The sequence below is a fragment of the Pristis pectinata genome, chromosome 4, assembly GCF_009764475.1.
Source record: "Pristis pectinata isolate sPriPec2 chromosome 4, sPriPec2.1.pri, whole genome shotgun sequence".
Taxonomy (NCBI): domain Eukaryota; kingdom Metazoa; phylum Chordata; class Chondrichthyes; order Rhinopristiformes; family Pristidae; genus Pristis; species Pristis pectinata.
The window spans coordinates 22,526,142-22,814,499 of NC_067408.1; the positions used below are offsets into that span (position 1 = coordinate 22,526,142).

Sequence of the window (288,358 nt, forward strand, 5' to 3'; positions counted from 1 at the left end):
CAATTCCCCCGCTGTCTGTTAGGAGTTTGTATGTTTTCCCCGTGTGTCTGCGTGGGTTTCCTCCAGGTGGTCCAGTTTTCTCCCGCGTTCCAAAGACGTACGGGTTAGGAGCTGTGGGCATGCTATGTTGGCGCCGGAAGAGTGGCGACACTTGCGGGCTGTCCCCAGCACATTCTCAGTAACGCAAAAAAACGCATTTCACTGTGTGTTTCGATGTACATGTGACTAATAAATACATATCTTGTATCTTAATATGAAGTTTTACCAACCCCCACAGCAAAAAACAAACTGCTGGAGGAAATCAGTCAGTCAACACTTTGGGTCCTGATGCAGGGTCTCAACCCGAAAAGTCGCCTAGCCCTCTACCACCACAAATGCTGCCTGACCTGCTGAGTTCCTCCAACAGTTTATTCTTTGCTCCATGTTACAGCATCTGCAGCCTCTTGTGTCTCCATCTTATCATACCTTGTTGTACTGTAGCACCATTGGCAGAACCTTAGAGAAATGCAGTAAATGGTTGTGATTAGCCATCCACAGTACTTCTCCACTGAACTTCCAATGAAGTGATGGCAGAGGATTTGGGAACACCAATGAAATTCCAAGGGATTATTTGATGAAGGACAGATTTATGTGACTATAAGGAGCTTGTGCTCACTGTAAAAACAGCCTCTGGAAATCTGCCAAATCTCTTTAGTGCAAAATACAGAATATTTTGCTTTAAGTGCATGTGGTTCCAATTTTACAACTTTCTCAAACTTCTGGCAAGTAACCTTATCATCAATTATTGTAAAATAATTAATTTTGTTGAAGCACTTTAGTTCTTTTGCACTATATAAGAGAATAGCTGCAGAATACAAAGTTGTAAATGTGTCAGATTGTTTAATTCTTTAAGAATGACTTCATTCTTTCTTGGTGAGGAGAGGCTGTGTTGGTAGCCCTTTCAAAATAATCTTTTAAAACTATTTTGTTTGCTGAAAACAATAACTCTAAATGTACTCACTTCTGAGCAAGAATTCCAACATGAATGGCATAACTTTGGTTTTCCTTCCTGATGTTTTTAATTAGGGAGAATGTGAGGTGGGGGTTCTGTTAGGGAAATGAAACTTTGCTTCCTATTTATCCAATATGTTGACAAATGTTCATCATCTCAATTATACTAATAAGGAAGATTGATAACTAGGCTGTATATTTTCCATATTAACAATTTAATTTATATGATTTTTGTATCAGGCTTTCAATTGATGCATCAACAAATCTACAACTCTGATCTAAAAGTAGTTGAATGACATTGTTAACTTGTCATGCTTGGGAACTGTTGTTTATATAATAATGAAAAAAATACATATTAATCCATTATTGCACCTTTGATGACTCAGATTGAAGTCTTGGAAGATCCCAGATGTGCATTGTGAGCAATCCCTTAAAACCAGGAACTGACCAAACTTGCAGGTATTTAAAATATGGATCTTGCATTGGGATTTCACCCCTCCCTACAAAAGATGCTCAGCTCTACATTTCATCATGATAAATCTTCCCTGGCATTAGAAACTGAATCGCCAAGGATAATTTATGAGCTATACCGGAAGAATGCCAGGTAAATCCATGAACTGTTAAACAAAAACATTTCACACAATGTTGTTTTAGCACTTGTCGGCTATTGTATTAATTGGCTCCTGTAAGTTGCCCCAGTGTAGATGGGTGGCAGTGACGTGTTAATGAACATGTGCGAGAGAATAGATTACAGGGAAATAAGTGAGGGAATGGGACTGATGGAATTACTCTGAGACCTGGCATGGACTCAGTGGGCCAAATGGTTTACCTCTGTTTGGTAAGGAAATAAATATAACATCAAAAAGCTGAGGGTTGTACGAAGGATATTCGCTTCTCTCCTGCTTCTTATTTATTCAGTTTCCTCAGTAAGTGCTGACTGATATGTTTCCTGTTTAAAAGTTCTTAAACAAGCATCCTATTAGCCACCATGGAGGTGCTTCTATCATGAAAGAAGAAGAAGCAAGAAGTTGACGAAGATGAGGTGGATCAGGATCTGAGGTTCACCTGGAAATCTTTGTAATGTTCATTAATTACTAAGTCTCAAGGTCGGATCTGGGCAGTTCCTGATATGAAAGTTGGACAGCCTAGCTTCCAGAATCTGCATGTACTGAGGTTGTCTACATGTTGAGGAAAACCTTCAGTATGTGGTGTGGCATTGCCGTTCTGTTAAATGGAATTGATTCAGAATAGACCAATCAGCTTAAAGATAGGCATCCAAGAGCAACATGAACCATTCATTTATAACCTCATATCCTGAGATGTTCCTCACTCCACCATCACCGTCGAACCAATGTTCTAGCTCTGTTAGAGTGCACCTAAAATGAAGGGGTATCTTGTGGAACTGCATTATGGATCTGCATGAATGTTAAATGCGAAATGTACTCAGAGCTGAGGAACCCCACAACGAATGGCCCAGCATAAACTCCAGTCATGCATCATCCAATCATGAATGGTAGTGAAAGACTAAACAATTAATTGGAGAAAGAGGTCCCCTGAATATACCACCTTCAATGATGGTGGTGCCCAGCAGATGAATGGAAAAGATGTTCAGAAGTGCTACGCAAGTGATCTCTCTCTAAGTCCTTCTGAGGACCCCACCATAATAAAAAGTAGACTTCATTTGAATTGATGAACTTTGTGATATCGGGAAATGACTGAATGCACCGGATACAGTAAAGGCAATGGGCCCCTGGAGATTCATGGTGTGGCACTGAAAGCTTGTGCTCTAGAACAAGCCTGAGCTGGAGCCAACCTCTTCCAATATGGCTACAATGAAGTGCAACTCAGACCTTTCATCAGAATTGTGATTCGGGGAGATAAATTCTCTGCTGGATGATAATCATACTTACAACAAATGATGGTTGCAGTTATTTGAAGGCTAATCATTCGAGCTTAGGACATCGCTGCAGAAATTCCTCATGGTAAGGTGCCCAGCCAAGATGGTTTCGGTTGTGTCATTGATGATCTTCACTCCATCATTAGGACAAAAGGAGGAATATTCACTAATGACACACAGTGATCAGTTCCATCTGCAACTTGTCAGATAATGAAGCAGCCTGTGCCATGGAGCATCTAGAAAGCTGAGATCTTCAAGGATAGCATGCTTAGAGAAGTGGTCAAACCCCAAGTTAATACTGAATAGGCAGAAAGGGAATAGGTGACCATCTGGCAGAGAGAAGAAGGCAGGTAGTGTAGAAGTCCACTGGGACCATACCCCTGTCAAACAGTTATACCATTTTGGATACTAATGAGGGTCATGGCTTCTCAGCAGAATACCACAAGTGCCAAATTCATGGCACCACAGGTTGCTCAGCTGCACAGGAGAGGGGGAAAAGAATGGGAGACCTATAGTGATAGGTGTTTCAGTGGATGCAAAGGTCACTCCAGGATGGTACATTGTCTCCCTAGTGCTAGGGTCGAGGATGCCAGGGAGCACTTGCAAAATATTCTGGAAGAGGAGGTGAACAACCAGTGGTTGCAGTGCATATCAGTGCCAATAATATAGATTGAGAAAAGGATGGGGTCCTTTAAGCTGAATATATAGAATGAGGAGGTAAATTAAGAAACAGAATCTTCAACATAGTAACCTCAGGATCACTCCTGTGCCACACAGTAGGAAGGTGGGATTCAGATTCCTGGGGCCAGGTCTGAGTAAGATGGGACCTGTACAAGCTAGATAGGGCACACCTAGGCAGGACTTGAACTGATATCCTTGTGGGATTGCTAGTGCTATTGAAGGGAGTTTAAACTTGTATGGCAGAGGGATGGATACCTGAGCAAGAAGTTAGAGGGGAGTGAAACAAGGATAGGATTAAAGGCAGCAAAAGGAAGGCAGGAGAAAGAAAGAAAGAAGCTTACAGAATCACAGTAAATCCAACAGATGGGGTTGATGTAAAGAAAACTGGCAAAACGACAAATTTATAGTTCTATATCGAATCGCATGCAGTATCCAAAAGTAAATCAGTGGACTGACAGTACATATAAAGGGGCATGATGTGATAGTTACAAGGAGATCAAAGGTGAAAATTCAATATTCAGGGATATTTGACTTTTAGGAAGGACAGACAAGAAAGAAAAGATGGTGGGTCGCTCTGTGAATAAGATATATAGCAAGTACATTGGTGAGACAATCTCTGCTTAGAAAACATAAATCTATTTGGATGAAAGCAAAACACAGCACGTGAAAGAAAACAATGGTAGGAGTGTTGTATTGGCCCCCAAACAATAGCAACATTGTAGGAAAGAGTATAAATCAAGAAATACCAGAGCAGTGTAAATAGAGCAGGGCATTAATCCTGGGTGACTTTAATTTTCATGTAAATTGGATTAATTATATTGAAATGGCGGCCATGAGAATGAATTCATAGAGTACATTTGGAATCGTTTCCTAGAACAATATAACTTAGAGCCAACTAAGCATAGCACTGGTAATGTGTAACGAGACAGGTTTAATAAATGACCTCAGAGTAAAAGATCCTCTAGGAAGTAGTGATAAAATGATAGAATTTAGCATTTAGCTTGACAGTAAGAAACTTGTGTCTGAATCAACAGTATTAAACTTAACTAAGGAGAATTACAAAGGAATGTGGAGAGAGTTGGATAAAGTGGACCGGGCAAATAGATTAGAAAGTAATACAATAGATAAGCAATAGCAGACATTCAAGGAGATAATTCCTGGCTGCCAACAAAAATATATCCCAATGCAGAGGAACGATTCTAAGGAGTATGGGGGTGAGAGCTAACCAAGAAAGTTAAGGAAGTATTGAGTTCAAAGAGAGAACATACAAGGCATCAGAAGTTCGTGATCATTCCTAAGATAAATTCAGAATGCTTAAAAGGCAGCATACTGATGCAGCTGGTAGAGCTGCTGCTTCACAAAGCCAGAGAATCGGATTAAATCCTGACCTCCAGAACTGTCTGTGTGGAGTTTGCATGTCCTCCTTGTGACTGTGTTGGTTTTCCCCAGGTGCTTCATTTCCTCCCACAACCCAAAGACAAGCAGATTTGTTGGTTAATTGGGCCACTATAATCTGCTCCTAGTGTGTAAGTGAATGGTAGAATCTGGGGAGAGTTATTGAGAATATAAGGGGAACTTCTAAAAAAAAAGGGATTAATGAAAGATTAGTGTAAATGGGTGGTTGCTGATCAGTGCAGACTCGATGGGTCTGTTTCAGTACTGCACCTTTCCATAGCTCTAAAGATTAAAGAAAAACTAGGAGAAAATAAATATCAGGGCAAACTATGGAAAAAATAGATACTTTCCAAAGTTTTTCTCCAAGTACAAAACAAAAAGCAAGATAGAGTACAAAATGAACCCAGGCTCCTTAGAGAATAAGACTAGAGAAATAGTTTTAGAGAACATGGAAATGGCAGAGGAATTAAACAGATATTTTGCATCGGTCTTTATTTTAGAAGACTGCAAACATCCCATTAATATTGAAAAACATGGGACGGGAATTAAATATCACAAGAGAAGTAGTATTAGGCAATCTAATAGCTGTTGTTCCATGGACCTGATGTTTGAATCCTAAGATCCTAAAAGAAGTGGCTCGAGAGACAGTAGATGTATTGGTTGTAATCTTTCCAGAAGTCCTTTCTGGAGATTTACTGAAGGATTGGACCACTGCTAATTTAATAGCCTTATACCAAAAGGGTGGGAGGCAAAATGTGGGTAATGAACAAGACTGGTTAGCCTCATGACGATTATTGGAAATGACAGAATCAATTGTTAAGTAGATAATAGCAGAACATTTGGAAAATCATAATCTGATCAAGCAGAATCAGCAAGGCCCAGTGAAGGCAAAATTTATTAACTTTCTTTGAGGAAACATCTGCCTGATGGATAGTGGGAAACCAGTAGATGTAATATATTTGACTTTTCAAAAGGTGTTCAACAAGGTCCCACACCAAAGGTGACTTCATAAAATATGAGCTCTTGGTTTGGGAAGTAATATACAAGCATGGACAGAGGATTGGCTAATTAGCAGGAATCAGTGAGTAGGTATAAGGGGGGGGGGGTCATTTTCAGATTGTCAGCCTGTAACTAGTGCGGTGTCACAGGGATCTGTGTTGGACCCAAAGTGGTTTACATGTATTAGTGAGCTAGATAAGAGAAACAAGTTGTCTAATGCCAAATTTGTAGGTGACACAAAAGTACAGTAGGAAGACAAGCTGTAGGAGGATACAAGCTATTTACAGAGAGATACTGACAGGTAAAGTGAGTAGGCGATATGTTGGCAAATGAAGTATTGAGTGCTAGCATGAAAAAATATGGAGCTGTCCACTTTGGAAGGAAGAATGATAAAACTGGTTATTAGTCGAATGGAAAAAGCTGCAGCATGTATGAAACAGAGAGAGCTTGCTTACAGTACAGCAGGTTATCAAAAGGTTAACGGAATGCTGGATTTTATTTAAAGGAGATTGATATAAAAATAGGGAAGTCTCGCTACAACTGTATAAGGCACTAGTGGAACTACAGCTAGAAGACTGTGTATAGTTTTGGTCCCCAAATTTAAGTTAAGATCTATTTCCGTTGGAGGCAGTTAAGAGAAAATTCACTGGTATGATCGCAGGAATGAAGGAGACATGAGGAAAGGTTGACCAGGCTGGGTCTGTACTCATTGGGGTTTAGAAGAATGAGAGGCAATCTTACTGAAACATACTGGGTTTCTTACAGTGTTTGACAAGGCAAATGCTGAGAGAGTATTTCCTTTCAAGGGTGAGGCTTGGACCAAAGATCAAAGTCACAGAATAAGGGATTGCTCTTTTAAGACTGAGATGAAGTATTTCTTCTAGCAAAGCATTCAGAGTACTTGGAATTCCTTGCCCCAGAAACTGATGAAGCTGAATCCTTGAATATATTGAAAGATGATCTAGATAAATGTAATCAGTAAGGGAATTGAAGTTTATGGGGATAGGGCAGGAAAGTGAACTAGAGGGAAGGTTGAATCAGCCAAAATCTCATTGAATGGTAGAATAGGCTCAAGGGGCTGAGTGATCTAATCCTCTTCCTATTTCTTATCATCTTGTGGTCTAGGCATTTATTCTCTCTATCCCCAGCACACAGTGCAGTAGTGGGTACCATCTACAAAATGCTCTGCACTTACTTGCCCAGGCGACTCCACCAGCACCTCCCAAAGTCATTGTCCTGGAACTCTCTACCCAATAGCCCCACGGGAGTCTCTTCACCAGAGGATGGCAACAGTTCAAGGCAGCAGCTCACCACTATCCTCTCATGGGAAAAAAGGAATGCACAGTTAATGCTGGCCTTGTCATCATTGACCGGATCCCAAAAATGAATTTAAACAACATTAGGGATGGACAATAAATGCTGGCTTAGACAGTGACACACACATTCCCTACCCCTCAAAATGAGCAATTTTTAAAAAAATTCGACTAATTAGCAGAGACATGTTTAACAGAATTGCAGTAGTTTAAGAAGGCAGCTTCCCACTCTAGTGCTGAAGGTGGGTAGGGATGAGTGATAAACGCTGGCCTTCCTAACAATGACCACACCCTTTGAATAAAAGATTTTTTTCCCCAAAAATTAATAAGAAAGTAGCCATCTTCCAGTTTCTTTTAACTAATCAAAATGTTCCAAGCAAAAATGAACAAGATAAACATTTAAATGACCCCCACGTTGTTTTCAGCGGTGTTCCTGGAATTTGATCTGCGGATTACTAAACAAGACCAGACAGTTACCAACTCGAACAATGGTCCGATCTTACAGGGGAAATATTTTTTGAGCCAATGAGCCAACAGCCCTCTGCAAGTTTTACCAGCTCAATCCATAAAAACACCATGATCTATGAAGGTTTCTGAGCGTGCATCAACTGACATGTTTCTCATCACACCACCACATCAAAGCCAGTTTCAAATCCTGCTAAATTCTTCCCCTCATGCAGTCCCTGGTGACCACATTCCTGCTGGAGGATTGGCAAACTCGCTTTTTGTTGCAAGATTCGGGGACTGGTGGGTGGGACTATTGCATTTTCAGGATTGGATTACTGTATATAGGTTGAAAGGGTGTGGAATTATTGGGGTTTGGAACAATTCAGTTCAGCAAACTCCTGATCCGCCCACCACCGGTCAATGCTTCAAGTTTCCGCAAGAAAGTCGCTGTCGGCTCTGCCGCTGCAATTAACATGCGGGATTACGATGAAGTTACCGCTTTCCTGGGAGAATGGGGACCGTACCAGAGGCTTATCTTCTTTCTTTTGAGTGTCAGTATCTTTCCCAATGGTTTCTGCGGACTTTCCATTGTTTTCGTCGGAGATGTTCCAGAGCATCGTTGCTCAGTTCCCGGGAACCTCAACCTCAGCGAAGCGTGGATGAACAGGACGATCCCTCTGGTACAAGGAGCCGAACTCCAGCACAGCAAATGCAGTCGGTACCGGCTGGACGTGATAATGAACCTTTCGGAGACATTCCCCGACCCAGGTTTCTTCAACATGTCTCAGATCGAACAGGAACCGTGTCTGGATGGATGGGAGTACAGCAAGGAGCAGTATATCTCCACTATCGTCACCGAGGTACCGTTCCCGGCAAGAGTTAGCCTGAGAGTAGTTTGTGAAGATAGTGGTAACGCAGTCGGTTTATGGTGAATTAAAAGGACAGATGCAATTTAATTCAAATACCTGTAAATACGGCCTCGGGACAGGTACTTTTTAATATTTAATCTGTGTTCCCTATCACACTAATGCTGTTATAATTTTGCTGCGATTTCGTCCAGTCCCAAAGCATTATTTTAATCTAGTTTCAGATCTTGAATGTTTCCTGCAACAAGGCTCAGCCCCAAAACTTGTGGCGTTCTTTGGTCTGCTTGGGGATGTTGTGGTGAATGGTCGCCTGAGTCCAAAGTCTTTACCAATTGCAAGGCAAAATGAGAAATGTGATGTAATATTATCCACTTGTCCTGATGTTTGCTGCTTCAATAACATTCATGGAGCTCCACACGATGGAAGACCAACCATTCCATCTCATTAGTATCTATTCTCTAACGTATAGAACCACATCCTCCACTATTGGTGTACTACAGCTGCCCACTGCATTTCCAGCAGCCTGCACTGTAGCAGCATACCAGTCATTTCCCTGGAGGAGCTTCCAATCTCACATCCTCCACTACCTGAAACAAGGACAAGAGTTGCAGAGGAATGGGTGAGACCAAGCATGGACTAGGTGACTGTTTAGTGGAATCCTGACCTCCTGGTTGCATGGCATTCAACTCCCCATTCTCACACCAACCTGTCTGTCCTTGGCCTTCTCCATGGCCGGGGTGAGATCAAATGCAAACTTAAAGAACAACATCTCATACTCCACCTGGGTAGACTATAACTCAGTGGTATGGTAAATGGGTAAATTGATTCATTATTGTCACAGGTACTGACGTACCGTGAAAAACATTGTTTTGTATGCCATCCACACAGATCATTTCATCACATCAGAACATCGAGATAGTACAAGGGAAAAACAACAACAGAATGAAGAATATAGTGTTACGGTTATAGAGAAAGTACAATGCAGGCAGAGAATAGCATGCAAGACCATGACAAGGTAGATTGTGAGGTTAAGAGTCCATTTTATCATACAAGAGGTCCATTCAGTAGTCATATAACAGTGGGATAGAAGCTATCCTTGAGCCTGCTGCTATGTGCTTTAAGGCTTTTGTATCTTCTGCCCAATGGGAGGGGGGAGAAGAGAGAATGTCCAGTGTGGGATGGGTCTTTGATTATGTTGGCTGCTTTACCGAGGCAGCAAGAAATGTAAACAGAGTCCATGGAGGGAAGGCTGGTTTCTGTGATGTGCTGAACTGTGTCCACAACTCTCTACAGTTTCTTGAGGTCACAGGCAGAGCAGTTGCCATACCAAACCGTGATGAATCCAGATAGGATGCCTTCTATGGGGCATCGCTAAAAATTGATGAAGGTCAATGGAGACATGCCGAGTTTCTTTACCTCCTGAGGAAGTAGAGGTGCTGGTGGGCTTTCTTGGGCATGCCATCTATGTGGTTGGATCAAGACAGGCTATTGGTGATGTTTACTTCTCAAAATTTGAAGCTCTCAACCATCACCACCTCACTATCAATGTAAATAGGAGTGTGTGCACTGCCCCATTTCCTGAAGTTAATGACAAGCTCTTTTGTTTTGCTGACATTGAGGGAAAGGTTGTTGTCATGACACCATGTCACAGGCTTTCTATTTCCTCGTCATTATTTAAGATATGTCCCACTACAGTGGTATCATCTGCAAACTTGTAGATGGAGTTAGAGCAGAATCTGGCCACACAGGCATGAGTGTATAGGGAGGAGAGTAGGGGGCTGAGGACGCAGCCTTGTGGGACACAGATGTTAAGGATAATTGTGGCGGAGGTGTTGCTGCCTATCCTTACTGATTGCGGTCTGTTGATCAGGAAGTCAAAGATCCAATTGCAAAGGGAGGTTGTTGAGTCCCATGTCGGGAGGTTGTTGAGTCTCATGTCTGGAGCTTGGAGGTGAGTTTGTGAATTTTGAACAGTGAATTTTCCAAGTTCAGGTAAACCACACTGCTTGTGCTTCTTTCTCTTTCCTTCTGATCTACGACATGTAGAACATGTCTTCCCCTCCCCCCACCCATCGCTCAGTTTCATTCCCCTTCCCCATCTGGTTCCACCTGCCTATCACTCACACACTATACTTACGGGATTTTTTATTTCGTCCTCCAACTGGTTTAATCTGATCATCATCCCTCCTCCCCCCCCCCCCCCCCCCCCCATCGTGTTCCACTTATGATCCTCTTTAGTTATCTGCAGTGTTTAGTTTCCACTTATCACCTTCCAGCCTCTGTCTCTTCCTCCACGCTCCCCTCCCTCACTGGCTCCAACTGCCCCATTTTTTCTTTATTGTCCCTTTTTTTCTCTCTCCTTATCTGTCTTTGTCGATCATCCACCAGCCGCTGTCTCACAACTGTACCCCTACCCCTCCCCCACCTGGTTCCATCTGACCATCATCCCCCCATCATTCCCCCCCCCCCCCAACCTGGTTCCATCTGTCACCTACCAGAACCTGCCTCTCTCCTCCCTCTCATCTGTTTATGCTGGCTATCTCCCCTCCACAGTCCCAGTCCTGATGCAGAGCCTCAACGTGAAACGTCAACTGTCCCACTGCCTCCACAGATGCTGCCTGACCTGCTGAATTCCTCCAGCAATTTGTTTATTTGCTGGCTGATTTCTGCTCAGTCAACAGTCAACAGTGCTATTATGTGGTACATGCTAACTTGTTCAATGGTGCCCATTCTGGATTTTGTCACTCTGCTCCAGACCTCATCACACCCTTGGTCAAAACGTGGGTCACAGAGCTGTCCAGAGGTGAAGTTAGAGTGACAGCCCTTAGCATCGAGGTAGGCTGACCACCTGTAGCATCAAGGAATCCTGATAAAACTGAAGTCAATGGACATCGAGCGAAAAACATCCAAATGGTTGTAGTCATAACTTGCACTAAAGGAAAATGGTAATGATCCTTGAAGGTCAACCATCTCAACCCCAGAATATCATGATGGGATTTGTCTGGGCAGTGTCCAAGGCCCAACCATCTTCAGCTGCTTCATCCATGATCTTCCTTCCATCATACATTTAGTTATGCGCCAATAGGTGGCAGGTAACATTCACTCCATGGAAGTCCCAGCCAATGGGCATCTCCAACAAAATAGAAACTAGCCATCTCCCCTTGTTGTTTAGTGGCATTACCATTACTGAGATCCCAACATCAACATCTTGGTTATCATTGACCAGAAGCTCAAATGGACCAGTGCATGTTGTGGCTGCAAGAGAAAGTCAGATGTTGGATATCCTGCAGTGAGTTACTCACCTTTGACACCACAAGGCCTTTCTACTATTGACAGAGCACAAGGTACATTTAAAAATTTAAACATTTAAAATTTAAAATTTTTAAATTTACTTAATTTTTTTAAGAAAGGTAGTTGTGCAGCGGCTAGCTACACACTACAAAATGAAGACACAGAGTCGCTGGTTTGAAATCAGAAGTCGAATAAACGACAGGGGCGCGGTGTGCCTTTAATATCCCAAAACTTCCTGCGCTACAGTTCCTGCGCTGACGTCACGCGTGGGTCACCTGACCTTCCCGCGCGCGGGCTTTCCTAGCCCGACAATGGGGAAGAAGGAGGGCCCCACGCCATCTTGGATCGGGGCCTCCGACGACGTTCGCAATGTTGGGAGCCGGTTCGATGCCGGTGCGGTGAGTCACTACATAACACCCCCACCGCTGCCCCCCCCACCCCCCACCCGGAACCGGCAATACCGTTGCGGAAACCAGAATTAAATAAACTATGACTTGGGTGGCCTGCCCCTGTGCCGTGCTCGCTGGACCACCACGGGTTGGTCCAAGTCTAAATGAGCCGGCTTCAGCCGGTCAATCGTAAACACCTCCTCACGCCCCCCAGTGTCCAGCACGAATGTAGACCCATTGTTCCTGACGACCCGGAATGGCCCTTCGTACGGCCGTTGCAGCGGTGATCGGTGCGCACCCCTCCTGACGAAGACGAACTTACAGTCTTGGAGGGAAACCGGCATACAGGTCGGGCCTGTCCGTGTCGCAAGGTGGGAATTGGGGCCAGGTTTCCAAGCTGCTCGCGTAGCCGGTCGAGCGCCGTGGCAGGTTCTTCCTCTGGTCCCCAAGGGGCTGGTAGGAACTCGCCCGGGACGACTAAGGGTGTTCCGTAGACCACCTCCACGGACGAGGCATGCAGGTCCTCTTTTGGCGTGGTGCGTATCCCCAGCAGGACCCAGGGGAGTTCGGCTACCCAGCTGGGCCCCTTAAGGCGGGCCATGAGTGCCGACTTCAGGTGGCGATGGAACCTCTCCACCAGTCCATTGGATTGCGGGTGATAGGCGGTGGTGAAGTGGATCCGGAAACCCCACAAGTCAGCGACGGCAGACCACAGGCTGGAGGTGAACTGAGCTCTCCTGTCTGAGGTGATATGTGCCGGGACACTGAAACGGACCACCCAAGTTGGCAAAAGGGCCTGTGCGCAGGACTGGGTGGAGGTGTCTGCTAGGAGAATGGCTTCAGGCCAGCAGGTAAAACAGTCGACAATCGTGAGGAGATACCGTGCTCCTCGGGAGACCGGGAGGGGGACGACCAGGTCGACATGGATATGGTCGAACCTCCAGCGGGTAGGTTGAAAATCCTGCAGGGGGGCCTTGACATGCTGCTGTACTTTCGAGGTCTGGCAGTGTGTGCAGGACCGGGCCCATTCGGAAACCTGTTTACGCAGGCCATGCCAGACGAACTTGTCTGACACCATCCGGACGGTAGTCCGGATGGATGGGTGTGCAAGGCCGTGAATGGCATCAAACACCCGTCAGCGCCAGGCAGCTGGGACGATGGGGCGGGATCTACCTGTGGAGATATCGCAGAGCAGGGTGCGCTCACTGGGGCCTACCAGTAGGTCTTGCAGTTGCAGGCCCGAGACTGTGGTGCGATAGCTGGGCATCTCCATGTCCGTTCGCTGTGCCTCTGCCAAGGCACCGAAATCCACCTCCTGGGACAAAACTTGGATGGTGGGCCATGACAGTGCATCCGCGACCACGTTCTCTTTCCCAGACAGATGGCGAATGTCAGTGGTGAACTCTGAGATGTACGACAAGTGCCACAGCTGCCGTGCTGACCAGGGATCTGAGACCTTGTCGAAGGCGAAGGTCAATGGCTTGTGTTCGGTGAAAGCTGTAAACAGCCTGCCCTCCAAGAAGTATCGGAAGTGTCTGATGGCCAGGTACAACGCCAACAGCTCGCGGTCGAAGGTGCTATATTTGAGCTCTGGTGGTCGAATGTGCCTGCTGAAGAACGCCAGCGGTTGCCAATGCCCTTCGCTAAGCTGTTCTAGAATGCCTCCGACCGCTGTGCTGGAGGCGTCGACCGTGAGGGCAGTCGGGACGTCCGTGCAAGGATGCACCAACATGACCGCGTCCGCCAAGGCCTGCTTGGTTTCGACGAACGCGGTGTGAGCCTCTTCTGACCAAACAATGTCCTTGCTTCCGCCTGACAGGAGAGCAAACAACGGGTGCATGATGCGGGCCGCGGATGGTATGAACCGGTGATAAAAGCTTACCATACCGAGGAATTCCTGCAGGCCCTTGATGGAGGTGGGTCTGGTGAAATGGCGGATGGCGTCGACTTTCGCAGCAGGGGCGTGGTGCTGTGTTTGTCGATCTGATGGCCCAGGAAATTGATTGTCTCCAGCCCAATTTGGCATTTGGCTGGGTTGATGGTCAGGCTGAAATCCCTCAGGCGAGAAAAGAGTTGGCGGAGGTGCGTGAAATGTTCCTGGCGGCTGTTGCTGGTGATCAAGATGTCGTCGAGGTATATGACAGCGAAGTTAAGGTTGCGCCCGACTGCGTCCATCAGTTGTTGGTAATCGCCACAGGGTTGCCAGCCTCCTGCTGCCTTGGGGACCATGTGTAGCAGAGAGGCCCATGGGCTGTCCGACCTGTGGATGATGCCCAGCTCCTCCATTTTTTTGAATTCCTCTTTCGCGGGGCGGAGCTTGTCTGGGGGTAGCCGCCGGGCGCGGGCATGGAAGGGTGGGCCCTGGGTGGGGATGTGATGCAGGACGCCGTGCTTGGGCAAGGTGGTGGAGAACTGGGGCGTTAGTATGGACAGGAACTCTGCCAGGACCCTGGCAAACTCGTTGGTTGACGTGGTGACGGAGTCAAGGTGTGGGGCTGGTAGCTTGGCCTCACCCAACGAGAACGTTTGGAAGGTCCTGGCATGTACCAAATGCTTACCCCGCAGGTCAACCAGCAGACTGTTGGCACGAAGGAAGTCTGCCCCGAGGAGTAGTTGCGCGACGGCGGCCAGGATGAACCTCCAAGTAAAGTTGCAGGTGCCGAACTGAAGGAGTACCAAACGGGTGCCAAAGGTCCGAATGGCGCTGCAGTTGGCGGCTCTGAGGGCGGGTCCTGGTGTGCATTTGCGAGTCTCGTGGCTGTTGGGAGGCATGACGCTGACTTCGGCTCCAGTGTCCACTAGGAACCGATGTCTGGAATGCCTGTCCCACACATGCAAGAGGCTATCCGGGTGGCCAGCTGCCATAGCCATCAGCAGCGGCTGGCTCTGGCGTTTCCCAGACCTGCATGGTGGCTGGCATCTGCGGGCGTCAGCGCCCCACCGCTGGTGGTAGAAACACCATTGGTCGGTGGGTGTCTCAGACCTGGTGGCGGGTGGGGTGCGTTCGATTGCCGGGTCTGGCCTGCTGGGCCGCTGGGTACGTGGCGTGGCAACACGCTCGACAGACACCCTGCGCTCCTTTTTCGTCTGCCAAAGGACATCTGCCCGGGCGGCCACCTTCTGGGGGTCGCTGAAATCGGCATCCGCAAGGAGCAGGTGGATGTCATCGGGTAACTGCTCCAGGAAGATCTGCTCAAACAGCAGGCAGGGTTTATGCCCATCTGCCAGGGCCAACATCTCGTTCATGAGCGCGGGGGGGGGGGGGTCTGTTGCCCAACCCATCGAGGTGGAGGAGGCGGGAGGCCCTTTCGCGTCGGGAAAGGCCGAAAGTCTCGAGAAGGAGGGTCTTGAACTTATCGTACTTCTCCTCCTCCGGGGGCGCCTGGATGAAGTCCTCAACCTGGGCTCTGGTGTATTGGTCAAGGGCGCTCACCACGTAATAGTACTTGGTGTCGTCCCTAGTGATCTGGCGAATCTGGAACTGGGCCTCGGCCTGGTCGAACCAGACATGGGGCCGGAGGGTTCAGAAGGTGGGCAGTTTAAGGGCTACTGGCTGTACCTTTTGCTGTGCAGACATCGTGGGTCCAAAAACGTTTGGGCCCATCGGGGTCACCAATGTAGAGGCTAGCTACACACCACGAAATGAAGACACAGAGTCGCTGGTTTGAAATCAGAAGTTGAATGAACGACAGGGGCGCAGTGCGCCTTTAATATCCCAAAACTTCCCGCGCTACAGTTCCTGCGCTGACGTCACGCGTGGGTCACCTGACCTTCCCATGCGCGGGCTTTTCTAGCCCGATGATGGGGAAGAAGGAGGGCCCCGCACCATCTTGGATCGGGGCCTCCGACGACATTCGCGATGTCGGGAGCCGGTTCGATGCCGGTGCGGTGAGTCGCTACAGTTGCTTGATGGAATACTCTCTATTTGTCGGGGTGAGTGCAGTTCCTATAATACTCAAGAAGCCCGACACCATCCAGGACAAAACACACAACTTGTTTATCACCGGATCCGCCATCCTAAACATTCAGTTTCTCCACCACAGGTTCATGGTGGCCACAGTATATATATCAACAAAATACATTGCAGTTACTCACTCAGACTATTTCTAACAGCTTTTCCCAAACCAAGAGGAACAGCATCCTGACTAGGACATTTATAGCTGTTTCTTTATTGTTACTAGGCCTAACTCTTGGAACTCCTTCTGCAACACTTCAGATGTACCTTCACCAGAAGGACAGCAATGGTTCTAGGAGGTGGTTTGCCACCACATTTTCAAGGGCAATTAGGAATGATCAATGCGCCCAGATCCGCACAAATGAATAAATTTAAAAAAACACTTGGAAAGATCAAGCCTACCATTGCTGAGCTAATGAAGGTTTGCATGGTGGTCTCAGTCACATTAGACCCACACTTGGAGGTACTTCCATTACAGCAATATTATATTTCCTTTAACAACTTAACCAGAGCAATTCAGGAGGGTGGCTCACTACCCTCAATATAGATTAGGTTTGAGCAATAAATTCTGACCTGTCAGCAATGCCCACTTTCTATGAGAGGACATATCAAGATTGGCACAGCTTAAAGGCTCAAATCCCTTATTTAAGTGCAAGCTCTCACTGTAATAGTGGGACAAACTGGCACAGGTCCCCTGTGCAGCACAATTTTAGTTCTGTTTGCAAACATGACAAATTTCAATGACATCACTTCCGAATCACAGACTATCTTGATTTGGACACGTAATGCCATTCCTTCATTGTCCCTGGATCAAGATTCTAGAACTTCATTGTACTTTGACTGTATGGATTGCTACAGATCAAGAGGAAAGCTCACCACCACCTACTTCAGTGCAAACACAAATGGGCAAAAATCAGTCTTGCTGTACCATGAAAATGAATTAATATAAAATAATGTAATATTTACTGACAGTACTTTTCAAATCTTCTGTTGCATTGTTTATTTTAAGGAATGAATGGTCTGAAAAGCTTTATTTCATAAAACAAGTAACTCTCTTACATTTGCTGGCACTATTGATGTCCTTTCGGGATATTGCATATTGTGCAGAAACTGGAATGTTCTAAATTTGTTAAGTATGCACTAAGGGATCTAATTTGTTGGACCTCAAAAGTTTTGATGCAATATCTTTGTAACCAAGGTGTTATTTGATATGAATTAATTAATTTTAGATCTCAATAGCTTAATGTTTCCCAGTGGAATGTTGATATGCAATATCTGAGCTACAGATAATCTGGGGATTAAATTTGAAAGGTTTTAAGAATTTAAAGCCAAGGCCACTGATTGCAAAAATACAAATCATCCATTATTTCTTGTGTGGAAATATTAACATTTAAGATCATGATTTTTAAATCCTATTTGTTAGTGTTTTAAGTTGTAGGTGGGGATTAGGGAAATATGCAGATCCCTTCCACTCCTCACATCTAATACAGAGTCTGAAAATCCACAGACTATGAGGCAGGCAGTTATATTGAGATTGCAGAAGAATATGCCAAGTAGGAAGGCAACTCATTTGCAAGAGGTTGTAGGACCAACCCTGGGCATTAGTCTATCTAGTGATGTAAAAACCTCTGATGAAATGTTATTTTGGTGGAAGTCAGACAGTCCCCCATTGCACCATTTACTCTTTTTTGTCATTCATTATCCTATCCCTACAGAACAACTCTAATATCTATACTACTGAGAATCTTTGCCCAAATTGCCATCTATTCCAATTGAGTAGCTTTGTAATGAAGATTCTGTTCCTCACATATCTTCATAACAGGTAAGAAGTATTTGAAACCCAAGATAGGCAAATTATTTTGCAAAGATCTTACAGAATGAACATTTCAGTAGCTATGTCCAGCCATTCAGGAAGACATTATTTAAGCCCAGAATGTGAAAGAAGGAAACTATCACCCTGGGAGCAAGACAGGGTAGAGAGTGTGTTAGTACTTATAAGTTAGGTGATCTAACAAATTGAGTTAGAGCATATTTTTTCCTAATTTTTGCAATAGTGTTGGAAAAGAGTTCAGATTAATTGTACTTCTCATTGTAAAGTGTGTTATTTATTAGGTCAATGATCCCTCATCAGAACTGGTTCTCTCTCCACAGATGCTGCCTGATCTACCGAGTATCTACAATTGAGTATACATAACAAGCAGGGAAATTGCTACTGTCCATGATTAAGGCAGTTATAACAGGGCATGTACAAAATAATAAAAGGAGTGGGAAGCATTAATATTACATGACAAAAGTCATGTTGGACAAATCTGTTGGAGTATTTTGAGGATGAAACTAGTGGAATAGGTAAGGTGGAAAAAAATAGATGTGATATACCTGGGCTTTCAATAAAGTGCCACACTGGAGGTTATTGACAAAATTAGACCAAATGGGATGGATTAACATACTGTCATAGTTTGAGGATTGGTAAAAAAAAACAGAAAACATAGACTAGGAATAATTTATGGCTTGGGAAGTTCTGACAAATGAGGCTCACAAAAATCAATTCTGGGGCTCACAACCTGTATCAATTATTTGGATGAGGGCACCAAGCATGATATGTACAAGTTCACTAATGATATAAAGCTGGATTACAGTGTGAGTCATGAGGAGCATGCTGTGAGGCTTATTGATGCTGTAGATATGCGAAGCTAATGAGTGAGGGCATTGCAGATGGAACATGAAAACTATGAAAAATGATGAAGTCATTCACTTCAATAGGAAAAAAAATCAAAAAGCAAAATAAAATTTTTAAAATATTGAGTGATTGTAAAGATATCAGTATTCAGAGGGACCTGGATATTCTTGTAGATGAATCATTGAAAGTTAACGTGCAGATACAACAAACTAACCGGGAAGGCAAATGGTATATTAGACTTGATAGCAAGAGAATTTGAGTACAAGAGTAAAGATATCCTACTGAACTCATGTAGGTTCCCTGTCAGACTGCATCTGAAATATTGTGTATAGGTCTGGTCTCTCTGGCTACAGAAGGATATGCGTTGCAATAGAGGGAGTGCAACAGAGGGTTTTCATATTGATTCTTGGGATGGGGGATTGTCTGATGAGGAGAGATTAAGAAGAGTGAGAAGCGATCTCACTGAAGCATATAAAATTCTCACCTGGCTTGACAGGCCAGAACCAGGGATGATGTTTCCCCTGTCTGGGATGTCTGGAATCAGATATCACAGTATCAAAATAAAGGGTCAACCATTCAGGACTGGGATAAGAAGAAATTTCTTAACCAAATTGGCAGTGAATCCTTGGAATTCTCATCCCAAAGGAGATGTGGAGGCTCAGATGTGTATATTCAAAATAGAAATGGATAGCTCTGTGGATAATAAGGAAATCGAGCAATTTGCGGTTGGTACAGAAAAATTGCACTCAGATAATCAATTGTGATGTTATTGAATGATAGACGAGGTACAAGGGGCTGAATACCTCAGTCCTGCTTTCATTTATTATGTTTTTATATTAATACATGAACACATAGGCTGCATGGATTATGCTAAAATACCTCTGGAGAATTTTCAAGGAACTTATGTGTAATAAGATAAAATGCTCAACAGCTCCATTAACATAGTGTTATATTGACACTAAAGATGAAATCTCATGATTTTGAACATTAAGTAATCATACACTAGATTGGTATGGAAATTATATTTTGTAGATGCAGAACAGAGTTGAACAATCCAGTAAGGCCTGTTGTAAGCATTTTTATTCCATATTTGTTTTAGTCCAAATGCAATAGTCAAAGAAATGTCCTTTTGTTGCCCTGGGCCCCCGTGGTCATTCAATGTTGGGCTGACTTGCTTTCACTCCATTTCCGTGGGTTGTGAGGAGGTTGAAGAGTCTTCCGCAGGATCCACAGACTTAGCCACAGGTAAATAAAGAGGTGCTTGATGAGCACGTGGATTGGTTGTTTGGGAAATGGTGCGCGGCTCTGCCATTTTTGCTTATCCTTCATGTGCTCCCATCGAGGAAACTCAAGGTTGTTGGTGCGTTACCAGATGTTCCTTCTTTATTTGAATACTCTAAAGTCAAGAATCCCCATGAGTTGACAAGGAGGTGATTATTTAGCAAGGAAATTTTAAGAATATCCTTGTGACTTTTCCTTATTCTTACCTGTAAATCACTTGATGTGACAGAGCTCAGAGTATAGTAACCATGTTAAGCATCTGCAGTCAGGCATTCCAAAAATATGGCCAACCCATTTAGCTAGACATGAATAATCAACATCTTTATAGAATCACAGAGTCATAGAGCACCTACCATTAATAGTATAATTCCTACGCTGGTTTGACTTTTCAAAATGCATCACCTCACACTTATATATATTGAAATCCATTTGCCACTCCTCAGACTACTTCCCGAACTGATCAAGATCCCCTTGTAATCTGCAATAACTTTCTTCACTATCAACAACATCTCCTAATTTTGTGTCATCTGCAAATTTACTGATCAAGCCCTGTGCATTCGCATCCAAATCATTTATATAAATGACAAATAACAAGGGTCCCAACACTGACCCCTGTGGCCCACCACTATACACTGGTCTCCATTCCAAGAAACAATGTTCAACCACCACCATCTGTTTCCTACCTCCAAAACAATTTTGAATCCACCTAACTAGCTCTCCCTGGATTCCATGGGACCTAACCTTCCAGACCAGCCTACCATGCAGGACCTTGTCAAAGGCCTTGCTAAAGTCCAAATAGACAACATCCACTGCCCTACACTCATCTACTCTTTTGGTTACCACTTCAAAAAACTCTAAAAGATTCATCAAACATGACATTCTACGAACAAAGCCATGCTGACTCCTTTTCATCAGACTTTGTCTATCCAAATAGGTAGTAGATCCTGTCCCTCAGAATTCCCTCTAGTAACTTCTCCACTATTGATGTCAGGCTGACCGGCCTGTAGTTCCCTGGCTGGTCCTTGCTACCCTTCTTAAACAACAGAACTTTAGCCACATTCCAGTCTTCAGGAACTTCACCAGTGACGAATAATGAAGCAAATATCTCCACAAGGGCCTCCGCAATTTCTTCTCTAGCATCCCACAAAGTCTGAGGATGCACTTGGTCATGCCCTGGGGATTTATCCACCTTAAGGCACTGTAAGGCTGCAAGTACCTCCTCTCTGGTAATACAAATGTCCTCTAACACATCTCCACTTGTTTCCCTTATCTCTTGAGCAACCATGATTTTCTCCTCAGTAAATACCGAGGAGAAATATTTGTTAAAAATCCCACCCACCTCCTGCAGCTCAAGACATAGACAGCCCTATTGAGCTCTAAGGGGACCTACTCTCTCCCTGGCCATCCATTTACTTTTAATATAGCTATAGAACCTCTTGGGATTTTCCTTAACCTTATCTGCCAGATCCATCTCATATCCTCTCTTTGCCCTCCTGATTTCCCTCAAGTGCATTCTTAATCTTTTTATAGTCATCATGGGATTCACTTGTCACCGACCTTCTAAACCCAATGTATCTTCCTTCTTATTCCTGACCGGAGCCTCACTATCTCTCGTCAGCCAAGGTTCCCTAAACTTGCCAAGTTTTCCCTTCATGCTAACAGGAACATGCTGCTCTTACACCATTGATATCACACTCTTAAAAGCCTCCCACTTGCTATTCATTCCTTTCTCTTCAGATAGGCTCACCCAATCAATCTCGGCTAGATTCTGCCTAATTCTGCCAAAATTTAGCTCTACTCCAGTTTAGGGCCCTAACCTGTGGACTTGCCCTATCCTTTTCCATTACTATCTTAAAACTAATAGAATTAGGGTCACTAGAGCCAAGGTGCTCCCTGGCTGCCACTTCAGTTACTTGCCCTACCTCGTTCCATAAGAGGAGGTCCAGTATTGCACCCTCCCAAGTAGGGCCCTCTACATACTGAGTCAGGACGCATTTCACAAATTCCAGTCCATCTAAGTCCTTAACACTGTGGCTGGCCCAGTCAATACCATGAAAATTAAAATTAATACAAACTTATTATTCTTACAATTATGAGCAATTTCCCTACACACCTGCTCCTTGAATTTCTGCTGACTATTGAGGGGTCTATAATACAGCCCCACTAGAGTGACCCTCCCCTCCTTGTTTCTAAGTTCCACCCATATGGCCTCACTGGACAATACTCCAAGAATGTAATCTCTAAGCACTGCTGTTACATCCTCCTTTATCAAAAAGGCAACACCCCCTCCTCGTTTACCTGTACTCTGTCACACCTGAAGCATCTGTATCCTGGAACATTGAGCTGCCAGTCCTGCCTTTCTCTCAGCCATGTTTCTGTTATGACTATAACGTCCCAGTCCCCAGAGCCAAACCACACTCTTAGTTCATCCGCCTTATCTGTTAAACCACGTGCATTAAAATAAACACAGTTTAACTGAATATTCTTTTCCATCCCTTTACTGTGCCCCTGGCTGTTCCTGATTACTACACCTGCTCTCGCTGGTTACTGCTTTATCCCATGATTTGGTCCTCTCAGTGTCCCACCCCCTGACAATATAGTTTATGCTGGGGATGTTGGCCTAAGAGAGGATGCTGGTATTATTCTTTTATTTGGCCAATTAATTCTGAGGATTTTATGAGTTGGGCCTGTTGGTACTTCTTCAGTAGTCTGAAGTGCCTGCTATGGGTAGATTAAATCTCTGAAGCATGCAGGAACACAGGAATCATGACTGTCAACCATGATGATAGTGTTGGATTTGAAGTATTGATCTTCAAATATTATTTTCCTCAGAAGGCCAAAGGCTGTGTAGGCAGAATGGAGGCAGTGAAGAATTTCACCATTGGTGTTTGCCTTTATGTTGGAAAGTGGTCCAGATTTTCCAGTGTTTTGTGGTGGATCTATTTTGCTCAGAAGCAATGTTGTGCAGCGGGTATAGATTGGAAGAGGACATTTTTCCGACAGATGTTTAGGGCCAGGCCAGTTCTCCCCAATGTTTAAGCAAATGAATCAGCAATGACATGGAGCTTGATCTTTGAATGTGCAAATCTGCAAGAATTGTTTGTCTGCTGCAGCAGTATGACTGAAGTTGGAGCAGAGTCATATTTCCCATTCATCCTGTAGATTAGCTCCATTCCAGTGGGAAACTGAAGGGAGCTGAGGTGCAATATTGTGGCAAGGAAGGTTGAGAAGGGAGTTGCAGTTGTGTCACAGCTTTGCATGACTCCAGTCTGGACTGGAATTGGGGACTTTGTTGGACTTGTCAATACATTCATGTCATCAAGTAGCAGATGTAAAAGGAAGATGAATTTCTGAAAGCAGCCAAATTTGAAGAAGATTTTCCATAATTCCTCTTGGTTGATTGAATCAAAAGCTTTTTGAGGTGGAAAGGACTGTTCATAATGATTGATATTGCTCCCTGCAGTTTTCTTGGAGTTATTGCATTGTGAATATCATGTCCAGTGCACCTTTTGGATGGATAGAACTTGAATTATGACTCAGGGAGGAACATTCTGGCCACTAGGAGGAGGTTGTGGTGATAATTTTCCCTTGACAGACAGCAGGGAGGCCATTCTATAGTTATTACAATAAGATTTTTCTCCCTTCGAAGATAACCATGAAGGCGGCATCTCTGAAGTCTCCTAAAAGAGAGGGGCCATCAATTCAAGCTGAAATTGAACTTCAGGAGGGATGTTGACTACTCCAGAGAGCTTAAGTTTCTCATTTTGGTGATCTGGGGTAGCAGTGAGACAGGACTGGCTAATGAGTGGATGGAGCTAAAGGCAATTGCTTCACAGATTAAGTTTCAGGTGAGGATTCCCTTGATGTGTCCTTGACTGCTTCTCTGTCCTTGATAAAGTTCCTCCATTCTTGGCTTTCAGTGAAACTTATTTTAAGGCCCCTTGCAAAAATTGTTCCTGACTGACTATAATGTGTGTTGTGATCGTTTTCTGAGAGTGGATTTTCAATGGGCTGTTGAGGCTACTAACAAAAAGACACATTAACATTATTTACCTTTATTGGCTACAAAAAACTCACTGGGACTTCTTTTTTCTCCCTTATGAAATGGAGGTTTTCTAGCATCCATCTCATTTCTTTGTTTCCATATTTTTAAATGGAAATGCTGCAAGATTTCTGCATTCAGCACGAACAGTTACACTGAACTGCTACCATAAAGCTGTCTGCGTGCCCTCTCAGTAATATGACAATGTTATAAGGATCAAAATCAATATCGTGTTTTAGTAAACGCCAAGCAAACCCCATGCATGGTGAAAGTGAAAATAGTTAATCAAAACTGCACCAGGGAGCCCTTGATTGTTTAAGCATGTATATTTGTTAATGGAGATACTAACTAAGTTAGGAGTCAAGCTTACTTTGTGATATGTGTAGCCCTCTACAAGGTTAGCTTAAAATTGATATATCACTTTAAAATTCAATATCTCTCATTTAAAATGACATTTTACACAGTAATTAATTAAAATATATTTACACATTGATCTTTGAGTGGGAATTCTATATTGTTAGTGATTCTACAATAGATTCCAACAACAAAAGAATAAATTCCTTTACAGTAACATCAGAATAGAAACAAATCTTATAGACTTTGTAGCCATAGGCTCTGCGTGATAATGCTGTGTCTGTTCTCCAATTCCCATCGTAGCATGTTTGCCCAAATGCTTTCCTGTTCCTTTGTCATTTGGCAGTTGCTTTTCTTTTCAGCCACACTTTAAAAGAGTAATTCAGTTTTGATATTTAGTCGTCAAATACCTTTACATGAATTATTGTCTAGTATTCATTATTCTTTTTGTTTCTATTTAAACTATATGGTAAATCTTTATTACTACCTAAGGTGCATGAAATCTTTAAGTTATGAAGCAGACACACATTCAGAGGCTGAACTTGTTTGCAATGGTTAAAACAATAGCAATCTGGGATATGATCCAGGTCTTTAAAATGCCACAAAGCAAACTTCAAGTTTCAAGTGAGGAGAAGAATTGTTTTTCACACAGATATGCAGACATCTGGAACAGATTTTTTTTTGTACAGCACAAAAAAAGCTTAAATGCTTTAACTGGTACTCATTTTCCCCTGCTATGCCTCCTAATGCAAAGCAGAGAATACAGGAGTAGGGATTCTATATATGACTCACACCCATTTTATTTATGTATAAGATACTCAAAATTTTGCCAGAGAAGGGAGGCTGGATGTTCCAGCCTGGAACAGCTACAAGTTGAACAGTAAAAATATAAATAAGATGGAAAAAGCTAAACGGCATTCACTACTTCATTTTCCTCCTAAAACTCTAGTTAAGAAGAAGAAAGTACAGTGCTTAGCCCCACTCAGAGTGGAGAGAGATTATTGAACTCTACTGGGTTCTTATTTTTCTGTAATGAAATTACCTTCAGAAACTCCCTTTCAAGTTTCATACCTTACAAAAGGATAGATGAGCAATATACCAGAGGGAAGCCAGGACATTGGAATTAAGTTTCAGCAGAAGTGAGAAGGGGGAGGGGAAAAATAATGGAAACATTAAAACCTGACCCTAATCCACCTTAACCATGCCACTCCAAACCTGACTCAAGGCAAAGCACTAAAAACCTTTTCTGCTCCCAACCCAGCCTAGCGGCATTTGCAGAATATGATGCTCAGACACTGGCACTGATTCAGACTTAACATTTGTGCACTAACAAAACATTGCAGGCCTGGGTGAAGTTCTTCCTATACTCTCCACTCCGCTTAACAGTGAGGTCGATATAAATTTTAAACAGATGCTCTAAACTTAAGTGTCATTATCCATCCATTGCCTTACAATGTATCACACCCTGCCATTAACACCAAGTCAAACTTAAATTCAGCATCTGAAAATCACCCTCCCATCCTGGGTCAAGATCTTCAATTGCTCCCTGGCTGAGAATCTCCTGCCAGATGCTACGCCTGCATGTAGTCAAGTTAATCTGGAAAAAGCACTGAATGACATGACATATCCTTACCTAAACCCAACTATTTCTGAAAGATATGTACCTCACATGACTCAAATCAGACACATCTAGTCAGGTCCTGTCAGGATAGGGCCTGGTAGGCAAGATCAACAGATTAAGTGTATTGTATTTAGTTCATAACAATTTAAAATGAAAATACAAAATGCTGCAAACACTCAGCATGCCACACAGTACGTTTCCAGCATTTTCAGTTTTTATTTTCACATTTCCAGCATCTACAGATTTTTGATTTTCATTAGAAGTTGAAATATTGCTTGTGGAATTATAAAAATTAATGAGATAAGTAGGCTCTTCATTTATTTTCATGTTATATCCTGGCATTGCTCAATTTGTAGCATTCCACTTTCTGCCTCAGAATGTTAGGAAGACAAGGACTGCTGTAGAGTATGTATTGCACACATAATTTAGACTAAAAGGATAGTACAATATTATGGAGAAGTACATCCTTTTAAGTGAGATGTCAGGCCAAGACCTTTCTCCATGTTTCAATCCAGGAAAATAATCTATAACACTATTCCAAAAATAACCAGAGGTTTCCTTACATTCTATCTACATTCCCTTCCTCACTGAGCATCTGCAAAGACTTTTTTCTTGACATTCATTCACATATTGATTGGGATAACTTACTATTTGCAAATTGGTATAGAACAACATTTGACCATATTTCAGAAATAAATTCTTGCCTATTATGTATTTCAGAGATGAAAGATGTTGTATAAATTAGTGAATGTCCCTAGGTAGCATGCAATAAAATGTACTTGCATTTCAGTGGGACTTGGTGTGTAACAATGACTGGAAAGGACCTTTCTCTATGTCAGTATTCTTCCTGGGAGTGCTGGTTGGCACCTTTATCGCTGGCCAGTTGTCAGACAGGTGAGTTATTTGCATACATCTATCCTCACTTGTACCAGGTATTTAATTATAAGTAATTGATCAACTGCTTGTTCATTGCAGACTGATTATTAACTTCTGTATTGTAGTATATATATGGCATTCAAAATGAATTTAAGGGACTTCAGTGCATTAAACAATGTGGTTGTTTTCAACATTTGGAACCTCATGAATAATTTTATAGTTTATACTTAAAATATTACATAATTTGAAGTCACTCAGTTAGTAGCAATAGAATCAAACATATTTTTTTCTATTTGAGCACCTGAAATAAATATTAATTGTCATTACTTCAATTAGTGATATTACTTCCTTGACCTTCTCCCTAATTTTGCTATTTTACAACATAATCTTTCTTTAGGGATAAAATAACAATCAACAATTATATCAAAAAGTTACGATGTTTGGATTTATGTGTGCTTCATACGAATATACTTGTATGTGGATTAAGCCATGCATGAATAAATGAGTATGTTTGCCTGATTAGTACATATGCATGTTGATCCTGGTTCAAGTAAATACACATTTTCTAATATGTGCACTATTATATATTTATGAATGGATGCAGCCACTAAAAAGATGCTTCAGCACATAACCATATACTTAAGAAGTTAAAAAGACCATATGCCAACTCTAAACAACATGCACTGTGAGCAGTTGGTATCCCTGCTGAAGTTCTAAAATTTGGCAGAGAGGAATTTGCATCGCAAACTTGTAACACCATTTTCTATATCCAGGATGATGAGGTCTTGTCTGGAAACCTCAGATATGCTATAATAATGATCAGCTTCAAGAAAGGAGAGAAATCCAATTATGATAGCTATAGAAGGGCCTCTCTGCTGTCTGCCACAGAGAAAGTCATCAACAGGGTTACCCTCAGCAGTCTCACTGGGTGAAGAGCTGCTCCCAAATCACAATATGGATTCCATCTATCTAGGGGCACATGGGGCATTCATCCTGAGGCAACAGCAAGTGTAGACAGAGTCAATAGAAGGGAAGTTGGTTTATGTGAAATGCTCTCTACAAACCTGCCTCCACTATACAACTCTGCCTTCTGACAATAAAGATCTATGTGAAGGGTCTGGAGTATGTGACTGGCTTTTTATATTTTAGAAGCCACCTCCCAAATGAAGGCAGAATTGATGTTGAAATTCCCTGTCACCTTCAGGACACTAGCACAACTGTTGGTGAGAGAGAGAGAGAGAGAGAGAGAGGGAGAGGGAGAGGGAGATAAATATATATATGTGTGTGTGTGTATATATATGTATGTATATGAATATATCACTGTCCTTATCCCAGGCCAGAATTCTCAGCCCTGAGATCTTAATTATACTTATTCGGATCTACTGGGTAGGTCACGTCATTTACAACATCAGATTCCTGAAACAGACTCACTATTCTGACCTCTGGCAGGGAAAGAGATTACCAGGTGGACAAAGCAAATGATTCAATGACATTTTCAAAGTCTGTGTGAAAAAATTTCAAGATTCCCCCCTGGCAGTTATCAGGGAGATCCCTCTGTACTTATTGTGGAATCCTGGCCCAAGTCAACTCAAAATGGAGTTAAATCATTTGTGATATCATTGAGAACCTCAAGTCTGTTCACAGAGACCACACAGAAGCCAATATAAATAGCAGAAGGCATGTTCCACCTCACTAGTTTCTCTCCTGTTTGACCTTTCCAGCACTTTCTGCTGCAATGTGGGAGAAGCTGTAAATCCCACATTGGCCTCATCAACCAACATAAGACTGGAGTAGATGCAAGTCATCCTCAATACTGAGACCATAGAACCATAGAACAATACGGCACAATACAGGCCCTTCAGCCCACTATGTTGTGCCGCCCTTCAAACCACACTATGACTATCTAACCCCTTCCTCCCACATATCCCTCTAACTTAAATTCCTCCATATGCTTATCTAACATAGAACCATAGAAAAATACAGCACAATACAGGCCCTGCTTGACACTGCTTGAGTCCAAGTATATGCAATGGTGGCTGTCTGTGTTTATGGGAATACATCTGTGGTAACTGAGAAAGTGGAATTTCGCAGAAATATGCAATAGTGTGTTGGTCTGAATGTTTCCGAAGTTTTCTTTCTGATTTTCAGGTTTGGGAGGAAGGCTGTTTGGTTTGGAACCATGGCTGTACAGACTGGATTCACCATGATTCAGGTGTTCTCTCCAAACTGGGAAATATTTTGCCTTCTTAATTTTTTTGTGGGTATTGGACAGATTTCAAACTATGTAGCTGCTTTTGTTATTGGTAAGTACCCGCATTACTGTCAGACCATTTCATTGCTATGTTTAATAACTCATTTCTTAGTGTGACGTTAAATTTTGGTTTCATTTAACTAAACAGCCATAATAGAGAGTCATAAAGCACAGAAACAGGCCCTTTGGCCCAACTGGTCCATGCCGATTAAGATTCCCATCTAAGCTAGTCTCATTTGCCCATGTTTGGCCTATATCCCTCAATTTTTCCTATCCCTGTATCAGTCCAAGTACCTTTTAAATGTTGTTAATGTACCCACCTCAACCAATTCCTCTGGCAGCTCACTCCATATATTGACCACCCTCTAGGTGAAAAAGTTGCCCCTCACATTCTTATTAAATCTTTACCCTCTCACCTTAAACCTATGTAGTTCTTAATTCCCCAACCATGGGAAAAAGGGTGTGTGCATTCACCCTATCTATGCTCCTTGTGATTTTATACACCTCTATAAGATCACCCCTTATTCTCCTACACTCCAATGAAAGAAGTCCCAACCTGCTCAACGTCTCTCCAGAACTCAGTCTCTTGAGTCCCAGCAAAATCCTTGAAAATCTCCTCTTCAGTCTTTCCAGCTTAATGGCATCTTTCCTATAGCAGGGTGACCAAAAGTGAACACAATATTCCAAATGTGGCCTCACCAACATTTTGTACGACTGCACTATAATGTCCCAACTTCTATACTCATTGCCCTGACTGATGAAGGCCAGCATACCAAAAGCCTTCTTCACTACCTTGTCTACCTGTGACACCACTTTCATGGAACCATGTACTTGTACTCCTAGGTCCCTCAGTATTACAAGACTCCCCAGGGCCCTACTGTTCACTGTGAAAGTCCTACTCTCATTTGTCTTCCCAAAATGCAACACCTTGGACTCATCTGAATTAAACTCCATTTGCCATTCCTCAGCCCACTTACCCAGCTGATCAAGATCCCTCTGTAAATCCTAATAACCATCTTCACTTTCAAAAACACCACCTATTTTAGTATCATCTGCAAACTTACTAACCATCCCTTATACATTCTCATCCAAATCATTGATATAGATGACAAATATCAATGGCCCCTGGGAAACACCACAAGTCACAGGTCTCCAGTTCAAAAAACAATCTTCCACCATTACCCTCTGCTTCCTACCATCAAGCCAATTGTGTATCCAATTAGCTAGCTCTCCCTGGAGCCCATGTGATCTAACTTTCCATAGCAGCCTACCATATAGAACCTTTTCAAAGGCCTTACTGAAGTCCATATAGACTACATCTACCGCCCTGCCCTCATCGACCTTCTTGGTTACTTCTTAAAAAACTCAATCAAATTCGTGAGACAAGATCTTCCATGCACAAAGCCGTGATGACAATCCCTAATCAACCACTGTCTTTCCAAAAGCATGTATATCTTATCCCTCAGAATTTCCTCTTGTAATTTATCTACCACAGATCTTAGGCATACTGGTCTATAGTTCCCATGTTTTTCTTTGCAGCCCTTCTTAAATAAAGGCACAACATTAGCCCTCCTCCAGTCTTCCTGCACTTCACCCATTGCTAACCAATATGCATGTATCTCAGCCAGAGCTCCTGAAATTTCTTCTCTAGCTTCCCACAATGTTCTTGGATATATCTGATCAGGCCCTGGAGATCTATCTACCTTCATATCTTTTAAGAATTCCAGTACCTCCTCTGCTCTAGTGTGGTCTATCCCCAAGACATCTGCGTTAACTATCTCAAGTTCCAAAGCCTTCATGTCCTTCTCTTTGGTAAAAACAGAGAAGAAATATTCATTTCCTGCTCATCTCCTGCGGCTCCACTCAGAGATGTCCACTTTGGTCTTTGAGGAGCCCTATTCTCTCTCTAGTTACACTTTTTAAAATAAAATTGCTAAATCACTCATAATTGGTCTTGTTTTGGTTTACTTTTCCTTACAGGATCTGAAGTTCTTGGGAAATCTGTTCGTGTTATTTACGCTACACTAGGAGTTTGCATTTCTTATGCAATCGGCTACATGTTCCTGCCTTTGATTGCGTACTTCATACGAAGCTGGCGGATGTTACTTTTTACCCTGTCTCTTCCAGGCCTGCTGTACATTCCTCTATGGTGGTATGCAGGCATTAACTTTAACATATTAAAACACTGTTTACAGGCTCCAGAGTAAAAAATAAAAATAATTTGTATTTGACATGGTCCTTAGAATCCAACTCAGACCATGAAAATAAACGTTTCTTCTTTGAAGAATGTGGAAAGCTATATTGACATTGTTCATATCGTACCAAATCGATATCGAGAGATCAGATCATCAAATTTATTATAGTTTGGTACTCCAAATTACTCAGCAGGTGGTTAACAATTTTTCAGAATTTGACTTTAAAATTAATTGCAAATGAGCTGTATTCAGTACATACTTAAATTAACATATAGTGATGAAGACCATTGAATGATGTGAAGAGTGTAAGTATTTAAACACAAAACAACCCCATTTATTTATTGGATGCTTTGAAAGTGAAGTATTAAAGATGGGTAAAAGGAATAAAATATTTCAAATGTGGCCCATATAATATAGTATATAAATAAAAATGTTAAAGAAATCAAGCACCAATTGAGAAAGACAATTTTAGCAGAAGGGAGAGACGAAATGTAGATGGTGACAGCTCCAGATGATGGACCTGAGGGGCCATATGTTTAAAGGTTGGGTAAGTGGGATAAGCTTGAATGCCCAAACATATGAGTTAATGAATTAGTAAAATAACAATATTAAATCAAAATATGGCATGACTCAAAAAGGAAAGTACATTGAAAATAATAATACAAAACAAACAGAACATCAGAGATTCTGGGGGCCTCAGAATCATCAGCTGTTTGGAGAAGAAATGTCTGGGACAGACTTAGAGACTAAATAATATGAAATTTTAAAGAGAAACTTAATATTGTAAAGTTTAATAACATTTATAGTTCTTTATGGTAAGGTGGCTGTAAAGTTGGTTACATTCTCTTCCTAAAGGCTCCACAGCTTTATTACTGACTAATTTGTATAACGTACAGATGTCTGAGGTGTCAAATGGATATGGTGGACCTGTTGGTGGGGCTAAAGCATTTAGAGCTAAAAACTGTTTATGTAACAATGGGCTATCCTTTTAGACCACCTTGGAATGAGGACATGGAAAACTCAACTGATAATAAGCTGAAGAATAGAAAATATACTAATGTTTAAAAGATCTGTAAAATGTAAGATCTGTAAAATGGTGCAAATGACAACTGCAAACTGGACAAGTAGCAGTATAACTATATCGTGAATATTAACTGTAGTGAACTTAACATAATATAATTACATTCAGAATTACAATTTTACAGTCACAGCTATGTGCAACATGATATATTATATGGAAAGAATTATATTTGGAGAATTTTTTGGCATGTTTCAATTAGCGTTCCTTTAGGATTACACAGCTACAATGCACTTGCTCTGGATATCTTTCCCATTAACTTGTATTCTTTATTGCCTCTCATTACTTAAGCGGATTCCTGAGCTATTAATGTAGGGCAAAAGGGAAGGTAGAAAGAGAAGTCATGTTTGCAGCTGTTTTTGCTATAATTCAATAAATACATTTGAGAAAACGTCTAACTTATCAAAGTCGCATTAATATTATAAATAGCTTCATTTTGTGACAGCTTTGCTTTCAATGTGAGTTCCATTGCATTTGACATTTTTATCATGATGAATGTCTCTCAAAAGACAATTATTACAAAATTGCAGCCTTGACCATAATCTATTTCTTCAAATTGCCTCTTAAGGCCTCTCTGATCTTTAGATGAACTCAAATAATGCTTTGTAAGTCATTCTGGAATGTTTTCCAGCTTACTGATGTTGAGCTAACTGGACTGTAGTTTCTTAATTCATTTCTCTGTCCTGTTTTTCATAAATAACTTGCTTGAGAACGTTCGGGACTGGTAATAATAACGGCATGACTCAAAAATCAAATTACAGAACATTCACAATTTAATAAAATCATTAAGGGCGGGGAGTATGGATTTCATAAAAGCAATTCATTTCTGAAACTATTAACATAGGTCTTTAAATTCCTCAGGAAGCCCTTGATAGTGATGTTACTTTGTTGGAAGTGCATGGGAAAGTTTTGTTTCAAGTAAAAACATAATTTCAGAACATAGCTTTCAAAGTAACACCAACAGTGTAAGAACAACTCTAAGAGATTTCTGCCCATGGAGCCACATTAGAGAGTCAGAGAGTACAACATCTATGCATTTCAGATACCATTTGACTTGGAAGAACTAAGTAGCTTTTTAGAAAAATTAAAGTATTGATAGATGATCAATTGTAATACTGAAAGTAGGGTGAAGGAGAGTAAATAGACTTAGAGTTAAAATTTTGATTTTCTTCTAGAGTAATGAATGTAGCTTGGATTGGAGAAGGATTAGAAGTGGTGGCACAAAGATTTTGAGAAAGACCTACAGGATAGAGAAGAAAAGGGACAGGAGTTAGCCTAGCACTAATAGGTCAGTCAGGTTCAGAATGCAGATTGAAGTTGACAAGGTAGTTGAACATGTGAAATGGGACTAGCAGAATAAAGTTTCGGCACAGACTAGAAGGGCTGAATGGCCTGTTTTCTGTGCTGTAGTGTTCTATGGTTCTATGATTACTTGACCTATAGGTATAAATAATTGATAAGTATTCTACATAAATAAGCCAGAAGCCTCAATGCCTCACAATGCACTTCTGCTTCCTCTCCATAACATTGGATGCTCCTGCCCCCAGTCTAACACTCTAAACATTGTGCATGATCAGAAATTTTCCGTAGAAAAGTGAAAAGTTGTTGATTGGCTTTTGAAAAGGAACCTATTCTGTGTGCGTTGTGTCCACATCCCGTTTTCACTTTGCTGAAATGGTAGGTCAGGGAAGATGGGATCATGTCCTCCTCTTGCAGCTACCTCAGCATAAACACAGAAATAAAATTCCCATTGATGACATTTATGTGAATGTAAAGAAAATATTATATGAAATATGATAGGATATTTGGTAGAAAGTAGATCAGATGATCCAACTGGCCCATGCTGATGTTGAGGTTCCAAAAGAGCTTCTTTCCATATTTCTTTATCCAACCCCAGCAACAAGCCTTACGTTTCTTTCTCCCTCTTGTGATTATCTGGCTTCTTCCTAGCTGGATCTACACTTTATTTCAACTTCCACCTTTTAACTACTCTCATGTATTTAATATACATTCAGTAGCAGAGTCACCTGAAGAAGTGAACTATATTGTGAGGCTTACTACATGGACACTTAATTATGAAAGGGCATGTTTATTTATGTTCTTATTAAATTAACAGGAACTTTCAACCCTGTTTTCTGCTCAGTTAGCAGATCTAATCTCATGCAATAATCAAACAGGAAATATGCCTTCAGTTTTCTGGGTCACAGAAAATATCCAGTGTTTCCAATCTAGTGACTTCTTCCTGTCATGTAAGAGCAGAACCAGCCACTAGTATTATACCACAATCGATAATGGGATACTTATTATCAGCACTCATGGCTGAATTGCCATTTAGAAAAGACTAACAACTTTCTTCTTTTGTATTTTCTTATGAAAGTGCACGTATTTTTGATTCATCTCCCAATCAGACACCTAATTTTCCTTCTTCATTTTTTGTCAGTTTTCTATCTGCAGCATCTCAGCACTTGAACAAATGCCCACTTAAGACTTCAATTTTGCTCTGGAACTTCAAAACTAAATTTTGTTTTAAGTCCCTGTCCTCTATGATCCTGCCAAGATGTTCGCATTTCTCAGACTTCCACCAGCAGCCTATTTTAAATGGACAGAATCTGGTACCATTGGGCTGTAGCACACTGCCAGCCAGCCAGTGGCTCCATGGAGAAGCCTCTGCTAACTGCAGCATAGATATCAGGGACATGCTGAGGTCACATATACTGGTCTTCAGCTTTATACCAGCTGTAACTTTTGGCTCTATCATAGCCCCATTCATTTGAATGGGTTTGCTAACATCACTTTATTTCACTGTTTATTTATGTTCTTATTAAATTAACAGCAGATTAGTTGTTTCAAATAGATTTATTACTTTTTTATTTTTAATATCTTTGAACTACTTTATTTTTTTCAATTCTTGCTAAATGTCTCCAATCATCAGAGACATTTGGAAATGGCATAAAAGGCTTTCAGAAGGCTTTCACCATGTGCCATCAGAAGGCCATCAGAGCAGTCCCTAGGTGTACATTAGTTTCTGCTGCTTGACTGAGGCAATAATACCAGTAGGACCTTAGGAGACACATGGTCATGAAAGTTTAGTGCAGCTGTGGGGCTATTGCAGTAAGCAATCAAGGTGGAGCACAATCCTGGTCATTGCCTTCTCCAAATCCACTCCTACATGTTAACCTAATGAGACTGCAATCCATCGCTTCGTTGCTCTCTGTAGATAAGATTCTCAATCATGGCTTTCAGATTAGGTACTTGAGTTAATTATCAGAGTAGCTGAAATAGTTTTCATGGTGCCTCCCGCAAGTTTTTTTAATATCTTCTGATTACCTTTCCAACAAATGTAACATTGGATGAGGGAAGACATTCATACCTGAATAGAATCTGTTTGTGTGTATATAAATGACTTGAATAAAAACGTGGATGGATGGATTAGTAAATTCTCAGATGAAACAAAAATTGGTGGCATTGTAGAAGATTGTGTAGAAGATTGATACAAGATTTTAAGTTAAGTTTATTAGTCACATGTACGTCAAAACACACATTGAAATGCATCTTTGTGTAGAATGTTCTGAGGGTAGCCTGCAAGTGTCGCCATGCTTCCAACACCAACATAGCATGCCCACAACTCCTAACCCATACGTCTTTGGAATGTGGGAGGAAATCAGAGCACCCGGAGGAAACCCATGCAGTCACGGGGAGAATGTACAAACTCCTTACAGATAGGAGTCGGAATTGAACCTGGGTCGCTGGCGCTGTAATAGGATTACACTAACTGCTACACTACTGTACCATACAGTGGGATCAATTGCAGATATGGGTGGTGAAATGGCAGGTGGAGCTTAATCCAGCCAAGTGTGAGGTGTTGCACTTTGGGAGATTGAATGTAAAGGGACAGTACACAATTAATGGTAGGACACTTACAGTGTTGATGTACAGAGGGATCTTGGGGTCCAAGTCCATAGCTCCCTGAAAATGGCTGTACAGGTTGACAGGGTGATAAAGAAGGTATATGGCACCCTTGCCTTTGTTAATCGAGGCACTGACTTCAAGAATCAGAAAGATGCAGCTTTATAAAACTCTGGTTAGACTCCATCTAGAATATTGCATTCAGTTCTGGTCACCCCATTACAAGAAGGATGTGGAGGCGTTACAGAGGGTGCAGAAGAGGTTTACCAGGATGCTGCCTGGATTAGAAGGCATGTGCTATAAAGCGAGATTGGACAAACGTGTCATTTTCTCTGGAGCGGTAGAGGCTGAGGGGAGACCTAATAGGTGTTTATAAGATTATGAGAGGCATAGATAGAGTAGACAGCCAGTATCTTTTTCCCAGGGTCGAAATGTCTAATTCTAGAGGGAATGCATTTCAAGTGAGAGGGGGTAAATTCAAAGGAGATATGCAGGGCAAGTTTTTTTTTATACAGATAGTGGTGGGTGCCAGGAATGGACTGGCAGGGGTGGTAGTGGAGGCAAATGCAATAGAGGCATTTAAAAGGCTCTTAGATAGGCAGATGAATGTGCAGAGAATGGAGGGATATGGACACTGTGTAGGCAGAAGGGATTAGTTTAGTTCAGCGTTTAATTACTAGTTTAATTAGTTCGGCACAACATTATGGGCTGAATGCCTGTTCCTATGCTGTACTGTTCTATGTTTTATGTTCTGTGTTCTATACCCATACCTATTATTGCAGTATTAGCTATTGTGACTAATATTAATAATAATTTGTTAAGTACTTTATGTGTATAAAATTTTTGCTTTAGGTTTGTGCCTGAATCTCCACGTTGGCTACTGTTCAAAGGACGGATACAGGAGGCTGAAGCAATAATCCAACACATTGCAAAGAAAAATGGCATCACTCCACCAGCAGTACTCTTCAGTGACCTTGAGGTACTTCCACACCATAATGGTCGTTAGTCCATTAACACCTATTTACTTTTTACCTTACTTGACAACTAGGGGAATTTTAAGGGTCAATCTCTTCCTAAGATTTAGTTAAGTTTTGCTTTAACCAGATCTTTATCTTGTACTTTTATTTTGCAGAGTTAGTATCAAATACATTGTGTCCTAATGGCAGTTTCACAATTAATTAGGTGGCTAGCTCGAAGTGGGTCCCTGATAATTACAAACAACAGGGATTGATTCAGGTCTTGGGAATTTTTGCAAATATCAGTGTAGGAGTCTTTTGTTAGTATATGGCATAAATTACACGGAGTCCAGTTCTATAAAGTCTTGCTTCCATATAGTACTGAACTCAAAACTGATGCAGTGCGGGAGGAGGTGATAGTCTGGTACTTTTTAAAAAAAAACAAGGAACAGCCCAAGAAAGATAGCTGGAAACAGTCAGAACTGATGTCATTAGTTAGAATGAACAGTAAATGGTTGGGGAGAAAGGAAAAAATATGAAAAAAAAGACAGAAAAGGAGTTTGAAAAAAATTGAGGTGCAGCAGTACAAGATGTCAATGAAGTCAGCACAAGGCATTTCTGATGTGAGTTAACCTATAAATGGAGGCGTGGCAGAGTCTGTCAGACCCATAGAATGCACACCCTGTGCCATTTGCAAACTCCAGGATGTTTCAGATATCCTGACCAACACAGATGCAAGAAGTTTTGCGGCTGGTGGAACTGTGGTACATCCATGATACTGGGTATCTTGTCCGTAGCATGTTCAGGAGGTGTGTGCCCCTCACACGATGTCATTAGTTAAAATAAGTTCTGAAAGCAAGGAGTTTAAGGCATTTCTCCAGATGCCTCCATGGTGCTGAGGGACAAGTATGTCACTCCACAGCTGTAGGGCATTCTGGAAGGGGAAGGTGAAAACAGAGGTTGTGGTCCATAGCAGTACCAACAATATAGGGTAGAAAAAGGCAGATTTTAAGGACTTAGAAAAGAGACTAAGAAGCAAGACCTAAGAGGTAGTGATCTCCAGATTACTCATGTTGCCACGTGCCATTGTGGCAACATGAGTAGGGCAGATAGTGCAGATGATGCAAATGTGTGGCTGGAAAGGTGGTGCAGGAGAGGGAGCTATAGAATCTTGGGGCACCGGGGCCAGTTCTGGCAAAGGTAGAAAGCATTTCAACAGGGCTAGGACCAATATCCTAATGCAAAATTTTGCTAATGCTGTTGATGAGGGTTTAAAGCAGTGTGATGAAGGGATACACAGCTGAGCATAAATTCTGACAAGAAATGGAAGGCAGTAAATTAACAAGAATATTTTGAAGATAGAATAGGTTAAAAATAGACAACAAAGGAGCCTGATTGTGGTTAATGAAAGATCCCTAAATGCAAAGAATATATTGAGTAAGGCAACCAGGCTGATCCCATAGAAGAAAAATACATGAAAGTATGATATTTTAATTATTACTGACACATGACTTAAAGGGGGATTGTACTATTTACAGAGTTTTCAGATAAGACAGAAAGAAGGATAAGAAGGGGCAAGGTGAGGTGGGTGGCAATATTTGATACAGAACTGTACACCAGAGCAACAGGCCATGATGTCTGTGCCATCCATGATGCCAATTTAAACTGCACTTCTGCTGGTATGTGGTCTATATCGTTCAATTCCCTGCCTGTTCATGTGTCTAAATGCCTCTTAAAAGTTGGTGGTGTATCTCTTTCCACCACTTCCCCTGGCAATGCGTTCCAGGCACTCTCTGTGTAACAAAAACTTGCTACATAAATCTCCTTTAAACTTCCCCTCTCTATCACTAAAATTATGTTCTCTAGTATTTGACATTTCCACCTTAGGAAACAGACTCTGACTATCTACGCTGTCTATGCCTTTCATGATTTTATATACTTCTGTCAGGTCACTCCTCAGCCTCTGACACTCGCAGAGAAAACAATCCAAGTTTGTCCAACTTCACATTATAGCTAATACTCCATAATCCAGGCAACGTCCTCGTGAACCTCTTCTGCACCTTCTCCAAAGCCTCCACATCTTTCCTGTAATGTGGCAACCAGAACTGCACACAATACTCCAAATGTGGCCTAGCTAAAGTTTTACACAGTGAGAAATTAACTGACCTGAAGTTGCAGAATTCAATATTAAGTCCAGAAAGCTGCAATGTGCCCAGATGGAAGATGAGATGCTGTTCCTCAAGCTTCATTGTATCAGTACAGTAGGCCACAGACTGATGGGTCAGAGTGGGAGTGGGATGGAGGATTGAAGTGGCAGGTGATGGAAATTACACAGGAACTATTAACCAATTTGATTTGAAAGGTTTGTGGTGTGTGATCCTGACTATGATATTGGGATCATACTGATGCCAGTTGTTGGAGGAGTTTGTGTGTTAAACCTGCACCCTGAATCAGCACATAAAGAAAATCTCTCATACAGCAGTGGTGAATTTCTCAAACAAGTCAGTTTATTCAGGGCTGTTACAGTGTACACTGGGAAGCACTTCAAGTCAGAGCTCAAAGATACTCCGCTGATCCAAAAACCTTCAGCAAGTTATAGCATTTGTGTTACAATAGTAACATGCAGATTTCACAAGTTCATCTTAACCCACTTCCCTTTGCAGTATGTGATCTTTGTTTTATCTCTGCATGGGTTGTCTCTAACTGCCTGACAAATGGGACTTTGCTTCCTTTGCAGGACAGCATTGCCCCCATTCTCTCTGCAGTTGGTGCTCTGATTTATAATCTTGTCCTTCTGTTGTGACTCTGCCCATCTAATGATCAGTTTTCCTGCAATTAGCCCTGTCTCACAATCTCTATTTCTTTACCTTTGCTCCAGCTAACTATGTTCTGTTATCTAAACACTTCCTTGACCTAAGTACTACTCTTTCTTCTTAGTGACCTTTAAGCCACCTCCACTATTGGCCTATTTTCCCATCATCCCCTTCTAATTTATATGACACTTAAGTTGACCACATTACAGGCTTTCTCAATTTTCTTATAATTCCTGAAGATTCCTTCTTCATTAGTAAATTACGATTTGTTGCTATTTTTTCTTTAGACACCTTTGAGTTTCTTTAGATTACTGGTAGAACTAAATTACAATAGGAAAGAATGTAATTAGCATCCTCCTTTACTAAAAAGAACACTTGCAACAACAAAGACTACAAAGTGTTAACAGCTTTCAGAAAGCAACTTGACCTCTCATATTTATAATTTCTTAAGGAGGTACTACCTCCCACTTAACAAACACCTGTCTAGAGAAAGAAAGTAGGATTATTTCAAATTTCTTCTCAACATAGGTTTATCAAACATCAACAGCCTTAGTCCTTTCTCTCTTATGAACACATGAACACACACACACACACACACACACACACCAGGTCAGAAAATGACCCACTCTCAATGGTGAAACAGGCAATATAGCTTAAAACACTATCATACACACTTTAAAGGAGCAATTAATTATGGGATGGGGTCACTTGTCCAACTGTCCCATGTCCCAGTCTCCATTTCATATAACATTTGTTTCAATCACTTTATCTTTTCTTGCACCTTTGTTTCTCATGTTTATGAATGAGGTGAAGGGACATTGTCGAATAAAGTCATTCCTTGCCTTTATTTGTCTTTTCATGTACTTAGGGCTCTTACTCCTTGGGATTTACCCTACCTTATTCTCTCTGAATCAATCCAAATTTGTTTGCTCACTCACCCTCCTATCCAGTCTTTTGGGAGTACTTTGGGTCTTGCAAATCCTACAACTACACCAATTGCTATGGGGGTTACCCTCCACATCCTGGAATAATCCATCAAAATTCAATTTGTTTTGTTCACCAGTTTATCTGAGCATATATTAGGAAGTCACCCAGATATTCTAGCAGATTTAAAATTACAACTCACATAGTGATTATTTTATCCTGAGCATAATTATATCTGGTCCGTATAATCTAAGATACCTCATAGATGAGCATTGTTTTGGCCAATCTACAAATATTTAATGGGGTTACCTTTGATGACCAGAGATGAGAATTCTGTCCTGGTCAGTATCCTGATCATAACGAATCTTGTTGATCAAACTAATCAATCGGTGTTACACCCCCTTCAAAAGTTATTTCTACCCAAAAGGTGTTAATAGTAGCCATTTTTTCTGTGTTTCTAAAGCTATCATAACTACCTACATTCCTACAAAGGTTAATTGCTTTAGGAACATGCCTGTGGACCCATTAGGTCTTAGAAAACATTCCATTTAGAATCAGCAAATCAATGATATCTTTTCCAACCTGCAGAAACCAGAAAAGGACAGGAATATTTGTTCTTCTACAACATATTTGATACCAGTTGCATCACATCCTGTAGCATAAAAATATACCCCTTAAGTGGCTGAATGGAAATATTCTGCGAAGCATTCAGCAAGTCACTCAGGAGTGTTTGGATGACAGGAATTGAAGAGGTAAAAGAGCAGTTGTTGCATCCATCATATTGTTGTGTTGGTTTTCTCTATCCTTCCTCTTTTTTTCTCTAACTTAAAACTTGTTTCATTGCTAAATTTTCCCAGTTTTGATGTAAAGTCATCAATATGATATATTCTTCCTGTTTTCCCTTCCATGGAAAACAGCAACCTCTCGCTCAACATCAGTAAAAACTAAAGAACTGATCATTGACTTCAGGAAGGGAAAGGAGGGTGAACATGCACCAGTCTACATTGGTGGATCGGCGCTGGAGAGGGTCAGCAGCTTTAAATTCCTGGGCATTAACATATCGGATGACCTGTCCTGGGCCCAGCACATAGATGCAATCACAAGGAAGGCGTGCCAGTGTCTTTACTTCCTTAGAAGGTTGAGGAGGTTCGGCATGCCACCAAACACTTCATTAACTTCTACAAATGTACTGTTGAAAGTATCCTGACTGGTTGCATCATGGTCTGGTTTGGTAATTCGAATGTGCAGGAAGAAGCTGCAGAGAGCAGTGGACTCAGCTGAATACATCATGGGCATATCCCACCCCAGCATCAAAAGTATTTACATGTGGTGCTGCCTTAAGAAAGCAGCATCTACCATCAAAGATTCCCACCCTCTGGGCTATGCCATCTCGCAGCTTCCATCAGGCAGGAGGTACAGAAGCTTGAAGTCCCACACCACCGGGTTCAAGAACAGCTACTTCCCTTCAATCATTTGGTTCTTGAATCAACCTGCATAAACGTAACCACTAGCTCAGTATAGCAAACACTATGACCACCTTGGCACTACAATGGACAAATTGTTTTTTTTTTCTAATTATGTTCTTGTTTGTATAATTTATGTATAATTTATGTTTTTCTTCTGAATGTTGTGTCTCTAATGCTAGTGCCCGTGATGCTGCTGCAAGTAAGATTTTCAATGCATCTATGAATACATGTACTTGTGTATATGACAATAAACTCGACTTGGACTTGACTCGGAATTGTCTGACTTGCTTGAACATTTCTAGCATTTTCTGTTTTATATAACAAGGAGAGCATACTACAATGCTCACATTTGATAAAAATATTACATTCTGCAAGAATCCACTAGAATGACGATGAACGTGGCGAGAACCAAACTTTCCCCCAAACATTCAACAATGGTCTTCTGGGACTTTGCCTCTGTCCATTAGGGAGCAGAGGTGGTGATTATCTAAATCAGGAGATTCTAGCTCCAGGTCCTTTGTTGGTACTTTGGTACATCTGATTTCATGATGCTTATGTGGCCCTTACCAGCATCAGAATGATCCCAGTATCATAGTTAGGATCACACACCACATACTTTTTAAATCAAAACTCTTAATAATTCTTGCATAATTCATTTTATATGCTGAAAGTTAGAATATGATTTCATTAAAAATGCTACCTTAAAAATGCTTAATCTCCCTCCAACCCATGATATCAATTTTCTCAGCTGAATAAAGATCAGAAGTGATGAGATGTGGTTTGCAAAACAACCTTCATTAAGGATTATGTCAGCAGTCTGAACTATGTCCTGGCACACCATCAATAAACCGGAAGTTTTACAGCACTTATACTGAGAACCACTGTTGTAATCCAAGTTTCGTATGCAGATTAATGGATAAGCAAATTGAATCATGCTGGCCATTTTACATCTTCAAAGCTTCAAAATAAAATTCAGCTTGAATTAAGATATATACTATATGTGTAATCACATTATTAGCAGTAATTGGGTGTTGCGCAAATAAATATTCTGAACTGCAAGTGAATTCAGAGTGACATGAAAGGTGACAGAATGTGCTAATAGTTTAAACCTCACTGTACAAGTCACTTGTAATTCAGGGCGGATACTGAGGGCAGAATCTGGAACCACTCAGAACATATTTTGAATGTAAATGAGCCAGGAGAGAGTTATTCCACCTGCAAAATTGTGAGATCCCTGGTATTCTACAATAAATGATGATTATTGTTTTGGGGAGTTGAAACAAGTTGCTCAGGAATGGAAAAAATGAGTACAAATTCTATCATTTCATAATTGGTAATATCTCAGAATAATTAACATTAAGACTGAATCCCATTTCATTTCAGCTTGAAGAAATGAAGGCTAAAAGTGTAATATCTCATACAATTATTCACTTGGTGAAAACCAGTAATATCCGAGCCATCACGATTATAAACTTTCTTGTATGGTGAGTACTCAGGTCAAGAGGCCTTTTCAAACTTTATTCAAATAAATTGGGGCTTTCTATCTTATATTTAAAGGGTGTAGCATTAAACGCTCAGTTTGCACCGCAGAAATTTGATTGTGTGTCTAAAAAGCACTGCTTTATCTGCAAGGACCATGCATAATTGGTTCTGGGACCTCTTCAGAATGGATTAACCATGCTGATAATTGGCTATTTACTTACTGTGGGACAATGAATTAATTGTTTCCACTGCCACTTAAAGGCAAGTCTGTCATTTTTAAATGGTAAGTGAATTCTAGTTGCATGAGAGAGAGGGGAGAGAGAACAGAGAGGGAGAAGAGAGACAGATAGCTCAAGACAGAGAGAGAGAAAGAGAGAGCTGGCTAGTGAGAGAGAGCTAGCGAGAGAAAGCTAGAGAGAGAGGGAACTAGAGAGTAGAGAGAGGAGATAGAGAGAGAGGGATAGAAAGAGGGTTAGAGAGAGAAGGAGAGAGCTAGAGCCAGAGAGCAAGCAAGAGAGTGAGAGAGAGAGAGAGATGTCTATAGAAGTTGTAGGCCAAACTTACACATCAAGAACATAAGAGGAGCGGGCGTAGGCCATCTGGCTCATCGAGCCTGCTCCGCCATTCAATAAGATTATGACTGATCTGGCCGTGAACTCAGCTCCACCTTTCTGCCTTTTCCCATTACCCTTAATTCCCCTACCATGCAAAAATCTAACTGTGTCTTAAATATATTTAAAGAGGTAGCCTCTACTGATTCCCTGGGGAGAGAATTCCACAGATTCACTACTCTCTGGGAAAAGCAGGTCCTTCTCATCTCTTTCCTAATCTACTCCCCCAAATCTTGAGGCTATGTCCCCTAGTTCTAGTCTCACCTACCAGTGGAAACAACTTTCCTGCCTCTATCTTATCTATCCCTTTCATAATTTTATATGTTTCTATAAGATTCCCTCTCATTCTTCTGAATTCCAGCAAGTATAGTCCCAGGTGACACAATCTCTCCTCATAGGCTAACCCCTTCATCTCCGGAATCAACCTGATGAACCTTCTCTGCACTACCTCCAAAGCCAGTATATCTTTCCTCAAGTAAGGAGACCAGAACTGCATGCAGTACTCCAGGTGCAGCCTCACCAGTACCCTGTACAGTTGCAGCATAACCTCCCTGCTCTTAAATTCAATCCCTCTAGCAATGAAGGCCAACACTCCATTTGCAAACCAACCTTTTGCGATTCATGCACAAGCACTTCCAAGCCCCTTTGCACAACAGCATGCTGCAATCTTTCACCATTTAAATAATAATATGATCTTCTATTTTTCCTTCCAAAGTGGATGACTTTGCACTTACCAACATTGTACTCCATTTGCCAGACCCTTGCCCACTCACTTAACTTATCTGTATCTCTCTGCAGACTCTCTGCATCCTCTACACAATTTGCTTTTCCATTCAATTTAGTGTCATCAGAAAACTTAGATATGCTGCACTCGGTCCCCTCTTAATGTATATCGTGAACAGTTGCGGGCACAACACCAACCCCTGCGGCACACTGCTCACCACTAATTGCCAGCCAGAGAAACACCCATTTATCCCAACTCTCTGCCTTTCATTGGTTAACCAATCCTCTATCCATGCTAATACATTACCCCCAACTCCATGCATCCTTATCTTATGGATGTCTTTCATGCCGCACCTTAACGAACACCTTCTGGAAATCCAAGTATACAACGTCCACCTGTTCCCCTCTATCCACTGCTCATTATATCTTCAAAGAGCTCCACTAAGTTTGTCAAACAGGACCTGCCCTTTGTGAATGCATGCTGTGTCTGCTGATGGAACCATTTCTATCCAGATATCTCACTATTTCTTCCCTTTCCTGGCTTTTGACATTAAGCTAACTGGCCTAACCTGCCTTTTGCCTGCATCCATTTTTAAATAGTGGCATGACATTCGCTGTATTCCAATCCACCGGGACCTGCGCAGAATCCAGAGAAAATTGATAAATTATCACAAACGACTCTACTATAACTTCTGCCGTTTCTTTCAGTGCCTTGGGATGCATCCCATCAGGACCAGGAGACTTATCTACCTTTAGGCCCACTAGTTTGCTCATCACTACCTCTTTAGTGATAACAATAATATTGAGGTCCTCACCTCCCATCGCATCCATAACATTCTCTCTTTGGCATCTTAGACATGTCCTCCACTGTGAAGACCGACACAAAATAGTCGTTCAAAGCTTCGGCCATTTACGCATTACCCAATACTAATTCTTTAACTATTTCTTTAAATGCTGTCCGTTGCCTGTCCATCATCATACCTTTCAATGTGTTTGCTCAATCAACTGTAGCCAACTCTCCTCTGATATTTTTCTTGTTTGTTCAGATTTAAGATCCTGATTTTGATCTGAGGGACATCACTTTCAAACCTTCAAGCATAAAATTCTATCACATTATGGTCACTCTTGCACAAGGGTCCCTGAAAAATAAGTCATCAATCAACTTTTTCTCATTGCACCAAACAAAACCCCAACACATATTGATCAAGAAAAGCATCTTGTATGCATTCCATGTTTTCAACTTCCTTGTTATTATAGGAAATTTGATAGGATGTTACAGGTGCTCTATAAGGCAAGATCGCATGTTAGCTCTTCAGCAAAAATCCAAGACTCTAGCTACTGACACACAGATTGGGGTTATTGGGCATACAACAGCAAACCATAGGATTGCTGGGGAGCCTGCTATTAAGGTTGCTAACAGGGCATGTAAGAGGGTAATGTTGGATTGTGTTCGGACTTTATGAAGAACATAGCAACAACTCTCTAAATCCAGAATTATTAACTCTTTGACCATAGAAGTGTGCCTCACATAACTTCCATGGAAGCTCATCTGCTATCTTAGTTTGGGGACTTCACAGACAAGGGCTTCCAGAGAAGCAAACCGCCATACACCCTATTTTCTTACAGAACCCTATGACACGACACAGGAAAGCTGAGCTTGACTGTGTGTGAGAAGCATCTGATGACCTGTCATGTATGCATTCTTTGGTGTCATGTATGTCCTTCTATGAACTACTCTGCCTGCGCACGCAGTTCAAAGCAGCTAGTTGGGACAGTCAGTACAAGTCTGGCTCAGATGCTAGGATCTGTAGTTGGATTGTCAAGGCTCAGAGCTGCTCAAGGCCACCCTCCACCATCATTTGAATTGTCCTCAATGGGAGGTCAGCACTTTTCCACTTTCCAAGCCGTAGGCACTGGCAATGTTTTTTGTAAGGGCACATGAATATGTAAACAAGTATACCTCTTGCTGGAACCCCCTCCTGCATCCCACTGACATCTTTTCTGGTGTGCCATGGCAGGGAAGTGGTTATTGGGTCTCAGGGAACTGTGGGTTAAATGCTGTCTTGGGAGATTGGGACAATACCTTGGCGGTTTGAAGGTTTTCCAAAAAAAAAATCATGATGGATAGAATTTCTAGGGCAGAGTTTATGTGGGGTGATCTCACCATCTAGTTTCCTTCACAACAGCTTTAACTATTTCTTAAGGAATTTCTTTTGAATTGTAATAAGAGGTGGACCATTATGTTATCTTTGAAGTGTTTTTTAATTCCATCTCTTCTGGTGCCTTCTCATCTCGTAACAATCATTTGTGGAGACAAGCAACTAATAGCTTGCTTCAGGGTTTCTACCAATTATTCTTGAGTTGATTGTGCATTTACTCTAAATAATTTGTACTCAGTGGTGGAGTCTCATAAGAATGGGAGCATGATCCACCATTCATTTAACTGAAGGCTCATCTGTAACTCATTACACCTATTTTAGTTAACATTCCTAGATAACTCTACCCAATAAAGCAAGTCTATCAATCTCAGTCTTGAAAGCTCAAATGTCGCAGCAAGCATAGCCTTTTGGTGGAGAAGTTCCAGAGTTCTGTTCACTTTCTATAGAAAAAACACTTTCTGATTTCCCTTTATATGACATGGCATTCATTCTAAGATTATGTCAATTTATGTCCCTTCAGAGGAATAGTTTACTTTAATTTACCCTATCAAATTATTTTAACCTTTGAAATGCATTGATCTACTCAACCACTCTATTTTCCCCGTATATTCCCATCACCCCAAGCAGCATTCCAATTCATCTGGGGATAAAAACCAACATTAGCCTGTATGATTACTCTTTGCACCACTCGAATAGTTTTAAATGATGCTTGCATTTGTTTTCCACTTCTTTTCCCCTGAAAATATGTGTTACCTCTTGTCTCCACTTGGCATTAACAGAGCACTAAGACTGGGTTCTATATACTGGCCAACTGAAGCACAAACAAGGTGGGGAGAAAATCCAGAAACCCAAAAGCGGAAAGGGGAGGGAGAAACAAGTTTTGGAAAAGGTTTTACAGGAGTGTACCATTTTGTTGTAGGATGATTCTATCAATTGAATACTATGGTCTGTCTTTGAACACACCAAATCTCAACGGTGACGCCTATTTGAACTGTTTCTTCTCTGCTGCCATTGAAGTTCCAGCCTACACAGCAGCTTGGCTTCTTCTCCAGAGGTTTACTCGCAGATTCAGCCTTTCAGGCGCACTTTTTCTCGGAGGCGGTGTTCTTTTTTTCACCCAGCTTGTACCATCAAGTAAATTTTTTAATACAATTATCATTTCAGTGAGCATGCATTTATGTAATAATTTGTGGTAAACAAATTTGCAAGTGGTGTAATAAGGTAGCGGTTTTATAACCATAAAAGGAGAAGACTGCTTCCTACAATCTGTTCATTCATCATATGGAGAATAGTGTAGCAGGAAAGGGGAGAGAGTTGTGATCAAGATTTACCTGAAAATAGGCATGGATCAATTAAATTGTTGCCTCCAAACCTACTAAATAGCATACCGAAAATGGTACAAATACCTAACACTTACATGCTCGTGAGAATTGCATCCCATACAACAATTTTCCATTTGCAAGGAGCATGGAGGAATGTTTCATGACATTTCATGAGAGTTTAAAAAAGGGCTTAAGAAGGGAAAAGCAGAGGAATGGGAAAATTGATATTAAAAGATGACTTTGAGGAGACTTTAGAGGAGAGCTAGAAAAGCAAAACGCTTTGGGATGGAATTCAAGAGAGTAGGACCTTGGCAGCTGAAGGCACTGTGACTATTGGTGCATCAAAGTAGAAGTGACTGGATTGAAAAGAACAAATTTTTCTGGGGAGGGTGATGATGCCATAAGGCAGATTTAAAGATGATTATGGGCATCTTAAACATAATATATTGGAGGACAGGGAAGCAACATAAATCATCAAGGACATGGGTAGTGGGTAAGCAAAATTTAGTGGCAGAGTTGGACACAAGTTAAGCTTCTTAAAAGTGTATGATGTAGGCAAGCATAAGGAACACCACCAGGGTTTCTTGAGTGATGTGCTGAGACTAAGCAATGAAAGGTGAAAGAAAGTGGTATTGTTAATAAAAATGATATGGACTTAAAAAGTTAGTTCAGTTTAACTAAGGGGGCAAGACTGTGAACTGTCTAGTTCAATGTAATAGTAACTATGGGAAGGAAAGTATCAGAAGCAAGGAAGTGGTGAGAGGCAAAAACAATGGATTAAATAATTTCTTTACTGAGTGGGATGAAAACATAACAAGTTGTATGTTGGAAAATTAATTTTAGGGCAAGGAGCAGTTGAGGGGTTGGGAGAAGTGGTAAAAAGATTGTTCACTGTGTTATCAGTGTATGTCTGAAAGCTGAACCTGAGTATGATATCATTAATGGCAGAATGCAAATAATGGGGAGGGACTTCTTTATATGGGAGTGGGGAAGAGAGAAGAATTAAAATCATTGTAGGAGATGCACTGGCTGTGTTCAGATAGATGGGAACAAAATAGTTATGGCATTTCCACAGAACTGGATGAAAGTGTTAGAGAAGGATAATGTGATCAACCATATTAAACTCTGAGGTAGTCAGGGATATTAACAATGCAATCACATCCACAGAACTTACTGATTGTTCCTTTAATCAAGTCTGTTGTGGTGCGATCGAGGAGCTAGAAACTAGAATATAGGGATTCAAACAAGAGTTCAAGTTCAAGTTTATTGTTGTCGTAGGCATACATTGGCAGAGGTTTTGCAGCAGCAGCATAGTACATTACAAGATGAGGACAAACATAAATTAACATAGACTTAAATTAACATAAATTATACATAATTAACATGTGCAAAGTAAACAACAAAATAAACATAACAACATTTGTGAGAGAGAGAAAGTAAAAAGATTAAAAGAGAGAAAGAAAAAAGATTGAGAGAGAGAAAGAAAAAATATATATTTTGAGAAAGCTGGAGATGTTGAGATAAGGATTTCAGATAAAAAGGGCATGAGAATAAGAGCAAATTATGCACTCTGGTTTCCTCCAAAGATCCAAGTGCTAGTTTACCTGTGTAGGGACCTCCATGTGACATATGGAGATAATTCTATGAATACAGGTACATGTCAAGTTTTAGAGGAGACAGTCATCCGACCAGTGTGAATGAGGTGGTTTTATTTAGTGTTTTACAGTATTTAACTCGTTTATAGTAGTGATGTAACTGTAGGGTGATTTTCTGATTGAAAGTCTGGCAAATCTTATTGAGAGGGCATATTGGATATTATGAATGTGCTCTCATGATTTTCTGTTCAATAAAACAAAAGAACAGGAAACTTGTCAGTAATTTTTCACAATGCACTCCTGGCAAAATTGGTGCAAGATATGCACATTCAAAAAAAACAATTAGTGTTTGTTGATTTTAGAAGCTATTTCTTGTGGATCAGTGTTACTTCCAACAAGTTTATCCTTGCTCATGGTTTTTCTAGATCTTTCAGTACTTACCACAACACTGGTTATGGTTGGAAAATTTGTTATTACTTCTGCCTTCTCGATTGTCTATGTCTACACTGCTGAACTCTACCCAACTGTGGTTAGAAACATGGGTGTCGGAGTGAGCACAATGGCCTCCAGGACAGGCAGTGTCATCTCACCGTATTTTGTTTACCTTGGTAAGAGTTTACTGGAGTTAAAGTTTTACGATTTATTTGGAAATTTCCAGGCTTAGTCTATGAACTTGGTGCTGATATTCTTTAATGTGACATACAGATATGATTGAATATTCTTCCTTATTTATCCCTTATACTTGCACTGATCTGGATTCCTTTTAATACTAGTGAACCATGTTATTTTGGATTAACCTTCATCTATGTGGTAAGCTCTCATAACTGTTGGACTTCTACAGTTGTATAGAGAACAGTGGTACTATATATTTTTCACTTGCAAGTGGATGCTGATCTTAACCTTTCCTGAGTTGGGATTTGAGGGTACCCCAGGTAAAAATATGTCAGGTGTGGCTCAGTTGGTAAGGTAGTCAGGAGATTAACCAACAAGCATTACTGCAAACACCAGAGCTCAAACATCTGGTCTGACACTTGAGTGCAGTATTGAGGGAGCACTGCATTGTTGCAGTCACTGTCTTTTGGATGAGATGCCAGACAAAGGCTCCCTGTCTTCCCACAGGTATAAAAGATCCCATGACATTATCTCAGAGAGGAGCAGGGGAGTTATCCCAATTCCCCAGGCCAATCATTAGTGTTTTATTTTTAAATAATGACCGACCCTTCGTTCTCTAGAAACATCCTTTCCACATTGACACCGACTTCAGAATCTTGTATATTTCGTTAACTCCTCTCGCATTCCTCTAAACTCCAGTGGGTGCAAGGACAACCTACCTATTTCAGGTATTGGTCTAGTAAACCTTCTCTGAACTGCTTCCAAAACATTAGCATCCATCTTTAGATAAGGAGACCAAATTATTATACACACCGCGCTAGATGTGGTTTCACCAGTGCCCTATAAGAAGGAAAACTTCTCTACTTATGTAATTCCCTAGAAGTAAACACTAATATTCTGGAAACTTTCCTAATTATTTGCTATACTTGCATATTTGCCTTTATGCAAATCATATGCAAAGACAACCAAATCCTTCTGCATCTCAGAGCAATGCTATTTCTCATCGTTTAGATGATATACTTCTTGCAGGTGCTAGTTTAATAGCTAAATTATGAAAAGCTAAACGTAATTACTTTTCACAGAATTTATCTCATTTTCTGGGAAGATCATAGTGTCGGTAACTACTTATGAGAAGTTAGGATGCTTTAAATGAATTAATGACGGAGGACTGTAAAAGCAGGTGTATAGAATTCTATTTTTATTTTTGCCATAGTTAATAGTTTCTCCAAAAAGGTTATACTTCAGCTGTTCCAAGTCTTCTGTCATATGTAGTGCCTATGGATTGATTTGATTTATTTTACTTTATTTTTCCCCAGCTCTGGGCATTCCTGGCGAGGTCAATATTTCTTGCCTATTGCTAATTGCCCTTGAGAAGGTGTGGTGATCTATCTTCTTGAACTGCAGTCCTTCTCATAAAGTTAATCCATAGTGTTGGTGGGGAGTTACACTATTTAGATTTAGTTTGTGCAGTTATGAGTACAGATGATATATTTCAAGTCAGAATGGTGTGGGGAGAAGCCTGCAGTTGGTGGTGTTCCCAACTCCTGAACCGTTTATTCTTTTTGGTGGTTGCAGTTGTGAGTTTGAATGTATTACTAACAATATTACAAACTTCGTGGCATATATTTTCACAGGTGCTTATAATGAACTTCTGCCCTTCATTTTAATGGGAGGTTTAACAATCCTGTCAGCAATTCTAGTCTTATTTCTGCCTGAAACGATCAATAGTCCTCTTCTAGAAACCATTGACCAGATGCAGAATATCAAGTGGTAAGTATATAACTGATTTTCTGGTTATTTTCACATTTTTCTCTTCTCTAGGAACCATTATTTACCTATTGTTTTTAAGGTATCCCAAAATGTTTTATGTGGTCAAAAAGAAAGTCTTTATTCTATGATTATAAATTTAGTTGGTTATGTAATTTAAGAATTAGATGGAATATACAGCACAGAAACAGGGCACACCATCGTTAATCCATGCCAGTGTATAAATATTATATTTTATGTACTCAATGAATCTCCTCAACTTCCAACTACTTTATTTCAGTCTTTCAACCTTTTTTTCCCATTTTCCTTTCTCTGGTATATTTCCCCTTTGAAGCAAACTAAGCTATTTCCGTGTGGTAGTGAGTGAAGAATTCTAACTAAATGGAAAGCAAAAGCTGCAGATGCTGGAAAATATTTGGAAATTGTGTCCTTCACACCCAAGTTCAACATATTCTAAGAGAAATAATGGTCTTAGTACTGGTCCCCTGGGGCACACCACTGTACAATGTCCTCCAGTGCAATAAATAACTATTCACTGCAACTCTGTACTTCCTGTCACTTAAGTAATTTTCTCTCCACTAAGTCCTTTTATTCTATGTTTCTCAATCATGATGACAAGCCTTTGATGTCGCACTTCATCAAGTGCCTTTTTGGAGTCCATTTGGATTACATCAACTACACATCCTTCATTTACCTTCTGTATTACCTCAAAAAAATTCTATCGAAGTACTTTAACATGACTTACTTACAGGAAATCCATGCTAGCTTTCCCTAATCATCTGCACTTGTCTAACCAGCTGCTAATTCCAGGTTTGATTTTTATTTCCAACATTTCCCCACCACCGAGATCAAGCTGACTGGCCTGCAATTGCTAGGTTTACTCTTGTATCCCTTTTTAAACATAGTTTAAACAAAGAACATACAAAATTTAATATCATAATTCTTCTTCAGTCTCTTCCATAAGTGCAAACTGAGATCTTCAACTGTTGGGGAAACAGTGAAGCTTGTCAGGAAACCTTTGTTAATCTTTACTCTTTTTAATAATGTTCTCTTCCTTTTGTTTTCAGCCTCAAATTTAGAGCTCCTTGCACCAATCAAGACAGTGCTGATAAAAATGAAACAGCTGAAAACTATGATGGTCATTAAGAAGCAAAAGATATGACCTAGTTCTTGCCATGATTCTGCAACATTGAGAAATTGGATGCATCTTATTTTAGGGTTGCATCAGAGACCAGCGTTATCTCAAGTGAAAATATGTTTAGTGATACAACTACAGTACTCAGGGACCTCTGAAAAAGATTAGGATGAGAAGGAAGCTGCATTCGTTCATTCATTCCTTCAATGAAAACAAACTTTCTCTATTTTTTGAGATCCTGAACACATTAACATTTAGTCTTCTAATGTATCATTTTCTGTTTATCCAGGGATATGTTTTCACCTTTGATAGGAACCAATTTTGTTTTTTGGTTCAAGACAAAAACTTATATCTAGTTTGAGTTTGGGTATGACCATATATATGTTCTGGCCTGTAGCTCAACAGTTTTTTAAAAAGATGACAATGTGCATAAAAGTATCCAAACAGTGCATTCATTCCAGCTGTTGCAGTCAACAGTTTCTCCTGTTCCATTCCTTCACAGATTGTATATTAAAATGGAACTTCACTTTCAGTTCAAGTTCTGACCATTGGTATAAGATTTGAAATGGGCGATAAAGTTATGGCAGCATTGTGATTAAGTTATTGGACTGATATTTAGACAACTGGACAGTTGATTTAAAGGCACAATTTTGAATCTCTTACCAGCAGCTGGGGAATTTATATTTTCCCCAAACATGGACAAAAAAGCTGAATGCAGAGGCAAGGTAAAAGTTACCACCCTTGAAATCTCAGCATCATCTGACTGAGTAAGAAATCAAAAAGCTCCAGTAAAACTGAAGTCAATGGACATCAAGGGTAAACACTCTTTTGGAGTTATCTAGGAAGATGATTATAATTTTTGACAGTCAGTGATGTCAGCCCAGTAGAAGTCACTGAAATACTTCCTAGGTGTAGTCAAATCATGTTTATTGTCATATGCACAATTACAGTGAGGTACAGGTACAATGAAAAAAATTGCTTGCAACAGCATCACAGGCAGATGTTCTAGGCTTAACTATTTTCAACTGCTTTATCAATGAGCTTTCTTCCATTAGAATGGTCCAAAGTGGAGACATTTACTAATAATTTCTCCAGACTCAATATCATTTGCAGCTTCTCAGACAATGAAGCAGTTCATATTTGCGTGCAGAAAAATCAAGACAACATTGAGGCATATGCTGATGAATGGCCAGTGACACCCACCTCACACAAATGCCAGGCAATGACTTTCTCCAACAAAAAAGAATTTAACCACCAACTGTTGACATTCTATTACATTACCAAAGGACTAATTTATATTCTTCTGTTTGAAAACCAACTTCTGAAACTAGGAACTATGGTTGTCCACTGTCACAAAACTGGCAAAGTTGCATAACAGAAGATGTAAGATTTATCATTTACAATGAGAAAGGTTCTGTCCATGGTTACAACAGTTCAAATAAACAATATTGAGGCAGCTGCACCATGTAATATGCTTCTGAAAATTACTTCCATTCAATTTGCAATTGTTATTTTCCTTGACATTTAACATAAGCAATTGAATTTCTGTCTTATTGGAGAGGGAGATGGAAATGAATCCATACTCACAATCTGATATCGATTACTTTGATTTCTGCATTTATTGATGGTATTTAGGTTTGTTGCACTTTATTCACTTCAGCAATTTTTCTCATTCTATACTTCTGCTTAACGTTTCTTCCTTGGTAAAATAAATAATATTTTTATGTGTAAACAACGAGGCTCTCACAAGATCACAAGACAAGGGAGCAGAAGTAGGCCATTCGGCCCATCGAGTCTGCTCCAAAAAAGAAAAAGAAATGAGAATTAAGAGGTATAGATGAATACTTCAAATGACAATAATTATGAGTAATTTTTGAAGACCTGAAACCTTGAAAATTTATTCATTATCTTAATCAATTATCAATAACATGCAATGCAAAATTAAAATAGAACTTGTGAAAGATTGCAGGGACTTATTGTGATGTTAATTCTGTCAAATGGTTCATAAGCAGGTCAAATATAAGACTTGGATGACATAATAAAATGCAAGAGTTGAATGGCTTTTTTCCTATTTATACATTTTTGTTTTTTTAATGCAGATTTTAAGTCATGGAGCCATAGGGTTGTACAGCACAGAAAAAGGCCCTTTGGCCTATCACATCTATGCTGCCCACTGTGTCTACCTACACTAAATCCCATTTACCCGCACTGGGTCTGTGGTCTTCTACACCATGGTGAATCAAGTTCTTGTCAAGATACTTTTCCTGGATACACTTTAGAAATTCCTCCCCATCTAAACCCCTTGCACTAAGGGACTCCCAGTCAAGATGAGGGAATTAACATCCCCACAACTATTACCCTATTGTTCTTACTTGCCAGTACATACATCTGCTCCTCCATCACCTGCTGACTGTTGGAGGACCTGCAATAAAACCCCAAAAACATGGCAGGCCCTATAGTTCTACTCGTGTGGCCTCAGTAGAAGAGCCTTCCAAGACATCCTCTCTGAGCAGTGCAATGACATCTTCCCTAATCAATATTATGACGCCCCCTCCTCTTTTACTTCACCACGATTCACACCTAAAGCTTCTATACCCTGAAAAATTAAGCTGCCAGTCCTGCACTTCTTTCAACCATGATTCTGTGTTTGCTATAATATCTTACTTCCATGTGCTGATTAATGTTCTAAGTTCATCAGTCTAAACCATTATGTTCATTGCATTAAAATAAATGCATTTTAGCCTATCTGCCTTATTTATGTCCTCTACATTGTGAATGGTCCACAACAAGTCTATGCACAGCCCCAGCTGTGCCACACAGTCAGTCAGGAACTGCAACTGGACACACTTCCCAAATGCATGGTCACCAGGACCACCACAAGTTTCCCTGGTTTTACATATTTTGCAGAAGAAGCATACCATGGCCCTGACTACTCCTGCCAAACCTTTGGATCACGCTTAGTTACTTTTTATAAATTTGGAGTAATAAACTAGTGACCTCCTGTTTCAAACTCTAAAATACTCATACATTAGTGACATAACTCTGTTATTAAAAAAAATCTACAACCCTAAATCCCTGAAAAATTTAGAGAAAGAACAGGGAAAAGGACTGAGAAAAACACCTGACCGATTCTCACCAATCAACTGCCACAACACACTTTCTATACATTGCTGTCACTCCCAGTTCTGCCAACCATCTCTTGTGAGGGAGGTGAGTTAGTGTGTGTGCTCTTTTATCCTCTTCCCATGGTGCTGTCCACTCCCAAGTTCACTCTTGCTTTCTGTTATAGGTAAGTAGACCATGCTGAAGCCTAAATCCTGGTTTTCACAGGTAGAAGAGAAATAAAGTTACCTCCTGGTGCAGAACTCAACAGGTTCCCAATTCCTCATTCGAGTACAAGATTATTATCATCAATGCAACAGCATTGCACTGATGATCATGTTTTACTCAAGTAACTTCCTTGTAGCAGAATATACCTCACTATGTAAAATAGCATCCAAAGATCTTAGAAATCATATATAGAGGGACCTTTTTTTTAGTGGCTAACCACAGAAAATTGATTTTCTGCTGAAATCATGCTTAATGTGAAAGTGGACCTGACATCTTAGAGCTCAATCAATGTTAGGGTTCTATACTTTTCGGTGTGTCAGGTATACAGCTTAATATGTTTGCAGATGACACAAAAATTGTTTTTTGGTATCAATTAATGTGATCACATCTGGAGCATCATGTACAGTATTAGTGTCCATATTTTAAGGAAGAATGTAAATGTTTTGGAAGCAGCTTGGAGAAGATTTATTGGTCTGTCAACTGGAAGAGGTTGGACAGTATAGGCTTGTATCCACAGGAGTTTAGAACAATGAGAAATGAAATCCCGAGGGATCTTGACAGGGTGGATACAGTGAGGATGTTTCCCTTCAGGGAGAATCTAGAACTAGGTCACTGTTCAAATATAAGGGGTCATGCAAAACAGGGAAGACGCGTTTTATTTTCTCTCAGAGGGTTGAGGAGTCATGAGGTCTTTCTTCCTCAAGGGGCAGCGGGAGCAGAGTCTTTGCATCTCTTTTAAAGAGGGCTGTAGATAGGTTCTTGATAAGCAAAAGACTACGGCAGGTTGAGAGAAATAGGGAGATGAGGTTGCAAGTAGATCAGCCGTGATCGTGTTGATTGGGGGAGTAGATTCCTGCTCCCACTTGGTATATTTTTAGGAAACAAAAAGTCTGTTTCTATGAACCGGACGGAACAATGGCAAAGCGTGAGGTGATTAATTGTTAGCTTTAATGTTCTAAATTACTTACTAATCTATTCTTTCAGTGTTTTATGATTTTAAAACATTTAATAATATTACCTTTTTTAAAAAAAACGTTTTCTTGAATTTTAAATTATTTTTGAATGTTAGTTACAATGTGAATCACTCATTGACCAGCGGCTAAACTGAGCTCGTTATGCCCTCCCCTTAGCCCCGGCAAACTCGCTCCTGCCTTTGTGTGACGGTAATACGCCGCACAAGACCACACTGCAACGCAACTTAGAGTCGGGGCGGCACCTATCAACAGATTGGTCCTGACACAAAATTGCAAGTATGACCAGTTTCTGGGTCTATCAGAGCAAAGTACTGATAGAGTAATAGATCTTCAGTGTTGACAAAAAAAAAGTTAGCCACTAAACACACTTTTAAAAGTGCAGGGAAGTGAAGAGAAGAAGCTAGAGCTGGAGATAGATAATAATTCTAGATGTAACTGGAAATTGGGTAGAGTTTGACACAACTTGCTTGCATTTCCGTCTGATCCTGCATCAGGTATTTGCTCTAGTTTTCGGCAAGCAAGTTCGCAATTGATTCTTCTGCTGCTATAAAAAAAATGCGAAATTACGATGAAATTACCGCTTTTCTTGGGGGATGGGGACCGTACCAGAGGCTTATCTTCTTCCTTTTGAGTGCCAGCATCTTTCCCAACGGTTTCTCGGGATTGTCCATAGTTTTCATCGGGGGTATTCCAGAGTATCGCTGCTCAATTCCTGGGAATCTTAATCTGAGCGAACCGTGGAAGAACAAGACGATCCCTCTGGTTCGAAAAGGAGCCGAACTCCAGTACTGCAAATGCAGACGGTACCGGCTAGACGTGATAAAGAACCTTTCGGAGACATTTCCCGACCCAGATTTCTTAAATTTTTCGGAGATTGAAAGAGAACCCTGTCTGGATGGATGGGAGTACAGTAAGGAGCAGTATATCTCCACCATCGTCTCCGAGGTATGTATCTGGAGCGATATAGTTCTCACACCGGCGGCAGTTAACCCGAGACTAGTTGGCTTAGATAATTGCAATGTATTAAAAACCTTTGCCCATTTTTGAGTCCCCAACCCTTTGTTTAGCTTGTTGCTGCGAAATTTAGGGTTATTTGCAGTCCAGACCTCGCATCTACTTATCCATACATTTCACTGCATGTTCATATGGGTGGGGAATGGGCACCCTGGATTGCAGGTATGAACCTCAATATACTTGTAGAGAGCTGCAGGGAGTCCCCCCCCCAAAAAAAAATATACTATTTTCATGGCGTATACAGTAATACATTTGGGACGTGTTATTTGTCTTCATTCGCAAAGGTCAAAGTCACATGTTTCATCCCATCAGTAACATTTGGGAGCCTGGTACACTGGGACCAGCCCCTAGATTGTGGTCTTTCTCCGTAGAACCTTTGTAGTGACTGCACCAAGCTTCATTGCATACTCCTGCACAGTATAATGCATCAGTGAGCAGCATTTACTCACAGACATCTCCTTGCACTGGAAGACAAGCAGTGCCTCTTTCACCAAGATAATCTTCCAGCAGCAGTCTCAATATGTGTCCCTGGGAACAACCCTAGAGCATAAAGTCCTTCCTGTGTTACACCTCTGTTTGGGATTATCCTCTACAAAGACCACTACATTCTTTTCCAAACCTCCTTTGCAAATACACAGTCCACAAGGAGATGGGTGACCATCTCATCCACACTGCAGGCAATTCCAGGGTCTTGTGTGATGGGATGGAGAATTTGGCTGTACATACATGATCTGACAGGGAGGGCCATTCTCACCAGCATCCGGGTGAAGTCCAGGCACTTGTTTGAGAATTCTAATAATGAGGTATTCTGCCAAAAGACTTCAGCAATCAGCTTGGGGAATTATCTCTTTCTCCTAAAGGGCCTGCAGGACATGTAGACCATTGCCTGCTTGACTTGTGGTCAAAGATGTTTTTCCCACAGAAAAACTTTTCTATGAGGCACAGGTGGTGCAACATGGTCCAACTGATTGCAACACTCTGCGGAGAGGTAGAACTTCAGCACATAGTTACACCAGCTACTCAGCCTCTACACTCAACTTTGATGCAGCCACACCTTTCTCTGGAGATTTTTACATTACATCCCTATGCACAATCCATTTTGGATCCTGAGGTGACATGTGAGATGGCTTGGGTCACTGCAATGGACTAGGAGTTGGGTATGGTTCACACATAGAGCAACTCTAAGAGCACCTGGCACCTGATGACTAGATTCTTTCCTGCCATTGTTCCACGTTCCCAACTACTATTTCTCCTCGGCTATTCACTGCAGCCAAATATCGCTGCATGACCTAGCTCCTCCAAACCAGATTTCAAGCACCTTCAGATAATCAGACCTGGCAGTGAAGGGAGAAAAGGAAGGGTCAAACCAGTTGCCAAAGAACATAGCCTTGCTTTTGCTGCAATTGATTTCTGACACACTGCCTTCACACCCCCACCGAACCCCACCCCTCCCAGCCAGTTTAAACTGGTAGCAGATATTGACCAATCTGGAGACTGACAGTGGTTCCAAACAGAAGGTGATGCTGCAGTCCATGTACAGTGACGCTTTGATTGTCACCCCTCTTATATCTATGTCTCATGGATTTGGCAAAATGCTAAATACAACACACAAAAAGAATAGAGGGCAGCTATACCCAATTCTGGATTTGATTGGGAGGCTTCCTGTTTCCCATTCATTAATGAACTTCTCTACTGATGTTCATGTAGAGCAGTTGCTTTCAGTTATGGATTCCTTTCACAAAGCTTACAAGCCCATCATGTTACATTTGTGATAGTCTGTCAAAGGTCTGCCCTGTACAATCGGTATGTAAGACAAATTTTTCACTGTACCTCAGTACTAGTGACAATAATAAACCAATACCAATACCAAATTGACCAGGCAGGTGCCCATCCCTTTGCCCTGCAAATAGGCGATCATATCCATCACAGTGAATGACTGACAGAGATCTTTCTGCCGGGTACAGTGCAAGTCTAGTCTGGGTGAATCATCTGCCCCAGAGTAGATGAGTCAATTGGCAAAAGCCTTGGAAGAGAATCTTGTGATCTACATTCAACAGTGGGTTGGGCCACCAATTTCTGATCTCCTCCCTCTCCACTTTCTGTTTGTAGATCAGTATTATAATGCCTTTCCCCAAGGATTCTGACATGCTGCCAGCTAGAATCATAGTTATACACTTTCAGCAAGTCTGGGACCATCCAATCTTACAGACAGCTGTCACTTTTGAGAGTTTTATTCATCTCAAAGGAAGAGATAGATCATGCCAATTCTCTATTGAAAATCCGGTCCAGACTCTCTCACTTGCTGTCATCTTAGGACAGGAACTTATCGGAGGCTTTTCTGTCTGTGGCCTTCCAACTGGCATCCATCTGTGAGGATGTAACTGAGTCATCCTCTACTGATCACAGAGCTCTCTCTTGGAAAGTTTTGGAAGAAGAAGTGGTGAGCAATTCTCATCCTGCCCCATGAGCAGACTCTGAACCAGAAGATGATCTTCAAAGACTCCAAGGCAAAGAAGGAGGCTTGCTGTCTATTTATCTCTTGCGGAGTTCTTCCTCAACATCCATCCCCATCAACTGCGACAGAGGCAGATTTTATCTGCTTTTTTGGAGTTGACACAATTCCCTCTGAGTCTCCCTTGCTTGCTTCACATGCAGTGCCAAGAAGTGGTAAAGGTAGGAGCAGCATTGCTAACAGTCGCCACCTGCAGAAAAAGGAGGAGAGTCCAGAGGGCTTCACAGATGTTGTAACCACGATCATCTTCAAGAAAGAAGACAAGTAAGATTGTGGTAACTACAGAACAGGCACAGTGCTGTCCACCACAGGGAAAATGATCAGTAGGGTTCTCCTCAACTGCCTCTTCTGAGAGGCTGAAGAGCTGCTCCCTGAATTAGTATGAATTCCATCCATCCAGAAGCATAGTGGACATGATCTTCACTGTGCAACAACTATAAAGAAAACGCAAGGAGCAGCACCAGCCACTACACATGATCTCCTTTGATTCCTCTAAAACCTTTGATTCCATCAATTGGGAGGGACTGTGGAACACTGTTGTCAAATTTGGCTGCAGCAGAAATTCACCTCCATCTTGTACTTGCTCTGTGAAGGCGTACAAGCCATGACATTGATCAATGGATCTTCAACAGAATATAGTTTTCAGTGAAGACCAGTGTCAAATACTGTGTAATTGCCCTAACAGTGTTTTCAATCATTACCAGAGCACTGCATTTCATCTCTTACAAACTAACCACAATGTGTAGAGTTAATCTTAGAAACCAATAGGAAACTGTTCAACTTACAGGGTCTACATTCCAAAATCATGTTTAGCCAAAGTTCAGTAGGTGAACTGCAGTATGCAAACAAGACTTTCTTTTGCAGACACTCAGGTGCCAAGCTCCAAGCCGTAGCCAACTCATTCACTGGAGCATAGGAGGGGACTGGCCTTGCACTCAAGTCTCCCCCTGCTGCACTACACTGCCATCTGACAACAAAGGTTAAAGGTGAGACCCTGGAAAACATAGACCATTTCCCATATCTCAGGAACACCTTCCTGGCGAAGACAAACCTCAGTGATGAAATTCAATGTGCCAGCAGAACCTTTGGTCAACTGATGGGAAGGGTATTTGGAAAATAAAGATCTTAGACAAAAACTTGTTGTCTGCTGAGGAGCAGTGATCCCTGCCCTCTTGTATGTTCTCAGACATGGACTACCTACAACAGGGCATTAGAAAAATACTGCCAACATTTTTTTTCTGCAAAATCCTCCAAGTTCATTGAGATGATAACAAACCAGTTAGTGTCATCTCCCGGGCCAACGTCACCAGTATTGGGGTCCTAGTCATACCTGATCGGCAATATTGGGAGGCCAAAGCAATCACATGCCTCACAGCAGACTCCCAAAATAGACACTCTATTGCAAGCACATGTCATGGGGAGAGATTACCAGGGAGACAGAGGAAAAAATTCAAGGATGTTCTTATAGCTTCCTTGTAGAAATTAAGCATTCCTATTAACATCTGAGAATCTCCAGCCAAAGTAGAGAAGGAGCATTTGGGATGGTATTGAGAACTTTGAGGCCACACATCAGAAGCACACTATGATGCTCTGTAGTGAATGTGGAAGGAGTGGACCACCTCAAATTCTGCTCACTTGTCCACCTTTCAGCCATCATCTGGATAACCTCTTGAAGAATCTGTGGTCCCCACATAAGCCTCATTAGCCACCCCAGAACCCACAAAACTGGAGTGGAAGTAAGTTATCCTCAATCCCAAGTAACTGGGTAAAAAGAGAGGATTGTAGGGACTATCTTTTTTATAGAGAGATGGATTGTTGCTATCAAAATTGTTAAGGGATGCTCCATATTGATCATCATTTTCCTGACCTGGGTATCTGGACTGCAAAAATTGAATCAAAGCCAGAAAAAAATACAAACAGCAGAGAACACTGAGACCACCCACTCAGTGTTTAAACCTAAACACTCTGGACAGTGATTCTCCAAGTGGAGATCATAGAATAGTTGGTGAAGCCTAATCACAAACCTCAAGCCTCAATCATGGAAAAAGGCCTGCTGCTGGCAATATTGCTGCAGCAGCATTTCAGTGTCCAACTTTGAATCCTGGTAGGGTTGAGGATCTGGTGTAACTGGCTGTTTTTGACTGTTATTAAATTGCTTGGAGCTTGAGGTGGAAGGAGAAGTGAAGCAAATGGGAAGGGATTCAAAGTGAAGGGAGTAGAGGGAGGAAAGTGATAAAACTGAATTGGATGGAAGAAGTGGAGAGATGAGAGGAGTAAATAGGAAGAGAGAGAAAGGATGTGGATGGAAGGGAGATGGGGAGAGAGAGCAAGAAATGAAAGGAGGAGTTGGACAAAAGAGGGAAGGTCATTAGAGGGAAAGGAGGGAGGGAAGGAAAGGCGGCAGAGAACTCAGGATTGAATAGGGAGGGCTGGAGAGACAGTGGAAGAGAGAGAGAGGGAAGATGGAAGATGGAGGGAGGAGTGGAAGGAGGAAATTACCGACTGTGGTACGTGCATTGCTGCTGCTGATGGTCCATGTACAGATACCCAGTCTTGAGCCTATCCCATTTGATGGAAAGCAATATCAGTAAACAATATCAGTGAACCAGGTGGATTTTTGCAGCAGTCTGCTAGTTTTTGCAGCCAACATTGCCAATGCTGAAAATCCGAATGAAAAATATAAAAGGCTAGAAATACTCAGGTTAAGCAGTATCTGTGGAGAGAGAAACAGTGTTAGTATTTCAGGTTAATCAGAACAGAGAAGAAGTAGAAACCAAATTATTTTTTAAGTTGCTGAGGGAGGGTGAGTGGAGAGGACAAAGGTTATGCCTCTGATGGGCTGGAGACCAGGAGAGACTGAATGTGACAAGTGGTGTGGTGCAGGCTGACAAGAGGGTTGTGAAGGCTGATAAACCACAGATCACCTGCCCGGAGGAGATGAAAATAGGAGGAGGCAAATAAAAACTGAGAAAAAGAGCAGAAAGTACTGGAACCTGAAACAAACACTGCTAACAATGGAAATCTGAAATAGAGAATAGTGGAAATACTCATGAGCTCAGGCAGTATCTGTGGGGAGAGAAACAGCTAATATTGCAGGTTAATGACCTTGGCCAGTTCTGATACAACGGGGAAAAGCCAGACATCTGAAATTGCTGAATTCAATGTCCAGAGGGCTGTAATTTACCAGGGTGGAAGATGAGATATTGTTTCTTGAGTTTACATTTGGCTTTGTTGGAACAACGTAGGCTCAAGGAAACAGAGGGTCAGATGTGAGTGGGGTGGAAAATTCAAGTGACAGGTAACTGGAAGCCTGTAAAGCAGCAAGTGTGGAAAGATAAATGTTTTGTTCAAGAACCCTTCCTCAGAAATGTCCTGAATGCTTTGCACTGCACTAGATTGGAGGTTGTTTCACCTGGAGGGTACGTTTGGTTCCCTGCAGTTGGGAAAGGAAGAGGCAAAGAGGCAATTGTTACATCTCCTGTGGACATACGGGAAATTACCATGAAAAGGGATAGTGAGTGGTTGAGACTGAAGAGTGAACTCGGGAGTCACAGAGAGAATGACTTCTTTGAAAAGCTGAAAGGGAAGGGTGGTATTATGTTGAAGGTGGCAAAAATCATGGAGAATGATCCATTAAATGTGGTGGCTCTTGGAAGAAAGGAAAGTGAAGACAAAGGGAAACCTGTCCATGCTATATGTGGAAGGGTAAAAGGTGAGAGCAAAATACTGATGGGACAGATGTTGAAGGCCTTGTTACCTTCTATGTCTCTATTTCAATGGATTCAGACATCTGTGTGATATTAAGCGTTTCTTGTGCCACTTCTGCCTCTGTGCTCGTTCCTTTGGCTAGGAATCCTCACTGTAGACAGTTGACCTTCTGTTGATCCAGTTGGACATCTCCCTCTGGCTTCTTATCCTCAGTTCATTGCAAGCTCTGCTGTGAAGTTGATCATTTCAATTTTTCCACTCCACTTTTTTCTCTCTAACCTATGCTACTCTGAACTTGCAATACTCCGCTCATGAAGAAACAATCCCTATATTGTTATCAAACCCGTGGGAAAGAGCAGTGCAGTTGTTTGATGAATTGTCTGCTATCCCACAGAGGTTGAACACCAGCTCTCTAGCAGCCACTCCTCATACTTCCCTCTGGGCCATGACCCCACCACTTAACATCAAGCCATTGTTTCCTAGACAATCAGTGACCTCATTTCCTCTGGATATCATCACTACAGAGCCTTCAAACTCACCACCCTCCGATCATCCAATGAACAGTTTCTCATTTTCCACCTCTGAGGAATTAACAAGGAATTCAACCATATCAGATAACCATCCTTTCCAGTCTGTATTAGAAACTGTCCATTCTGCTGAGGGATCATCAGCCTGTAATTTTAACTTGGTTTCTCTCTCTATAGATGCAGTCTGATCTATGTGTTTCCAGCAGAAGAACATAAGACCTACCCAATCCAACAATCTGATCATTATTGATCTTTCCCCTCAGTGCCACTTTCCTGCATTCATCCTTCTATTCCTTTGATTCTCTTACTATCCTGTCATGAATATATTGATCCTCCACTGCCTTAGGTGGTACAGCATTCCAAGAATTCATTACCCTCTGGGTGAAGAAGTTTCTTGTGATCACAGTCCTGTGTTTGAGTCTGTGACCCCTGGTTCTAGACACCCAAGCCAGGGGAAAACATGATTCCCATATCTATCCTGTCCAGCCCCATAAAAACTTTATATGTTTAAATGTGATTATCTTTCATTCTTCTAAGCTCTAGAGAGTTTTGACCCAGTTTGCTTAATCTCTCTTCCTAGGACAAACCTTTGATCCCAGCAATCAATATGGTGAGCCTTTATTGTATTCTCTCTATCACAAATATGTCCTTCCCTGAGTAGGGAGAAAAAACCTGTACATAATATTCCAGATGTGGTCTCACTAGCGCCCCTTGTAATTGTCATAAGATGTCTTTCTTCGTATAGTCAAACCTTTCAATAACAGCCAACATACATTTGGTTCCTAAATGCTGACGATACCTGCATGCTAATTTAAATTGATCTGGGGACAAGAACGTCCAGTTTCCTCTGACCACCAACATCATTCAAACTCTCACAATTTAAGGAAACATTTTAGTCTATTTTTTTTACTATCAAAGTGAATGTTCTCATGATTTTCCACATTATATTCCATCTGCCATGATGTTGCCCATTTCACTTAGTCTTAAGCTTCACTGCATCCTCCATATAATCCACCCTGCCACCCAGCTTTGCTTCAGGAGTTTGGTTTCTTCATCCATTGATACAGATTAGGAAGAGCTGATCCCTCAGAAGTAATCCCTGCAGCACTCCTTTAGTCACAATCTTGCAACACCAGACCAATCCTCATTTCACTCAGGTATATTGCTCCCAATCCCGTGTTCTAATTTTGTTCAGTTATCTCATACGATACCTTATTGAGGCCTTCTAAAAGTCCAAATATTCCTTATTATCCAGTTCGGCCACATCCGTTCTGTTGGTTACAACATCAAAGGATTCAGAAATAATTTCCATTTCATAAATCTATTTTGCCTGCATTATTTTATGTGCCCTGTTACCACTTCCTTGATACTAGACTCTAGCACTATCAATTTGACATATGTCAAGATAATTGTACTTCCCTGACTTTCACTCTCTCCTTCATTGTGAAAAATAGCCATCACATTCACCATACCCATCTCTTTCAAAACCTTGGGATACAGATTAAAAGTTCCTTGAAATTTTTCAGTTTATAGTCCCATTAATAACTTCCCCATTGCATAATGTAACATCTAATAAAAGACAATTTTTTGATGGTTCCTCGACATACTGCATGCAAATAGGAATAGAGTGGATTTCATTTGGCCCGAGTGATTAGTCTCCCTTCAGGAGTATTGAGCTGTTTTGAAATCAAGTAGGTTAGAGGATTGGAACAATGGTGGCTTGTCCACAAAATACTTTTGTTTTTGGCCTGGGAAAAGGTCTGCAATAATGTTTGTCAATATAAATTGATATTTCCTTGGTCTTGCCACTATTTGATTTTTATTTGCAGAGTTTCTTTTAAACACCTTGTCTTAAGATGCCATGAGATGCCATCTTGGTATTGGTGTTGGTTTATTATTGTCACTTATACTGAGGTACAGTGAAAAACTTGTTTTGCATACCGTTCGTTTAGATCTTGCCACATGCAGTAAGGTCTTCTTCGCTGGTTGGATAATTTCAGCGCTGTTTGCATCAAACCAGCCTAGTACTGACAGGTACTGAATGGATTGGATGATAGTCGGATTGGATGATTTCATGATAGTACTGAATGGATTGCATGATATCATGTTCATGGTAGTTCTGATAAGATTATTGCCCACTACATGGTGACTCTTTGCATGGTCTTCACGATCTGGATGGTCTTCCAGTCATAGGTTTTAGACAATGCCATAGTCCAGGACATGCACATGTGTGGATGCATGTGCCACAGGCAGGTTGGTGAGGGTATGGCTAAGAAGTGTTATACTTGCCACTATGTTTGATTAAAGCATTTGTAAGACCAGGCCACGCCCAGTACAATTATTCAGTAGGATGTCATTGAATTTTTTCCTTTCCAAATCCTTCCTCACTGATGGGCGGTGGGTGGGGAAAGAGACGTCCATTCAGAAATCTGAGTCATGCTTAATTCTGGCATTGAATTTATCAGTGCGAATAATTTTATCCTCTTCAAGTGATACTGTTAGAACAAGGCATCAGGAGATCTCCATCTTGTTGCAGTCCGAATCTCGCTTCACAGCAGCTGCAATCCCTTTACCTTTTCCGGTTTGATTCACTGTTTGGTCCTTAGCGTTTGTACCACACTGAGTATGGAACCTCACCTCAAGCTTGTTCACCATAAACAGCATGGATGCAAGACTTGGATGATGTAGCCCGACGGTCATCGAAACAGAACAGCGACTTGGTTCACAGAACAGACGAGAAGCACAGTTGCTTATTAAGTGTTGTCCATTCAACATTCAGCTTATATCTCAGATATTTATAAATATTACTTTTCATTGCAAGTAGTCTGTAGTAAACAGTGTGGGATTTTTTAGTATGGCTATATGAGAGGCGAGTGGTTGTCCTGCCAAAAGAGGAAGACACTTCAGTTTATGCAAACACATTGTCGACTGAAGGGCTGGTCGGTGCTGGTGAAATGCAAATTTTCGTAGAGGCAATTAATGTATTTCACATTTACGTTCACGCCCGCCCTCCATTGGTCAATCGTTGCAAGTTTCCGGAAGAAAGTAACAGTGGGTTCTGCTGCTGCAATTGACATGCGGCGTTATGAAGAAATTGTCGGTTTCCTGGGAGAATGGGGACCATACCAGAGGTTTATCTTTTTCCTCTTGAGTGTCAGTATCTTTCCCAATGGTTTCTGCGGACTTTCCATTGTTTTCGTCGGAGGTGTGCCAGAGCATCGCTGCTCAATTCCCGGGAACCTCAACCTCAGCGAAGCGTGGATGAACAGGACGATCCCTCCGGTACAAGGAGCCGAACTCCAGCACAGCAAATGCAGTCGGTACCGGCTGGACGTGATAATGAACCTTTCGGAGACATTCCCCGACCCAGATTTCTTCAACATGTCTCAGATCGAACAGGAACCGTGTCTGGATGGATGGGAGTACAGCAAGGAGCAGTATATCTCCACTATCGTCTCCGAGGTTTGTGCATGGAGCGATACACTGGTCACACCCAACAACAGATAGCCTGAGAATAATTCGTGAAATTAATTATGGTGTAATTATTTTATTTTGAAGTGCTAAAGGATCACGTGCACTTCAATCCATTCATGAGCCCACAGTTGTAATTCTATCTCCAGTACGATCTCGAGTCAGAAATATTTTAATGTTTAACTTTGGTTGTGGATTTTTAAATACTAGAGTTTTGAACTTCAACCCGTGTCTTTAACAATCGCCGTCAGAACTCAGCATTTCCCTTTCTTTAAAAAAAAGCCTAATTTCACTCAATTTACAACCCCACCTCTGTTAGTTTATCATTCCCACAAAACTGCATAACCTCTGACTGTAGAAAGAAAATAATGAAAAGAGAGCTTTGGCTGCTTGGTCTTGAGAGTAGTGAATGAATGTAATAGCTGTCAAGGGAAGTGATGAAAAGTCATTCCTTTAGTGCTAAAACTTGTGTAAGTACCTGGCCAAAAGTTTGATAAGGGAATTGTCTGTTATGCTATTTTATAGAACCAGATGGGTTGTAACATATGTTTCAGTTTAGTGGATTCATACATTCCTCTAAACTATTCCCTATTAATCACCTGTCCCATTTCCTAAATTCTTTTCTGTAATATGCTGGAAATTTAAAAATGGAAAGAAAGGTGCTGGAAATATGTGGCATATCAGAGTTAACATTTCAAGTCATAGATCCTTCATCAGAATTTGGAAGGAGACAAAAGAAGCTTGTTAAGCTGCAGGGAGGGTGGGGGAGGAGATGTGTCTGACAGGGTAAAACTGGGGTGACCGTGCGGTAAGCTGTAAACAAGATCATCTGGTCAGTGAGTGAATGGGAGCAGTTAGAGAATGAAAACATAGATGGAAGAATGTAGGAGTTTTAAATAATCAGCTACTGTATAACAGCTTTATATCATACATTGGGCAAAGAGAAAATAGAGAGCCAGAGTCTTTTTCCCAAGGTAGGGGAGTTTAAAGCAAGAGGGCATAGGTTTAAGATGAGAGAGGAGAAATTTAAAAAAGATCTGAAGGGCAAGTTTTTCACATAGAACATGGTGTTTACATAGACAAACTTCTAGAGGAGGTGGTGTGGGAAGATACAATTACTGCATATAAAAGGCATTTGGACAGGTACTAGGAAAGAAGTAGAGGCCTGTAGGCCTAATGCAGGCCAATGAGATTAATGTAGATAGGCAATATGATCAACATGGTTGAGCTGGACCAAAGGCCTGTTTCTGTGCTGTACAGCTCTATGGCTATGATGTTATTTCCAGTTTTCAGCTTCTCCTGATATTATAGATTTCATTTGTCTCCTGTTTATGCCTTCTATTATTCACAGGCCTTTACTTGCTTCTTTCAGCTTGCATTCACGATATTCAATCTCTCCCCCTCTCCACCATGTTCAGTCTGCAACTTAAAACCTGTTTCATTTCTAACTTTTCCAAGTTCATCAGAAAGGTCGTCAGCCTGAAACATCATTCCCATTTCTCTCATCGGAGACGTGTACCTAGCCTGCTGAGTAGTGAAGGAGGATCTAATGTAACTTCTTAAAGGCTTTTACATAGCTTACCTAATTATTGGATGAAATTATGGACCCATGGAGGGAGAATGGATTGTTGAATCCATATTTAACAATATACTATCCAAGCTGGATAGGCTGGGACATTCTTCCCTGGAGCATAGGTGACTGAGGGGTTACCTTAGAGTTGTACAGAATCATGAGGGGCGTAGATAAGGCAAACGGTCACAATCTTTATCCCAGGGCAGGGGAGTCTAAAACTAAAGAGCATGAATTTAAGGTGAGAGGGGAAAGATTTAAAAGGGACCTGAGGGGCAACTTTTTCACACAAGAGCAGAGGGTGGTGAGTATATGGAATGAGCTGTAGAGGTGGGTACAATTAACAATGTTTAAATTTGGATAGGTACATGGATAGAAAAGGTTCAGAGGAATATGGGCCAAATGCAGGCAAATGGGACTAGCTCAGATAGCTATCTTGGTCGACATCAAGAAGTTGGGCCGAAGCTCTTGTTTTCATGCTGCGTAACTCGATGACTCTAAGTATGCAGCATTGTATATCTAGCAAAAAAAAAATTGATTATTTAAAGATAAAATACTACATGAAACATAGTGTGTAAGAAATAAGAAACTGCTGGAGTATAGAGCTGCAAAGCTGGAATACCACATGTCACTTGGCAGCTGGAGGTACAATTTGCTTATGATATTATGGTTGAAGGCCAAGGTACTTCATACCAGAGACAGTAAGTAATAAGTAAAAGATAAGCCAAAGAGACAAAGGTCAAATCAAGTAGATTTGCACTTGTGCTTCCTTAATGTCATTTCCTATTTAATTGAAACAGCCTTCAAACATTCATGGAAAATTCACTGCATTTTGTGTTGTAGAAGTCGTAAGGTGGTTGCATTCCAGGCTCTCTTTCCCATGTAATATCTGAAAGCTGGTTGATGCACTTAAGGCTGAAGCGGTCAGTTCCTGTGAGGAACCAACTGTGCATTAAAATACCAGGGACTAAAATACTTATCTAGATTATATACTTAATAAAGTTTCACTGGAGGTTGGAATAATGGAGGGGATCTCAGCAGCAGGACTTGGAAGAGGTGTCTCAAAGGTAGTGGGACAGGAGTAGTCATCCTTGGTGCTCTTCAACAGTTGTTGGCCCTTGGAAAGAAATTATGTGTTGACTTATAGTTGCTTAAAGAAATGAGAATATGCCATAAGAACATAGGACTCTTGAGTGGACTCCACTGAACAGTAAGATCATTGCTAATCCTTGGTCAATTTGACCTTCCTTCCTGACTTCCATTGCCCTCAATTCCATTAACAAAAATGTATGAGTTGCTACCTTGAATATATACAACTAAACATTTTCAACCTTGTAAGGTAGAGAATTCCAAAGAATCACAATCTCCAAGTGAAGAAATTTTTTCCATATTTCTATCCTCATCGACAGTTTCCTTATTCTTAGGCCATCTCCCAAGTCTAGACTCCCCAGACAGGGGATACAGTCTTTCATGATCTTCTCCATTGTCATCTTAGAAGCTTGGATACTCCAATTGTAATTCAATAATGAACAAAGAGATAAAAACCGTATAATACTTTTTAGTAATGTATATTATTTAACTAAAATTAGCTGTTTCACTACAAAAAGAAAAGCAAGATCATTTTACAGTTAATATTTATTCTTCAGTGGTGCCATGAAATGTTTTACATCCATCAAAGAGAACAGATGGGTTCACCAGTTTATCAACTCATCCAAAACACATCATGAAGTGACATCTTCATCTTGCCATGGGACATTGCTCACATTACAACAATGATTACATTTCAAAATAACGTTATTAACTTTGAAATCTTTTAGGCCATGCTACAGGCAAAAATAGTTGTGAAAATGTGAGTTCTTTCTAATTCTGGCAGAAAACATATACTGTAGTTTACTGTAGCTCAAGCTTATGGAATGGGATTTGAAGCTATAGACTTCTGGTTCAGACATTTGTTTGTTGCTTTTGAGCCTAGGCTGATTACATAGCAGGATTGATAAGACGACTGGACTTTCCACCCATTTTGAAGTTGTAAAGTGCATGTATTTTGACCCAATGTAATGAAATGTATTTACTGTATCTTTGTTTGGGATCACATATTTGGGCTCTTCATTTTTAATTTTCTTGTTTTTTTTAGTGGGACTTGGTATGTAACGAAGATTGGAAAGCCCCATTTTCTACGTCGCTGTTCTTCATAGGAGTGCTGCTTGGTTCCTTTATATCTGGACAGTTATCTGACAAGTGAGTTATTTCTTCTATTCAGTTTTGCCAAAAAGTATCTTTTCTGGTCATTCTTGTTTGCTATTTGTAAGAGCTGCCACATTTCCTAATTATCACAGAGAGTCCAAATCAAAACTGCTTAATTGAGTGTCAGGCTCTTTGGGATGACGTGAGACCATGAAATTCACTACATAATTGCAATTTTCTATAATGGTCACATTGAAATGCCAATGACAGTCCAGTGAGTGATCATGGTGCTACTCAAGGTCAAGGGAATATGTCTAGGTTGTCTCCTGTTTCAGTTAGTCATTATGTGACAATTTAGTGCCAGGAAGCACATACTGCTATGGATGAAACATGAGTTGCTATGTTATTGTGCAAGTCCAGAATGGGCCAGTGTGCTATGAAATCATCAACAAGCTTTCCTGTTCTTGACATTATGTTGGATGGAAAATCATTGATAGTGACTGAATGGTTGGAATTGGTTTATTATTGTCACTTGTACCGAAGTACAGTGAAAAACTTGTCTTGCATACCCTTCATACAGATCAATTCATTACACAGTGCATTGAGGTAGTACATGGTAAAACAATACAGAGTAAAGTGTCACAGCTGCAGAGAAAGTGCAGTGCAGGTAGACAATAAGGTGCAAGGTCATAACAAATGCCGTCTCATTTGGAAATCCTGCAGTGATATCCTATGGCTATGACGAATAGCTTCTGGCGAGCCAGAAGTATGATATTTGTTAGCTGTAACTTCAGCCACTGAAGGATTTTCACAGTGAGCCTAACTGACCTCCTTGCTACCTTACATACTTGTGCTACCTTTGAAATGAGGGCAATTATTCTTCTTTGGTATTCATTCATCGCAACTCCAAAAGTAGATGGATGTGCATAATCTCACCAAGCGTTGTTCCACTTACTCTACATTGATAATCTTTGAGGCCAGAGATATAGAAGCTCTTGATCCCACCTGTATGCTTTCTCCTCTTATTATCTTTGTTTTATTTATTCATTCATAGGATGTGGATGACGCTGGCATTGCTAGCATTTTATTGTCCATTCCTGATTACCCCTGAACTAAAATGGCAGTTAACCTTTGGGTATATTCTGCAGTGAGTTCTGCTGCGGTTAAGATCTGAAACCTTAAGAGTCAACCATCTTGGTGGGTTTGGAGTCGTATAAAGGCCCAACCGGGTAAGGATGGCAGATTTCCTTTCCTGAAGTACATTTGTGAATGTACAGAGAAGGAAGAGAATGTTCAACAAAGCCATAGTATTTGTGAATTCAATAGGAGAGGTGTTTCTGCAGCCCCAAGTGTGTTTTCATATCTTTATGTTGCGTGCCTGATGCTGAAATCAAGGGTGACTCTGATTCCTGCAAAGAATTTCAAGGAGGGAAGGGTAAATGACCTGAGGCTGTTGAAACTCTTTTCCAATAGCACAGGCTGAAACAGGGATGAGGTTAGCTGGTAGATTACTGGGAAAGAGGAAAGTGATTACAAACCAGCACCTCAATAGTAGCAATCTTTGGATTACAACTGGTGCCTACAACTAGTGAATAAATAATAGGAGGGATATTCAGATGAATATGAGGCTGAAAAGATGATTTTAGAAGGGAGGACTTCAAATATTTGGGGCAATGGGACTGGTTATGGGGGTGTGAAATGCATATAAATTATAGAGGTTTCATCTTGACAAGGTTGCGATCAGTATCATTGTGAGGAAGTTTCCCATGTCACTGGAAAGGGCATAAACAAGGTTGTTCAGATGAATGGAAGCCCTGAGTATACTTATAAAATGAAGAGAATTAAACTCAGGTGGGGACAGAAGGGATTTGGTAAATATGTTGGAAGGCAGAGCTAATGAAAAGAGTAAATATATTGACAAGTTTCTGAGAAGTGGGTAAAACAATAGGGCAACAGTGGTAAGCACCTTCAGATATCTTATTTTTAATTGGGACAGAAATAGTGCAAAAGGAATAGATGGTGTACAGTTCTTAAAATGCATTAAGATAACAGAGGGTAGTGGTCAATAGATCTTATTCTGGCTGGAGGCACATGACTTTCGGAAGTGGCCTTCCACAGGGATCCGTACAGGGGACCTGTGCTGTTTGTGATATACTATATAAATGACTTGGATGAAAATGTGAATGGGTGGGTTAGTAAGTTTGCAGATGAAACAAAGCTTGGTGGCGTTGTGAACAGTATCAAAGATTGTCAGAGGATACAATGGGATATTGATCAGTTGCAGATATGGGTGGAGAAATGGCAGATGGAGTTTAATTTGGGCAAGTGTGAAGTATTGCATGTTGGAAGATCAAATGTACACAGTTAGTGGCAAGACCCATTACAGTGTTAATGTACAGAGGGATCTTGGGGTCCAAGTCCATAGCTCCCTGAAAGTGACTGCACAAGTTGATAGGGTGGTTTAAAAAAAAAAGGCATATGGCACGCTTGCCTTTATTAGTTGAGGCACTGAGTTCAAGAGTCAGGAGGCTTTTTTTGTTGCAGCTTTATGAAACTCTGGTTAGGCCCCATCTGGAGCATTGCATTCATTTCTGCTCGCCCCATTATAGGAAGGATGTGGAGGCTATGGAGAGGTTGCAGAAGAGATTTACTAGGATGCCGCCTGGATTAGAGGGCATGTTGAGACAAAATAGGGTTGTTTTCTCTGGAGTGGTGGAGGTTGACGGGAGACCTGATAGAAGTTTATAAAATTATGAGAAGCACAGATAGAGTAGACAGCTGGTATATTTTTCCCAGGGTCAAAATGTCTAACATTAGAGGGCAAGGATTCAAGATGAGAGGGAGAAATTTCAAAGGAAATGTGTGGGGCAAGTTTTTTTACACAGAGTGGTGGGTACCAGAAATGTACTGCCACAGGTGGTGGTGGAGGCAGATACAATAGAGGTGGTTAAGAGGCTTTTAGATAGGCCCACGAATATGTAGAGGATGGGCAACACAGGCAGCATGGATGAGTTGGGCTGAAGGGCCTGTTTCCATGCTATAAGACTCTATGGCTAAAGTCTTCCAGCTCCGCATTGGTCACGTGCAGGGAGAAGGGATTAGTTTGGTTAGGTATCATTAGCTTAATTAGTTCAGCATAACATCATGGGCCAAAGGGCCTGTCCCTGAGTTGTACTGTCCGTAACATTTTTAAATAGAATGCAGTAAACCTAACAACAGAAGGTTAATTTTGGACTGGGGAATAAAGGTGGAAGAAATATCAGTGAGGGAAGGTTTTGGTGGCAGCAAGCCTAACTCAGTTACATTTAACAAAGGTGAGGGAAAGCGCAAACGCAGACCAAAAACATAAGATTTCAATTAGAGTAATTTTACTAGACTGAGAAATGTTTTAGCAAATGTTGACCAGAAACAGCTCTATGAAAGTATTCAGTGATAGAGTGGGAGATATCCAAGGAGAAGATAGTGAGAGTTCAGAGCAAATATATTCCCACAGTATAAATAAAGCTGGAGATTCCAAATCTACAAACTGCTGGAAGTGGAGAAATATTCAGGCTTGGGTGAGGCAGTAATGAATGCTTATGCTAGGTACTAAGGTTCTGTAATGCTGAAACCCTAAATAGGTGTACAAAGTGCAGACTATCCATGAATATCCACCATCATGAAGTGCTTTAAGAGGCTGATCATGGCACACATCAATTCCAGCTTTCCAGACAACCTCAACCCACTGCAATTCCCCTACTGCCGTAACAGGTCTACAGCAGACGCCATCTCCCTGGCCCTACACTCATCTGGAGCATCTGGACAGTAAAGACACCTATGTTAGACTATTGTTTATTGCTACAGCTCTGTCTTCAATAGTATAATTCCAAGCAAACTCATCACCAAACTCTGAGACCTAGGACTCAACACCTCCATCTGTAACTGGATCCTTGACTTTCTGACCAACAGACCACAATCAGTGAGGATAGGCAGCAATACCTCCAGCACGATTACTCTCAACACTGGTGCCCCACTAGGCTGTGTCCTCAGCCCTCTACTCTACTCCCTATACACTCAGGACTGTGTGGCCAGATGCTGCTCTAACTCCAAGTTTGCAGGTGATACCACTGTAGTGGGCTGTATCTCAAATAATGATGAGTCAGAGTACAGGAAAAAGATAGAGAGCTTAGTGACATGTTGTCATGACAACAACCTTTCCCTCAATGTCAGCAAAACAAAAGAGCTGGTCATTGACTTCAGGAAAGGGGCAATGTACATGCACCTGTCTACATCAACGGTGCTGAGGTCAAGAGGTTTGAGAGCTTCAAGTTCCTAGGAGTGGACATCACCAATAGCCTGTCTTGGTCCAACCACGTCGATGCCATGGCCAAGAAAGCTCACCAGCACCTCTTTCTCAGGAGGCTAAAGACATTTGACAGGTTTCTTTTGATACTCACCAACTTTTATCGATGCACCATAGAAACTATCCTATCTGGATGCATCGTGGCTTGGTATGGCAGCTGCTCTGCCCAGGGCCACAAGAAACTGCAGAGAGTTGTGGACACAGCCACCATGTCATGGAAACCACCTCCCTTCCATGGACTCTGTCTATACCTCTCCCTGCCTTGGTGAAGCAGCCAGCATAATCAAAGACCCCACCCACCCGGGTCATTTTCTCTTCTCTCCTCTCCCATCAGGCAGAAGATACAGGAGCCTGAGGGCACATACCATCAGGCTCAAGGACAGCTTCTATCCCACTGTGATAAGACTATTGAACGGTTCCCTTATATGTTGAGATAGACTCCTGACCTCACAATCTACCTTGTTGTGACCTTTCACCTTATTGTCTATCTGCAATGCACTTCCCTGTAGCTGTGACACTTTACTCTGTACTCTGTTATTGTTTATTTACCTGTACTACCTCAATGCACTTTGTACTAACTCGATGTATGTGCACTGTGTAATGAATTGATCTGTACGAATGGCATGCAAGACAAGTTTTTCACTGTACCTCGGTGCAAGTGACAATAATAAACCAATACCAATATAACATGGGCAAGTAAAATCAAAGAAAGCCCAAAGATTTTTCATTTTATAAATACAAAAGAAGAAAAAGGAAACTAGAGTAGGGCCTGTTGGAAATCAAAATGTGGCCTATGTGGAGCTGGAAGACTTTAGTCATAGAGTCTTACAGCATGGAAACAGGCCCTTCGGCCCAACTCGTCCATGCCGCCTGTGTTGCCCAGCGAGCTAATTCCATCTGCCTGCATTTGACCCATGGCCCTTTAAATCTCTCCTATCCATGTATTTGTCTAGATGGCTTTTAAACATTGCTAACGAGCCTGCCTCAGCCACTATTTCTGGCAGTTCATTCCAAATGTACACCAACCTTTGCGTGAAAAAGCTGCCCCTGATGTCCCTTTTTAAATCTCTTGCTTCTGATCTTAAACCTATGTCCTCTTGTTTCTAGCACCTCCTCCCTGGGAAAAAGACTATGTGCTTTCACCCTCATGATCTTGTATACCTCCATCAAGTCACCCCTCAATCTCCTACATTCCAGGGAATAAAGTCCTAGTCTACACAACCTCTCCTTGCAACTCAAGTCTCCAAGTCCAGGCAATATCCTGGTGAATCTTTTCTGCACTCTTTCTACTTTAATAACGTCCTTCCCATTTAGCGCAGGATTTACATGAACACTTTGCCTATGGCTTTGCAGAAGACAATGGTGGGCAGGGGCTTATGGAAAAGGGAAGAGTGTGAAATATTAGATACAATAAGTGCTGAGAGAGTAAAAGAAATTAAGATTTTAAAAATAGACAAATATATTAGTACAAGACAGGATACAGAAGAGATTTACAGGGATTAAAATAAAAACTTTAGATGCTGGAAATTGGAAATAAAACCAGAAAATATTAGAACTGCTTAGCAGGTAAGGAAGCATCTTTGGAGAGAGAAACAGAATCATTGACCTGAAATGTTATCACACTTTCTGATGAAGCGTCATCAACCTGAAACATTAACTCTTTTTATATTTCCACTGATGTGGTCTGAACTGTTGATTATTTCCAGCATTCGCCATTTTTTGTTATTTCTGACTTACAGAAATGTTACCAAAATTGGAAAAATTTACTTATGAGGAAATATGGGCTAGGTTGGAATTACTTTCTTTAGGACAGAGGATGCTGAAGGCATATTTAATTGTGGTATATAAAGTTTTGAATTACTTTGGATGAGTGGAAATCATCTGGTGCACCATAAGGAATTAGTAGTGAGGCAACATAGTTTTAAGGGAATGAGTGTTTAGTGAGCTTGAGAGGCAGTATGAACCTCCCTCCCTAAAGAGATAATTGGAGCACAACCCATCATCATGCACTAAAAGATATCAGGACTAGCAGATAGACGTATCATAGACCATTGGACTACAATGAGTTTGAAGTCAAGTTAGTCTTTCATCTGTTGAGGACGTGATAGGTTGAATGACCCCCTTCAATATTTTTTGATTCTGTGATTTACAACAAGTCATCTCCGAGGTATGACTGGCACTGTGCATAACTAGGTCCCAACTTAATTTCTGGTACATCCTTGCTGAATTCCTGCTTTTGCATGGTGACTGGATTATAGACTCTTAAGTTCCCATGCAGTTTTTTTTATTCGTCAAAGTGGATAAATCTTTGTTTAGGACGTTTCTGTTAAGTAACTGAGAGAATAAATCTATGACATGTGTATTAGTCACAGGCACGAGAGTTTGTATATGCATAGCTGAATCTTCATTTGTTCTTGCTTTGTAGGTTTGGGAGAAAGATAATTCTATTTGGAACGATGGCTGTACAGTGTGTATTCAGCATTCTTCAAGTGTTCTCTCCGAACTGGGAAGTATTCTGCCTTCTTAATTTCCTTGTAGGTCTGGGGCAAATATCAAACTACGTAGCTGCTTTTGTTCTTGGTATGTACCTGCGACATTCAATGCCCTTATTAACCCTTCAATACCATGGATGATTCTGTCACTCTCAGTAATGCATTAAGTTCTGGTCAGTAGACCAGAAGACTGGTAGAACACCCATGGATTTTTGAAATCTCATTCTTCTTCTAATTCCTTCTCTGTGGGGAAAAATGTCTCAAAAATCTGGAAACATTTCAGGTGGCTTGAGTAATTCAGTTTGACCAATCAACCAGACAGCTTCTGAATTGCAGAACATTTCCAGTACAGCAAAACAAAACACCCATAAACATCCCAGGCTTTACATTTATGGACCTGAAATCCTTGGCCCTTCTGGTGTAAATACTGTGTGGCTGGCAGGGATGCTGTGTAAGGACAGTAAGGAGTAGTAAGCATTAAGGTTGCAGAGCAAGAGTAGGAATGGCCTTAAATAGCTTATTTTTAGCTTAGCATGGTCATCAGGGATGGAATCCTGTGCCATTTGATTCTATATTTTTCCATGAGACACAGTTGTTTGGCTGGTGCTAGAGTGAGGAATAATGGAAAGGAAGGGAAAAAATCCGGTTCTTGTGATCTATGTTGAATTTGCTGACATAAGAAAAAAGGAAAGTGGTCCTGCTGACAGCTAGGAGCTCATTTCAAAAGCAGTTAAATTGCAGTGGTTTCCATATTATTACCTGATGCATGTGCTAGTGGAAAGGGGCAAAGAGATCCAAGAGGAAGGAGCATTTTTATTTAATTTGACACTAGACTCAATAGTGGGAGAGGAGAAAAATATGCTGCTGGAACAGGTTGCTTCTGAACCATGTCAAGGAAGGATAAATAGGATGGTAAAAAGGGCTTTAATTACCAATAATTAGGAGAGAGGTCAGTCAGAAACAATTATTAATGATGCATGCAAAGAAATAAGAATTTGGTACATCAATAGGAAAAGTTTAGAGAGATATGGGCCAAATGTGGGCAAATGGGACTAACTTAGATGGGCATCTTGGTCAAAATAGACAAGTTGGGCTGTAGGGCCTATTCTCATGCTGTATTGCTCAATGAATCTAATAAGGCAGAGCCTAGGTCATAAAAGACATTGAGGGATGGGCAGTAAATGCTGATCTTGCTAGTAATGCTTGTGTTCTGTTAGTAAATGGTGATAGAGATAGGTGAAGGAAATTCTTGTATAATTACAACAGGGGTGAGAAATAAGAAATGCCTTAATTAGTGTGAAAATGACAGTATCGAGCCAGAGGTCAGGTCAGGATCCCCTGCCCGTACTAAGAAAGTAACCAAAGCTATAATATGTTGTAAACAGATGCCTAGAAGGTACCTGTAAGCTTTTTTATCTTAAAGGCCAGGTAGGTGGAATTAGAGCATATGGAATTGAAGGCAACTTACTGGCCTGGTTAACAAACTGGTTGGGCAGAAGAAGAGAAACTTTAGGGATAATGGGTAAATATTACACTCGTGGAGTCCCACTTGGCACTTAACTGGACCATAAGCATTCACAATTTTATTACATTTCACAATTAGTTATTATATTTAGCAAAGGCATTAAAAACAATTAGCTAATTATCCTAAGATACCAGTGACACAAAGATTAGTGGCACAGTAAGTAATGTAGACAAAAACATTAAATTACGAAGAACCATGGATGTACTTACAGTGTGGGCTGAAAGTGGAAGATGCATTTAATTGAGACCATCCATTTTGAACCAAAGTATAGATCTGAGTATTTATAAATGATGATAATCAAAGAAGAATGAAATTCCAAAGTATTCTGGGATCCATGTACACAGATCATTAAAGTCTAGTACTTATGTACTGAAATAACTTTTTGTCCACTACAATATAAAGGAGAAGTTTTTCTATCATACACGAAGCTCTGAATTGAGCACACCTGAAGTATTGTGTAATGCTGTCGCACCTTCATTCCAGAAAGTATGCAAGTAATGGAGTCTCATCAGAATTTTATCAGAACTCCCAAGGATTAAATTACAAGGAGAGATTGCGTAAGCTAAATTTGTAGACCCTGGAAATTAAAATGATAATTTGACTGAGATTTTTAGGATCTTATAAGGCAGTTTGAAACTCCTAGTGCTAGGAGGAACCAAGAGCAAATGGACATAACTTTAAAATCAGAGTTAGGCCCTTAGGAGAAAATTAGGAAGTACCTTTTCTTACAAAATGTATTGGAAGTGTGAAACTTTTTCCCATAAAATGTAGTAGATGTAAAATTAATTAATAATTTAAAATCAGGTGATTGATATACTTAACAAGCTAAAATGTATTAATGTGGATGGATGAAGTTTGGCTGCAAATTGGCCCATGATCTCATTAAATGATAGAACAGGTTGGAGGAACTGCTGCACTAATGTTTCTGTGCTCCTATGTGTTTTAATTCTCTGTGGGACTGATGTTTGTTTTCATTGTACGTGACCAAAATTCTGTGTGTGAAAATTAAGCACAACCCACTGCAGTTTAACAATCAGAAGCGATGAATTCTGCACTCCCACTACCATCACAGTGAAATTAACCAATGTCTATCCTGCTGATCAACACATTCCTAGCATTCCTCAACAATACAAAAAAGAACTTAAGGATGTAGTTCTTGTACCAAACATTTTCAATTTTATGTCTTTCTCTTGTGAGATCATTCTTAGTTTACAATTGTTCAAAATATTTATATTCCACAAAAGTAGGTAATTTTGAACTAGTTCCCTCTTATTGCTCCTTAGTTAATCCTCTTCATGCATCAGTTATCCTTATGATTGGTTGGTGTGGAATTAATTTCAAGTGTTACTGTGGCAGGCGCGGTAGTGTAGCAGTTAGCGCGACGCTATTACAGCGCCAGCGACCCAGGTTCAATTTCCGCCGCTGTCTGTAAGGAGTTTGTACGTTCTCCCCATGTCTGCGTGGGTTTCCTCCAGGTGCTCCGATTTCCTCCCACATTCCAAAGGCGTACAGGTTAGGAAGTTGTGGGCATGCTATGTTGGCGACGGAAGAGTGGCGACACTTGTGGGCTGCCTCCAGAACATTCCACGCAAAGATGCATTTCACTGTGTGTGACTAATAAAGATCTTGTCTTATTTTAGTGATCCTGCATTTCACACCAGAAGTGCACTCTTCAGTTATATGAACTGTTAAGTATCTCGCAGATTTGCTCCATCAGCATCATCCTCCCATCCTAAATTGCATAGGTCAGTGCCTAGGGCGATTGATTTGAATCTCCAAGGGTGCTTCAACATTATCACCAGCCAGAATGCCAGGATGGTAACCATATTGCATTGATGGAATAAAAGAGGATCAACAAGAAAACATGCTTTCTTCATTGTCTGCTTCGAATAGGGTAGATCTCTCTGGAACCCATGACCTTTTCCTATTAAAACTTTATGACATTTTTAAAGTCCTTAGTAAGACCTATGTTAGTTTGCTTTATTTTGGTAAGTCTTGGGTACTTGAAAAGATGCAATTTCCATGGGAGACCAGGAGATCCTCCAGTTATACTTCCTTGTCATGGTAGGACATATAACCATCCCCACAACCAGCTTCCTAGAACTTCATTGTTCTCTACAAATGGATTTGAATCATACAGACACACAGCTTCCATTGTCATCTCCTGTAGCCCAAGAATTTCAGAACGAAGTGTAAAAATAGGATCCCTGGTTTCTCCTGAATGACCCAATCAGATGTTACAATTGACCTTTGCTCTTCTCTCCAAATGTTAGGGGAAAAATATCAGCAAGCATTCTATAACCATAAAATTGGCCACATAGTGCTCACGTGCTCCATTTTCTGGTGTAACTGCACAACCATGTTAACAAAATGATTGTTGAGAAGCACTTGTGGCACATAATACTGACTGGAAATGTTCCAAATGCAATAGTGGGAAAGAACAAAATGTCATTGCCTCTTGTTTGCAGGTGACCCTTTTCTTTCTCCATGCTTCTTCATTTGCCACAGACAATACTGGCACAATCCAGCAACATGAGCAAGTAGGCAGTGGCCCTCAGATTAAATTAAAAAAGAAGATTCCAGCAATGAAAATCACAGCTTTTGTATGAATAGGGTTGATACTCCTCAATAGTGATTGGAAGTATATATAATGTAGGCAGATATAATTAATGAGAAATAATTTAAAAATGGGGAAAAATCAGTATGAAGTAATGATCCATTTGTTCTCTGGCTGGATAGAAAAGGCAAAGTTACTGGGGTTAGCCAAATTACATGATTGAGAAGGTCAGAAGACCAGAGGGAAACACAGCAGGCCGGTCTTTTGCTTGACTGTTCTTGCATTTGTATATCTAGGGATATCTAGAGAAATCAATGTTTATTGCCCATTATTTTCTTTCTAAATTTTACTCTATTTTTTTTTGCTTTTCAAATGTATTCCACTTCTTACAGTCCTTTCTATCAATTGCCTTTATCCTTTGTTTTCAATCTCCTCCTCAGTCACAGACCTTTGGCTGGTACCTAAGGTGGATTGAAATGACAGCTAAGCATGAAAGGTCCTTTTACATAGCTTGGTTTGTAGATTCCATTAAACAAGAATTCAAATTAATTGCCTGTTTAAAACAAAAGTTGAAGGCTATTTTTTAACTGAACACCAAACGAAAGTTAATTCAATATAAAAATAAAATAAAATGAGGGTATAATTTATAATTACTATTCTTTTTTCTTGCAGGATCAGAAATTCTTGGAAAATCCATTCGGGTTATATACTGTACATTGGGAGTGTGCATTTCTTATGCTATTGGCTACATGTTGCTCCCTTTGTTTGCATACTTTATAAGAAGTTGGCGGATGTTGCTTTTGGCTCTTTCTCTCTCCGGCCTGATATACATTCCGTTGTGGTGGTATGTAGGAACTTGTGCCTTAACCACTTAATGATTAGATGTGAACTTGTATTCTTGGTGTCTTCTATCACAGATTGCAACCAAATTAAAGAAGATGAGTGTACCCATTAGGTAAATTTAGGGATTAGAATTTATATTTCTAATGTATTAACAAGGTCTAGTAACCTCTTCCTTGTTTATAATATTAGCATGAGGTATTCGCTGCTGTTCAGTGGCAGTAACTTTCACCTTCACCACCAGGTAGAAATGATTGTTGTACCACTTTCACCAGACTAAATTTAATCAGTTAAAAGTATTTTGGGTCCTATTTAAAAAAAAGATAGTGGACAGTATTACCATAATGAGTTGCAATCCTTGGACCTGCAATAAAATCAGAATTGTAATCCATTCAGTGCATTGGCTTTGAAGATAGATTCTACCATTTTCAGGCTTACTGGTCTATAATTTTTGTGCCTTTTTTCTCTTTCTGAATATTGGGGATACATTTGTCAACCTCCAATAAGTAGCAACTGCTACAGAGTCTAACTGATTTTGAAGATCATGACCAATTCATCTACTTTCGTCAGGGCCATTCTCTATAATATTCTGGGATTTAGATTATCAGGCCCTGAGGATTTGTTGGCTTTTGTTCCCTAGCACTGTTTCTATACTAATATGATTTACTTACGTCCCTCTTTCTCTCTAAACACTTGGTTCTCTAACATATCTGGGAGATTATTTGTGTTCTTCTTTGTGAAGTCAAAACCAAAGTAATGTTTAGTTGTCTTGCCATGTCTTTGTTCCCAATTATAAATTTCCCCCATTTCTGATTTGCACTTTTAATTCATGTACAATGCCCTTACATCTGTCTTATGAACATTATAACCCCCTTAGCCTTTTTATTTGCATTGTGGCCCTGTTTCCCTCTCACCCTTATTTTCTCTTCCATTAATGCCTTCCTTTTCTATTTGTCATTTTTCTTCTTGTTTCTCCCTCCTCCATTTCCCTGCTCTAGTCCCTTTCATCCTGTCGTTCTGGTTTATGCAGGTCGCGTAGCAGTTAGCATAACGCTATTACAGCGCCAGTGACTGGCTTCAATTCTGGCTGCTGTTTGTAAGCAGATTGTACGTTTCTCCCCATGTCTGCGTGGGTTTCCTCTGGGTGCTCTGGTTTCCTCCCATATACCAAAGACGTATGGGTTAGGAAATTGTGGGCATGCTATGTTGGCGCTGGAAGTGTGGCAACTCTTGCAGGCTGCCCCCAGAACACTCTACGTAAAAGATATATTTCACTGTGTGTTTCAATGTACATGTGACTAATAAAGATATCTATATATCCATCCATCCATCCATCCATCCCCTCCCAGAAAGCCTTAACAAATACTGTCCTGGTCCGTCCCAGGTGAAACCTGTCCAATATGTGCTGGTTCCTTCTGTCCCAGTCCCATTATCCCAGAAATCTGAATCCCTTCCCCCTACATCATTTCTCTAAGCACATATTCATCCGATATATCTTCCTGCTTCTACTTTTGTTAGCAAGTTGCACTGGGAATAATCCTGAAATTACTACCTTGGGGACCTATTTTCAATTTAATGTCCTAACTCCTTGTATACAGTTTGTCGGACCTCAAGCTGTATATGTCAATGTCAATATCAATATATTGATCAATGTCATTGGTATAGTTATGTGCCACAACTATCACAGGCAAGTCATACCTCACAACTTCACAGTTTCTTTTGTTTAGATTCATGACTTCTGGTTTCGGATTGAATTACTTCAAATTCCATTTTAATGAAGCATTCTATCATGTTATGACCACTCTTCTAGGTGTTTAGTCTGAGAAGTCACATTCTCAAATTTGGGATAAGGAGAAATTTCTTTCACTTAGAGGAAGGTGAACCTGTGAATTTACTACCATGAAGGACTGTGGAGGCCAAGTTGATGAATATTTTTAAGAAGGAGATAAGTTTCTGAATGCAAAATTCTTCAGGGGTGGGGAGAGTATGGCAATGTGGCACTGAGATAGATTTTATATTATGAGCGTAAATCATGCCTTAGTTGTATATTTAGTTCTGCAATATGTTCCACATTGGAATTTTACGAAGGTATCGGTGGGTTCACATAACACTATTCCTAGAAATTAGACTGTCAATAAATTAGGCACTTGGAAACTGAGCAGCAGAGGTATATGAAAACTCATGCCTCTGGCAAAAATAGATCAGTAGTTGTAGCACCAGGGAACATTTTAAACAGCTGTGATCACTTCCTCTAGTTCATCATTTTGTATTTGGTAATTTCAAATGATTGCTCAGCTGAAATGTTATTTTTCTGAATTAATATACATTTTGCCAAATCCAACAAAACAACTTCATTTACAAAGTAACTCAGAGGTATTGAAACATCCACTACTCTCAACGAAAGTATTATTAAACAAAAATCCTTGTGTTAAAATTAAAAAAGGAAAGAATTTTAAATTATCCTTTATGCTGTTGATTGTATTCCCTGAGATTTCAAATGATATAAGCTTCCAAAATCTTATTAATTTTAATTTGATGGTAGAATCTTCAAATTGTGTGTATATTGAAAGCATGGATGAGAAGTAACTAAGTATGGAAGATGAGTCACTTCAGTGTCATTGTCAAGTGACACCACAGCTCACGTTGTGGTAATGGTTAAAGCCCTTGGCAAGGTTGAGAGAAAATTTTCCAACCCTGACACCCAAATGACAAAAGTTTTAACTTGGCTGGCTGAATTTATGATTTTGTTTATTCTTTCTATCTCAGTAAACAGATGGCAAATTCTTGTCAGTAAACTTACAAACTGGTATTTTAGACGTGGGAGCTACGAACTGAGATTTTCTCCTTCTGCAGCTATCTTTATCACAGAGCAGAAATTCCTGCTATCCCAGTGCTCCAACATTGATGCCAGTAAATCTCATGATAGACTGGCTAATTTTATTACTTCTGGCTGAATTTTTGTCCCTGCCGCTGAACTGTTGGAGATGGGGGCTGGCAAAATAGGTTGGGAAAGTAAGAGGAAAATTTCTGCAGCAGCATAATTCTGGCATCCAGTAGCAAATTTTGTAAGGGCTGAAAACCCACTGGATGGAAAAAGGAGCCTGGCCTTTTCCATATCATCCAAGGTAAGAGTTTATTGATCTGCAGAAAACTGGGGTCCCCCTTATGTCCGATGGCCTTGAGTGATCCCCGAAACAACAGTTCCTTTTATTGAGTAAAAATGGAAATGCTAAAAACACTCCGCAGGTCAGGCAGCTCAAAAGAGAAAGCAATTCAACATTTCAGGTCAAAGGCCTATATTAGAATGAGGAAAGTGAGCAAATAAGTTAGTTTTAATTTACAGGAAGAGTTGAGAAGGGATGGATGCGACACAAAGGGATAGGGTGAAAACAAAGTAGTCCAGGTGTTCCCAAAATTTATGGAGACATCTGGCTAATAGATTAATGAAGGCAGATCTGATACAAACATGAAAAATGTGTTGCCTGAAATTGTTGAATTGAGTCCTTAAGGTTGTAACTCCCTTTACATAGGAGAGAGCAAACACAAATTGAATGACTGCTTTGCAAAGCACCTTTATTCATGGGGTTGGCGGGGGGGTGGTGGTGTGGTGGGGTGGCATGGGAATCCTGAGCTTCTGGTTGCCTGCTATTTTACTTCTCCATCCCTTTTACCACCCTGATGTATTGTAGGGTCAGAGACAGGAGCAGTCACCAGTCATCTCTTGTTGATTAATCATTGTGACAGGGGAATTGAGTGCTGGGTCTGAAAGTATAGATACACTCAGGTACCCTTCTTTCTATTTAAAACTATGTAGGTATTAGAGCTGTAGTTGATTGGGCAAATGCATTGAAAAGTATGACAGTGGATGGGCAATAGTTAGCACTTAAATAAATAATGCCTGAGATGGAAAAGAATACATTCTTTTAAAGCACAAAAATGAAACTTGATTTGTGGCTGACATAAGACATAGGAGCAGAATTAGGCCATTTGGCCTTCGAGTCTGCTCCTCCTTTCAATCATGGCTGATTTATTTTTTCCTCTCAACCCCATTCTCCTGCCTTCTCCCTGTAACCTCTGATGCCCTTACTAATCAAGAACCTATCAACCTCCACTTTAAATATACCCAATGACTTGGCCTCCACAGTCATCTGTGGCAATGAATTCGACAGATTCACCACCCTCTTGCTAAAGAAATTCCTCCACATCTGTTCTAATGGGTCGTCCTTCTATTCTGAGACTGTGCCCTCTGGTCCTAAACTCACCCACTACTGGAAACATCCTCCCCACATCCACTCTATCCAGGCCTTTCAATATTCTGTAGGTTTCAATGAGATCCCCCCCCTCATCCTTCTAAACTCCAGCGAGTACAGGCCCAGAGCCATCAAATGCTCCTCGCACATTAATCCTTTCATTCCCAGGATCATTCTTGTAAACCTCCTCTGGACCCTCTCCAATGCCAGCACATCCTTTCTTAGATATGTGGCCCCAAACTGCTCACAATACTCTAAATGTGGTCCGAACAATGCCTTCTAAAGCCTCAGCATTACATCCTTGCTTTCATATTCTAGTTCTCTCGAAATGAATGTTAACATTGCATTTGCCTTCCTTACTACTGACTCAATCTGCAAGTTAACCTTTAGGGAATCCTGTACTTGGACTCCCTAGTCCCTTTGTTAACATTGCATTTGCCTTCCTTACTACTGACTCAATCTGCAAGTTAACCTTTAGGGAATCCTGTACTTGGACTCCCTAGTCCCTTTGCTTCTCCAATTTCTGAATTCGCTCTCCATTTAGAAAATAGTCTACACCTTTATTCCTTCTACCAAAGTGCATGACCATACACTTCCCTTATGCTGTATTCTACTTGCCACTTCTTTGCCCATTTTCCCAAACTGTCCAAGTCCTTCTGCAGACTCCCTGCTTCCTCAACACTACCTGCACCTCTACTTATCTTTGTATCATCCGCAAACTTGGCCACAAAGCCGTCAATTCCGTCATCCAGTTCATTAACGTAAAAGGTGAAAAGTAGTGGACCTAACATTGACCTCTGTGGAACACCACTATTCACTGGCAGCCAACCAGAAAAGGCCCCTTTATTCCCACTCTTTGCCTTCTGCCAGTCAGCCAATCTTCTATCCATGCTAGTACCTTTCCTGTAATACCATGGGCTCCTATTTTGTTTAGCAGCCTCATGTGCGGCACCTTGTCAAAGGCCATCTGAAAATCCAAGTAAACAACATCCACTGACTCTCCTTTGTCTATCCTGCTTGTTACTTCCTTAAAGAATTCCAACAGATCTGTCAGGCAAGGTCTCCCTTAAAGGAAACCATGGTGACTTCAGCCTATTTTATCTTGAGGTTCCAAGTACCCCAAAACCTCATCCTCAATAATGGACTCTAACATTTTACCAACCACTGAAGTCAGGCTAACTGGCCTATAATTTCCTGTCTTTTGCCTCCCTTCCTTCTTAAAGAGTGGAGTGATACTTGTGATTTTCCAGTCCTCCGGAACTATTCCTGACTCTAGTGATTCTTGTAAGATCACTACTAGTGCCTCCACAATCTCTTCAGCTACCTCTTTCAGAACCCTGGGGTGTAGTCCATAAGGACCAGGTGACTTATCTACCTTCAGACCTCTCAGTTACCCAAATACCTTCTCTGTAGTAATAGCGACTGCACTCATTTCTGCCCCCTGACTCTCTCGAATTTCTGGCGTGTTGCTGGTGTCTTCCGCAGTGAAAACTGATGCAAAATACTTATTCAGTTTGTCCGCCATTTCTTTATTCCCCATTGCTACCTCTCCGGCATAATTTTCCAGCGGTCCGATGTCCACTCTTGCCTCTCTTTTACTTTTTATATATCTGAAAAAACTCTTTTGTAGCGGTTGCTACCGCAAAATAAAACAAGACGCTAGTCGGAGGATTGTCAAACAAGAAGTGGTTTATTTTCCCGCCTTGCGCGGGCCCTTTAAGGGAGACTGTTCCCGCCCAAAGCAACCAGCAATGACGTAAGTCCTACGTCATCAAGACTTTCCCGCGCGCGGGTTCTCCCTGTCGCTCGTGAAAGACGAGGCCCGCCGCTATCTTGGGCCTCGTCGCTCCGACGCCGCGCGACCCGACTGCCGAGCCGGTTCGTCCGACTAAACGGTGAGTCGCCACACAACCGCCCCCCAGAACCGGCGATACAGTCCCCAAGGTCCGTGGGCTGTGCCAGCTGCCGCTTAGGGGGCCGGCCTCTGCATCGCGGCATTGCAACCTCGACAGGTTGTTGCAGATCCAAATGGGCCGGTTTGAGGCGGTCCGCCGTGAAAACCTGTTCCCTGCCTCCAATGTCCAAAATAAAAGTGGATCCATTATTCCGTATGACTCGGAACGGTCCCTCATATGGTCGTTGCAATGGCGCCTGAGGTGTGCCCCTGCAAACGAAAACAAACTTACAGTCCCGTAGTTCCTTGGGCTGGCAGGATGGGGCTTGACCGTGCCATGAGGTGGGAATCGGGGCCAAGTTGCCAAGCTTCTTGCGCAGTCTTTGTAGGACTGCTGGGGGTTGTTCCCCTTGGTCCCGAAGGGCAGGTATGAAATCCCCGGGGACAACTAGGGGCGCCCCGTACACAAGCCCAGCTGACGAAGTGCGGAGGTCTTCTTTGGGGGCAGTGCGTATGCCGAGCAGGACCCAAGGCAGCTCGTCAACCCAGTTAGGACCCTTCAGGCGGGCCATCAAGGCTGATTTCAGATGGCGGTGAAAACATTCCACCAACCCGTTTGATTGAGGATGGTAGGCCGTGGTGATGTGCAGCTGCGTCCCTAGCAGGTTCGCTAATGCAGCCCAGAGACTGGAAATGAATTGGGTGCCTCTGTCTGAAGTGATGTGGGCCGGAACACCAAAACGTGAGACCCAAGTTGTGAGCAGCGCCCGGGCGCAGGAATCAGTTGTGATGTCAGTCAGGGGGGTTGCCTCAGGCCACCTCGTGAACCGGTCCACGATGGTAAGGAGGTACCGGGCTCCTCTTGAAACCGGCAGAGGGTCCACGAGGTCGACGTGTATGTGGTCGAACCTCCTACGGGTAGGCTCAAACTGCTGTGGTGGGACCTTGGTGTGTCGCTGGATTTTTGACGTCTGGCAGTGCGGACAAGTCCTGGCCCACTCACTGACCTGTTTGCGCAGGCCATGCCAGACAAACTTGCTGACGACCAGTCGGACGGTAGATCTGATGGACGGGTGCGCCAGCCCATGTACCGAGTCAAAAACGCGTCTCCGCCAGGCTGCAGGGACTATAGGGCAGGGCTGACCAGTCGCAACGTCGCAAAGTAGGGTCCGCTGACCTGGACCAACCAAGAAATCTCGGAGCTGCAGACCCGAGACTGCAGTTCTGTAGCTGGGCAGTTCGTCGTCGGCTTGCTGTGCGTCAGCTAGGGCCGTGTAGTCGACACCCAAGGATAGGTTGTGGATGGTTGGTCTGAAAGTGCATCAGCAACGACATTATCCTTTCTGGAGACATGTTGGATGTCAGTTGTGAATTTGGAAATGTAGGATAAATGTCTCTGCTGACGAGCTGACCAGGGATCGGAGACTTGGAGAAGGCAAAGGACAGAGGCTTATGATCGGTGAAAGCGGTGAAAGGCCTGCTTCTAGAAAGTATTGGAAATGCCGGACCGCCAGATACAGTGCTAGAAGTTCCCGATCAAAAGCGCTGTACTTCAGTTCGGGCGGTGGAAGGTGCTTGCTGAAAAATGCCAAGGGTTGCCAGCGGCCTTCGAGTAGCTGTTCCAGTACCCCACCCACCGCGGTGTTGGACGCGTTCTACCGTGAGGGCAGTCGGGGCGTCAGTCCTAGGGTGTACAAGCATCGTGGGTCTGCCAGGGCGTCTTTGGCCTTAACGAAAGCAGCCGCAGCCTCGTCAGTCCAGGTGATGTCCTTGCCCTTACCAGCCAGCAGCGAGAACAGAGGGCACATGATACGGGCTGCTGCAGGGATGAACCGATGGTAAAAGTTGACCATCCAAGGAATTCCTGTAGGCCTTTGACTGTGTCGGGGCGGGCAAAATGGCGGATAGCGTCCACCTTGGCGGGTAGGGGTGTTGCCCCGTTGCTGGTGATTTTGTGGCCGAGGAAATCGATAGAGTCAAGTCCGAATTGGCACTTGGAGGGGTTGATCGTGAAGCCGAAATCGCAGAGGCGGGAATACAGCTGGCGGAGGTGGGAAAGGTGTTCCTGGCGGTTACGGCTGGCGATCAGTATGTCGTCCAAGTAAATGAACACGAAGTCCAGGTCTCGGCCTACTGCGTCCATCAGCCGCTGGAAGGTCTGCGCGGCGTTCTTAAGGCCGAATGGCATCCGAAGGAATTCGAACAGGCCGAATGCGGTGATAATCGCAGTCTTGGGGACGTCATCCGGATGGACCGGGATTTGGTGGTATCCCCGAACGAGGTCCACTTTGGAAAAGATGCAGGCCCCGTGTAAGTTCGCTGCGAAGTCCTGGATGTGAGGGATGGGATAGCGGTCCGGGGTGGTAGTGTCATTCAGCCTGCGATAGTCGCTGCAGGGCCTCCACCCTCCGGTGGCTTTGGGGACCATGTGCAGGGGGGAGGCCCAGGGGCTGTCTGACCTGCGAACAATCCCCAGCTCCTCCATGTGACGGAACTCTTCCTTTGCCAGGCGGAGCTTGTCTGGAGGTAATCGTCGTGCTCGGGCATGAAGGGGTGGCCCTGTAGTAATGATGTGGTGTCGTACCCCGTGTTTGGGACTAGAATTCGTAAACGAAGGTGCCAAAATTGATGGGAATTCGGCTAGGAGCTTGGCGAAATCGTCGCCAGAAAGGGAAATGGAGTCCAGGCGCGGGGCTGGTGTGCTGATTTCTCCCAGGGGATAGGTCTGGAAGGTGCTAGAATGGACTAACCGCTTCCCTCGCAGGTCGACTAACAGGTTGTGGGCCCGAAGGAAATCAGCTCCTAGGAGTGGTCGGGCGACCGTGGCAAGGGTGAAGGTCCAGGTAAAACGGCTGCCGCCGACTTGTAATTGAAGTGTACGGGTGCCGAAAGACCGTATCGTTGTACCGTTGGCGGCATTGAGTAGAGGACCGGGTGGCCTGTTACGAGTGTCGCGGCTGGTCGGGGGCAAAATACTGACCTCCGCTCCAGTATCAACGAGGAAACGCTGTCCAGGTTTCTTGTCCTGAACGAATAGGAGGCTCTGTCGGCGGCCAGCCGCCGTAGCCATCAGTGGCGGCTGGCCCTGGCGTTTCCCTGAAACTTGCAGGGTGGGCGGCATCAACGGGCTTCCGCACCCCACCTCTGATGGTAGAAGCACAGCTGGTCACTCGTGTCATTGTCTGCGTTCCTGGGGTGTGGTTGTTCGGTTGCTGGGGCCGGGCGAGGCGGGCGTTGGGCTCGCGGCCTGGTGATTTGACTGACGGACGAGCTGCTCTCGCGCTTGGCCCTCCACAGGACATCAGCCCGGGCGGCCACCTCACGGGGGTTGCTGAAGTCGGCATCAGCTAACAACAGGTGGATGTCATCGGGAGCTGTTCGAGGAAGGCCTGTTCGAACATAAGGCATGGCTTGTGTCCCTCGGCCAATGCCAGCATCTCATTCATTAGGGCGGATGGGGATCTGTCCCCCAGGCCGTCCAGATGAAGCAGGTGGGCAGCGCGCTCACGACGGGAGAGGCCGAAGGTCCGAATCAAAAGGTCTTTGAAAGCCGGGTTACTTATCTTCTCCGGAGGCGACTGGATGAAGTCCCCAACCTGGGCAGCTGTCTCTTGGTCCAGAGAGCTAACCACATGGTAGTACTTCGTGGAGTCGGAGGTGATCTGCCGAAGGTGGAATTGTGCTTTGGCCTGGTCAAACCAGACGCTGCGCCGAAGTGACCAAAAGGTGGGCAGCTTGAGGGCCACTGCGTTGGCTGCTGTGCTGTCGGCCATTGCGCGGGTCCAAAGTCTGTTTGGACCGTCGGGGTCACCAATGTAGCGGTTGCTACCGCGAAATAAAACAAGACGCTAGTCGGAGGATTGTCGAACAAGAAGTGGTTTATTTTCCCGCCTTGCGCGGGCCCTTTAAGGGAGACTGTTCCCGCCCAAAGCAACCGGCAATGACGTAAGTACTATGTCATCAAGACTTTCCCGCGCGCGGGTTCTCCCCGTCACTCAGGAAAGACGAGGCCCGCCGCCATCTTGGGCCTCGTCGCTCCGACGCCCGCGCGACCCGACTGCCGAGCCGGTTTGCCCGACTAAACGGTGAGTCGCCACACTTTTATATTATTGGCTAGCACAACACAACAAACAAAACAAACAACCACACAAACAAACAAGCAGTTTGCTGACAAGAAAAATTAAAGATCATATTAAATCAAAGGAAGAGGATTATAAAGTTGCCAGAAATAGCAGTAGCTGTGAGGACTGACCAGCATGACCAGCATTAGAAGGGCAAATTGTATGTTAGCCTATGTAATGAAAGAGTTTGATTAAAGGGGCAAGGAAGCCTGATTTAATTGTATTGACCCTGGTGAGACCGCAGCTGAAGCATTGTGTACAGTTTTGGTCTCCTTATGGCAGAAAGGGAGTTGAGTGAACTTCACTAGTTCCAGAGATGAGGAGAAGTTGAGGAGACTGGAACTGTGTTCTCGTGAGTTTAGATGAAAGAGAGTTTGTCATTGAAACTTTAGCATTCTTAAAATGTTTGACAGGCTGGATGTAGAGAGAATATTTCCCTCGACTGAGGAATCTAAGTCTGGAGGCACAGTTTGAGAAGAAGGGTAGGACGTTTAGGACTGTGATGCAGAAAAATTTCTTCCCTCAGAGGGTGGTGAACCCATGGAATTCTCCACTCTAGGGATCTATCATGGCTCAGTTGTTGTATTCATTCAAAATAAGATTGATGAATTTCTGGATATCAAGGTTAGCACCATTGGCTGGATGGTTTACTCCTGCTCCTACTTCTTATGTTCTTATGCTAACATCCCCACAAAACCCTTAGCACAAAGAAAGAAGCCAACCATGACTTGATCATAGAGACAGTCTAGTCCATGGTTGGCTTCAGTGGTGCAAATAATAGCTCAGGTATGAATAGGTCCTTCAGCTTATGCATGACCAGGTCTTCAATTTTCCGTAAGGATATGGTCTTGTACTCAAGGCCCAAGCTGTTACTCCACCATGTACTCGTATTCCAATCTTGCAGACGTGAATTCAAGCATGTTGCACATCAGCCTATGTCTCTCCAAACATGAGCTTTCCAATTGATTTCATTGCTATTAATTAATAATCATTAATTTTTCATTAAGCATCTCTGCTATTGTAGCCAGCATTTAATTCTGCATACCTTTGAATTGTTCAAGAAAATTATTTGATATGGTCATTCCAATTGCAGCTCCCATGGAAGAGGGTCTGATGAAAACAACAGCCCTGTTCCTTATTTTGATCTTGCCTTCTTTCGTTATTTTTCCTCATTGTTTTCCTGTCCTTTCCCTCTCTCTTTTCTCTGAATTCTGTACCTATTACCTTTCATCCCAACTCTTTATGAGCCTTCACAGCTCACACAAACTCCTTTGAACCATTGCAAATGCCGAGAGTCTGACCCTGTGGCAAATTATGTGTTAGAAGTATTTTCCAGGGCTTTTTGATGCCCAGCTCTTGGTGGTTTCCTTACCCTAAGCTAATGCATATTCAATATGAACAGATATTGTCAGTAGAGTAAATTTAGTTTCATATAACTTTTAAAAACATTTTTATATAAACAATAGTTTAGCAAGTTTGTATTGGATCCTCCAAGCTAAAACAGCTCCAAAACAACCTCGTGTTCTCTACCACTTCTTCACTCAGCCTCCACAGCTTCTGTATTACTTATTATGATGTGGTTTTTCCATCCAGCCCTGAAAATTTCTGCTACCATTAGTAACACATCTGATACAATTTCTTTGAGCTTCCTCAGTTTCCACTTTAAAATGCTTCACATTTTTCAGTATTGTTATTCCTATCAGACCACTCTTTGCCCTGCATTCATGAAAGTGCTTGACCTGCTTGAATATTTCAAAGCAGCACTTCCTCACCAAGCAGCCTCTTGCTCTTTGGCATCCTCCAGAGGCGCTGTTCCAGGATCAGCCTGGACTGCAAAAATAATGCCTGGCAATTTTATTCCAGTGTTGAACAACCATTCTTTCCAGTTCATTTTCAAAACAATATAAAATGCTCTTTAGTTACCAAAAACAGATTATCCATTCAGCTGCCTGTCCAGTTTCCCTCTTCTGTGCTCACCAAATCTTTGCTAGTATCTCCCTAAGTGAGAACATACATCACTGTTTAGTTTTTCATCCATCCTCTTCATTTTCCCCTCCCCAAACACTGGAACTTGCTCCACACCATTTCCCATGATTTCATTATCACTAAATTGCTGAGTACTCATATTCCCCTTCCTGACCACTCTGTCAAGTAATGTTTAAAAATGATTTTTTTTTACATTCGATGTTACTATCATTACTTCCACTCTCAAATAAGCTAGTCTAGACTTCTCTGTTTCTGCAAATTACAATACCACCTGGTCTCTAATCCTCTTCTGCAAAGCCTTTGAATATGATACCATTTTCTGAGTAAACATCGTTTGCCCATGATTCACTATTTGAATCTATCCAATCAAGTTTGAGTCCTGATCATAACTAAAGTCATGAATGACATTATCTGTTGGCAACTCGTGTTGCCTGATGAATAAGAATGCCCTTCCTTGATTCCCCTCTATCCTGTCCTCATCAACAAATCTTCAAGCTGCACCTGCACCTCAAATTCACCCTTTTCTACTTGAACTGCTCCTTGGTGATCATAATATATTTAGAATATATGACTTCAATACAGATTGAAGTTATATATTCTAAATATATGATGATGTCAATTAGCCACACCTTCCATCAATTTTTATGCTTCAAAATTGATCATAACTGCAATTCCTCCCCACTGAGAAGCTTCTTGTCAGTATTAATTTATACTAGAAGATTAGCCAGGTGTTGCTGAGAATGTGTTAGAATGATGTGTAAGAGCAACTTTCTTGCCTACCTACAAGGAATTCTCTCTTTCTTCAAGTTATTACTGAACTTCTGTAATATACTTGTTCATTGATAAATCAGGGTCAGTAAATTGCCAAATGGAGACACAATTTAAATTGTGACAGTGGGCTGACACTTCATTTGTGTAACGTTTTAAAAGATTAGAGTATTGTTGGGCTGAGTAGGTAGGTATGGAGACAGCTTGTGAATTGTTCCAGTTGAAAATGCATCCAAGTGTCACCCTGCTCGGCGTAAGATGTTTGATTATGTCTTCTGGCACTCATTGTTAGTGCATGAAGGGAAACCAGGAATATAATACAAATAAATAAATGGAGCTGTTACATGATCAGTTGCTAGCTGTAGTTGATGAAGGGCAGCACGGTAGTGTAGCAGTTAGCATAACGCTATTACAGTGCCAGCAACCTGGGTTCAATTCCTGCTGCTGTCTGTAGGAGTTTGTACTTTCTCCCCGTGTCTGCGTGGGTTTCCTCCGGGTGTTCTGGTTTTCTCCCACATTCCAAAGACATACGGGTTAGGAGCCGTGGGCATGCTATGTTGGCGCCAGAAGAGTGACGACACTTGTGGGCTGACCCCCCCCCCCCCCCAGCACATTCTCAGTAACACAAGAAGACACATTTCACTGTGTGTTTTGATGTACGTGTGACTAATAAATAAATATCCTATCTACCTACAACAAATGCATAAAGTTCTTCCATTACAGAATTAACCAGCTTGGTTACAAGTTAATTCTTCGGCAGTCTAAAACTCAGAAACCGTGTGGGAGGGGCAGCAAAATTGAATTGACAGTTATTCATGGGATGCAATTCTGTAAACAGCTAGTGTGCTTGAAACTATTCTTACACCTTTTCTCCACTCATTACTGGATGTTATTGAAAGGTCAGTAAAAGCTGTGACAAAACAGGACAGAGAGCAGGCATCCCAATTTTCCATTGTAACACTGTTTTCTGTAGTGCTTTCATGGAACAGGGACATAAGATTATCCAGGTCCAGGAATCATTAAGGTATTGTATGAAATGTTAATAGGAGGTGGATGAGGACTAATTCAATGCCAGGAGAGAAGTAAGTGGGACATGGATGCAGGAGCAATGCAAGCTTAATGTGTTTTTACACATACTCAAGGTCAGTGAAGGCATTAACAAATCCCATCTCCCAACAACTGCATCACCAGCCTTGCACACTGCTCTGTGTAGCAGCCCATCCTCAGTCACTTATCAACAACATACACTGGAGCAGAAGAATTAGGCACAGGAATAGATCACCCGACACTTCAAGTCTGCTCGATTCACCAAGGCTGGTGATCTTTTGTCTCAGACTAATTTTCCAGCACTATCCCCATATTGTGTGATTCCCTTACTATCTAGAACCTAATGACTGACTCCCCATCATTACCCTTCGAGGTAGAGAATTTCAAAGATTCATCTTCTTTTGAGTAAATTATTTTCTCTTTTTGTTCCAAATGGCCTTGCCTTATTCCAAGATTGTGGCCCCTCATTCTAGACAACTCAGCCGGGGAAATATCCTCCTGAATCAAGCCCTGTAAGAATTTTACATGAGATTCATTCTTCCAAGTTCTAGACAATACAGGCATAGTCTACTCAGTCTCTCCTTTTTTTTAAAAAAAAGACAACAAACTATCTTCTGTAGTAAGATGTAAAGTTTTGAGGGGAAGTTTTAAAACAAAGAAAGCCAGTACTCTTCCCTTCTCAGAATCAGTCTAGTGAATATTTACTGCACTCTCTCCATGACAAGTGTATCCTTTTTTTTAAACTAAAGAGACCAAAATTGTACACAATACTCCAGGTGCTCTCTCACCAAGGCCTTATACAACTGCAGTAAGACATATTTGCTCCTGTACTCAAATCTTCTCATAATAAGAGCCAACACATTATTTGCCTTCCTGATTGCCTGCTGCACCTGCAGGATAGCTTTCTGTGATTTTATATATAAAGACATTGGGTTCCTTTGAACATCAAAACTTTTCAGTCTGTTACTATTTTTTAAAAAAGTACTTTGTTTTGCTGTTTTATGCATAAAAAGTGGAGGCCCTCACATTTGTTCCATGTTGTATTCTATATCCCATATTCTAACTCACTCATTTGGCTTGTCAATAACTCTATGGAACCTCATTTTATCCTTCTCCCCACTCACAACCCCACCTAGTTTTGTATCATCAACAAATGTGGAAGTATGACATCTGATTCCCTCAGCCAAATCATTTGATATAGATTGTGAATAACAGGGCAATATGCTGAATGTCTGCTTAACAATACGTAAATAGAAAACAAAAAATTCCTCTTATCTATTGTTGCCGATTTCAATTGATTATTTGGAGGTGGGAACAAGCTTCAGACTACAAAATCACTGAATCATTAATAGAAGCAAAGGATTGGTTTTCTGCTTCTAATATGCTGTGATTGGAGATGGTTCTTGCCTGGTTTCGTTAATTACAGGATATACGGTGTATCTTTGTTGTAGTGGGGTGTAATATTTCATAATCACCTGTTTCTTAAAAGTTAGTTTGGAATGTTGAAGTTCAACGTCAACATGGAAGAAGCTGAGCTGGGCTGCATTAATACCTTCTATTAATATTGGCCATATTAGAGGCTGCATGGCAGGCTATAAACAAGAACGAGTAAGTCAATTGTTCTACACCAGGACTCTAGATTCTCCCCACACATTGCCTTGCATCAGATCCACAGCTTGAATGTTTTCTCATTTTGTTTGAAGCTGTATTCCCTGCTTATTGATGCTGCTCATCTTTTTAGTGACAAAAATGAGCAATTAACTGATTCGTATAACATTTCCCCTAAATACCTATGAACAAGTGTTTCGTGGCAGTTCACTATTAACCTGCAGAGAGAGAATGAATAAATCTTTTAACAAATGTGTAGCAAACCATTGCATCTAAAAACATATTGTTGGGGGCCTGTGACTTTAACACTGACATTATCACCATGCGGAAGAGCATTCATGAGATCTCCCACCCACCTGTGAATAAACGTTGGCATGGAGTCTGACATAGATTCTGCCTACTGATTCCAGGCATGATTTTGGCAGCCTTATAAAGGTCAAGAAGTGCCACTTTTTGAAGTTATTACTTTACCTGCCTCTTTTTTTTATTTGAATTATGGCACTGATTTTCACCATTTCCAAGATACTCCTTATAAATAAAACCCTTCTGCTGCACATGACTATCCTTCAAGCTAAGCAGATGTTACCCAAGTGCCCCAATGTGAAATACTTACAGAGGCAGAGACTGGGTGATCAACCAAACCAGTTTCAGTCAAAGGAGCCAAGACCATTATTTAATCTGAAATCTGCGCTCATGGCCAGTTGGACCTTTACTGCATCTGGCCCCTCCCTTCATCCCTCCTCCCTCCTTCCTGCCACCTTCATCCTCCTCTTCTCTCTCCCGGTCTTTCTTCCTTCCTTACAGTCTCTTCTTCTCTTCCTTCTGTCTTTCTTCCTTTCTCTCATCTTTCCTCCCCTTTCTTCCATCAAACCCCATCTCTCCCTCTCTCCACCCTCCTTTCTCCCCCACTTTTATCTCCTCTTTCTTTCTTTCTCTCTCCCTTGTCCCCCTCTTTCTCTCACTCTCCCACCTCTCCCTACATCCTCTCTCCCTCTCTCTTCCTCCTCTTTCTTTCTCAGCAGCTACTTCTGCAGATAAAAGAAGTGCAGTTTACCTCATATTGTTGAACATGTCACCTGCAAATTCAGGAGGTTTCATTCTCGTACCTCAAGATTAACCCAATTGTTAAAGTGTGGGAGTCAAGTGGATGCACATCTGACAATATTACGGCAGGTTTCTAGCATTCAAGCAGAGTGGTGAGGGACATTTTTGCACCATCTCTATTCATTTCTGCTGGTGCATCACTGTGTCATGGCATGCCAGGAAACATTGATTTATAGGAGGTTGGCATCATTGGTAACACCAGCACATTGCCCATATGTATGTGTCCTTGAGAAGTTGGTAGTGAGGTATCTTCTTGATGTGTCAGAAGAAAGTATCACCACAGTGATGTTAAAGTGAAGAGAACCAGGATTTAGACCCAATCATAATATACAAAAGAAGCCAAATATTTGTAAGTCAAAACAAGTTGTAATCTAGAGGGAGGTTTGACAGCTGTAGTGTTTGTAAGCATCTACTGTCTCTGTCATTTTATGTGCTGGAGGTCATAGGTTTGGGACTTTCTGACAAAGATGCCTTGGCCAGTACCATTTTTTCACATTGTGGCAATGGTTGTATGTTTGTTGAGACTGAATATTTAGGGTAGTGGATAGGGTACCTATCATTCAGAAATAAAAACAGAAAATGCTGGAAACACTCTGCAGATCAGGTGGCATCTACAGAAAGAGAAAGTGAATTAGCAATTCAAAGATCTTTTCTTTCTACAGGTGCTGCTTGAACTTATGACAGCATTTTCTGTTTTTATTTCAGATTTCCAGCATCTATTTTTTTTTATTTTCATTGATAATTAAACAAGATGGTTTGAGCTGGATGGCGTCAAGCTCCTTAAGTATTTTTATGGCTGCACTCATCCAGGCAAGCAGAGAGTGTTCTGTCATTCTCTTGACTTGTATCTTGTAGATGGTGGAAAAACTTTGGGGTGTCAGGAGGTGATTCTCCTGTTGTAGTATACTCAGTCTCTGAATTGCTCTTGTAACTTTACTGTTCATGTGACAAGACGTTTTATGTTTGTTGTCGTTATGCCCTCAGGATGCTAATGACAGGGGCCTTGGTGATGATAATGCTTTGAACATTAAGTATAAGTAGTTCAACTCTTATTGATGATGGTCATTGTCTAACACTTGTGTGACATGAATGTTACTTGCCTCTTATTGGCCTTTTCCTGAATATTGTCTAGGTCTTGGTGAATCCATCAATGGGTTCATTTTCTCCTGATTAGATAAGATGTTCATTTTCTATAGGAATTTGTTTTCAAATATTCAGGTATTTTGTATTGCTATCATGATGATTATTAATTTTCCAAAAAGAGTCACAGAGAAAAATATATGCTTGTGAGGAGAATCCATATATTTCTGTTCTAATTTATTCCCATTAATTTTCTAAAATGCATGGAATCTGACCTCTGGATTTTACTCTTCACAGGTTATTTAACAATTCGGTGATAAAACCAAGATCCCTTGCCCAGACTGGTCTTCCTTTCTGAATCTTCCTGGGCAATATGCCACATAGAGAGTAAGGTGTTGATTGAGAAAGGCAGACCTTTCACAATGACACTGATGGCCTACATTTTTCCATAAAGCCTGTAAGAAATATTAAACCACCTTTCATACTATTTCCTGCTGTTGATATTTCTGAATCTACTCCAAGATTTAAGTCAAATTATGTCTTTTTGCACGCCATTAAGAAGTATTTCCAGACATCTTTACCTACAGAGACATGGAAGAAAATTCTTCAATTAGTTAATACATCTTCAATGTGTGCCAGACACTCTTTGATACAGTTTAAGGTAGTTCACAGGACCCATATGTCAAAAGATAAGCTAGCCCGTTTTTATCACCATATAAATCCTATATGTGACAGATATAAATCAAATGTGGCTTCTCTGACACGTGTTTTGGTCCTGTCCTCCTTTGGAAAAAAATATTGGTTTGACGTTTTTGACCAACTGTATTGAATATTGTTTTACAACCTCACCCTATCACTGCAAATTTTGGATTACCAAGGATAGAGTCTGGCCATTTATCTGCTTCCGTTTACCGTATGATTGCCTTTGTCACATTAATGGCCAAACGATCCATTTTGCTTAAATGGAAGGATCCAATACCCCCTACTACTTTTCAATGGTTCTCTCAAACTATATCATGTTTAAACTTGGAAAAAATTAGGAGTGGTACTGTTGATCCTTCGCTTAAATTTGAAGACATTTGGAGTCCATTTATTCAATACTTTCATATGATATCGATCCCTTTTCAATAACTTTTCAATTCAGAGGAACGGGGTTGACGACATAATATTGCTCTGTTTCTATTGAGAAATTTCAGTTCAGTTTTTTTTCTTGGTTGTTTTTGTTTTCTTTTTTGAAATTTTCTTTTTAGTTTGGCTTGATTATCTACAATTTTTTTATTGATTTGGGGATTTTTTCTTTCTTTTCTTTTATATACACAATAAATCTTTTTCTTTCCTTTCTTTTATATTGTATTCATCTACTAAGAGATCGTGAGATCTAAAGTTTTTTTTATATTTTATTATTCTTTATGATTATCTATGCCATGATTGTTCTCTTGATCTCTTTGTATTACATGTACAATCATCGATGTTATATATTAATCTGTATTAATTTGGAAACTAATGAAAAGATTGAAAAAGAAAAGAAAGAAAAAGTATCTCAACTTGCATTTTTGTGAAGTTATTATCCATTTCCTAAAATAACACTTTTAATTTCAGGTTTATTCCTGAATCTCCACGCTGGCTGATAACAAAGGGAAGGGTAAAGGAGGCAGAAGAAATACTCCGATTTATTGCAAAGAAAAATGGTGTCACTGCACCAGAGGTGCTCTTCAGTGATCTTGAGGTATCGCCACAACACTTCTGCTTGCCGTCTGGTCATTTAGTTCTTCAATAGAGACTTGTTCTTTTTTAATATTTCTTCATTATCCCCTTGTCTTTTTGCTGCAGTATGATTCCATGTTGTAAGCCATATGTGAACCTGCTATGGTGTATAGGTTATTTCTGCTCTACTTTCACCCAGAAACAAAACACACATGCATTTTCCAGGAGGATTCTCTTTGTATTGATTAGAATGTGAGAACCAAGGTGAATACTCCTCCCTAAGTTTTGGGGACAACAATAGTATACAAAGAAAAGTTCAGACATGGCTTACAGTACTGTATTTTGCACTGATTAAGTTTGCTTTCATCTCTCTTCAGTCAAGAAGGCAAGAATACCATGTGCCTTTTTAACTAATTTATCTAGCTCTGCTGCCACCTCAGGGACACTTGGACATTTCCATTTAGCTCCCTCATCCAAATCATTGATATACTGTATATTGTGAGCACTGATTCCTGCCTCACCACACTAGTCACTGCCTGCCACCTACGCAAATGATCCCTTTATTCCTACTCACTGTGTCTGTCAACCACCTCTCAATTCAGGCCAGACCCATGTTACTCCAGACCCATGTGCTAAAATTTTGCACACTAACCTCTTTTGTGATCTTATCAAAAGCCTTGTGAAAAGCCAAATATTGCACAATCTCTGGTTTGCCCAAATCTGTTCTTCTAGTTACATACTCAAAAAAACTACAGCAAATTTGTTAAGTGATTTCCCTTTCATAAACCAATGCTCATTTTGTTCAATCCCACTAACAACATGAGTCAGCCTTGAGATCTGGCTGCTGCACTTATCCCACAAAGCAGGCTTCAGGTGGTAGTCACTGAGGCACAGCCTCCAGAATACTGGATGGCCTTTTGACAACTCACCTATGCCTCTGATAGTCAGAAAAAACAGTTCAAATTAATTTCACTTAATTTATCAGGCTTTTCATTTTTTAACTTAAACAGGAAGACATTAATTAGAAATATAAAAATAAAGTGAAGGAAAAATAAGCCTGCACTTACCTTTTTAATCAAGGCTGACAGTCCATTGAAGTAAGTGGGGTTGTATTTATATACACCAGGCATAAAGCTGAAGGGCTGAATGCAAAGTGGTGACAGCAGAAGAGGTGATCAGATGTAAACATATTCCAGGCCATTATGTTAATACTGAGCCTTGCTGCTCTTAGCTCCGGGCTGTTTAAGATCAACACAACAGAAAAAAAGATAGGTGAATGAACGAGGCTGCAAATGATATAGTTTATACAGAAAAATGTCCGTTAGTGCTAATGTGAACATGGTGAAAGTTAATAAAAGCAATACTTTATATTCATTTACAATGAAACTGTATTTTGTTTTACCATTCCAGCTTGAAGATATGAGGGCTAAAAGTGAACAGTCTTACGCAATTATCCATTTGGTTAGAACTTGTAATATCCGAGCCGTCACTATCATCAACATTCTGATGTGGTGAGTATTTCATGAAACTGTAGTACAGAGGCCACTTGTTTCATTAGATCTGCAATGGCCCCTGCCCCCCACTCATCCTCTTTACCCATACTTCTGCAATCTGTTATCTTTGCAGTATTACTTCAGTGCCCTTCTGAAGGTTCCTGTTGAATATGTATCTATCATCCAAGCAGGCAAATCCTAACCACACATTGCATAAGATTGCTTATCTTCCTATCATCTCTGGTTCTTTTGCCAATTGACTTTAATATGTACCTTCAGTAATTTACCAGTCTCACATTGATAATCATTGGCTAGAATTTCCTCACAGCCCACAGAGGCAGATACATTGGTCACTGCACTACACAGCAACAACTTTGATTATGGATTTGCCACATGTTTTTATATTCTTGACTGAAATTGCTATTATCATATTGTATTTCAGTAAACATTGATTCTCATAATGAAGGCTAAAAAAAAGCAGCACTGCGTGTTTGACTCTCTAGGCAGCATTAGTTACCCTCTCTATATCCTTCATAAACACTTTTTATTTTTCTCCTCTCATTCCTTTTGTTAATAGAACATAGAACATTACAGGACAGGCCCTTCGGCCCACGATGTTGTGCCGACATTTTCTCCTGCTCTAATATCTATCTAACAATAGCGCTCCCACATAGCCCTCCGTTTCTTTATCATTCATGTGTCTATCTAAGAGCTTTGTCACCATTTGGGCCATTTTTAATTTAAGTAGTCTCACAGCTCTATCCACCACAATCCCTCTGCTTCTGTCATCTGAGGCTTTGTGGCTGGATCACGACAAAACTATTGGGTGCCGGTAGCCATTACGCGGCCACTGGGCAGATAGCCATAGTACGACTAATCCAGACCTCTGTACAAAATTTACATGGATGGTTCAGAGTGGGATGATAACAAAATCGCCTCTTATTGAGCCCACCTAGAGACACCAAATGTTGCCAATTAAACACAGCACATGATAAAACACAAGGCAATGACTTTGCCCAACAACTATACTTCTGTATTAATCACGATTAGTTCAAGCAACTCAAAGATTCACTAGGTAGTTTCAAACTATCTTAATCAAGCTCTGAAGTTATAAACCATGACCCTCTATTCTATCTAGAGACCAAGACACACAGAAATCTACTCATACTTATTTAAGTTTAGCATACTTTATTCACAGGCCACAATGCACCACATAGAAGCTGATTATGTTTTGTGGAATACCTCCATTAAATCTACAACCTAATTGTGAGGTTCTAGTTGCTTGCCATTTTTAATTTTTCATCCTATTTGGATCTCTCTGACCTTGGCCTCCAATAAATTTCCAGTGAAGTTCAAAATGACTTCTTATTTAACTGATTTTTGTGTTACTTAGTTAATAGCTGGTTTATCAGCACAGTACTTTTTTTGCATTCCACAAGGTAACTTGCAGCAATTTGTAATTAAGATGAGGAATGGAAAAAAAATTGTAATACAGTAGATAATCAATTTGAAAGGTACTTGGATAAGATTTTAGTGTGCATTAAACAATCGACCTGGAAAGGAATTAGTTTCAATAGCTGTCTAATGTCAGGCATGGAAAGGGTAGGCTAAGAAGCTAAAAGTCTATGACCATTGCAGTTCGAAGAGCTTAAATGTAAGTATTCCCCTTGATCCCTGCAAAGGCCCAGGAATCAGTCACGTAGTCTGCAGCCTTCTCCTCAGATGGGTATCCTACATGGGTACCTAACAGGGTTTCCATGTAAAGGAATTAATCTTCCCTTATCCCACTAAATTTACAAGGGTAAGAGCTTGTGATTCCTGATAGCTCCTCTGCTCCCTTTATCAAAAACAGTACACATATTTTTCCTTCCTTCATTTTATATAGTTCTGAGAGTTTCCATTAGAAGTGCAAAATATGCGGTCACATTGAGAGACAATGTAATACAAAGCAATGACCTTCAATAAATATGGTTATATTTAGTACAAATGAATAGTATAGAATGTAATGGAATATATCACACCATGTACTTTGGCCATGTTTCTCAGCAGCTGTGCAGATCAGTACACTATACTACCCTAAAGGCATGGGTTGGATAAGAATTGCAAAAAACAAACTGCTCTAGGAATTTAGCTGGTCAGGCAGCATCCATAGAACCATAGAACAATACAGCATAATACAGGCCCTTCGGCCCACCATGTTGTGCCGACCTTCAAATCACACCTAAGACTATCTAACCCCTTCCTCCCACATATCCCTCTATCTTAAGTTCTTCCATATGCTTATCTAACAATCTCTTGAACTTGACCAATGTATCAGCCTCCACCACCACCCCAGGCAGCGCATTCCATGCACCAACCACTCTCTGGGTGAAAAACCTCCCTCTGACATCTCCCTTGAGCTCCTTCCCCCTCCCCCCCCCCCTCCAATTACCTTAAAGCCATGCCCTCTTGTATTGAGCATTGGTGCCCTGGGAAAGAGACGCTGGCTGTCCACTCTATCTATTCCTCTTAATATTTTGTACACCTCTATCATGTCTCCCCTCATCCTCCTTCTCTCCAATGAGTAAAGCCCTAGCTCCTTTAGTCTCTCCTCATAATTCATACTCTCTAATCCAGGCAGCATCCTGGTAAATCTCCTCTGCACCCTCTCTAACACCTCCACATCCTTCCTATAATGAGGCGACCAGAACTGGACACAGTACTCTATGTGTGGTCTAACCAGAGTTTTGTAAAGTTGCATCATTACTTCGCGGCTCTTAAACTCGATCCCACGACTTATGAAAGCTAACATCCCATAAGCTTTCTTAACTACCCTATCCACCTGTGTGGCAACTTTCAGTGATCTGTGGATATGAACTCCCAGATCCCTCTGCTCCTCTACACTGCTCAGAATCCTGCCATTTACCTTGTATTCCACCTTGGAGTTTGTCCTTCCAAAGTGTACCACCTCACACTTCTCCCGATTGAACTCCATCTGCCACTTGTCAGCCCAGCTCTGCATCCTATCAATATCCTTCTGTAAGCTTCGACAGCCCTCCACCCTATCCACAACACCACCGATCTTTGTGTCATCTGCAAACTTACTAACCCACCCTTCCACCCCCTCATCTAAGTCATTAATAAATATCACAAAAAGTAGAGGTCCCAGAACCGATCCCTGTGGGACACCATTAGTCACAGCCCTCCAATCTGAATGCACTCCCTCCACCACAACCCTCTGCTTCCTACAGGCAAGCCAATTCTGAATCCACACGGCCAAGTCTCCCTGGATCCCTTGCCCTCTGACCTTCTGAAGAAGCTTACCATGTGGAACCTTATCAAACGCCTTACTAAAATACATGTAGACCACACCTACTGCACTACCCTCATCAATCTTCCTGGTCACCTCCTCAAAGAACCCTATCAGGCTTGTGAGGCAAGATCTTCCCTTCACAAATCCATGCTGGCTGTCCCTAATCAGTCCATGATCCCCTAAATAATCATAGATTCTATCTCTTAGAATCCTTTCTAGCAGCTTACCCACCACAGATGTAAGGCTCACTGGTCTGTAATTCCCTGGACTATCCCTACTAACTTTTTTGAATAAGAGGACAACATTCGCCACCCTCCAATCCTCCGGTACCATCCCCGTGGACAACGAGGACTCAAAGATCCTAGCCAATGGTTCAGCAATCTCCTCCCTAGCCTCACGAAGCAGACTGGGGAATATTCCGTCAGGCCCCAGGGACTTATCTGTCCTAATATTTTCTAACAGCTCCAACACATCCTCTCTCTCTTGATATCTACATACTCTAGAACATTACCCTTACCAACACAGTCCTCAGCGTCATCAAGACTCCTCTCCTTGGTGAATACTGAAGAGAAGTATTCATCGAGAACCTCACCCACTTCCACAGCTTCCAGGCACAGCTTCCCACCTTTGTCTTTAATGGGACCTACCTTTACTCTAGCCATCCTTCTGCTCTTCACGTACGAGTAAAAAGCCTTGGGATTCTCCTTAACCCTACTCGCCAAAGCCTTTTCATGTCCCCTTCTTAAGTTCCCTCCTTGCTACTCTATATTCCTCACGAGCCCTGTCTGATCCTTGCTGCTTACACCTTATGTATTCTGCCACCTTCTTCCTAACTAGTTGTTCCACCTCTCTTGTCACCCATTGTTCCTTCACCCTGCCATTCCTTCTTTGCCTTCCATGGAGGCAAAGGGATAGTTGACATTTCAGCTCAAGACCCTGCATCAGGACTCATTCTTGGAAGGCAAATTGGCTGTAGGGAATACTTGTGTACATTTTCCAATATTTGGCAATGATATGGAGAGCAGTTCTGTGCCTACCTTCTGTTGGGACATGATAGATGCAACATCAAGTAATATCCAAGGACGTTGTGGGAAGCAAGGGAAGAAATTACTTGGGCTTTGGAATGGATGAGGTACTGGAAGACTGGAGGGAAGCTAATGTTGTGCCGTTATTTAAGAAGGGCTGCAAAGGCAAGCCAGGGAACTATGGACTAATGAGCCTAACATCAGTGGTGGGACAGTCACTGGAGGGGATTCTGAGAGACTGGATCTATCTACATTTGGAAAGACAAGGACTGATTGGGGATAGTCAGCATGGCTTTTTGCATGGGAAACTGTGTCTCACAAGTTTGACTGAGTTTTTTGAAAAGGTGACCAAGAGGATTGATGAGGGGCAGAGCAATAGATGTGGTCTACATGGCTTTTGATAAGATCCCACATGGTAGTCTGGTCTGGAAGGTGAGATCACATGGGATTCAGGGTGAGCTAGCCAATGAGATTAAAAATTGGCTTGGTAGTAGGAAGCAAAGGGTTGTAGTGGAGGATTATTTTCCAGCTTGGAGACCCATGACCAGTGGTGTGCCACAGGAATTGGTGCTGGGTCCACTGTTGTTTGTCGTATTTATTAACGATTTGGATAAGAATGTAGGTGGCATGATTAGTAAGTTTGTAGATGACACTAAAATTGGTGGTGTGGTGGACAGTGAAGAAGATTGTCAAAGGTTACAGAAGGATCTAGATCAAGTGGGAAAGTGAGCAAAGGAATGGAAGATGGAATTTAACTCAGGCGAGTGTGAAGTGAAGCATCTTGGGAAGTTAAACCCGGACAGGACATACCCCATGAATAACAGGGCTCTGGGGAGTGCTGTAGAACAGAGAAACCTAGGAGTATAAGTACATAGTTCCCTAAAAGTGGTGACACAGGTAGACAAGGTAGTGAAGAAGGCTTATGGCATGCTTGCCTTCATTGGCTGAGGCATTGAGTACAAGAGTTGGGATGTCATGTTATAGCTGTACAAGATATTGGCGAGGCCGCACTTGGAATATTGTGTGCAGTTTGGGTCACCATGCTATAGAAAGAATGTATTTAAGCTAGAGAAGGTGTGGAAAAGATTCACAAGGATAGTGCCAGGACTGGAGGGCTTGAATATAAGGAGAGACTGGATAGGCTGGAGCTATTTACCATGGAGAATAGGAGGCTGATGGGTGACCTTATAAAATCAGGAGAAGCTTAGGTAAGATGGTTGGACATAATCTTTTTCTCAGTGGAGTCTAATTCTAGAAGACACAGGTGTTAAGGTGAGAGGGGAAAGATTTAAAGGGGACCTGAGGAGCAGGTTTTTCCACACAGAGGGTGATGGGTATATGGAACATGTTGCCAAAGGAAATGGGAGAGGCAGGTACAATTACAATGTTTAAAAGACATTTGGACAGGTCCATGGATAGGGAAGGTTTAGAGGGATAAGGGCACATTGTGGTTAAATGGGACCAGCTCAGCAAGGCACCTTGGTTGGCATGGACAAGTTGGGCCAAATAACCTGTTTCTGTGCTATGTGACTCTGAGTGTGACCCTTTGACTCTATTATTATAATGATGGGTTGAAGAAGGAAGGTTTAAGAAGATCCTTCACAAATGGTTTTATTATTTTGTTGCAGGATGATTTTAACAGCTGGATATTTTGGCCTGTCCTTGAACACTCCCAATCTTCATGGTGATGACTATTTGAACTGTTTCTTCTCTGCTGCCATTGAAGTTCCTGCCTACACAGCAGCCTGGTTTTTTCTTCAGAGGTGTTCACGTAGGTTCACCCTTTCGAGTGCACTTCTTTTTGGAGGAGTTGTCCTTCTACTCATCCAGTTTGTGCCTTCAGGTAAATTATTTTCAGAGTGCTGCTAAAATAATATTTCTTTTGTTAAATATTTAAAAGCAGAATGTCATGGTTTACTGAAATAAACAGTTTATCTAATCCTGAAGGGGTTTTAACATTCTACCATTTACTTCCATAAACTATCACAATCTCAGTGATCTTAGTCATGTTGTGAGGATCAAGTGCTGGGTGGAAAACAGTGCGGGGAAATTGGTGGAATGAAAATTTCCCAGGAACAGATGGTGAGAGCATTAAATGCCTTAACTATGATTTTCCAAAGTTCTTTTGATTAATTAAATCTTCCTTTAGATTAGGAAAATTGTGTTTGTTGCTCTCCTTTTATGAAAAGTGAGCGAAGGAATCCAGTGTTACATTTTAAATGAATTAATCTGTCAGCTGAAAGGGTTAACTTCTGTATATTGTCCTAAGGTATAACTGCATCATTAAAGTGCCTGTAATGCTGTAAGGGGTCATTTCCCCATTGGACATATTCCAAGCAAATTAATCTATTGAGTGGATGCTGCATACAAAGTCTCTGAAGCATAGTTTTCTTAAACTCTGAATTATCTTTTTTTCACTCCTGATATGTTCAATTTCTATTCATTTCTGTAGCTTATTCAAAGTTTTTCCCCATGAAGTAGGGGCCTTAATCATAGGCACTTCTTACCTCACTCAATAATTTACAAACATTGTATTTGAACAGCATGGAAATGTTAATTTTTAAAATCTGTTCATTGTACAAATCTTTTCCAAAGTCTTTGTACCTTTTAAAATGTAAGCAATTTTTATTAGTCTTGTGTTTGGAACTGGATGCTCTCATCCAAGTTCCAAGATTAATAGAATTCCATATGGACCACTTTAGTTTTTAAAAATTTTAATTCAGATCAATGTTTTGAAACAGAGAGCAGTTAAACAGATGAGGGAGAGATTGCAAATGTTTACAAGCAAAACCCCGTCTTTAAAAAAAACTAAAAGGAACTTGGTGAAGCAAAAGTTAAGCTTACATCAAAAGATTAGAAATGGCAGAGCTTCACAAGTGTGATCTCTATGAGAACATTTTTAAAACCAGAGATCTCCTTATCTCATTTGCTTTGACCTGAGAAACTAATTGTACAGTTCCTCTGAATTTAATCTAAGACTTTGCTGTCAATTACATAATTTCAGTGTGTGTCAGTAACTGAATTAGTGCTCTAGAAACTGTTCCAGATCAACTATAAACAAGACCTCTCATTTTAATGTAAACTCTTTGACACAAAGAGTTCGTAACTGTTACCAAATTAAAACAGGACTTTTAAAAGCCCAGTTGATTGATGAGGGGACATTATCCTTCATCAGCATCTTAGAATGGAATTTTCAAGGCCCCACTTTTTCTCTGAGCAATACTCTTAGTTTTTCACTGTTTTCAGAAGTGTCAAGTCAAAATAAAAGATGTAGTTCTTTCCAGTATAAAGCATTAATCTTTAGTTCAAATTTTCTCCCAGGATCAAGTAGACAAACTTGAATGATTAATAGATTTAAAAATATTACATTTCTAATTCTGCATGCAACTTAGAGATATTGATCCCTTGTAATGGTTTAGGAACTTAAAAAATAATAAATGCCAGCCTCATCAGCAACCTTCAGATCTTGAAATATCAATTAAAAACTCTGCCACTAAGATCAGCTGAACTCAGATGAGACTGACTGAACTGATGTAAATTATTAATTTGGATAGGAAGATGGCTAACCTGCAGGGAACAAAGAGTGCTCTAAGAAATTCTTAGACACTGCACCATTGCACCTTGGAAGGAAAGCAGGATTGATTTATCAGTGTTTTGCTAGGATGCCAGTTGTTACATTATGATGTCAGATTACAGAAACTCAAGTTGTACTCCCTGGGAACTTAGAAGGTTGAAGTATGATTTGGTTGAAGTTTCAAGATATTAAATGGCTGTTGGAGGGAAACTATTTCCACTCTAGAATGAGAAGTTATAATCCAAAATTAGAGCTAGGCCCTTCAGAAGTAACATTTGGAAAGTCTTCTCCACGTAAAATGTGATATAAGTTTGGGAATTTCTTTGACAGTCAACTATTGATGCTGGACCATTTCTAAGATAGATTTGTGTTAATCAAAGGACTTAAGAAATTCGGAGCAATGCAGGATTATAGAGTTTGGTTGGAAGTGAGGCATGATCTCATTGAATGATGTGACAGGGTTAGGAATGTGTGGTGAATTTTCACAGCCAGTGTTTTACCTGAGCATTATAATATGGAACAGCTGGAGCTTACTTTAATTTTGCAGCGATCGATTAACACCACTGGAACTGACACCCATAGAATATGGATACCTTGATTTGTGAACTAAATCTATCCTGCATGTTCTTAATGGTGCATCCAACACCCCAGTTCTCCTATCTGTCCCCAACCTACTTCTCTGCCCAATGCTGAAGGTACACACCAGTCAGTAAATTCAACATTGTTTATAATACAAGAATGAAGCCCCAACACACATTTTCCTTCAGGTTCTGAATGGAGAGATAAAAATAAAACAAAACAAAATTTGTTCTAACTTAGTTGAGTGAGGGCATAGACACTATTAACACCTCTTACCCTCCTCCAGCCACGTTGTTTCTCTCATTGAACTGTCATTTCTCTGGTCTCCCAGAGACTTATATTTGGCTCTTCCAATTTCTCATATAAACGATTCTCCTCATTGCCACATGGTCTGAAAATACAACATTCTCTTCCATTTGTACGCTGATAAAACCTTACACCACCTCACTTGAGCTTCCACCATCTCTCAATTGTCAGATTATTTTAATGACTTACAAAACAGGATGAGCTGAAATTTCCACCAACTAGGTACTGAGAGGAATGATGCCATTGTTCTTATTCCCTTGCCACCAACTTTATCCCCTTCAGTGACGTGTGCCTGATACAGAAATGGACATCATGATTGTAGTGTCAGATTTCACCCAAGATAAGATTACTACCCGTTCCATAACCTTGCCCACTTCTGCCATTATCTCAGCTTGTTTTCTGCTGAAACCCTCTTCTGTTATTACTTCAGGACAGTTTTACTGGTTTCCTGACCTGTTTCCCTTTGTCCAGCATTGATAAATGTGAGGAAGTCTAGAACTCTGCTGTCTATATTCTATTTTTTAAACATTTCCTGATGACAAATTCTCATTGACCTCCTTCCCAGGGCACCAATGCTCAAGACGAGAGGGCATGGCTTTAAAGTTATGGGTGGGAGGTTCAGGGGAGATGTCAGGGGGGAGGTTTTTCACCCAGAGAGTGGTTGGTGCATGGAATGCACTGCCTGGGGTGGTGGTGGAGGCAGATACATTGGACAGGTTCAAGAGTTTGTTGGATAGGCAAATGGAGGAATGTGAGATAGAGGGATATGTGGGAGGAAAGAGTTAGATAGTGTGAGGGTGGTTTGATGGACGGCACAACATGGTGGGCCGAAGGGCCTGTTTTGTGCTGTATGGTTCTATGGTTAAGCAACACACGTTTTGATTCTAAACATCAACAATTCCTTACCCCCCACAGATGCTGCTCAACCCACTGAGTTCCTCCAGCACATTGTTTGTTGCTACAATTTTAACTATCATCCTTATTTTCAGAAACTTCTATGGCTTTGCCTCCACTTTCAAACCTCGAAGATAGCTGTGTTCCTCCAATTTCAATCTCTTGATTATTCCTAAATTTATTTGCCCTCCTGCTAGCAGAAATGCCATCCGCTGACAAGGCCCTAAGCCCTACAATGCATTCTTCTTAAACCTCTTTTCACTTCAGCTTTTTTCCTCCTTTAAAATTCTCCTTAAAACAAACTTACGTTGGCTTAGCTTTTGCTTGTCTGTCCCTATATTTCCTAATGTACCTCTGTGTCAAATTTTGTTAAGGGCATTGAATGAACAGAGGTTGCTGTTGTGGTTCATTGTGAATATGTCCATGGTACATTGTTTTGTTCTCATTAATCAAGGGCAACCACACTGTTGGGAGTGTATTTTAGACTTCCAAACGGCTAGGGGGAGATAGAAATACACTGAGAAGTTTTAGAGCCAATATGTAGCAAACCCAGTGATTTGGGTGGTGTGGCAGTGCCATTCTGTTTAGTTCAGTGGGATATAACATTGTTACGGAAAAGGGTAAAGATAAAATAGAAGCAGAAATTTTGCGTTAGGACAAGGCCAGTTTTATGAGAATGAGAAATATTTAGCAAAAGTGGACTGGAAACAACTACTTGAAGGCAAATCAATTTTAGAGCATTGGGAGGCATTCAAGAAAATCAAAGGAGTTCAGGGTAGATATGTTCCCACACAGAAGAAGGGTGGGACTTCCCCTGAAGGACAAGGTTCATAAATGGTAAGATGCGATATAAGGAAAGATTATGTCACATAATAGGTGCTTGTAATTGCAGGAAGCCAGAAAGAATATAGGAAATCTAGAGATGAAATTAGGAGAGCAAAGGAATAAAAATTACTGATGAATAAGATCAAAGACAATTCAAAGGTTTTTTTATTAATGACATACAAGTGCAATAAGATGACTAAGAAGGCCATCAGGGAACAAAAAGGTTATCTACATGTGGGAACAAAGTAAGTGGATAAGGTTCTTAATGAATACTTGCTGTACTTACTGGCTGTTTTCACAAAAGAGGGGGGAATCTTAATGCTGTAGTTAAGGAGGAAAATTGTGAAGTATTGAATGGGTAAATATAGTGAGAGGAAGCTTCAAGTGTTCAGTATCTTGGAAAGTGGATAAATTCTCAGGTCCCAGGTTATTTTTAAAAAAAAGCAAGGAAGAAAATTGCAGAAGTTCTTTCCATTATTTTCAGATGTCCTGGCTGGAGGAATATTGCGAGAAAACTGGAGAACTGTTCATGTCAAAGTGTTTTTTAGAACAGGAATAATAAACAGAATAATTACATGTGTTAGTTTTACTTTGGAGTGGGCAACTTATTGGAATCAATTCTAGGGAAAAGTATAAATCTTAATTCAGAAAGGCAGAAGTTAATCCAGAACAGCCAACGTGAATTTGAAAAAGTGAAAGTTGCATCTGATGTGCTTGATTGTAGTTTCAGCAAAGCTAACAGAGGAGGGTGATGAGGATGATACCAGTGCATTTAATGTAGGATACATAGATTTTAGAAAGATTGTTGACAAGATTTCATATGGTTGGCTGGTCAAAACAAAAGCCGATGGGATCCAAGTAAGAGAGACATATTGGGTCCAAAATTGGCTTAGTGGCAAGAAACAAAGGGTAATATGTGGAAGATGTTTGCGATTAGGTATTGGTTTATTATTGTCACTTGTACTGAGGTACTGTGAAAAACTTGTCTTGCAGACCATTCGTACAGATCAATTCATTATGCAGTGCATTGAGGTAGTACAGGGTAAAAACAATAACAGAATACAGAGTAAAGTGTCACAGCTACAGGGAACTGCATTGCAGGTAGACAATAAGGTGCAAGGTCAAACAAGGTAGATTATGAGATCAAGAATCCATCTCGTCATATAAGGGAACCGTTCAATCATGTTATCACCATGGAATAGAAGCTGTCCTTGAGCCTGGTGGTATGTGCCCTCAGGCTCCTGTATCTTCTGCCTGATGGGAGAGGAGAGAAGAGAGAATGACCCTGTTGGGTAGGGTCTTTGATTATGCTGGCTGCTTCACCAAGGCAGCGGGAAATAGAGGGGAGGCAGGTTTCCGTGATGCGCTGGGCTGTGTCCAAAGCTCTCTGCAGTTTCTTGCGGTCCTGGGCAAACCAGTTGCCATAGCAAGCCGTGATGTATCCAAATAGGAGAGTTTCTATGGTGCATCGATAAAAGTTGGTGAGTATCAAAAGAGACTCGTCAAATTTCTTTATCCTCCTGAGGAAGAGAGGTGCTGGTGAGCTTTCTTAGCCGTGGCATCTACATGGTTGGACCAAGACAGGCTATTGGTGATGTTTACTCCTAGGAACTTGAAGATCTCAACCCTCTCGACCTCAGCACCATGGAAATAGACAGGTGCATGTACACCGCTCCCTTTCCTGAAGTCAATGACCAGCTCTACTCCCTATATACTCAGTCATGAGCGTATAAGGAGTAGAGTAGAGGGCTGAAGATACAGCCTTGTGGGGCAGCATTGTTGAGAACAATCGTGGCGGAGGTGTTGCTGCTTATTCTCACTGATTGCAGTCTGTTGGTCAGAAAGTCAAGGTTCCAGTTGCAGAGGGAGGTGTTGAGTCCCAGGTCTCAGAGTTTGGTGATGAGTTTGCTTGGAATTATAGTATTGAAGGCAGAGCTATAGTCAATAAACAATAGTCTAACGTAGTTGCCTTTACTGTCCAGATGTTCCAGAGATGAGTGTAGGGTCAGGGAGATGGCGTCCACTGTAGACCTGTTTCAGTGATAGGCGAATTGCCGTAGGCCGAAGTTGTCTGGGAGGCTGGAGTTAATGCATGCCATGAGCAGCCTCTCAAAGCACTTCATGATGGTGCATGTCAGAGCCACTGGTTGGTAGTCATTAAGGCATGTTACCTGGCTTTTCTTAGGTGAACTTTCACAGGTCTCAGCATTCTGTCTCTTGGTTTTGCAGGATATATCAATGATTTTGACAATGAAATGGGCATACTAAGAACTACTAAGATAATACAAAAATTGGCCAAGTGCTTGGCAGTGAGGAGAAAAGTTTCAGACTGCAAAAATAATAGAGAGGGACTGGCCATTAGCACAGAAAAGTCTCAAATGAATTCAATCCAGATAGTGTGATATAATTTATTTGGGGAGATGCAACAAGGCAAGGGAGGTATAGAAATGAGAAGGTGGGCTACTTGAGTATAGTTAGAGCTGAACTTTTCAAACAAGTGGCAAGTATGCCATCTATTGAGTTAAGGCAACACCAAAGAAGTGGAATTCAGAAGGACCTTTCAGGTTTAACCATAATTGACTGTAATTCTAGAAAAGAAACACCGTTGCAGTAAGAAAACACAACTCTTCAATTTGCATTATTGGGCAATGCCAGCTATGAGATTCTTCTGCAGGGTATTTGGCAGCTCACACCCAATGTTGTCTCTTTTGTTTTGTAAAGGTTCTTAACAGTATTTTGTAACATTTTTAATAGGTCCCTTTCATTGCTCATGCTTTCAGCTGTACTGAACAAATGCGCATTGATGACCTTGTAATCATCATTCATAAACATCTGCTACCTTTAACATGCCACTACATAAAATTTGGGTTGGTGTGTGGTGGACTAGTATGACATTTGCTATGTAGTTGTGCCAAGAGTGACAACCACTTGCACCATTTGTAGCCAAAACTGAGTCATTTTATTCCACTATGAAAACATTGCTGGATAGTCACAGAGAATCTTACGATCAGGAGGGGTCTATAATCTCTCGAGGCCCTCTGATTGGAGGTAGAACTGGAGGAGGAGGAGGAGGAGGAGGAGGAGAATGTTGGCAGACAATAACAAAGGGGAGTCCACTCTTGATGTGTTGTTTCAGGTGAATCCAATAATTTGGAGATTTTCTTAAGGTTCACATTCCATGCGTTTGCTCCCAGGCCCCCAGGGACAATAACTGGGGAAATGACAAATTTCTTTCTGGTTGCTTGCACCTCTGGAGTTCCTATTTTTAAAAAAATATAAATGTAATTAGCCCACCCAGAATGAGAGGAATATCTTTGTACCATGTACTTTACTCCCGCTTGTAACACCAACATTAAGGGTCTTATTTCATGAATGCATGCTTTGAATGTAGATATATCCATTGGAGAAGTCTTTGCCAGTCATTAATTTTAATGAATGAGGAGCACACCACTACATCCTGATTTATACTTAATTGTGGCATATGTATATGTCAGAAGTATGTTTACAGAAAATCTGCCTGTGTGTCAAGCATGTGGCAGGATTGTACAGACGGGTGCTTAGAAACCAATCCACTGAGCTTATGATTGTTTCTCGTTTATTTAGATATTTCAGTACTTACCACTGTGCTGGTGATGAGTGGAAAACTTGCAACTACATGTGGCTTTTCCATGATTTATGTCTACACAGCTGAGCTGTATCCAACAGCAGTAAGAAATATGGGTGTTGGAGTGTGCTCAATGGCCAGCAGGATGGGCAGCATTGTTTCACCTTATATTTTTTATCTTGGTAAGATAATTGTTTGACGACATATATTAAAAAAAAGTATTTTCTGTGTTGTTCCAGTACCCACAGTCTATTCCAAAACAAAACACTTTGTGCGCACATGGTGTAATTAGAGATAAATAATGCAATAAAAATGCAAAATCAACCATTCCTTCCATTATCTTCTGTTACGTCTATCACATTTTGAGACCAAGATTGATTGTGCTTAGTGAAATTATTAACATAGTGAGTGTTTGCTGAAACGAGGGTGAACTTTTTATCAGAGGCAAAGAAGAGGACAGATGATCCTTTCAGAATTTGGGGATGGACACTGATTTTTTTTATGGCAGTGACATGCCTCCTTTTCAATGAAGGTTGCCTAGATTTCCACAAAATTGGGTATTGTAGGAGGGGATAAGAATGGCTGGATCCACAAAGCACTTCCATTTGCAGCAGCCCAGGAGGAGCAGGAGATTTGTTGCCAGCCCCAATCATCATAACTCTGAACACCCCTAATTCCAATGACTTCTGTTTTGTATTGATGCTCAAAGATGAATTTCTCCCTTTTGTTTTCATCTACCTTGCTACAGAAAATAGAGGAGAAATGGAGAAATCAAAATTCCAAGGACAAAGGAGAAATCTAAAATGATTATTGTTGGTAAAGAATGTGTTCCAGCAACATTAAAAATACAAAAATTTTAAAAAAATCTAGCATTTTAAGAAAATTTTAAGACTGTATCAAACAGATAAGCAAGGAGTTCATTGGATGTAGTATTAACTGGATTTTGAAAAGGCATTGAATAAGGTTCCATGCAGAGGTGATTGCACAAAAGCAAGGATTCATATATAAACATGGATAGGGGATTAGTTAGCAGACAAAGCTTTTTCTAAATAATAGGGTGAAATTAATGAAGTGGAGCAAAGATCGGTGATTCATTAGGTCTCCAGAACCAATGAAGAATATATTTGTCTGGGTGTAGGTGCAACAAGAGTTCACTACATTAATTTCTGGTTTGAGAGCCCTATACTATGAGGTGAGATCAACTAGTATGTGACTATATTCTCTGAATTTTAAAATGAGAAGAGATTCCCCTGGCTGGAGATGCTAGAAGTAAGGATCATAGTCTCAGAACAAGTGATCAGCTTTAATGGACTGAGAAGAGATTTCATCACTTAGAAGATCTTAAGTCTTTGGAATTTTCCATCTCAGTAGGCCATGGCTGCTCAACCAATGGATATTCAAGATTAAAGTCAATGGAATTTTTGGTGTTAAGACAATGAAGAAACATGGAAATGGAATTGACATACAAGGCTGACCATTGCCTAACAGACTGGTAGGCCAGCTTCGGAAGGCCATGTGATCTACCCTTGCTACTGTTTCTTATGTTCACTTCCATTTTTCACCATAGAAATATAGGCAAGAAGAAACAATTTCTGCTGTTAAAGATGTTGCTTGTTTGCAAGGATGACATCAGTAGAGAGTGGCTTCATTTATTTAAGCATGTAGAACATTGTGTAATAAACACACATGATATCTGAAATCACGGTATAATATAAGGCCTTATGCACTTTATGACAGAATGACAGTTTGTGGATTCAATCTTGTAATTATTCATTTGGTAAACTCCAGATCAATTCTCCAGTTGTTCATTGGAAACAAACTACTTGTCTTTTTACTACAAAATGTTGCCTAACAAAAATGAGTTGAAAACTAACTTGAAAGTTGGAAATTAAAAAGTGCCTGCATTAAGGGTGTTTATTGGCCACAAGAGGTGAGGTAAATATAGTCTAATGTTCTGCATTGATGTACAGGTCTTCATCTTATTTTTAAAAAATGTCTGTATTTTCACAGGTGTTCATCATAAGTTTTTGCCTTTTACTCTAATGGGAATTTTAACAGCATTATCAGGAATTCTTGCTTTGTTTCTGCCTGAAACATTCAATCTTCCTCTCCCAGACACCATTGAACAGATGCAAAAAATCAAGGGGTAAGTTGTAATAATGGTCTCTATTTTTTCCTCAGTTCTCTATTCTGAACAGCAGTTTACGTTAATATAATCGTTTCAACGTAGCACATGTTACAAGGTGACTGTGACGAGAAAGTAAGAAAGCATCTTTCCTTATTAGTGAGGTTAAAGTGGGTAACTAAAACTGAGTTGATGATGTTTTAGATTACCGAATGTGGCAGAGAGCTGCAACGTTGGAGGAAGAGATTTCAAAGAGCAGTGCTTCTATAGCTGAAGGCTCTGCCATCAAAAATAGAGTGAGGAGGGTGGGGAATAGAAAGCAAGCCAGAGATACAGGTCACTGGATTGGAGAATTGGCAGAGGTGAAATGACACTTTGGAGAGTGTTGTGGACAAGGATAAGGGCTTAAAATTCAATCTATTTGAAACGACAAACTCAGTAAAGCTAGGAGATACTGGATGAGTTAGATGTGTAGAGCAAAATATTGATGGCAAAGTTTCATATAGTTAGCAAGGTTAGGAGGCTGCCAAGGAGAGTATTTGAAAAGGGCAAGGATAGATAAGACAAGTTTGTAATTATTTAAAAGATAGTTGGAAGCATGCAATATCGCAGAGTAGAAAAGAAACATTACTTGGAAAATTACATGGACTCTACAGCACAGAAACAGGCTATTAACTGGTCTGTGATGAGGTGTATGCTCCATATGCATCTCCTCCATCCTTTTTACTTTAACCCTGTAATAGAGAAAGGAATAAAGCATTTTCTCTATTCCTTTCTCCCACGTTTATCTCGCTTCTTTTTAATGCATCTATGCTATTCACCTCAGCCACTCATTGAAGTAGCAAACTCAACACTATTTAATAATGGTTCAGCTGTGACATTTGAAATGAAATTCTGAATCAAACAATATGACACAGTTGAGTACAATCTGGTTCAACCTAAGTAAGCACCCAGGGAGGAATGAAGTCAATACCAAGGGTGGGAGATGGAAACAATGGTTTCACTCTTGTCACTGTTTAATTGGAAAAATATCTCATTCACCTATGACTTGGTATCAGGCGGTCCAACAGGACAATGTGGAGGTCATGTGGGAATTCAGGGAGAACCACCAAATTTCCAATGCCCATGATGTTTACAATGTTACATGATGTTCACAATGTTACATAATGTTCATGATACTTACAAGCTGTCACTCCTCCTTTCAAAAGATTCATTATAAAATCTGGACCTTGGCCACTTCCACCCTCAATGTCTCAGTTTCTGATCTTGAATGCGTGTTCTCTCATTGTAATTCTCATTATAATTCCCACAATTCCCTACTGTCATAGGATGTGCAATGACAGTGCATTTAAAAGCACCCAGTACTGCAACTATGACTAGAGTCATAGGGCACTATCTTTCCTTGTCCTCTTCCACTTTACTGCAGCACAGTTCCTTTATTGTCTTCCCTATGAGGCTTTCTTTAGGTTCATTCTACAATTGGACTCCGATCTGCCATGATACAATAAATTAACCTTCAGCAATGGATTCTCCTCTGGCTGCCACACCCTCTGTGGAATTCCATGAGCATATAGGCTTGATGTTTTTCCCTTCAACTGCAACATTCATCTCAGTGGTATCATCCTGATCAAACATATTGATGACATCCTATAGGATGAGGAGGGTGGGGAATTGAATGCTAGTCAGAGATGCAGGTTAGAAGCAGAGTGAAGGAAAGATTGGGGGTCTCATAGGAAAAGTGGGACTCTATGACACCCATTTCATTTTTAATTTATTATTTTATTTACTGCTTTCTCTAGTTTAGGAACTATATGGCCAAAGCCATAGCAAATGTTGATGAAACTTTTGGCTGTTCATGCTCATTCAAATTCCATACGCACATTTTCCAGCAGGGATCCTGGACAAATTTGGCAATCTGCTTCCTTCATCACAATGCACCATTCCTATCATGCCACTTCCTCCAGAATACCTTATCCGTTTCCATGCTGCTTCCAGGGTGCTAATTCTGGCCTGATGCAGTCCTGGAAGTCCCATCAAGTAAATTCCTGCCTCCAGCTGTCCCACTCAACCAAGCAGTGGTTTCTTCCATCTGCAGTATTTTAATAATAAATGGACAAAGCTTGTGTTTTCTGCCCAATGAGTTAAGACTGATTTTTGTTATGAACCACCACATGAGCAATGTTTCCTTTGACATACTGCATGTTTGGTTAATGGAGTTTTTGTCATAGTAATGTGCTGTTTTGTTAACATTTCACCTGACACTATATAATTTCAAAATGGTATTATGGCATATGTCACTGTTTCAATCCATGGAATGTGTTGGGAAGGTTTCAGTTAACATTCATTCTTTATAACAATGCTTTCTTTTTGATTTGATTGCAGATTCAAATGTAGAGGTATGCATAAAAATCACTACCATTTTGATAAGGAAGGAAAACTTGAACGTAATGGTCAAAAAAAGGAGGAAAATGAACCCAGTAACTGATCTACAGTGATACAGAATGAACAATCAATCACTTTCCCCAGTTTATATCACATTATCATCTATTGAAATATATGTAACAATGCAACCAAAATACTCAGGGACATATCAACAGAATATTGTACAATTTAGATTTCTTAAACTTGCACAATTTTAAAATAGAAAACTCACAATTTGGGCAGAAATGCTTTATTGAGTTGATCTTGATATTTAAATAATGAATCAATGAAACATGCCAGCTGCTCAGATACCTACAGTTTAGAGGCTGGCATTTTTAATACTAGCTGCCAGATTGAGGGTGCCAAGGGTATACTGACATAACTCAACAGGATGAGGTCACTCAGTATAAATTGGTCTCAATCACCAGCAAAGTAGGTGCTAGAACCACTCCTGTGGACTCCACAAAAATAAAGGGGAAGTTACCATGGCTGAAATTTACCAGGTCTTATCTCACTTAGGATTGTTCAGTGAGCCTAAAAAGCAGTCATGTTCTTATGCTCCCAATTTATCTATTAGAAACAGCCTACTGCTGAAAACTAATGAGAGATTTGAGTGCTTAATTGTAGGCCCCTTTGAAAATTCAAGCCTTTTCATTGGTATTAATAGGACAGTAATAATCCCAATCTCCATTTGAGAACATAATTATCACCTTAATGCCATCAGTTGAAGTGAAATTGACCCATACGCATTACATTCTTTAGTTTCTCTTCAAAGAGAGAAATTTTACCATGAGCCAAACAATTGTAGTTGATACAAGATCACAAGACAAGGGAGCAGAAGTAGGCCATTCGGCCCATCGGGTCTGCTCCAAAGAAAAGAAAGGGAAAAAGAAAAAGAAAAAAGAAATGAGAAATGGGAGAATGTCCATGAGAGAAAAAAAATATTCCTTTCTAGCCCCAATTTCTGGCCTTATCCCCATATCCCTTGATACCTTGACTAATTAGATAACTATCTATCTCCCCCTTAAACACCTCCAATGATCGGGCCTCCACTGCTGTTCGTGGCAAAGAATTCCATAAATTCACTACCCTCTGGCTAAAGAAATTTCTCCTCAACTCTGTTTTAAACCTGTACCCTCTAATTCTAAGATTGTGCCCTCTGGTCCTGGACTCACCCGCCAAGGGAAACAGCTTGGTCACATCTACTCTGTCCAGTCCTTTCAACATTCTAAATGTCTCTATGAGGTCCCCTCTCATTCTACTGTACTCCAGTGAGTACAGTCCAAGAGCCGACAAACGCTCATCATATGTAAGCCCTTTCATTCCGGGAATCATCCTCGTAAATCTCCTCTGAACCCTCTCCAAGATCAGCACATCCTTCCTAAGATATGGGGCCTAAAACTGCAAACAGTATTCCAAATGAGGCCTCACTAAGTGCCCCGTAGAGCCTCATCAACACCTCCCTACTTTTATACACGATACCTCTCGAAATGAATGCCAACATAACATTCGCTTTCCTTACTGCCGATCCGACCTGGTGGTTAACCTTTAGGGTATCCTGCACAAGTACCCCCAAGTCCCTTTGTACTTCTGTACTTTGAATTTTTGCCCCTTCTAGATAATAATCTGCCCATTTATTTCTGTTTACAAACTGTACAATGGCACATTTCTCAACATTGAATCTCATCTGCCATTTCCTTGCCCATTCTCCTAAACTATCTAGGTCTCTCTGTAACCTTCCTGTCTCCTCAATGCTCCCTACTCCTCCACCTACCTTGGTGTCGTCTGCAAACTTAGCCACAAAACCATTTACTCCATCATCCAAATTGTTAATGTACAAAGTAAAAAGAAGCGGCCCCAACACCGACCCTTGCGGAACACCACTAGTAACCGGTAGCCAACTAGAACAGGATCCTTTTATTCCGACCCTTTGCTTTCTGCCTACCAGCCAATGCTCCATCCATACTGTTATCAATACTGTTTTCGACTGGTGAAGGATGTTGCTCCTACTCCACTCCTCCAGCTGAAATTCCAATTCTTATTGCTGAAATAAAATGGGAAATACATCATTTGGTCAAATACATGGAGAAAAGTTATGAAAACAAATAATTGTAAATAAGGATGTTTTTCTGCATTTAGCAGGAAAAAAAAGGATTGATAAAGTAATCCTGATTGAAGTAGTATTTAGAGATAATGGCTTAACAATGAAGCAGTATTAGAATATTTTGCACATGGAATAAATAGCAAATTTGCATTTAGGATGAATGAACACAAGTCAAACTCAAGAACAGGGTTTCCCAGAGTCACAGTATAAAAGATATATCTGCAGGATACAGGGAACTTAGATTTGTAAAGCTTTGTGTATTTATTGTGTGGGGATGTGGGTGGCAGTCAGAAAGTTATCTCAACTGTGCTGGGATTGTTGTGTGGGGAGCCAGAGGAAGGATCTGGGAGGGTTGGCATTTGGTCAAGTGGTTGAGATGAAATTGGGCAGATGGTGAGGAGATGGTCAGACAGTTGATTGAAGGACTTGGGCACACGAATAGGGATGGGTGGATGATAGTATTGGCATTAAGAGGTTAAAATATAAAGCATTTGCTGGTCAGGGTTCATAGAGGCGATAAGTCTGGAAGTGAATACACAGTAAGAAATGTTTGGACCTGTCCTCTAGAAGATGATATGGTTATTCCTGTAATCATTGCAAAACTGATTGAAAATTGTGAATGCAGATACTAATGACATTCACTTCAGTTCAATGGCACTTTTTACTGAACTCAAACAGTATCATTTGATTTTTTTTTATTTTGTAGTATGGTTATTAATTCTACTTTTAGGGACTAATGAGTGTGAGTAATGTAGTTGAAATGGTGGAATTTGGCTGCTCATGTAAATGATAATAAATTACAGGATTTAAATGTGAATTATGATATTCAAATCTCTTTCATTTGATACTAACTTACTTTATTTTTTCATTCACAAACTATAAGCATCGTTGGTGAGGCTGGTATTTATTGACCATTCCTTCTTCCCCTGAATTGGTTGTTAGACCATCTTTAGAGGTCATTTAAGAGTCAGCCATATTGGTAAAAGTTATACTGTCTGGAGTATACTGTTCCATTCTGCACACAGCAACTTGGAAAATATTTATTGAGCTTGGAGTTGCTGCAGTGCAGGTTTATCATTACCCAGAACTAACTGTCAAATTATGAGGACAGGCTGTGTAGGTTAGGTTTGTATACTCTGTGTCCAGATGAAAAGGTGATCAAATTGAGAGGTTTAAATAGAGAAACTGGAAGGTTAAATAAAGAGAAACCATTCCTTTGGTGGGGCACAGTTGTAAAAGTGAGACACAATCTGGGCTGATGTCATGAAGCACTTCTTCACACAAGTAGTGGAAATCTAGAACTCTTTTCCTCAACCACCCAAACCCTCTCAAAATAAAGCAGTTGAGTTAGAACATTACAGCACAGGAACACACCCTTTGGCCCACTGTATCTGCACCAAACGTGATGCCAATCTAACTAATCCCATCTGCTTGCACATAGGTTGTATCTGTGTCTGTTGACATTATCTAAGTGCTTAAATTTTGCTGTCATGTCTGCTTCTATAACCTAACCTGTTACACTCGCTGTGTAACAAAATAATTGCTTTGCAAATCTCCTCCTAGCTTACCCCCTCTTACCTTAAACCTATGCCTTCTAGTATTTGTCATTTCCACCCTGAGAAAAAACTGACCATCTACCTTATGTATGCCTCTTATAATTTTATATACCAAGTTCAGTCAGTTGTAAACTTCAAAATTGGAATGGCTATTTCTGCTATAATTAAAAATTATGTTAATTATTATATTTGAAAACTTAATTAAGTTACACATCAGCTAAGATATATCTGAATGGTGAATAAACTTAGAGGGACTGAATGCATTACTAATTTATTATTGTTATAACAGAAAATGATCTGGCTCATAAGAATATTAGATTTTGCTCCAGGTCATTCACACAAGTGTGAGTATAAATCCTGTGTAAATAGAAACTGAAGTGTCTTTAATTCAATACCACTAAATTAAGTTTCTTCTGATGCCAATAAAAGTATACACCAAATGAGAGGCATTTCTATGTTTATTCTGGTGTTGTATAGTTACTGCTCAGGTTTTAGCTGGCTGGGCATTTTCCTCTTCCAAGTATTAATCAAATAGCAAATACTGGATTATATAGAAACTAATTCAAAGATAAAACTTTGGGAATCTTTCAATATTACAATGTCAGTTCCACAAAAAAAAAGCACAACCTTTGTTCATTGTGTTGTTTTGCATGTATCAGAGGACTGGGTCCAAATTTACCTTATCAGTGATTCAGTTCAGTATTTCCACTTTGGGTACAGAAGGCTTATTTAAAGTTAACTGACTCATGGCTGATATTAACCAAGTTTGTGACCAACAATATAGAGTAGAAAGTCTCAGTAAAATTCTATTGTTACCAACTCTACATTGGGACAGTTTTCCTTTTGCCTTTGTGCTGCATGAATATAACCAGCCAAAACTAATCCACCTAAAAAGTGTCAATTCATATATACTTTCTGCCATATTTCAGCTCCTCTATTTTTGGCTGTTTTATTTTGTGCTTTTATTCACAATTTGCAATGATTTGTTACATGCTACACAATCTTGCCATATATGGATTCAAAGTCAAGTTTGTCATATGCACAACTGCAATGAAAAGCTTACTTGCAGCAGCATCACAGCACATCACATCAGCAGCATTCACAAGAAAAACATTAATCATAAATTATACAGTTTTTACAAGATAAACAATTTAAAAAAGAACAAAGTGATCAGAGTGGTCAGTGTTGCTAAACTGTAGTGGTGATTAGGGATTTGCTGGTTGGTTCAAGAACCAAATTGTTGAAGGAAAGTAGCTGTTCTTGAACCTGGTGGTGTGGGACTTCAGGCTTCTGTAGCTCCTACCTGATGGTAGCTGCAAAAAGATGGCATGGCCAGATGGTGGGGATCTTTAATTATGGATGTTGCCTTCTTGATTTTCCCCATCAACTGATGGCAGGCTAACTGGTCTACAGTTCTATATTTTTTCTCCTCCCATTCCTTAAGAGCAGAATTACACTTGTTCTATTCCAATCTGCTGGGAATGTTCCAAAGCATTATTCTTTCTTTTCAATCTTTTTATTAATTTTCAAATTAATACAGAATAATACATATAACATCAGTAATTATACACGTAATACAAAGAGATCGGGAGGACAATCATGACATATATAGTCATAAAGAATAAAAAAAGATGTATTCTAAACCCCACGATTTCTTAGTAAATGAATATATTACAAAAAAAATCAAAACAAGAAAGAAAAAGATTATTATATAAAAAAACCCAAATTGAAAAAAGAATTATAAGTAATAAAATGAAAAACTAGAAATAAATTTCAGAAGAAACAAAAAACTGGACTGATATTTCTCAATAAACAAAGAGCATTATTATGTCATCAACTCCGCTCCTCTAAGTTATAGATTATTGAAAAGGGATCTATATCATATGACTCCAAACTTCCTCAAATTTAAGCAAAGAATCCACAGTACCACTCCTAATTTTTTTCTAAGTTTAAACATGATATAGTTTGAGAAAACCATTGAAAAGTAGTGGGGGGTATTGGATCCTTCCGTTTAAACAAAATGGATCGCTTGGCCATTAATGTAACAAAGGCAATCATACAACAAGCAGCAGCAGATAAGTGGCCAGATTCCATCATTGGTAGCCCAAAAATTGCAGTGATTGGGTGAGGTTGTAAATCAGTATTCAATACAGTTAAAGTAATATTAAAAATGTCTTTCCAATATTTTTCCAAAAGAGGACAGGACCAAAACATGTGTCAGGGAAGCCACCTCCGAATTACATCTATCACATATAGGATTTATATGGTGATAAAAATGGGCTAACTTGTCCTTCGACATATGGGTCCTGTGAACCACCTTAAATTGTATCAAAGAGTGTCTGGCACACATTGAAGATGTATTAACTAATTGAAGAATTTTCTTCCATGTCTCAGTGGGTAAAAGTATCTGGAGTTCTCTTTCCCATTCATTCTTAATTTTATCAAGTGTCTCTGGATGTATTTTCATAATTAGATCATAAATTATTGCTATCAAGCCCTTCTGATAGGGATTAAAACCTAATTTTTTTTTCCGTAATTTCAATTTTATATGGAGTCGGAAAAGAAGGCATAGTAACTTTTAAAAAATTTCTGATCTGTAAGTATCAAAAAAGTGTGATCTAGGTAAATTGTATTTATTAGACAACTGTTCGAAAGATAAAAAAGTTATCAATGAATATATCACAGAAATGTTATTCCCTTCATTTTCCATAAAGAAAAAGCTGAATCGATTCTGGACGGTTGAAAGAAAAAATTAGATGGAATTGTGTTTGATAAGTTAAATTTATTGAATCCAAAGAATTTATGGAATTGAAACCATATTCGTATAATATGTTTAACCATTGGGTTAGTCATATGTTTACTCAATTTAGTAAGTGCAAAAGGGAATGGGGCTCCTAAAATAGAAACTAATGAAAATCCTTGCACGGATTCATACTCAAGGTATACCTATTTGGGACATTGAATTACATCTAAATCTTGTGCCCAAAAAATTAAATATCTGATATTAATTGCCCAGTAATATAATCTAAGGTTAGGCAAAACCATGCCACCATCCTTTAATTTTTGTAAATATTTCTTACTTAACCTTGGGTTTTTATTCTGCCATATATATGAAAGAATTTTTGAATCAATAGTGTCAAAAAAGGAATTGGGGATGAAAGTTGGAATCGCCTGAAATAGATACAAAAATTTTGGTAAAATATTCATCATAACAGCATTAATTCGGCCTACCAATGATAGAGATAATGAGGACCATTTTGTAAATAATTGCTTAACGTGATCAATTAAAGGTAGTAAGTTAACTTTAAGCAGGTCCTTATGCTTCTTGGTAATCTTAACACCCAAATACATAAAATGGTCTGTTACTAATCTAAATGGTAATTGCCTATAAATTGGGGTTTGCATATTTAATGCAAAGAGTTCACTCTTAAGATTTAATCTATAACCAGAAAAACACTAAACTGAGCAAGCAGTGATAATACTGCAGGGATGGATTCCTCCAGGTTAGAAATATAAAATAACAAGTCATCTGCATATAGAGATACCTTATGAATTCCCTGTCCATGAGTGACACCAAATATGTTAAAAGAATCCCAACGGGCAATTGCCAAGGGTTCCAAAGCAATATCAAATAATAAAGGACTTAGAGGGCAACCCTGTCTAGTACCTCGAAAAAGCCTGGCTCTCTTGATTATTAGTAAGTATTGAAGCCATGGGTGTATCATAAATCAATTTGATCGCAGATATAAAATTGGGACTAAAATTAAATTTCTCAAGTGTATTAAATAAATATTCCCATTCAACTCTATCAAATGCCTTTTCAGCATCTAATGAGATAACACATTCTGGAATTTTAGATGAAGGGGTATATATAATATTCATTAACCTCCTAATGTTAAAATGCAAATAACGATGCTGGATAAATCCTGTCTGGTCATCAGAGATAATTTGTGGAAGAACCTTTTCCAATCTAGAAGCCAATATTTTGGAATCCACATTTAATAAAGAAATGGGTCTATAAGATGCACATTCAGTGGGATCTTTATCCTTTAAGAATTAAAGAGATAGTAGCTTCATAAAAGGATTGTGGTAGTTTACCCACTGATAGGGCATCTTTAAAAATTTTTCCTAACCAGGGAGAAAGAAGATCAGAAAAGGATTTTAAAAATTCGACTGTATACCCATCAGGACCAGGTGTTTTACCCGAATTCATTGAAAAAATTGCTTCTTTATTTCTTCCTCCAAAATGGGTGCATCTAATATTGAACGTTCATACATGATAATTTTGGAATCTTCAGGTCCCTTAAAAATTCATGCATTAATGTAGAATCCTCAGGGAATTCTGATTGGTATAAAGTATAAAATTCTTGAAAATATTTATTAATATGTTCATGGTCCATTGTGTAGTTACCACCTAATTTACAAATCTTAGTAATCTGATGTTTAGTTGAAGCAGCTTTCAGTTGATTGGCAAGCAATCTACCAGATTTGTCACCATGTATATAAAACTGACTTCTGGTTTTAAGTAATTGATTTTCAATTGGAGATGTTAAAAGTAAACTATGTTGTAATTGAAGTTCTGTTCTCTTTTTATAGAGCTCCAAATTGGGAGCATCAGAATATTTTCTTCGATTTCTTTAATCTTATCAGCCAATATACATACTTTATTAGTTCATTGTTTCAGTCCAGCAGAATATGAAATAATTTGACCATGGATGTCTGCTTTAAAAGTATCCCATACTATCCCACTGGAAATTTCTTCAGTAAAATTAGTTAAAAAGAAAAATGAAATCTGTTCTTTAATAAATTGGACAAAGTCTGAATCTTGCAATAGAGAAGGATTGAATTGCCATTGTCTGACACCAGAGGTTACATCTGCTAACTTAATTGATAATTTCAACAGCGCATCATCAGAAATGGCAATTGCATCATATTTACAATCAATAATAAATGGAGCTAATCTAGCATCAGTAAAAAAAATAATCAATCTGAGTAATTATGATAAACATGAGAGAAAAATGAAAATTCTTTATCAAATGGGTGTAGAAATCTCCAAGCATCTAAAATTCCGGAATCGACTAAAAAGGAATTAATAAAACCAGCGGATTTGTTTGGAAGTGCAGGATTCGATACAGATCTATCCATCGGAGGGTTTAAACAGCAGTTGAAATCTCCACCCATAATCAAAGTATATTCGTTTAAATTAGGGAAAGATGCAAATAAATGTTTAAAAAGTTCAGGATGATCAACATTAGGTGCATAGACATTAACCATAACAACTGTTTTATTATGAAGTAAGCCAGTAATTAATAAAAATCTACCATTCAGGTCTGAAATTATGTTATGATGAAAAAATGAAACTGAGGAGTCTATGAAAATAGAGACTCCTTTCACCTTTGCTTGTGAATTAGAGTGGAACTGTTGACCCCTCCAAAATCTAAAAAAAGCGTTGATTATCCTCTCTCCTCATATGCATCTCCTGCACAAAAATAATCTGAGCATTCGGTATATGAAAAACTTTAAAGACCTTGTTCTGCTTAACTGGATTATTTAAACAGTTGGTATTCCAGGAAACACAATTAATCATATTATCCATTTTAATAGACTAAAAACATATGGTATGTAAAGGGTTAACCTTACTGTACAGGAGGCTCATTAACAGGAAGAGGAAAAAAAGTTCAAAGAGGAGCCAGATATGATGAGAATTCAGACATATTTGTAGTTCATCAGTCCAGAGGAGAAAAAACTAACCTAAAAACACCCCCACCCCCCACCCACAAGAGCCCAAAAACTGGCCAATAGGCAGCCAGAAAGCTATCTACTAATTTGAATACCCCCAACTCTATTGGTGGCAAAACTCTAGTATTGAAAAGAATGTAAACCACCTTTTAGTCAAAACAAATTATCGAGAAACCCAGACCAAATTTACTGAACTATAAGCAAACCTGTTTAAAAAATTTAAACAAAACTAAAGAATATTAACAATCCACATTTTAAAAAGTTTTAATTATTTCAAAGAAAAAAACTGATCACTTTGTCAAGTTCTTGATTATTATTAAAACAGAGCATTAAAAAATATTGAACTAAAAAAGATAATAGAAAAAGGAAGAGGAATCATTAAGTATGACAGGTGTCCATGTCCCAAAACCAAGCAGGAGAACGTTAACCAAAGAAAAAAAATCTCCAAAGTGAAGAGTCAAATCTGAAATTAATTATTACTTAATAGACCAAATAAGTATTAAATCAAGGAAGAATGCATTTCTTAACCCTCTAAAATTGAAGGCTAGTCCATGAGAAAACCTTTGGCATCCTTGACAGAGTTAAACCATTTGAGATTTATCAGCTAATGTAATTCTCAGCCGTGCTGGAAATAATAATGCTGGATGGTAATTGCTTTGATAAAGACACAACATAACTGGTTTGTAACTCAGTCTTTCATAACTTCTGGAGTATAAACTTCAACCAAACAAAACTTCCACTGTTTATATTGAATCATTCCACGACGACTAGCAATTCGAATTAAATTTTCTTTCATACTCACGTAATGAAATCTCAATATTACTGGCCGTGGTTTTTGCTCTGGCGGAGGCTTCGGTCTTATTGCTCGATGAGCACGGTCAAGAATAGGCTGAGCAGAAAACACTTCAGAGCCAAACACGTCGAGCAGAAGTTTAGAAAAGAATTCAGTGAGGTTGCCAGTTTCAGCATCCTCTGGAAATCCGATGATTCTTACATTCGTTCTCCTACTGTGACTCTCTAAATCAATAATCCTGTTTTTGCTGTTCCAGCTTTTGTTTGATCGTAATAAAATCTTTTTCAAGTGAGTTCAGTCTGGAGTCTCTTTTTACCAGCTTGATCCAGCTCAGCAACTAATTGCTGCTGTTTAGCGTTTTCCTGAATGAGTGTATTTTGTCTGTCTTCAATATCCTTTAAAAGTGTTTCCAAATCAGCAAATTTTTGATCCAGTTTAGAAATAGCTTCCAAAGTAGGTTGAGGGTCTCCATTATTCTTACCATTAGCTCCAGCTTTGGATCTGGTATTCACTTCGACAGTTAAAAATCAAAATTAATCTTGTAACAGTATTGTAAAAGTCTTATTATAGGGTATAACATGAAAGTTAGATGGAGCAGAGCCAATATATGTCTCACTCCATGAAGCGCCACCAATGAACTCCCCAAAGCATTATTACTTGATGTCTTTGCAGGAGCCTGGGTTCAGCCTGTTAGCACCAGGCATCTTGTTCTGTCCTTATGACAGTGGAAGGAAAATCATTAATGAAACTATTAAAGATTGTTACAGAGGGCACTGAGGAACTCCTGCAGTGATATCCTGGGACAGATAAAAATGGAAGATACTGGAAACACTCAGCAGATCAGGCAGCTTCTGTTACTTATAATCCCTACTAAACAAGAAATTTCTTATTGCTGGTTCTAGTACCTGAGATACTTCAATTGGTCTTTTTGCCTCTCATTTAAAGTGAAATTGGCCAAGTTTTTAGTTCTTGACCACATTTCAGGTACTGTTGGAAATATGATGCATGGATATTAGCTAAGGACTAGGTCGAGTTCACTTATGAATCCCATACTATGGAGTGGCCTTAAGGCACTCACCTTCAGAACTGAAATTACACCTGGGAAAGTTCTGGAAGGAACTGATAGTCTGCATAAAGTTGATGTGTGTCATTTGTAAGTGTAGTGCAATAGGAATATTACTTTTCAGTGATCTTGATCCTGTTGGAAAGCAGAGTCGGGTGGTATGCCCTGCTTTGATTTGAAGTGAATAAAAAACAACATAGTGTTAAAGTCAATATGCACACAAGTGGTCAGGTGTGAAAGTAAATCTACACCTCTATGTTGAGGGCAAATAGATGCTATAAAATATTCCAAAAGGAAGCAAACAAAAGTTGTTCTGAAAATAAAGAACAAAGTAAAAAAAACCTGAGTGATTGCTCTTGATATTGCTCTGTCAGCCCACCATTTAACTTTTACCCAATAGAGCATTAATTCATTGTTGGGCAGATTGCAATACTTTTTTCATAATAAGACTGACGTTGTGGAGAGTGAGAAGGGTAGTCTCTGGTTACAGAACAGCATTTATCAGTTTTAAAATGGGCAGAGAAATGGCAGATGGGATTTAATCCTGAAAAATAGGAGGTGTTACTCCTTGGAAGCACTGGTATGGTTTGGATATACATTATGAACAGGACCCTAGGGAGATTACAGTAAAAAACTATACAAAACATTAGTTAATGCAATAGCTAGAGTTCTGTATGATTCTTCTTGTCATACTATAGGAAGGATGTCATTGCACCGGGAGGGTGCAGAGGAGATTTACCAGTATATTGCCTGGGATGGAGCTTCAGTTATGAGCAGAGAATGGATAGTTTGGGTTTGTTTCCTTTGGAGCAGGGAAGGCTGAAAGCCGACCTGATTGAAGTGTATTAAAATAATGAGGAGCATAGATAGGGTGGATAGTGAGAAGGGATGCCTATCATGAGAGGGAATAGGTTTAAGGCAAGGAGTTGGAGATTTACAAGGAATTTGAGTGATTTATTTTTCCCCACCCAGAGGCTGGTTGAAACCTGGTACTCACTGCTTGAGGGGGTTCCTTAAAAATCAACTGCCATCACTTACCTCCTTAAAACAAGCTCTTTTCTATTCTAACCTTCCAAGCCTCCACAGCAACCTCTTTCCTATACAAATTCCCCAAGTGTGCAGTCACTTCTCTCATCCATATCCACCTTTCATGGAACTCCCTGTTGAATCCTCTAGCAGACTTACTGTCCATGGTAGTGTACCAAAACAATTTATCACAAATAACATCCTGCCTGACTGTTGGAGGTAAACCAATTCACTTTTGAAGTTCATTTACCATTGGTGGGGAGGTATTGGATGAATATGATGTGATCAACCTACTTGTTTGCCAAAGTCCAGCTAGATGGGACTGCACTCATAGGCTTATTTATCCAGCCATAGCCAAGAAATAACCATTTTCTTCGAAGATGGAACATTGTACAGTACAGCATTGGACAGGCCATTCAGCCCACATTTTGCTGATCTTGATGCCAATTTATACTAAATGTCCTCCTCCTGTGTATCATCCATACCCCTCCATTCCCCTCATATTCATGTCTATCTAAAAGCCCCGTAAACTCCACCAAACTGTCTGCTTCCAATACTGCCCTGGTAACCTACACCAGGCACCTACCACTCCCTGCATAAAACTTGTCCCTCACATCACCTTTCATCTTCATGACCACCCCCCCCTCCCCCCCCCAACAAACCTTAAAAGCATTTCTGGTGTTTGACACCTCTACCCTGGGGAAAAGATTCGGACTATCTACCCTATCTATGCCTCTCAATTTTAAAAAGCTCATCAGGCCTCCCTTCAGCTTTTGACACTCTAGGGAGAACAACCTAAGTCTATTCAACCTTTCTTTATAGCTCATACCCTCTAATCCAGGCAGCATGCTGGTAAACCTCTTCTGCACCCTCCCCACAGTCTCCACATCCTTCCTATAATGGAGCAACCAGAACTGCACACAATACTCCAGGTGTGGTCTGATTAAAGTTTCATACAGCTGCAGCATGACTTCCTTACTCTTACACTCAACACCTCTACCAATGAAGGCAACCATTTCATACACCTTCTTTACCACTTTATCCACTTGTGTAGCCACTTTCAGTGAACTATGGACCTGGACCCCAAGATCCCTCTGTACCTCAGTGCTATTAAGGGGCCTACCATTAACTGTATACTTTTGTCCTTTTATTTGACCTCCCAAAGTGCAACACCTCACACTTGCCCAGATTAAACTCCATCTGCCACTTCTCTGCTCACATCTGTAATTGAACTATATCCCACTATTCTTTGATAGTCCTTCACACAGTCCACAACTCCACCAATCTTGGTATCTTCTGCAAACTTGCTAATCCACCCATCTACATTTTCATCCAAATCATTGATATACATCACAGAGGTCCCAGCATTGATCCTTGCAGAACATCACTGACCTCCAGCCAGAATAACAGCCTTCCACCCCTACTGTCTTCTATGGGCAAGCCATGTTCGAATCCAAACTTGCAACTCACCCTGGATCCTGTGCATCTTTATCTTCTGAATCAACCCATCATGAGGGGCCTTATCTGCATGGACTTTAGTAATGCATTTGATAATGTCAACTGCCTTGCCCTCGTCAAGTTCCTTTTTCACCTCAAAAAAAAACTCAAGTTTGTAAGGCATGACCTGTCTCACACAAAGCAGGCTATGCCTTTCCAAACGCACATAAATCTTATCCCTCAATATCCCCTCCAATAGCTTCCCTACCACTGATGAGAGGCTCACTGGCCTATAGTTACCTGGATTATCCCCATTTCCCTTCTTGAAAGAAGGTACAATATTTGCTACTCTCCAGCCCTCCGGAACTTCACTTGTTGCTGGCGAGGACAAAGATCTTTGTCAAAGCCCCCAGCAATCTCACTTGCTTCTTTCAGCATTCTGGGATATATGCCATCAGGCCCTGGGGACTTATCCACCTTAATGTTTTTCAGAAGACCCAGCACTACCTACCTCCTTAATCTCAAAATGTCCCAGCTCATTAGCATGCCCCACTCTGCCTTCACTATCTTCTAAATCCTTCTCAGTAAATACCGACACTGAGGTACTCATTTAGTACCTCAGTCACCCTATGACTCCAAGCACAAATTCCCTTCTTTATCCTTGAGTGGACCTACCCTCTCCTTAGTTATCCTCTTTCTTAATACAAGCATAAAAAGCCTTGGGATTATCCTTGATCCTGCTCATCAAGGACATTGTGGCCCCTTTTGGCCTTCCTAATCACCTGCTTGAGCACTTTCCTGCTGTCTTTATATTCTATAAAGGCCCTGTCTGATTTTAGCTTTCTAAATCTTACTTATGCTCCCTTTTCCTTCCTGACGAAATTTAGGACCTCTAGTCATCCAAGGTTCCCTTACCATCCTTGTCCTTACTCCTTATCAGAACATGCAGATCCTGAACTTTGATCAGCTGGTCTTTAAACAACTCCCACATGTCAGATGTGGGCTTGTCCGACAGCAGCTGCTCCCAATCAATGCCCCTTAGCTCTTGTCTTATCCTGTCCCAATTTGCCCTTCCCCAATTTAGTACCTTTCTGCAAGATCTGATTTTATCCTTATTCATAAGGATCTTAAAACATGATGAGTTGTGGTCACTATTCCCAAGATGTTCACCTACTATCAGGTCTGTTATTTGGCCTGGCTCATTTCCCAAAACCAGTTCCAGTATGTTCTCTCCTCTCATTGGACTCTCCACGTACATTTCAAGAACCCCTCTTGGATGCACTGAAGAAATCCCACCTCATCTAAGCCTCTTGTATTAAGGAAGCTCCCATCAACACTAGGGAAGTGGGGGACTTTAACTTTGACAACCCTGTTGTTTCTGCACCTTTCCATAATCTGTCTACACATCTGTTCCTCCACCTCTCAGTGGCTACTGGGGGGCCTGTAGTGTAATCTCAGTGTAATTACACCTTTCTTATTTCAGAGGTCCACCCAAATTGCCTCTGTGGATGATGCTCCAGTGTCCTCTGAGTACTGCTGTGACATTCTCCCCTATCAGTAATGCAACCCCTCCACCTCTTTTACCCTCTCTATCATGTCTAAAACATGAAAACCCAGGAATGTTGAGCTACCATTCCTGTCCCACATGCAACCAGGTCTCTGTAATAGCAACATCATAATTCCATGTACTGATCCAGGCTCCAAGTTCATCCTCCTTACCCATAATACTCCTAGCACTGAAATAAACACTTCAGCCCATCAGTCCCACTCTGTTTGCCTGTCCCTTGCTGTCCTTCCTTTCAATCTTACTTGTCATACCATCTTTCTTGCCCTCAACCCTATCACCTGTTGCCCTGCTACCTTGGTTCCCACCCCCTGCCACTCTAGTTTAAACCCTCCTGGGTAGTACTAGCAAGCCTCCCAGCAAGGATATTGGCTCCCCACCAGTTCGGATGCAGACAGTCTTGTTTATACAGGTCCCACCTGACCTGGAAGAGAGCCCAATGATCCATAAATCTGAAGCCCTCCTTCCTGCACCAGCTCCTTAGTCATGTATTGAACTGCACTATGTACCCATTTCTCTCCTCACTAGCATGTAGCATGGGTAATAATCCTTAGATTACAACCCTGGAAATCCTGCTTTTTAACTTTCTACCTGCTCTCTAAAATATCTTTGCAGGACCTCATCCCTGCTCCTACCCATGTCATTGGTACCTATATGGACCGCAACCTCTGGCTGCTCACCCTCCCCTCTCAGAATGTCCTGTATCTGCTGCAAGACATCCTTGACCCCAGCACCAGGGAGGCAACACACCATTCTGGAGTCTCAATTGCAGCCACAAAAACACCTATCTGCACCCCTTACTGTTAAGTCCTCTATCACTCTGCCTGACTTTACCTTTCCCTTCTTTGTCTCAGAGCCAGGCACTAACCCAGCTAGCCTCTAAAAGGTCATCCCCTCAACAGTACCTGTCACTGAGGGGAATCCTGCACTGTCTGCCTACTCCTCTTAGTTCTCCTGGTGGTCACCCATCTACCTGTAGCCTGCATCCAAGGTGTGACCACCTCACTAAAAACTCATCTATGATATCCTCAGCCTCCCAGTTGATCCTGAGTACATCCATCTGCACCTCCAGTTCCTTGACCTGGTCTGTCAGGAGCTGCAGGTGGGTGCACTGCCCACAGATGTAGTCATCAGGGAGACCAGAAGGTTCCCCAACATATTGCAGGAGGAGCATTCCACTGCCCTGACTGCCATTTTGTCGACACTAAATCAAAGGTCATGGATTAACAGGAAAATAAAAACCTTACCTGCGCCTCCTCACCAAAGCCTCAGCTCTCCACTCCTGGCCCATTCTCACAATGGCAGTTCCAAAAATGACAACTCTGCTTGACCCTACCTTCCTTTTATTGGCTGAGTTGTCACACACTTAACCAATCAGAAACAACCGGTTAAAGAAAAGCTGCTGACTCCTCCCCTCTGCTGCTCTGGCTGCTGGAACTGCAAAAAAAAAAGTTCATCGTGATGGGATGTGGAGATCATTGGCAAGACTGGCATAGATATTCTATTCCAAATTGCTCTGTTAGGACATTTCAGAGTTGAGGTCCTGACAGATCTTGAAAAGTGGATATGAAAAGGATATCTTTTCTCCAGTCTAGGACGAGAGGACACAGCATCAGAATAGAAGGACGTCCCTTTAGAACAGAGATGAGGAGGAATTTCTTTAGCCAGAGGTGGTGAATCTGTGGAATTCATTGCCACGGAAGGCTGTGGAGGCCGTTATTGGGTATATTTAAAGCTGACATTGATAAGTTCTTGATTAGTAAGGGTGTCAATAGTTACGGGGAGAAGGCAGGAGAATGGGGTTGAGAGGGAAAAATAAATCAGCCACGATTGAATGGCAGAGCAGACTCGAAGGGCCGGATTGCTCAATTCTGCTCCTATGTTTTATGGTCTTATGGGCTTGTCTTGTGCAAGAAACTGGAACTAAGGGTCACTGTTTAGAATAAGGCAGCAATGAGGCAAAATCTGTTCTCTCAGAGGGTTTTGAGTCTTTGGAACACTCTCCTTTAAAGGCAGTGGAAGTAGATTCCGTGAAAACTTTAAAGGTAGAGGTAGTTAGAACCTTGAAAATTAAGGGTGTAAAAGGTTATCAAGAGTATATTGGAATGCAGAGTAAAAGTTACAATGAGATCAGCTGTAATCTTACTAAATAGCAGAGCAAGCCTGAGGGGCCAAGTGCCCGAATCTTGCTCCTTATTCACATGATTGTGTACTCATAACCATATTCAAGAAGGCCATTAGTGAGTCAAAAGGACTTTTGTTGCAATCTGGTAGATTCATTCTCACTATTGCAAATAAGAGATTTTCATTCAATTAACTGTTTAAATTGTCCAATTGCCATGCTCCAATTAGCAGAAAGTCCAAGCTTTTCTAGTAAACTAATCGCATTGCCACTATACTCAGAGTGATGATTGCAAAAATACTATGAGCATGCATACTGAAGGATGTTCATGTCCAACACATGGGAATGACCCATATGAAGGCAGTGGCCAGAGGATATGTATACCGGACTGGTAATAGTCAGGACATTGAAGACTTGGTGAAGTCTTCCTCAGTATGTCAGGACTATAGGCTGCTGGTCCAGTGCAAGTGTGGAGGTAGCAAGCTTGTCCTACAAGAGGGCGCATGTTGATTTCTTTCAAGTTGTCACTGAGAACTTTCTCTTTTTGGTCAATGGCCTCTCAAAGGGATTAGAAGTGTGGCCATATATCAGCAGACCATCCGGGTCATGAAACCTATTGAATAAACAGTCAAGGTTCTGACATCAGTCTTTGCAATCCAATGGTATCCCTGAGAAATTGGTTTCTGATATTAGTCCATAGTATAGGTCAGCCTTGCACATCGTTACACTGTCTCATCCTTGCACTCCTGTGAGATAAGATACAGTTGGATATCACCTTACCAGCTAGCATCTAATGGAAAGGCTGAGTGAGGGGTTTGTATGCTGAAGGACATGATGAAGAGACAGTTAGTGGATAATGAGTCATTGACTTGCATTGCTTTTCTTCATGTACCGGACTGTTCCTGATCCTACCATTGAATGTCCCCCTAACTAAGATGCTGATGAGTTAGCAGTTGCATACACAGCTAAACTTAACACAGCCCTTTAAAAGGACAGGTGGAAGAGAAGAAGAGGAACTAGAAGGGAAACACAAGAGATTCTGCAGATGCTGGAATCTGGAGCAACACACACAAAATGCCAGAGGAACTCAGCAGGTCAGACAGCATCCATGGAGGGAAATAAACAGTCAACATTTCAGGTCGAGACCCTTCATCGGGACTGGAAAGGAAGAAGCCAGAAGCCATAATAAGGTCGGGGAAGGGGGAGGAGCACAGGCTGGCAGGTGATAGGTGAGTCCAGGTGGGCTGGAGAGGGTAAGTGGATGGGGGAGCGGGATAAAGGGAGTGATGTAAGAAGCTGAGAGGTGATAAGTAGAAGAGGCAAAGGGCTGAAGAAGAAGGAATATGGTAGGAGAGGACGGTAGACCATGGAATAAAGGGAAGGAGGTGGGGAATGGATGCGCAGGTCTTGAGGGTGGGGAAGGGGAAAGAGAAGGGGAAGTGGGGCCATAGGAATGAGGGAAAACAAAGGGGGGGGGGAATAAGAAGGGAGAGGAGAAGAGGGGAGGGGTTACCGGAAGTTAGAGAAATCAATGTTGAGATAATCAGGTTGGAAACTACCAAGGCGGAATATGAGGTGTTGTTCCTTCAACCTGCATTGGAACTAGAAGGGGTAACGCAGGCTAAAGGTCTGGAGTGCTTGAACTGTTGGGCCATGGAAGGTGGTCATGATGAAACTGTGGAGTAATGGTGGAGGTACTACGAACCGAACACACACAATGAAAGTGGTTGATAGATGTCAAAAATTTCAGTGAACTATTTGGTGCATGCGCCTGACACCCCCAGTATTGGTGATGGAGAATGTGAAGTACAGAATGATCAAGGTGTTGAGGTACACAAGAGTTACAATGACGCATAATTACAGGAGCACTCATAAATCAGGATGCATACAAAAGCCATAACAAAGCAGAGGGCATGTGCTGGCAATAAAGGTGATTCACCATGATCATTGGCACTTGGAGTTGAAGAGATCTCAGCAGTCAAAAAGAGGGATCAGTAGAATTTATAGCTGGACATCCACGTAAGTAATGAACTGACTGTATAGTTTCATAATCATAAGTAGTTTAGCTAATTGTACAGTTCTATCAACTTTTAAATGGAAAGCAGAGTAATGATCCTGTGTGCAGCATGCCTTTCAAAAATGGAGTCTATAACGTGGTATAGCCAATACTGTGGTGCCTTGAATAAAGGATTTTTTTGTTAAATTCCAAATTAAGCTGAATATCTCTTTTTTACAGTTGCTTTAAGGAAACCCACAAAAAACAATACTATCTCAGTATTGTTCCCAGCTTTCCAGTGATCTGAGGTATTTCTGCTCCACTATTTCTAGCCTCTTCACTATCCTGGGTTTCAATTTCTTGGTCTTTTGCCCCTCTTTCCTATTTTGGGAAATTCCTTAATACCTAGCTCCTCTTTCACCAAAATTTTGGGCATATGCCCCAATACTCTTTATGAGGCTTATTAGTAAATTTTGTTTCATATCAGGCCTGCAAAACTCCTTGGGATGTTCACTTTGTTAAGGGTACTATAAAATGCAACTTTATTGTTTAAGTTGGGTCCCAAAATTTGGGATGAACTATTTCTGCTTTTTTTTTATTTCCACAATTGCTATTCATTTAAGATTCATTAAGTAACACCTGGCTTTGTCGTAAACTAATGCAGAGTGATTAATTGTTTAGTATATGATTTGTCAACAATCTCATGAATTTTGGATCATTTGATCACTTGCAGAAGCTGAACTATGGACCTTGGTCCATTTTCATTCCTGCAATTCCCATGCTGCAATGTTCTTTACAAGACACATTGTGTTCAGGTACAGAGATAACATTCCATCCTTGCTTCAAGGAAGATGATACCCTGATTAGCACTTGGGATGCATTCCTGGGAACAAGAGCATCAATGGAATCATTATAGATAGCATTACAGAAGTGTTACTGATAGCGGTATTATGCAGGATGAAAATCACTATGAAGCTGGATGAACTCAGCAGGCCAGGCAGCATCCATGGAGAAAAGCAGGTGGTCAACATTTCAGGTCAGGACCCTTCTCCAGCATCTGCAGTCCTTTGTTTCTCTGGTATTGTGCAGGAACTTGGTGCAAAACCCTGTCCTCTCCACTGCTATGACTGCTGGGCCAGGAACTTAAGGACAATTCCTGCCCTCCACCAGCACTTTTACACAGAGAGTGGTGAGTGCATGGAACACATCGCCAGCAGAGGTTGTGGGGGAAGATACATTAGGGACATTTAAGAGACTCTTAGATAGTCACATGAATGATAGAGAAATGGAGGGCTATGTGGGAGGGAAGGGTTAGATAGATAGTAGAGCAGGATAAAATGTCAGCACAGCATCGTTTGCTAAAGGGCCTGTACAGTGCTGTAATGTTCTATGTTCTGTGTTCACTCTGAAGCAGTGAATCAGCCAAAGGTCTGTATGGAGAGACTGCTTGAGATGGCTGTCATTGGGCGGGCTGGGACAAGCAATGCAGCTGCTCAGCACTGAGATGTGGAGCCCAGGGCTACACCTTGGCTAGCCTTGTGAGTGAGCCCATTGCTGGGGATTGGTAGCACATGTCCTGTGTGTGGACTGAGTACTGAAATCCTATGGTCTCTTTCATCACATCTTCTGGAATTAATCAAAGTTGCTGTCTCCACTCTCTTTTGGACAAACTCAAAGACAACTGGCCACCACTGAGCTTCTTACCATAGCAAAATCTCTGGGCTGGTGAAAGCTGTGCAGCCAAACAAACAGAAGGTGAGACAACATCATATCCAACAGAAGGTGATGAGGGAGACAGTTGGATCTGGCCGCCTATGAATGCATGAAGTCAATTGTTCACAATAGCCTGCACGGATGCAGCTCTGAGCTTCTCACTTCAGCACCTAATACTGGTCCTCACAGGCAGGCTCTCCACACCAAGCCTTGAGTGATCTTTTGCAGTGAAAGTGCCAGCAGAGGTTTTGTGCCAGCTCCTGGCACAGGCACACACAGCCCAACCAGATAATTTTGCCATAGTGGAGGAAGGTTGGGACTTAAGGACCAAGGGTACTAGAATAAATGAGCAATCTGTTGGATAGTGCTAAGCATGGTACAGGACCCAGCCTAGTTTATTTGCTTGCCTGCACTGACTATGGCATTCTTAAATCAGCTTTGAAGATTGTCCCATTTAATGGTTAAGCTGAAGTATGGCATCTTATTTAAGGCACCAGCAGCAGTTGACATTTGATGATGTGGGATACCAAGTGATTAACTTCATTCTGTCCCTTGAAGCAGCTGCACCCAAGCAGCCTATAGGAAAAACAGTAAGACAATAGCAAATATAGTTATAAAATCTCTGCAACACACTGCAGAAAACATCAAATGTCACAACCTGCTTTAAATAAGTTGCCAATTTATGAAATCTGAAGGGGAATTATTTCCTTCAAGAAATTAATGAGTAGGGCAAGTAAATTGAAGATTCAGATTTTCTAGAGCATTTCCCTCTCCAAAGGAAACCATCCTGTGTAAGCTTCTGTTTTAGGTTGCCCACTCCCTTTTATTGTGGGAATTTTGTTATAAAAATATGAAAAGATTAATGCATTGCTGAATGTTACCTGTCAGGCCAAATGACAATTGGAAGAAGATTTTCATTGTGAAATGGGGTGAACTCTTTTGAAAATGATGAAGTAGGACACACAGCAATTAAAAAGAGGAAACCATAGCCTACCCAATTCAGTGGGTAGGGCTTGTGCTGGACCTTACAATATGACAGCGTTACAGCATGCAAAGCACCATCGAGGCGCAGGTTCTCACCATAAGGGATGGAGCTGACTCTGGGCTATAACGACTGATAAGTACTAATTTAAAAGCTTTTCTCAAACTCTGCATTTAATGTTGTTTAAAACTGCCAGGTGGTATTGGTATTGGTATTGGGATTGGTATTGGTTTATTATTGTCATATGTACCGAGGTGCAGTGAAAAGCTTGTCTTGCATACTGTTCATACAGATCAATTCATTACACAGTGCATTGAGGTAGTACAGGGTAAAAACAATAACAGAACAGAGTAAAGTGTCACAGCTACAGGGAAGTGCATTGCAGGTAGACAATAAGGTGCAAGGTATCGGTATTGGTTGGTATTGCTTTATTATTGTCATTGTACCGAGGTACAATGAAAAACTTGTCTTGCATACCGATCGTACAGGTCAATTCATTACACAGTGCAGTTACATTGAGTTAGTACAGAGTTACATTGATGTAGTACAGGTGAAAACAATAACAGTACAGAGTAAAGTGTCACAGCGACAGAGAAAGTGCAGTGCAATAAGGTGCAAGGCACACATTTCACCAATGGCTGATGCTAAATGCTGGCGGTGAAGTGACCCCACAGGTCAAGCAGTAGGAGAGCTTCTGCCAGTGTCAGTTGCACTATTCACCAACCTGGGACTGCAGCACATTCTCAAAGCAGAGAGGAAACTCGTGAGCAAGGGAACAGAGCTCAGGCTCTGGTGGATGGATGAGGGATCCTGTGATCTTTGTTCTTGCTGCTGCTTTTCTGCTCTTAACATTGGACTCTTTTCTCCCCCCATCCTACCTACCCCTCCCCTGCTTCTCCCACTGCTACGTGTGGCCTCTTGCTCCTTCCATTGCAATCCTAAGACATCTTCCTTCACCACTGTGGTCTGGAGACCCCAGCTTGTCCCACTGTGACCTCAGGCTCCCCACCCCCCGCCATAGTGGGTGCTCAGTTGGCAATTCCCTCCGCTACCCCAGTTCTCTGAGTTGGGATGCATCTTGATTGCACATCAGCCATCCAGTGTGATTTTCACCTGCCAAGAGGGCAGAAAAATGTGGTCATCCAGAGAAGTGGAGAGTGTACCAAATGTCAATTAAAGTTCCAAATGAAAACTAAACTGAGGCCAAGGTCTTTACTGAATAATTATCTGGTGCCAACCAAAGGGAAAGGAAACTGCCATGAAGTACTCTTACCCCAGCTCTCCAGTGCTGAAAGCCTCCTGTATGAATCCAGTATAAACTGCATCTTGTGTTCCAGCTCCCACGACATGGGCAAAGAAGAACTGGTCAGTAAGGGTTCTAGTGGAAATGAGGGGAGAGAAAGTAAAACAGAATCTATTGGAAATAATTAGCAGGTCATAGCAAGGTGGCTACAAATAAGCTATTTCACAGAGCTTGCATACATGCTAAGTGGAAAAAAATTGTCGGACAATTGAGCAAACACGTTAAGATGAACCTGTACCTGCTGCCTACTTTCAATGTCTGAGAAATGACTCCTTCACTGTGGAGCTCCCAGGGACATGCAGCCTCTACATCTCCCTGTTGTCCTTGCCATGATCTCAAACACATTGACGTTCCCAACTAAGGTGGAGAAATTGTATCATGAGTCTATACAATTGGTGTTCAACATGCTGATGATGTCAGTCTGTTCAAACTGAATGCCAAACTCCTTCAGGAATTCAGCAAACTTGCAAGGGCTCATGGACTGACAAGTAGCCGTAACAAAGATATACTACACCCAGTGCTCAGCATGTATTCCCAGGAACAAAAGCACTAATAAAATCAGCACTAAAAGGGGCCATTCTAACTTTATAAATAGAGAGCTGCATTACTGACTGTGCCGCTGTGCTGGGAACCTGGAATGAACCCCTGTCCTCCCTGATGTTCCATTGGGCTGTGCTGGGAACCAGGCTACTGGGGACCTGGTGTGAATCTAACAAGAAATCACCCATGGCTCAGTTTGGAGAGGTGGCTGTGATGGTGCAGATTGGGATGAGTCTTGCAGATCCTCAGGGCTCAGATGTAGGGCTCAGGACTGTACACATTGATGAAGACTGGTGACAGCCCTTAGCAATAGGTGCAGCCCTGAACGTGATGGAAGCTGCTGTCTCCCATTCTGTTTGTCTGGCTGCACAGCTCTCCCCAGCTTGGAGTTTTCTCTATGGTAACAAGCTCTGTGGACTGGGGAGAAATGTGCAGCCAAAAAAAGAGGGGGAGACAACAGGAGGTGATGAGAGATACTGTAGGATCCAGACAGCCTGTCAACACATGGAGCAGATGCTGCCAGTCCCCAACAGAGGCCCACACTCACTGTGCCAGCAAGTGAGATATCCTATCCCACATCTGAATAAGGGCTTCTCATAGGTCTCACAAACCAAGATACGACAGATACTTTTGGTCACACTTGACTCACCTTTCCCTCAATATCGCATGCAGTACAGAAGGAGAGCACTTCGTCCATAGATAAAAAGCAAAAAAAAATGCAGACACTAGAGATCTGAACTAAATAAACAGAGAATATTTTAAATACATATCAAATCAAGCAGCATCAGTGGAGAAAGAAATACAGTTCATGTTTCAGGTTGACTTTCATTAGAACGCTAATTCTGTACCTCTCTCTGCCGATGCTGCCTGATCTGCTGAGTATTTCCAGCATTTACCATTTAGTTTTGGTCCATTGTGCTGGTGGCAATATTTGAAATAAATTCCCAGTTTAATCTCACAGCCCAGCATTTTCTTCGTACTTTTGCAAATTAGACTTCTTCAGATATACGTACATTCAGTTTTGGAACTTTGATTCCATTCTTATCACAGGAAGTACATCCTATACCTTGTTCCTATTGTCTAGCAAAATTCTTCTATGATTTAGAATACATTTACTAAATCCCCTTAATTAATTCTGCTGCAAGAAAAACAATCACAGTTTCTTCTACATCTTCATGGACTTGAAATTCCTTATTCTTTTCAGGCGCAGTTAGGGATAGGCAGTAAATACTGCTCTTGCCAGTGTTGCCCAGAAATGATAAAATGAATAAACAGAAAGAAAAATATTCTTGGGAAGATTCTGATAAATCTCTCACATAACCATTCCAAGGCCTTGACATCCTTCCAAGTGAATGATGCTGGAACAAGACTCAGTAGCTAAGGCCTAACCTCTTGATAATGATTGGTCAAGGTTGATTGATGAAGGTTTTGTGTGCTTTGTTTGTTTTGAATTTAATAACTCTATTTAAAAAGATGAGTGTCCTTTACACTTTGATATCCACCTTTCCAACAAGCCCTACCGCCTTCAAAAACCTCTGAATTTTCGTCTGTAGAACTTTCAGTTCTTCAACCTATCAAACTGGTGACCTTAATTGTAATTCTTTTCCATTTGTGTCATCCAGTTTACCACTTCAGACTTAATCAAATTAAATAATATCAATTATTTATTTTATTAAATTGGCTGCTATGTCTATCCTTTTCACTTGTCTGTACAGTACATGTCCTCGTGATGTCTGCTATCCTGCTCATTAATTACGTCATGGCCAAATTTTTACATTATCTGTAAACTTCAAAATTGTATTCACTGAACCAAAATCCAGATTGTTTCTACATAAAAAGAAATGCAATGACTCTAAAAATAAAATGAGAGAACCTCACTGGATATTTCCCTTGCAGCTCAGTCTTTGAATACTCTGTACATCATCCAGCAGTGAACTACATTGGATTTTCTGAGCAATTATACCTCTCCTTTTTTTCTGCCACTGCTTCTTGTAAATCTGTAATGGCCTCAGATGATTAATTCACATTTCTTCCTGTGGTCTCTGCTGTGAGGGGACTTTATACCACATTTTGCAAGCAAGTTCAAATCTGCTGCATAGATACGGAAGTTTCAAACTTACAGGCTGAAACATGCAGGCAACTTTACAGTTCCTTTCCATCTCTGGATTCCACATGGAGTTCAGTGGTGGAACAGGACTTCATGGAATTTCTTAGGTTATCACTAGGGAAGTACTCTGGGATGCTATGCCAGGTTAGGATTCACAAGCTCATTCACTTGAGTAAAGATTTTACAATAGTGAAGAAGAAAGATAAGAATAAGATAACTTGTATATTTTTAATCATTTGTGTTAAATTCATTGTGTTTGTTCTGATGGCATCAATTATTTCATTTGGACAGGGAAATGAATAGGAAAGATTTAGAGGGACATGGGCCAAACACAGGCAGCAGTGGAGTGCAAGACGTAAAGACATAAAAATTACTATACAGTAAGTTACAAAAATAAATAAACAGTACAAAAGAGGTATAACGCAATAGTGTTCGTGGGTTCATGAACCATTCAAAAATCTGATGGCGGAGGGGAAGAAGCTGTTCCTGAAATGCCTTCAGGCTCCTGTACTTCCCCAGTGATACTAATGAGAAGGGGGCATGTCCCAGATGGTGAGGGTCCTTAATGATGGATGCTGCCTTCTTGAGGTACCGCCTCTTGAAGATGTCCTCAATGGCTGGGAGGGTTGTGCCCGTGATGGAGCTGGCTGAGTCTACAACCCTCTGTGACCTCTTTTGATCCTGCGCATTGGAGCCTCCATACCAGGCAGTTAGGCAAACAATCAGAATGCTCTGCACTGTACATCCGTAGAAATTTGCAAGAGTCTTTGGTGACATACCAAATCTCCTCAAACTCCTAATAAGTAGAGCCACTGGCATGCCTTCTTCGTGATTGCGTCAATGTTTTGGGCCCAGGATAAATCCTCTGAGATGTTGACGCCCAGGAAGTTGAAGCTGCTCACCCTTTCCACCGCTGACCCCTCAATGAAGACTGGTGTGTGTTCTCCCATATTCCCCTTCTGGAAGTCCACAATCAATTCCTTGGTCTTTCTGACGTTGAGTTCGAGGTTATTGTTGCGACACCACTCAACCAGCTGATTTATCTCACTCTTGTATGCCTCCTCATCGCCATCTGAGATGATGATGATTTATTATCATGTTTCACCCAGATCCCTTTGTATGGCAGCATTCTTTACTCTCTCTCTATTTAAGCACTATTCTGCTATTCTATTCTTCCAATTAAAGTGGATAACATCACATTATTATGCTCCATTTGCCAACTTTTTGCCCCTTATTTACCCTGTCATACCCCTTTGTAGACACTTAGGACCTCTGATCTACCCACTTTCCTACCTACCTTGTATTATTCAGCAAACTTGACAACAATATACTTGGTGCCCCAGCACAGATCTCTATGACTTCCCACTAGTTCCTGCCTCCTGCCTGCCAACCTGAAAACAACTTATTCATCATGACTCCCTGTTTTCTGTTAGTCCATCCTCTACCTACATTAATATATTTCCTCAAAAAACTATTAGAACTTAGGAATTAGGAGCAGGATTAGGCTACCTAGTCTTTCAAGTCTACTCTGGCTTTCATCAAGATCATACTGATATTGTATCTCATCGCCATTTTCTGCACTATCATCATGTACCTTGATTCCTTTAATGTCCAGAAATCTATCAATCTCTGTTTTGAATGAACTCAATGATTGAGCCTTTACAACCCTTTAGACTATAGAATTCCATAGATTATCCACTTTCTAATGAAGATTTCTCTCCTCACCTCAATCCTAAATGGAAGATCCCTTATTCTGAGACTATGACCCTTAGTTTCAACTCCTCAGCCAGGGGAAACATCCTTCCTGCATCCACCTCTCAATTCCTGTAAGAATTTTCTCAGTTTCGATGAGATTCTTCTAAGATTCTTCTAAGCACAAGAGAATGAAGCAACAAACAAGCTGCTGGAAGACTTCAGCTGGTCGAGCAGCATCTGTGGGAGGAAAGGACTTGTCAACATTTTGCGTCAGAACCCTGCATCAGGAGAGGTATACCCCACTCATAAGAGAATGGAGGCCTAGTCAACTAAACCTCTCTTTATTCTGCAAACCCACCATCCCAGGAATCAGTTTGGTACTGTAACTTGCTATCTTGTGCAGTAAACTTTAATGTGGAAGCCTATTAAATCCTTCAGGAAATCCAAATATACTACATCAGGCATTTCCCTTTAATCCACCCTGCTATCTACATAATCAAATAACCTTACAAATATCAAACATGATTTCTCTTTTATAAAACAATGTTGACTCTTCCAAATGTCTTGCAGCTGCTTATTTATTAGTGTGTAAAAAGTAATTTAATTGAATCATAAAAATATTTTAAATATAGGTTTACGTTAAACTGTTCCTAATGTGTCTTAGTGTTTTAATATAGTTGCTGCAAGGAAATTGAGTGTAAAGATTTTTAACATTAAGATAAGCATTGCAAAGCAAGTGCAATATGTTTTAAGTGAAAGTCAAAACTGCAAATTCTGGAAATCTGAAATTAAAAAATGCCAGAAACATACTGCAGGTCAGGCAGCATCTGTGGAAGCACAAAGAGAGTGGTTCAGGCCAAAGACCCTTCAACAGAACTAGTGAATGATCTTCAATCAGAAATGTTTGTTCTGTACAATATGCATTACCTCTGAAATAAAATGATGAAAAATTAAGAAGCAAAGTAAGTCAAAAACATTGCTAATTGCAAAGAACGTGCAAAAAAGATTATGTTTAAAACTTGCAGAATGTGAAAATCAAGGAACTAATTTCGACCATGTTGTTGTTGGAAGCAGACAGATAGCAGGAGACAGAACAAGTACATTAACTTTACTATGAACATGCTAACAAAATATGATACTTGAAACAATTAAAGTAGATCTAGAACATTAATTAAGAGAGAAAGTGAAGACAAAGGAGAGTTTGAAATATTAAAGGGCCATGAAGCAAGCAATTGCTGTGACGGAATTCTAGACCATTAGTAAAAGGGTATCATTCAAGGAGTAGCTCAGTCTGTGAGAGAGTAAACAATGATGATAAGAAATGGCTCTATCTGCAGAAGAGATTGGACTAGGGAGGGAGAGAAGCATTGCCAGAAGGAAAAGAATATGCAGTCAAGAAGAAAGCAGAAGGAAAAGAGATATGTGCTGCATTCACTTGGAGGATGAGCATCCTAGGTTTTGAGAAGCAGACTCTGACTCATATATGTTAAGTTTACTTCTTTGGATACATTCTATTGTCTTTATGACCAATGTACCATACCATTATTTGTACTCCCAATCAATTCTCTTAAGTTAAATCTTGAAAGTAAAACTAACTATGAATTGGCAAATCTTACAAATTAATTGCATCAAAATAGTATGATAGCTTTTAGATACATGGTTAGTTACCATTAGGCTGTTAACTAACTTTGACTTATTACTCACCATTAAATCTAATGTCTGCCCAGTATGGCTCTGGGATATGCTCTTGCAGAAACATATCCAGAACATGTTCAAGAAATTCATTATCTTCCTGACATGAACTGATCTATTTATCTAAATCCAACATTGAAACAATACTTGTCGAATATCTGCATTTATACTTCCTGCCACTTCACAACTGCTACCACAAGGACTATACTCAATTCCATTGCCTATTTACCTCCTGTTGCACCCCTTTCTAACATTGAATTAATTTATCTCTTAGTAATTAAAAATGCTTCCCCCTTTCTCACTACTCTCCTTTGTGTTCCTGATGCACATTGTTATAGTCTTGTCTCAGTGACTGCCATTTTGTGCCCTCTTCGTGGAATTAGTAAATTAAACTTAATTAACTTCCTGCTTATAATCTATGTGCCACGCTCAGTTCCTACTTTCTCCAGCCCTCCTTGCACATATCCCTGGCCTTATTTATCCTTTCCATTAGGAAAAGTCTCAGTGGTTAATGTGCAGCCCATCCCAATGGAACAATTTCTTTCTCTTCCAGGCCAAATGGGGCTTGGATGTGTGTTATATAACAAAGACGTTTAAGGATGGATGAGAGAGTTGGAATAAAGTGACACTGGACAATAATTTCATTTTCTCCAAAGTGTCCACAGAAATGCTTAACGCTTGGTTTCATCCTTTTGAAGCTCCTTTGTACCCTTTTTGGGACCTTGACATCCTGCCAAAAATGTGCTGTTGAGAACTGTACAATCTGAGGCCTAACCAATAATTTTTTTAAAAACTTAGCACAACTTCCTCATTTTGCATTCAATATCTCACGTGCTCTCTTAACCGCCTCTTCAACTTGCCCTTCATGTCAATGCCTTCAGACACACCACATTTATAATCCAAAAAGGTAAGTCACTTGCAAAATAACAGACACACTACCACATGATGAGTCTTCTAGATGGCAGATGAATGGTTGTGAAACCATCACATTCATGAGAAGCAGGGGCACATTATGACTCTGCTGAATAGGGTCACAGAATGTCACATTCAATGCCTACAGATACATTACCACCTGCTGCCCCTATTCTTTAAAGCTTTAATGGACTATAAGTAACATAATGTACACTTTTAGTGAACAACTATAAATTTTGTTTAGTAAGCAGTTTTTGCCATCTTTCTGATCTTCATACAGGTTTTAGTGTTGAATCTACTTTTGGACTGTTTAGTTCTAGATCTGAACTCATGGAGGTTTCAGTTGCTTTGTTGGGCTTACTTTGACTGGGTACGTGAACAGAGTAGATCAAAACTGAGAGCTATTGTCAGAAATGAGCTCTTTTGGAAAACCATTTCACTCATCTTTAGACTTCATCTTCTATAGTATGTTCAGCAGTGGTACATCCACGCTGAGTGACAATTGATCACAAGCTGTGTCATTCTTTTTCCACAAAGGTCTACACACAGTCCTTGAAAAGGTTTAGTTGGCCACGTCCATGACTACAGTAAAATTTTAAGTGGCTTGTTCCTACAATTCTGTAAAAACTATATTCAGTTTTGAGGCCAGTAAAAAAAGATTTTTGCAATTGCTTTCACACTGAATATTCTTATATGGCCAAAATATAGTTTTTTTTCAGAACTGTAGGTATTAGCACTTTGTCATCCCACTTAATGTAGCTCTGCTCACAGGACAACTCATTGCAATGATTCTGGTATTTGTTCAGTCCTTTATTTGTACATCAGTCATATTCTGTCCGTTGTTTTCACTTTTTATACAGTAACTCTTTAGAACACTGAATATCTCTGGGTCTTGTCTGCAATTTCTGACGTAGTCACTGGAAAGTCCTTATTGACCGCATTTAACACATTGATTCCATTTTCATTTCCCCATCATCCGAGTTCGTGTATAGCAGTCATAACAAGACATCCACAATAGTTTACACTTGGAATCCCTGTACTTGGTTGTTTGTCATACTGTGATAGACAGATTCCCCATTTTTGTATCCTAGGTGCTGCTATAGTGGATAATACTGATTTGGGACCCAATATCACTTGTAGTACCATTTGATCTGTACTTATGCAAAAGGATCTGCTTAATAAAAACTGATGGAATTTCTTGATTCTAAATATCATTCCAAGTTCTTTCTTCTTGATTTTTGCATAATTATCCTCAATCTTTGTGAGAGTATGAGAAGAAGAAGCCATGGGTATCTCTTGTTCAACATCTAACATTGCTACACCATAATATACCAACTTCAACTCCCATGTATTGGTATTGGTTTATTGGTATTGGTTTATTATTGTCACTTGTACCGAGGTACAGTGAAAAACTTGTCTTGCAAACTGATCTTACAGGTCAATTCATTACACAGTGCAGTTACTTCAAGTTAGTACAGAGTGCATTGAAGTAGTACAGGTAAAAAAAACAGTACAGAGTAAAGTGTTACAGCCATAGTGAAAGTGCAGTGCAAAAAGGTGCAAGGTCACAACAAGGTAGATCATGAGGTCATAGGTCATAGTCCATCTCATTGTATAAGGGAACTGTTCAATAATCTTATCACAGTGGGGTAGAAGCTGTCCTTAAGTCTGGTGGTACGTGCCCTCAGGCTCCTGTATCTTCTACCCAATGGAAGAGTAGAGAAGAGAGAATGTCCCAGGTGGGTGGGGTCTTTGATTATGCTGGCTGCTACACCAAGACAGCGAGAAGTAAAGACAGAGTCCAAGGAGGGGAGACTGGTGTCCGTGATGCGCTGGGCTGTGTCCACAACTCTCTGCAGCTTCTTGCGGTCTTGGGCAGGGCAGTTGCCATACCAAGCCATGATACATCCTGATAGGATGCTTTCTATGGTACATCGGTAAAAGTTGGTGAGAGTCAAAGGGGACAAACCAAATTTCTTTAGCCTCCTGAGGAATTAGAGGCGCTGGTGAGCTTTCTTGGCCATGGAATCCACGTGGTTTGTCCAGGACAGGTTGTTGGTGATGTTCACTCCCAGGAACTTGATGCTGTCAACCCTCTCGACCTCAGCACCATTGATGTAGACAGGTGTATGTACACTGCCTCCTTTCCTGAAGTCAATGTCCAGCTCTTTAGTTTTGTTGACATTGAGGGAAAGGTTGTTGTCATGACACCATTCCACTAAGCTCTCTATCTTCTTCCTGTACTCCAATTCATCACTGTTTGAGATACGGCCTACAACGGTAGTATCATCTGCAAACTTGTAGATGGAGTTAGAGCAGAATCTGGCCACACAGTCATGAGTGTATAGGGAGTAGAGTAGAGGGCTGAGGATGCAGCCTTGAGGTGCACCAGTGTTGAGAATAATTGTGCCGGAGGAATTGCTGCCTATCCTCACTGATTGCGGTCTGTTTGTTAGAAAGTCAAGGATCAAGTTACAGAGGGAGGTGTTGAGTTCTCGGTCTCGGAGTTTGGTGACAAGCTTGCTTGGTATTATTGTATTGAAGGCAGAGCTGTTGTCAATAAACAATTGTCTAACATAAGTGTCCTTACTGTCCAGATGCTCCACAGCTGAGTGAAGGGCCAGGGAGATGGCATCCGCTGTAGACCTGTTTCGGCGATAGGTGAATTGCATTGGGTCCAGGTTGTCTATTAGGCTAGACTTGATGCATGCCATGACCAACCTCTCAAAGCACTTCATGATGGTGGATGTCAGAGCCACTGGTCGGTAGTTATTGAGGCATATTACCTTGCTTTTCTTTGGTACCGGGATGATAGTGGTCTTCTTAAAACAGGACGGAACCTGAGATTGAAGCAAGGAGAGGTTGAATATGTCTGTAAATACTTCTGCCAGCTGATCAGCACAAGATCTGAGCACGCGGCCCGGTACATGATCTGGGCCAGGTGCTTTCCTCGTGTTCAATCTTCGGAAGACTGATCTTGCGTCCTCCACTGTGATCACAGGTTCAGCTGCGTTGGTGTCTGTGAGAGTGGATGGTGATAATTCACTTCCTTTTAGTTTAAAACGTGCATAGAATGCGTTAAGTTCATAAGGAAGGGATGCGCTGTTGTTAGCTATGCAGCCTGACTTCGTCTTGTAGCCTGTTATGGCATGTAAGCCCTGCCATAACTGGCAGCTGGTCAGGGACTCTATTTTGAGTTGGTATTGCCTCTTGGCATCCCTTATAGCTTTACGAAGGTCATACCTCGCTTTCTTGTACAGATCAGGATTACCAGATTTGTGTGCAATGGTCCTCTCCTTTAGTAGGGAGTGGATCTCCCAGTTCATCCATGGCTTCCTGTTTCGGAACACCTGTATTGTCCTCTTTGGTACACAGTCCTTCATACACTTGCTGATAAAGTCTGTGATGGTGGTGGCATACTCATCAAGGCTGGTAGCTGAGTCTTTGAACTTGGTCCAGTCCATTGTCTCAAAGCAGTCACGTAGAAGCTCATCTGCTTCATCAGACCAGCATTGCACGACTCTCCGTACCGGATCCTCCCGTTTCAGCTTCTGTTTGTATTCAGGGAGAAGGAGCACAGCTTGGTGGTCTGATTTCCCAAAGTGAGGATGAGGGGTGGCTCGGAAGGCATCTTTGATGGTTGTATAGCAGTGGTCAAGTGTGTTGGCGCCCCTGGTGGAGCAGGAGATGTGCTGATAGTATTTTGGTAACACACTCCTGAGGTTGGCCTGATTGAAGTCCCCCGCGATGATGAAGAGGGCCTCAGGGTATCCTGTCTCAAGATTGTTGACCACGGAGTATAGCTCATTGAATGCAGGCTTCATGTCCGTCTGTAGCATATCATAAAGAACCTGGATACCTCGACTTGCTGAGCTTCTCTTGCATTCATCATAGGCACTATGTTACTCGTTGCTCCTTATCTGTTTCTCCAGTGCTTATATGTCCTTTCTGTTGTATGTGGTCCAACTAGGGTTCTGTACAAGTTTAACATAAACACACTGCTTTTCAATTTTAATCTGCTAGAGGAATTTTGCAATTCTTATGGAAAATTTCTTAATGCTCCTTTCCACTGCAACAGGCACTAAATTTAAAATGTTAACTTGATATACCATCTGATCATGTACAGCAATACAAAGCAATGCACAAAACAATCCCTGACCATGAGTCATGGCTGCACTGTTTCATATAAAAGTTTACTAATCCTTCAGGAGCTTCCAGAAAACTGATGAAAAAAATATTCTTTCCAGTGAAGTGAATTGCATAAACCATTAAATTACATGAATTCAGCTTCTTCACTTCAAGTGCAGCAGATTGGAACAGAGCCCAAATCCATCTATAACTTTTCATAAATCTATCCCATATTGGAGGGTCAAAATTGTTGGAAAGGCTGGAATTGCTCCTGTAGAAATGTTTAAGCACCACCTTCCCCAATCAAATGAATTCAGGTGTAGCCAGATACAGGGCCAACTTGATCTTTAAGTTCACTGATGACGTCACTGTTATAGGCCGGAACAACAACAAAGACGAGAGGGAGTACAGGAAAGACACTGTGAACCACACAAACCTTGTGTCTTGGTGTCAGAACAGCAAACTAGCTCTTAACAGCAGCAAGAGAAAAAAGAGAAAGGACTGGTTATTGAATTAAAGAAGGGGGGTGGGGGGGGGTGTTGGCGGGGTGAGGGAGATGAGTACAGCCTTGTCCTCATCAACAGAGTTGCTGTAGGGATGGCCAACAGCTTCAGGCTCCTAGGCATCCATATCACCAGCAACCTATCCTGGTTCCTCCATACTGATGCAATCATCAAGAAGGCACTGTACTTTCTTAGGCATCTGAGAAGATTCGACTTGTCCACAAGGATTCCCTAGAACTTCTACAAATGTGCTATAGAAAGTAGCCTGATTGGTTGCATTTCAGCCAGCTATGGCAACTGTTCTGGTCTGGGCTGTCAGAGCCTACAGAGTGGCAAACACTGCCCAGTCCATCACAGGCTCATCACATCCTTCTATCCAATCCGCCTTCACAATGCATTGCATCAGCAAGGCTAACTATTGTCAAGTGTGCCTACCACCCTGGCCATTCCCTTTTCTCTCTTCAATCTTCGAGAAGAAGATACAGGAGTTTGAAAGTCTGGACAACCAGCCACAAGAGCATCTTCTTCCTGACTGCTATCAGATTTCTGAACCAATCACTTCTTTCAGATCCCCTTCCCAGTGCTGCTGCCATGGTCTCGGACCCTTAATTCTACCTCTTCCGTTATGTCACTTTAGCATTTCTTTTTGTACTACCTCAGTTTGCATTGCTATACTTGGCACCATTCCATTGTTTTTGCACTCACTGCTGCATTTATTATTTGTAGTTATTATTACCATGTCCGCAATTTACACCATGAGCTTCAAGTGGTGTATATGACAATAAAATAATCTGAATCTGAACTCCATACAGGATGTAGCTACTTTTTATGTATTAGCATATATGTTCCTGCCTTTTGTTACAGTCTTCATAAGAGCATGGAAGATGTCAACCACCCTGTAGGCCTGACATATATTTGTACGTAGGCATTGCAACCTTCATATTGCAACAGATTATCAATGCTGAATTCATTCTAACCAAAATAAATCTCTGAAACTGCATTCACACCTTTCTTTGCAACTGGTAATTTCAGATAATTATTGAGATTTTCCTGTCCAGAGCTGCCTTCTATGATTCATTAACCCCTGTTCAACCCTTCTTCAAATGGATCTACACCTTTGTAATCTAATCTCTCCTGCCTTCCAGCCTTTCACTGAATTTCCTTTGAGTTGTGCTCCAGCCTCTCTCTTTTCACTGCATTATATAAAGCCTTGGTAGGATCACACCTGGAGTATTGTGCTGTTACGGACTCAGTGAAAGTCCGTTTAAGATAGAGAGTGTGTGTGTTTGTGTGTGTGGGGCGTGCTTACGGCAATAGAAGACAAAGGACGTAATGACGTGGTTGAAGAATGCAGAAGAAGAAGGAGAGAGAGAGAGAGAAGGGAGAGAGACACCAGCCTGCTTGTTTTCTCTATCGATGGATGAGAAACAATAACTGTGTTTGCCATAGAAATCCATGTATGGAAGTTGGAAGTAATCCGGTGGAGTTCACTTTGTTGCTGACCTGTAGAAGGAAACAGGTATTTGTGTGTGGACGACCACGGTTCGGATGCTTTTCGGGGTGAGGAAGTCACTACCGAGTAAACACTGAAGTGTCGTTTGGGTTCCATCGTGGAACATTTGGATTTCGTACTTACTCTCTCTATGTTTCTCTACGTCTACGTCTTATCTTCAGACAACGGTGGTTGTTGAAGAAGCCCTTGCTCATGTTTCACCTTATGGCTTGCGGAACTGAACTTTAAGAACCATTCCGGAACTGGGAGTTTTGGACTTTGTCACACACACACACGAAGAGTTTAGTTTTGGGGTTAACGTTCGAGGTTTAACATTTTTGAATTCTAACATACTAACATTTTTACTTTTATTTTACGTATTATCATAAGTAGTAATTAATAAAATAGTTTTTAACACTGAATCATGCTCAGTGTGTTTCTTTTGTTGCTGGTTCGTGATAGTGCACAGTTTTTATCTCCCTACCAAAAAAATTACATATTTACTATATGGTGTGTCCAGTGACCCAGTTTCTGAGATGGCAGGTCTTTCATGTGATTGGCACTTTTTAGAGTTTAGAAAAATGAAAACAGAGACACAAGATACTGTAATCTGGAGCAAAAAACAAACTGCTGGTTGACCAGCTGAGTTCCTCCAGAAGTTAGTTAGAAAAAGGAAAGATTTCTTCATTGAAATCTACAAAGTTATTAGAGAGCACAATATGGGAGCTACCAGGAGATGATAACCTTCGTTGACAAGTCTAAAACTAAGGGTCACAGTCTCAAAATATGAGGCAGGCCATTTAGGACTGAAATGTGAAGAATGCCTTCTTCCAAAGGGTACTGAAGCTTTGTAATCTCCAATCTGGAGGGCTGTAAAGGTTCAGCCATTGATATTCAAAACTGAGACTGAAGGATTTTTTGAATATTAGAGGAATCAAGGGATATGGAGATAGGGCTGGAAAGTAGTACTGAGGTAGATCAGCCATGATCTTGTTGAATGCTGGAGTAGGATCAAGGGACCAAATAGCCTACTCCTGCTCTTATTTCTTATATTCTTATAACTTGCTTTATCTCTAATTTTTCTGAATTCTGATGTAGTTACTGTGATGTAGTTATTGATCTGAGAGATTATATTTGTTTCTCTCTCCACAGATGCAGTCTGACATCCTGAGTATTTCCAACACTTTCCATTTAATTTCTATCCATTCTGCTCCCTTGGACATTCATATTTGCACTTTCTATCCTTAATAGCATTTCTTCACAGCAGTTGTTTTGTCATCTTCAGATGTTTTATTATCTGACCTCTTAACAAAGGTTTTATATGTTTTGCCATTGAGTTTAAACAATATGGTTTATCTCCATTTTTGAAGATCTGCTGTTTCTCAGTTATCTGACAATTTCTTTCTGCGGAATTGTTATACGTGGATATTAGAGCCAGTATTGCCTCCTTCAATTTTCCCTGAATTCTAAGAGTATCTTGATCCTGGCTTTGAACTAAACTTACCACATTGACTTTGCCATTATCTTTAATGATTTTATCTTCTCTCCTTCATGATTCTATTTCTATCTTAATTGTCCTTTTATAATAAAAACAGAAGATGTGAAGATTCAGAAACAGAGTTAATATTTCAGGTCATTGATTCATCATCAGAAGGGTTCCTTCCTATGTCTCAATGCTAACTGCGACTGATGACTTTCTCTTTGGTCTCCTATTCTTGCTATTCTATTCTTCCTACCGAATGGATAATTTCACAGTTCTACATGTAATATTCCAGCTGCCATTTTTTCCCAGAGCACTTTCTGAGCCAAGCATCTGACTCTCTGGACATCTGATCCTGTGCCAACTTGCACAGAATCAGGTAGTAACTCAGAGATTATGGCCTTTGTGGTTCTGTTTGTCATTCTTCTGTTGCAGAACCTCTAACTTGGTTGACATTTCAGGATGATAGTCGGTTCACAATAAGCCATTACAGGTAAATTTCAGAGGACGAAGCCTTGTGTTATAACAAAGCTGGACTGCTCATTCTTTCAAGTGGGACAGTCTGGGCATAACCATTTTTTTCATCTTACCACCATACGCTCCTGTGCTGTAGTCTCCCAGCCTTTCACTACCAGTTTTTATCTTCTAAGATAAGATAAGATAAGATAAGATAAGATAAGATAAGATAAGATAAGATAAGACATCTTTATTAATCACATGTACATCGAAATACACAGTGAAATGCATCTTTTGCATAGAGTGTCTGGGGGCAGCTGGCAAGTGTCGCATGTGGGCATGCTATGTTGGCTTCCAGTGCCAACATAGCATGCCCACAACTTCCTAACCCGAACGTCTTTAGACTGTGGGAGGAAACCGGAGCACCCGGAGGAAACCCGCACAGTCATGGGGAGAACATACAAACTCCTTACAGACGGTGGCAGGAATTGAACCCGGGTTGCTGGTGCTGTAATAGCATTACGCTAACCACTACACTACTGGTGTAGAACATAGAACAGCACAATATGGACCCTAATATAAACACCTACTCCGTGATCAATCTGACCCTTCCTTCTGCACAGCCGTTGAACCCTCCATTTTTCTTACATCCATGTGCCTATCTATTAAAGGAGTCTTAGATAGACTTAAAAATTTTCCTATTTTATCAGCCTCCACCTCCACACCCAGCAGTGCGTTCCAGGCACCGACCACTCTCTGTGTAAAAAACCTACCACTGACATCTCTCCTAAACTTTCCTCCTCTGACCTTAAACCGATGTCCTCTGGTATTAGCTATTGCTGCCCTGGGGAAAAGGTGCTGGCTGTCCTCTCTATGCTGCTCATAATCTTATACACCTTTATCAAGTCACCTTTCATTCTGTGTCGCTCCAAAGAGAAAAGCCCTAGCCCACTCAACCATTTCTCATAAGACATGTTCTCTAATCCAGGCAGCATCCTGGTAAATCTCATCTGCACCCTCTCTAAAGTGTCCACATCCTTCCTATAATGAGGCAACCAGAACTAAACACAGTACTCTAAGTGTGGTCTAACCAAAGTTCTATAGAACTGCAACATTACCTCGTGGCTCTTGAAATCAATCCCCCGACTAATGAAGGCCAGCACACCATACACCTTCTTAACCACCCTATCAACATGTGCACCAACTTTCAAGGATCTATGGACTTGGAACCCAAGATCCCTCTGTTCCTCCACACTGCTAAGAATCCTGCCATTAACCTTGTATTCCACCTTAAAGTTAGTTCTTCCAAAGTGTATCACTTCACACTTTTCGGGATTGAACTCCATCTACCACTTCTCTGCCCAATTCTGCACCCTGTCTATATGCCATTGTAACCAATGACAACCTTCTACACTATCCACAACCCCTCCAACATTTGTGCCATCTGCAAACTTACTAACCCATCCCTCCACTTCCTCATCCAAGTCACTTATAAAAATCACAAAGAGTAGGGGTCCCAGAACAGATCACTATGGAACACCATTAGTCACTGACATCCAGGCAGACTACTTTCCATCTACTACCATCCTCTGCCTTCTGTGGCAAGCCAATTCCGAATCCACAGAGCCAAGTCTCCATGGATCCCATGCCTCATGACTTTCTGGATGAGCCTACCATGGGGAACCTTGTCAAACACCTTGTCAAACGCCTTGTCAAAGTCCATATGCACCACATCCACCACTCTACCTTCATCAATTTGTTTTGTCACCTCCTCTAAAAACTCAATTAGGCTCATGAGGCATGACTTGCCCCTCACAAAGCCATGTTAACTATCCCTAATAAGATTATGCTTCTCCAAATGCTCATAAATCCTGTCCCTAAGGATCCTCTTCAATAGCTTACCCACCACTGATGTAAGACTCACAGATCTATAATTCCCAGAATTATCCCTGTTACCTTTCTTGAACAAGTGAACAACATTTACCATCCTCCAATCCCCTGGCACCACTCCCGTGACCAGGGAGGACAAAAATATCATTACCAACACCCCAGAAATCTCCGCCCTCACTTCCTGTGGTAACCTGGGGTATATCCTGTCCAGCCCCGGGGACTTATCTATCGTAATGTTTTTCACAACCACCAACACTACCTCTTTCTTAATCTCAACATGCTCCAGCACATTAGCCTGTTCTATGCTGACCTCACATTCGTCAAAGTCCCTCTCCCTAGTGAACACTTAAGCAAAGTATTCATTAAGGACCTCCCCTACCTCCTCTGCCTCCAGGCACATATTCCCCCTTTATCCCTGGGTGGTCCTACCCTCACTCTAGTCATCCTATTTTTCATGTACATGTGGAATACCTTGTGGTTTTCCTTAATTCTACTTGACAAGGCCTTCTCATGTCCCCTTCTAGCTCTCCTAAGTCCCTTCTTAAGCTCCTTCCTGGCTACCTTATAATTCTCAAGAGTCCTGTCTGGTTTTTGCTTCCTAAACCTTAAATAAGCTTCCTTTTTCCTCTTGACTAAATGTGTCATCTCTCATGTCAACCTTGGTTCCTTTATCTAAGTGTGCCCAAGATCCACAAGCAACACTGTGCAGGCAGACCCATTGTTTCCCTTTCCTTCATAATCTTCATGCTACTTGGTAGAAGAATGCTTTCTGTAGATTTCCCAACATGTGGAAATCAGTACCCTATCTGCCACTTATCCACCCAAATTTTCAACAGATCTATATCCATCTTCATCCCTATCATTAATGAAAGGCTCACTAGCCTATAATTTCCTGGATTATCCCTGTTGTAAAAGTAACTGGATATGTAAGGGTTAATAATGTATGGTTGTTATTGTTTCAACCATGGTGTGACTATAGTTATGTCTGCAAGATGTGCAAGTGTTTAGGGCTTATCTTGTTTTGCTAAAAGTTTGCTGTAAGCAACTGCCCAAGTATGTGCAACTTCGCATGTAGGCATCTTTAGATTAAGTATAAAAGGAGGGACATAAACATGTAAATCTTTGAGTGGGGATAAGTACAGAGCTTGGGTTACACTGTTTACTCTTTCTCTGTATCCCTCACTCCTGCTAGCGACTCCCCCTAGCATTAAACAATAAAGCATTAATTGCATGCTCCTTGGTTCTGTTGTTGTCTACTTTATTACAGCGCGGGTCGACTTTCACACTGTTGACCTTCTTAAACAAAGGAATAACATTGACTATTCTCCAGTCTTCTGGGATCTAACCTGTGGTTAAAGAGGATGCAAAGATCTCTCTCAAGGCCCCAGCAATCTCTTCCCTTGCCTCCTTCAGTATTCTGGGATAGATTCCATGAGACCCTGGGGTCTTATCCACCTCAATGTTTTTCAAGACACACAACACCTACTCCTTCTTAAATACAACATGCCCTAGAATATCAACATATCTCTCTCTGATCTAACCATCATCCATGTCCTTCTCCTTGGTGAGAACCAATCTGAAGCACTCATTGAGGGCTTCCTCAACTTCCTCTTGCTCCATGCATAAATTCCCTCATTTGTCCTTGAGCGGACCTAGCCTCTCCCTAGCGATCCTCTTGCTCCTAATATACATATGTTGTGAGAAAGGTTCTTTTGGTATCTTAAAGATAAAGGTCTGGACACACAGTCTTTGTAATTTAAAAATGGTTTATTAACAAAGACAAACGCGGGACAGAATGAATGGGAACAGATGCACACTCACGCACTCTCAAACATGAGATCATGAATGCGGAGGGAAATCGCGACAGAGGGTGAGGTTATCACACACACACACACACACACACACACACACACACACACACACACACACACACACACACACACACACACACACACACACACACACACACAATAACTGGGTACAAATGATCAAGGAATAAACTATACAATGTTTACACACCCTGATTCTGGACAACCATTGGCTCTTTGGTCTCGGGAGTCCTTAACTAACTGCCCTGAAGTAGTGCACAGCTCACCTCAACATCCTCAGACACAGAAAAAGAGAAAGAAAAACCAAACCTGCAGCACTTTTATGCTGCTGGGGGCCTGGGTAGCCCAGCAAGGACAAAGGTGTTTTAAACAGGCCAATCCGAGTTGTCCAGCAAGACAAAGGTGTTTACCTAATGGGGCGGAGCCGGACCCCTGATTGACAGTGGTATAGCTTCCGACCTGATAGGCAATGCTATCATCCGAACATGGGGGTCAGTAGTGTTGTCACTGTCATCTGACCCCTGGCCTTTCATACTACAACATATAAAGTGCTTTGGGATTCTCATTAATCATACTTGCCAAGGACATTTCATGGTCCCTTTTAGCCATCCTATTTGCTTGTTTAATTCCTTTCCTGCTTTTTTTATATTGCTCAAGGGCCTCCTGAACCTTACATATGCTACCTTTTCCTATTGACTAAACTTACAACATCTCTTGTCACCCATAGTTCCTGAATCTTGTCATTCTTATCTTTCATCCTTGCAGGAACATGCTGGTCCTGAACTCTAACCAACAGACCTTTAAAGGCTCCCATATGCCCAAAACAGTCACTCATGATCAACTTTCCCCAATTCCTGCCTAATTCTTTTGTAATTAGCCTTTTCCCAATTTGGCACTTTCACCCGAGGAGCACTTATTATTATCCATAACTATCATAAAACTGACAGACTTATGATCACTGTTCCCCCACTGAAACTTTGATCACCTGGCCAGGCTCACTTCCCAGTACATGGTCCAGTCCTACCCCTTCCCGAGTAGGACTACTGACATATTGTTTCAAAAAACCTTCCTGAATGCATCGAGCAAATCCTGCCCCATCTGAGCCTCTGGCACTAAGGGGGTCCCAGTCAATATTGGGAATCTATTAAAATCACCCACTTCAATCATCCATTATACTCCTTGTATCAAAATAAATGCATTTCAGACCATCAGTACTGCCATATTCATTCTTGGTGATGTTCATTGGGATATTGGTCTCACAAACACTGACTCTCTCCAGGGTACAGTTCCACACACTGACCCTCACTGGGGAATAGGGTTCACAGACATTGGCTCTCACTGGGGGAGAGGATTCACAGACACTGACTCTCACTGGAGGAGAGGATTCACAGAGAGTAATTCTCTCTGGGGTACAGTTCCACACACTGGCGTTCACTGGGGGAGAGGATTCACAGACACTGACTCTCACTGGAGACAGTTCCGCACACTGACTCTCAATGGGTTACAGGTCCACAGATTTTCACTTTCTGGGATACAGGCCCCACAGACGCCGATTCTCACGACTCCACAATTCCAAATATTAGAATCCCTTTGCCACAGCAGTGCTCGTATCCGAAAACGCGACGTAAAGTCGTGCGTTGTATCGAGTTTGCACTGTAGTGCAAGCTGCGCATAGTGATGGCATTCAATCAAATGGATTCTTGTCAATAAGATTTAAAAAAGATTTGACCTTGGGGGAAAAACTTGTGTTTAAAGTTTTATTGCTTACTAAAAACAACTGTTTCCAGATGTTGGGCTGAATGACGGATGGATTACTAAAGCAGAGGTACCTTATTATCTGTTTTCCGTAAAAATTCTGTTCTGTCACTTCTGATCCGCCCACCATCGGTCAATGCTCCAAATTTCCGGAAGAAAGTCGCCGTGAGCGCTGCCACTAACATGCGGGATTACGATGAAGTTACCGCTTTCCTGGGAGGATGGGGACCCTACCAGAAGTTTATCTTCGTACTTTTGAGTGCCAGCGTCATTCCCAACGGTTTCTCCGGATTAAGCATAATTTTCGTCGGAGATATTCCAGAGCATCACTGCTCAATTCCCGGGAACCTCAACCTCAGCGAAGCGTGGATGAACAGGACGATCCCTCTGGTACAAGGAGCCGAACTCCAGCACAGCAAATGCAGTCGGTACCGGCTGGACGTGATAATGAACCTTTCGGAGACATTCCCCGACCCAGATTTCTTCAACATGTCTCAGATCGAACAGGAACTGTGTCTGGATGGATGGGAGTACAGCAAGGAGCAGTATATCTCCACCATCGTCTCCGAGGTTTGTGCGTGGAACCATCCCGTGTTGATACCGGCAGCAGTTAGCCCAAGAATAGTTCATGCAGACAGTTATGAATAAATTCAGATGTCTCAGTGTACACAAGAGGCAGACGTATTTAAACCCACTCATAACGAATCAAGTTTTTCTAACCAGGAGTCCTTGACCTGAAACGTTGACTCTGTTTGTCTCTCCACAGATGGGCCCGATCTGCTGAGTCTTTCCAGCATTTTCTGTTTTTGGTTTAAATTTCTAGCATCTGTCGTTTTGCTTTTAATTATCATGAAATATCTGTAATTCTTTCTCTTAACTAACTTTGGGCTAGGTATGATCTATATTTGCTTTGTTTCTAGAAACATTAGAAATCCGAATTTAACGCCAGGCTCTTACTTTGTTAATCTCTGCATTCTAGTCCTGCAAGATTTGAGCAAGTTTATTTAATTTTCTGGCTTTGAACTTAATTGGTCTAAAATTGTGGGGTATTCTATATGCAAAGGTAGTGTTTGTGTGTTTGCTGCAAAAGTAAAACTGGGATGATTTTATCAACAGACTTAATGGAGGTTGGAGAGTAGCCAGCTGGTGACAACAAAGCAAGGAGAATGCTATGATCTTTGCCAGCTACTTCCACACGCAGGTGGGGCTGCAATAACTTTTATGACACATACACATAAGAAATAGGAGAAGGGCAGGTCCTTCGAGCTGCGCCAAACTTCATTAAGGTCATGGATGATCTACCTCAATGCTCTTTTCCTGAACTAACCCTTGTATCACTTGATTCCCAGTCTCTGTTTCCAATGAACATGGTGACTGAGTCCACACAGTCCTCCGGGGTAGAGAATTCCATAGGTTCACCACCCTTTGAGGGAAGAAATTTCTCCCCATCTTAGTCCGAAGTCCTTTTTCTGAAACTGTACTCTGGTCCTCAAACATCCTCTTTGCATCTTGCTTGTCAAGCTCTTTCAGAATTTTTTTTTTATATTTCAATGAAATTGCCCCTCATTCTTCTAAACCCTAGGAATACATTTCCTATTTGCTCAGTGTCTCATACAGCCAATCCCTGGAACTAGCCCAATGAATCTTAGCTGTAGTCCTTCCACAGCAAATACATACTTTCTTAGGCAAAGTGAACAGGATTTCACATGATTCTCCAGATTTTGTTATCACCACGGCCCTACACAATTACAAAATATATCTATTTACTATAAAAAGTAACACAATGTTTGTCTCTTTAAGCACTCGTTGCATTTGCATGTTGGCTTTTGGTGCCTTATGTACATACACACCTAGGTCCCATTGAACATCAGTGTGGCACAATCTTTCACCATTTATCAAGTACTCCACTTTCAATTATGTGCATCAAAGTGCATGACCTCAGATCTATCCAATTTCCTTCAGCCATATTCATTCCTAATCATTCAGCTCTGTCGATACCCCCTCGAAACCTTTCTGCACTCTCCTCTGTGCTCATAATCCTACCTTGTTTAGTATCATCAGCAAACTTGAATATGTATGACTTTTAGCCTTCCAGTCATTGATATAGATTATGAAAATCAGGAGCCCAAGTCCTTTAGTACTCCATAGCTTGTAAAACAGAACAAATTGCTTATTCCCATTCTTTGCTTTTTTTTCCCTGATGTCCAATTCTCAATTCATATCAGAATTATTCCCAAATCCATGTGTTGTAACTTTGCTGACCATCCTTCTGTGTGAAAACTTATTGAATGCCTTCCAAAACTCTAGACACTCCATATCCATTGGCTCCCTTTTAGCTATTCTACTAGTCACATCCTCAAAGAACTTCTGCAGATTAGTCTATCGTGCTCCAGCGACCCAGCTTCACTGACCTCTGATATGGTCTGTGTGGAATTTGCATATTCTCCCTGTGTTTCACCCAGATGTCCAGTTCATGATAAACTGGTAGGTTTATTGGCTACTGTAAATTATCCTTAATGTGGGTGGCTGGCAAGAGAATGAAGGTAAAGTTGTTGTGCACGTAAGAGATTATAGGTTACAGGGAATGGGGGATGATGTTGATGGTTTTATTCTGAGAGCCAAGCTGATGGGCCTCCTATGTCATGTGACTATATGTTTGAAACTGTAGTTTAATATGAATTTGTTTTTTTTTCATACATTTTAGTCCATATGGTTCTAAATCCCCATTTTCTAGATTATCTTTCAGGACCTGGAGGTCTTTCAGGAGAGGTAAGGGCAAGTGAGACCATGGGGGATTTGAAGAAAAGGGTGAGAACTTCAAACGTGATGTGATGCTTTACCAGTATCCCAGATCAATAAGTACAGGGGAGATGGGTGAAGGGAAAACAGTATAAGTAAGGACACAGGGTGCAGAGCTTTGGATATGGAGGGCAAAGAAATGGAAACAGGCCAAGGACGTTTGGAATAGTTCCTGAAGGTTTCAGAATCAGGTTTATTATCACTGACAATTGTTGTGAAAATTGTCGTTTTGCAACAGCAGTACAGTGCAAGATATAAAGACATAAAAATTACTATAAGTTACAAAAATAAATAAATGGTGCAAAAGAAGAATTATGAGGTAGTGTTCATGGGTTCATGGACCATTTGAGCTGAGGCAGTGACAGAGTTGGGCAGTGTAATGGAGGAAGTAATCACTGGTCTTAATGATTACATAGGTATGCATTTGAAATTCATCTCAGGATGAACTATGAAAATAAAATTGCAAATAGCCTGGTTTCTGATAATTAACTTTTCTTCATGACTTATTGACCACAGGTTCCTGTAATACTAACCTGCACTTCAACAATAACTTTAAGAGAAGTTGAACTGCAGTTCTCCACTACTCAGAACTTCCTAGGCCAAAAATGACCCAATCATTCTCACTCTCAGTTTTTTCTCTTTCAGACATTACCCAAGGTCAGGATTGAACCTGCGTCTCTGGTACTGTGAGGCAATGGCTCTACTAAATGCACCCCTAAAACCACACCTCATTCCATGCCAGAACTTTACCCCTGATAGCATGTGCTGTAATCTTTTGTGAGACACAATAAATGTCTTCTGATAGTTTGTCTTAATCATATTAGCTGCTTCCCTCTTATCTATTCTTCTTTTCAACCTCCAAAAATGCTAACAGATTTGTAAAAAAGACTTCTCTATCATAAATCCATGTTGAATCTGGCCAATCCCTTAATTATTTTTCAAGTGTCCGGTTACTATATCCTTAATAGATTCCAGCATTTTCATTACTACTGATCGGGTTAACTGGTCTGTGGTTCCCTGTTTTCTCTCTCTCTTGCCTTCTTAACAGGTGGAGTTATATTTGCTATTTTCCATATATTCCAATCATATTAGAATATATAAACTATTAGAAGATGATAATCAGTGCATTTACAATTTCCATAGCCATCTCTTTCCACACCCTAGGATGCAAGTCATCATGTCATGGGGATTTTTTTCAGACTCGTTACCTTCTCCAGTACTAGTTTTTTACTAATGTAATTTCTTTGATCTCTTTGTTTATTCTAGCTTGATAGTGCTCCACAATTTCCATGAAGACAGAACAAAAAATTGTTTAATTTTCATGTCCTTTTCCCCCACACTAATTTCTCCCGTGTCCATTTGTCAATGACTTACATTAAGGTTTGATAATCTTTTTTACATATCTAATGAAGCTTACAATCTGTGTTATGATTCTTTCTAGCCTGATCTCTTATTCTTTTTTCTCTTCCCTAATCAATGCTGTGATCCTCCTTAGATAAGCTCAGAGACAGCAGGAGGGCTGAAAGCTGTGAAACCAGAGAAGGGTGCAAGTTCAGAAGATGCAGTTGAGTGTATGGTCTTAGTTTCAGTGACAACAAAATTAGTGCAACTAGTTGGAGGTGGAGATGGATGGTATAGGGGAGAGGGGCCGATAGTGCTAAATACGATATAGTGAGATGTGGGAATGAATGGCTAAACTAGTTGCAGGCTGTATACTTTCAAACCTGCATCCTCTGGCCTTAATGTTTCTAATTTGAGAGCTGACTAGTAGAGAAGATATTGGGGGCAAAAGCATCAAAAGTATTCAGGTGAGTGTGATTGGGATGATCCAAAGCTGCAGAAAAATTGCAATTAAAGAACCGGGGTTGATTCCCTGGTTTAACTAAAATGGTGTAATAGAGAACATACTAAGCTATGAGCTTACACATTGTAGTAGCATGGAATTCTGCCACTGATGGTGGTTGACAGTGATTCATGGATGCCTAGTATTGAGCTGCCATATCTGTTATGAGCCTAACTCACTTTTTACCATTGTAGTGCCACACACTATGATCGAGTATGCCCTCAGTGTGGGTCTTCTCAACAACTCTTTGGTGGTCACTCCTATTAATGCAGGTGCAGTCTTGATCCAACCATTCTGCAACAGGTAGACCATAAAGGATGAGGATAAGTAGGTTTAACCCTGTTATTGGTTCACTAAACACCTTTCATAGACCCAGTCTGACAGCTATATTCTTCAGGATTTAGCTAACTCAATCAATCATGTTGCTACATAATTACTTGATGATAAAAACAGAAGCCTGCTCAGAGTATATTCTGTACCTTGTTTTACTCAGTATTTCTCTGAAATGTTGTTCAACATGGAAGTGCACAGATTTATCAGATGAAGGAGGAGAGCAGATGGTAATCAAGAGGTTTTCTTGCCCATGTTGTCCAAGCCATGAGATGTCATGCGGGTCTGAGTCACACTGAGGTCTTCCAGGGAAACTCCCTCTTGACCATACACCACAGGATGTATTAATGGATTATTTTAGTGGAATCTGATAGTCTGTCCATAAAGTGTGAATATTATGAATATAGCTATGTCAGGATTTGTTTCACTGTTCTGTGTGACAGATCTCCCAATGACAAACACAGTCCCCAGTTTGTCGAAAAGATTCCACAAAGTTGCATTTGCTAGGTAATCCAGAGATGTTATTCTTTTTATATTTAAAATAGCAGTTTCTGATACAATTTAAAAGCTTGCTTCGGCCATTTTAGAGGGCAGTCAAGCACACAGTGTGTCTGGAGTCACATATAGAAGAAAATGGAAAAGGAGAAAATTTATCCTGTGAAAGAAAATGATGACCTAGGTGGATTTTTAATACCAGTCCTGTAGAACCATGGTAATCATCACTGAGCCAAGCTGTTGAAAAAAAATCTAGAATATTGAATTAATTGGATTTAACTTCCATAGCTCCCCTGGAGATATTTGAACTCATGTTTCAGGATTGTTAGTCCAGCTTTCTGAATTACCAATTCAGTAACTTAGCCATTTTGCCATTTCGTTCTTATGGGACTTTGTGGTTTCTTTAGTTACATTTATCAGGAATTTTGTTGTCACAAATCAAAGAGAAATCAGGAGGGCAAAAAGAGGACATGAGGTTGCTCTGGCAGACAGAGTGAAAGAGAATCCCAAGAGTTTATATAGCTATATTAAGAGCAAAAGGGTAGCAAGGGACAAAATTGGTCCTCTTGAAGATCAGCATGGACATCTATGCATGGAGCCGAAAGAGATGGGGAGATGTTAAATGAATTTTTTGGATCAGTATTTACTCTGGAGACAGACACAGAGACAATAGAACTGAGGCAAAAAAGTAGTGAGGTCATGGACCGTATCCGGATTACGGAAGAGGAGATGTTGGCTGTCTTGAGGCAAATTAAGGTGAATAAATCTCCAGGACCTGACAAGGTGTCCTCTTGGTTTTTGTGGGAGGCTAGTGCAGAAATTGCAGGGGCCCTGGCAGAGATATTTAAAATGTCCTTAGCCATGGGTGAGGTGGCGGAGGTCTGGAGCACAGCTAATGTTGTTCCATTGTTCAAGAAAGGCTCGAAGAATAAGCAGGGAAATTATAGGCCCGTAAGCCTGTCATTAGTCATGGGTAAATCATTGGAAAGTATTCTAAAGGACAGGATATATAAGTATTTGGATGGACAGGTTCTGATTAGGGATAGTCAACATGGCTTTCTGCATGGCAGGTTATGTCTAACCAATCTTATAAGATTTTCGAGGGGGTTACCAAGAAGATCGATGAGGAAAAAGGCAGTGGACATTGTCTATATGGACCTTAGCAAGGCCTTTGACAAAGTACCACATGTGAGGCTGGTCCAGAAGGTTAAGTCGCTTGGCAATCAGGATGAAGTAGTCAATTGGATTCAGCATTGGCTCAGCGGGAGAAGCCAGAGAGTGGTAGTAGATGGTTGTCTGTCTGACTGGAGGCTTGTGTCTAATGGTGTGCCACAGGGATCGGTGCTGAGTCCATTGTTGTTTATAATCTATGTTAATGATTTAGATGATAATGTGGTAAACTGGATCAGTAAATTTGCAGATGACACCAAGACTGGGGCATAGTGGACAGCGAAGAAGGCTATCAAAGCTTGCAGCATGGTCTTGACCAGCTAGGTAAATGGGTTGAAAAATGGCTCATGGAACTTAATGCAGATAAGTGTGAGGTGTTGCACTTTGGGAGGACAAACTGGGGTAAGACTTACACAGTAAATAGCATGGCACTGAGGTACGAGGTAGAACAAAGGGACCTGGGAATACAGATCCATCAGTCCTTGAAATTAGCATCACAGGTAGATAGGGTTGTAAAGAGAGCTTTTGGCACTTTGGCCTTCATAAATCAGGGCATTGAGTACAGGAGTTGGGATGTTATGTTGAAGTTGTACAAGACATTGGTGGGGCCAAACTTAGAGTATTGTATGCAGTTCTGGTCACCTACCTACAGGAAAGATATCAATAAGCTTGAAAGAGTGCCAAGACAATTTACAAGGATGTTGCCAGGACTTGAGGACCTGAGTTATAGGGAAAGGTTGAATAGGTTAGGACTTTATTCCCTGGAGCGCAGGAGAATGAAGGGAGATCTTTTAGAGGTATGCAAAATTATGAGAGGTATAGATAGGGTGATTGCATGCAGGCTTTTTTCCCTAAGGTTAGATGAGACTAGAACTAGAGGACATAGGTTTAGAGTGAAAGGTGAAATATTTAAGGGGAATCTGAGGGGAAACTTCTTCACTCAGAGGGTGGTGCGAGTGTGGAACAAACTGCCAGCAGAAATGGTGGATGCGGGTTCAATTGTAACATTTAAGAGAAGTTTGGATAGGTACATGGATGAGAGGAGCTTGGAGGGATATAGTCTGGGTGCAGGTAGATGGGACTAGGCAGAAGATCAGACGGCATGGACTAGATGGGTCGAAGGGCCTGTTTCTGTGCTGTAGTGCTCTATGACTATGACTCATCTGATGTTCTCTATGAATTCCACAGCAAGTTTAGCAAGGTTAGAAACAGATATTAATGAGTTTAATGCTGCTACCATATAAACATAAGATAACCATATGGAGATAAGGTGTTTCATGTCATTGTTGTATTGTCTGTTATAACAAGACTTATGTAACAATGAAAAATTAAAGGGGACATCTAAATTGAGGTAGGCAGATGCCACTGATCTTCCAGCAGCAGACAGACATTTTCACAAGTGGTACGAAGTGGGCACTTTAAGCTGTGTGATGACACTGCACATGCTTTGGGGCCAATGTGCATCACTGCATTCAGTAAATGAAAGTATCAGCAACAATTTCAGCTCACAATCTTCTGGTCCACCTGAAAGTAACCCTACAAGACCAACGGTTTGGGCACTCCTGTTAATCAAAGCAATCAGCATAAATCTAAAAGCAAGGTAAGTCGATGAAGGAGAAAGAAATGGAAGGATATGCACTTGGTGTTGGATGAAAGTAGAATGGAAAGAAGCTCATGTGCAGTATAGACCAATTCTACAGGCCTGTTTCTATGTTTCAATTCTATGTAAATAGTCTTATTCTAATGAATTGAATAAATGTAATATTGAACAATGTTTTGTTATGTAAGAAGAGTTGTTTTTAATAATATAATTTAAATAGGATACTTTTTATAGTATTTTTAATTTAGTTTTTAAAATATGCATGTTGTACTTTTGGAGGGCAGGAACTCAAGACCACCATTGAAAAATCTTATGGTCTTTCCCAAGCAAAAAGCTGGGTTAAAACATTAACCTTCTAGAAAACAAATCTTACACCTTCATTAGTTACATCATCCTCAATTCTTCATATATCCATATTCATATTCATATTATTGCCACTGAATAATTTGGCAATAATGTCAGCCTAATCTCAGTGGCAATTAGGCTGACATCATAGCTGGTTTGGTGGGCTGGATCGAATTCTGCCCGCAACTTTGCCTAAGGCCATATATTTGGACTTTTAAATGTCTTTTTGTATTTCAGTGGGACTTAGTGTGTAACGATAACTGGAAAGAGCCTTTCACTGTATCAATGTACTTCATGGGAGTATTGGTAGGTTCCTTTAGTTCTGGAATATTATCAGACAGGTAAGCTGTTTCCTTTATTTATCTCAGAGACTATTCATCATATATACAGTTAACTCTTCTCTATTACTTTTACACCCAAAGGCAAGATACAAGATTATGGCCGACTAGGTGATTTAATCAAATAGCTATATTAGTAATGAAGATGACCATCAAATAATTTCTATTCTGGAAATTTCGTTGTATGAAGTTGTTCTCCTGTATTAACCCATAAATTAATGAGTTATCATGTTATATGTTACCAGCACAAAGTTAGGTTTCACCTTTTTAATAATTGTTCTTTTCAATCCCTTTATCACATTCCAAGAATAAGAGCAAGGTGAAAATAATTTTATTTGAATATCTTTAATATTCAGCCTATCTGGCTATGGGCTACAGCACAAGTGGATAGAAATGTTGCATAGCCTCATTTAGACCATAACTGGAGAAGTTTGAGTAATCAACTGAACTATTCCTGGACTCTAAAAATTGAATCTTAAGACTGCTTACATCAACCTGAGTTGTGGTCTATGGAATTTAGTGTGTTGTACAAACCTATATGTTTTTGTGAAACTGAGTAGATGAGGGAATATATAAATCTTTGTTGAGCATGAACATATTTGCTCATGTTCAGGTAACTGCAGGGTAATTTTAACTTCTTACTATGTGACAAACCAGTCAATAACTGATCAAGTAAGAATTGTCCTTTTTTTTAGAAGGATCAAATCTTTCAGAAATCCGCTACTCTCCAGCATTTCCCCATAATTGCAAAGTATTTATCTTCAGGCACATACCCATTTGCCTTTTGAAAATTTCTATGGTCTATGACTATATAGTTTTGTTCTATCAAATCCTTTCATAACTTTGAATGCCCCCAATAAATCTCCTCTTAACCTTCACTGAACAATTACAGGGAGATCAGTCTTAAATCTTCACAGAAGTGAAATGCATTATGCTTAGTATTATCCTTACAAAGCTCCTTTGTACCATTCTGGGGCCTTGACATTCTTTCTAAACCATGCTGCTCAGGATTGAGCAGAATTCTGTAGCTGAGGTGTAACTAACAATTGGTATAAACTTAGCATGAGTTTCTTGCTTTTGTATTTAATTACCCCCTTTCCAAATCAAGTCATCCTCATGCTCTCTTAACCACCTTTTCATTTTGCCCTGCCACTTTCAAGAATACATCCTCAGTCCCTGTGTGTTGCAACCTCCACTATCCCACCCAACAAATTTGAATACAATGCCTCTCTCTGTTTCTCCCAAAATGAATCATTTATTTTCTTTAATTTAAAATATGGTCCCAATCCTGGGGCGTCCACAGTTCAAGACTCTTTATACCTTCATGCTTTCCCAATTTTGTGGTGACCAGAATCAAATTCAATATTCCAGCTGTGGCTAAACAGTGTATTTTAAATGTTCGAATCAGAATCAGGTTTATTATGACATATGTCATGAAATTTGTTGTTTTGTGGCAGCAGTAGAGTATAAGACATAAAGACATAAAAATTACTATAAATTACTAAAATAAGTAGTGCAAAAGAGGAATAACAAGGTAGTGTTCATCAGTTCATGGACCGTTCAGAAATCTGATGGTGGAGGGGAAGAAGCAGTTCCTGAAATGTTGAGTGTGGGTCTTCAGTCTCCTGTACCCTCCCCAATGGTAGTAACATGAAGAGGGCATATCCTGGGTAGTGAGGGCCCTTAATGATGGATGCCGCTTTTTTGAGGATGTCCTCAATGATGGGGAGAGTGGCTCCCGTGATGAAGCTGGCTGAATCTACAACCCACTGCAGCCTCTTGTGATCCTGCACGTTGGAACCTCCATTCCAGGTGGCGATGCAACCAGTCAGAATGCTCTCCACTGTACATCTGTAGAAATTTGCAAGAGTCTTTGGTGACATACCAAATCTCCTCAAACTCCTAATGAAGTAGAGCAGCTGACATGTCTTCTTTGTGATTACTTGTGTTTGTACTTGATGCTTCTATTTATGAAGCCAAGGATTCAATATGCTTCATTAACCAGTATAGAAAAGAATCCTGCCACATTCACAGATTTTGAACCTTTTTATTTAGATCTCTCTGTTCCTACATACCTTTTCAAACTCTGCCATATAGTCTACACTATCTCCCTACCTTCTTTCTGACAAAATGTATCACTTCTCTTCAATGTTTCATTTATCACTTGTTTCACCAACCCTCCTGACCCCCACATTTCCATCAATTCTGCACTGGGTACCTTTGAGAGTTGGAGCTGCAGGAACTCTTGATATTGTATTATCCCATATCTCACCTTGCTTCTAAGTGTACTTCAGTTCTTTTTGGAGCTAGGAAGGTTTACACCCTCATAAAGTCATCTTAGAGTCTCTGAGTATTTTGTCCTGACTTAAATTTTCACCTTTCCATTATGTCCTCATAACAATGTGCCAGGTCGATTGTAACTTTTCACCAACCTTTCTTGTACCTCATCGTAAACTTCAACTCTATCAATCAGGAGGGACAAATGAACGCCCTCCTCAAATTGTGCTACCCACCAAAGTACATTTCTATTTTATATTTGGTCCACCAAACCATGATATTAAATAATCAGTCTACAACAGAACTATTCTCAGTGAAGTCTGATATCAAGCAACGTAATGCCCCGACCCCAAAACTTTTCTCAATCTTGCTGCAATTCTGTACTTCACCTCCAACAAGCTTTTCAAGGGAATGAAGATAAAGGGAAGCAATTAGATCTTTTAGTGATTATGCTCCAGAACCAAGGTCACCCAAATGTTAGTGACAAAGCTGCAGCATGCAGATGATGCTTGATGAGACTGAAATCCAAGTCATCACCAATGCTTTCACTGAAGGTTGTGAGAATATAGGCATATCAGATAGTATCCACAAGATCTTTTACTGTCTTGCCCTGCTGTACTTTGTGGTCTTCCGACAATAAAGATTCATGGTGACAGCCTGGAAAACATGAACCAATTCCCATATCATGGGGGCCAGATCTTGGCAAAGGTAGACCACTGCTTTCAAGTGACAGCACAGCCTTTGATTGAGGAAAATTCCTAGAAATCCCTGCCCCAAGTCTGCTCCAAGTGATCAAGGAGTATTTGGGATGGCATTAAGAACCTCACTGCCATGCATCAGGAGCACACAGAGGATCCACATTAAGAAGTGGAACAGAGTGGACAACCTCACAAACTGCACACCCACCTGCTCAATCTGTGGAAGAGACTACAATTCCCATACTGTCTACATTAGCCACCTCAGAACCCACAAAACCAGACTGGAAGTAAGTCATCCTCGATCCCTAGGGGCTGCCTAGGAAGAAGGCTTTTCACTCCTTGTGTGTATGAATGGGAAGTACATAGAACATAGAACAGTGCAGCGCAGTACAGGCCCTTCGGCCCACAATGTTGTGCTGACCAATGTAAACCTACTCCACGATCAATTTAGCCCTTCCCTCCTACACAGCCCATAACCCTCCATTTTTTCTTACATCCATGTGCCTATCTAAGAGCCTTTTAAATGTCCCTGTTGTATCAGCCTCCACCGCCATCCCCGGCAGGAACCCACCACTCACTGTGTAAAATAACCTACCTCTGACATCTCCCCTAAACTTCCCTTCACTCAGCTTAACTGGATGTTCTCTGGTATTGGCTACTGCCGCATTGGGGAAAAGGTGCTGGCGGTCCACTCTGTTTATGCCTCTCATAATCTTATACACCTCTATCAAGTCGCCTCTCATCCTCCGTCGCTCCAAGGAGAAAAGCCCTAGCTCACTCAACCTTTCCTCATAAGACATATTCTCTAATCCAGGCAATATCCTGATAAATCTCTGCACCCTTTCTAAAGCTTCCACATCCTTCCTATAATGAGGTGACCAGAACTGAACACAATACTCTAAGTGTGGTCTAACCAGAGTTTTATAGAGTTGGAACATTACCTCATGGCTCTTGAACTCAATCCCCCGACTAATGAAGGCCTGACTAATGAAGCACACCATATGCTTCTTAACCACCCGCGAGATCTATGGACTTGGACCCCAAGATCACTTTGTTCCTCCACACTGTTAAGAATCCTGCAATTAACCTTGTACTCCGCCTTCAAGTTCAATCTTCCAAATTGTATAAATTCACCTTTTTCTGGGTTGAACTCCATCTGCCACTTCTCCACCCATCCTGTCTAAATTCCACTGCAACCTACAGCAACCTTCTTCACTATCTACTACACCTCCAACCTTCATGTCATCTGCAGACTTACTAACCCACCCTTCTACTTCCTCATCCAAGTCATTTATAAAAGTCACAAAGAGTGGGGGTCCCAGAACAGATCCCTGCAGAACACCACCAGTCACCAACCTCCAGGCAGAATACACTTCATTTACTACCACCTTCTACCTTCTGTAGACAAGCCAATTCCAAATCCACGCAGATAAGTTTCTATGGATCCCATGCCTCATGATTTTCTGGATGAGCGTACCATGTGGAACCTTGTCAAATGCCTTACTAAAATCCATATACATCACATCCAACCCTCTAACTTCCATCAATTTGTTTTGTCACCTCCTCAAAAAAGCTCAATTAGGCTCATGAGGCACAACCTGCTACTCACAAAGCCATGCTGACTATGTCTATTAAGACTGTACTTCTCCAAATACCTGTAAATCTTGTCCCTAAGAATCCCCTCCAATAGTTTTCCCACCACTGATGTAAAGTTCACTGGTCCACAATTCCCAGGATTATCGGTATTATCTTTCTTGAACAACAGATCACTTGCCATCCTCCAGTCCTCTGGTACCAGGGAGTACTGTGGCCAGGGATGATGCAAAGATCATCATCAACGCCCCAGCAATTTCTTCCCTTGCTTCCCGTAGTAACTTGGGATATATCCCATCCAGCCCCAGGGACCTATCTGATAAATCTTTTCAGAACCTCCAACACCACCTCTTCCTTAACCTCAACATGCTCCAGCACATTAGCCTGTTCTATGCTGACCTCACGCTCATCAATGTCCCCCTCCCTGGTGAACACTGAAGAAAAGTATTCATCAAGGACCTCCCCTACCTCCTCCACCTCCAGGCACATGTTCCCCCTTTATCCCTGAGCAGTCCTACCCTCACTCTAGTCATCCTCCTGTTCTTCACATACGTGTAGAACACCTTGGAGTTTTCCTTAATCCTACTTGCCAAGGCCTTCTCATGTCCCGTTCTGGCTCTCCTAAGTCTCTTCTTAAGCTTCTTCCTGGCTACCTTGTAATTCTCAAGAGCCCTGCCTGGTTCCTAAACCTTAAGTATGCTTCCTTCTTCATCTTGACTAAATGTTCCATCTCTCTTGTCAACCCTACCTTCACCCTACCATCCTTTCCATGTCTCAGTGGGATATACATATCCAGAACCCCATGCAAGTGGTCCCTAAACAACTTCCACATTTCAGCAGTGCTCCCAAGTTCCTGCCTAATATCATCGTAATTAGCCCTCCTCCAATTAAATACTTTCCCATATCATCTGCTCCTATCCATGTCCATGGCTATGTGGTCACTATCTCCAAAATGCTCACCCACTGAGTGGTCTGTCACCTGACCAGGTTCATTGCCTAGTACTAGATCCAGTATGACCTCTCCTCTAGTCAGCCTGTCCACATACTGTGTCAGGAATTCTTCCTGGACACACCTAACAAATCCTGCCCTATCTAAACCTTTTGCACTAAGGAGATGCCAATCAATATTACGGAAGTTGAAGTCTCCCATAACAACAACCCTGTTATTTTTGCACCTTTTCAAAATCTGCCTACTTATCTGCTCCTCTCTGCCCCGGTGACTAATGGGGGGGGGGGGGGTCTGTAGAATACTCCCAATAGAGTGATTGCTCCCTTCCTGTTTCTGACTTCCACCCACACTGGCTCAGTAGATGATTCCTCCACAACATCCTCCCTTTCTGCAGCTGTGATACTATCCCTGATTAGCAATGCCACTACCCCCTCCCACCTCCCCCCCCCAACTTTTACCTCCCTCCCTATCCCTTTTGAAACATCATCTAAATCTAAACCCAGAACATCAAGCAGCCAATTCTTCCCTTGAGATAGCCAAGTCTCTGTAATGGCCACAACATCAATGTACTGATCCATGCTCTAAATTCATCACCCTTATTCTTAATACTTCTCACATTAAAGTAAACACATTTCTCTTTACAATATTTTATTGAATCCATGAAAAAAAATACAGAGCACATGCATCAAGAAAGAGAATAAAATACTACTGAATACGTTGTATTAAATCGTACTTAGATTACAATACTCTAAATTAATAATCACATATAGTAGTTAGTTAATAAAGGAAGAAAAAAATTGAAATATTTTATTATAAAAAAATCTACTCCCACTACCAAAACCCGAAGCTGTTAGGTGCAAAAAACAACAAGGAAAAACTTTTAAAAACGTAACTGTGTCAGCCAATATCTGCATTTTAGTCCCCAAATCAGAGATTTTGAAAATAATTCAAAAAAGGTCCCCACAGGGTTTGAAAGTCTAGGTTAGGTTCAAAAACTGAACAGCGAATCTTCTCTAGTTTCAAGTATGACATAACATCCAGTAACCATTGAGCATGAGTAGGTGGAGTAACTTCCTTCCATTTAAGCAACACGGCTCTCCTGGCTATAAGAGAAATAAAAGCCAGAATATGTAAATCAGAAGCCTTCAAAGTTATATCTTTTTCTCCAACAATCCCAAATAGTACAGTCAAAGGATTAAGTTTAAAATTTATTTTGAAAAGTATAGAAAAAGTATGAAAGACCTCTGTCCAATATTTTTTAAGACTCTGACACATCCAAAACATGTGAATTAATGAAGCCATTCCGTTATTGCATTTGTCACAGTAAGGAGATATATCAGAATAAAAACGGGATAATTTATCTTTAGACAAGTGAACTCTATGGACCACTTTAAATTGAAGGAGAGAGTGACGAGCACATAATGACGAAGTATTAACCAACTTGAAAATTTCATTCCAAGTTTCCTCAGAAATTGACATCTACAAGTCTTGTTCCCAAGCGTTTTTAATTTTATCTAGTGGCACCTTACTCATTCCTAGTAATCTGTCATAAATATTAGATATTGAGCCATCCTGAAAAGGTTCCAAATTAAAAATTACATCTAATAAATTCTTATCAGGGCTCAAAGGAAAAGATTGTAGTTTGAGATCAAAGAAAATTTCTAATTTGTAAATATCTAAAAAAATGAGTTTTTGGTAAATTATAATTGTTCAAAGGAAGAAAGGTTTCCTCCAACAAACAGATCTTGAAAACAAGTAATACCTAATTTGTCCCACTCTTTAAAAACTACATTAGTCATAGAAGGTTTAAAAAAGTAATTAAAGAAAATGGGACTGGACAAAGAAAAACTCAATAAACCAAAATATTTTCTAAATTGTAACCAAATCCTCAAAACATGTTTAACTACTAAATTATCTGTTAGTTTATTTAATGATATTGGAAGTGAAGAACCAAGCAAAGAGATAATAGAAAATTTTTTAACGGAATTAATTTCCAAAGAGACCCATACTGGACGAGCCTCTTAATGAAGTAAACACATTTCAACCCATCCAACTGACTGCATTTGTGTCCTAACCACTGGCTATTCTTCCTTACAGTCCCTCTGAACATTGCATCTATCTTTACACCAACTGCTCCATCATCTGACCTAACACACTGGTTCCTATCCCCCGCCAACCTAGTTTAAACCCTCCCTAACAGCTCTAGCAAACCTTCAATGGTCCCTCTAGAGTTCAGGTGTAACTTGTCCCTTTTGTGCAGGTCATACCTTTCCCAGAAGAGATGCCAATGATCCACACATCTGAAACCCTGCCCCCTGCACCAACTTTTCAGTCTGCCATATCTTCCTATTCTTACCCTCACTAGCACGCAGCACAGGCAGCAATCCAGAGATTACTACCCTTGAGGTCCTGCTTTTCAGCTTCCTTCCTAACTCTCTATATCACTCTTCAGAACCTCATCCCTTTTCCTATCTATGTCATTGGTACCAATGTGTACCATGACTTCTGGCTACTCACCCTCCTTCTTATGAATGCTGTGGACTTGATCCAAGGTGTCTCTGACCATGGTACCTGGGAGGCAACATACTATCTGGGAGTCTCGTTCTCTTCCACAGAATCTCCTGTCTGTCCCACTAACCAATGAATCCCCTATCACTATTGTTCTCCTCTTCTCCCCCATTCCCTTCTGAGCCACAGAGCCAGACTCAGTGCCAGAGACCTGGCTGCTGTGGCTTTCCCCTGGTAGGCTGTCTTCCCAACAGTATCCAAAGTGGCATTCTTGTTATTGAGGGGAACGGCTACAGGAGTACCCTGCACTGACTGCCTGTTCCCTTTCTCTTTCCTGACAGTCACCCAGCTACCTGCATCTTGAAACCTAGGTGTGACTGCCTCCCTGTAACTCCTGTCAATCAACCCTTCAGCCTCCCAAATGATCCAGAGCTCACCCAGCTCCAGCTCCAGTTCCCTAACACGATTTGTAAGGAGCTTCAGCCGGATGCACTTCTCGCAAGTGTAGTCATCAGGAACACTGGAGATCTCTCTGATTTGCCCTGACTGGCATTCCCACGGCTCTAACTGTGCAATAAGAAAGTAAGAGACCTTACGTGAACCTCACCTTAGCCTCTGCTTACCATAACCTCCTGAACCAAAGCCTCGACACTTCCCCTCTCAGCATGGTCACACCCTAAACCTTACCTTTTCTTACCTATGTCTTGTTACTGAAGCATTTTTCCCCAAAGAGCTGCTCTCATTCCCCACAACTGGGCCACTTACTCTGCCCCTTCATGCTGAAGCCTCTTGAGCCAAAGCCAAAGTAGAAGAATAAGTTAATGTGTGCATGGCTGCTTATGTAATTGAGAGAAAGTATATCTCACAGGTACATTAATATTTATGTACATTTACAAATCTGTGATTTAGAATATATTTCACTACATGCATACATTTATATATATATTTGTCAGTAAGTGTGCAATGCTGTACATAATTGAAAGTTTTATTTTGTTTCCAGGTTTGGGAGGAAAGTTGTTATGTTTGGGACGATGGCGATGCAGGTTGCATTCGGTGTGCTTATCACATTCTCACCAAACTGGGAAATCTTCTGCCTGATTAATTTCTTGAAAGGCATTGGTGAGATTTCAAACTTTGTGGCTGCCTTTGTTCTTGGTGAGTTTCTATGCTATTCAGTTCATTTCTTTTTCTACACTTAATAATTCTGTTACTCTTGGTATGAAACTAAGTCCAAGTAACTAGAAAATGGGAGCAAGAGTAACCAATTTAGCCCATCAAACCTATTCTGCCATTTTATCAACCAGATGATTCAACTCCATATCTTTTGTTTTACCGGAGATATATCAAGTTCAAATGAAAGTTAAAAATCAGCTGAGCATCAAGTGTCATTTACGGAAGAACGTTCCATATTTCTTCTGTAGAAGTATTTCATGATATCACTACTGAATGGATGGTTCTAATGTTTAGACTGTCTGCCTTAGTCCAAGACTTCTTGTCAGGCAAAAGTAATTTCTCCCCTTAATATGTTGAAAACTTCTAGTAAATTACCACTTAACTAGAGGGACTTAGATGAATGTGAGGTTAGCGTAGAGCAGGTAAATGTGTTGGAGCATGTCGAGGTTAAGAAAGAAGTAGCATTGGAGCTACTAAAAAGTATTAGGATAGATAAGTCCCCAGGGTTGGACAGGATATATTCCAGGTTACTATGGGAAGTGTGGGAAGAGATTTCTGGAGCATTAACGATGATCTTTGAATCCTCCCTGGCCACAGGAGTGGTACTGGAGGATTGGAGGATGGCAAACATTGTTCCATTGTTCAAGAAAGGTAAAAGGGATAATCCCAGGAATTATAGACCAGTGATTCTTACATCAGTGGTGGGCAGACTATTGGAGAGGATTCTTAGGGACAGGATTTATGAGCATTTGGAGAAGCATAGTCTTATTAGGATTAGTCGACATGGCTTTGTGAAGGGAGGGTCATGCCTCACAAGCTTAATGGAGTTTTTTGAGGAAGTGACAAGACAAATTGATGAAGGTAGTGTGGTGGATGTGGTATATATGGATTTTAGCAAGGCATTTGACGAGGTTCCCCGTGGTAGACTCATTCAGAAAGTTATGAGGTATGGGATACATGGGAAATTGGCTGTGTGGATTCAAAATTGGCTTGCCCGCAGAAGGCAAAGAGGGTGGTTGTAGAAGGGGAGTATTTGGCCTGGAGCTCGGTGACTAGTGGTGTTCCACAGGGATCTGTTCTGGGACCCCTGTAATGGGATTTAGACAGGATGCAGAGCTGAGCAGAGAAGTGGCAGATGAAGTTCAATCCAGAGAAGTGTGAATCGATACACTTTGGAAGAACAAACTTGAAGGCAGAGTACATGGTTAATGGCAGGATTTTTAGCAGTGTGGAGGAACACAGAGATCTTGGGGTTCAAGTACATAGATCCCTCAAAGTTGCCTCACAGGCAGTTAAGAAGGCGTATGGCGTGCCAGCCTTCATTAGCCAGGGGATTGAGTTCAAGAGCCAAGAGGTAATGTTGTAGCTCTATAAGACTCTGGTTTGATCACACTTGGAATATTGGGTTCATTTCTGGTCACCACATTATAGGAAGGATGTAAAAGCTTTAGAGAGGGTGCAGAGGAGATTTACAAGGATGCTACCTGGGCTGAAGGGCATATCTTTTGAGGAAAGGTTTAGTGAGTTAGGTCTTTTCTCTTTGGAGCAACAGAGGATGAGAGGAGACTTGATAGAGATATACAAGATTATGAGAGGCATAGACAGAATGGACAACCAGCATCTTTTCCCCAGGGTGGAAATGGCCAACACTAAAGGTCACCTGTTTAAGGTGTGTGGAGGAAAGGGGAGATGTCAGAGGTAGGTTTTTTTACACAGAGGGTGGCGGGTGCCTGGAATGCACTGCCGAGGGTGTTGGTAGGGGCCAATATGATAGGGTCATTTAAGAGACTATTAGATAGGCACATAGATGAAAGAAATATAGAGGGTTATGGGAGTTGAAGTAGAGAGGGGGATAGATTGAATGTGGATAAGGTTTATTTAGGTTGGCACAACATTGTGGGCCAAAGGGCCTGTACTGTGCTGTACTGTTCTATGTTCTAAATTCCAGGACCTATAAATCTGGTTTGTCTCTTCTCTCCTTGTAATTTAACCTTGAGTCCAGAGTTTTAAAATCCTTCTGCCATGATGGAAGAAGTATTATAACGGTCTGATGTAGCACACACTAACACTATTTTCAACATCAAGTTGTCTCAATATCTCAGTCATCACTCATATTATGGATTGGGTCACGATTGACCTATAGCATGTGCTTTTCACATGTTGATGAAATGCGAGAAGTTTACACAGATCACATAGGAGGCATAGATTGTCACTCCCAGCATGTTCAGAAATCCCCACTAGGTTGGCCCATCAAACTTGTAACAGACCATGCACTTATTCACCATTTTCAGGCCAAGGTCAGCCATTTCATTATGGCAGCATTAAGACTACAAAGATGGGCCACTATCTTCTTTCAATGTCACTATGACATTGAACATTACACTTCAAAACAGAATACCCCTTCAGCTCTAAAGACTCCCATAGTTTCAGAATTTTGTGTACACTGCAAGCTATGGAGAAATTGAAAGGACCACTCAAATAATGCTGTTCTTAGGCAGATACATGAACTTACCCTGACTATGTGGAACGTAGCTAATGTTGATGTCACTGGGGATGACCAACATTTCTACTGCAGAGGACATGAATTGTTAACAAATCAAGGGTATGTTTAGTGGGGATCCCAGATATTGATTCCCAGAGCACCTCAAGAGTAAATCTTACGTGAGCTTTGATTTGGTCATATAATGGTCCACAGGTTTGTTAACCGGTCTAGAGTAGACCAAAATATTGAAGACATGATTGACAGATGTTCAACATTTTCAAAATTGTGTGGCCTAACCTCAGATGACACCAACTCTTTCAAATGAATGGCCTACAAAGCCATGTCAAAGGATCTAAATTAACAAATGCCAGATGGGAGTGGACAAACTTGTCATAATATTAGACAACCACACCAAGTGGCTGGAAATACAACCACTGGATTTTCGCCATGTGATAGGTCTACTGACAAATTATGGTCTACCTCTGAGTCTCATGGGTTTCCAGAAGAACCACTGGCAGACAATAGTTCTGTTCCAGCCAATTATGGTATTTTATGTGCAATAATGGCATAAAACATAGTGTCCTAACTCCTTATCACCTCCATTTCTGTTTGTTGAAACAGTGAAAGCGACTTTAAAACAAAGCAACTAATGGATAGTTCATTGGGTAATTCCTTGTATTACAGAACTATGATCTTCCTATTGAGATACAGGACAACATTCCACTCCACCACTGGGTGACATGTTAGAATGTAAGAAATAGAAACAAGAGTAGGCCATTCTCTTCAAACCTGCTCTGCCTTTTGCCAAGATCAAAGCAGATTATCTACCTCAGCACCATTTTCTCGCATCTCCCTTAATTCCCTAATGTTTGAAAATTGATTGATCTCTGTTTAGAATGACCATGACTGAACCTACATAGTCTTCTGGAATTGGACATTCCAAAGGTTCACCACCCTTTGACTGAAAAAATGTCTCCTCATCTCAGTCCTAAAAGGTCTACCCCTTATTCTGAATTCATGTACTCAGACCCTAAGCTTCACAGTCAGGAGAAACATCCTCCCCACATCTTGACTGTCAAGCCCTCTAACAATTTTGTGTATTTTGAGGAGCTCTCCTCTCAATTTTAAAATCTCTGGAGATTAGAGTCCCAGTTAACTTCATCTGTCCTCGTATGGCAAAGCCACCACCTCTGGAACTAGTTGAGTGAATCTTCACTACACACCCTCTTTGGCAACTACATTATTTCTTGGATGAGGAGAACAAAAATTGTACACAATATCCAGGTATGGCCTTACCAAGGCCTTATATAATTGCAATAATACTTCCTTACTCCTGTGTTCAAATTCTTGTAATAAAAGTTAACATACCATTTGCCCTTTTAATTGCTTGCGGCACCTAAACGTTGACCTTCAGCAAGTGTAAAAAGCATCTGTAGTTCCCTTTGAACATCAACATTACCCAATCTCTCACCATTTAACAAATATTCTGCTTTTCTGTTAAGTGTACCAAAAGTGGATAACCTCATATTTTTCCACATTATGTCCCATTTGCCATGTTCTCAACCACTGATTCAGCTTGTCCATATCCCACTGAAGCCTCTTTACATCCTTCTTTGTACTTGGAATCCTACCTAGTTTAGTATTGTCAAAAAACTTGCAAATACACATCTGGTCCTCTCAGCTAAATCATTGATATAAATGAAATGTGGCTTGGATCAAGGTTAAGCCTAGTTCAGGCAAACTAAGGAGAGCGACTTAGGAAGAAGAAAGGCAGCTGAAGACAGAAATAAAGAAGGTTTTATGTGGGTGCCAAGGTGTAAGTACTTCAATCTTCTGTCCATGGTTGAACATCCAAATGGGACCTAGGAGAAGTCACCAATGTCTCTCAGAGCCAAGAATAACAGTAGATTAGCAAGTGGTTCAGGAAAGTTCTTGTACATCATTTACTATTTGCACATGATTTCCATGATGCAAGATAATGACAGAATAAGGCATGAGATGCAAATTGTGCTAAAAGAGGATGCCACAATAGAATAGGGAGGTGCTGTAATTGAAACATTGCAAAAGAATCCCAGAGAGATCATAGTGAATCCTGAAGTGGAAGATCGATCAGCATCCAGAATGAACACCACAGAGATATCAGTCACACTGGTACTGCTGAGAAAATCCCAGAGAGTGAGGAGACACAGCTGTAGTGCACCTGATTTATAATCCTGCAAATGTACATCTGTAAAAATACTAAAAGGGAGCTGCATAGCACATGTAGTACTAGTTATAAAAGGGTAATTATTGCCTTAAGGCTACTATGTCATTAGCATGTTATTTTGTTAACTGCTGTCTGAGTTACAGCATTGTTTTCAGAAGCTTCCAGAGTGTGTGTGGAGAAGCTATTTGAATAAACAGTCTTGCCTGCTGGAGGTCTTAACTCTTAGGATCCTGTTCAACACTCCACAATATGTCAAACAGATCTTACATTGGTAAAGCATAGCCTGTTTAGACAGTGCTTCTCAGAGAAGTCTGAATAAAAGTATGCATCCTCCTAAAACCAGGGTGGTTAAGATCTTCAGCAGTGGGTCCTTTTCTGGTTGCCAATGGGTGGGCGTTGGTTCTTTAACTTGAGTGGTAAAGGCTATTTGGTCTCAATAAGCAAGAACTGATTGTTTTTCAGACGAGCAAGTTTGAAAATTATTCTGGGAGTTGAAAAACAGGTGTTGAATGATTGCTGATATTATTAAGGCAAATTTCATGGAACTGATTTTCTAATAGTATTGAAAATCCCAATGGAAAGAGGGATTAAATTTCCTTTTAGGCAGTTTTGCTCTGCTCTAGGTTAAACCCATTGAAAATTGCACAGCACCTTTTTTAACATTGTGGGCATGAGATTATACAAGTATCATTCTGGTGAATCTGTGCTGTACTGCTTTCAATATCACCTGGAAGATGTGGTGCACATAACAGTTCCTAATACTCCAGATATGGTCTAACCATGCTTTGTATAGCAGTAGTATAACTCTGTTCCCTTGTACTCCAATCCTTCAAAAATGAAAATCAGCATTTCATTGGACTTTTTGATTACCTCTGTATCTGTACATTACATTATATTGACCTATAAATGTGGACTGGGTTTAGAAAAAATGACTCTTACAATGCCAAAGAAAAATAGTGCTGTGTAGTTGAAAATGGGGTTAACCCAGAGTAGAGCAAATTTTTCAGGGCTCAACCCCTGACTTTTCATCAGGAATTTTAATTATGCTGCAGATGTCCTTCTAGTCAACCCAATGACATCATCATGTACTGTTGTGGTTGAAGAGCCACACTGAGTCTGGAACCTTCTCACCTGATCATCTTGATAAATGTTCTTGTTAGGCTTTGTACTCTCTGGTTTCTTTTGAGGCTTTGGTTCTCACACCATTCCTCTTACTGGGGTCAGTGATCCACCCTACGCATGGTAGCTGAGCAATAACAGTGCTGTGAACTTTATGTTTCTATAACGATGTGTTTACACTGGAGAAAGTGCAGAGGAGATTCACCAGGATGTTGCCTGGAATGGAAGACTTTAGTTATGCGGAGAGATTGGATAGGCTGGCTTTACTTTCCCTGGAGCAAAGAAGGGCGATATAAAATTATGAAGTGTAGATGGGGTAGATAGTCAAAATCTTTTTCCCCTGGTAGGAATATCAAAAACAAGAGGGCATAGGTTTAAACTGAGAGGAAGGAGATTTGAGAGGTAACTTTTTTACACAGAGAGTGGTTATTATCTGGAACATGCTGCCAAAGGAGGTGGTGGAATTGGATACAATTACTACCTTTAAGAGCCATTTAGACAGACATTTAAATACAAGGCAAAGAAGGTTATGGCCTCAATATGGATAAATGGGATTAATGTAGATGGCTTGGACATGGTGAGCCAAAGGATGCGTTTCAGTGTTGTACAACTGTATGATTCTACGTAACTCAAGACATTCATCTGTACTTCCATGTGGACCCATATCCATGGTGCTTCTTTCAACAATTTCATGCACAGAATAAAATGAGCGATATGGATGGTCGGATATGAGTGAGGAATTAATCTTTTATTTTGAGTCATTAGTTGCATGAATAAGCACCATAAATGTCACATTAAACTGTGGGATGGTTGTTTTCTTTGTCTTCAGATTAAAATCCATGAAATTAAGTGCGATTTTCTGTAATTTAACTGTTAATTTACAGTCCCATCACCAAAAGAGTGCAATCCTTTAAAATAGACATCTGTCCTGTTAATCAGCACATCCCTGGCATTTTTTTTTAACTTGGGGAAGTTAATTCATGACTCAATTATAAGCTTTTGCACTCTTGTAGAAGGTAATTCCTTGTTAATATTTATCTATTGCACTTAGAAGTTATCATGATTCTGTGAATATTTTGTTTGTTCCAAATGTTTATCTCATTGTTCCAGTGCTTGTCCTTTGGTCTCTAATTATTTCTCTACATGGATAAACAATCCCTAAGTTGTTGAATGCAGGGTTTTTAACATTTTTAACAAGTTATTCAGCACTTATTTAGCACTCAAAATTTCAGTTTTGCCACAAATTTTTGGTACTAATCTCCTCATCTAAATCCTTGCCTCATAATTAATATTATTACTTTCTTACTCACTTTCATTATTACTTGACCCTGTCTTCATCTCCTCTTCCTTAAATTCAAGGGATAAAAACTCGAATAAATAATGATTAATTTAAACATTTGCTGTGTGAGTTTGACAGAACCACATAAAACAGTGTTAGATTCTACACTTATTTGCCAAATAGGCTCTCTGTTCCAAGATCATCCAACGATGCAAAAATAACACCTGCATTTTTCTCCATTGTTAGCCGTCTTCTTAAATCCCCTTCCACCCCACCTTCAGCAATAGCACATGCAATGAGTTTATGGACTTCTTAGCCAGTAGGATTGAGGCCATGCTGCATGCTGTCTCTGCTGCGTTCCTTCTTTCTTCTAGCCCACGATGCCAAACTGTTAATATTCACACAGGCTCTAGTCCCAAACTCACATCCTTTCTTACTTTCTCTCCCACCTTCCCTCATGCCCTCCAGCAACTCATCTTGCCTAGGAAACAACTCTTGCTGCTTTAACTCTGTTCCCATTGAACTCCTGACTGCCCTACTTTCCTTCCTGGAGTACATAGCAATCCCACCCTCAAAATTGCTTTGACAGCTGATTAGTGCACAAATATACTGTATGCTTACTGGCCATCACAGTGTCTTCTAAGATACTGAGGAATAGTGGTAAATTAAACAAAGACAGACATTTCATTTATGCAAGTGCCTACAGATATCTGTGAGCATTTCTCTGCTGTGTGCTGCTAATACTTAGGTAAACAGTTTCAAGTAGATTCTAAAACAAAGCACCAAAAACTCAGAGCAGTAGTTCACATGCCAATTGGTTGAACCAACCAATCTTGTAAATGTTGCACCAGTTGTTAAAGAGATTGGATATTTTCAGAAACATTCAAAAGCACTAACAAACTATTAAAAATTGAACTCTTCCCTATTATGTGCTGCTTTTTATTTCATCTCTTTGCTGTTTGATCAGTGATTGATTAGGGTGCTTCACACAGCTTGGCTTATAGGTTAACCAGATAATGTAATATTGGCATACATTTTTTAGTTGAATATAGAAGTTACTGAGTTACAGTGAAGTAAAATGAACTCACAATGCCCTGAACCTGCTAAGAACCATAGAACCATAGAACCATACAGCACAAAACAGGCCCTTCGGCCCACCATGTTGTGCCGTCCATCAAACCACCCTCACACTACCTAACCCCTTCCTCCCGCATATCCCCCCATCCCACACTCCTCCATATGCCTATCCAACAAGCTCTTGAACCTGTTCAATGTATCTGCCTCCACCACCACCCCAGGCAGTGCATTCCATGCACCAACCACTCTCTGGGTGAAAAACCTCCCCCTGACATCACCCCTGAACCTCCCACCCATTACCTTAAAGCCATGACCTCTCGTCTTGAGCATTGGTGCCCTGGGAAGGAGGCGCTGACTGTCTACTCTATCTATTCCTCTCAATATTTTATATACCTCTGTCATGTCTCCTCTCATCCTCCTCCTTTCCAGTGAATAAAGCCCTAGCACCTTAAGCCTCTCCTCATATTCAATACTCTCCAATCCAGGCAGCATCCTGGTAAATCTCCTCTGCACCCTTTCCAATGCCTCCACATCCTTCCTATAATGAGGCGACCAGAACTGAACACAGTGTGGCCTAACTAGAGTTTTGTAAAGCTGCATCATCACCTCGCAGCTCTTAAACTCAATCCCGTGAATTATGAAAGCCAACATCCCATTGGCCTTTTTAACTGCTCTTTCCACCTGTGAGGCAACTTTCAATGAACTGTGAATATGAACCCCCAGATCCCTCTGCTCCTCCACACTGCCAAGTACCTTGCCATTCACCCAGTACTCTGCCCTGGAGTTTGTCCTTCCAAAGTGTACCACCTCACACTTCTTTGGATTGAACTCCATCTGCCACTTGTCAGCCCAGCTCTGCATCCTATCAATATCCCTCTGTAAGCTCCGACAGCCCTCCACACTATCCACAACACCACCTATCTTGGTGTTGTCTGCAAACTTACTAACCCAGCCCTCCACCCCCTCATCTAAGTCATCTATAAATATCACAAAAAAGCTTGTTCTCTTCTTGCAGGATCCGAACTTCTTGCGAAATCCTATCGGGTTGCATACTCTACAGTTGGAATTGGCATTTTTTATGCATTGGGCTATATGTTCTTGCCTTTTGTTGCATATTTCATAAGAGGATGGCGGATGCTGATATTGACCCTGGCTCTCAGCTCTTTGTTGTACCTTCCTTTGTGGTGGTATGTAGACATTTCAACCTTAAACCCATTTAATTAGTAGGCTATGACCTTACATTGCTGGATGTCCCTGGGATTTATTCTGACCAATATAATCAAAATAAAAGTTGTTTTTGGATGGGGCTGGGTATGAAAGTAACTTCGGCAATTATTATAGATGTGCAATAACATCTCCTTGATTGTGCTATGTGACCCCCAATATTAAATCAACTTATTGCATCTGAATTAGTTAGATTCCTCACAAACACAAATTTCTTTACAAATCCTCACATTTGTAAGATTTACCAATTGATACTTAACCTAACTCAAGGTGTTATTGTGACTACAACAAAGATTAGTCACTTCACCTTTCCCAGTGTCTGGCTTCAGCACCCAGTGGCACTTATGTTGTCATGCAGGCTGATAAGCATATGAGATTGAACCAAAAGCAAAAAACTACTGATTCTGGATTTTTTAAGTTAATATTTTTTTTATATCCATGCATGGATTGCAGCCTATAAGTAACTATGGTGAATGGATTACAGCAGTTCACAGAAAAGCTTTGTACTGCAATATCATGGTAAAAGTAAGCACAGTTTGAATATTCTGTAAAACGTCAAAACATCAGTAGAATGTAACCATGAGTCCTAAAGTCATCCATATTATCCACCTTGCTGTTTGTGTGGAGTTTGCATGTTCTCTCTGTAATCATGTGGGTTTCCTACAAGTGTTCTGTTTTCTTCCCACATTGCAAAGATGTACAGATTTGTAGATAAATTGGCCACTGTAAATTGCTCCTAGTATATAGGTAAATGGTGGAATCAGTGGAGAGTTGATGGGAATAGGATATAGGAAAATTAGTGGGGAGTGAGATTGCTCTGTGAGGTGAAATGGACTTGGGGGGCTGAATGGCCTCCTTCCATGTTGCAAGAAAATATGGGAGGGGGCAGACTTCCCTTTCTTATTGAGGAAGCTTCACCACATACAGTAGAGATTTGGCTTTGTGAAATGGGGGGGAGGGCACGGGGGGGTCCTTTATTAGGACCTGAAGGATTGGCTGTATGGCTAAATGCTGACAACTTCACTAAATTCAATCACGTATTATTAGGAATGCTGCCTGATGAAAATATGCTTGTACCATTGCAATTAGATTGAGACCTAAAATCACAATCCTAGTGCACTGGCATGAATCAGCATGGGTGAAGTACACTGTGCTTTATTAGCTATTATGGAGCACTTGAATTTCTAGCCATTTCTTTCTTGTCCCTACCATATGTATGTGACAGGATTCATCCCTGGCCAACAGCACAATATGATATACTGTGGCAAAAGCACATTCTACTGCCTTTGACAATTAAGTCAGTGGGATGAATTTCTGAGGTAAAGTACAATATATTAATGGTCCTATGAAGTGCCATATATTAATGGTACCATTTGGACATCAATTTCTTGGCAGTAATATCCTGAAATGTGTATTTTCACTCCTGTATAGTTTTCAGAAAGCTTTCCATTAATATTTTTCACCAGAGCTTCTTTTACAGTAATGGCTTAATTTCTTCCAATTTATTTCCAACAGAGTGCATTGCAATTTTAAGCATTATTAAAGTTTCTAATTGCTCACTTTTTCTTTATGCTTACCTACTTTAGACTTTGACTTGTTTTTATTTAGTTCATGTATTTCATCCTTCTTTCCCATGATACCCTCACTAAAATTGTTTTCCTTATGAATATCATCATCATTATTTTCTTTCTTCTTAACTTGCTGATTCTTTATGTTTTAAAAATGTCCTCTTTGCCTTCTCACTCTCCTGATTCACTATTCCTCTTCATATCTCTAGCACCCATCCAGTGCCTCGGTGAGAATATTTAAATTGTAGACATCTGTCAATAATGTTCACAATCTGAGATTTTACAAAGCTTGTCCAGAGTTAAAATCCACATTAGACACCATGGCAACACTTATGCAATCCCATGCTTTTGTAATTTTTTCATCTAAATTTGAATACAATTTAATGATATTAATTATTAAGGAGTATCTTAGTAGTAATTTCACAAGTCCTTTAGGGCTTTTGAAGATTTCATGACCTCCTACATTCAACCATTTTGAGACAGTGGCATTTGTATGTCAACTCAAAAGCTCAACATTTTCACTTCCTCCTTGTCATTTAATACTAGGTTTATTCCTGAATCTCCACGCTGGCTACTGTCTAAGGGAAGAGTAGAGGAGGCTGAATCAATAATTCGATATATGGCAAAGAAAAATGGTGTCACTCCACCAGCGATACTTTTCAGTGAGCTTGAGGTATTGAGACAATGGCATCTTTTTATTCTTATGTGGTCGTTCAGCCCTTGAATACAGAGTAAGATTTTTCTCTCAGTTATTTTCATTTTCCTTCTACTCAGAAGGTGTTTACTCTCTGATATGGTTTGGTTCCACAGGTGGGTCTGTCACGAACCAGCAAAAAAAGAAACACACTGAGCATGATTCAGTGTTAAAAACTATTTTATTAATTACTACTTATGATAATACGTAAAATAAAAGTAAAAATGTTAGTATGTTAGAATTCAAAAATGTTAAACCTTGAACGTTAACCCCAAAAACTAAACTCTTCGTGTGTGTGTGACAAAGTCCCAAACTCCAAGTTCAGGAATGGTTCTTAAAGTTCAGTTCCGCAAGCCATAAGGTGAAACATGAGCAAGGGCTTCTTCAACAACCACCGTTGTCTGAAGATAAGACGTAGATGTAGAGAAACAGAGAGAGAGTAAATACGAAATCCAAATGTTCCACGATGGAACCCAAACAACACTTCAGTGTTTACTCGGTAGTGACTTCCTCACCCCGAAAAGCATCTGAATCGTGGTCGTCCACACAAATACCTGTTTCCTTCTACAGGTCAGCAACAAAGTGAACTCCACCGGATTACTTCCAACTTCCATACATGGATTTCAGTGGCAGACACAGTTATTGTTTCTCATCCATCGATAGAGAACACTAGCAGGCTGGTGTCTCTCTCCCTTCTCTCTCTATCTCTCTCTCCTTCTTCTTCTTCTTCTTCAACAATGTCATTACGTCCTTTATCTTCTATTGACGTAAGCACGCCCCACACACACACACATACACACGCTCTCTATCTTAAAGGGACTTTCACTGAGTCCGTAACAGGTCCCACTTCCTTTGTTTTTTTTTCATATGTGCTCAGATGAGGAGTGTTCACCAGACTACTCAATCATTAAGAACTTCACAGCCAAGTCCAAATTTGACTTCACCCATAATCAAATGGATATACATTTTCGACTCAGGTTTCACTGCATAAAAATTAGGAATGAATATCCTGACAAATATACAGCTGTACTATTATCAACCATACAAGTAATAGATTGACATGAACTGTATGTCATAACTTCTCATTGGGTAAACTTATTTTAGGATCTTTTTATAATTAGTAGAAATTTGGAGATGGCCTTTGCCTTGTTCCATCAGTTCGTAAGATATACACTACATTAGGATAACTCTCAGATCATTGGCAAGATTGTTTCATTATTCCCTCTCCAATTTGTGCAGCCTTCTCGTGGGCTTTATACCATTAACCATTATTAGTGAAAGTGTGTAGAATAACTCTTGTTTGTAATAGGGAGGAAGTGAAAATGTTGAGCTTTTGAGTTGACATACAAATGTCACTGTCTCAAAATGTTTGAATGCAGGGGATCATGAAATCTCCAGAAAAGATAACCAACGGTGGACAGTAGAGTCCCCTACCGAAGCAGTCATTGTATTAAAAACTGTCCATTTTTACAAAAATTATAATTAAATTTAAAAGCACCATTTATGGAGTTAACACTATTAATCAAAGTTCAGATTTTGGATCTGTCCAGAATCGAATTTGAACTTAAATGTGGGAGAATATTCAGCTCATTTTATCAAGCCATAGAAATCATTGTGTTGAAATTCAATTTCCACTAGGTGGGAATTGCTAGCAGTTTGGGGAAGAGGAATGATTCTTATTTTTGGAAAGCAGTGAAACCTTTGCAAAGTATATACAACATTTCTAGATACCCCATATAAAAAGTCAGAACAAATTATGAATAATCAGTTTTCTGGATCATCCATGCCCAATATGCACCAAAAGATATGGAAAATAATAGACGTTTTCTGCTAAGCTGATGCAATATTGAATCCTTTTTTTTTCTAGCTCGAACATATAAAGAATAAAAAAGTAAAATCTGTTGCATTTACTCAATTGATGAAAACCTGTAATATCCGAGCCATCACAATCATTAACTTTCTGCTGTGGTAAGTATTAGAGTCAAGAAAAATACTCAATCATAATTATCTGAAAAAATCTGCTTTTAATATGTTCCGCAACTGCTTTAGTCTCTACATATTTTCCCACAGATTCAGTTGCGGGCCAATTTTGCTGAATTGAGTTATTTCCAATATTTTCTCTCTGAGCCAGCCAAGTATTAGTTAATTTCATACCCAAGAGACTCAAACAGCACTGAGGGCATGTAGCAACGTCAGAGGTAAATGAGACATTAAATGAAGCCCTATCGGCTGTCTCAGTAGAAAGTTAAAATACTAAATGCTAAAAAATAGCAAGCAATTCATTCCTTAGAAACAGATTAGATGGCCTTTGTCTCATTGTTGTTTGTGGGAGCTTACTGTGAGTAAATTGCCAGCACATTTTCTAAGAACATCAATCACTGTATAATAATTTTAATATCTTAAGATTATTAGTAATATATATACCACAAATTTTGATAAAAGTAAAAGACTGGCGATCCAGAAGTCCAGGTACAACCTATGGAAGCCCATCATGAGAGAGAAAAGGCAATTCCGTGTGAAGTTAGAGACCCAATGGGACGCACAACAACTGTGGCAGGGTTTGCATGCCATTACTTCCTATAAGGTGAAACCCAACAGCATAAATGACAAAGATGCTTCACTCCCAGATGAGCTCAATGCCTTTTATGCATGCTTTGAAAGGGACAATAAGTATTGGTATTGGTTTACTATTGTCACTTGTACCGAGATACAGTGAAAAGCTTTGTCTTACAAACCAATCGTACAGGTCAATTCATTACAGAGTGCGAATCCCCTACACCTACACCTGTGCGAATCCCCACAACATCTGGTGGCCTTGTTACCTCTGTCTCGGAGGCCAACATCAGAAAATCCTTCCAGAGGGTGAACCCTCGCAAGGCGTCAGGAGCCAACAGTGTACCGGCTAGGGTACTGAAAATCTGTGCCGACCAACTGGCTGCAGTGTTCAAGGACATCTTCAGCCTCTCACTGCTGCAGTCAGAGGTTCCCACCTGCTTCAAAAGGGCATCAATTATACCAGTGCCTAAGAAGAGCAGGGTGAGTTGCCTCAACGACTATTCCCATTAGCACTCCCATCTACTGTGATGAAGTGCTTTGAGAGGTTGGTCATGGCTAGAATTAACTCCTGCCTGAGCAAGGACCTGGATCCACTGCAATTTGCCTACTGGCACAACGGGCCTACAGCGGATGCAATCTCACTGGGCTCAGGAACACTGTTTATTGATTACAGCTTGGCGTTCAACACCATCAACCCCTCAGTACTAATCAACAAGCTTCAAACCCTGGGCATTTGTACTTCCCTTTGCAACTGGATCCTTGACTTCCTTATCGGGAGACCACAGTCAGTGCAGATCGGTAGTAGCATCTTCTCCTTGCTAACAATCAACACAGGCTCACCTCAAGGATGCGTGCTTAGCCCACTGCTCTACTCTCTCTGCACTCATGATTGTGTAGCTAGGCACAGCTCAAATGCCATCTATAAATTTGCCAATGCCACCACTGTTGACACAATCTCTGATGGCGATGAGGAGGCGTACAGGAGTGAGATAGATCAGCTGGTTGAGTGGAGTCACAATAACAACCTCGCACTCAACGTCAGCAAGACCAAGGAATTAATTGTGGACTTCAGGAAGGCGGAGTCAGAAGAACACACACCAGTCCTCATCGAGGGGTCAGCGGTGCAAAGGGTGAGCAGCTTCAAGTTCCTGGGCGTCAACACTGGGCCCATCACATTGATGCAATCACAAAGAAGGCACACCGGTGGCTCTACTTCATTAGGAGTTTGAGGAGATTTGGTATGCCACCAAAGTATCTTGCAAATTTCTACAGATGTATGGTGGAGAGCATTCTGACTGGTTGCATCACTGCCTGGTATGGAGGCCCTAATGTGCAGGATCACAAGAGGCTGCAGGGGGTTGTAGATTCAGCCAGCTCCATCATGGAAACAATGCTCCCCTCCAGTGGTGCCTCAAGAAGGCAGCATCTATTATTAAGGACCCTCACCACCTGGGACATGCCCTCTTCTTGTTACTACCATTGGGGAGGAGGTACAGGAGCCTGAAGACCCAGACTCAATGTTTCAGGAACAGTTTCTTCCCCTCCACCATCAGATTTCTGAACGGTCCATGAACTCATGAACACTACCTTGTTATTCCTCTTTTGCACTCTTTATTTATTTTTGTAACTTTTATGTTTTTATTTCTTGTGCTGCACTGCTGCCGCAAAACAACAAAATTTAACGGCATATGTCAGTGAAAATAAACCTGATTCTGATTCTGATTCTGATTCTCTGAAGTTGCATCCACAATGCTGTTCCAGGATTTAGACCCAGCAACAATGAAGGTGAATCTGCAAATGAAGGGGAAACTGCAGCTGCAGGGGTTTCCATGCAGCCGCTGCCCTTGGTGGGAGGTGCTGTCAAAGTAGCCAAGATGATTAACTGCTCTGCATTTTGTGATTGGCACACACTGCAACCTCTGCTGGAGTCAAAGAATGTTTAGGGTGGTGATTGGTGTGCCAAACAAGTCAGCTACTTTGTTCTAGTTGGTGTTGAGTTGTGAGAATGTTGTTGGAGTTGCACTCATCTGGGCAAATGAAGAGCTTTCTATCACACTTTTAATTTGTGCCTTGTAGATAGTGGTAAGACATTAGGGTTTCGAAGAATGAATCACAGTAGAATATAGTGCATCTGACCTGCTCTTGTAGAACAACATGTGTATGGCTGGTCCAGATGGGTTTATGGCTCATGATGACCCCAAGGATGTTCAATAGTAATGGTACTATATGTCAATGATAGGTGATTAAGTGCGATCTTGTTGAAGACAGGCATTATCTGGCACCTTCGTGGTGCAAGAGTTATTTGCCATGTATCGGATGGCCTGAATGTTGTCTAGCTCTTACTGCATGCAAGCATAAACTATTTCATTTGCTGAGGAGTTGCAAATGAAATTGAATGTTATGCAATCATCAGTAGACATTCACATTTCTGACTTTTACAATGAAAGGCAAGTCATTGAAGCAAGTGAAGGTGGTTGGCCAAGGACACTCCCATGAGAAAATTATACTGTAATATCCTGGGACTGGAATGATTGATCACCAGTAATCACACCAAAATTCCTTTATGAAAGGTACAACTTCAACCTTAATGTCACAGATTTCAGTTTCACCAGGGCTCAATGGCATAATTGGTTGAATCCTGCCTTGTGACTTTAAACTTCACCTCTGGAATTTGTCTCTTTGATCCATGGTATCCATGAGGTCTGTGGCTGGATGGTTCGGATGAAACTGAAACTAGACATCAATGAGCAGGTTATTTATGAGGAGGTACCAGTTGATAGGTGCTTATATTTAGATAACTATGTATCTCAAGGATTTCATCTTTTTAAAAAATTACTCACTATGTTTGTAATGCATTACAAGTAGTTTTCAAAAATCTCTGGCAAATACGTGGTTTCAAGCTGCTGTATGTGTATGTGACAGAGTTCTCACTGTTGGGATTCTTATACAAAATCATTCACTAAAGGGTCCATCTGCATTGTGGTCTCCAATTGCACTAGTGCCTACACAAATTCATGATGAAATTCCATCCACCTCTGCTTATTTCTCTTCTGAATCTATGCTAAGTTTACTATCCCCTTGCCAAGCTAATCAAAGTTGTATGAGACAAAAGACAGGGTTTGAAGTGGGATGTTGAATTAAAGGGACAGGCAATGTCTGTTTGGTTTCACCAATGTAGAGAAGATAACATTGTGAGCACCAAATGCTATAAGCTAACTTGGAAGCAATACAAGTTAATTACTACCTCAATGAAATAGTGTTTAGGTTGCTGTATGGTGGGAAGAGGTAAAAGGGCAGGCACTGCATTTCCTGTGACTACATGGGGAGGTGCTTTAAGGAGCATGGGTGTTGGTTGAGATGGAAGATTGAATCAGGAAATCACAGAGGGAAGGGTGCCTTTGGAATACTGAAAGCGGAGGGGAAGGTGTAGTCTGATGCTTCCATCATATTAAAAGTGGTGGAAGTTGCAGAAGAGGAACCATTGAATGTGAAGGCGGTCAGGTGGAAGTGGAGGACGAGAGGAAACCTCTTTCTGTAATGGTTGTGAAGAGAGGAGATGCGAGCAGAAGTACAGGGATAGAACAAATGTGGTTGAGAGCCCTCACACTGTGTCTGATGTAGAAGTAAGACAGCTTGGCAGTGCTGGTGTGGAAGGTGATATCATCATAAAAGATATGACAGAGGCAGAAAAAACAGGGGAATGGAATGGTGTCCCTAGAGGAAGCAGATGGAAGAAGGCATAGTCAAGATAGCTGTGGTAATCTGTGGGCTTGTAATGTGTCCCCTGAGAAGGGGAAAGGAAGCTGAGAAAGAGGAAGGGTCAGATGGACCATGTGCAAATGAGAGCAGTGTGGAAGTTGATAGTAAAAATGATGCAATATCAAGTTCTCTACAAGAGCAGGTAGCAGCATTCTTATAGCCATCATTGTAGCAGAATAAGAGGTGAGGGAGGGAGCCTGAGTAGGACTGAAATCAAGATTGTTCATCATTTTTATGGAATACCGTGGATGCTTCCTGAGCTGCACAGTATCTTCAGCATTTTATTTTATCTGCAGATTTTCACAATCTGCATTACTTCATAGCTCACAATTCCAGGACTATTTCTTTTCTCTCTCTTTTCATTCATTTCCTTCTGTTCATACAATCTCTAGACAGATCAGATGAGATTAAGGAGCCTTCGTCACCATCTCTCAGTTGACACCACCACTATTCTCTTTCTTCCCCCCACAACACCTTTCACTACAACTTAAAAATGTTTGATTTCTATATTTTCATCATTCTGATGAAAGGCCATCAATTTGAAGCATTATCTCTGTTTTTCCTCCACGTAACCTGCCTGAACTGCTGAGTCGAGCATTTTCTGTTTTATTTCTGATTTCCAGCATCTGCATTTGCATTTTCTCCCCAGAATTGATGTAAATAGAAGGAGGTGAATGAAAACAGAGGAGAGAAAAAAAAATCCTTTAATTGTGAGATATGAAGTCCTGCAGATGGTGGAAATCTGGAGATAAAACAGACTACCTCAAGCATCTGAAGTCCTCCTGCACCACACACTGTGGTGATCACTCTCTTTGAGGCCACGCTTTTTAATCTCCTTCTAACTATTCTATGTATTTTCTATGCTTCTACCCATGCCACCAGTACCATTATAGCCACAGCCTCTGGCTGTTCATCTTCCACCCTATCCCCATGGTGCATCCCGATGGTTCTGCAGTTACTCTGTAATTTAGTTGACTCTGGTTACATCCCATTCCAGAATTGCACCTGCCATCACAAAATCGGTCTGTGCTCTTAATTTGATTCCATTTCACTATTGTTCTCATGACTTTCATAACTTTCCTCATACAGCTGAGCCACCCATGATATTTTGGTCATGGCTCTGATTGCACTCTCCACATACCACAAGATGCACATTCTATGGGTCTAAAGTGCCTGCTGTACCTCTATTTACATGAAATTAATTCTAAAGATCTAAACAAAACATTAGAAATGTGCTTAATAATTAGTGAATGTGACTGAAATAATGCTGCAAAATCCACACATCAGCAACTTCTATGGACAACATGAAATCAAATGAAAGAAAATCCAAGAAATGAAGTAGGGAGAATATAAAAATATGTTTTACAAGAAGTATTGAACTTTTTTTTGCAGGATGATTATAGCAATGGGATACTACTGTCTGACTTTGAACGTATCCAGTCTCCATGGTGATGATTATCTGAATTGTTTCCTCTTTGCTGCCTCAGAGATTCCGGCCAGCATAGCAACATGGCTTCTCCTCTGGAAATGTTCCCGCAGGTTCAGCCTTTCAGGCATTCTTTTTCTTAGCGGAAGTGTCCTGCTCTTCACACAGCTCATTCCATCAAGTAAATTTTACGGTGCTTCTAGATTGATCCTAGTGTGATATTTGTTAACAAGCATTTTAAAGCAATATTCCATGATAAGTTGAAATATACAGATGGTGTAATTCTGAAGCGGTTTTAGCATGCTGGCACAATATGCCAAGGACATTAAAATTCTCACCATTCTTTTTCACCAATCAACTTCACTGATTTTAATAGTGATATGATGATGAGATGCTGGACCAAATTTTAACCAGTGGATGTGTGGGTAGGAGTCAAGATGATGGTTGCTGCCCTGCCCACATTCCTATGAACGCCATGGATGAGCAATAGAAAGTTAGCACATTCTGACAGGAGATATGTTTAAACTGAAAACTTAGTCATATGATATTAATATACCATTCTTGTTCTGAGCTGGTTGTCCATTCCCTACACTTCTAAAAAAATACATGCAGGTAGATCAACTAAAGTATATCTGGATAGGATAGCTATGTCTCATGTTGATTTTTTATCATCCACACACTGAGATTATGACCATTATTGTATAGCACATTATAACTTTCCTGTATAAATTAATGCACTCAAATTCACTCCCACTCCACCAATTATGGCATCTGTAGGCTTTTTTTTGTTGCTGTCTATTAAAGCAAATAACAGATAGGGTTACCAAGAAAAGAAACTTCATTGAAGGCCTCATTAAATGGTCAACCAGCAGCAGAATCTCATACAACAATGCACCAAAAGTTACATTACATGTTCCACTTAGTTCTTAAAGATGCAATAACATTACATTGCTTCCCCTTTTAAAAAATAATAAACCCATACAAACCAACTGGGTAGAAAAAATTATAGATCAGTTAACTATTTACTTACAAACTTAATAAAAGTAACTAATTACTTACAGATATAAATAACCAAATAGATTTGTAGAAATGAAGCTTTGACTAATACTGAATATTCCTGAAATATGCACTTTAGATAATGACTTCCAGTGGATCAGTTTTCCACATATTTTTTATGTAGATCTGGTCTGCAACTGTTACCTCAAACAGTATGGTACATGTTCTAAATATCAGCTGCTAACATGAAAAATAAAACTTGACATAAGCTAATAATTATCATTAACCACTACAGTACTTACAATTATACATTGTACTTGCTACATTACTGGATACCGTGAACTCAGTCATAAGAAATCCTATTTTTGTTGCTTCTTAAGTCCGTCAACCTTTGTGCCTCCGCTTTCACACTGTCTTGTATCCAGTCTTCTGCTCTGACTTTGTGTAGACAACAGACTTTTCATCTTTTGTATCTTGTAACTTGGAAATATGCCAAATTGTTAACATAGATTGTGAATAGCTGGGGTCCAAGCACCGACCCCTGTGGTACCCCATTATCACACCCTACCCACCTGAGAAAGACTATTTATTTTATGGAAAACCTTCTGAAATGTAAATGCACTGCATGCACCGGTTCCTCCTTAAACATGAGATTTCTTTTTTAGTTACATGCACATCAAAACACACAGTGAAATGCATCTTTTTGTGTAGAGTGTTCTGGGGGCAGCCCGTAAGTGTCGCCATGCTACCAGCGCCAACATAGCATGCCCACAACTTCCTAACCCATACGCCTTTGGAATGTGTGAGGAAACCGGAGCACCTGGAGGAAACCCACACAGACACGGGGAGAACGTACAAACTCCTCGCAGACAGCAGCAGGAATTGAACCCGGGTCATTGGCACTGTAATAGCATTACGCTAAGCACTACAGTATCATGCCACTCTCCTTATCTACTCCCCTGGTTACATCCTCAAAGAACTCCAATAGATCAGTCAAGTATAATATCCATTTCATAGATCTTTTCTATAGATTACAGCATTTTCCCTTCTGCTGAAATTAGGCCAACAGGTCAGTAGTTTGACCAAAAAAAACTGCAGATGCTGAATTCTGCAACAAAAATGGAAAATGCTGGAAACACTCAGTGGGGCAGACAGTATCTCTGGAAAGGAAAACAGAGTTAAGGATTCAGTGACCTAATTCCCAGTTTTCTATCTCCCTCCTTTCTATAATAATGGGGTCATATTTGCTATCCTGTAGTTTGCAGGAACCATTCCAGAATTTATAGAACGTTGAAAGATGAAAGAACCTCTTTCAAAACTCTGTGATGTGTAGATTATCAGGTCCTCGCAATTTATTGACTTTCAGTTTAACCATCTTCTCCAAGACAGGAACTGTATTTTAACTAATTCTACTTTCCTTCAGTTACTCATTCTTATTTGACACTTGGATCCATAGTATTTCTGGCAGTTTTTTTGTGTCTTCTTTTGCGATGACAAAGTATTTATGTAATTTCTCTGCTATTTCCTTATTACCCATGTAAATTCTTCTGCCATGTTTACTCTTGCCAGCCTTGTCCATTTTTCATACCTGTAGTTTTTCCTACCTCTTCATTCTGTCATTGGCATTTAGGCCTCTTCTGCCTCAAAGCTCTTACTTTGGAGTTTATTCAGTAAACTATTCCGCCTCTCTACTTTTCTCTCTTCCTTTAAAACCTTCTTTAAAACTATCTTGCTTGACTATTAGTTTTCCTAATATTATAGAATCATAGAGCACAGAAACAGGCTCTTTAGCCCACCATGTCCATGCTGTCCATCAAGTATCTATTTATACTAACATCATTTACCAGCTCTTGCTCCATAGCCTTATATGCACTCACAAATCAAGGGCTCGTCTAGATACTTCTTGAATGTTATGAGATTACTTACCGCCATCACCCATGAAGCCAGTGTGTTCCAGTTTTCAACCACAGATCTCCTTTATATACTTATAAAATGCTTTAGGATTTTCCTTAATCTTCTCAGCCAGTGATATTTTATGCCCCCTCCTTGTCTTCCTAATTTCTATTTTAAGTTCCCCCCACCCCAACACTTGCTATGCTCCTAAAGGGGCTCCCCAACACTTGCTATACTCCTAAAGGGGCTACCCCATTTTCAGTTCTCAATATCTTTATCTAGCCCACAATATCCCTTGACATCCAAGGTTCCTTGGATTTGCTGTCCATACCTTTCACCCTTTTGGAAACACCTTCCCCCTGAACTCTCATTAATTCACTTTTGAATGACTCCCACTTGTCTGATGAAGACCTACCTGCAAGCAACTGCTCTGAGTCTACCTTTGCCAGATTTTGTCTTACAACATTGTAATGGCTTTCCCCCAATTCAGGACCTTAATTTCCAGACCATCCATATCCCTTTCCATAACTACCTTGAAACCTACAAAGTACTAATCACTATCTCCAAAATGCTCAATGTCTCTTTCAACAGCTCAGTGTCTATTTTCCCATCTGCCTCTCTTTGTCAACTTAGAGCTCCTTTGTCTCTACCAAAGGTGCTATATAAATTTGTGTTTTTGCAATTATTATTGTTGTTGTTGAAGAAATGAGCTGCTGCTGTTTACTGCACCTCACTTATGTTGGCCAAAATATTTAATGACAATTTTGGAAATATATTTTATAATGTGTATCTTCAGCACAGGATCTCAGTCACCAGAAACCTACATCTAGAGCTTTTCATTCTTTACATTAATTTTAATGTCAAAGGAAAGACACCAGAGCTTCTCAATATTTACTCTTTGGCTCTAACATGTATTGGGGAAAATTAGCCCATGTGTCCAGCATGTGGACAGATCTATACTTCCAGTCACTTGCAGACCAGACCATCTTCTACCCAGTCTACAGCTATTTCTTCTTTTTCTAGATCTCTCAACACTTACTATGGTGCTGGTATTGATTGGAAAATTAGGAAATACATGTGCCTTTTTCATGGTTTATGTCTACACTGCCGAACTGTATCCTACCCCAATGAGAAACACAGGCGTCGGAGTGAATTCAATGGCCTCCAGGCTCGGCAGTATCATTTCGCCTTTCGTTATTTTGCTAGGTGAGGTAACAATTAATTCTCATTGTACTGATAGAATGTAAGAATTTTGTAAAACCCTTTTCTTTGCAGCATGGTCTTTAAGCAGAATTAAAGATTTCACTGTGTTTAAAATTTTGTAGCCTGGATGAGTCTGACAATGAACTTCAGAGCAACAGTGACCTTCACTTCCTTTGTTAGAGGGATCTAGACATGGGTGCATGACTGGTGTTCTCCCCTCAGACACTGGCTATGAGATGTTACAGTCCCACTTCCAGTTTTTGAGTTTTTGATGTATTTAAGTACCACATTTCTGATCGTTGGTGTGGTGAGAGGACTCTGAAGCACAAGACTGCTCCTTGGTTTGACCATCGTGGCCATTTATTAGAGATTACAGTCAAGGGAGTATTGTAACCTGGATGGCTACCTTTCTGCTTCAAACTAGACAGGGACCAATCAAAATCCCTTGGTAAGCTCGAGGCCTTCCTTGATTAGCGAGCACTAAGGGGAATGAAGGGCAGTATCAGGAAGAGTACTTGATTTGATCAGTCTTCACTGTTCAGAAAGCATCCCTCATTTGTGTGCTGCTTGATCCAATTTCTATAAAAGATTGTAAATAAAAATCAGGGTCTTTCAGGTTGATTCTCAAAGTTGACAGTTTTCATTCTGAGTTCCTGTGTATCTATTGTGTAATGCACACAGGACCGAGGCACACAGAGACACCATTTCTAGTTTTTTTTTTCATTTAAATTTGGGTAGCCTGTGCCATCCATGCTTAAGGAAGCAGACTTCTGGCACACCTGAGGGGCCTTCTTCTGCACAACTTTACAAAGGACTTGATTGAGTATGTCACAGGCTGTTGCAGATACACAAGTCAGTCCCTTATACTCTCCTTCAGCCCTCCCACCCCCTTTATACAAACTCCCACTGTTCCCCAAGCTCATGATCTTCACCCAATTTCAACCACCCACCAATCACTTGATTGGAACCCACAGCAATCAATCACCATACATCCCATCCCTCCAACCCCCAATGATCACTGACGGCTGACTGCTTCCCAATTCTGATCTAGGATCCTGTCCCTGCACCTCTATCCTATGATCTCCTGGGCCCCAATCCTAGATATACCTAATTTCCCTTGCGTAATTTTTACCAGTGCATCTGTGTGAAGGGAAGTTCTTGTGCCAATGCTTTGGGCCACAGGTGCCACTGAATTTCCAAGCAATGGGCCACAATCAAAGGTGTTATTGCCGGAACATGGTCATTGCCATAAAACAATCATTTAGGCACTGAGGTGCAGTGAAATTCCAAGCCCTTTGGTTTTATTTGGAATTGATTGGAAGTGCCCCTTTTAAAATGTAAAGCCATCCTAATTGGTAGCTTAGAGAGTAAACAAACCCTTAGCATCTGTAGTGGAAACTGATATAAAAAATAACTAGTTCATTTCAACATGACGTACCGTTTGCACATTGGCTCTCTAATTAGTTGGTTCTCTGTTGAGTTCATGTTTGTCAGGTCCCAAATGACAGGTACTTGTGCCTTTCCCACAGCAAATGGTACATGAGTATCCTTATAACATCCCAGTTTCCCTTGGTAACCCTTCCTAAATAATGAATTGAAATAGGTAATTTTCTAATCCAAAGTGTGATTTTCAAAATGAAAAGATCACAACTAAAGGTTCAGAGATTTCCTCATGACTTATTTACCTGTGAAGGGAGCTGTTGTTCATACTATGTGTCTACCATACAGAAACTCTTCCTGATTGGATTATTACTTCACAGAATAGTGTGCTACTTGGCTTTGATGCATTGAAGAGTGAAGATTCTGTGACCTATTTGAGGATTAAAATAATGCATAATATATCACATTAAGTGGAGATGTGAACTGCTGAGACCATTTTAGGAATTGAAAAATGCAAAGGTGTTTTAGTTGTAGATCAGTACTTGAGTAAATACTAAAAGAAGGAGTGGTAGAATCTGTGCACATGCTCTCAGTTTGTTTCAAATTAAAAACACGGCAATGAATGCATTTGCTCAGGATGCAAGGCATTCTGCAATAAAAACAAAATATCTCAAATTGGTATGTCAATGTCTTAATGGATTGCAATAATAAAACAAGAAAGGTTTTGTCTTTATTTTTTGTAATTATTTTCTAATTATCCGCTAACATGGGGTGGGGGTATTATATTGCATTCTTGGAAATTACAAAGAAATACCAAATTAATTCTAGTTCTAGTCTCAAACGGGTGATTGAAAAGAGTTCCCCACCTCATCTCCTCACAGAGAAGAGATAAGGAGCCAGATCAGGAACACTGAAACTAAACCAAATTGGAAGTGACTTGAATATACATGTAGTGGAAATACATTTGAGTGCATTCTGGCCTCTTTTACATGAAGTCCCTATGCTTGTTATATTTATTTGCTGAATTTCACTTTAAAGTAAATGTACACTTTATTTTGACAGATGTTTATCAAGAGAATCTGTCGTTGATTGTGATGGGGGTGTTGACAATATTCTCAGCATTTATCGTTTTGTTTCTGCCAGAAACACTTAGTGCTCCTCTCCCAGATACCATTGACCAAATGCAAAAAATTAAGTGGTAAGTATGTATAGTCCTAATGGTTCAATCTTTTAATAAAAAACCTTCTGCCCTAAATGACAGTGGCTTTAATGTATAAAGTGCTTCAGGTCTGTTTATAGAGGAGACAAAGGGGTAGAGTTCATCCTCTCTAAGCAGTCATGGAAAGCCTGGGGAGAGAGCTTCCATCATTTTCTGTTTCTGATTTTAAGCATCTGTAGAGTTCAGGGGCAATACAATGGCACAGCTAGTAGAGCTGATGCTTTCCAGCTCCAATGACCTGGATTTGATCCTGACCTCTGGTTCTGTCTGTGTGGAGTTTGCACATTCTTCCAATGGCATCATTAATTTTCTCTCAGTGCTCTGGTTTCCTCCCACACCCCAAAAATGTGCAGGGTGGTAAATTAGTTAGCTACTATAAATTGCCCCTAGTAGGTAGATGAGTGGTGGACTTTACTCTTGCAGGTTAAGGTAAAGTGTTTCTGCAAGACTGTTCAGTAAGGAGGTCCAGAATTTACAGAAGTGACATCAAAGTAACAGAAGTAAATTTTCATGTCAGGATGGTAAATGACTTGGACAGGAACTAGCAGATAGTGGAATAACCTTGAGGCAGATGCCCTTGTCTTCCTTAGTGGTGGAGGTCACAGATTTAGCACAGTAGTCTTGGTGAGTAAAGACAGCACATAATGCACATATTATACACTACAGCCACAGTGTGATGATGACGGAAGGAGTGAATAAATAGAGTGGTAGATGGGGTGCTGATCCTGCAGGCCAGCTGTTCCTTGGAAGGTGCTGAGCATCTTGGAGAAGTTGCACTCATCAAGGCAAGTATGGGATAGAGAATAACACTTCTGACGTAGATGATGGAGAGGCTTACATGTCAGAAGATGGTCATTTGCCATCTGGTGCCAAGCTTCAGATCTCTTGTGGTTATAGTCTTTATGTAAATGTTGCAAGGATATTTATCAGTGGTAGTGCCAGTGAATGTCAAGAATAGATGTTTGTCCCTGTCTTGTTGGAGATGGCCATTGCATGATATGAAATTTACTTGCCGCTTGTCACCCCATACCTAAATGTTGGCTTGAATTTGCTCTGTTCAGGAATGTGCTGTTTTAGTTTTTGATGATGTTGTAAACTGGGCAATCATTGGTAAATGTCCTGAGTTCTAACCTAGTGATAATAGGTCATTCATGAGACAGTTGAAGATCATTGGATGTTGGGATACTGTCGAGGGAACTTCAGCAGTGATTTGATTTATTTCATTTATTTATTTCATAAGGTGAAGAAACAAAACATGGTGGTCAGTTAAGTCAAGAAACAATATCCAACTGCAAAGAATATGTTAAAACAGAATTATGTTTAAAAGTAGCTACTGTGAAAGTCTGGATTCATTTTAGATTATGGTGTTATGTTTGAAGCAGATGGATAAATGGGGACAGAGCAAGTACATTAAATTAATCAAGAAAATGCAAATGAAATATGGTACTTGAAATAAGTTATGGACAGAACATTGATTAAAAAAGAGGAAACAAAGGAGGGGATGAAATATCAAAAGGTCTATTTTGCCAAAACAAGACACTTGTAACAAATACAAGATAATTATTACAAGGATGTTCCAAGAATGAGACAGCAAACAAGGATAATATGGAATAGCTGAATCTGCAAAAGAAGAAACAGGGCTAATATTAAAACATACAGTGTATAATTGAAATGACAAAGGATATTAGCTACCTTGTAAGATCAAAGAAAAAAGTTGCTTAGAAATGTTGAGTCAGAGGAGAGAGAGCCTATAAGGGTGGTGGAAACAGATTCAGTCAGAGCTTTCCAAAGGAAATTGAATTTGCAGAGCTACAGGAAAAGAACAGGGGAATGGATCTCACAGGATTGTTCTAGAAAAACAGCATGGACTCATTTGGTTGAATGACCTTTTATGATGCTTTAATTCTACTTGGATTAAAAAAAATCAAAACACCAAAAATCTGAATGTCACGTGATTGAATGGTATCAGTAAAAATTAAGCTTCTTGGGCATTTGCTTACATCAGTTTTTAATGTTATAACTACACCACATAGAAAACAGTACCAGACTGTCTCATTATTTGTTTTTTAAAGTATTTTCTTCTCAGTGATTTGACTGTATAATTCTCTCAAGTAGTGCATGGGAAAGTTTGGTGAACCCCTGTGTGTCGGTAACCCACATGCTAGCAATCTGTGGCACAGTAATGCATTGTTGAAATTGCACATCTCATGATGATAATGCCTGGCACTAGAATTTTTTGAATTAAAACTAACCTTATTTGAAATAAATGACTATATCTGGCCAGTATAACAAGAAGAAGTTTAAGTTTATATCCATTCTTTATGACAGATTTTCTTTATTCAAATGTAGGTTCAACAGCACAAGACGTGCTCGCTCTAATTCAGGTAAAAATGAAACAATGAGAAAAACCAATACGGTGATCCTTCATGAGGAAGTACTTTTGACCACAGATCTTCAGCAGCAGACAATGAACTGAAGATTTCATTGCGACTTGGGTCATAGCTTGGCAGATTCTTCTGTTAAAACATAGAGTGAAAATGGGGGACCACTCTAAAATGCTCAGATCATCTGTTTGGGATAGGGTTTGATGATTCTTACAAAGTTTTAACCCAATATATTTACTGGACTTTTTCTTCAAGACATTTTGAAGAAAAATATTTGAATTCTTTTAGCTTTCTTGGATCGAATTACCTTATATTCATTGGATATTTTCCTCTTCGTGGAGAAATTTGTTAAATGCAATGAACCAAACTATAACATCTACCCAGTGCAGTGGTTTCTTCAATTAATGTTACCTACTATCCCCTCTTGTTTCTGCTATACTCCTCCAGCTTTGATCCAAATTCCTCTTCTGCTTTAAAGTTCAAAACAGATCATATTAGTAACCTACTTTAATTTATCCCCCTACAAGATTTGGATGTTATTGGCAATGCCAGCATTTATTGTCCATCCTTCAAGGCCCCTATATTGAGGAAGCAGTTAAAAGTCAAAGAAACTGATGTGCTTGAAATCATATTAAAGCCACACCAAAAATGGTATATTTCTTTCCACAAAGGACATAAATCACTCAACAGGTTTTTGCAATAATCTAGTAGTTTCATGATAGGCATTGCTTGCAATTCAAGACTTTTGAATTACTTGAATTTAAGTTCCTCAACTACTGCAGTGGGATTTTAACTCATATCACTGAATCAATGGTTCAGACCTTTGGATGCTCACAAGAAAACTTAGCTACTGTCTTATATCATTAAAGCAATAGATCCTTCAGCCTGTTAAGCCTGTTTCACCATTCAGTTGTATCTTTGCTGACCTGTACTGTGGCTGGAAGGCTGTTGCCAGTGGAATTTCACAGGGCTCAGTATTCAGTTCCTTCCCTTACTGTTGTCTTATATAAAAGAATTAGACTTAAATTACAAAGAGTTTGTACATAATACAAAAACTGCTTTGTATTTAACAGAAAGGAAGAATATTTTGCAGTATAGGAAGGTATAGGTGGTGTGATCAGTAGTGAAAAACAGTGGCGAATGGAATGTTGTTCAAAGCAGTGTAAGGTAATGCATCTGAGGAGGTGCAGCAAGGCAAGGGAATGGACAGGAAATGGAAGGATGTCAAGCGATAAGAAGGAATTGAGGTGCCACAGAGTGTCCATCCAGAGAGTTTTAAAGGTTGCCAGATCAAAAAGTTGTTTAAAAAGGAAAATGGGATGCTTGTATGGAGTTTTTACCTTTTCCCTGTGACTATATGGGTTTTGCTCATATGCTCCAATTTCCTTCCATATCCCAAAGATGCACTGGTTGGTAGGTTAATAGGCTACTGTAGATTTACCCTGCTGTAGGCATGTGGGAGGAGAATCAGGGTTTGTTGATGGGCTTGTGAGAGACAAAATGTTACACAGAAAAAAATGGGGAAATAGGATTGCTTTTGAGAGCCAGTTTAGATTCAGTTCTCCTTCTGTATTGTATGAAAATAAGAGAAACTGTACACAACTCTAGTTAGACCACAACTTGAGAACTGTGTATGGATCTGATTACTACTTCACAAGGATGATGTGATTGCAGTGGAGTGCATGCAATTGCACTGAAAAAACTTACTGCCTGCTGAACCTTATTCATGTGCATTCTTTCCAAGTTATAACAATGTCCTCCCGCAGTAGAACTCGAAGTAAAGGAGCCATTGGGAGGTAGTGACCATAACATGATAAGTTTTTATCTGCAATTGGAGAGGGAAAAGGGCAAATCAGAAGGGTCAATTTTGCAGTTGAACAAAGGAGACTATGGAGCCATGAGGGAGGAGCTGGCTAAAGTTAACTGGGCGGGCATCCTAGCAGAATTGTCAGTGGAACAGCAATGGCAGGTATTCTTGGGAATAATGCACAAGGTGCAGGATCAGTTTATTCCCCAGAGAAGGAAAGACTCAAAGAGGGGAAAGGGGCCACCGTGGCTGACAAAGGAAGTCAGAGATAGCATTGTGTTAAAAAGGAAGAAGTATGGCAGAGCCAAGCTGAGTGAGAAGATAGAAGATTGGGAAATTTTTAAGGTGCAGCAGAATTTAACTAAAAAGGTAATTCGGGAAGAAAAAATGAGGTACGAAGGCAAGCTAGCCAGGAATATTAAGGAGGATAGCAAAAGCTTTTTTAGGTATGTGAAGGGAAAGAAGTTAGTTAGGAACAATGTTGGGCCCTTGAAGACCGAATCGGATGAAATTATTACGGGAAACAGGGAGGTGGCAGTCGAATTTAATAAGTACTTTGGATCTGTCTTCACGGGGGAAGATGTAAGAAATCTCCCAGAGGTAATGATGGACAAAAGGCAGAGGGTGACAGAGGAACTGAAGTGGATTGACATTAGGAAAGAAATGGTGATGGGTAGACTAATGGGGCTGAAGACTGACAAATCCCCAGGTCCAGATGGTCTGCATCCCAGGGTACTAAAGGAGGTGGCTCTAGAAATTGTGGATGCACTGGTGATCATTTTCCGATGTTCCTTAGATTCGGGGTCAGTTCCTGAGGATTGGAGAATGGCTAATGTTATCCCACTTTTTAAGAAAGGAGAGAGGGAGAAATCGGGGAACTATCATCCAGTTGGCCTAACATCTGTGGTGGGGAAGATGCTAGAGTCCATTATTAAGGATGAAATAGCGGCATATTTGGATAGCAATGATAGGATTGGGTCGAGTCAACATGGATTTACCAAGGGCAAATCATGCTTGACTAATCTACTGGAGTTTTTTGAGGGTGTAACCAGGAAAATAGACGAGGGAGATTCAGTGGATGTTGTATACCTCGACTTTCAGAAGGCATTTGATAAAGTGCTGCACAGGAGATTGGTGGGTAAAATTAGGGCTCATGGAATTGGGGGGTGGGTATTAACATGGATAGAAAACTGGTTGGCGGATAGGAAACAAAGGGTAGGGGTGAATGGATGTTTCTCAGAATGGCAGGCCGTGACTAGTGGGGTGCCACAGGGCTCGGTGCTGGGACTGCAGCTGTTTACGATCTATGTTGATGATTTAGATGAAGGCATTGTGAATAACATTAGCAAGTTTGCTGATGATACAAAGTTGGGTGGCAGTGCGACATGTGAAGAGGAAGTTAGGAGATTTGGATAGGTTGGGTAAGTGGGCAGATACTTGGCAGATGAAGTTTAATGTGGATAAGTGTGAGGTTATCCACTTTGGGAGCAGGAACAGGAAGGTGGATTATTATCTGAATGGTGTGGAGTTAGGTAAGGGGGAAATACAAAGGGATCTAGGAGTCCTTGTTCATCAGTCACTGAAAGTGAATGAGCAAGTGCAGCAGGCAGTGATGAAGGCTAATGGAATGTTGGCCTGTATTACAAGGGGAATTGAGTACAAAAGCAAAGAGATTCTTTTGCATTTGTACAGGGCCCTGGTGAGACCACTCCTGGAGTATTGTGTACAGTTTTGGTCTCCAGGGTTAAGGAAGGATATCCTGGCTATAGAGGGCGTGCAGCTTAGGTTTACGAGGTTAATTCCGGGGATGTCGGGACTGTCTTATGCTGAGAGGTTGGAGAGACTGGGATTGTACACGCTGGAATTGAGAAGATTGAGAGGGGATCTGATTGAAACATACAGGATTCTTAAGGGATTGGACAAGATAGAGACAGGAAATATGTTCCAGATGTTGGGGAAGTCCAGGACCAGGGGGCATGATTTAAGAATAAGGGCTAGGCCATTTAGGACAGAGGGGAGGAAAAACTTCTTCTCCCAGAGGGTTGTGAATTTGTGGAATGCACTGCCTCAGAGGGCAGTGGAGGCCAATTCTCTGGGCACTTTCAAGAAGGAGCTAGATAGGTTTCTTATAGATAGGGGAATCAAGGGATATGGGGACAAGGCAGGAACAGGATATTGATTGTTGAGGATCAGCCATGATCTCAAAATGGTGGTGCAGACTCGAAGGGCCAAATGGTCTACTTCTGCTCCTATTGTCTATTGTCTATTGTCTATTGTATTGGTCCTTCTCCAACTTTTGTTCTTTTTGTTTATTCTGAAGACTTTATACTAGGAATATTTATTTTTCAGTTCCACTACAACGCATCCTTTAAACTGAATCTGTTTTTCTTGTTTTTTTTAAGTTCTGTATGCAGTGCCCATTTTTATTTTGGCAACAAATGTCACATTTCTTCACTTACTCATCAGCAGTTATATTAGTTGAAAGCATTGGTGACATCGCCAACCATGATGCCAATCTAATTAATCTCATTTGCTTGTGTGCTGCCTATATCCCTCTATACTTTGTTCATGTGCCTGAGGAAATGCCTCTTAAATGTTGCTATCATATCTGCTTTGACCATCTTCCCTGACAGTGCGACCCAAACACCTGCCATTCTCTGTGAAAAAAACTTGCTTCACAAATCCCCTTTAAACTTTCCCCTTTTCACTTTAAGTGCATGTTCTCTAGTATTTGACGTTTTTACCTTGGTGAAAAGCTTCTGATTGTCTACTCTTTTTGTGCCTCTCATAATGTTATATACTTCTATCAGGTCACCTCTCAAGCTTTGATGCTCCAGAGAAAACAATCCAAGTTTGTTGAACCTGTCCTTATAGCTAATACTCTCCAGCCCAGGCAATATCTTGATTTTATTTAAGATTTCCACTTATTTTTGATTTTCATCATCTGAATGTATCTCATTCTCTTCCAGCATTTCTACTTGCTCCTCTTCGCATTGGGATTGCTTCTCATCTTGTACCCCATCCCTAACTAACAAGCATCAGTCTCCAGTTACTGGTATCTATAGTGCTAGGAACAGTAAATCATGTTTTGCAATGGCCTGCCACGTTGGCTCAGACTCCTGACCTGCATTGCTATTGCCTCAAACTTTAGCTTTCATTCCACCATTGGACTCAGAACCCCAGATATTACACAAGCAACTGCTCCCCATTGCCATGGCTACATGCTACCTCACATCAACTATCCCAAAAGCTTGTGTTTAGCATGAAGCATAAGAGTAAAGGCACATTGCATCTCCTACCAGCATTCCTGTCATCCAGGATCACAGATAGTTGACTCGGAGTCATGCTGCCATGGGGCTGCTGGCCTTTGGGGTTCACAGAGAGACAGAAAGAAGGGGAAGAAAAAAAGCTGGGGAGTTAGTTTGGGAGGGTGGAGCGGAAGGAAGGAGTGACAGAGGAAAGAAGGAATGGATGAACAAGTGAGCAGAGAGGGGGAAGGAGTGAATTGCACAGTTACAGAGATTTTCAACCAACTAAATAGTAAGACTTAGGATGAAAAGGTAGTATAAATATTAACTCCAGGATGAGAAAAGACAGTGGAGTAATAGCAATAGGAGATAGAGGGTGATGGTAGATGGTTGTTTTTGCAATTGGATGCCGGTGACCAGTGATGTCCCACAAGGATTGGTGCTGGGACCATTGCGATTTGTAATATACGTGAATAACTTGGATGTGGATGTGGGATGCAAGATCAGTAAGTTGGCAGATGGCAGGAAGATTGTTGGAGTTATTGATAGTGTGGAAGGTAGACTTAGGCTGCAGAGAGATATCAATGTGTTGGTGAAATGGGCTGAAAATGGCAGATGGAGTTTAGTCCAGACAAATGCGTGGTAATGCATTTTGGGAGTACTAAAGAGGCTAGGACATACTCCGTGAATGGTAGTGTGTTAGGGAATGATGAGGAACAGAGGGACCTTGGAATACAAATCCATTGAAGGTAGCCACACAGGTAGATAATGTGCTTAGAAAGGCATATGTGCTACTCACCTTCCCAGTCAGGGCAATGAATACAGAGGTTATACTCCAACTTTATAAAACCTTGGTGGGACTTCAGTTGGAGTAATGCATACAGTTTTGTCAGCAAGGTATAGGGAGGATGTGATAGTGCTGGAGAGGCCACAGAAGAGATTCACCAGGATTTTGGTATTGATATTGGTATTGGTTTATTATTGGATAGCGATTCTACCCCTTGTGACAGCTCTGCCATTCAATAAGATCATGGTTCATCTTTTACCAAGTCTACAAGTGCTAAACAATTTGCCTTTTGTTCTTTTGCTTCACAGCCAAGAACTGTTCTCACCTGCATAAGTCATGACAGTATAACCTTGAAATTTTGAGCATATTTGGCAGATGAGAGCAGAACCCAAAAATGCTTTATGATGTCTATTCAGAAGTCACAGTGAATGACTAAGTCGATCTATATTTATTCAAGTTTATGTTCTTCAAACTTAAAGAAGCAGGTGTGAAGGCTGTATTGGGGAGCAGAGATAGTAGGAGAGAGTAACAGCTTTTGTAACGACGCAGAAGTTGATAGTCATAAAAATGCGGCAGAGCCAAAGGTGAAGCTGGAGGTGTTAATTAATTGCTAAAATCAATTTTTTAAAAATTATTTTAAAAAATCCTGCATCAAAAAGATTACTGATTATTTATACATGGAGAGAATTAATTAAGGGCCAAAGGAGAGGAACTACTAGAACAATGAGATGATCTATATTGACGAAAAATCAGAATCAGATTTATTATCACTGACATATGACATGAAATTTGTTGTTTTGTGGCAGCAGTACAGTGTAAAAGGCATATAAATTACAAAAATAAATAAATAGTGCAAAACAAAGAAATAATGAGGTAGTATTCATGGGTTCATGGTTCATTCAGAAATCTGTGACAGAGGGGAAGAAGCTGTTCCTGAATCATTGAGTATGAGTCATCAGGCTCCTGTACCTCCTCCCTGATGGTAGTAATGAGAAGAGGACATGTCCCGGATGGTGAGGGTCCTTAATGATGGATGCCGCCTTCTTGAGGCACCATCTCTTGAATATGTACTCAATGGTGGGGAGGGTTGTGCCTGTGTTGGAGCTGGCTGAGTCTACAACCCTCTGCAGTCTCTTGCAATCCTGTGCATTAGAGGCTCCATACCAGGCTGTGATGGAACCAGTCAGACTGCTCTCCACCGTACATCTGTAGAAATTTGTAAGAGTCTTTGGTGACATACCAAATCTTCTCAAACTCCTAAGGAAGTAGAACCACTGCCATGGCTTCTTCATGATTGCATCAATGTGTTGGGCCCAGGATAGATCCTCTGAGATGTTGACACCCATGAAATTGAAGCTGCTCACCTTTTCCACCGCTGACCCCCCAATGAGGACTGATGTTTGTTCTCCCGACTTCGCCTTCCTGAAGTCCACAACCAGTTCCTTGGTCTTGCTGACGTTGAGGGCAAAGTTGTTGTTATGACATCACTCAACCAGCTGATCAATCTCACTCCTGTAAGCCTCCTCATCGCCACCTGAGATTCTACCAACATCAGCGGTGTCAAAAAGCAAATTATTTACAGAATATAGATTAATTGGAAACACAATAAATAAATATGAACAAAGAATGATCATTCCACAAGCATGCCGAGGATCTATCAAGGATTTCACTGATATAATGGGACTGTACATTCCTTGGCTGCTCACTGTTAAATTGAAGCTCGTCACACTTAATTTTTACTCGTGGAATTTAGTCTGAAGAGAAAACAAACAGTCCCCCAGAATAATGTGACATTTATAGTGCTTATTAATCAAATTAATTGACTCAAAATAAAAGGTTAATTCCTCATTCACATATGGCAGTCAGTTTGCCTAATGCATTATCCATGTACATGAAACATATGAGGCATGAACATCAAAAAAAAACCTACAGATGCTGGAACTCTGAAACAAAAGCAGGAAGTGCTGGAGAAACTCAGCAGGTCAGGCAGCATCTGAGAAACAGTCAATGTTTCAGGTCTGTGACCCTTTGTCAGAACTGGGAGAGAAATGCAAGTTAATTTTCAGGAGTTATTCGAAGGTGGGACCTCAGGTCCCAGGTGTGGCACCTATTGAACATCTTTTCAAAGTCCAAATATACTACATCAGCTAGTTCACCCATATGTATTCTGTTTTTTTCAGTGATGACAGCACCAATGCTGCCATTGGAGGCATTACAGGAAATTCTCAATTACTTTTTCATGTCAGAGCAGCCCAAGACTGGCTTGCTGTTAAGCTTCACCTTACTTATCTTACTATTTACAATGACATAGAGGAAGGCCATTTGTTCTATCAAGTACATGCTGGCTCCCGGCAGAGCAATCCCATCAGTCCCATTTTGTCTTTCAGTATTCTCCCTGCGTTCTATTCCCTCTAACATGTCCTCTTTGATACTCCCCTTTAATTCTTTTGCCATCTAGATTGAGGTAACTTGTAGTGGCTAATTGTCCTACCAGTACATCATTGGGATGTCGGAGGAAACTGGAGCATGCAAATGAAACTTTCATGGCCACAGGGAGAACATGCGAACTCCACGCAGACAGGATTGAACCAGGGCCCCTAGAGCTGTGAGGCACTTCTTCGCCACTGTGCAACCACTTCCACCAGCATGCTTACAATATCCCTTCCATTGCTCCTCATCTCAATGTCAGAGTTCATCTTTTCTCAATAACTAGTGAAGAAGTGTTAATATTGTGGCAAGCTCTTGTAGGACATGACACAATATTGTAACATGCCAAGGAAAGACCTCCACACTGATACTTTCCAGTCTGTCAACTTTTAGTGTTGCTACTGTAGCGGCTAGCTACACACTACCAAATCAAGACAGAGTCGCTGGTTTCAAAATCGAAGGTCTAATGCCGACCGGGGCGCGATGGGCCTTTAATAGCTGAGCAATTCCCGCGCTACAGTTCCTGCGCTGACGTCACGCGCATGTCACCTGACCTTCCCGCGCACGGGCTTTCCCAGCCCAATGCTGGGGAAGAAGGAGGGCCCCGCGTCATCTTGGATCAGGGCCTCCGACGACGTCGCGATGTCGGGAGCCGGTTCCATGCCGGTGTGGTGAGTCGCTACATAACCCCTTCCCCCAGAACCGGCAATACCGTCGCGAAAACCAGAATTAAAGAAACTTTGACTTGGGTGGCCTGCCCCTGCGTCGCGCTCGCTGTACCACCACGGGCTGGTCCGAGTCTAAATGAGCCGGCTTCAGCCGGTCAACCGTAAACACCTCCTCACACCCCCCAATGTCCAGCACGAACGTAGATCCATTGTTCCTGATGACCCGGAACGGTCCTTCATACGGCCGTTGCAACAGTGATCGGGGCGCACCCCTCCTGACAAAGACAAACTTACAGTCTTGGAGGGAAGTTGGCATATGGGCCGGGACCTGTCCGTGCCGTGAGGTGGGAATCGGGACCAGGCTTCCAAGCCGCTTGCGCAGCCAGTCGAGCGCCGCAGTAGGTCCTTCCTCTGGCCCCCAAGGGGCTGGTAGGAACTCGCCTGGGACGACTAAGGGCGTTCCGTAGACCATCTCCGCGGACGAGGCATGCAGGTCCTCTTTTGGCGCGGTGCGTATCCCCAGCAGGACCCAGGAGAGTTCGTCTACCCAGTTGGGCCCCTTAAGGCAGGCCATGAGTGCCGACTTCAGGTGGCGATGGAACCTCTCCACCAGCCCATTGGATTGCGGGTGATAGGCGGTGGTGAGGTGGATCTGGGAACCCCACAAGTCGGCGACGGCAGACGACAGGCTGGAGGTGAATTGAGCTCCCCTGTCGGAAGTGATATGCGCCAGGACACCGAAACGGGCCACCCAAGTTGACAAAAGGGCCCGTGCGCAGGACTGGGCAGAGGTACCTGCGAGGGGAATGGCCTCAGGCTAGCGGGTAAAATGGTTGACAATCGTGAGGAGGTAACGCGCTCCTCGGGAGACTGGGAGGGGGCAGACCAGGTCGACATGGATATGGTCGAACCTCCAGCAGGTAGGTTGAAAATTCTGCAGGGGTGCCTTGACGTGCTGCTGTACTTTCGAGGTCTGGCAGTGAGTGCAGGACCGGGCCCATTCGGAAAACTGTTTACGCAGGCCATGCCAGACGAACTTGTCTGACACCCTCCGGACAGTAGTCCGGATGGATGGGTGTGCAAGGCCGTGGATGGCATCAAACACCCATCTGCGCCAGGCAGCTGGCACGATGGGGCGGCATCTACCTGTGGAGATATCGCAGAGTAGGGTGCGCTCACCGGGGCCTACCAGTAGGTCTTGCAGTTGCAGGCCCGAGACTGCAGTGTGATAGCTGGGCATCTCCATGTCCGTTCGCTGTGCCTCCGCCAAGGTGCCGAAATCCACCCCCTGGGATAAAACTTGGATGGTGGGCCGTGACAGTGCATCCGTGACCACGTTCTCTTTCCCCAACAGATGGCGGACATCAGTGGTGAACTCCAAGATGTACGACAAGTGCTGCTGTTGCCGCGCTGACCAGGGATCTGAAACCCTGTTGAAGGTGAAGGTCAACGGCTTGTGGTCGGTGAAAGCTGTAAACGGCCTGCCCTCCAAGAATTAACGGAAGTGTCTGATGGCCAGGTACAACGCCAACAGCTCGCAGTCGAAGGCGCTATATTTGAGCTCTGGTGGTCGAAGGTGCCTGCTGAAGAACGCCAGCAGTTGCCAACGCCCTTCGATAAGCTGTTCTAGAATGCCTCCGACCGCTGTGCTGGAGGCGTCGACCATGAGGGCAGTCAGGACATCCATGTGAGGATGCACCAACATGATCGCATCCGCCAAGGCCTGCTTGGTTTCGATGAACGCGATGTGAGCCTCTTCCGACCAAACAATGTCCTTGCTTCTGCCCGACAGGAGAGCAAACAACGGGCGCATGATACGGGCCGCGGATGGTATGAACCGGTGATAAAAGTTTACCATCCCAAGGAACTCTTGCAGGCCCTTGATGGAGGTGGGTCTGGCGAAATGATGGATGGCATCGACCTTCGCAGGCAGGGGCGAGGCGCAGTATTTGTCGATCCGATGACCCAGGAAATCGACTGTCTCCAGCCCGAATTGGCATTTGGCTGGGTTGACGGTCAGGCCGAAATCCCTCAGGTGTGAAAAGAGTTGGCGGAGGTGCGTGAAATGTTCCTGGCGGCTGTTGCTGGCGATCAAGATGTCGTCAAGGTATATGAAGGCAAAGTCAAGGTCACGCCCGACTGCGTCCATGAGTCGTTGGAAGGACTGTGCAGCGTTCTTGAGACCAAAGGGCATCCGGACAAATTCAAAGAGGCCGAAAGGTGTGATCAGCACTGTCTTCGGAATGTCAGCGGAATGCACTGGGATCTGGTGATACCCGCGGATGAGGTCGACATTGGAAAACATGGACCGCCCACGTAGGTTGGCAGCAAAGTCCTGAATGTGTGGCACGGGGTACCGGTCCGGGGTAGTGATGTCGTTGAGGCGTCGGTAATCGCCACGGGGCCTCCAATCTCCGGCTGCCTTGGGGACCATGTGTAGAGGAGATGCCCGTGGGCTGTCCGACCTGCGGATGATCCCCAGCTCCTCCATTTTTCTGAATTCCTCCTTCGCGAGGCGGAGCTTGTCTGGGGGTAGCTGCTGGGCACGGGCGTGGAGGGGAGGGCCCTGGGTGGGGATGTGGTGCTGGACGCCATGCTTGGGCAAGGTGGTGGAGAACTGGGGCATTAATATGGACGGGAACTCTGCCAGGACCCTGGAAAACTCGTTGGTCGATGTGGTGACGGAGTCGAGGTGTGGGGCCGGCAGCTTGGCCTCACCCAACGAGAACGTTTGGAAGGTCCTGGCATCTACCAAACGCTTACCCCGCAGGTCAACCAGCAGACTGTTGGCTCGAAGGAAGTCAGCTCCAAGGAGTGGTTGCGTGACGGCAGCCAGGATGAACTTCTAAGTAAAGTCTCAGGTGCTGAACCAGAGGTGTACAAACCGGGTGCCAAAGGTCCGAATGGCGCTGCTGTTGGCGGCTCTGAAGGTGGGTCCTGGTGTACAGTTGCGAGTCTCACGGCCGTTGGGAGGCATGACGCTGACTTCAGTTCCGGTGTCCACTAGGAACCGACGTCCGGAACGCCTGTCCCACACATGCAAGAGGCTATCCGGGTGGCCAGTTGCCGTAGCCATCAGCGGCGGCTGGCCCTGGCATTTCCTGGAAACCGGCATGGTGGCCGGCATCAGTGGGCGTCAGCACCCCACCGCCGGTGGTAGAAACACCATTGGTCGGTCAGTGCTTCAGACCTGGCGGCAGGTGGGGGGCATTCGATCGCCAGGTCTGGCCTGCTGGGCCGCTGGGTACGTGGCGTGGCAATGTGCTCGACGGATGCCCTGCTCTCCTTTTTCATCCGCCATAGGACATCTGCTCGGGCGGCCACCTTCCAGGGTTCGCTGAAATCGGCATCCGCCAGGAGCAGGTGGATGTCGGCAGGTAACTGCTCCAGGAAGATCTGCTCAAACAGCAGGCAGGGCTTATGCCCGTCTGCCAGGGCCAACATCTCATTCATGAGCGCGGAGGGGGGCCTCTCGCCCAACCCATCAAGGTGGAGGAGGCGGGAGGCTCGCTCGCGTCGGGAAAGGCCGAAGGTCTCAAGGAGGAGAGTCTTGAACTTATCGTACTTCTCCTCCTCCGGGGGCGCCTGGATGAAATCCTCGACCTGGACGGCAGTGTCTTGGTCGAGGGCGCCCACCACGTAATAGTACTTGGTGTCGTCCCTGATGATCTAGCGAACCTGGAACTGGGCCTCGGCCTGGTCAAACCAGACACTGGGCTGGAGGGTCCAGAAGGTGGGCAGTTTAAGGGCTACTGCCTGTACCTCTTGCTGTGCAGACATCATGGGTCCAAAAACGTTTGGGCCTGTCGGGGTCACCAATGTGGCAGCTAGCTACACACTACCAAATCAAGACACAAAGTTGCTGGTTTCGAAATCGAAGGTCTAATGCCGACCAGGGCGCGGTGCGCCTTTAATAGCTGAGCAATTCCCACACTACAGTTCCCGCGCTGACGTCACGTGCATGTCACCTGACGTTCCCGCGCATGGGCTTTCCCAGCCCAATGCTGGGGAAGAAGGAGGGCCCTGTGCCATCTTGGATCGGGGCCTCCGACGACGTCGCAATGTCGGGAGCCAGTTTGATGCTGGTGCGGTGGGTCGCTACACTACCATCTTCTCCCTATCAGGTTAAATCCACTTTCTTCCACCTTTAGGCCTAAATATACAACATCTCATTGCAGGATAGCTCACTTTCTCAGAATCAATATGACATTGTACTTGTGGAAGTTCTGGAGAGCCTCTAAGCAACCTCATGTACTCTTCCTCAATTGCTGTAGCAGTCAATAGGTTGTCTTGAGTATGGACAAAAGAAGTAAAGCTCTATACTATCAGTTCAATGACGACCTGGAAGATTAATGATGTTGAAAACAGTGCTAGCATGTTACACCAAACTCTTTTAATGTATCCACATCATTGTAGAATAAGCTAAGGTTTGGGACTCGAGGTTAAATAACAAAAAGATGAGAGAAATTTGGGTGTAGGCCTTGAAATTTAGAAGTTAAGCCATGATCTAGAAGAAGTATTCAGGTTTGTTAGGGAGAATTTATTCCCACTATTTGTAAATTCTTGGACTAAAGCACACAGTCTAAACATTAAGGCTATATGTTCAGGAGTGAAGTTAGGAAACACTTCTATGTAAAGAGGGTGCTAAAGATTTGGAACTTTCTTCTAGAAATGTCAATTGAAGGTGGCATAACTTTTAACTTTAAATCTGATATCTTAATAGATTTTGATGAAATAAAGGTATTAAGACATACAGTAAAACTCTGATAATCTGCTTCCCCATTGTACAAAAATCCCAATTGTTTGGCGTCGGCTCTCCAGGAGCTGATTCCTTTGCTCCCTTTGACACACCAGGGACCCAGTTCCTGTGCTTCCTGTAACCTCACAGGGGTTCTATTTCCTGCACTCCCTTGAAACTCAGCTCATTCTGTTTCCCACATTTGCTTGAAATTCACCGGGATGCCATTTCCTGCATTCACTTTTGTACTTAATTGGATTCACAAGAGAATTTATTATATGACTGTGCAACATTTAAAGCAAGTGAATTAAAAGTGTGTTGGAGTATTAATAGTATTAACAATGAATAGTCTGGAAAATCTGCCAGTTCAGCACTACCAAAGTCCCAAGAATGCCAGATTACTCAGATTTTACTATATAATGAGAAGGCAGCTATATTGAGTTAGATCAAAGGTCAGCCACACATTTGTGGAATAGTGGGAAGATTTGTTGGGCTAAATTGTTCACTTCTGTTTCCATATCTCCGTGATGTTCATTATAATGATAATAACAGAATATAGCAGAAGAAGGACTAATGAATGTACTGAATGCTATGGACAAAAGTCAGCCACATTATAGAATCATAGAACCATAGAAACATACAACACAGAAACAGGCATTATGGCCCACCTCGTCCATGCTAATGTCTTTCTACACTAATCCCATTTCCCCACTTAAAGTCCATATCTCTCTACTCCTTTCCTATGCAAGCCCCTGTCCAAATGCCTTTTAAACATTGTAATAGCATCTGCCTCCACTACCTCCTCTGGCAGTTTGTTCCAGACATTTATAAGCGTCTGTGTGGAAAAATGTATTCCTCATATCGCCTTTAAATTACTCCTCTCTCACCTTAAACTTGTGCCTTCTAGTTCTAGACTCCCCTACCCTGAGAAAAAGATTCTGACTAGCTGTCCTATCCATGTCCCTCATTGTGTTGTAAACATTGATGACATCAACCCTCAGGCTTGTACGTTCCAGTGAGTCTAAACCCAGCCTATCCAACCTCTCCTTATAACTACAGCCCTCCATTCCAGGCAACATCCAGGTGACTCTCTCCTGCACTCTTTCTATCTCTACCACATCTTTCCTGTAGTCTGGCAACCAGAACTGTGCAGAATAAATTTGTTTGAGATCTGATTATTAATATAAGGGAGTTAATCAGGCAAAAGGTTTCCACGTTTGGTGAGAATACTTGCAGTGTTTCTGTACAGGCATAGTCCTAAACAGGACAGGGGCAGCACGGTAGCGTAGCGGTTAGCGCGATGCTATTACAGCGCCAGCGATTGGGGTCCGATTCCCGTCGCTGTCTGTAAGGAGTTTGTACGTTCACCCGTGTCTGCGTGGGTTTCCTCCGGGTGCTCTGGTTTCCTCCCACATTCCAAAGACATGCGGGTAGGTTAATTTGGGTTTAAAATGGGCAGAGCGGACTCGTTGGGCCAGAAGGGCCTGTTCCAACACTGTAAATAAAATTATAAAAATTTTTAACCGTGTTCCTCTCGAACCTGCAAAACAGGATCAAACAGGATAAATGGATGCATGTAGCTATACACATGCTAAACCAATAGTAAATGGTTATGTAATAATGCAGGTTCGGATATACTTGACCTCATTTACTGTACACAACACAATAGTAAACTGAAAAGCCATAATCCCATGACACACTTCAGGACACAATAGAAAGGATAGAAATTAAACGGGAACTGATACTCAGAGATATCTCCAGGCTACTTGACAAGATTGTCACTCCTCCCAGCTTCAAAAACGAGCCTTAAGTGTAAAGAATAATAAGGCTGAAATTAAGATTACATAACATCAAAAATTCCTGTAACTACATCTCAAAGGGCAGAAGCAAGGCCAAATCAAAACAACTGCAGATGTTGGAAATCTAAAGCAAAAACAGAAAATGCTTGAAATACTCAGCAGGTCAGGCTGCATCTTTGGTACGAGTCAACATTTTGGGTCAGAGACCCTTCATCAGTACTGAAAAGGGGACTAAAGGAGCTTGCAAAGCTGCAGTGAGGGAGGGGGGTGGATGCCTCTGATAGGGTGAAACTGGGGTGACCATGGGGATACGCTACAAACAAGGTTATCTGGTCAATGAGTGAATGGGAGCAGTTAGAGAGTGAGAATATGGCCAAAATAACATAGATGAAAGCATGTGGGAGTTGCAAAATCCAGAGCAGGAGGACATGCGCAGCAGGTCAGGCTAGGCATGTCCTCCATTCCTAGAGAGAGAAAGCAAAAAACAAGCTCAGCTAATATCACAGATGGATGATTGATACAGACCAAGAAATCAAGTTACCTGAAGTTGTAGAATTCAATATTGAGTCCAGAAAGCGGCAACGTGCCCAGACAGAAGATGAGCTGTTGCTCAAGCTTGCTATGGGCCCCAGACCAATAAATCAGAGTGGGAATGAGATGGTGAATTCAAATGGCAAGCAATGGGAAGCTCAGAAGCTCAGAGTTGCCCCTGTGGACTGAATGCAGTTGTTCTGCAAAGCAATCATCCAATCAGTGTTTGGTTTCTCCAATGTAGAGAAGATCACACTGTGAACACTGAATACAGGGCACCAGATTGAAAGAAGTGTAAGTGAATCACTGCTTCATCTGGAAAGACTGTTTGGCTTCCTGAGTGGTGGGAAGGGAAGAGGATTATTTGGGTTGGAAATAGAAACATAAATGTCAAAGCAAGAAAATCATATTAATCTTTTACAAGCCATTAATAAGCCTCAGCTACAGTATTGTGTACAATCCCTGAAGAGCACAATTTAGGAAGGACATCAAGGCCCTAGAAAGGATCCAGGAGAGCTTTACGAGGATGATGCCTTATGTTCAAAGTGACTGGAGAATCTGGAATTGCTCTGCATGGAATTGTGAAGGTTAAGACAAGAGTGAATAGAGCCACATGAAGTTAAGAATGATTTTGATACAGTTTAACTACAAAAGCACATTCCATAGACATCTTAAAAAGGCAAATGTATCTGAAGAAGATTAATTTGCAGTCATGGAGAAAGCAGGAAGGTGGCTGAATTTTCTCCATCTGAATGGTAATGGACTATGATTCTAATGAGGATGATTGGCCAGATAAATCCTTTCAAGAAAATAGGTAGTTCTTACCTGACCAGATTACCCTACAATTACCTGATCATGAGCAAACATGTTCACACTCAAGGATTCACAGAATGATTTGACTACAACTCAGTTTCACAAAAACATGCAGGTTTGTACAAACATTAACTTCCAAGGGCAATGTATCCAGATTGATAATATCTATACTTATGATTCAACCTATTGAATCCAGGTATCATTTTGGTATATCTGCACTTCATTCCTTTCAAGGTGAACATACCTTTCTGAAGGTGTGGTGAGCAGAATTGATCACAATTTTTCAGTTATTGAGTAACTGAGGCTTTGCCTAACTGTAGCATAATTTCCATCCCTTTTACTACAGTCCATATCCTGAAAAGCTGAGTATCAGAAAAATTCAAATGAAATTTTTATTATTCTGATTCCTGTATTCTTTCGGAATATGATCAAATGAAGCACAAAGGGTGATTATGAAAGAGACTGGTAATTGGTTTATTATTGTCAGATGTAGCAAGCTTTGTTTTGCATGCCATCCTGACAGATCATTCCAAACGTAAGTACATCGAGGTAGTACAAAAGGAAAAATAATAACAAGAGTGCAGAATGTAGTATTACAGTTACAGAGAAAGTGCAGTGCAGGTAGACAAATAAGGTGCAAGGGCCATGATGGGGTAGACTGAGAGATCAAGAGTTCATCTTTATCGTACAAGAGGTCTGTTCAAATCTTATAACAGTAGGGTAGAAGCTATCCTTGAGCCTGATAGTACATGCTTTCAAGCTTTTGTGGCTTCTGCCCCATGGAGATGGCGGAAATGGTGGAGAATGACGTGTTGGATCTTCCGCCATCTCCAACGGGACCCCACTACCAAGCATATCTTCCCCTCCCCACCCCTTTCTGTCTTTCGCAGGGACCGCTCTCTCCGCGACTCCCTAGTTCACTCCTCCCCCCCCCCCCCCCACCCATCCTGCTCCCAGCCCGGGAACTTTCCACTGCCCCCAGTCTGAGACCCTTCACCAGGACTGGAAAGGAAGAGGGCAGAAGTCAGAAAAAGAAGATGGGGGAGGGGGAGGGGGAAGAGCACACACAGGCAGGTGATAGGTGAGATCAGGTAAACGGCGAGTCCAGGTGAGCAGGGGAATGTAGGTGAGTAGGGGAGGGGGAGAAGATGTAATAAACTGAGAGATGATAGGTAGAAGAGGCAAAGGTTTGAAGAAGAAGGAATCCAGTAGGAGAGGGCAGTGGACCATGGAATAAAGGATAGGGGAGGGAGGGGAGGAGAGGAGATGGGCAGGTCATCAAGGCGGGCAAAGGGAGCCATAGGAATCTCTTACGTGCATCTACCTATCACCACCTTGTGCCCACCCTGCCTCCCCTCTTTTGTCCACCTACCACTGCTCTGCTTTTTCCTCCTATATATTGGGCTTTCCCTTTTCCTGTCTTCAGTCCTGAAGCAAGGTCCTGACCCAAAACATTGACCACCTGCTTTTCTCCATGGATGCTGCCTGGCCTGCTGAGCTCTTCCAGCATCATAGTGTTTTTCATCTAGGTTCCAGCATCTGCAGTCCTTTGTTTCTCTCATATACTCAATGCTTCAACCAATAAAGGCAAGCATACCATACACCTACTTCACCACCCTATGTTGTCACTTTCAGGGAACTATGTACTTGTACCCCAGGTCTCTCTGTTCAACAACACTCCCCAGGGCACTGTATATGAGCTGCCCTGATTTAACTTCACAAAATGCATCACTTCACACTTGTCTGAGTTAAATTCCATCTGCCATTCCCTTGCCACTTTCCCATTAGATAAAATTGTGTTGTAACCTTAGACAACTTCTTCACTGTGCATTATAACACCAATTTTATTGTCATCTGCAAACTTACTAATCATGCCATCTATGTTCTCATCCAAATCATTAATACATATGACATACAACAGAGGACCCAGCACTGATCCCTTTGGCACACCATTGGTCACAAGCTTCCAATCTGAAAAGAAATCCTCCACTACTACCCTCTGATTCCTACCAACAATATCATTTTGTATCCAATTGTCTGGCTCACCCTGGGTCTCATGGGTTCCGCACAAGCCTACCACGTGGGACCTTGTCAAAGCTAAAGTCCATGTAGACAATGTCTATAGCCCTGCCCTCATCAATCTTTTTTGGTCACCGTTTCATAAAACTTAATCAAATTTGTGGGACATGCTTTCCCACACACAATGCCATGCTGCCTATCCCTAATCAGTCCTTGACTTTCCAAGTGCAAATAGATCTCAGAATCCCTTCCAATAACTTTCCTACTACTAATTTAAGGCCCACCAGCCTGTAGTTCCCTGGCTTGACTCTGCTACTCTTCTTAAATAAAGGCACAACATTAGTGATCCTTCAGTCTTCCAATACCCCACCTGTGGCTAACAATGATACAAAAATCTCAGCTGGGGAGCCAGTAATCTCCAAACTTGCTTCCCATAGCATCCTAAAATACACTTGGTCAGGCCTTGGGGATTTATCCACCTTTCTGCATTTCAAGATCTCCAATATCTCCACCTTCACAATGTTGATATGCTCCAGGATATCTCTGTTCCCTCCCCTAAGCTCATCATCTTCCATGTCCTTCCCTACGGTAAATACAGTCGAGAAATATTCATTTAAGACCTCACCCATTTTCCATGGCTCCACAAAGAGATTACTACACTGATCCGTAAGGGACCTACTCTCTCCCTAGATATCCTTTCACTCTTATACACTTATCTTTTACAATTATCCTTTATCTTATCTCCCAGGGATATCTCATGACCCCTTTTTGCCCTCATAATTTCCTTCTTGAGTGTACTCCTACATCCCTTATAACTCTTTAAGGGACTTGCTTGATCTCATCTGCCTATGCTTGACACATGCCTCCTTTTTCCCAACCAGGCTCTCAATATCCCTCATCAAACAAGGTTCCCTAATCTTGCCAGCCTTGTCCTTCACTCTAGTAGGAACATTGTAGCCTTGAACTCTTCCTATCTCACTTTTAATAGCCTCCCACTTACCAGATGTCCCTTTAACTGCAAACAGCCTCTCCCAATCAACTTTTTATAGATCCTGTCTGAAGCCATTGAAATTAGCCTTCCCCCAAATTAGGACTTTCACTTGAGGACCAGTCCTATCTTTTTCCATGACTATCTTGAAGCTAATAGAATTATGATCACTGGTGCCAAAGTTCTGCCCCACTGACACATTAACCACTTGTCCAGCCATCATTTCCTGAGAGTAGCCTCTCCTCTAGTCAGGCCATCTATATATTACTTCAGAAAACTTTCCTGGACACACTTCCCATGGGTGTTCTACCCATAAGGCCTCACTGGACGATCCCCAGGATACCACCATTTCTCCTCATTCTTCAAGCATCTCAAAATATCAATTAAAAGTTACTGAGTAAATAAAATCTATTATTGGTTTTCTTTTCCTTTAAGTAGTCAGGCTCTGGGGCCATGGGAGCCACATAGCAGAAGCTTGAGTGGATCCCTCAGGGTCAGGAGAAATCCATCCCATTAACCAGTAAAGGATGCAGCAGGATCTGAAAACTGTCCACAGCACACTGGGAGGTTGTGTGGAAGTATCAGGGAGCAATGGGTAGATGGGTGCAGCTCAACCTTTTACATTGAGTCTAGGGGACACCTTGGTAGGCTGCAGACCTCAGCACCTTGGTCACTGGGACCAGGAGAGAAAACATTCTGATAAATCATGACAGCATCAATTGGCCAATTGACCCTTTGAGGTTTATTCAGAGCTGAAATTTACAAATGAGGCCAAGGAGGACCTGTATTCCAACTTCAGGTCCTAGAAGGAGAGAAACTGATCCGCCTGGGCAATTTCAAAGTCAGGGTAAAAAAGCTTCAAATCTCTGGAAAGAAGAGTTTGGCTAGGAAAGATTATGGTAAGTTAATTCCAGTGAGTCCTTCTCCCTGACAAGATGTTTGTAACCTGGCTTTATCATATCCAACATATTCCACGTCCTTCTCCACAGTGAATACAGTCAAGAAATATTCATTTAAGACCTCACCCACTTTCCATGGCTCCACACAGAGATTACTACACTGATCCTTAAGGGACCTACTCTCTCCCTAGATATCCTTTCACTCTTATAGAGAGACAAGAACAAGACCTCACAGCAACATCCTTGATCCAGTATCTCCAATTAGTCTTTGTTTGAGCAAGAGACCATGGGATGTTCTCATCACCCATGGGGGGGGGGGGGGGGGGGGTGGGTGTTTAAGGAGGAGATTGATAGGTATCTAATTAGTCAGGGTATCAAGGGATATGGGGAAAAGGCCAGGAATTGGGGCTAGATGGGAGAATAGTTTAGCTCATGGTGAAGTGGCGGAGCAGACTCGAAGGGCCGAATGGCCTACTTCTGCTCCTTTGTCTTGTGATCTTGTGACCCATGCCATGACAGACTCCGGTCACTGTTGGACTGAGTCTTTTATGTCCATTGGCCTAGCCGCTAAACAACAATAAAGCAGAAACACAGAAAAATTGATGTCAAAGGCTCAAGAGCCCCACAAAACATCTCCTCCCAGTCAACACCTCACAGACAACCTGACAACTTCCAATCAAACAGGTAACACAGTTGATTAGCAGTTTAATGAAAATGATCAGGAGCTAATTAAGCAAAAGCATGAGGTACTCTTAGATTAGTAACTCCAATTACGCCATGATGTTGAAACTGGAGATGTTACCACATGGGATTAAGAATCGTGACATCACAGTTCCAGCAACACAGTTCAATCCTGACCTCTGGTGCTGTCTGTGTGGAGTTTGTACATTCTTCCCATAACTGCCTGGGTTTCTGCTAAGTGCTGTGGTTTTCTCCTACATCCCAAAGATGAGCTGGTCGGTTAATTAACTATTGTAAATTACCCTTTAGTGTAGGCAAGTAGCAAAAGAATCAAAGGGGAGTAGATGGGCATGTGAACGAATAAGTTGCAGGGCTGCAGGCAAATAAGGAGGAGGGGCTAGGAATGATTGAATTGCCCATTTGGAACTCAGGGTGAATCAGATGAGAAAACTGATCTCCTGTGTCATCATAAGTAAAATCTGAAGCCACAGAAAGTTGAGAGTGCCTAATTTGTGTAGAGGTCCACAATAAATTTCACCTCTGGAGAGACTCCGATTCTCTACTGAAAACATTGGTACTGATTTGGTTAAATGATCAGGAGCTACTTAAAGAGCAATGTTCTTAGATGGGAAACTCCAATATTCCTTTAAGTCCAACTGGAGATGTTGCCTCACAAGGATACATATTAAGAAGTGTGACCTCAAAAGTAGTAAACAGCAGGGTGCTTCCTATGACATGTGCCAATAACCATAGAGTTATGAGCATGACACAGATAAGTGAGTAACTAAGGAGGGTGAAGAAGAGAAGACTTTAGATTCCTGGAGCAATGTGAGCAGCTCTGGGTGAGGTGGGACCTGCAAAGGGAAGATAAATGGTACCTCAGAGCTGGGACCAATGTTCTAATTGAAAGGTTCACTAGTGATGTGGAAATAGATTTGAACGAATTTGGCAAAGAGTTTGGTATAGGAAGGTAGTATCGAAAAGTAGAGCAAAAAGAAAAACTGGGAGAGATAAATAGTACCAGAATATGAATGGAACAAGACCAGGTTAAGAGAGAGAGAAGCCAATTAGTCCTAAGCTATATTTCCAGTGTGTGACGTAAATGCAAAAACTGCACTAAAATTGATGACATATAGATGCAATTACCACGTGAAGTTACAATGTTGCGGCAATAACAGAGACTTGGGTGAAGTAAAAGCAGGTATGGCTTTTGAATAATCCTGTGAAGAAGGAAAATTGAAACAAAGGGTTAACCCATGATCATAAAACAGCAGAAATATATACCTGCTGTTTTTAGTTAAGTTTACAGGGGTGGCAGACTTGGTAAGGTCTGAATTCACAGGACTCGCTTGTACAAGGAACAATGTACTCCATTGCAAGAGCTCAGATAATTATAATAGGCCTGATGGCCCAAGACATCATAGAATGTATCTGGAGATGACAGGGCAGATCTCAAAGTAACAAAAATAGTTCTAGAGTATCCTCTAAGAAGTCTCTAGAGTAATCAGTGGCCTAATTAGTGGGGCCACATACTGAACTAATGAGGCTGGGTCATGAGAACAAAGTAAGAAGGTCTTCACATGAGTTGATACTCAACATTAATGATGTCAAAAGCAACTGATCAGATCTCACATGTATCCGATTGTCTCAGTGCCGATAGCTGAATTGGGTGAAAGAGCTGCATTTCATCCTCAAAATATGTAAGAATGCCATACTTTTTACAATTGGAGAGTGTGTCTGGACCACTCCCTCCTGTAGTTGTAGGATCAATCAAAATAAATATATTTCCACTTGACCCAAAAATGAATAAGTGTGAGTGATATTTTGCTCCACAACAATTGTGCTAGTTGACAGAATCTCCTGAGTTGTAGTGGACACAGAGTGGATCCAGGGCACTTCAGCCTACAAGTTATTGTTCAGTAGGATTCCAAACATGTTAAGTCCATCAGGTGAAGCAGATCTGCATTGACTAGCCTGGTGTAATGGGCACAAGATTGCGAGTATGGAATAAAATGCCATGATTTAAAAAAAGACACAACCCTCAGATGGGGACCTGAAGGCTGTTTGCATGTGTGTGCAAGATGAAGCTCCTAAAGCTGATAGGCCAGATAATAAGAGGCAGGAGTTATATTCATCAGCAGGACCAAACCTATGTTTAAGGGACTTAACACAGAGACAACAGTAACAGTTGACTATCTGTCCCCATATCCTATAACCAGACCCAGTGTTCCGGCAGTAATAGAGACAGTGCCACAGATGAGATCCACTCTATTTCTTCAGCTTCACTTCCTGGGAAAAGAAGCTCTTCTAAAGGATCTGCATGGCTGAAACATAAATACAAGAATGCCAGAATTGGAAAAGTATCGAATGGATCCAACTCCCACTCTTGGTTGCAAGGACAGATGCTAATTGCGGATGCCTAGTAGTATGCTTGTGTATCGGACTAGAGTGGTTAAGCAACTGAAGTATTTCACAGCAGGTTCGATGGATAGTAAAAGTCAGTTTATGTGGAGGTGTGTTTGAATATTTGCCTGGTCAATTCTTTGTTGACTATGAAAGCATCAGCAAAAACTAAAGACTAAAGATTAATGTTTTAATTACAAGCCTTTGTCTTCTTACCAATGAAATTTTTGATCACTATGGGGAACTTGAGACTGATAGAGCTTTGGCTGAATATAAGTATTTACATGATCAATGTCATTCAGTATTCATTTTTGTTAAAACTTTAAAAGTTTGAAGGGTTTCCTTGAGGCTTGTGTGATTGGTTGATACTGTCCTGTGTTTGGCCCTTGAAAGTAAGTTATCTTTTGTTTAACACTCTGAGTCTAAAATGTTGCTAAGAATGATGCGATTTATGATGTATTGCTTGATAAACAAAGATGCTGCAATCACTCCAACTCACCACAGATATTCCCTGTTTAGTGCGGAGAACACTGGCTTGGGGACGTCCTCTATATCAGGGACAGCTGGAATTGTTAACTTAGCCTAAAGTGGAAGTGCAATGTAGCATAACTGGAAATCATTTACTTATGGCAATAACCTGACATGGCCATTTATATATCCAACATTTTATATAGTGCCTACTTCGACAGTGTCAGTCGGACGCAGAATCGACAACCCTTACATTAGTTCAAAGAAATGAATATTGATATATTTGACCAATTGTTTAATCTAAATTTGGAAAAAATAAATCAGAAAATTCAGATATGATATTGACTGGCTCGAATCCAAAGTCCAAGTTCAACACCTGTTATGGAACCAAAACAAAGACAGTGATGTGAGGAAAAGATATGCTAAACCTCAGAACTACCACCTGGTGGCAGCAGTCTTGGAATAGATGAACTTCAGACTCATGTTGCACTTGCTGGTCGTGGTGCCTTGATCACAGTCAACAATTTACTATATCTAGTAATAAGCAAGTAATGATGGAAGAAGTTCAATAATTAATGCACAAAGTTCTGCCTCAGCAAGAAATGGAAGAAGCCTTTTAAAAGAATTCTGTTTTTTTTCTGAGAAATCAAGCCATCAGTCATTTGGGGTGGAGTCCCTTAGATAGTGTCTTCAGAAACATGTTTATTTAACTCCTGATTGACCAAAATTCCCACAGCATGCCAAAAGAGACAATGGGACCTTTGTTTAAAGCAACTTAAAAAAGCCTGTCAGTTGAAGCTGTGAGAAAAAGTTATTTCTGTTTACAAATAAAATTTACCCAAGAACGTAATTTACACTATCTGTTTTCCCAGCAGTCTATCTGGAACTTTAGTAGAGAAGGAATTTTTTGAGGTACTGATAAAGATATCACTTCCCCATCATAACAATTTTTCTGTGAAAATTGATGACACAAGACTGATTGGAGCAATTGGGTTATGGTACATGATCTTAAAGATTAAATTGGGACGAACATGAGGGAGAAGTGATCCCTCTGTAGTTTAAAATAGAGGGTTCAAGGGCAAATCTCACTAACATACAAGTTGTGCAGCTTGGAGATGTAGATGTCTTAATAATAAAGCAGGGACACCCGGAGTATATCATGCAGTGACATTACAAAGGCAGCAGGTTCAGAGAATGTCATGAGGATACCTGAAGCATCCTGTCACTGGAACTCGGGTGGGCACTTTGGGACAGGGCTGTGTGACTCCTTGGTTAAAAGTTGTGAAGAGCCAAAATGGGGGACTGAAAATTAAAGAATAAAGTATTAACCTGTGATCATAAAGCAGCATAAATATACACCTGCTGTTATTGGTTAAATTTATAGAGATGGCTGTCCCAGTGAGGCTTGAATTAACAGAACTTTCCAGTAAAAGATATGGAACAACATACTCCATAGTAAGACCATGGATGACTATACCTGAGCCTCCAGGTCCAAGACATCATAGATCTACAAGAATGAATCTGGAGATGATGGAGGTGGTTCCTGTAATGGTGAAGATAATTCCATAATGTCTCCTCCAAGGTAGTCTGATAGAGTAGTCATATACCTTTGCAATGAGAATGAGTCATAAGACCTGCATAAGGGGTCCTCACATGAGCTGATCATGCAGGGCCAATGTCATCAGCAACTGGCCTTGCTGTCATCAGTACCCGGTTGGCTTGGTGCCAATGACTGAATGTCTGTATATTGGGTAAACCTGTACCTCATCTCCAAATGTGTGGAAGAATGTCATGCTTTGTACAATCCCAGTGTCTGCATTGTGCTTAGTAAGGTGGACCGCACCTCTCCTTCTTGAAAGGCAAAGATCGATCAAAGTGAATACTCCTTAGCCTGACCTAAGAATCAATGAGCCCAAGTGATTTTTTTGCTGTACAACAGCTGAATACAAGAACTTCAGGAAAATAGGAAAGGAATTGTTTTGCAAACACAGGAATATATTCAGTTACAAAGCAGGCTATGCTGATGAACTGACATTGAATAATAAGAGAAAGTGAAAATGATTTCAGCCATAGGTCTTACCAAGTAATTGGAAATCTTAAAAAAATGCAGATGCTGGAAATCTCAAATAATAACAGAAAATGCTGGAAACGCTCATCAGGTCAGGCAGCATCTGTGGAAAGACAAATAGTTAGCATTTCAGTCAAGGACCCTCTTTAGAGTGACTCTTCATCTGGCTTGCTAGTTTGAAAGCTTGCCAGTTTGCCTTTCCCTAGTTGCTGTCTGATCTTCTGAGTGTATCCAGCATTTTTTTGTTTTTATATGGGAAAATATAGTGCTGGACAAAGGGTATAAATGTTGCTGTAAGCATCATTCAGATGCATTGAACACTTAGGATGCTGCAAGAGATTTAGGAATCTGGACTGAAAGATGAAAGAAGAATATTTGAACCATTCAGAATATAAAATAAGGTTAATGTGCTGGGATCTCCTCACAGGTCAGAGGTGTTGAAACTAGATATTGGAGAGATTGTGGAGACAGTTCTAATAACTCAAGACTTGAGAAGAGATTTAGAAAGGTAGATGTAGACAATTTGATCACCCTAGAGGACACTGAGGAAGATTGGAAGTTTCTTTATACTCTTCCTAATGCATAAGAAGTGAGTCTTGCAGTAGATGAAGACACAACACAAAAAAATGGAGAGTCAAGAAGTGATACCTCTATGAGTCCAGAGAAGAATGTGATTCAGCAAGAGCTATTGAATTTCTAGAATCAACACTAACAACACCAATACAGTTGTGATGGCTTAAGAGAATCTGAAGACTAATTAGTCATCTGAATTGTAATTTTATCAATATTGTTGTAGTCTTGGCTTTTAAAAGGGGGAAGCAGTGTGATATATTTAATGTGGGCCATCATGTTATGTGTTTGATCATGTGCAATTACACATATCAGTGTGCAGAGTCTAAGAAACTCGAATGTCAGACCACAAATAAGTCTGCATGCTACTGCACCAAAAATCCACAACGGGTACGGTGTTACAAGTGGATGCTGAAAAATAGAAACATAATTTCTCTCAATATGTGCTTACTGCTCAATTGAGATCTTTCAACATGTTGTTATTGCACTCATTGATTTTCATACACCATCGGATTATGAAGTTCAGCCAAATGCCAGCAGAGGGTACTGTAGTCCATTCAGTTTTAAAGTTACTTTCAAATCATTGCTACAGATCTTGACCAATATTTGCAAATAATTTTGCTATTCCAAAATGAGAGGCTTCATGCCCTAGATGTTCAAAACGAAATGCACAGAATGAAAACTTGTTTTGTTTCTTGCAACTGTTGAAGTGGTTTTTGTTTTTACCACAGTGAGTACAATTCAAGGTACTGTGGAATATTGAGAGGTCAGAAAAGGTGGTATATATATTACAATTTTACTTTATTTTTGTCTTTGAAAACAACAAGAATGCCCATCTCTCAGTAGAGGCTACTTTCTCTGCACATTTTGTGAAGAGGCATTTGACATTTCAGCACACTACCAAGTGATTATTTGTGATCTTCATTTTCCCCAGGCATATTCTGGCAGCTTACAGACCTACTAAACTCCTGTCAATTTCTGCAGTGTTTTCCACAGACTTGTCAAAGCCTTGTTTAAGTTCAACTTTTCACAGCGTGTCATTCCTTTGTCATTTCTGAAGCCAGTATTATATACAATTCTATGTTCATTAAAGGGTTTATTAATGCTAATAGTTAATGTTTACTTACTCTACATGATGTTAGTACTTTTAAGATAAAGCAGTTATTTTGCCATTGTCCTTTAACAGGCCCCTAATCAAGGCTAAAGAGCTTTGCAATCAGTGATTTTGTGCAAATATCCCATGGCTATCAACATTGTACTGAGGGCACTGACTAGGATTTTTCAGGAGTGTATCTCAATGGCAATGAATTAGAGGTCACGCAAGTGGTCATTAACTCAGAACTTGGATGCATCATATTTTATTCTTTGCTTTGTTGGACTATCTGGAGAAAGACTGAATCTTTTACTGATGTGTGCAGGAAAACCAACACTGGACTAAAAATTCATTCTCTTGGTTCTGTACCCAAAGACATAACAGTGAAAACAAAGAGAGAATGTCAAACTTTGTGCTAAATCTTAATCAGGTCACGGTTGGAATATAGGTTCATCCTTGGGCAAATTATTATAGTAAGGATATTAAGAAAATGAAAAATTGCCATATATATTAACTGGGATAAACAGGATTGAAGAAATGCAGCAATGAAAAAATTTGGGAAGTCTTGTTTTATTTTCCACTGGGAGCTGAGAATTTTTAGATTTGATCAAACTGAGGTGATTCATTAGATTTATGGATATTTATTTTAATTATCGAAAGATTTTTATCACCAGGAACAAGGCAGCACTAAGAAAACTCAAGTTCAAGATAATACAGAATTAAATAGGAGGTTAAAAAGGGAAATTCAGCAGTCTCTTTGGAAGGGAAGGCGGATGTGTAGCATGGAAGAAAATTACCTGACAATTTCCCTGCCATTGATTGCATCTTAAACCTTTAAAACATTGAGCTGAACGCTCTTGGAGTATTGTGTACAGTTCTGGTCACCAGACTACAGGAAGGATGTGATAACAATAGAGAGAGTTCAGAATACATTCACCAGGATGTTGCCTGGAATGGAGGGCTGTAATTATAAGGAGAGATTGGATAGGCCGGGTTTATTCTCACTGGAACATAGGAGGCTGTGGCGCGATCTTATGGAGGTTCATAAAATTATGAGGGGCATAGATAGGATAGATAGAGTCTTTTTCTCAGGGCAGGGTCTAGAACTAAAGGACACAGGTTAAGGGTGAGGGAGGAGAAAATTAGTGGGGGGTAAGTTTTTCACACAGAGTTGTGGTTAGCTAGAGCAGAGAAGGTTGGTAGAGGCAGATACAATTATAACATTTAAAAGACACTTGGACAGGTACTTAGATAGGAAAGGCATAGGGGGATACAGGTAAATGGGATTAGAGTCATAGAGTTGGACAGCATGGAAACAAGCCCTTCGGCCCAACTGGTCCACACCGACCGAGATACCCCCATCCAAGCTAGTCCTATTTGTCAGCGTTTGGCCCATAATCTTCTAAACCTTTCCATTTACCTGTACAACTGTCTTTTAAAATGTATTATTGTACCTGCTTCAGCCACTTCCTCTGGCAGCTGATTCCACATAGATATGACCTTTTGTGTAAATTAAATAAAGTTGCTCCTCAAGTTCCTCTTAAATCTTTCCCCTCTCACCTTAAACCTATGCCCTAGTTCTTGATTCCTCAACTCTGGGAAAAAGACTGGGTGCATTCACCCTATCTATGCCCTTCATAATTTTATACACCGCTATAAGATCACCTCTCAGTCTCCTACGCTCTAAAGAATAAAGTCCTAGCCTGTCCAGCCTCTCTCTATAACTCAGTCCCTCAAGTCCTGGCAGCCTCCTTGTAAATCTTTTCTGCACTCTTTCCAGATTAATAACATCTTTCCTATAGTAGGGCGAACAAAACTGAACACAATACTCCAAGTGTGATCTCATCAGTGTACTGTACAACTGCACCATGACCTCCCAACTTTTATACTCAATGCCCTGACTTATGAAGGCCAGCGTGCCAAAAGCCTTCTTCACCACCCTGTCTATCTGTGACTCCACAGTGAACTATGTGAACTATAATTCAGTGAACTATGCACTTGTACTCCAAGGTCCCTCTGTTCTACAATGCTCCTTAGGGCCCTGCCATTCACTGTGAAAGTCCTACCTGGATTTGACTTCCCAAAATGCAACTCCTCGCATTTATCCGAATTAAACTCCATTTGCCATTCCTTGGCCCATTTACTCATCTGATCAAGATCCCCTGAATTGTTTGATAACCTTCTTCATTATACCACCTATTTTAGTGTCATCTGCAAACTTACTAACCATGTCTTGCACATTCTTATGCAAATCATTGATATAAATGACAAACAACAATGGACCCAGCAGCAACCCCTGAGCCACACCACTAGTCACGAGCCTCCAATCTGAGAAACAACCTTCCACCATCACCCTCTGCTTTCTATTATCAAGCCAATTGTGCATCCAATTAGCCAGCTCTCCCTGGATTCCATGCGATCTAATCTTCCAGAGCAGCCTACCATGTGGAACCTTATCAAAGGCCTCACTGAAGTCCATATAAACAACATCTATGGCCCTGGTCATCTCACCAAAAAACTCAGTCAAGTTAATAAGACATGATCTCCCATGCACAAAGTCATGCTGACTACCCCTAATTAGCCCCTGTCTTTCCAGATGTACCTATATCTTATCCTTCAGAATCCTCTCCAATAATTTACCTACCACAGATGTTAAACTTACTGGTCTATAGTTCACAAGTTTTTCTTTGCCGCCCTTCTTAAAGGCACAACATTCACTACCCTTCAGTCTACTAGCACCTCACCCATGGCTAATGATGACACAAATATCTCAGTCAGGGCTCCCACAATTTCTTCTCTAGCTTCCCACAGTGTTCTTGAATATACCTGGCCAGGCCCTGGATATTTGTCTACCTTCATATCTTTAAGGACTTCCAGCACTTCCTCTACTGTAATGCAGACTACCCCCAAGATTTCCCCATTTATTTTTGCTAGTTTCGAAGTCTTCATGTTTTTCTCCACAGTAAAAACAGAGGAGAAATATTCATTAAGGACCTTGTCCGTCTCCTGCTCTTCCACTTAAAGGTGTCCCCTTTGGTCTTTGAGGGGCCCTATTCACTCTCTAATTACTCTTTTCCACTTAATATACATAAAATGTCTTTGGATTTTCGTTAACCTTTTCTGCCAAAGTTATCTCATGCCCCCTTTTTGCCCTTCTGATTTCCTTCTTTACACTCCTGCATCCCTTATTCTCCTCCAGAGATTTGCTTGATCCCAGCTGCCTGTCCCTGACCCATTCCTCCTTCTTTCTCCTAGCCAGGGCCTCAATAACCCTTGTCATCCAGGGTTCCCTACTCCTACCAATCTTGCCCTTCAGCCTAAAAGGAACATACAGACCTTGAGCTCTCACTATCTTGCCTTTAAAAGCCTCCCACTTGCTTGTGGTTCTTTTGCCCACAAACAACCTACGCCAATCAATCTTTGCAAACTCCTGTCTCATATTATCAGAATTTGCCTTGCCCCAACTTAGAACTTGAACCTGTGGACCAGTTCTGTCCCTTTCTATATCTAATTTAAAGCTAAAATGCTCCCCCACTGTTACCTCATTTACTTGCCCCGCCCTACTACTCAAGAGTAGGTCGAGTTTTGCCCTCTCCCTAGTAGGGCCCTCGATATTGCCCAAGGAAACTTCCCTGAAAGCACTTAACAAATTCCACCCTATTTAAGCCCTTAACAGTATGGCAGTCCCTGTCTATGTTAGGAAAGTTAAGATCCCCCGCTATGACAACCCTATTATTCTTACAACTCTGCACAATCTCCCTGAATATTTGTTCTTCTAATTCTCATTGACTTTTTGGGGGCCTATAATACAATCCCAACAATGTGATCATCCCCTTCTTATCTCTCAGCTTCACACATAAAATTTCACTGGATGATCCTTCAGTAATTTTATCTCTGACTACTGCTGTGACATTCCCCTGCATCAAAATTACAACTCCCCCTCCTCTCTTTCCTCTGCCTCTATCCCACCTAAAGCACCTGTACCCGGGAACAGTAAGCTGCCAGTCCTGTCACTCCCTTAGTCACATTCCCGTAATGGCTAGAATGCCCCAGCCCCATGAAGCCATCCAAGCCCTAAGTTCATCCACCTTACCTGTCAGACCTCTTGCATTGCAATAAATGTAATTTGATAGCTTTCCTCACTTCCTGCCATTCTCCTGCCTATCAAACCTATTCAACTTGCTGTCACTGATTTCTGCATCACTTTCCAGCCTTTCACTTGCCTCCCTGATGCTTGGGATCCCAACCCCCTGCCAATCTAGTCTAAACCTACCCTAGTAGCACTAGCAAGTCTATCTGCCAGGATATTGGTCCCCCTCCAGTTCAGGTGTAACCCATCCCTCTTATACATGTCACTTCTGCCCCAGAAGAGATCTCAACTGTCCAAAAATCTGAATCCCTGCACCCTACACCAATTTTTCAGCCACACATTCATTTGCCACATCCTCCTATTCTTACCCTCACTAGCACATGGCACTGAAGTAATCCAAAGATTACTACCCTCGAGGTCCTGCTTTTTAACTTCTTCCCTAGCTCCCTATGTTCACTCGGCAGGACTTCATCCCTTTCTCTACCTACGTCATTTGTGCCAACATGTACAACAACTTCTGGCTGCTCAACCTCCCCCTTGAGAATGTTTTGTAGGGATAAATGTTGATAGCCATCATGGTCTGCATGGACGAAGTGGGCCTAAAGGGTCTGTTTCTGTGCTGTACAATTCTATGATTCTTTCTATGGTCACATTGGTGTCTATTCAACTAGGGAGATTGGAGCAGCTGCTTATCAGTCTGAAATGAACACCGGAGGACATGGTAGAGCCGCAATGGAATTTTGAAATACCAGTGTGATAAACAAAGATTACCTTTGGAATGATATGTGATCTACCCAAGGTATTTTAATTCTTTATAACCTTAATTGCCACTAGATCAGAACCTATTCCTGCTCTACTGGGGAAAATACATAAGGATCTACCCACTCATTATTCTGGGCACAACTTACAGTTAAATCTGCAAGGAAAAGGAAGTGTCCCTCACCACACATACGACAAATTTGACTTCTTGGGCTCAAAGTCACATTACTCTCAAATTGTAGAACTGAGCTAAGGCAGCAGTGTGTTTGGTTACTGCCGCCTATTTTGAAACAGTTACAACCCACACTGATCAACCAACATGAAGATTAACTTCATTTGACTTAATATTGAAAATGCAGACAGTCTCCACATAAGTATAATGTTAATTGCTGCAGATCTGGTTTCAAGTGCAGACTTTTCTCTTGTAATAGTAATTGTAAGAGATTATCAAGGGCTGTGTCATACCTGGAAACGTGCAGAACAAAGGCTGCTACGGAAAAGAAACTTGGACTGTGTCCAAAATGCAAGCTGTCTAAAAGGCATGTGATTTACAGGAATAGCATGAACCCTGCATAATGGTCAGTGGTTCTTAATCTTGTTTAGTACAATGCTTTAACACGTCAACTGAATATTATTCAGGGATATTCACATTAATTTAATTCTTATTTATCAATTATTGGTTAATCTTAAATTTTATCATGTATTTTATAATAATTTTGTAATTGAAAAATTCAAGTAACAAAGGAATGTAATGTTTGCAGTGTACTGATTGTAAACTTTAGTTCCCCATTGCTCCTCTTGTTCTGGCAGTATTGTCCCATAGAGATTTATATGTAAAAACAGCATTAACTTAATAATATTCTTCAGATGCAAAGCTTGGAAAGTAAGTGTAATCAAGTTATTCAACCACAGGAATATAGCCCCCTAAGTTCAGCCTTTTCAGATTGATGCAAGTATGCACACTAACTAGTGATCAGGATGGGGAGGGTGGTGGTGGTGGAGGAGCGGAGCAGGGGCAGAGGTGGGAGGAGGGTGGTTCTCAATTCATTTGCTACGCTCTCACTTGTAGTATCCCATCTGGTTCACTGATGTGCTTTAGAGAAGGAAATCTCCAGGCTACTTGTTCTAACCTATGTGACTCCATGCTGTAATGTATTCAACTCAACTGCCCGCTGAAATCAATCAACTGCTATGAAAAATATAAACAAACGATAATTTTGTCAGTATTGGGATTGCATATATCGAAGGCACACTCGGCTCAGGCAACCCTGTCTAGTCTTCCATTAACATCAGGGGTATATACCAAAATTTGGAAAGCTGTCCCACAAACCAGTCCTGTCCTGTCCCATCGAAAGGGTAACCATGAAAGGTATCAGCAGGTGGTATCCAGCAGGGAGTGACCCCGAGAGTCCTCAATATTAATACTGGAAATCCATGAAGTCTTAGAGCATTGATTATTGAGAAGGAAATTTCCTCATTAACGCCAACCACCCTCCCTCAGCAGATGAGTCAGTGCCGCTCCATGTTTTTTCACTCACTTGTAGGAAGCATCATATGTCAACACTTACCTGTGTTGAGGTCTTCCATTTCCATTGGTCCAAGAGTGGCTCATTAGAGGTCAAAGAAGCACATTGAGTATTAGTCTGGGACTACAGTAGCTGGTACAAGAAGCAGCACAAAAACAAAATCTTCTTTACCTCCTCCCAGTCTTCCTGCCTTGGATACATCCATCCATGGTAGTGTTTGTAGCTTTGATCACCACATGTCCTTATGGAAAGGAAGGTCCACCTTCACAATGAAGATATCCACTTTTGTGTTATATGGCACTACCATTATGCTAAATTGGACAGATTCAGAACAGATTCACGGCACAACTTTTCAGAATATCTGCTCAAGCTTGTAAAGGAGTCTTGTTATGGATGATCATATTTTCCCCTGAAATGATGCATTCCACACCTCGTTATAGCTTCCACCAACTGCCTTGAGTAACTCAGTGTGGTGACTTCTATCACTGTTGTCCCCCCTTGTCCAGTCTTTCCCACCTACATCTGGGACACCTCGCATGCCCTCCATCACTTGGACAACTTCTGATTCCCTGGCCCCCAACACCTCATCTTCACTATAGATGTCCAGTCTTTATACACTTCCATCCCCCATCAGGAAGGTCTTAAAGACCTCTGTTTCTTTCTACAACAAAGATGCAACCAGTTCCCCTCCACCAACACTCTCATCCACCTGGCTGAACTTGTTCTTACGTTAAACAACTTCTCTTTTGACTCCTCTCACTTTCTACAAATCAAAGGTGCAGCCATGGGCACCCGCATGGGCCCCAGCTATACCTGTATGTTTGCTGGCTACATGGAACAGTCCCTGTTCCAAACCTTCTCCGGTACCACTCCTCAACTCTTTCTCCATTACATTGATGACTGCATTGGTGCTGCTTCTTGCACCCATGCAGAACTCATCAATTTTATCACCTTCGCCACCAACTTCCACCCTGCTCTCAAATTCATGTGGACCATTTCTAACACTTCTCTCCTTTTTTCTAGATCTTACTGCCTCCATCTCAGGGGACAAACTATCCACTGATATTTACTATAAACCCAATGACTCCCACAGTTACTTAGACTGCACCTCTTCCCACCCTGTCTCTTGAAAGGATCCCATTCCTTTCTCCCAGTTTCTCTGTCTCCGCCACATCTGCTCTCAAAATGAGGCTTTCTGTTCCAGGACATCTGAAACGTCCTCCTTTTTCATGAAGCATGGCTTCTCTTCTGCTGTAGTTGATGGAGCCCAATCTCGCATCGCCTCTGTTTCTCATACTTCTGCTCTCACCCTGCCTCCTCTCAGACAGAACAGAGATAAAGTTCCCCTGGTCCTTACCTTGCACCTTATGAGCCTCTGCATCCAGCATATCGTCCTTCGTCATTTCAGCCAGCTGCAACAAGATCCCACCACCAGCCACATCTTCTCCTCCCCATCCCCTTCCACCTTATGCAGGGACCACTAGCTCTGTGACTCCCTGGTCTGCTCATCCCTCCACACCCATCCCTCCCTTACCCCTTGCACTTTCCCTTGCCCTCGCAGTAGATGTACCACTTGTCCTTTAACCTTGTCCCTCACCGCCATCCAGAGACCTAAACAGTCCTTCCATGTGAGGCAAAGGTTCACATGCACCTCCTCCAACCTTGTCTACTGCATTCGGTGCTCCCAATGTGGCCTCGTCTACATTGGCAAGACCAAGCGCAGGCTCGGTGACCGTTTCACAGAACACCTACACTCAGTCCACAATGGCCATCCTAAGCTCCCAGTTGCAGATCATTTCAACTCCCCTTCCCATTCCCACACTGACCTGTCCATCCTTGGCCTTCTCTACTGCCAGGATGAAGCCCAACACAAACTGGAGGAGCAACACCTTATACTCTGACTGGGTAGTCTACAGGCCAATGGCATGAATATTGAGTTTTCCAATTTTAGGTAAACGCCCCTCCCTTTTCTTTTTTTCCCTCTCCCCCACCCCCATTCTGATCCTCCGGTACTCCCATTTCTGTCCCCCTTCCCACCCTCCACCCAGCCCCCCCCTTCACCCATCTTCATCCCCTTCCCCCTCCTGGCTCCATCCACCCACTTCACACACAGGCTCCTCCCCCCCCCCCTCCCTGTCCTCTCCACACCCCATTTGGTTCCAACAGTTGTTCACCTCTCCCCTAATGGATCCCATTCTCACCTCCTTTACTTATCCGAATCTAGTACTAGCAGCGCTTTGTGTTCCTACTAGCTGAGCTCCCTCCCACAGCTGTGTCCTATCTTCACAATCCTCTCCCCCACCTTACTCCATCTGATTTTTTTTCTTTTTCCTCTTTCTCTTTGTCTGCCTCCATCTCTCATTCACCTGCCTCAGTCCTCCAACTCCACCCCCACCCACCTCCCCTACCTGGCAGCACACACCCCTCCTCAGTCCACCAATCACCTCAGGAATCCTTTCTTGCCACTCCCCTTCTCCTCTCTATGCCGGCCATGTGGCCTCTCCACTCTCAGTCCTGACGCAGGGTTTCAACTTGAAATGTCGACAATTTCTTTCCTCCCACAGATGCTGCATGACCGGCTGAGTCTCTCCAGCACATTGTTTGTTGCTACTCCTCTGATCCCTTCTTGTATCCATTGTCCCTCATTCCCTTCAAAGTTTCCCTGACTTTATCTCAACCTTTTATTCTCAGTGTTTGTACTGAAGTTCCCTCTCAGTTGTTGATAACTTCTTCTAAAACTTCAACCTCCTGTCCTCTCCATCGCTCTTCATTCTACTTCTCCATAATTCTTTATCTTCAGCCCCCATCCTATTTCCCTACATTGTTGTGCACAATCCTTAGAAAAAGTTTTCTGCCAAATTGTAGAGAACATAACATTCAAACTCCCAAATTCACAGCTTTTAGACTTGCATTTATATATGACAACAAAATTCGTAGTAGGCCAGAAAGAGTATTGGCAATTCTTTTCAGAGGATAATTCTGAAGAGGTTTTCTTAGGAGTGATTTTAAGAACCCATCTTAAAGTCCAAATCCACTCCAAAGGTTTGTGGTAATCGAAGGAGAATACAGCCCAATATGTTTATGTATATATAGTTCAAGGTGAACTACAACAACTTTCCAACACTTCAACATTAGACCCAGGCCCTCAACCTCTTCAAGCTAGAAGTTCAAGAGCAACAGGTAATTGGAATGCCCTGACCTCTAAGTCACACAATAACTTGGAAAAAGGTTCTTCATCATTTCCAGTGCGAAATATTGAAATACCCCACCAAAGAGCCCTGTAAAAGTACCTTCACTTCAGGTACTGTAGTGGTTTCAAAAAAAAATCAGCTCACCATCCCATCCCAGGGCAACTAGGAAAGAACAAAAATTAGTAAATTTATCTTTGGCACTCCTGTTCCTTAAATTAAATTTGAAAAATCCAGATGACTACTCCTCACATATCAGAATGGGAAAGCAGTTCTTGAATTGTTTCCCATTAAAGGATTGGTCAGTGCAATGTTTGTTCTTCTTTTGTATTCATGGAATGTGCCTAACCCAGTAAAACCTATTTTGATGATGTTACTGGAAAAGGTTGCTCCTTCACCAGAAAGTGAAAGCTTTGCTCAGGTACTACAGGTAATTTCACACCTCCTCCCTCACCACCATCCAGAACTCTAAACAGCCCTTCCAGGTAATGCAGAGATTAATCTGCACTCCTCCAACCTGGTCTATTGCATCCTGTGTTCACAATGTGGCCTCCTCTACATCAGCAAGACCAAGTATAGTCTAGGTGACTGTTTTGCAGAGCACCTGTGCGCTGTCCACAACAGTTCTGTTGGTCGTCTGGTTGCATGTTATTTCAATCCCCTTCCCATTCCCACACCAACCTGTCTGTCCTCAGCTTTCTCCACTGCCAGGGTGAAGCCAAGTGCAAACTAGAAGAACCACACCTCATACAGGTGAGCCCTGCATTCTGGGGTGGGGTATGGGAGGTTACATTCATAAGAAACAGTCTGTATCTGATTTTCTTTAATGCGAAGCCACTTCTTCTATGCAGATGTCAAGAAATATGAGTTTAAAAAAAAATTGTTTTGTGTTTATTTATTTACTTTTTTCACATAAACTCTGTGATTTTTCAATTCTATAATGGTGAATTTTCATTACCAGAATGGCTATAAAGCGCAGTCGCCTGTATTCTGTTTAGGCAGCTTACAACCCAATGGTATGAACATTGAAATTTCCAATTTCAGGTAACCCACATCTCCTGTGTTGCTTTATTATTCCCAACGGTTCTTCCAGGGTCTCTCTCCCTGGGTTCACCTTTTTTATTCCCCCTCCCCCACCTGGCTCCATCCGCCCATCATTCCCCCTCTCATCTGGTTCCACCCATCACTTACCAGGCTCCTGTCCCACCCCTCCCCACACTCGTACATACTGACCATCTTTCCTCTTACACCATTCCCTCACTGCACCACTCCCGCCTCAGTCCTGAAGCGGTGTCTTAACCTGAAATGTCGACAAATCCCTTTATTTCCACAGATGCCGCTTGACCCACCAAGTCCTTCCATGAGGTTATTTTTTTGCTATGTATTTAATTGGTCTGCCATTTCTTTCTCCCTGTTATAAATTCCCTTGTTTCTGACTGTAGGGGATCTACCCTTTCTCCTCATCATTTTCTCTTCACTTATCAATATCTTACAGTCAAAGATGAACCATTCCCGAGGGCCTTTGGTTCATTTCAAATCTCCTATTTTCTCCTTAAATATATGTAAAATTTGTGAAATTTTCATCAAAGCTATATAGGCTGTGTTAAAATAGTTATACCTCACCACAAGAAATATATTTCCAGTCAATTAAAGCTAGATCAACAGAAGGTGTTATGATCTACAGACAATGGTGGCTCCAGGGTGAGCAAAATTAAAGAATAGTGACCAACAAGAAAAAGAACAACGTTTGCCAAATCTTCAAAGGAAATAAGAAAGATGGATGATGCTATAAGGAGTCTGAAAAAGCACTTGTAAATTCTAAAATAAAGCTAACAGATCACATTTGCTAAGAATTGTAAATTCTAGGATTAGAGTTTCTCCCCTTATAGATAAACATAACTCCTTCAAATCCTGCCCTCACCACACTTCATATTTTCCTGGATTCATGTCCAGGCCCCAAAGGCAAAGGATACATATCTAATTTTCCTTGCTTTACCTTTTAATGTTCTAATCTTAAGAATCAGTAATAGATTCTGAAAAAAAATCCATTTTTTCATTTCAAATTAAAAACAATAATTTAGCTGCAGGCAAAACTAAGCATGTAATTGTAAATGTCATCTTGCATTTTATTCTGGAAAATGTCCAATATTTAAATATATTGGTTTTGATGATGTGAATAACACTGTGTGCTATGTTTGTTTCTATGATTTTCCAACAATAGAACCACATCTGTAAAAACACTTAACTATGCCAGCAGTTTTACATCCTCTACATTTTTAGATATAATAGAACTTGCAGAACACGGAACTTCTGACAGTTAGGCGTCTTTTCCAGTTCTTCAACTTTTTAAATCAGACTTCTAGTTGCACATCACCCGCATGATGTATAACATGATATTTGAGAAATATATAGTATCTACTATGTGTGAGGTCAGATTTTCTTATTCTGTTTCTCCATGTTCCATCAAAGCTCATGGGCTTAAGGATAATATGAAGGACACAATATGCAGATTAGCTGCTGTCTCATTCTTTTCTCCTCTTACTTCTGTGTATACACTTGCCTGGATTAAACTCCATCTGTCACTTCTCTGCCCATATCTGCAACTGATCTACATCCTGCTGTATCCTTTGGCAATCTTCTCTGCAATCCACAATGCCACCAATCTTTATGTCGTCTGCAAACTCACTCATCCACCCTACTACATTTTCATCCAAATATGACAAACAACAGAGGTGTCAGTACAGATCCCTGTGGAACACCACTAGTCACAGACCTCCATCCAGAATAAGACCCATCTGCCACTACCCTCTGTCTTTTATGGGAAAGCCAATTTTGCTCCAATCATCCAAGTCACCGTGAATCCCATGCATCCTAATTTTCTGGATGAGCGTATCATGCAGGACCTTGTCAAATGCCTTACTAAAATCCATATATGCAACATCCACTGCTGTACCTTCATCAATTACCTTTGTCACCTCCTTGAAAAACTCAATCAGATTAGTTAGATATGAACTGCCTTGCTGACTGTCCCTAACTAGACCATGCTTCTCCAAATACTCATAAATCCTATCCCAAAGAATCCTCTCCATTAGTTTCCCTGCCACTGACGTGAGACTCAATGGTCTATCATTTCCAGGATTATCCCTATCACTTCTTGAACAAAAGAACAACACTAACTACCTGCCAGTCCTCCGGCACCACATCTGTGGCTAGTAAAGATATAAGATCTTGGTCAAAGCCCCAGCAATCTCATCCCCCAACTCTCTCAATAACCTGGGGTATATCCCATCAGGCCCTGGAGACTTATCCACCTTAATGTTTTCCAAGAGACCTAACATTACCTATTTCTTAATCTTGAAATTCCCTAGCATCTTAGCATGCTTCACTCTGATTTCACACTGATCTAAGTACAGGAATTTTTATGACTATTCCTTCAGTCCTATAAATGGTTTACTTGAATGGCATCTGTAGTGTAAGCATATTTGTTTAGCTCTGCCCTCAGTTATTTGTTACTGTCAGACTTAACAATTAATGATGTGTTATTTCCAAACTACAACAAACAAGATAAGGTTAATGTGACCTGGTAAAAAATCTGCCTCAATACACTAAGCAAGTCTGGCCACATTTTTTTAATCAGATACAAACCAGATTCCCCTGACTTATCAGAAGTCACCATAGAATTCTGTATGACATATAATGCAATGCAACTCCACCCCTCAAAAATATTGCCTTTACTGGAACTCATTATTTAGGAGGGAATGGTTTCTTGAAATGTCAATTACATTCTCCCCCTTTGTATGAAGAATATGTCTGTTATAATAAAAACATATTTGTATAAAAAATGACACAGAAACTGTCCTCTCCCTCCCATTTGCCGCTCAACCTACCACCCAAATATACTACAGGTCCTCCCCAGCTTATGAACGCCCAACGTATGTACAGCCTGTACGTATGAATAGATTTGCCAGCTGCTGCAGAGCTGCAGGCATCTTTTGCCATGCAGGAACTTGGTTCGTGGCCCCATTTCTGACTTGTGAACTGTTCGGGTTATGCAACAAAGCATACTATTTTCAGTTTATTTTTTCATTGGGCATAGTTAGTAAAAGCAGTTCTCATCAGTCCACTGATTTCTATGGATTGGAAAAAGCAGGCTGGAAAAGTGCACCCTGTGGAGGTGCAGAGTTTCACCGATGGCAACAGCTGGATCTTCTCTTTTTTCTGCATATGCTCACCTCAAATCTGCTTTATTATAACATAAGTTCTGTTAGAAAAACAATTATTTTCACCACTAATTCCAAGATTTGTGGTCCAAAGGAAACTTTGGCACATTGTCCATTACGGAACTTGCAGGGGATTTGTGCTATTATACTGGTAAGCCAACACTGCAGAGCCTAATTTACAGCAACAAAGTCCCATGAATAATCACAATAGCAATTTCAACCATTGCGCATGGAACTCTAGGTTTACTGAGACTTTTGTGATGAACCAGTTTCCCTTACCAACAAAATTGAATAATTATCACCCTGTTCCCCTTTGACACTTTCGGTGAGATCAAGATTGCTAAATGAAAGTCACACATCATTGCCTATTTTTTTTAATTTTATTTACGGCGTGGTAACAGGCCCTTCTGGCCCAACAAGTCCGCGCCACCCATTTTAAACCCCCAAATTAACCTACCCGTACGTCTTTAGAATGTGGGAGGAAACCGGAGCACCCGGAGGAAACCCACGAAGACAAGGGAGAACGCACAAACTCCTTACAGACAGCAACGGGAATCGAACCCCGATCGCTGGCGCTGTAATAGCGTCGCGCTAACCGCTACGCTACCGTGCCATGGTGTGTAATGGCAGTGGTGGGTTTAGTATATCTGGTGTGATCAAATAAATCATTATTGAAATTAAGAAGTATATGTGACACACCATCAATTATGTTAATCTGTAATTGAGTTTTGACAGAGATGGAAATACTGATGCAAATTGCAAAATAACCAATGTTGTGCATTTCTTGGAGAGACACTGGCAGTTGCTGGTCCCTAGCCTTAGCTCTGTGGCATTTTGATGTAACCGGGTCTTAATCCCATGCACCATGACTGTCGTCTTTGACGATACCCTGTACCCATTTAGTATAACATGCGCAGAAAGTCAGAAATATCAAAGGGCTTATAAGTGACCTGATCATTTGAAAAACCAAACATCTTTGGTTTATTCATACAATCTCAATGGAAACAATGTTGTTAGAGTTATCCATAATGAACAAGGCACATAGTGTTAATCACTAAAGCAAATTCGCTCTGTAAATTTTGATTTTTTTCATGTTTCTGCACATCAATTTAATCTTATAAAGATTGCTAGACATGAATGGTATTTCAATACAATGACTTGACATATAAACATGAGAGATAGAAGCACACTTTCAAGCGTGCCCCGCCATTCGTCCAAATCATGTCTGATCTTAGATTTCGGCACCACCCTTGTTTTTCACAAATGCCCTGTTTTATCTGCAGATATTCAGATTGCTAGTACATAAGAAGGACACAACAAATTGCACCTTGTGGAGAGCCAGTCTGAAATGCAAGTCCAAAGCCAAATTCTGAATGCCATCATTCTGCAATGATGGCTTAATTGCACAGCTTTTACAAGCCAATCAATCACTGGGTTTTTGCTTTTGTGGGCCAACTAAATGGAAGATCCTAGACCCCTCTGCCTTTCACCTTTCTCATGTTCTGACCTCCAGGGTTACAGCCTTGCAGTTTCTGGTTAAGTGGATAAGTTCTGGGTTTGGAACCAACTTTCTGATATTCTGACATTCTTACCACTTTGGAAAATATCACAATTGTCAGCTTGATGTATTTTTAGGGAACCAAAGGCGTTCAAAACAATTAAGCCTGATGAGTCCTCATAGCCAGTGTCAAGAAGTTATTAAGTACCAGAGGAAAATAAACAATAAAATTAACTCATTCCTCTTAATGGTGTTTTACTCCTCATGATACAATTCAAACATGGTAAATGTGAGTTGCTTGGCCAGAGTTCAAGATCCAAAAGCAGCATGAGCAGCATTGCCTGGCATACTGGATCAGCACATTCTCGCTCCTTCATGGGGTGAGCTGTTCACATTCTTGTAGGACTAATTCCTTGGCAAAGAACCTTAAATTCAAATTTGCCAATCTCTAGTTGGTAATTGCTTGCTGATGAATAACTCTCAGTAACCATAAGGGAGCAGTGTTGCAAGCAAAATGTTAAGCAACACACCACTTAAACAGTTTCAAAATGGAAGCAAAAATAGCAAAGCCAATAATTTCCAGATTTTAAAGTCTCAGAATTCTATTTCAATTCAAAGAAGATATTTAATGCAGCAATAGTTTAGCTGTAGACAAAAAATGTCCCCTAGAAATTGGATCAGTTAGCACTCATTTTACATAGAGATTAGAGTCATATGGTTATACAGCATGGAAACAGTCCTGTTGGCCCAACTCAATCATACTGACCCCAAGGTTCCTTCCTGAGCTAGTCCTATTTGCCTATATTTGCCAAATATCCCTCTAAACATTTCCTATCCATGAACCTGTCCAAATGTCTTTCAAATGTTGTAATTGTACACATGTCTACCACTTCCTCTGGCAACTTGTTCCATCTACCCACCATCTGTGTGAAAAACATACCCCTCAGGTCCCCTTTAAATCTTTCCCCTCTCACCTTAACCCATGGCCTATAGTTTTAGACTCCCCTATGCAGAGAAAAAGACCGTAACCATCCACCTTATCAATTCCCCTCGTGGTTTTATAAACCTCTATCTGGTCAACCCTCAGCCTCCTTCGTCTGGGGAAAATGGTAGCACCCTACCTAGCTTCTCCTCATAACTCAAGCCCTCCAGTCCTAGCAACATCCTTGTGAATCTTTTCTACACTGTCTCTAGCCTAATCACATCCTTCCTATCGTATGGCAACCAAATAATAATCTAGGTGTGGTCTCAACATGACATCCCAACTCTTGTACTTAATGGTCCACCTGTTGAAAGCAAGCATGCCTTACACCTTCTTCATGAATTTAAGCAAAATTGGATTTAACCCAAAGAAGATATCCCTACTGATATTTTCTGGGTGAAATAGTGCCTATTGGGAAATTGGGATGGTGCTTCTATATTTATGTTAGCTCATCTGACATTTTTCTGGCATCAGGCACACACCTAGTAAATGAATTGATCTGTACGAATGGTATGCAAGACAAGTTTTTCACTGTACCTTGGTACAAGTGACAATAATAAACCAATACCAATATTTGTATAATATGCACTTCTGCCTTTACCAACATAACTTGGAGCATTAAGGTGAAATCTATAACCATGGTTGAACAGTCTCAGTACAACCAGGAGCTCCATGTGTTGCTTTGACTAGCCTCAGAAACAAATTAAACTTGCTTAAACACCTTCCACAATCCACAGCTTAAGCTACAACTAATTGTGATGCTTTTCCCAGTATTTAGCCATTGTCATTCTCAATCAATAGGTGCCATGATGGTGGCATTATTATTGGCACTCCATTACTGGAAGCTTCAGTATGGCAATGACTGGCCACTCAGCATAGATTGGGAACCTCAAGGTAAGAAGCAAAGACATGCCCATTTGTGGAGAGTCTACTCCCACAAAGTCTTCAGACACCAAATCCTACCTAGACCTCTCTGAAGTATGCATCAAACATGGAGTGTTACAGTATATGCTGGAGAAAGAGCAGCATGCAGAAATAGGTACAGGTTGAAGAACAGAGTGAACATGAAGGATAGGAGGATGAGGAAAGCTACCAGCAAGAACTCCCAGCAGAACATCAACAACCCCATCTCCCAACAGAACACAGGAGGGAGGTATTGACTGCATGGGTAATAAAGTAAAACACAAAAAGTGCTGGAGGAAATCAGCAGGTCAGGCAGCATCCATGGACGGAAATAAACAGTCGACATTTCGGGCCGAGACCCTTCATCAGGACTGGAAAGGAAGAGGGCAGAAGCCAGAGTAAGAAGGTTGGGGGAGGGGGAGGAGCACACGCAGGCAGGGGATAGGTGAGTCCAGGTGAGAGGGGGAAGGTAGGTGGGTGGGGGAGGGAGGGAAGATAACTCACCTTCTTACTCTTGTTTCTGCCCTCTTCCTTTCCAGTCCTGATGAAGGGTCTAGGTCCGAAACGTCGACTGTTTATTTCCCTCCATGGATGCTGCCTGACCTGCTGAGTTCCTCCAGCACTTTTTGTGTTTGTTGCTCCAGATCTCAGCATCTGCAGAATTTTCTGTGTCTCTGGGTAATAAAGTGATGCTTCCCTAGGTAGTTTGCTACAGCATAAGTCCCCAGCATAGGTAAAGTGATCGTCTCCACTTTACAAATATCAACATCAATGTTCATGTTCTCCTTTGCAGGCCCACCTGCACTGATGGTGATGCATGACATAATTTTATCCTGACTGCCCAGCTACTGAAATGGCCTGCTACAATGTTTTCAGTGGTGTGCAGCTCACCCTGATATATTATGAGGGTATAACATTTAGTTCTGCATTGCTTGAACGAACAAGGATTCCCACACATGGAGGGTGTGGACAGTATTACCTCCTGCCTGGGACTTCCTACGATGGGCCTACAGAGTCTTCTGATGCCACACATGCAGAACCTGTGCATTAGCATGTGTCTTACTTATTAGGACTTTCACAAGGAGCTCTGTCCCTCTCCCCTGTAGCTTCTTTCCCCTCCATAGCAGCCATGATGTGTTTTGCTGATGTCTGGCTGTCATGCTGAATGTGCCTTTAAGGGTTGTTGCCTTCCTCGAGACTGATGCCCAGCAAGTTATCAGCAGTTGTGTTCTTCTGGGTGTGGTCCCAACGGCAACCACACAGGTTCATTTTAGTACATGTTTTTGGTGTAAACCTTCCTAATAGTGTTTTAGATAATGTTTTCACTAACTTCACACCTTCTTACAATGGACCCATTTGAACATTAGTGCAAAACACAATGTTTGTTTTAAGCACCAAGGAAAGGGGGAAACCATTTTTTAGATGTTTATCCTTCTAGCTTTATTACAAGGATTAAGTTTCATGGTTATAATTGTTCTGGCTCTTGACAAAATGTTGACTTTTGTAGAAAAATGAGATGATGCCCATTAACAACATCAAAGTTAAAAGCATGGGTGGTTAAGCAACATCTTGAACATTGCCAAAGTTTTTTTTTCAGTTGGATGCAAGCCAGTAATCTGCAAAAGTTCAGATAACTGCCTTGCTGATTCATAAGAATTTTTTAAAATTTCTTGCAATCTTGATTATCCATGCTTTTAGTAGCAGTATCTTGCATTTATATAGTGCTTCAAATACAGCAAACTATCTCAAAGCACTTCAGAAGAAGCACAACAGCAACAGTAGGCCCAAGCTTGAACTGCTGCACCACTCAGGAGAAAAGCTGATAAACCAGGCATACAAAGGGAATTGTCACATCAGGACTATTGATTTCATAACCTCACCAAAGTGTATATAAATAGGTGGAATAATATGTCAGTGTCCATTACCATTCAGGCTATTTGTTAATGATTTTATTTCTGTTACTAATTAAACTGTAGTCTCTAGAACCAGATGTCCCTTATAAACTGAAATCTACATTCTTACACTCCACCAGTTGCAACTTTGACTGCTTAGTTTAAACATAACCCATGATCATAGTACATTGTTCATTATAGAATTAGTAAGATTAGCAATAATGAAATGGCTACTGGGTTCACGTTGGAACCTAATGTTCGCAGGCCAATGTGTACAGAATTAGTTTAATTACAACCAAACTCATATAAAGAAGGGAAAAGACACTGTATGGTACCAGCCAGATCTGTACAGAAATGTTGGCTAACTTCAGTAGAAACAGTACTCTGGACTCCTGTCCCTGTGTACTGAATCACAGATCTGGCAACTCAGAGGCTGGTAGTATATAAACTCAACTTAAATAAGAGCAATTATAAAGATATGAATGAAAAGTTGTCTGGAATGGATTTGGAAAGTAACTAGAGGAAAGGTCAGTGGAGGAGTAGTGGGAGTGGACATATTTAAGTAGCTATTTCATAATGATCAGCAGAAGTTGATACCAAGCAAAAAGAGGGCTCAGTGAGAAAAATGAACCACCTGTGGATAACAAAGGAGATCAAGGAAAATATTAAATCCAACACTTGAGCAAACAAACTGGAAAAAGCTACTGATAGACTAGAGCACTAGGAATTTTTCAGGAAACAGCAGTGAGGGACCAAAAACCTAATAAGGAGGGAGAAACTTGATTATGTAAGTAACTGGCAAGTAATATCAAAACAAACAACAAGAGCTTCTATAGGTATATCAAAAGGAAGAGAGCAACTAAAGTAAGTTGTGGGACACCTAGAGAGTGCTGCTAGTAATTTTTTTAAATTATTTATTCCAGCGATGTGGGCTTCACAGGCTGAACCAGCATTTAATTGTCCATCCCTAATTGCCCTTGAGAAGGCACGGTAGCGTAGCAGTTAGCGGGACGCTATTACAGCGCCAGCGATCGGGGTTCAATTCCCGTTGCTGTCTGTAAGGAGTTTGTACCTTCTCCCATGTCTGCGTGGGTTTCCTCTGGGTGTTCCAGTTTCCTCCCACATTGCAAAGACGTACAGGTAGGTTAATTTGGGTTTAAAATGGGTGGCGCAGACTCGTTGGGCCGGAAGGAGCTGTTACCACACTGTAAATAAAATTTTTAAAAATTTTTAAAAATTTAAGGTGGTGGTGAGCTGCAGACCTTGAGGTGTGGTTACACCCACATGCTGTTAGGGAGGGAGTACTCTAGCTGGTAAAAGTTATGGGTTTGGAAGGTGAAGTAAAAGGAGTCTCGATGAGTTGCTGCAGTGTATCATGTGCATCAGTGGTGCAGTGAGTAAATGGTTTATGGGGTGTCTTTCAAGTGGACTGCTATGTTGTGTATGGTGTTGAACTTCTTGAGTGTTGTGAAGCTACACTCATCCAGGCAAGTGGAGAGTATTTCATCACACTCCTGACTTGAGCCTTGTAGATGGTGAACAGACTTTGGGGAGTTAGGAAGGGAGTTACTAATCGCAGATTCCTGGCCTCTGACCTGATCTTGTAGCCATGTTCTATATATGACTACTCCAGTTCAGTTTCTGGTCAATGGTAACACCCAGTGGGGGATTCAGTAATACCAGTGAATGTCAGGGGAGGATAGCTAGATATCCTCTTGTTGGATTTAGCCATTGTCTGGCACTTGTGTGGCACAGATGTTACTTGTCACCTGTCAGCCCAGGTCTGGGTATTGTCCAGGTCTTCCTATGTTTGGATGTGGACTGCTTCATTATCTGAGAGTCTCAAATGGTGCTGAACATTATGTAATAATCATTGGACATCTCTACTTCTGACCTTAAGACTGAAGGAAGATAAGGAACAAAGAAATAGAAGATAATTTAAAGAAATATTCTTCGTTGGCCTTCAAGGTGGAGAACACTGTGAATAACAGATGGGCTAGTTTCAAATAGAATGGAAAAACTTGTAACAGCCCCTTTCATGAAGGACCATGAATTGGGAAAACTAATGGAACTAAAGGCAGACAAGTCATCTGGACCTGATGACTGTATGTGGAGGTTTTAATGAAAGTTGCAGCAGAAACATCAAAGCCATTGGTTGAAGTTTCTCAAAAGTCACTGAGTTCTGGGGACATAGCAGCAGATCTGAAAGCTGTAAATGTGATGTCCTTGTTCAAGAACCGAGGAGCACAAGAAAGGGAAAACTATAGTTAGTTAGCTTATCATCTGTGGTTGGGAAGATACTAGATTTTATAACCAAGGATGAAATAGGTAGTCATTTAAGAAATCTTAATGCAATGAAACCAAATCAACCTGGTTTCATGAAAGAAAAATAATGTTTGACAAATTTGCTAGACTTCTTCAAGGAGGTAACAAGCAGAGTTGATAGAGGAGGACCAGTAGACGTAGATGTATTTGGATTTCCAGAAGGTATTTGATAATATGATACATAAAAGACTGATACATAAGAGTTCATGGTATTGAGGGAAGTGTGTTAATATGGACTGAAGCCTGGTTATCACATGGAAGACAGAATCAGAATAAATGGGTCTTTTTCAGACTGGAAAGAGTGCCCCGAGGATCAGTTCTTGGCTCTCAATTTAGACATGCATTCCTTGGAGTTTAAAAGAATCGGCGGTAATCTTATTGAAACTTATAAGGTCCTAAGGGACCATAACAAGGTAGATGTTGAGATGTTTCAATGAGTGGGAAAGTTTGAATGTGGGGACTTAGTTACAAGATAAAAGGACAGTCATTTAAATTATGGTGTATAGAAACTTCTTTCTCAAGGAGGGTGGTAAATCTTTGGAATTCTCTACCCCCAACGGTTATAAATGCTAGATCACTGGACATATATAAAGATGAGGTAAATACATTTTTATAGGATTGAGGACTTAAGGGCGCTGATGAATTTGCACAGAGGAGGAGTTGAGACCTGCGGCAGAGGCATTTTTAAGAGGACCGGTGGCCTACTTCTGCTCCTATATTCCCGAGGATTCTTGTGAGTGAATCAGCTGTGAAATGTTTTGAGGTTGGTACGGGCTGAGCCGATCATGCTTCTTCACTAAGTTATACATCATTATGGTGTCTTCAGATGAATCCAGGAACACCTGGTTGGTAAGGGCCAAAATGGAGCAAGTCATAGTCCTATTTTAAAATAAAATCACAGAAGTAAGGAATGTGCTGAAGGTAAGAAGCCAGTGTATCAGACCTCTTGCTCCAAACCAGAACTTACCACTTGAGTCCAGGGATTTCTACAACTCCCTGAGCCCAGAAACCGGATAGAGTTATGGTTGGTGATTTAGTGCAGCCAATTCATTTGAACTGGGCTGCCAACCTTCACAAAAAGGTTTCAGCTCAACACTTTGTTTACTTTTGTTTTTTTGGTATATTTAAGTTTTAAATTATCAAGAGTAGTTTAATCTGATTTTAAATAAATCTATTATTTTAATGATTTGTAATGTTTGATGTAATTTATAATATTTTTGATTATTGAACTCAATATCAATGGCTTCTAAATATCTCTGAATATCAGAGGAACCAAGTCTTCAAGGGCACTGAGAGTCACACAAGCAAAAAGGGTGTGTACAGTGTGGAGCTAGTATGGCAGAGAGAATGAGAAGGGGGACAGATCAAACATAATCTGGCTGAAAGACCATATACACCATATAGAATCAAAGAAAATTTGCAACACAGGAAGCTATTCAGTAAATCATATCCATCCAGTTGTGAAAGGGCTATCCAACCATAATCCCACCAACAACTCTTGGTCAGTAGCCTTATAGATCACAGCTCTTCACATACACAAACATCTATTTTTTAAATGTGTTTCTGTCTTCACCAATCTTTCCGACAGTGAGTTTCATACCCCTACCACCCAACTAGGTGAAAGGAAAGCATTCTCTTTGCCACAAATCCTTTAAATTAGCATTATGGCTCAATAAAGTGGTTAAAAGGGCATAAAGAATACTTTCTTTGATTAGATGAAGCATAGAATATTAGACCAGGAAGGTTATCCTAGAATTGCATGCGATCCCTGATAGATCAAAGCTTGATTCTTGTGAACACTTCTGGTCACCACATTAGTCAGTGAGTCATAGAGTTGTATGGCATAGAAATGGGACCTGCAGTACAACCCAGTCCCCTGTACTTCCACACTTATCGACTCATTCATTTTGTATTCCTTTGCCTTGGTACAATCCCCAAATGCATTACTTCACACTTCTTTGAATTTAATTCTGTTTGCTATATTCTATATAAACTGGACGCGTAGTTCACAGTGTCTGGTATCTCCTACAATAAGAGGGCTTTCAGAAACATTGACTAATTGCTTTTTACTTCTTACTACCATTGCAGCATTCTCCTATTTCCACATATCTGAATATAAATTCATATTATCCCCAGGTTCCCTTTACCTTTGATGCATAACAACTGCTGCATCTTGAATTAATCTCAGCAGATGGTGAATGCCATCAAGCTAATAAACTCTTTGCCTTTGCAAACTTTGCAGATCTTACCAAATGAACCACTGAAGAATACATGCCATCAAATGCACTAATGGATGTCTAGGATCAGCATATCTGGGCTACTCAATAAACTCTGAAAGTAGGGCAGTTACTAACCTCATTCAGATTGAATGGAGTATCGTGTGCAGTTTGTCATCATTTAAGTTGATCAAGGAACATGCTCAGTAACATTTTGGAATTATTTGAATCTGCTGCCTAATTTCTAACACTTCAACCCATGTTACCAATTAACCTATATCTTTACATGGGAGAGCCTGCACAACATATTCACAGGGTCAGTGTTCTAACATAGCTGTTGTGAAAGAAAGTGACCAGTGAAGCTCTGTAAGAATGTGCTTCAAGCAGATATATCAATGTGTATTACTCTGTAAATCATTTCCTAACAGTGAGTAATGGTTGAAGGTAATTTCTCTTCTGGCAAGGCATGAAGGATGGCACATATTCTGGTGTTTCACATCTTGAAACACAATGAGGCAATGAAGAACATCATCACAGTTCCAAAGATATCTTAACTGAATGAGCAGTGATTCTGCTTATGAGATCTGACTTGCTATGATGTCACTAAATGACAATGCTGTGATTTTGCTAATGTTGCTTCAAAAGTAAGCAAACATTATAAACCTTTAAAACATCTGCATTTGTCCATACATCTTGCTAATATTAAATAATGATGCTGCAAGAGAGGCCAGCAATTGTAGGCTGTCACCGACAACAGTAGACTGGTCTCTATTGGCAGATTCCACAAAATATATTTTCTAACTTTACATGACCACGTAACATAATAGTTTAGATTAGTTTCATTTAGTGAGTCTCAGCATCCTGTCGTTTGAAAATTTCCATTAAACAAATCATGGGATGGACAAGTACCTCCCAAGAATGGAACATGATACTTTTACAGCTCATGATTATAGGGTGAATATTCCACCCGCCTACATTGGTTATCACAAATATAACAAATGCACTAATGTTAAGGACTTAGGAACTGAGGAATTTGAAGAATTTACACCCAGTGAGTCGAATTAAATGGCTTTACATAGCATTTTCCACATAAATGAAATGTGAAAGATTTCATCTAACATAAAATAATGAAAATGAAAAATGCAACACATGATAAAACATACCAGACAATGACTTTGCCCAACAAATGTACTTCTTTATTAATTGCGATTAGTTTAAACAACTCAAAGATTCACTACATAGTGTCAAACACTCATTAACTCCTTGGTTTCACAACTCTTTTCATTACACAACTCTTCAGTTTGCTTCCAAAACCCACTACCTGTATTTAGATATTACCCACTCTTGATGAACCTTGCTGGGATTCGATCTTGGCAAGTTCTTTTCTGAGTCCCTGACTCAGAGTCTTCTTCTTCACTGGTTGGCCTCCAGAGTCACTGCTGTCACTTATCCTATAAGGCATCTTTTTATACATTTCTTCACATACCTTAGAGATATACTAAGTTCTTTAATGCCGATTATACTGAATTGATCTGTACGAATGGTATGCAAGACGTTTTTCACTGTACTTTGGTACAAGTGACAATAACAAAACAATACCAATACCAATAAGCCCAGTCCATATCCACACAAGTATGTGTTTCTTTAACCTCTTCAAATTCCTGCTGGTACCATTCTCCAATTATCTCATCTATTGGTTCTTTAATTATCAGAGAGTCTGTTTGTGTTTTCACAATTTATCAGACTATTCCTTTCACAAGATGTCAGTTCCCTAAACATTCCCATTTGCTTGTTCTGTTCCCCAAATGGTTCTTAGTGGGAGAGTTCACAGTGGAACATAAAGCTATCTCAGCTATTTTGTCATGTTGATACTGACCAGGTGTCAATCATGTGACCTTCCTTCTGTGTTCTTGGTTCCCGGCATTTATTTCCAGCCAGCAGAGTGTCCTCCCAGAACTTGATGGAATACTTGACACCTCTCTGGCTGCTACAATGTGACAATTAGCTATTATTTATTTATCATCAGTGCATCATCCTGTCTGTGATATTTCAAGTCAGTTTGGTTACAACAAGATCATGCCAATGTGGCTGCCATTTATCTGCTGGAAGATTGCCTTCCTCCTGAACTGCAAGATTCAGATGTCCTCTCAGGATGTCTGCAATGAGCCTCTGCCCCTGGTGGACCAGCTCCAGTTGACACAGTCCCAGCTGCTGTGACAACAGAGAAACAAAGGACTGCAGATGCTGGAATCCAGATGAAAAACACAATGATGCTGGAGGAACTCAGGAGACAGGGCAGCATCTGTGAAGAAAAGTAGGCGGTCAACATTTTGGGTCAGGATCCTTCCTCGGGACTGAAGATAGGAAAAGGGGAAGCCCAGTATATAGTGAGTTTTCCCTCCTATATATTGGGCTTCCTCTTTTCCTATCTTCAGTCCTGAAGAAGGATCCTGACCCAAAATGTTGACCGCCTGCTTTTCTCCATGGATGCTGCCTGGCCTGCTGAGTTCCTCCAGCATCATCCGTGTTTTTCATGCTGTGTCTACAGTGTAAGAAAGTGGGAATAAATACACTGGCAAGAGAAGTGCCTGAGATACAGAGGTCACAGGAGAGATCCTGATATCCTGAGAGAGAATAGAGGAGTCTTTATTCTGTACTCTCTGTTCTTCTGTCTCCAAGAGTATTACAATAATGGTCAAATAATTGTTTGGACCTCAAGTGTTGCACGGATTGCATTAGTGCTGTCATAATCTCTAAACAACAGGAAAACGTAGCTCCCTGACAACTGCAGTAAGGTTCAATGAAGTATCTCCCACTCATGAAGAACAGCAATTTACTTTCACTGGAAGTCTATAGCTGCTGGCTCAAGATGGACTGGGGCCAACCCAGGCAGAATCAGCTCCAGCAACCATCTTGTTTCTTTAGCATTGCCATTGCCTGATACCAAAGTGCATTTAATTCTGAAGTAGAAGTGATTCTTTTGGCTCTGTAAAAGTTCATAAGAGAAGCTGGACGCACTCTTATTCCCCTCGTGGAGTTTGACAGATCTGAAAAGTTGCTCAGGATGCCTACCCAATAGACTTCTTTGAAATGCTTCCTGGTTGTGAAGCTCATCTGAACCCTCCAGGCAGAACCACTTATTGAACTTAACTTCTGCCAATCTGAGGTAGGATCTCTTTTTTCCCTCTGGCTTGACTGCAGTCCATTAGTGCCAGACATTTCCTATTGTGAAATTATCTTGTTCTCTCACTGAGCCAGTCTTTGAGCTGGTGCCTTGCAGGGATAGGCACATTGATTCAATGTGCCCTTCTATTTCAGAATCAGATGGTACCTGAAACTGCACCTGCATTTCAGATGATTCACTGTGATCCTTGGAGCAGAACGTGGTAGCTCAGGGGTAACTTGCCTCCAGTGAGCAGAAACCCTGCAAAGAAAATGGGCCTTCAATACTCTTCAGCCACACAAATTCCACCATCTACCAAGCTTGACTCAAATCTGATGTTTCTGTTTTGAATTGGTCCAAAGAAAGTGGAAATGCATATTCCTTTAGTCATTCTTAATTTACTGTCATGCACTCAAATCCAATAAGAACACTTCCTGGATATTCCTGGATAGAAAACTGGTTGGCGGATGGGAAACAAAGGGTAGGGGTGAATGGATGTTTCTCAGAATGGCAGGCCGTGACTAGTGGGGTGCCACAGGGCTCGGTGCTGGGACTGCAGCTGTTTACAATCTATGTTGATGATTTAGATGAAGGCATTGTGAATAACATTAGCAAGTTTGCTGATGATACAAAGTTGGGTGGCAGTGTGACATGTGAAGAGGAAGTTAGGAGATTTGGATAGGTTGGGTAAGTGGGCAGATACTTGGCAGATGAAGTTTAATGTGGATAAGTGTGAGGTTATCCACTTTGGGAGCAGGAACAGGAAGGTGGATTATTATCTGAATGGTGTGGAGTTAGGTAAGGGGGAAATACAAAGGGATCTAGGAGTCCTTGTTCATCAGTCACTGAAAGTGAATGAGCAAGTGCAGCAGGCAGTGATGAAGGCTAATGGAATGTTGGCCTGTATTACAAGGGGAATTGAGTACAAAAGCAAAGAGATTCTTTTGCATTTGTACAGGGCCCTGGTGAGACCACTCCTGGAGTATTGTGTACAGTTTTGGTCTCCAGGGTTAAGGAAGGATATCCTGGCTATAGAGGGCGTGCAGCTTAGGTTTACGAGGTTAATTCCGGGGATGTCGGGACTGTCTTATGCTGAGAGGTTGGAGAGACTGGGATTGTACACGCTGGAATTGAGAAGATTGAGAGGGGATCTGATTGAAACGTACAGGATTATTAAGGGATTGGACAAGATAGAGACAGGAAATATGTTCCAGATGTTGGGGAAGTCCAGGACCAGGGGGCATGATTTAAGAATAAGGGCTAGGCCATTTAGGACAGAGGGGAGGAAAAACTTCTTCTCCCAGAGGGTTGTGAATTTGTGGAATGCACTGTCTCAGAGGGCAGTGGAGGCCAATTCTCTGGGCACTTTCAAGAAGGAGCTAGATAGGTTTCTTATAGATAGGGGAATCAAGGGATATGGGGACAAAGCGGGAACAGGATATTGATTGTTGAGGATCAGCCATGATCTCAAAATGGTGGTGCAGACTCGAAGGGCCGAATGGTCTACTTCTGCTCCTATTGTCTATTGTCTATATTGTCTATTTCAGTTACCTATTACTTTTAGGAATCTTTTAAGGGAGGCATTTGATACTGATGTTATATTGTTGAGCTTGGGTTGTACCCTTTGATCCACTATTGTCTGGTATCACTGCACAAAGGTTTGCCAGGGACAAGAGTATATACTAACACAAAATCATCTTCATAGCCTAAATACAGAACTGCACATGTGTACATTCATGTTACTAGGGGCACTTGTCCAAATTTACGAGTCTTTTGTTTCCCGATTCTTGGTTAACTTGTAATAGCTGTCCTTAGTAATTGCACCTTAATCATAGTTATAATGGGAATGTTAAGTGAATGGATGTGCTATGGCACTCTCCATATTAAATATGAGTACATTATGTCTGATTCTTTGCACTTAAAGCTCTTTGCATGTACAACATACAGATCTGTTCTACATTTAACTTGGTTTGTGAATGATCCACTCATCATATATATGCTTATGAATGCTAACGCACTATCAAAGGTAAGCCTGGTATGGACTCTCCAATATGTTGGATCGCAAGAGGCTGCAGAGGGTTGTAGACTCTGCCAGCTCCATCACTGGCACAATCCTCCCCACCGAGGACATTTTCAAGAGGCAGTGCCTCAAGAGGCGGCATCCATCACTAAGGACACTCACCATCCGGGATATGATCTCTTCTTGTTAATACGATCAGGAAGGAGGTACAGGAGCCTGAAGACCCACACTCAATGATTTAGGAACAGCTTATTAGAATTGGAATTGGTTTATTATTGTCACATGCACTGAGGTACAGTGAAAAACTTGTCTTGCGTACCATTCATACAGAACAATTCATTACACAGTGCATCGAGGTAGTACAAGGTAAAACAATAACAGAATGCAGAACAAAGTGTAACAGCTAAAGAAAGTGCAGTGCAGGTAGACAATAAGGTGCAAGGTCATATCGAGGTAGATTGTGAGGTCTATTTTATCGTACTAGGGAACTGTTCAATAGTCTTATAACAGCAAGATAGAAGCTGTCCTTGAGCCTGCTGGTAAATGCTTTCAGGCTTTTGTATCTTCTGCCCAATAGCAGAGGGGAGATGAAAGAATGTCCGCGGTGGTTGGGGTCTTTGATTATGCTGGCTGCTTTACCAAGGCAGCAACAAGTGTAGACTGAGTCTACGGAGGGGAGGCCAATTTCTGTGATGTACTGAGCTGTGTCCACAACTCTCTGCAGCTTCTTGTGGTCACTGGCAGAGCAGTTACTATACCAAGTTGTGATGCATCCAGATAGGACGCTACCTATGATGTGTCAATAAAAATTTTTGAGGGTTGACGGGAATGTGCCAAATTTCTTTAGCCTCCTGAGGAAGAAGAGGTGCTGATGAGCTTTCTTGGCTGTAGCATCTACGTGGTTGGACCAGGACAGGCTATTGGTGATGTTCACTCCTAGGAACTTGAAGCTCTCAACCCTCTCAACCTCAGCACTGTTAATGTAGACAGGAGCATGTGCACTGCCCTCCCTTCCTGAAGTCAACGAACAGCTCTTTTGTTTTGCTGACATTGAGGTAAAGCTTGTTGTCATGACACCATATCACTAAGCTATCTCCTTCCTGTACTCCAACTCATTATTATTTGAGAAATGGCCCACTACAGTGGTATCATCTGCAAACTGGTAGATGCAGTTAGAGCAGTGATTTTCAACCTTTTTCATGCTGCGGCCCCCCCAGAACATGTCTTTGTTAGAAGGCGGACCCCCAAAGACCATAAAATCAAACAATGGATAATTCATGCATACAACACTTAAATTACTGCACATAGGCCCTATTGAAATAGTGACTATTTCAATCACTGATAATTACCAGTGGTGTCTTTCAGTGTTCAGTTCAAAGTGAAGGTTGTGCCTGTTTTGCACTGCAGAGTTTGTCCAAACGTGGTGGTATGTGCGACAAACATACAGGTATGGCATCCTCAATATTCAGTCTTGATCTGTATTTGGTTTTCATGGCAGTGACTGCAAAAAATGCTATTTCACACAAGTGAGTTTTTGCAAATGATAACAGAACATTGACTGCTTTGCCGGACAGCAGTGGATACTCCTGGGAACATGCTATCCAGAACGACAACAGTGACATTCGGTTGAACTGCAAGCGCAAAGTCCTGTCAGATGACAGTTCAGCCAATTCTTCTTGTTCATGTCCAGTTAAATCAGTAAGCATGCATTCAAACGGATTTCAAATCCAATCAAACATGCTCATGTCATCATCGCCGAAATACTCATGGAAATAATGTGACAGCTGTCGAATATGGTTCAAAACGGTGCTCGCAATGGCCTCTGTCTTAGTCTCGTTCACTGTCAGAAAGTCAGCCAGCAACGGAAACATATCATAGACGTCTTGCTCACATCTTCCCTTCCAGATACGGAGTTTCTTCTGGAAGGCATTGATTTTGTCATGCATTTTCAGAACATTTGAGCCAGGTCCTTGCAATGATAGATATAAGCTGTTCAAAATGTTGAAAATATCTGCAAGATAAACTAATCTGGCAACCCACATCTCATCTGTCAAGAACTGTGCCAATGATCCACTATGGTCATTTAGAAAAATGAGCTGTTCGTCTCGCAATTCATATACATGCTGCACAACATGGCCTCGTGACAGCCATCTGACTTCTGTATTTAGCAACTAATGCTTATGCTCGGCTTCCATTTCACGGCATATGTTTTCAAACAAACGATGACTGAGCAGCCTGGCTTTGATGAAGTTAATGATTTTAATGCACGTGGAAAACACATCTGCAAGATTTTCATCCATATCCTTTGCAGCCAAAGCCTCACGGTGAATCATGCAGTGGGTTGCTGCTACATGTGGAGCTACTTCTTTCACTCGTGTGACTAGACCCCACTTCCGTCCCGTCATTGCAGCAGCACCATCCGTGCATACTCCAATACACTGTGTCCACGCCAATGTCGATTGTACAAAAAAAGTGTCAAGCACACGGAAAAGTTCTTCACCGGTTGTACGCCCTGGGAGCGCCTTGCAGAACAAAAAGTCTTCCAAAGCCTATCCTTCCCAGCAATATCGAACATAAACCAACAACTGCGCAGCACTGGCAACATCAGTACTTTCATCGAGCTGAATCGCAAATCTGACCTGCTGAAGACGTGCTATCAGCTGGCTCTGTATATCTTCCGCCATATCGCCAATTCTTCTGCTTACTGTGTTATCAGACAGTAGAATGGCTTTCAGTTTTTGACTGGATTGTTTTCCCAGTACAACTTCGGACATATCTACTGCTGCAGGCACTATAAGCTCTTCTCCAATTGTGTGAGGCTTTCTGGAACATGCAATTCGTAATGCTACCAAATATAATGCGCAAAGAGCCTTCTCATTTACAGTGGCGCAGGGTGTCATTTTGCCTTTCTGCTTGATGTACAGCTCCCTTTGCTGCTCAAAATATTCCTTCGGCTTACTGGCAATACCTGGATGCACTGTTGTTAAATGCCGCTTCAATTTTGCTGGTTTCATTGCATCGTTGGACAGTGTTTGCAAACACAACACAGAGAGGTTGGTCTGCATTTGTCCCCACTGTGATGAAGCCATATGAAATGTATCCTGGATCGTACTTGCATTGTTTTCTCTATCGGTCACACTTATCCCCTTCGTCATCAGAATCTTCCGGTTTCTGGTCAGCTTTTCTCTTCAGAAATGTCTCCATACTCAGCAATATACGCTGGACAGTTTAAATACTATTACTGATAAGCAAAATTATCAAAACTAATCTAAAATTTACACGCTTGCGCACTTTTTGTTTAACAGTGACATCACTGTGGCGTAAATGCACGGTAAGTAAGCAATATTATTAAGGCACACCAACAACGTCGTTCAGTCTTGCTAACACTACAGTGCACAACAGAATAGTAGTGAGTAGTGAACACTACTGACTACTCTGACTACACAAATCGAATATTAAGCAGCAGCTTACCAGAAGGGAACACTGTCTAAGTCTCTAAGATTGTCGCCTATAACAGATAGAATAGATATGGCCGATTTTCTGAATAGTGGAAAACTGGAGCAAGCAAGTAAGCTACGTCTTTGTAACAGGTCGCTTTTCCATTTTTTTCTTGGCTTGCTCACGGACCCCCTGGCAACCCGCCACGGACCCCCAGGGGTCCGCAGACCACAGGTTGAAAACCTCTGAGTTAGAGCAGAGTCTGACCACACAGTCATGAGTGTATAGGGAGCAGAGTAGGGGTCTGAGGACACAGCTTTGTGGGGCACCAGTGTTGAGGATAATCATGGTGGAGGTGTTGCTGCTAATCCTCACTGATTGCGGTCAGTCAGTCAGGAAGTCAAGGATCCAGTTGCTAAGGGAGGTGTTGACTCCCAAGTCTCAGACATTGGTGATGAGTTTGCTTGGAATTATAATATTGAAGGTGGAGCGGTAGTCAATAAACAATAGTCTAATGTATGTGTCTTTACTGTCCAGATGCTCCAGAGATGAGTGTAGGGCCAGGGAGATGGCTTCTGCCATAGACCTGTTTCAGTGGTAGGCGAATTGCCGTGGGTTGAGGTTGTCTGGGAGCCTGGAGTTAATGCGTGCCATGACCAGCCTCTCAAAGCACTTCATGATGCTGAACGTCAGAGCCACCAGACGGTTGTCATTAAGGGACATTACCTTGTTTTTCTTAGGTACTAGGGTAATAGTGGTCTTCTTAAAGCAGGTGGGAACCTCAGATTGAAACAGGGAGATGTTAAAAATATCTGCAAATACCACCCCCCCCCCCCAGCTGATCCGCACAGGGTCTAAGGACACAGCCAGAGACACCATCCAGGCCAGATGCTTTTCGCAGGTTCACTCTCCAGAAGACTGATCTTACAGAAGATCTTATGGTGTTCCCCTCTGCCATCAGATTTCTGAATGGTCCATGAACCCATGAACACTACTTGCTTTTTTTTTGCACTATTTATTTATTTTGTATTTTATAGTAATTTTATGTCTTTGCACTGTACTGCTGCTGCAAAACAACAAATTTCATGGCATATATGTCAGTGATAATAAACCTGATTCTGATTCTGTCCTATGACAGTATGAATATCTGGTTGGGTATATTGGAGCTCAGTGATACAAGTGCAATTGGTTAAGTTGGTAAATTGGTTTATTATTGCCACATGTACCTAGGTACAGTGAAAAAGGTTGTTTTGCATGCCATCCATACAGATTTTTTCATGAGAAACAAAGGACTGCAGATGCTGGAATCTAGATGAAAAACACTATGATGCTGGAGGAACTCAGCAGACCAGGCAGCATCTCTAGAGAAAAGCAGGCAGTCAATGTTTTGGGTCAGGACAAGTAGTGGAAGGGATAAACAATAACAGAATGCAGAATAAAGTGTTACAGTTACAGAGAAAGTGCAGTGCAGGCAGACAATAAGGCACAGATACTCTAATCTGACTAATGGCTAGATATTTTTTCCTTCCTACTTTAAAAGTTTGATTCATTAATAGTGTTTGCACCTGAGAACTGTTCTATATAGGTGGATTTCCTCCAGGTAAAGATATCTACAATGATGACTGAATTGTTGAATGTTGAAATGAATGCATACCAGGGAGATCATTAATGTTCACCATTTCCCCTGGTGACAGGGGCTCACCTGCCTCAGTGGTCATCAGATCCAGCTCCCATACCTCCAGTGGGGATAATCTGTTCTCAAATGTGCACCCCTCGCCTCCTCTCTGCTAGGCCAGTTGCCTGTTCCCTATGAGTTGTCCTGTGAGAGATAATGTTTGCAAGAACTGTGGAGGACACAGAAAATGCTATCTTTGTGGATAAATGCTTGGCATTGTCATTGAGTAAGCATGTAAGTGTGGATATGGGGAAAACAATGAAGTGAGAGCAAGGTGGCAGGTGTAGTGCTAGAGATGTTGTCAGCACTGTTTATGAGAAACAGTGTGTGAGTGGACAAAGGTGGAATAGAAGCTGCTTGTGCTTGTGAATAAGAGACAGAAACACACAGAAAGGAAAAACGGTGGGGGGAGAAATTTCTTGTGTGTAGGTCAGAAAGACAGACAGACAGATGGATAGAGACAGAGACAGAGACAGAGGGAAAAGAGCAGGAGAGAGAGAACACAACGGGGTAAAGGCCACAAGTGTGTAGGTGGTTACTGAGTAGACTTGGTGAGTAAGTAGTGCATTTTGCCTTTGTGTGCTGGTGGTGGAGGAATTGGATGTTTAGGGTGGTGAATTGTGTGCCAATAAGTGTACTGCTTTGTCCTAGATGGTGTCAAGTTTCTTGAATTTTGTTGGACCTACACTCAGCCATCCAACTCCTAATTTTATTTTTCTTGGGGAGAGAGAAGCAGGTACATGTCATGATTTGCCAACCTCAAGGGCAACCTGATAGTGGCAGAGGTGACAGATTGCATCCAAATCATTATAAAGGCTTCAACTGCAAGGATTCTCACTCCTTAAACCCAAGTTGTCTGTGACCACAGCCAGAAGATATTACTACTTACCTGTGCACTAGGGGGAAGAGGGAAAGAAAGTGTAAGAGTAGCAGAGGAGAACGCGATGAAGAGAATCTTTCTGGTCATGATATGAGGGACAGGCTCATATTCTACAGATCCAGTGATGAGCCTGAGCTGAAATGCCAATGTTTAAGTTGTGGTGCAGCCCTTGTCCATTTGCAGAAGGACTTGTACAATATTCAGGCCTGCACTGATATATTTCAAATAACATCTTTGTAATACAAGTGCCAGGCAGTGACCTTCTCAACAAGAAAGAATAGCCTCCTTTTGACATTCAGGAGCATTGTCACCACCCAACCCCCCTTCACTAAGGTTCCAATGGTTTACCTTTGACCAGAAACTCACCTGGGCCAGTGACAGATGTTGGACCATGAATTTCATGTACATCCCACACTGGCATAGGTTAATCACAATTCCCACACCCTTTCTTTGGAGCTATCTAATTCTATCCTCCCCTGCCCCCCAATTCCCTTGGTGTCCATGACTCTTTCAAATTTATTAAAAGCAAAGACATATTCCTTTTTTAAACAGAAATGGGATGTCAACTTTTCCAAACAAAAACTGAGTTTCACCAATGCACACTGCAGATGAATTTGATTTTACATTATGAGATTGGGGACAGCCCCGTCTGTTTTCCGTGTACAGCGGGGTCTGGGGCAGCTGAGGGAGACAAAAGTGAAACTTGAATAATCTGAAGAGTGGAAGTGAAAGTGGAAGTACACGTTAGATCTACTGCATAAAACAAGACAGCTTTCTTACCTTGCACTGTGCCAGTCTCAGAGTTAACACAAGATTTACAAACGGCTTAGGACTGCTTTACAGAACATTTGGAATATTATCATATGCATATTAATGCGGACAAGGATTTGTTCCATGGAGTTAGATTTGAGCTCTAACGTTTACGGAAAGGTAAATGACATCGTTTATTTCTGCTCTGTGATGTGTAAATGGTGTGAAGAGTTCATTTGTATGTGAAACATTTGTTGATTTCGTTGATTATTCAGCACTTGATATGTAGCTCTGGACCGTAGCAGATATTCCTCTAACTTGTTGGTAGCAAAATTTAAAACTCTTTACGTTATTGGCTCGTTTGGAAGTTATAGGACGTGCAAATTGTTAATAATCAGTAACTAAAAAGAGGGGGATTAATTTATGTAGATAATAGTGTACAGAAAACCGGAGTACTATAACAAAATGTCGAAGGCCGAGGAAATATAACTCGAGGTTTACAATTTCAAAAGATCAACAATATGTTTTCATGTATGTTTTATTTCCTTTCAGTTTCAATGCTGGTATTGTTCTGTGCTTTACAGAGCTGGTTCCCCTGAATAAGATCCGAGATTTGTAATACATAATAACAAGGATTTTATTTTTTGTCAATAATGTAATCTGATTTTGAAAAGTATAATAGATTCCCCTCTCAAAAGTTAGCTTCATTTTTCCCACTCCTCCACCGTGCCTTCCCGGCTTTGTGATTGCGATTTTCACCTCTGAAATCATCCACGTTGATTTCTCAAATTCGGTCTTAAGTACCCTCCTTCCAACCTATTACGTTCTGACGTTTAACTTTTAAATTCTGATTTTTTTCTTCATCCTTTACAGATCTTTCTGTCTCCTTAAAACCCTAATTGAAATAGCAGATGCCCAGTGGAATCTTCACATAATCTGTGCATCACACGGCTGAGTGCAATCGGTGCTCCGACTTAACATTTGCCCTGTTTAATGATATCACATTGTGAACCGGTGTTTCTGAAAAAAATTGTTGATTCAAGGCAGTAGACTACTATTTAAAATCAAGCATTATACTCCAAAGGAGGAGGCTAAGCACGTGAATTGCCAGTGATTAGAAGTATATGGACATAATGCAGATAAAGGGGATGGCTATAGATGGGTGTGACAGTGGGCATGGATGTGGTGGGTCACAGGGTCTGCTTCTGTGCTGTATGACTCTATGACGTGCTTTTGTCATCCTTTGCAGGAAATGTCCAACCAGTCCTTATCTTCTACTCTTTCCATTGGTTTTCCATTTTTTTTTGTTTTCAGAAACATCTTCAATTCACCCATCCACTAATTGGATAGTGGAATAAGATGTTGTTGTCTTGGTTAGAGAGAATCAGCAATTTGGAGCATTTCCAGGCTACCTTGGGAACATTTAAAGACTGCATAGAAACATAACAAAAAGAAGCATTCAGCCTTTCAAGCCTGCTCTGCCATTCAACACATCTGACTCAATAACTTGTTCCTGTTTATCCTGCTCCCCCTCCCCCCTCCTTCAGCTTGTACCTCTTGATACATTTTGCATCTGAAAATTTATTTGTCCCCTTAAAATTATTTAATGACTTTACCTCTACATCTCTCTATAATAGTGAACTCCACAGGCTTTCCATCCTCTGAGTGAAGGATTTTCTCCTTGTCTCACTCCTAAATGTCTTACTCTGTTAACTGAGACTGTGGTTCCTTGTTCTAGACACCCCATGTCCTCTCTGCATCCTGTTTTTTCTAACTCTGCCTGAATGTTTTCAGTTTCAATTAGATCCCTGCTCATTTTTCTAAAGCTGATCAACTTAATTTCTTCTTGTGTGGCTGTCCTGCCATTCCAGGAATGTCTGGTGAATTCTATTATACTCTATAGCAAAGTATGGTAATAGCAGGGCCCTTCATAATTGTAGGAAGACACTTTTGCTCCTGTATTTAAATTGGTTTATAATTGTCTCATGTGCCAAAGCACCTATCACCACCTTGTGCCCACTCTGTGTCCCCTCTTTTGTCCACCAGTCACTGCTATGTTTTTTTCCCCCCTATATGTTAGGCTTCCCCCTTTTCCTATCTTCAGTCCTGAAGAAGGGTCATGACCTGAAATGTTGACTGTCTGCTTTTCTCCACGGATGCTGCCTGGCCTGCTGAGTACCTCCAGCACCTTGTTGTTTTTTCATCTAGATTCCAGCATCTGCAGCCCCTTGTTTCTCTGATATTCTGAAATGTCCTGTTCTTTATATTGGTCTTGACATTTTCCTCACTATTGCTATTAGGCTAACTGGTCTGTAGTTTCTTTTTTTTTTCTTTCTTCTGCTTAAGTTTAAAATGGTAAATAATAATTGGTCCAAGAAGGACTGAATGGTATTTTTAGGTAAGCTATTGAAGAAGTTCACAACAGAAAAAGAATCTGATATTACTTTTTTAAAATCATTTGGAGATTTTTTTTCCCTGTTCAGTTCAATTCAACCTGCAGTTTCACTGAACATCTGATTAATAAGATGAGAGGTCATGGAATTACAAGTAGGATAACAGAATGGGTGGAGCATTGGCTGGTTGGCAGGAAGCAAAGGGTGGGAATAAAAGGATCTTGTTCTGGTTGTCTACCAGTTACTAGTGGTGTTCTGCAGGGGTCGGTGTTGGGGCCGCTTCTTTTTACTTTGTACATCAATGATTTGGATGATGGAGTAAATGGTTTTGTGGCTAAGTTTGCGGATGACACCAAGATAGGTTGAGGAGTAGGGAATATTGAGGAGACAGGAAGGTTGCAGAGTGACCTAGATAGTTTAGGAGAATGGGCAAGGAAATGGCAGATGAGATTCAATGTTGAGAAATGTGCAGTTGTACACTTTGGAAACAGAAATAAATGGGCAGATTATTATCTAGAAGGAGAGAAAATTCAAAGTACAGAAGTACAAAGGGACTTGGGGGTACTCGTGCAGGATACCTTAACAGTTAACCACCAGGTCGGATCGGTGGTAAAGAAAGCGAATGCTATGTTGGCATTCACTTCAAGAAGTATAGTGTATAAAAGTAAGGAAGTGTTGATGAGGCTCTATGGGGCACTAGTGAGGCCTCATCTGGAATACTGTGCACACTTTTGGGCCCCATAATCTTAGGAAAGATGTGCTGATGTTGGAGAGGGTTCAGAGGAGATTTAAGAGGATGATTCCCGGAATGAAAGGGCTTACGTATGATGAGCGTTTGTCGGCTCTTGGACTGTACTCACTGGAGTACAGAAGAATGAGAGGGGACCTCATAGAGACATTTAAAATGTTGAAAGGACAGGACAGAGTAGATGTGGCTAGGCTGTTTCCCTTGGTGGGTGAGTCCAGGACCAGAGGGCACAATCTTAGAATTAGAGGGTACAGGTTTAAAACAGAAATGAGAAATTTCTTTAGCCAGAGGGTGGTGAATTTGTGGAATTCCTTGCCAGGTACAGTAGTGGAGGCCAGATCATTGGAGGTGTTTAAGGAAGAGATAGACATATATCTAAATAGTCGGGGTATCAAGGGATATGGGGATAAGGCTGGAAATTGGGGTTAGAATAGTGTTTTTTTTGCACCTGCTCCCCTCCTCCCCCCCCCCAATTTCTCATTTCTTTTTCTTTTTTCCCTTTTCCTTGGAGAAGACTTGATGGGCCGAATGGCCTACTTCCTCTCCCTTGTCTTGTGATCTTCTGAAAGTTAAGGAACCATCTCTATTTTGGTTAGGATTTAGGATAGATTCACGTGAAAGTTCTGCCTCACCACCATGCCAAAACACTGTAACATTCAAAAGCTGGATGATATTTTAAACAAAGAGAAACACTCGTGTAAAATCTGATATTTTTAACAGTAGTACACAATAAACAAGATGTGCAGGTCTTGATCGTTAGGTGAGCTTGGAAATTAGACAGGCAGAGCTGGTTTTGATGAGAAAATGTCTTGTGCTCTGCATAATGAAGCCCAGGAGATTGTATATCCAGGCATGTTCCCACCAGACAACTTGGGTCACTGCCTGATGGGGAGGAAAGAGGGAAAGCACACATTTGGATGCTCCTGTAGTTGTATGGGGAAAGTGCAGAGACTGTCAAAGGGAATAGTCCCTTCAGAATGCTGAAAGGAGAAGGGAGGCGAAGATGTGTTTGGTAATGAAATTTCGTTAGAGGTAGTGGAAATTATGGAGTATGATGTGTTCTGTGTGGAAGCTAATGACGTGGAATGCAAGCACAAGGGGAAACCGGACATGTTTTTCCCTCCTCTTCCCTTTTAAGCATTCAGAAGGGATCATTCACTCTGCAGCTCTCTGTTCCACTCTTTCACCAGTCACTCCATTTCTCATTGAACTTTACGATGCACTGCAGGACATGCAACACCTTCCCTTTTATCTCTTTGCTTCTCACCATCCAAGGACATAAACAGTCCTTACAGGTGAAAAAGCAAGTCACTGGTAGTACTTCCAATTGCATTCAATGCTCATAATGTGCTCTCCTCTATGCTAGATAAACTAAACTGAGGTTGTGTGACTGGGTTATTCAGAACAGCTCCATTCAGTGCACAAGGGTAATCCTGAACATCCAGCTGCCTGTCACTTCCATTTGTGTCCATTCTCACACTGATTCAAAACGTATCCAGTATTGTTAGAGACAGTGCGAAAATGGACAGATTCTAACAGTGCTGGAGGAACAGCATCCCATCTGCCAACTAGCCATCTTCTAACCTAGGGGATGGACAGATTCTAACAATGCTGGAGGAACAGCATCCCATCTGCCAACTAGCCATCTTCTAACCCAGGGGACTTAATGATGAGATTAACAATTTCAGGTAAATCCTATTTTTTTTTCCCCACAGAAATTTTCTTTTTTTTAATTTAAATTTCTTTCGGTGTTCTTTTGTTCCAACTGTTGATTTTTAAAGTAATTATTACTTTGACAACTTTTGTCTACACCCTATCACAAACACTTCATCTTTTCTCTCCATCTGCCCCTCTTTGCAATTTTAAGACCTGTTTTTTTTTCACTTTTCCATTTCTGATGAAGAGTCCTTGACTCCCAACAGCTTCTCTTCATGCTGAAGCTGCCTGAACTGCTGAATGTTTCCAGCATTCTCTATATTTGTTAATAATGAAGTATATGGGGATAAACTGGAAATTGGATTTCAGTGTACCCATATGTGAGGTTGCCTTCTTTGGACCTAAAAACAAAATAAGGCAGAAAACTTTAAATAGTGGAAAGCTAGAAACTGAAGGTGCAAAGAAGCACATGTATGGGTCATTAAAATTTAATGGAAAACAGAAAATAATCCAAAGACCTACTGGAATGTGCTTCTTTATAAGCACAAAGGAATAGCAGCCATTATACAACTGTACATCGAGCTAGGTAGATCACGGCTGAAGTTCTTGAGGAGTCCTGATCACAGTACCAAACAGGGGATATGCTGTCATTAGAGAGAATGCAACATGGATTCAACATGGACTTGAGATGAGATGACACAAACTAGACTTTCATTCCCTGCAGTTCCTTGGGTTAAGAAATGACTCAAAAGATTAAAGGAAACTAATGGAGTAAGTAAAGAGAAACTATTTCAATGACTGGCGAAACTGGGAATGAGCATATAGTCAATTAAAGGCAGAATTTTCAGTATGAAACTGAGAAATATTTCTCCATGTACTGTGTGGCAGAAGTTTGTATTTCTCTCTTCTACAAGTTGCAATTAACATTAGATCATTGCTAATTTTAAGTTGTGATAGGTTTCTGTTAAATCAAAGGTTTCAGGGGATGTGGGGTTAAGCTGCGTGTATGGCTAGGTCATAGATCAGCTGTGATCTTGTGAACAGGGAAAAGGGGCAAAATGGTCTCCTCCTGTTTCTGTTCCAATTTCCTACTGAACTGTAATTAAACAACAGCATTGGCATTGACTCAAAAGGTAACCAAAACCTTAGTCAAAGTAGTAAGCTTTAAGGAGTGATTTAAAATAATATAAAGAGATAAGGCAGCTTATAAAGAGAATTTCAGAGTTTTGAACCTAGACAGTTAAACAAATAATGTAACTTGAATTGTTTTGTCTCCCATCTAGTCAAGTGCTCAGTTCTGGGAAGAAAGATCTATGATCAAAATTACGGTACACCAAAGGCTGGTAATATACCTTAAGAATGCCTGACATTATTTTGAACATAACTATCAGAAACCTGCTTGGCTTCCTTTGCTCTAATACAAGGAGTACCAGTTTTACAAGTCCCTTGGCTATGGTTATCTAAGAATTTCGTATGTAATCTCTCAATGGGCTTAGCATTCTTCCCAACTCAGAATTGCCAAAACTTAGTTAAAAAGTTCTGGCCTAACCAGTCGTTAGTTATTTATTTTCAAAACACTTTAAATGTAGATCTTCAGTGAACAAACCAAATTTCTGGTATCTTTGTAATAATTGGTTAAATGTGTGTTTGCAGATTTTAAATTATTTCTATGCAACACAGCAAGATAAACCAAACTGATTCTGTTTTGGATCTAAAGCCAGAGGTGCAGTTAACCTAATTTTGCGAGCGCTGCTTCTCAGCAATGAGTTATTCAGCCAACTAATAATCTATTCCTTAAAAATGACAATTCCCTTCAAGAGTGGATACTAGATTTTAAAAATTATTAAATATCTCAGTACCTACAAGCTGCAAATATCTTTTAGTGTTGTCATTTATTTTCAGGTTGTCAAATCCTATTTTTGCCTTAATTAGAATGAGTTTATCAATCTATACTCGTAGAAAAATTAACAGCTGAGAATCTATATTTTCCCCAGGAAGGAAATTTTGCAATAATTTGCATCTTCACATTTTATTTTGAAAATGCTGATCTCAGTCAAAATATGGTTTGATTCAGAATAAAATGATCAATTTAAATGAAGGCTCTATTATATAAAAAATATTTGTAGTAGGTGGATACTTTCCTCATGTTTTTGATTGTCAGTAGGGTTATCAATGTTATCTTTTCTATCTTCCTTGCAAATATGACTACTCTGCAGATACATGTTGTTTAAACTCTAATGCAAATTTTTTTAAATCCACATCAGATCTTGAAGCTTGTTTATTTGTTGTGGGCATATCTTTCTATGGTAACATACTATAGCTTCTCTGTAAGCACAGGTTTGCCATTACAATGGTGTTCTATGAGTTTTTTCCAACAAGAGCTAGTGTATTTTCCTTGGAATAGAGGATGCTGACAAAATTAAGAGGCTAGATAAGTAGGAAGGGCCAATTTTCCTTGGCAACAGTTTTTTCTATTTTGGGGGGGGGGGGGTGGAAATAGGGGCATAGATTTAAAGTAACTGGTACAAGAATTAGAAAGTGAAGAGCGTTATTTTCACACAGAGGGTAGTATGAATTTGGAACTTGCTGCCTGAAAGAATGATGGATATTGAAACCCTCTTCCTGTTTTTAAAAAGTGCTTTGGTTTATCTTGCTGTGTTGCTTGGTATGTACCTGAAGAACTGTAACATGCAAGAATCTAGTATTAGAAATTGAGATTAAGCCATGAAGCATTTTCTCAACTAGCATGGATACGATGGGTTGAATAGCCTCCTGTGTCATGAATTTTCTGTGATTCTATGATTTTTTTTAGTGAGCACAAATTCTCTTTCCTCTGAATTTGCACATGGTTTTACTATTTTGTAATGGAAGCAGGCTTGGGCAAGATCCAAGATAAATTTTCAGTGTTAATTTTGCTGTGACTATTTAAACTCATGGCAAAGAAAAGGGTGTAATTTTCTCTTAAGAGCACAATATGGCAAAAGGAAGTTACTGAGCTGGATCACCATGTGGTTATTGTCTTTAAGGAGATTAGATTCCAGGAAAATGTTCCTGTTCTCGTAGAAGTGCTTGTGTTCATAGAATGACTTTTAAAGTCTGTTTCCCTACCAGATTTTGCAGAAGTAAGCAATGCAATTTTTTCACAGATCTGTTAGTCTACACCCTTTTGCCTTTTTGGGTCCATCCCATTACCATTTACCAACCTAAATGAGAGAATAAAGAATTAATGCACACAAATTGCTGGAGGAACTCGGTAGGTAGAGTTTCTGGTAGTATTTATGAATGCAGTCATGAGTATAAGTGGCCTAAAATGAAATCTTGCAAATTTTCACTTCCTCCCAATATTCAATCTTCTAGCCTGGGCTGTGAATTTGCATTCTCAGAATCAATGGCATTATACTCTGGCACAAGTTCTATAAGCTCAGTTTTAAATAAAATTGTTACTTGAGTTACATTTTGAATTTTCCTGCTTTGGTTCCAGGGGAAGTTTTCCTAAATGTTGTGCAACTGATTTTTTTTTTAAATATTGCTATATGGCAGGTGGGGGGGGGGGGGGGGGGGGGGGTTGGTGCAGAGGAAAGAGCAAAATCTTGTGTTCAAATAGCACCTCAGGATGTCCTTGAATGTTTTACAGCCAAAAATGTAGTAGGTATGAGGTACAGAATAGGCACTGTGGCAGGAAACACCAGACAATTAGTGTACAGTTCCACAAACAGCACTGTGATAATGACCAGATAATCTACTTTGTGTTTTAGGAGTAAGTATTGACCTGGAGGTGAGGAAAAATTTTCCTAGTTCCACCTGAGAGGGCAACTTTGTTTAATCTACTCCAAGGAGTGCACTTCCAAATGTGGCACTTCTTTAGTGGTGCATCCGAGTGACAGTCTAGATTTTGCACTCAAATCTTTCTATTGATTCTAGAGCCCTCAACCTTCTTGCACAGATATACCATGTAGTGATCAACTGTTATCTGGGTTGGTCAGTTGTCCAGGTATGAATGGTCTGTAGTAATTATTGTATGAAGGAGAGGTACTTTGCCAATCACAATTTGTCTAAGCAATAAAAGCCTGGTGCATTCAATTGTTCTTAAACCATGCTATGCTTTTTGGCCTCCCTTTACTGTAACAGTCCAGTTCTTGTGCTTGCCACCCTTTGTTAAAAGAAAAACTTTAACATCAAGGTGAGCATGCTGTAGTGGATCTGTGGACTCTTCCTGCTTAGATGAATTATGATTGAATAACCTTTCTGACCTATATTCATTTTGAGATCAGACTATCCCTGAAATACACATGCACAACTTCTGTCAACCATACCTTGGTTGACAGCACTATAATCTTTGAGTTAGCAAGGTGCATACTTGAATCCCATCTCCAGCAATATAAACTAACCGCTGATCTTAAACTACTTGTTAGGTGGACAATCTAAAGTCTTATTGCTAATGCTTAACAGTCATAGTGCAATACAGCATGGATACAGGCCCTTCGTCCCACGCCAACCATGGTGCCCACCCAGCTAGTCCAAACTTCCTGCAATTGGCCCATATCCCTCTAAGCTCTGCCCCTCCATGTACCTATCCAAGTGCTTCTTAAATGATACTATTGTACCTGCCTCAACCACTTCCTCTGGCAGCTTATTCCATAATACTCACCACCCTCTGCATGGAAAAGGTTGCCCCTTGGGTCCCTGTTTAAATCTTCCCCTCCTACCCTGAATCTATGCCCCCTAGTTATGGACTTCCCTACCCTGGGGAAAAG

General features: G+C 41.2%; 3 protein-coding genes across 6 annotated transcripts; all 3 read left to right on the forward strand.

The window, feature by feature from the left end:
- Positions 1-8,095: 8,095 nt before the first annotated feature.
- On the forward strand, positions 8,096-56,030 carry LOC127569416 (solute carrier family 22 member 5-like). 2 transcript variants are annotated; one of them, XM_052014034.1, is made up of 10 exons: positions 8,096-8,582; positions 26,989-27,092; positions 29,223-29,377; positions 31,306-31,477; positions 37,357-37,483; positions 44,047-44,147; positions 48,558-48,772; positions 50,981-51,163; positions 52,802-52,937; positions 54,002-56,030. In XM_052014034.1, exons 1-10 carry the CDS (start codon positions 8,196-8,198, stop codon positions 54,078-54,080), a joined length of 1,659 nt encoding a protein of 552 aa, XP_051869994.1. In that variant the 5' UTR covers positions 8,096-8,195; the 3' UTR covers positions 54,081-56,030. The 2 variants fall into 2 exon arrangements, with proteins under 2 accessions (XP_051869994.1, XP_051869995.1); XM_052014035.1 differs by lacking the exon at positions 54,002-56,030 and adding an exon at positions 39,615-39,646 and having other exon boundaries at positions 44,085-44,147; positions 52,802-52,941.
- A 2,693-nt stretch (positions 56,031-58,723) lies between these two features.
- Positions 58,724-127,871, forward strand: LOC127569229 (solute carrier family 22 member 5-like). Of its 3 annotated transcripts, none has more exons than XM_052013658.1 (10): positions 58,724-59,318; positions 73,310-73,413; positions 80,127-80,281; positions 84,948-85,119; positions 104,573-104,699; positions 106,088-106,188; positions 112,116-112,330; positions 120,269-120,451; positions 122,280-122,415; positions 124,777-127,871. In XM_052013658.1, exons 1-10 carry the CDS (start codon positions 58,929-58,931, stop codon positions 124,877-124,879), a joined length of 1,686 nt encoding a protein of 561 aa, XP_051869618.1. In that variant the 5' UTR covers positions 58,724-58,928; the 3' UTR covers positions 124,880-127,871. The 3 variants fall into 3 exon arrangements, with proteins under 3 accessions (XP_051869618.1, XP_051869620.1, XP_051869619.1); XM_052013660.1 differs by having other exon boundaries at positions 120,353-120,451; XM_052013659.1 differs by lacking the exon at positions 58,724-59,318 and adding an exon at positions 69,192-69,596.
- A 41,001-nt stretch (positions 127,872-168,872) lies between these two features.
- On the forward strand, positions 168,873-215,367 carry LOC127569175 (solute carrier family 22 member 5-like). Its single transcript, XM_052013565.1, has 10 exons — positions 168,873-169,262; positions 177,512-177,615; positions 186,638-186,792; positions 195,989-196,160; positions 198,312-198,438; positions 200,327-200,427; positions 206,167-206,381; positions 210,113-210,295; positions 212,735-212,870; positions 215,241-215,367. The coding sequence occupies exons 1-10, from the start codon at positions 168,876-168,878 to the stop codon at positions 215,365-215,367; spliced, it is 1,707 nt and encodes a 568-aa protein (XP_051869525.1). The 5' UTR covers positions 168,873-168,875.
- The last annotated feature ends 72,991 nt before the right edge of the window (positions 215,368-288,358 follow it).

Coding starts and splice junctions, on each gene's coding strand:
- LOC127569416 (XM_052014034.1), top strand. CDS start 8,196: ATGCGGGATTACGATGAAGTTACCGCTTTCCTGGGAGAATGGGGACCG. Junction 8,583..26,988: donor TCTCCACTATCGTCACCGAG/GTACCGTTCCCG, acceptor CTTGCATTTCAG/TGGGACTTGGTGTGTAACAA. Junction 44,148..48,557: donor ATTATAAACTTTCTTGTATG/GTGAGTACTCAG, acceptor ATTTTGTTGTAG/GATGATTCTATCAATTGAAT.
- LOC127569229 (XM_052013658.1), top strand. CDS start 58,929: ATGCGAAATTACGATGAAATTACCGCTTTTCTTGGGGGATGGGGACCG. Junction 104,700..106,087: donor TGCTCTTCAGTGATCTTGAG/GTATCGCCACAA, acceptor TTACCATTCCAG/CTTGAAGATATGAGGGCTAA. Junction 106,189..112,115: donor ATCATCAACATTCTGATGTG/GTGAGTATTTCA, acceptor ATTTTGTTGCAG/GATGATTTTAACAGCTGGAT.
- LOC127569175 (XM_052013565.1), top strand. CDS start 168,876: ATGCGGGATTACGATGAAGTTACCGCTTTCCTGGGAGGATGGGGACCC. Junction 186,793..195,988: donor TGTGGCTGCCTTTGTTCTTG/GTGAGTTTCTAT, acceptor CTCTTCTTGCAG/GATCCGAACTTCTTGCGAAA. Junction 198,439..200,326: donor TACTTTTCAGTGAGCTTGAG/GTATTGAGACAA, acceptor TTTTTTTTCTAG/CTCGAACATATAAAGAATAA.